Source organism: Macrotis lagotis, chromosome X, assembly GCF_037893015.1.
Source record: "Macrotis lagotis isolate mMagLag1 chromosome X, bilby.v1.9.chrom.fasta, whole genome shotgun sequence".
Taxonomy (NCBI): Eukaryota; Metazoa; Chordata; class Mammalia; order Peramelemorphia; family Peramelidae; genus Macrotis; species Macrotis lagotis.
The window spans coordinates 111,471,386-111,759,743 of record NC_133666.1 but is presented as its reverse complement, the minus strand read 5'-3'; the positions used below and the strand labels follow the sequence as shown (position 1 = coordinate 111,759,743).

The window sequence follows — 288,358 nt, the reverse complement described above, 5'->3', positions numbered from 1 at the left end:
TATGAACACAATTACAAAACACTTCTCACTCAAAGTCAGATCTAATTAATTGGAAAAATGTCAATTGTTCATGATTAAGTTGAGCTAATATAATAAAAATGACAATGCTACCCAAATTAAATTAGTTTTTCAGTGCCATACCACTCACAAGACCAAATAATCATTTTACTGAGCTAGGAAAAATAATAATAAAAATTCATCTGGAGCAACAAGAGGTCAAGAATAGAACTGATGAAAAAAATGTAAAGGAAGGTGACCTAGCTCTACCAGATCCAAAATTATAAAGCGGCAGTCATCAAAACTGCCTCATACTAGTTGAGAAATAGAATAATGGATCAGTGGATTAGGATAGGTTCAAAAGAAACAGTATTACATGATTAAAGTAATCCACTGTTTGACAAATCCAGAGATATTGGCTTCTGGGATAAGAACTCACTATTTGACAAAAATTGATGGGAAAACTGGAAAATAGTATGGCAAAAACTAGGCATAGATCCACATCTCACCCTACACCAAACTAAGTTCAAAATGGGTACAGGATTTAGATATAAAGAGCAACACCATAGATAAATTAATAGACCAAAAAATTCTCCATCTATCAGATCTGTGAAAAGGGAATAAATTTATGACCAAACAAGAATTATGCAAAAATGCAAAATGAGTGATTTTGACTATATTAAATTTAAAATGTTTTGCACCAGCAAAATCAATGCTGCCAAAATTAGAAGAAAGCAGAAGGTTGGGAAACAATCTTCACAACCATGAGTTATGATAAAAGCCTCATTTCTAAAATATATAGAGAAATGGATCAAATTTATAAGGTTACAAATCATGCCCCAATTGATAAATGGTCAAAGGATATGAATAGACAGTTTTCAAATGAAGAAATTACAGCTTTATACAATCATATGAAAAAATGCTCCAAATCATTTTTGATTAGAGAAATGCAAATTAAAACAACAATGAGGTATCAACTCATAGATATCAGATTGGTCAAGATGAAGAAAAGGGAAAATGATAAATTTGGAGAAGTTGTGGGAGAACTGGGACATTGATACATTGCTGGTGGAGTTGTGAATGAACCCTACCATTCTGATGAACAATATGGAACTATGACCAAAGAGCAATAAGAATGTTTATTCCCTTTGACCCAGTAATTCCAATTCTAGGCCTATACATAGAAGAAATCATATAAAACATCACACCAAAATTTATGGGATGCAGCCAAGTCAGTTTTGAGGGGAAACTTTATATCTCTAAATGCCTATATGAATAAAATAGAGAAAGAGGAGAGCAATGAATTGGATATGCAACTAAAAAAAAGCTAGAAAAAGAATAAATTAAACAATCCCAATTAAAAACCAAATTAGAAATTCTGAAAATCAAGGTGAGAGATTAATAAAATGGAGAGCAAGAAAATCATGGATCTCATAAATAAAACTAAAAGTAGGTTTCATGAAAAAGCCAATTAAAATAGACAAACCTCTGGTTAATTTGATTTAAAAAAGAAAGAAGATAACCAAATTATCAGTATCAAAAAGGAAAAGGGTGAAACTATCCACTAATGAGGAGGAAATTAAAGAGATAATTTGGAGCTACTTTGCTGAACTATATGCCAATAAATTGGACATCTTGAGTGAAATGGATGAATATTTACAAAAATATAAACTGCCCAGATTAATAGAAGAGGAAATGAATTACTTAAATAACCCCATTTCAGAAAAAGAAATTGAAGAAACCATCTGTAAACTCCCTAAGAAAAAAAATCTCCAGGTCCAGATGAATTTACAAGTGAATTCTACAAAACACTTAAGGAAAAATTAATTCTTATTCTACTTAAATTGTTTTTAAAAATAGGAGAGGAAGAAGTTCTTCCCAAGCCTTTTATGACACCAACATGGTGCTGATACCTAAACCAGGAAGAACCAAAACAAACAAAAAATTCTCCCTAATGAATATTGATGCAAAAGTCTTAAATAAAATTTTAGCAATGAGACTATAGCAAGTTATTACTAGGAGAAATCATATAAAAAAATGGGAAAGTCTCACATGCTCCAAAATATTCAAAGCAGTTCTTTTTGTAGTGGCAAAGAATTGGAAATTGAGGGGATGCCCATCAATTGGGGAATGACTAAACACGTTATGGCACATGAATACTATGCAATAGTATTGTTCTATAAGAAACCATAATTGGTCAGACTCTAGAGAAGAATGGAATGACTTATAGGATCTAATGCTGAGCCAAGGGAACAGAACCAAGAGAACAATGTATACATGAACAACAACATTGTGAGATGATCAATCTTGATGGAAGCAGCTCCTCTCAGCAGTTCAGAGATCTAGGACAACCATTTTAGACTGGCCATAGACAATGTTGTCCCAATCCAGAGGAAGAAAAACAAAACAAAACAAAATAACCCTTCAGAATCTGATGAACACTTCCCCTTAATCCTACTTCTTCACACTGAAAATGACTAATCTATAAATATGTTTATCAAAAATATGTATGTAAAATGCTAACTGATCATTTGCTGCTGAAAGGAGTGGGGGTGGGAAGGGAGGGTGGAAGGAAATTCTGTAACTTAAAAATACACATGTGCATATGGATGAAAAAATAAATATACAAAGGGAAAAAACAAAAAAGGACATGAAAGAGAAATCATCAAGTTTAAACTGTTTACATTTCTATATGGGAAGATGATATATGTAACTTCTAGGGACTTTATCATTATTAGGGCAATTTGAGAAGGTGCAAAAAATGGATAAACAAGAAAAAGGGACATTCTTAGAGAAGAGGGAAAAGGAAGAAGAAGAATGAAGAAAATTATCTCACAGAAGTGGCACAAAAGGAAGTGCTTTTATAATGGAATGGGAAATGGTACTGGGAAAGACTATGTTTGAACTTCATTCACAACTAAATTGGTTCAAAAAAGGAAAATAGACATACATAGTTAATTGATAGAAATCTATCTTACTTGGTAGGAGGAGGAAGGAAACTGCAGTAAGGTATATATCACAAATTTCTGACGACCTCCTAATTTTTATTAGTCTGGGAAAATGTCTCACCCTGACCTCTCATTGGGTCTATTGCTCTGAAATTTAATTTGAAGACTTAGTTTAAAGATTTTTTTGAAGGGAATGTTGAAAAAATTCAGCTGGGCTGTCTCTTAATTGCCAGTTTAGCTTTGCCCCTTTTTTATACATCTATATTTTAAAAGTAATCTTGAATTGCTGCAATTTTATTCTTTACTTTTTGACATTATTTTATACAGTTTAATTGTATGATCAAATATATGGTGATATTTGGGGCAATATGGTATGTTGTGACAAGTATTAGTTAAAGTCAAAATACCTAGATAACAGTAATATATTTTGTAGTCTCTCATGCTACCTTTGTGGGGAAAATGGAGAAATTTGGGGCAGATGCCACATAGGAAGGTAGATTCAAAACAGTTTGAATGCATAGAATGAGAGAGAATTGATTCATTAACATGCCAGTTTGGTAGTTCTCAATTAGTCCTGGACTGTTCAACATTTTTATCAAAGGTTTCAATGAAGGCATAGATGGAATGTTTATCAAATTTCAAATGAACAAAGCTGGAAGAGACAAATTGGAAGATAGGTTGAGGATTCCAAATGCTCTAGAGTTTAGAATGATGAGGTTTAATAAGGTTAAATCTAAAATAAAGTTACAAAACAAAAACTTCATTAGTATATGATGGTATTTAAACTCATTGGAAGTTGTTGATTTCAAATGAAGTTCGTATGTATTGCATGAATCTCTATAGAAATTTCAAAGTCCCATATATTACCTAATACCAGAAGAATTTTCATTCCCCAAAATTAAACTAAATAGCAAAAGAACCTTAGTTAGAAAGAGAGGGCAAACACTGTGAGTATGTGTATAAGTGCATGTGTACACAGTTGTTAGACAAGAATCAAGACAAGGTTGGTGGTTTCTCACCTAAAGGTCAAAAGTTTGAGTTTGATATTGACCCTGAGTCAATCCCCTCAAATGCAGCAAAAAACTCCAAAACTTTTGAAACAAATAAATATAATCAAACAAAGTAAATCTCTACATTGATCATGCTCTGAAATGTATGAATCATTCTGCATGTTGAATCCATCCCCTCTCCATCAGAAACTAGGTAGCATACTTTACCATTCATTCTCTGGAATCATGGTTTGTATCTTCATGAATCACAGTTATCAAATGTTTTCCATTTTTATTCCTCACAATTTTGTTTTAATAAAGAGTAAATCTCCTGTTTACATTCATTTCACTCTTCTTTGGGTCATAGCATGTTTCCCTGAAACCATTCTTTTCCTCATTTCAATTAAGAACAGCAACCCTGAGAGTGGCAACACCCTCCAGATAACCAGCACTGCTTCCACTAGAGATCTTCCACTAGGCTTCAGTAGAGGCATCATCCTGGGAAGGAATTCCTATGGACATGGTCAATCAAATGCTTCAAGTTCTACTCATGAAGCAGGCAAACCAACGTAGTTGAAGCAACAAAAGACACTGGGAAAGAAATCCAGAAGACAAAACATTCAGGAAAATCAAATCACCACTAATCAAATTTTTCCCATCCAAAACACACCACCTTGACTACCATCTCCCTTTAGATCTACATGGAGAGAGTCCAAGACTCTGAATCTAAAAGTCTTAGAAATGATACTGTTTCCATCCTGATGCCTTCAGATATCAACCTAGGAGAGATGAAGCCTGGCAGCTGCTTTTACAGTCACATCTACTGAGATCTAGAAAAGAAAGTTCTGTCACCAGTCTTTGGTATTGTCAAATGGTTCAAAATATAAAAGAATATGATTTAATAAGTGGAAGCAATATTAAAGAAGATAAATTGCCATTTATTTAATTTTTCCATTTGACTCTAATAATCATGGGATTTCTCCATTTAACTTCTGGTTGAAACCTTCCATATATCTTTCCCCCCGACTAGAAATGTTATCGCCTTGAAAAGAAGGTATTTTATTTTTCTATTTCATTTTCTCACACTTAGCACAAAACTTTCTACATAATCATTCTTTCATTGTTATGTTACTTATAAAGAATATATACAATAATTTTTTCATTCATTCCCCAGTTTATCAACTCTTCCCTCAGGTCAAAGACATGTACAATTTAATGAATTCTTAGATTCTATTCCAAATTGCCTTTCAGAATGTTGGGACCAATTCACATGAACAGTGTATAAATGTACCCAATAAATTAAAATTTCAATACAAGTCAGTTTGAAATGGTAACCAGAAAAGTAAATGCAAGACAGGCATGGAGACATAGTGTCTGGAATGAAGGAGGTTAAACCTGCTGTATTATGCCTTTATCAGATTATTTCTCAAGTATTGTATATATCTGACTACATTTTAGAAAGGAATTTAACAAATAATAGTTCATTCATAGAAGACTGTCCAGGATAATGGAAGTATCTAGGAATTATGTCAGCAAGGTTACCTGAATGAAAAATTTGAGGGATTGTCATATGAACTGTATCTAGTTACTGTATCTAGTTTTATAGAATAGAATAAGGAACAATGAAAGAAACTTGCAGAGGCAAGTTTCAGCTTAATGAAAAGAAAAAAAAATCTTGCTTTGTCCCATAGTGTAATTAGATGCCATTGTGATCCCTACCACTTCAAGTCTTCAAGCAAAAGTTGGATAAGTACTTGTCACAAATGATAATGCAGAAAGGATACCATAAAAGTCTAATTTGTACTAAATAACATATGTCACTTATAATTGAAAATGTTTTGAGAATTTGAAATTCTCTTATCTTCCTTTTTTCTGTATTAGAATGTTCTTGTTGGAAACCTAATACCTTCAAAAGATAGGGTACCTAGTATCTGGGGGTACATTGTTCATGCTGCAGGAAAAACCCACCTGCTTTAACCCTAACAGACAGGATTAGAAATTTGCTACAGGGAGGCATACCTTTGACTTATAATTGTTTACATCTGTCCCCTAAAATGACAAGAGCTCACTGTTTGTGTGTGTGTGTGTGTGTGTGTGTGTGTGTGTGTGTGTGTGTGTGTGTATTTGGCACAGGGGACATGTTGTTCTTATCATAGACCAATCCAACAACAAATGCTTCATTTATCTGCACAACATCCCTGTGAAAAATGAACTATACTCATTTTACAGATAGGAAAACAGAGAATGAGAGAGATTAAATGAGGCTTCTACTTTGCTATCTAGCTAAGCCAAATATTTGAAGTATTCTGTATAGAACCTCTGATACCCAATCATGTTATCAGATCCTACTACTTTTATCTTCATTACTTTCTCAGACTATCTCCCTGCCCAATTTTCTTCACTTTCTGATTGATAATCAGATGAAACACTTACCATCACCCTAAGAAGACAGGCATTGCATTTTAGTTGATACCAAGGCAGCCTCAAAGAGAAGAAAGTCCATTTCAAGTCCTGCCTTTGATTTATATACTCTGACCCTAAGATGTTGTTGTTTGGCCTTCACTCTCAAAAGAGGATCATTAGATTTAAGCCACTATCCTATTTCTCTTCCAAAGCTATCTGAGTCCAGTGGCCAGATATGGAACAGGATGGCTCTGGATGACCAACACTCTATACAAGTAGTCAAAACTTCCCTCCTTCCTTCCTTTCTTTCCTAATCACTGAATGAGTGTGTGTCAGTCAAACTGAAAATGCTTAGCTTAAAAATTCCAAGATTTCCCACTGTAACCAGTGCTATCTCCAGTTATCCTGATTCATATCTGGCTACTGTACCCAGATGGTTTTGGAAGAGAAACTGAGAATGGTGACTTTGCACAGCACTCCCCTCACTTAAATCCAATTCACTTGCATGTCATATCACTTTCTGCGGTGGCTAGATGGCACAGTGGATAGAGCACTGGCCCTGGAGTCAGGAGTACCTAATCAAATACAGCTTCAGACCGGATTACCTAGCTGTGTGGCCTTGGGCAAGCCACTTAACCCCATTGCCTTGCAAAAAACCTAAAAAAATAATAATAATATCATTTTTCCTTTGTCATGGTCCTCTTTGAGAATGAAGGACAAACAATGAGGACAACATGACCTTCAGCAGTGCATTCAACATCCTAGTGCCCCCTAAAACTGCTAGAATTATAATATTAGTAATAAAAAAGGATTTTTGGAGGTCATTGATATCATTGGAAGTTGTAAGGAGTTCATAATTCCAATGAAATCATTTCATTGATTCCCCAAAAAAAAGGTGCTACTTTAGAATGATGAAATGCCTTAAGGAGCATTTTTTACCTGTGTTTAACAAAACCCAATCCATTCAGCTGTGAGTCTTAATTTTATATGTTTATGTCCTTAAGAAATATATGGATTTATGTAAAAACATGGATGAAGAAAAGAATGATTTTCCTCAAAGAAAGGAGTACCGACATTGATGAAATTTTAGATATTTAAAGAATTTGGATGTTTTCCCTACACACACCATCTACATTAATAATTATTCAATTTGCATAGATTTCTACTTGCAATTATAATAGTGATTTCATCAGAAGTAAAATATATCCTAAAATAAAACAAATTTGGTCTCATAATCATGTATATTTTTAAATGTACCTCAATCATTCTATTTGAAGGATGGTATTGCTATTCTTTGGACTAGGGAGTAGAAATAGGTACAAAAATGGAATCAAAGCTTGGGCTACTATTATAAAGATAAGTTTTGTAGCATGTAAAATATTGTCATAGTTATATTACATATTATATATATATATATATATATATATAATTTATTATCCTAAACCTTTTAAAGTCACTCACAGAAGTTAAAACTCTAATCACACTTTATACCACTGAATTCTGTTTGCACAGAAAAAAACTAATATATTTTTCAATTACCTAGTCTGTTGCCCTGCCACAGTCCCTCATTTTCTCACAGCTCCAATTTTCATATGCTTTTTGGAAAGTGTTCAGGTATACATAGAAACTGCTATTGTGTTAGTGGAGAATTTCCACAAGTAGAGATATCTAGTACCAGTTCCAACTGGCTCTTAAGAGATGATTATCAAATTTTCAGAGGGACGATTTACACTTCATAAATCAGAAAATGCAACAAAAGAGGCCTTGATTCATTAATTCTTTAGATGTAAGAAAGTGATGAAGAAAATGTTAATAATGCATTTTTAAGAGAACTGAGTGTTCAACATTTACCAGTATACCAGTGCTCACAGGTACATAAAACCTTGCCCGTACTGTACCATCGTACATTTTCCCATGTTATAAGATTTGAAGGGGATGAAAGTGATGCCACATCCCTAAATCTAGCATTCTATGGAGGGTTACCTTGTTAAGAGTACGGAGAATTTCTAGACTGGGAGTTCCCCATATCAAAGAAGATATAGGTCTGGGTCAAAAAAAAAGAGTACATCTTAGTTTTTCAATTTCCAATTTGTCTAACTTGTTTTCAAATGAATGAATGAATGAAAAATGTATTTATTGAGCTCTTAATGTGTGCCAGGCATTCCCCATTAAGTCTCAGAATTACAAATATGAGACAACCTCCACCCTTAAAGAGTTGAATTCTTGGCCGGAGAAGGAATTGGTGTAAGGAATTGGTGGGAAGGGAATTTTTGTTCTAAGAAGTGATTGAAGACAATTGATTGGCACTCTTTTTCCAGGAGCAAAGATAATATTAATCTAATTACTGTACTCAATAGAAGAGATGAAAAGCTGCAAGATAGAATGAGAACTAGACTCGGGCCTAGAACTAGTTATATATGGCTGGATGGATAAGTTTGGCTGGATAAGTTTGAACTCACATAACATGAGTTCAATTTCAGGGCGCATGTTCCAGAACTCAGTGGATTAATGCCCTCAATTATAAATTTTGGAGAATTAGAATGGAGGGTATTCCACTTGGGGCGGGGGAGTAGTAATAAGGCAGATGTCAAGACTTCCCAGATAAGTGGGAAGCAAATCATAATTTAGATCAGCTTAGCGATAGTGATCAAGTTCACAAAAATTCCTTAAAATTAAATTATGTTTATTAGACAGTAGAAAAAGAAAATTTCTAGAAATTTAATAGTCAAAGTTTCTGAAATGGGTGAATGTATTTTAGGTAGTTTTAAATATTTTCTTTGAATTTTCCCTTTGGTGTCATGGATTTGAAACTTCAATTTCAATTGTTGACAAAATCTGTAAAACTTAGCTAAGGAGATTTGGTGAATTATCATCAATATCCTTGGCAATCAGTTCTTAGTCATGAAACTGAATATCTAAACATTGTTTACTGAACATGTAATATTCTTATTGCTTATAAAATGATTCTGAAGGCCCATGTTCCTATGGCAGTAATTTGCAGATACTCTAAAAGTGATGAAATCAACAATGGACCCCCCCCCCAGAAACAATTTAATAGTAAGCATGGAATATCAGTCTGCAGAGATTGTTTTAGTATTCTAGCCTTGTAGCTGATATCCAAGTAATACCTCAAATTGTCAATTTTGTCACCAAAACTAAATAAAATGATTGTTCAGAATGTTGTTTGCAGTTAAAACTACTGCCCTATTTTTCTACTGAAAGAACTGATCACTATATAGAGTGTTTACATTTTATTAAGTATTCACTGAGCCTGATGACTGTTTATGGGCCTTTTAGGATACAAAAGACAAAGCAGAAAATATTCTTTGTCCTTGAGAAATTTACAGTGTACTGAAAGGATACTATATATATATATATATATATATATATATATACATATACATATATATATATACATATATATATAAAGAAAGTAATAAGAAAACAATTTAAAGAGAAGCAAAACTTAATTGCTACCTTAGTTATCCTCAAATTTTTATTCTTCATCAGACTTTATAACTAATCAACTCTGACCTTGTTTAACATCTCCCCCTTCATTCCATTCAGAATAGCATCCTTCTAATAAACTGTTACAAAAATCTTCTATTTTGCCTGCTCCAAGTCTTTCTCCTTCTAATCTGTTTTTCCCCACAACTGCTAAAATGATTTTTCCTAAAGCAAAAGACTTTGTCACTCTTATGCTCAGTAAGTCTCAGTGGCTCCCTATTGTTGTTGTTTGTCCCTCACTCTTGAAGAAGACTAATTGCATCAGTAGGGTATTGTCTTGACTTCCAAGTGAACTGGATTTTAAGTCAGGCAAAGCCATCAGCCTCACTAGAGGAGGACAGTGGCAAGACAACTGTCGATTGCCCCTGCCTCCCTACAAAATACAAATACAAAGTCCACTGTTTGACATTTAAAGTCTTTCATAATTTATCTCTAATCCACCCTTCCAGACTTATTACATGCTGATCCTCATTACAAATTCTTGGTTCCTGGTTTCCCTCTGTATCCAGGATTTTCTCTGTACCCAAAGCTCTTTCTAACCTCAACTCAAGTTTTAACTTCTCCCCAGCCCCTCCCCACCAAACCTACATCTGCCATCTCCCCTCTTCTTCTAGCTGGAAACTATACTGAATTTACTTAAAATATTTTTTGTTTGTGTATAACTGAGTCACTTTCCCCTAATACAATGTAAATTTTTTTGAAGTCTGGGACTATTTCATTTATTTCTTTATATTCCCAAGTGCCAAGCATAATGCTTCCACTAAGAATACATTTCCCTTTTGTCCTTCCTCAACTTCATCCTTCAAACCAGAATTACACAAAATAAAATATGTTGGTACTTGCACACACATAACTTGGATGAGATAGGAGTCACTGACTATTCCTTCAAGTGAGATAAAGGACCACCAGATCTTACCATCAGTCCTGCTACTGTCCTAAAGGTCCTCCAGACCTTACCATTCTAAGCCATGAATCTAAGTACTGTCATCTGATATACTTGTTTAAAATAAGGACACTTGGACCTTGCCATCCTCCCCTCTGCAGTGTTAGAACTTCTTAACTTTCTGACTTTCTTTTATATACTTTCTTTTATATGATGCCTCCTTGAATTTGAATGTGAACTCCTCAAAAGCAAGGAGTGGCTTGCTTTTTTTTATTTGTATCTCCAGAGCTAACACAGTATTTAGCAAGTAGAAAGTACTTTTTCTTTCATTCATTCATTCCTTCATAGATACTTTTTTATGGTTTTTGCAAGGCAGTGGGGTTAAGTGACTTGCCCAAGGTCACACAGCTAGGTGATTGTTAAGTGAGGCTGGATTTGAACTCAGTTACTCCTGACTCCAGGGCTGGTACTCTATGCACTGTGCCACCTAGCCACCCCTTCCTTTGTAGATACTTAATGCATATTTATTAGATTGATGTATAGTTAAACAGTAAGAGGAAAACAATCTGAATCACATTGGGGAAGCTGTTTCATACATTTAATGATTATATGACACTCTCATTTTTTAAAACTACAAATATTTTCCTATTGACAGTGTATGAATTAAAATTTTGGAATAGCACAATCTTCATAGAATCAAAGTTTTTTGAATAGTAAGGAAATTCATGAAGGATGCAAGTAGACTATAGTCTGTTTACAAAAACCTGACATGTACAGGATATAGTTTATTGGGAATTTATCAAGGAATCTTATAACAGAAATCTGATTATCAAAGGAGGAAAAGATGAATAGTATAAGTGACACACTGATGTCCATCAGATATAAAACGACCTATATATAGGAAGGTCTCTTTGAAGATTCTGGGGAAATAAGGACAAGAATCACAGTGGATTAAAAAATTCCCTATTTTACAGTTGAGGAAAATGAGGTATATAGAGTTTAAGTGATTTGCCAAGGGTTATGCAATTCATATGTATCTAAGATTTTGGCTCAGGTATTTCTGAACCCAGATTTAGTATGCTGGACCATATAGCATCATGAAATATCCAGGACACTCTGCATCTACCTTGATCTTCCTTCATTTACCTATTTTTCTGTATGGACTTTGATTGCTACACAGATGAAAATTTGAGATCTCTGTTCATTGTTATATTAAGAGACTAATACTTTTTAAAGGTTCTCTTTTTTGCCAAAATAATTCAACACGAATGCCATTTGTTTCATCTTTATGATGAGAAGTACAGATTTTCAACTACAAGCCAAATCCTTCATTTCAAAATTTGAATAGCATCATACTTAAAGAATTCTAGCTAGTTAAATCTAAAGTGCTAAACAAAATCTCATTCAAGTACATATTCTTTGGCTTTATGTCAAGTAGCATTTTGATTTCATTATGAATTGAATGCACTTTCATTCACTTTAGGATATTGCCTCCCCCAATGTTTTGTTCCCTGGAGATAGGCAGCAACTTCTGACAGGAATATTGGCTTTAGCTAAGCTACTATCTTATCTAGAAGAGTGTTATAACTGCCAGTTAAATATAGTATTCTCTTTCCTAGAAGACTTTAAGTGAATGTATACAATAAAAAGGTGGCCTTTGTATTTCTCCAAAATTAATTTTTCTTTACTCATCAACCTAGCTCTATCTTATCCATCAACCTAATTCTCCCCCACTCATCTTTCCCTAAGATTTTCATTTCTATCCAATTCAGTTCAATTCAATTCAGTGATTAAAATGCATACCAAACACACAAGATAATGGGACTTGCCTACACATTTCCTATATTGCTTTTTACCATCTTTCCCATTCCTTCCAAATTGTTTTACCATTTTTGTTGTTCCGACCTGTGTATTAGACATGAATTGAATATCACATAGCACCCTGCAGTCAGAAGTGGTATATCTATGCTATGTGAAACTCTCCCTCCCAACCACCTTGATTTTGGTAGGAATGGGAGAAAAAAGGGAAAGTTTTTGATTTAGAAGAAAGAATAAATAGGGGGAAAAATAATCAACCCTTAATTTAAGAAATAAAAAAAGAACTAAGATTAATACATGATTCAGTAAAACCTTCTGTCAATCAATCAGCAAGTATTCTGTGGTATACAAAGTATTCAACACTACATTAAGCACTCCAAGGATCTAAAAATGTAGTATGAGACATGAGTTGATATTATCAAGTATGTGTGTATATGCTTCAACTTGGAGGCAGAGATTGGGTCAGCAAGAAGCATCAAGACTCACCTGGGACACAATAGACATTAACACAAGTCAGTAATAAAATACTGAGCTCCCTCATTTCGTAAAAGTAATATAATTCCCAAACTTACTGTTATGTCCTTGACTCCATGTTTATTATGTAGCCTAAGTCTCCATGAATTTGGGAAAGCTTAGCTTATAATGACTATGTCAGGAAATGTAGCCAAAAATTTTGATATACATATTTCTTTTACTAAAGGGTAGGGTGATTGTCTCAAAATGCTTTCACAAGCATACATGTTTTTGTGGTTTCATCATTTTGTGGTTTTTCTCCAAAAATAGTTTGTTAATTTTAAGATTGGAAGAGTACATGAATCAAGTCACTATAAGAATCTCCAAAGTATTTTTAATTTTGGTGTTCTCTTTTACTCGCAAGATTTTAAAGCAATCTAATTCTTGGTTTTTGAGCCTTATTCATTTATCCCAATAAATTCTACTTGACTCAGCATTTTACTCATATTTTAACAATATAACAAGTAGTCTTCATGGTGAGTAGGGGAAGAATTTAACACCTACTAAATAAATCTCCTCTGAACCCATCCTCCAAACCCAGCAGCTTTGATCATTTGATGCATTCCATGATTTGATTTTCCCTACCATAATTTGTTCATTTTGGTTATTACTAGGTGCTAATTGTAATTCATCCTAAAATTTCCATTGCTGAAATATATTCATTAAATGTAAAAAAGTATAGTTATAGGGGCGGCTAGGTGGCATAGTAGATAAAGCACCAGCCCTGGAGTCAGGAGTACCTGGGTTCAAATCCAGTCTCAGACACTTAATAATTACCTAGCTGTGTGGCCTTGGGTAAGCCACTTAACCCTGTTTTCCTTGCAAAAAAAAAAAAACCCTCAAAAAAAAGTATAGTTATGTTCTGACTAAGGTACTGAACAAGAATCTCATTCAAATCCTACATTTTATCTGCTTATATTCCAATTATTGATAAAATAGAATTCTCCTTCCTCAAAATAGGCTGTTTTATAACGAGGAAATTATGGTTACAGCTATCTATTTTGTATCTCATATTGTATCTGGAGGGGTTTTCCTAAATTGTTCTTTCAGAAATATTGAATGGTATAATTTCCAAAGCATCATTTTTCTAGTTGTATCGCTTTTATTGGGTAACATGTGTGCTTCTCAGAGGAGGGATGAAATAAGTTATCCTGGGTAGACAGGAAATATAGTCCTTAAGAAATTAAGCAAGCATTTGTTTTCTCAGAAATAAACTCTTGGGGGAACTGCTAGGTGGTGCAGTGGATAGAGCACAGGCCCTGGAGTCAGGAGTACCTGAGTTCAAATCTGACCTCAGACACTTAATAATTACCTAGCTGTGTGGCCTTGGGCAAGCCACTTAACCCCATTGCCTAGCAAAAAAAAGAAAAAAGAAAAAAGAAATGAACTCTTGGAAAATGAGTAGGAGTGCCTCTTCAAATCAAATTGGCAGGAGAGTAGACCAGGAACCCCATTAGGATATACCATTCAACTGAACCATCTCAGTTATTACAACTCCATTTATCCTGGATAAGGTGATCCACCAGCATCATGTTTCTGATAGTTCATTCTGTCACTGTCAAGAATGGTTTAAGGCATGGTCCTTAACAAATCTAACCCATAAACCCCAAGCTATTTTGTGAGGGTTTCAGTGATCAAAATTTAATTTCCTTTGGGAAACACAATCCATGAGAAAGAAGGAAAGTAAGGGAAAAAAGGAAAGGAGAAGAGAGGAGAAAAAAGGACAGGAAAGAAGAAAATGAGGGAGGAAAAGAAGGGAGGGAAGGAAGGAAGGAAGGAAAGGAAGAAGGAAAGGAGGAGGGAGGGAGATGCCCTGGAACTGGTCAGTTGGGTCCCCAGTGGGGCAGCTCATATTACTCACAAGTTGCTATTTTTCCTTCTTTCTCAAAAAGATTCATGACATCAGGAAGGTGATGCCATGACTTGCAAGTTATTTGGATTAAAGTGAGGAAAGGCTGTGCAAAGTCAACAGTCTCCCTTTCTCTTCCAGAGTCATTTGTGTCCAGTGGAAAAATATAAATGAGGACAAGTGGAGATTGTCCTGAATGCAGGGGGAAACTCATTTTGACTGAGGCAACTCCCATGCAGTAATTCATCCTTTCTGCCTCTTATTGATTGGCCAACATAAGTCCCAGTCCAAGTCCCACTTGTTCATCCATTGGACCCTGATGACTCAGAATGAATGTAAATAGCAATTGTTTCTGTTTAAGAAAGAAACACTAAGTGTCTACATCTCCTAGATTAGTGTTGGGGTCTTTTTGTTTTTTGTTTTTTCAATAGGTAAAAGAGTTCATTCTTTTCCTCATTTAATGGCTAAATGTATGATGTCTTAATCAAACTGAACCTGAGAAAGATCTTAATTTAAAAACATCAAGGGCTCCCACTATATTCAGCGCCATCTCCAATTGTCCTGGTCTATATTTCACTACTGGACTTAAGATGACTCTGGAAGAGAAAATGAGTTGGTGACTTCGCACAGTCCTCCCTCATATAAATACAATTCACTTGCAAACCATGGCAACACCTTCATGATGTCATGATCCTTTTGAGGTCCTTCTACTTCTGGCTTGTCCATCTTAGGAAGGTTGAATATTAGGATGTATGTCCAGGAGGACATCCTGAAAGGGTTTGTTCTTCCGAAACCCAGTCTCTTTGTACCTTTTCAAGTATGACAAGACTTCCACAAAGGATCAGCACACTCAGTGACCTTTAGTACATGAGATTAGTTATTAGAGGTCAACAGGGGTAGCTAAGACTTATTCTTAATCTTTGTTTCCTTCTTTGGTGTTGTCTATTTATACAAATACTTTCTTTTAACTCTCATATTGCAAGTTTGGGAGTTGTGCAGAAGATATTTATAAATCAATTAGGTATATTCTTTCATGACAAAAAAGAATTTGCTATAAGAAAAAGAGGTAGTGACTTTGATTACAGTGACATTTTTTTCCTGTCCCCTACTGTGAGGTAAGGAATGACAGTGATCTTCCAAAAATGTTTTTTGTTGGATCCAACTTAATTTAGTTCTACTTGGTTAATGGGATAAAGTTTTTGGAATAAGGTTGACAAATTCACGTAATATATCCCTATATTATCAGAGAATTTCAAAAAAGTATCAGATTTCTGTCATCTAGTTAGAGGCTGTTCTTTTTAAGGAAGAGAAGACAAAGGCATCTTCAAAAAGTCCTACCTGCATCTTTATGAATCCCAAGCTTAAAGATAAGTAATTTGAGGCCTAAACAACCAAATAAACTACCTTCATGGTAACACAGTCAGAAAAAAAAGGCTCTTTATTGTATTATAATTTTAAATTGTAAAACTTTCTTAAAGCATTTGGAAAACATGTAAATCAAAACAATAGCATAAATCTATATTCAAGTTATATCAATTTTATTATTATTATTTTATTTAAGGCAATGGGATTAAGTGACTTGCCCAAGGTCACACAGCTAGGCAATTATTAAGTGTCTGAGACCGGATTTGAACCCAGATCCTCTTGACTCTAGGGCCAGTGCTCTGTCCACTGTGACACCCAGCTGCCTCCAAATTATATCAATTTTAACTAGAAGAGATGGCTATAGTTCTTACATTCCAAATCTTCCATCCACATTAATTTTAATTTTTGAAAAGGAGTAGGCTTATCATAATAGATACAACTTGTTCCTATTTTTATCACTCTTCTAATTTCAATTATAATTTCAATGTGAATATCTATGTCTATGTCATTAACAATCTGGGGTGGGTAAAAACAATACCAAAGTCAGTGAATGCCACATTTTTAAAAATGGTCTTTATTTATTCCCTTCAACAAGTTATCCAATTATACCATGGCTATAAATTTGAATTTTTTCATGGTTACTAAGCTTCACACAGCAAAATACTATCTTAAAATTTCATTTTCAGTGAGGAACATTCATCAAAAGTTCATAAGATTTCTTAAAAGATATAACTGTTTAATGATGCACTGTCATTAATATGAAGCAATATATAAAATTAAAATGAATTTGATTTGAAAGCAAGACTCAAGGCTAGAAAAATCTGGGTTCACATCCTATCTCTGAAACATTGATTTCATGATCCTAGGCAAGTCACTTAATCTTTGAGTCCTTGAGATAATTTTCTAAGACTATAAATTGAAGAGAAAGCATCAGTCTCTATGGTTGGAGTTTGTTTCCTCATACAGGAGTTTCCTATACAAATTAAACTATAGATCCAATCTTTATTCCTGTCTCTATACCTAAAGTATATAGCTGGGAGCAGAATGCTCATCACAAAAGGATTCTCCATTGTAACAGAGAAGAACCCTTCTGTGCATTCAATTCCCAGTTATATGAGGAGGAGCTCCAATACAGAGTCCAAGGCACAAATAGATTTTCTGTAGATACTAGGCTCTCCAGTCAGTTTTCAGATATTATGTTGATTATATCAAGCCTCAGAAAATCCAGCCTCAGACACTTAATAATTACCTAGCCGTGTGGACTTGGGCAAGCCACTTAACCCCATTTGCCTTGCAAAAAAAAAATAAAAAAAGAATATTTTAGATGCTCCTACATGAGATCCAAAATCAATTAAAAGATTACAATTGAATGGCCAACCTAAAAAATGTCCATGTGTTTGTATATATAATTTATAAGACCAATGTCACAAATAAATCTTGAGTTAAACACAGAACTGAGTGCAGATTACAGTGTTTTACCTATAGGGAACTGAAAAGGGCAGAATAAAATATGTCATCAAGGAAATGTTCTAGTGAAAAAGAACATGAGATTGTGGATTTGTGAGAGTGAAGACTCATTTTCTCTACTGATATCTTCATAGTTTAAAGAGTAAAGAGGGGGGCAATTGGGAGTCAGGAGGACCTGAGTTTCAAATCCAGCCTCAGACATTTAATAATTGCTTAGTGATATAAAATCTTGGGCAAGTCACTTAATCCACTTAATCCCATTGTCTTAAATTTTTATAAAAAGGTATTATTATTATATGCCTGTAAAACCTGGACAGTGTACCAGCACCATGTCAGGAAACTGAATCATTTCCATTTAAATTGTCCTAGGAAGATTCTGAAGATCACTTGGCAGGAGAAGATGCCAGATACTGAGGTCCTTTCTTATGCTAAACTAACATTCATTTCAACATTACTAGACAGAGCACAACTAAGATGGGATGACTTACTGTTAGAAAGCCAGAAGTACATTTGCCAAAAAAGACTATTCTATGGAGAATTCACACAGGGTCAAGCATTCACAAGGGGTCAGAAGAAGCAATACCAGGACACACTGAAGGTCTCTCTTAAGAACTTTGGAATTAGGGGCAGCTAGGTGGAGTAGTGGATAAAGTACCAGCCTTGGAGTCAGGAGTAACTGGGTTCAAATCCGGTCTCAGACACTTAATAATTACCTAGCTGTGTGGCCTTGGGCAAGCCACTTAACCCCATTTGCCTTGCAAAAAAAAAAAAAACCTAAAAAAATAAAAAAATAAAAAGAACTTTGGAATTGATTGTACAGCATAGGACTTACTGGCACAGCACCGCCCAGCATAGCATGCCATCATCAGTGAGGGTGCTGTGCTCTATGAGAAGAGCAGAATTGAAGCAGAATTGAAACATGACATATGTAAGTATAGAATACCCATCACAAGGTTCACAAGGACTATTTGTGTTCGATAAGTGGTAGAGCATTCTGAGCTCATATTGGACTGATCAGTCACAGTTGGACACACGATAATTTGTCTCAAATATAATGATGTCATTTTTGTCTTCTTTGATAACAAAGGACAAGAACTAAGTGAATGAGGGCTAACATTTTTAGTAGAGATTTAGGAGTTAATTGGCTTTAGAATTCACTGTTACTTTTTTTCTTAAACAAGCTGCCAAGATCAAAATAAATTGAAAAAAATATATTAGCTTCTGACTTGGAGTACTTTTATATGATACTTCAAAAATTTGAAAAGAAAGAAAAAAATTCAGCTAACATCTTATTTCCTGGTCAACATATGATGCCTCATGATTTTTCCCCCCAGAAGGGAGATTTCAAGGGATATCTGAGGTGATCATGACTTCTAAATTTTGTCATGTCATGAAAGTGTTATTTGTTAGCATTTTAATTTCTTTTACAGCTATAATTTTATTAAGTGTAAAATGGGGATGTTGCAAATTACAATGAAATTGATATTGGACTTTGATGTGATTTTAATTGTAGCTATTTCACAATTGTTGGGAATTTAAATTTATACTCATAAGGATCTGTAATATAATCATTACTTTTATTTCCTCCAAAGATGAAGAGTAAAAACCTACTGAGCTAGTTCTGGCAATACATGTATCAACCTCATTATCAATGTGTACCTCCTTGGAAAGGACACTGCCAAGGTAAATGAATTTGTCCACAGTACTGAAAACTTCTCCATTTGTTGTAATTGATAGTTCCACATATGGATAGTTTGGTGCTGGTTGATGGAGCTTGGTATTAATTATTAGACCAAAATTAGCAAAAGCAACAGAGAATCAATCCATATTTGTTGCATCTCAGCTTTAGAGGCTTCATTGAGTGCACAATCATCTGCAAACAGAAGATCATGCACCAACCCTCCCTCCACTTAGGTCTTGACTTGTAGCCTTTTTAAGATGAAGAATTTACCATCAGTGTAAGTAGCTAACCCTCAAGGCCATGTTCATTCTCAGTGAAGGAGTTTGACAACATGGCTAAAAACATCATACTAAAAAGTATAGGAGCAAGGACACATCCTTGTTTTTCTCCATTAGTGACTGGTAATTCTCAAGAGCACTATCCAGACTCCAGGCATGCATGCCATCATGGAACTGATGTACAATACAGATGAACTTCTCTGGATAACCAAATTTTGACATAATTTTTCATAAACCCTCATGACTGATGGCATCAAAGACCTTGGTCAGATCAACAAATATTGTATATAGACTTCTGTTCTATTCCTGACGTTTTTCCCTGGAGTTGTCAGCCAGCAAACACCATATTGATTGTTTTTCGCCCTTTCTGAAGCCACACTGGCTCTCAAGGAGGTGAACAACTTTAAGGTGAAAGATCAGCCTTTGAGAAGGAATCTAAAAAGAATCTTAAACACTAATACAACTTCAGAAAATTTTTTTATCCAGCTCTGACTTCAGTAGGCTGACCTTGTTTCACTGCATTTGTTAGCCTTGTTTCACTCAGGGCTGCTATTTAGATATGATACCTGCTGAGTTCTCGGGCAACAAAAGCTGTTCATCTTCCAGGTCTATTGCATCTTGTGTTGTCTATTAGTGGGGGCATATTCCATGCACCAATAGCAAGTGGAATCTTATTTGAAGAAGTTTTTGTAGATTTTTTTGTCTCAGACATGGCATCCCGATCTACACGGTAATCAGACAATTTTTAGAGCACCTTTTCTAGCCCTGTCCTCACATCAGGAGATGAGCAGTGTGGTCCTTAAAAGGGATGCTCAGTTGCCCAGAAGGCTGTCAAATTTCACCACTTTTAATGTGGAAATGATCCATTCTGAGTTATCTTTTTACAGAGTTGTGACTATAGCTCCTGGTATATCCACACCTACTGCTTTGTCACTTGTCTGTCACCACAGGACTGAAGAATGGTAACATTTGGGTGATATCTTTTGATGACTACATAAATTGGATTTAAGTGAGGTAGAGCAGCATAAAGTCATCTGCCTCACTCTCTTCCAAAGTCATCATGATCCAGTGTGGCAGAAGAGGGTCAAGACAATGGTAATGGCTCTAGATGCAATAGATGACCTTGGTGTCTTTGATGTCTAACCAAGATCTAAGCTCTCCACAGCACCTGCTTTAGCTGACTTCAGTCTTTGGAACAAAGTGTTCTCATCCATCCCTTCCATTACTGGAAAATTTCACATGCTTAAGGTAGGCACCCTCCACAGCTCACTGAAGATTTTGCGACAACCTGGGTTACCTTCAACTGGTTTATCTAGCCTGCCAAAACAGTGTACTGGAGGCTGGCCACTGTGCATACAACAGCTTCTTGGAGCCACAGGTGAGAGTTAGGTAACTCAAAGGATACAGCAGCCCTCACACTAAAAATGATGCAGGGAAAAGATGTAGAAATTTATGAATGTAGCAAATGGGTGGAGATGTAAATTGACTACCATCTATTCTTGAGCTAGAAATTGACTAGAAGAGGAGAATTATGAATGTAACAGAAACAAAATTTGTAATCTTAAAGATTGTTAAATTTTGTCAAATTGGGTGGAGATCCCCATTCTTGATGTAAATCACCACTGCTTGGCTTCTCTCTCTCTCTCTCTCTCTCTCTCTCTCTCTCTCTCTCTCTCTCTCTCGCTCTCGCTCTCGCTCTCTCTCGCTCACTCTCTCTCGCTCTCCCTATCCCTTCATATGTGTTGTAACTTCTTTTATTAAATTATTGTTTTATTTCCACCCTGGCTTTCCTGACTCTGAATAATGATTCCTCATAGGAAGAACTGAACTCAAGTAGCCAGCAGCTACATAATGGCAAGCCAGCCAGGAGAAAATTCTGTGCCCAAACTTGGGAAATTGGATCGAGCTCCATAAGTGAGAAGCACACCCTTTTTTTTAGATCCCAGATTTTTAGAAAAGTAGTGAAATTATTGGACTTATAGCCCTCCTTCTGTGTTTCCCTTTTTCTAGAAAATGGAAAAAGGCTGAGTTTTGTGGGGAGTGAGCTAAACTGATCTCATGTAGTGTTTCATAGTAACCCTGGTGTGGGCCTGCCTGTGTTGTTTTCAGCCATCCTTATGTGGACCTGCCCTGTTGTTCAGATTGACCAGAGGAAGATAGTTCTGAGGTGTATTTGATTTATACCCTACTGTGGAGTGAGGGTTGTTGAGGAAGGACCTTTGGAGTATGTTCAATTGATGTGTTTGCCTACCTATAAATTGACAAGAGAAAAGACTTCCTGCACCCCGCACCCCACCCCCACCCCCCAGCTGTGTGCTTGCTCCTTGGAAGGAATTAGATTTGACCAAAGCAAAACACTTGAGCTCCTGGAAATTATCTTTGTGTGGAACTCTCTTTCTCTTTGAAATGTTCTCTCTCATTCTCTGCCACCCCCACACCTCGGGGCGGGGGGGGGGGGGGGGGGGGGGGGGGGCGTGGGGAAGGAGAAGGAAAATCTTCCATTTTAGAACTTTGAAAGTCAAATCTATGTCTCAGATGGAATGCATGCTTCACTGCAGGAAGGATAAGACCCCCCCCCAAAAAAAAAACTTGTTTTAGAAAACAGCGGACCTCCATGCCTTTTTCCTGGTTGGGGGGTGGGGGTGGTGATGACCATGTTTTCAATTCCAAGCCCCATTCCCTGAAGACATCAGCTGGACTTGAGAAAGCCTCACCCTAAGGAAGGGGAAGGGGAAATGGTCAGATTGATAGAGAAGCCTCTTGGTCAAGTAGTTAAGGGGAAAAAAGGGGGAGGGGAAGATAACTTTCTCTTGGACTAGGAAATTCAGATTTCATCTTTTAATTAAGCTTGTGCTAATAACTAATATCTCTGTAATAAAGTAACTGGATTTGAACTTTATAAAATTACTTAAGAATACATTCGATTTTAACTATTGGTTGGCATCTTAATATTTATGAGGTTCCTAAAGAAATTCTAATTGATTCTAAAAATTCTTTTCTGACTGGTCTTAATTGCTACATTCAAAACAAAATGATATAAATATATGTGTATATGTGTGTATTTAAACATCAGTGGGGCATTTTCACATCTCTCCACTGACCTGGAGAAGTGGGAAAATGTTTCTATATTCTGTGATTTAGTACCAGCCAGGGTATCCAACAATCTCACCTTGGTAAATTTTAAATCTTTATACAAAAGAGTTGTTTCTGTGTGTTTGTGCCTGTGTCTATGTGTGTTTGTAATTCAGTTCTGAAATAGTTACAGTTACCTGCATTAGATGCTACTCCATTTAGTTTGGGTTTTGAATTTAATTGCTTGAAAGGTCTAATTTTAAGTAATGAATGAAGTTGGGATCTGAGCCTTACACCATTTGAAAGTTTGTAAAAGACAAAGTTGTGAAATGATCTCAGCTATAAGCTAAGTTTTTGTTAACCTAAAGATTATATTCAATTTAGGTTAATTGAGACTTTAAGTCTTAGTAAATGTAGACTTCTTGCCCTCAAGAGGCTTTAAAAGAAGGCAGGAAGGCCTTTGATAGGACAAGGGCACCACCTTGTATTTAAAAAAAGAAACTATTTGAGAGCCAAATGAAAGTAATTTAGATACCTTTGAAAGTTCTGTAACAAGTCTTGAGAATTTGTGTATGTTATTAGGAAGGAAAATATAATTGGGATAAATTGTATGTCAAGGAATTTGGGAATACTGAATCATATTTACTGATTTCTTTTGGGAAAATATCATACTAAGTTTTGTAATCTGATTTGTTTTGATGTTAAATCATTATTGATAGTATATTGTCAACTATCTCACAAGGTTTTTTGTTGGTCAAGGAAAAGTTTATAATAATCTTTGTCTCTTATCACATGTTTATGGAAGAAAGATATGTGTATAGATATGTATATATACGTGTATATAAAACTAAAAGTAAAATTTAATTAACATTAGTTATTTGAAAGTAAGATATATTAATATTGTCTAACATTTATAGCATTTTACTTTTGTTCTAAGGAGAATGAGATGTTTAAATAAGAATCTTATGTTCAATGTAAAATTAATAATGTATGCTTGATTTTAAAGAAGTCAAGAATATGGACTTTCTCATGGTAACTGTAGGCAGCTCTGACTGAACATAGCAATTGTGTGGTCTCTCTTTTAAAGTAACATTGATGAATAGGATGTATTAATCAGTTATGTAATATTCTTTTGTAACTTCAAAGAAAATCATATTTATAATGTTTGTTTCTCTTGTGAACATGTTTTTGAATACTGTAATGTTAAAGCTTGGAATTAACATGTGGTTTCTTTGAAAGGGTGGTAAGGGGGTGGCTAGGTATCACAGTGGGCAGAGCAACTTTCCTGGAGTCAGGAGGACCTGAGTTCAAATTTGACCTCAGACACTTAATAATTGCCTAGCTGTGTAACCTTGGGCAAATCACTTAACCCCATTGCTTTAAATAATTTTTTTTTAAAAAAGGGTGGTAAGGGAAATATCACAAATTATGACCCCCTTCTGGGATACATCTGTGGATTCATGTATAATATAATGATAGAAATAATATTTTGTAAAATTTAATAACTCATGTTGTTAATTGACTTGAATGCCTGGTTGTTTTTTACTATTGTTTTATTGCATTGGAATGAATAACACATGTTAGAAATTTAAGATTACCTAAAATATTCTAATTTTTAAAAAAATTCTGAAAGTAATAATTTGTATTCTGAAGATAGCTAGTAGTTAAAAGTTTATGTATAGAAATTCCTAGCTATATATATGTAAACTGGGACTAAATTGTGGTTATTTGCTTTGAGGGAAAAGCACCTATGTCAATGAAGAAGATAATAGTGATGATAATTTAAGATTTCTCTGTGACAATCTCCAATCAATCGTTATATGAGAAGTATGGAGATAAATGGATCCATTGCAAAAAGTTGATTTCATAAGAAATGTGAATTAGGGTTATTATTAGGGTTATTGCATTTTTACATCTCAATTTGTTTATTGTACTTCATTTATAGCACTATCCTTAGGTACATGAACAACAGTTGAATTATGACTTTTTTCCCCCTGGATCTCTTATACCAAATTACAGCCTGGCACACTCTTGTTTCTCCTTAGTGCTCAAGCCAACTGAAGCTCTGGTTATAGGTAATTGCTATATTACAATGTATTGATAATTGATCTTCCTCACATCAGGTATAAATATATGTATGTGTATGTATGCATTTAAATAGGTCAGTGAGTTTTTAAGTACTCAGAGAGCAGAGTAAGTACTTGTTTTTGAAGTCTAAAAGGTGGACAGAATTTTTCCCTTGATTTAAGGAGGGTCAGACAAAATTTTGTTTTCAAATTATAAAGGGATTAAAGAGGGCAGGACAAGCCTTCCTTTCAAAGTCTAAAGAGGACATAATCCAATCCTTAACAATATCAAGAAAAACAAACTTTGATAAGTTTATAAAAACATAGTAATTATTATACTTAATACTACCCACTGTCATTTCTAGACTCTCCCTTTGCATTATTACTCCACCATGTCTCCTCCTTCAAAGTTCACAGTACTAAAATTTTCCACCCTGTTCAAATTACTGAGACTGTATCCCAGCCCACAGGGTATTCACCCTCCTGTTTCAAGGAGTTTGACTCACTTTCTTCTGCCCTTCTCTAACTCCATATTTCATGATGAAGTTATCCAAGACTCCACAAACTACTCATTCCTCAGTCTCCACTCTCATGACCTCTTTCTTCATTCCTCTTCAGCCAGACATAAGAATGATCATATCCTTTCTCTCACCATTCTTCACAAATGTTCTAATTCCTTAATCAAATATCTTGTTGTCCTACTTTCTAAACCTAAGTTTCAACCTTTTTAATTCCCCCAATGCCATACCTCCTCCTCAACCAATTTTTTGCCCTTATAATAACATCCCATATTTCTTTTGCTCAGTATTTCCTCGGGTCACTGTCTGAGGAATCTATTCACAATCTTGATCCAATAATTAACCAATTCATTTCCACCCTGTCATCTACTCTCAAATCCCTAAATTTTTGTCATTCTTTTGCTTATTCTTTTGCCAAAATCTGTGGTTTACTTCTTCTATCCACTTCCTCTACTTCTACTTATATGCTATTGAATAGAAGTGGAATAAGTTGTACCAACAAACAATGGGAAGCACTATAAATTTATGTTTAAACAATTTAAACTGGATTCTCATTCTATCAATTGATTCTCCATCTCAGACTCCACAGAAGCTCTTTCAACTGTTTTCTTCTCTACTCAAGTCTCTCATCTTATCTGAGGACCTCTTTCTTAAGTACCCAAATCTAAATAATTCCTTTCTTTTAGCTCTAACAGCATTCTTCACACTCTCCTACTTTTTCTCAGTCTCTGACAATAGTTTCTATTATCCTTTCCAAGGTCAACACTTCCATTTATGTCTTATATCCCTCCAGCACTCCACCTTGCTTTTATTATAACCTCTCTAAAACTAATGCATAGGAAAATTCCTATAACTTTCATATATGGCCTAATCTCCTTTATCCTTAAAAAGCATAGAAATAGGGTATCTAACAATCTATATCTCTCCATATCATACTTACACTGTTAGGGAAATCTCTTCAATCACAGACAGTACTTGCTCTCCTCTGACTCATTCTTCAACCCTTTGCTATTAGGCTTAAACTCAATTGAAACTACTCCCTACAGTTACTCATAATCTATTAATTACCAAATTTTAAAGCCTTTTCTCAGCACTCATTCTCTGATTCATTTGACACTGTCTAATATGATATTCTTTTAATTGAAATTAATATTTATGATTTCTATATGTTTCTCATAAGAAGTTAAGTCTCAATCTTTAACTAGAAGTTATAAAAATGTCAGTCTGCTATGTCACTGTGTCTTCTACAATGTTAACTTGGCCTGTATCAATACTATTTGATCTCCTCAGTTGATGGCACCAATAAATTCCTTCTTGATCAACAAAACCTCAAGAAAAGAGATTACCAGGATGAACAGAGAGAAAATTCTATTGTTATTTGTAAATATTTACTCTTTAGTATAAGTGGAATGCTTATGAATAGGAATTTTAAGCAAATATTATAAGATTTGAGAGAATCCTATTGTAAAACCAATGCCATCTATATGAAATCTTATTGTTTGACCACCAAAAGTTTTATGATTCTTTGTTCATTTTGTATAAAATACCCCCAAATTTGGTATCAATGTTAACATTTGCAAGGATGCCATCTACCCATGGGTTTTGGTAAGATCCTGGAGTATTAAACTTCATTTATAAAACTAACTTTGTTTTTTCATTTTTAGCTTAAAGAAATTATGGTTAACAACACTATCTTCTTTCTGGATACTTCTCCCCATGGGTACTTCAGACATTTCAATATGGTTCTCCTATCCATCAGATTACTTCTTTTTGATTTTCTTTGTTTGCTCATCATTCATCTATATTTCACCACTTAACTGTATTTTCCCAAGGTATGCTTTCTTCCCTTCTTCCTCAATATTTTCTCTCTCTCAATAACTTCATTAACTCCATCACGTTTAACTGTCATCTCATATATTGCTTAAATGTTGCCAGAAAAACATAGTTGGTTAAAGATTTTAGAAGTGAAAAAAATTCATGGAAAATATTCTTGACCCAGAAGAATTTAGAGACAAATAGGTTTATTAAAGCGTGGTTAGCAGAACTTTAAGAGTGAGAATGTGTGTGTGTGTGTGTGTGTGTGAGAGAGAGAGAGAGAGAGAGAGACAGACAGAGACAGAGAGAGAGAGAGAGAGAGAGAGACAGAGACAGAGACAGAGACAGAGACAGAGACAGAGACAGAGAGAAAGGATGGGCAGTTAAGGCAGTTGGAAACAGTTAATCCCTTGAGAGGATTAGTAGCAGTAGCAGTAAGGACAACAACAGGAAATCAGTTTAAAAAGAGGTATAGGGACATGAAAGTTTCTTGGGGAGATCACCTTTTCCAAGAGCAGGATAGCCTCCAAAAGGGAGACCAGAACTCAACTGAGCAAAAAGTGAGCTTTTAGACTTCTGGCCAAGATGGTGGAGAGAAGACAGGCACATTGCTAAAAATCTCCTGATCTTCCCTCATATATAATATGAAACAAACCTCTTAGCAGAAATCCGATCTAAAAAACCCAGAAAGAAAAGCTAGGAGTAAAACATCTACCTTAGGATTTGTCTTCTGCAAACATGGGTGAGTCCAGGCACAGAGAGGGTTGGCTCTGCCTAGAGCATGGAGATAGAGATCCTGGAATAGCCTCAGATTATCCTGATTAGCAGTGGGGCAGGAGCCTGGGAGCATGAGGGCCTAAGAACTGGACTGGCTTGACCAGCTTCAAGGACAGTGCCTCATTGGCCACCAGACTCAGGCCAACTGGGGAGCAGAGTCATTGGTTGTGGCACTAACCCACTGGAGTTTACCAGCAGGGCAAGAGAGGGAGAGTTCCGGTGCAGGAGACCTGTGGACACCATCCCTGGGCTCCTTTGGTCTGGAGGAACTCAGTTGAAGCCTCTTCCAGAACAAATACAGTTACAATCCACCTTCTGCCCCAGGCTAAGGCCTAGTAGAGCAGAACCCCCTCAGCTGTGAATAGGGAGAGTGATTACCTCACCCCAGGATAGAGCCCATCATTGATCAAAGATAAAAGTATTCAACAGCTTCAACCACTCCCTCTAGGTCAAGGGAGAGGGCCTCAATCAAGGTCACAGACACTCCAGAGAAAGCAACCACAACCCCCTACTGGCTAGCTGGATATATTACACTCAGTGAGAAAAGCCTCTAGGGATCCCAACACCAAACCTCTGTGAAACAGCCCCTCCCCAACACAAACTCTTAGGATAATGAAGGCCAGTGTAAAGGTGGTTCCATAGTAATATTCTTGGAAGGAAAAAACACTTAAATCAGAGAGGCCTAGAACCTCTGAGAAGAATATGACCTGTTCTCCAGCACAGAAAGACTTCCTTGAAGAAATAAGGAAGGAGTTTAAAAATCAATTGGAAAATTTGGGAGAGAAAATTAACATATTGCAACAAGAAAATAATTCTCTCAAAACCTCAATTGATCAAATGGAAAACTTTTTTTTTTATAAGATATCAGGTTTTTTCCCCCCTAAACTAAAGGTAATAGTCCTTGGTCTTTGTTCAAACTCCTCAGTTCTTTTTCTGGATGGTATTCTCCATCACAGATAGCCCCAAATTGTCCCTGATTGTTGCAATGATGGAATGAGCAAGTCCATCAAGGTTGATCATCACCACCCATGTCGCTGTTAAGGTGTGCAGTGTTTTTCTGGTTCTGCTCATCTTCCTCAGCATCAGTTCATGAAAATCCCCCCCACGCTTCCTTGAATTCCCAGCCCTCCTAGTTTCTAATAGAAGAATCACAAACATATACCACAGTTTGTTAAGCCATTCCCCAATTGAAGGACATTTACTGGAGTTCCAATTCTTTGACACCAAAAACAGAGCTGCTGTGAATATTTTTGTACAATTGATGTTTTTACCCTTTTTCATCATCTTTTCAGGGTATATGCCCAGTAGTGTTATTGTTGGATCAAAGGGTATGCATATTTTTGTTGACCTTTGGTCACAGTTCTAGACAGCTCTCCAGAAAGGCTGGATTAGTTCACAGCTCCACCAACAATGTAATAGTATCCCAGATTTCCCATAACCCTTCCAACAAAGATCATTGTCCTTTCTGGTCATATTGGCCAGTCTGCAAAGTGTGAGGTGGTACTTCAGTGAAGCTCAAATTTGTATTTCTCTAATAAGTAATGATTTAGAGCAAATGGAAAACTCCAACAAAAATAGAATTGACCAATTGGAAAAGGAATTGCAAAAGGTAAATTAAGAAAACTCTTCTCTAAAAATAACAAGAATAGAGTCTGTGGAAACTAATGACTACATGAGACAGCAAGAGCCTGTTAAACAAAACCAAAAAAATCTAAAAAAATAGAAGAAAATGTAAAATACCTCATCAGCAAAACCACTGACCTCGAAAAATAGATCAAAGAAGGGCAACCTAAGAATTATAGGCCTTCCTGAAAACATTGAAGAGAAAAAAAAAGCCTGGTTATGAAAAAATTGCCCTGATATCATGGAACCAGATGTCAAAATAGTTATTTAAAGAATATATTGTTCCCCTCCAGAAAGATATTCTAAAATGAAAACACCAAGGAATATTGTGGCCAAATTCCAGGACTATCAGATAAAAGAGAAAATCCTGCAAGCAGCCATAAAGAAACAATTTAAATACAGAGGAGTCACAGTAAGGATTACACAGGACCTGGTTGCATAAACACTAAAGGAGAAAAGGGCTTGGAATGAGATATTCCAAAGAGCAAGGGAACTTGGAATGTAGTCAAGAATCCACTATCTGGGTGGCAGTAGTCAGAAACAAAATACTTGGTAATATGGATATTGTGAAAAGGGGTAAATACAATCAGAAGGAAGAGAGCATGGAGGGCAATAAAGAGGTAATAATTATAACTTTAAATGTGAATGGGATGAACTCTCCCATAAAACGTAAGCAAATAGAGTAGATTAAAAAACAGAATCCTACAATATGCTACTTACAATAAACTCATTTGAAGAAGAGAGATATATATAGAGTAAAGGTAAAAGGTTGGAGCAAAATATATTTTGCTTCAGCTGAAGTGAAAAAAGCAATGGTAGCAATCCTTATCTCATACAAAGCAGCTGCAAAGATAGATAGCATTAAAAGAGATAAAGAAGGAAACTAAAAGGTACCATAGACAATAAAGTGATTTCCATACTGAATATGAATGCACCCAATGGGACAACATCCAAATTCTTAAAGGAAAAGCTGAGAGAACTACATGAAGACATAGACAGCAAAACTCTACTAGTGGGAGACCTCAACCTCACACTCTCAGATTTAGATAAATCAAATCATAAAATAAACAAGAAAGAAGTTAAGGAAGTAAATAGATTGTTAGAAAACCTAGATATGATTGACCTAGGGAGGAAACTGAATGGGGATAGAAAGAAATATACTTTTTTTTTCTGTACTACATTGGACTTACACAAAACCTGACCATGTACTAGGACATAAAAACCTAATGATCAATTGCAATAAGGCAGAAATAGTGAATATATCTTTCTCAGATCATAATGCAATAAAAATCATATGTAATATAGGTCCAAGGAGATATAGACCCAAAACTAATTAGGAAACTAATTAACCTCATTTTTAAAAATGAGTGGATCAAACAACAAATTATAGAAAGAATTATTTATTTACTCCCAGATAATGACAATAGTGAAACAATATCCCAAAACCTATAGGATTCACTCAAAGAAGCAGCCAGGGGGATATATTATATCTTTAAATGCTTATATGAATAAATTAGAGAAAGAAGAAATCAATGAACTAGACAACTAAAAAAATTAGAGAAAGAGCAAATTAACCCCCCCCATTAAATCCCAAATTAGAAATTCTAAAAACTAAAGAAGAAATTAATAAAATTGATAGCAAAATAACTATTGAATTAATAAATTAAACCAAGAGTTGATTTTATGAAAATAACCAATAAAATTGATAAACCTTTGGTCAATTTGATTTAAAAAAAGAAAAAAGAAAACCAAATTGTTAGTATTGTAAATGAAAAAAGTAAATTCATCACCAATGAGGAGAAAATTAAAGTAATTCAGAATTATTTTGACCAACTCTATGCCAATAAATTTAACAATCTAAGTGAAATGGATGAATATTTACAAAAATATAAGTTGTCCAGGTTAAATGAAGAGAAGATTAAATACCTAAACAATCCTATATCAGAAAAAGAAATTAAACAATCCATTATTGAACTCCCTTAAAAAAATTTCCAGGGCCTGATGGATTCACAAGTTAATTATATAAAACATTTAAGGAACAATTGGTTCCAATTCTATATAAATTCTTTGGAAAAATAGGTGAAGATAGAACTCTGCCTAACATTTTCTATGACACCAATATGGTGCTGATACCTCAACCAGGAAGAGGTAAAACAGAGAAAGAAAATTATAGACTTGTCTCCCTGATTAATATAGATACAAAAATCTTAAAATCTTAACAAAACAATTACAGGTTATCACTAGGATATACATTATGACCAAGTAGGATTTATCCCAGTATTTCAGGGTTGGTTCAATATTAGTAAAACTTCTAGTATAATTAATTATATCAATGACAAAACTATCAGAAATTATATGATTGTATCAATAGATGCTGAAAAAACTTTTGACAAAATGCAGCACCCATTCCTACTAAAAACATTAGAGAGTGTAGGAATAAATGGACTGTTCCTTAGAATAACAAGCAGTATCTGTCTGAAACCATTGCAAGCATTATATTTGCATTCTCAATAAGATCGGGGTGAAACAAGGATGCCCATTATCACCACTATTAGCTCAGCAATAAGAGAAGAAAAAGAAATGGAAGGAATTAGAATTGGGAAGGAAGAGACAAATCTCTCACTGTTTGCAGAAGACATGATGGTGTAACTAGAGAATTCCAAAAAGTCATCTAAGAAACTACTAGAAATAATTAGGAACTTTAGCAAAGTTGCAGGATATAAAATAAACCCTCATAAATCCTCAACTTTTCTATATATGACTAGCAAGATACAGGAGGAAGAGCTAGAAAGAGAAATCCCATTCAAAGTAGACTCAGACAATACAAAATACCTTGGAGTCTATTTGCCAAGGCAGACTCAGAAACTTTTTGTAAACAATTATAAAACACTTCTCACACAAATAAAATCAGATTTAAATAACTGGGCAAACATCAACTGCTCATGGATAGATGGAGTTAATATAATAAAAATGACAATTCTACCAAAACTAAACTGCCTGTTTAAGTGCCCTGTCAATCAAAATTCCAAAAAAAATTACTTAAAAAGAGTTAGAAAAAGTTATAAGTAAATTCATATGAAGAAATAAAAAGTCAAGAATTTCCAGGGATTCAATGGAATAAAGTTCAAAAGAAGGCGGTTTAGCCCTACCAGATCTAAAATTATAAAGCATCAGTCATCAAAACTGTCTGGTATTGGCTAAAAAATAAGTGTGGGGGACCAGTTGAATAGACTAGGTGCAATAGCAGGAATGATTATAGTAATCTGCTGTTTGATAAACCCAAAGAATCCTGCTATTGGGATAAAAACTCTCTTTGATAAAAACTGCTGGGAAAATTGAAAGTTAGTATGGAAGAAAATTACATTAGACCAACACCTCATACCCTATGCCAAGATAAGATCAAAATGGATAGAGGATTTAGACATAAAAAAACAATATAAGTAAATTAGAAGATCAAGGACTAGTTTACCTGTTAGATCTATGGAAAAGGAAGAAGTTTATGACCAAGGAAGAGATGGAGAATATTTTTTAAAACAAACTAGATGATTTTGATTACATTAAATTAAAAGAGCTTTTGCACAGACAAAACCCACTGTAAACAAGACCAAAAACATTTAGTAAACTGGGAAACAATCTTTACAAGTAGCATTTCTGACAAAGGACTCATTTCTAAAATATACAGAGAAATGAGTCAAATTTTTAAAAAAAACAATTGAGAAATGGTCAAAGGATATGTAAAGTTAATTTACAGATGAAGAAATCAAAGCAATCCATAGTCATATGAAAAACTGCTCTAAGTCATTACTTATTAGAGAAATTCAAATTAAAACTTCTCTGAGGCACAACCTCACACCTCTCAAACTGGCCAATATGACCAGAAAGGATAATGATCATTGTTAGAAGGGTTGTGGGAAATCTGGGACACTATTACATTGTTGGTGGAGCTGTGACCTCATCCAACCTTTCTGGAGAGAAATTTGGAACTATTCCCAAAAGGCACTCAAAGTATGCATACCCTTTGATCCAGCAATAATGCTACTGGGTCTCCACCCTGAAGTGAGTATGAAAAAGGGTAAAAACACCATTACTTGTGCAAAAATATTTGTAACAGTCCTGTTTGTGGTTGCAAAGAATTGGAAATCAAGTAAATGTCCTTCAATTGGGGAATGGCTTAAACTGTGGTATATGTATGTCATGGAACGCTATTTTTCTATTAGAAACTAGAAGGGATGGGAATTCAGGGACACCTGGAGGGATTTTCATGAGCTGATGCTGAGCGAAATGAGCAGAACCAGAAAAAATTGTACACCCTAACAGCAACATGGGGGTGATGGTCTACCTTGATGGACTTGCTTATTCCATCAGTACAAAAATCACAATTTGGCTGTCTGTGATGGAGAATTCCATCTGTATCCAGAGAAAGAACTGTGGAGTTTGAAAACAAACAAGAACTATTACCTTTAATTTAGAAAAAAAACCTGATTATTTTATTATGTAATGTTGCTATCTCTTATACTTTATTTTTCTCACTTAAGGATATGATTTGTTTATTATCACATTCAATTTGGGTTCAATGTATACCTTGGAAACAATGTAAAAACTGGCAAATTTCCTTCTGTGGGGTGGGGAGGAAAGCAAGATTAGGGGGAAAAGTGTAAAACTCAAAATACAAAATCTTTAAAAGGAAAAAAAAGTGAGCTTTTCAAGTTGCAGAAAGATGGAGTAATTAGTTATAAAGAGGGGGGGTAGCAAAGAAGTGGTACTTTCAGGCTAGGGCAGAGATTCAGTGTTTTGTTGATAGAGTCTTGTCTTTTCCAGTCCTGGGTAGGATTCTCTGAATCCTTGCTAGTAAGAGGCAAGGTACTTAAAGTTCCTGAGCCTCATCTGAGAGCCTGTAACACTTGAATAATGGTTTGGCCTAAGGACATATACGTGGATCAACAGTCTTTAACAATGGGATAGATGGAGATCAGTGTTAAATATAAGGCCAGCTCAGTTTAGATTTCTTATAGAAATATTTCACTGTCCAATATTTTCTTTACTATATTGTGATGCCTTGGTGTGATTGATGAATTTCTGTCCTGGACCAACATTTTGGAAAGGCATCACGATTACTTCTTTCCTCACTCTGCTACTGACTGCCGAATTTTTCACTCTTCTCCCCTTGACATGTCATTGGTACTCTTTGAGAATGAAGAGAAAACAACTATAGCAACAATATGAAGTATCTACTCAGAGAAGTCTTCCAGAGCACATATTTCCTAACCATGTACCTCACTACAGTTATTTTGATGTAAGTTTAAGTATACCCATTGAATTGAGGCTCTATTTGGGGAATGGAGTGAACCAGGTTCTTAAGAGAAAGCTTTATATTAACTGTCTTTTAAACCATGTTACTGAGAATAGTAATCACTGCTCTCTGGGGAACGAACTTTCCAATTCATGCAGGAGTAGAGGAATAGAACTATCTCTTCTTCCTTCTCAAGTTCTTATTTTTCTCTTTTTTTTTTTCTGATCCTCCTTCCCCCCCCAAAAAAAAAAAAACTGGGGCAATTTACTTTTTGTCTAAGAAGTTTTCATTTTTTATTTCCTGAACTATAACTCTGAAAACACAGGCTTTTAAAAGCCCATTGTGTTTTAAATGGAGCTACTTGACTAAGCCTTTAAACCCAAATCACTATGGTTTTCAATGAATAGCCAATCACAGCCCCAATCCAAGCCTCTTTGACTCATTGTTTAGGTTTTGATGAATTGGAATGAGAATAAATGGCAATCATTTTCTGTTCAGACCAGAAACTCTTAGAGTCTTCCTCTCCCTGTTATCTTTGTGATGGTAAATTGTGTCATCTATTGTCTTAACTCTTACTCAGCCCTTAATCATTGAATGAATCTGGTATCAAAAAAAAATTCAGTTACCCACTGAAGCCTGGACCACAATAACTGTCAGTTGTCTTGACCTTTGTTTTGCCACTGGATATTAATGGATCTGGGGAAGAGAGAAAAACTGACAACTTTGTGCAGTTGTGCCTCACTCAAACTCAATGTTGCACATCAAGACATCTTCTTCAAAAGTGAAGAGTGAGGAATGAAGGCATTGTTGGTCTTCACAAGGTGTGTGTGGGGGGTGGGGGGGGGGGCTTTGAAATCAATTACAAAGGGGGAATGGCCCCATCCAGTCACAAAACTGGGAGAGTTCTCCTAATCCCATTCCAAAAATGATAAACTAGATTAGAAGAAACTAGTCCTTAACTGGTCAAGAGTAACCTAGAGTAACCTTCTCCTTTGCACCTGCTCAAGGAGATCTATCTGTTCTTGCTCATTAGTATAATGAGCAGGGTGGGGAAATGTATAGGAACCAATGTATCAATTAGATTTGTGACCCCTGCTATGGTTGGCATGAAGGGGCAGGAACAAAGTCGTTCAAAGTGCATAAAAGAGCTTGTATGTTGGGATTTCCCTGCCCCTCTCTCCCACCATGAGAGAGGTGTGCCATTTTGTTAAGGTATCTTAAAAAAAAATTTTAATCACTCTGGACTAAGTATTCTCAAGCCATTTATAACAATTTGGGGGCCCTTTTGGGATATTAATATAAATCTCTTTTCCTGGTATTTTTCAGGAAGAACACAAGAAAATAATGTGCACAAATGGCTTGATGTCAAGTCCACTTTCTTGGTGTTCTATGCTGGCGAAATAACTCAGAGATTCCTAGGAAAATTGGCCCAGGTTTGGAGCCAAGAATGACTAAAATGTCTGGGAGTAGAACTGAGGTAAAAGGGTGATTTCCAGGGTGGCATCAATGTACAGAACCACCCTGGACTGACTGAGAAGTCTCCATGTGGGAAAGCTATCCCAAAGGAGAGGCCAGAGGGTGACAGGAGGGGGATTTGGGTTCCCTCTCCAGGAATTTCCCCAAAATCTATACCGGGGAAGGTTGCCTTCAGACTTGGGGGGCAAGGGAGTCATATGGCTGCTAGCTGGAAGCCAAGGAAGCTGGAAGGAAGGAAGCCGAATGGATACAGTGCTACGTTAGTGAGTTTGAATGTTTTCGTGGGAGTGTGTGTTTGTTCTATGTCCTGTCTTGTCTAAGTGTCTATTTTCAGCGTTTCTGGGTCTGGGTATAACCCAGCTCGTTTGGGTTTTAAATGTATCAGATGTATGAGACTGGATTCTGAGAATCTGGGCGAAGAGTGTATAGATCATGGGATATTCATTTTGATCTTGTTCTAAGGGAAATGAGATGTTTAAATAAGAATCTTATGATTAATGTATATTAACAATGCATATTTAATTTTAAAGAAGTCAAGAATGTGGACTTCTCTCTTGGTAACTGAAGACAGCTGATATGGGAGGAACTCTGACTGATGCTAAAAGGTAATTGATGAATAAGATGTATTTATCAGTTATGTGATATTCTTTTGTAACTACAAAGACATTATATTTGCAATATTTAGTTATCTTTTGTGAATGTTATTTAAATACTGTATTGTTAAAGCCTGGGATTAATGCGTGATTGCTTTGAAGGGCAATAAGGGAAATGTGCAAGTATGACCCTTTCTGGGATGGATCTGTAGGTTCATGAATAATGTTATAAAGGAAGGATTGCTTTGTTCAATCTAGTAATTTGTGTGTTACTTTTATTGCTGTTCTGTTTTATTGATATTAATAACACATATGTTAGAAATTTAAGGTTACCTAAGATGTTCTAATGATTTTAAAGAATTCTGAAAATAATTCATATATTAGGAGGCAACTAAGTGGTGCAGAGGATGGAGCACTAGGCCTTGGAGTCAGTCAGGAGACCTGAATTCAAATTGGCCCTCATTCACTTAGCAATTACCTAGCTATATGACCTTGGACAAGTCACTTAACCCCAATTGTTTTGCCAAAACAAAAATAACCATTTGCATGTTGAGGATGGCTAGTAGCTAAACAAGTTTATGTATAGAAGTTTCTAGTTATATAAGTGAATTAGGAATATTTTTGATTATATATATATATATTCCAAAGCTATGGTTGTTTGCTTTGAAGTAAAAGCACTATGTAATATAAGAAAGATAAACACAAGATAATTTGAGACTTTTCTGTGCAATTTCCTGGACAAAAGAGGCATTTATTTGTTGTAAAATACAACAGGCTAGAATGAGATTTCTCTAGTCAAAGCGAATCTAATATAGCACCTTCATTTAGAGATGGAGTAGATATTATTTCAGACAAAGATGTCTCTTGTAAGAGGTAGGAGATGAGACTTGTAGGGCCAGTCATATTTAGAATACCTAGTTTTAGGCAAAGACTCAGGAAGGATACTCAGAGCTTTAGGCAGGGGTTTCATTAATTGGGATTCCATTAAGATTATAATTGGAATTTAGTGAATTAAACTCACTGGAAGTTCTAATTAGGTAAAAACAACAATTTTAGATCATGGGACTTTTTAAATCAATTTTTCTCTTTATGTCAGATACTAGGATGGTCAACAAAAGGAAATGCTACTGGGAAAATGTCATGTTCTTGGAACCAAGAAAGCCAATGGGCTAAAAATGTCAGATGACAGGGATGTGTAGTAGAAGGGGCAACTTTCCAGTGAGGCCTGAGGTTGAACCTCTTTGACTTGATTTCCCCAAAATGACATTTGGAAAAATAAATCTGGCCTAGAACACTTAACTTATCCACATAACTTCTGCCTGGACACTGACATCCAATACTTAGATCTGTAAAGGGTTTTTTTTAATGTCCTGGATCTTTATAGTTAGTTACTAACTATAGTTAGTTACTAAGCAACCAGAAAAGAAACCAGAAGTTTCAGGTGAATTGAATCTAGTAGCCAGAGATAAGTTAGGTGTCTGGCTCTAACATCTGCTATCAGCTACATGTTAAGGTAGGGATTAAGTTTCCTTGATTTTTTTTTTTAGAGCAGATATTTAGGTAAGAAGAAGAATGGGGAATTTTTATGCTAGTTACAGTTTTGAGTTCTAGTTTAAGAAAAGGAATGTGAATCAGATAAGTTCACCAGGATAAAGGAAAATATGGGAATTTTTTGGAAAAAAAAATCATAGTGGTTAAGGATGTTTAACTCATTATTGTAATGAGAGCAAAGGTTTAAATTGTTTAATTTTGAACCAGATGCTGGGTACTCAAAGAACAAAGATCACTGTCGAATATATGTGTTACAAGCTTGAGTCAATGTGATCATTCTCATTGGGAGCTTGTTCATGTAGTAAAACACTAATGTAAGTTTGTGTGTTAAAAGTGAAGCATGTGTGGCGTGGCTAGGTGGCACAGTGGCTAGAGCACCCGCCCTGGAGTCAGGAGTACCTAAGTTCAAATCTGGCCTCAGACACTTAATAATTACCTAGTTGTGTGGCCTTGGGCAAGCCATTTAATCATATTGTTTTGCAAAAACCCTAAAAAAAAGTGAAGTATGTTTGTCAATATGTCAATAAAGCAAAATGTAAATTGTAACAAGCTCCAGAATCTCAATGTTTTGTGATGGAAACATGTGTTTAGATCTAAATAAGAAGTTAAGTAGTTTCTCTACCAGAAGACAAGGTCTCAACTAGTCACCAGAGCTGGAGAGGACTTTTTGGAACATTCAGAAGATGCAGAAGTACATTGGATGCCTCCAAGGGAGAAGAGAAGAGAAGAGTGGAGACACACTCGACCAGTTCATGTCCACCATCTCTTGCCTATATGTATATTGTTTATCTGTAACTTCCCTTGATTCTGTAAGTGTGACACTCCTACTTATACCCTTCTCCTTATGGAAAGGAGGAGGAAAGGCAGGGTGAAAATGTTCTCCATTAAGAGAAAGAGGGAGGGCGGCTAGGTGGCACAGTGGATAAAGCACCAGCCCTGGAGTCAGGAGTACCTGAGTTCAAATCCGGTCTCAGACACTCAATAATTACCTAGCCATGTAGCCTTAGGCAAGCCACTTAACCCCATTGCCTTGCAAAAAAAAAAAAAAAAAAAACTAAAAAAAAGAGAAAGAGGGAGATTATTGGATTATTGAGTGGCATGATTATATCTACATGAGTCTCTAAATCCTATCTAGGGAAGTCTTATCTCTCATTTAGACAATGGTGTATTATAAATGTGGGAGGAGAATTTAGCTAACAAAAGTCAATGCCCAGTATTTTGGTGTGGCTAACTTTTGGACTTGTCACAGCAGTTTGAGATTTGGCCTTAGGTAACAGTACCCCTCAGTTTGGCCGAGATTCTCAGTTCCTAGTCAGAAGTGCACTGTGGCACAGGATTCTGATCCAGAGGAGAGAAACACCAATGGCATATGACTGAGTCCATTCAAGGTGACTATTGTTTATAACTGACTGGCCAGGATATTTGCCTGGGGAGTAGCAAATGTCTGGACATGTCCAGAAGTGGGATACATATAGTCTGTACTGTACAACTTAGAGATAGTTGGCTTCAGACTCATATGATAATGATCCTGGATCCCTTGTAAAGATGCACAAACTGGGACATTTGTTAAGGGAAACTGTGATTGTGAGTTATGGACTTGCAAGGAAAGTGCTGAAATGACCATTTGCGAGAAAAATGATTTAAGGAACATCACTAGGTATAATAGTTATTCTTGGGGCTGGTCCAATGGCACAAAATATTTTGATCAATTTTGGAGTCAGGGAGACCTTTCTAAAGACATTGGTATAAAACCTTGCCAATGGAAGGAAGTACAGCAACTTTGGAAATGTACCTATTATCATGATCATTATATGGCCTATTTAAGAGGGCCCCTTGGAAGTAAGGAGGAACAGTATTATCCATTTGTTGAAACTATATTCCTGTAAGACCAACTAGCACTAGAGGGACATTATTGGATTTGTCGGAGTACTGCTTAGACCCAGTTGTCGAAAGAGTTGGTCAGGGAGTTGTTATATAGGGTTGATCAGGGAGTTGTTATCTAGACTTAAGGGACTACTACCTGGGCACAGGATGGGATTTGGGGCTATAGAACCCCAATTTATATCCTAATTAGATTCTAAGATGTAGTGGAAAAATTACCAACTAGACAGCTAGGGCCTTGGAATTACTGGCTGACTAAGCCATGATAACAATAGAGGCAATCATTCAACATAGATTGGTATTGGACTACCTGTTGGCTAAAGAAGGAGCAGTCTGTGGTAAACTGAACTTATCAAATTGTTGTCTAAAGATAACCAGGCATATCAGAAAATTGGTACATATTCCAATCCAAACCTGGACAATCCCTTTTAGTACCTCTTGGATGAATGGGTTTACCAGTTCATGGTGGAAACAGCTGCTGGGTATATTACTATTGACCCTAAGTGGGATAATCCTGTTACCCCTGTATGTCTCCTGTGTATAATCCAGTTTATAGAACAAATTCTATCAGCTAATTAGGACTGGTGTATGGCTCTAATGAAAAGGTAAAAATATTGATAGAAAAAATCAGTAATGCTATCGAGGATGAGGGTTATGAATTAATTAGAGGAAAACACTGCTGGTGAAGTGTGAAGACAAAGCTGTTATTAAAAAAGAAAATGGGGGAGTTGTGAGGAATGAAAAGCATTGTTAGTCTTCACAGGGTGTAGGGGGGGGGCCCATTACAAAGGGGGAATGGGCCCCAGCCAGTCACAAAACTGGGAGAGTTCTCCTAATCGCATTCCAAAAATGACAAGGTCAAGAGTAACCTAGAGTTCTGACCTTCTCCTTTGCACATTCTCAAGGAGATCTATCTATTCTTGCTCATTAGTATAATGAGCAGGGTGGAGAAATGTATAGAAAGCAATGTATCAATAGATTTGTGACCCTAGCTATGGTTGGCATGAAGGGGCAGGAACAAAGTTTTTCAAAGTGCATAAAAGAGCTTGTTTGTTGAGATTTCCCTGCCCCTCTCTCCTACCATGAGAGAGGTGTGCCATTTTGTTAAGATATCATAATAAAAACCATTTTAATCACTCTGGACTAATTATTGTTGAGTCATTTATTACAGGATGAACAGTGGTGTCCTCTTAAGATGTGAGTTCCTTAAAAATACATTACCCATATTCTTGGTTCCTAGTAACATCCTTGGTACATGGTAGGTATATTGTTGATTGATTAAATTCAATGCTCTCAATTCTATTCACTAGGGAGTCGATGATTGATATCTCAGAGAAATAATTTTTACAACCTTTTAATCCTAAACCAATAAAGTACTGTTTTGCTTAGATTTTTTTGTGTATTAGAACTACAGAATCAACTTTAGGTATATTATGGATTGGAGCTAATCCCAACAAGTAGCAATACCCCAAGTTTCCTCCCCATCACCACCAAATTTAGGTACTCAACTAAATCATTTTCCTGCAACTAAAAATAGAGGCCAGAGAAGACCTTTACTTCATTGTAATGACAGATCTAATAGGAAGTCAGCCATAGATATGCCAGGGAGCACAGATATTTCCCTTAATATTTTTCTTTCATCAATCCATGAACTTGTCAATGAAAGAGTTGACAAGGGTACTTTCTATTATTGGATGCTTGTGACTTGTAGAACATTAGTCTAAATTATGCTAGTCATTATAATGATGATGAAACCATTTACCAGCAAATTTATGACCTAAATACCAACCTTTAGATATCCAGATAGGACTGCAAAGGGGAGACTCTGCTTAGCAAAAAAAATATATATATATATATTCTTTGAACTGATTTTTAGGGACTCAGAATTTAAATTCATGATTCTTCAGGTGTCTTTATCTGTCCTAGACCTTGATATTTTGAAAGTGGATAGAATCTCCAGAGAAGGGAAAAACTTTAGACTTAAGGAAATAATAATTATACCAGGTATTTTTAGAATGCAAATATTACAATAAAGCTCATGGAAGAAAAGTGAAGCCTTAGTTAATTTCTTTTTTCTTTTCATTCACTTTTTTGAGGTTTATTTTATATTATTATAATAATGTTGTTATAAGAGTAAACATAACCCCTACACACACACACACACACACACACACACACACACACACACATACACAAACAAACACCTCTCACCAAGAATAGTGAGAAAAAGAGATTTTTTTTTTATTTTGGATGACTTCCAGCCAAGATGGCAGAGAGAAGACAGGCACAGTTCTAAAATCTCCTGATCTATCCCTATATATGATATGAAACAAACCTGTTAACAGAAATCCAATCAGCAAAACCCAGAAAGAAAAGCCAGGAGAAAGAACATCTACCTCAGGATTTGTCTTTTGCAATTGTGGATGAGTCTGGGCTCAGAGGGTGGACTCTGCCAGGAGCACAGATAGGGGAGAGCCTGGGAGCTTGGATTAGCTGTGTATTAGCCTGGTTAGCAGTGGGGCTGGAATCCAGGAGTCTGAGGGCCTGAGAACTGGACCAGCTTGATCAGCAGCAGGGCTAGAGCCTAGTCAACCACAGGGGCTTGGGCCAACTAGGGAGCAGAGGCACTGGTGTTGGCACTGACCATCAGGAGCTTGCTGGCAGGGCTAGAAGGAGAGTTCTGGTGCCTGAGAGCTGCAGACATCCCTGGGCTCCTCTGATCAGGAGGAACTCAGATTCTAGGCCTCCATTTCAGGTGAAGCCTCTTCACAGAAGATTATACAGGATCTGACTGCATCAACATTAAGGGATAAAAGGGCATGGAATGAGATATTCCAAAGAGCAAAGGAATTTGGAATGCAGTCAAGAATCCACTATCCAGTAAAACTGAGCCTTTTCTTCCAGGGGAAAAGATGTTCTTAATGAAATGGGAAACTTCCAAGAATTCCTGATGAAAAGACCAGAGATAAAAATAAAATTTGGACATCAAATAGGAGGTTCAAGAAACACATGAAAAGGTTAAGAAAAAGAGGGGGGGAGGTAAAGAGAAAAAAAAAAAGAATTGCTATCCAATAAAATGAAACTGGTTATATCCAGTTATAGTCTCATAACTCTTGAGAACTGTAACTCAATCAGAGAGAATATACTTAGCCAAAAGAGATGGACATTCATGACTTATCCATGAGACCGTGATCCCTATATGGGAGAAAGACAAATGATTCTCAAGAATCGTAACTCTATTAGCCAGAAGTGATGAATACTCAGAATTTTCTATGACTCAGATAGAATGATTTAAAAACATTTCTTCCTTAAAAAGGTGTACAGGAAGGAGATGGAGGGGATTGGATGGGATAAATCTCAGTACATAAAGAGGTACAAAAGACCTATTATAATAGAGGGGAAAAAGGGATGAGAGAAGAAACACCTGAATCTTCCTCTCAACAGACTTGGCTTTAAGTTAACTTACACACACACTCAGTTAACTTAACAAACAACTTACCTGTCAAGTATTAAAAGGGAAAATGGGGAGGGGGAGTAAAAGTAGAACTAACAGAAGGAAGGGGAGGTAAAGGAGAAAGAAAGGGGAGGGGGGTGGATATAGGAGGACAAATACACTGAAGGGGGCTGTATTCAGAAACAAAATACTGGGGAATACAGATAAAAGGTAAAAATGGGAAAAATACAAACAGAGGAAAGATAGCATAGAGGGCAATAAAGAGTTAGTAATTATAACTTTGAATGTGAATGGGATGAACTCTCTCTTAAAAGTAAGCAAATAGCAGAGTGGATTAAAAACCAGAATCCTACAACATGCTGCTTACAAGAAACTCATTTGAAGCAGACAGATACATATGGAGTAAAGGTAAAAGGTTAGAGCAAAATGTATTTTGCTTCAGTTGAAGTGAAAAAAGCAGGGTTAGCAATCCTTATCTCAGACAAAGCAGTTGCAAAAATAGATAGCATTAAAAGAGATAAGGAAGGAAACTATAACCTCCTAAAAGGTACCATAGACAAATGAATTGATTTCAATACTGAATATGTATGCACCCAATGGATTAGCATCCAGACTCTTAGAGGAGAAGCTGAAAGAACTACAAGAAGACAAAGACAGCAAACTCTACTAGTGGGAGACCTCAACCTCCCACTCTCAGATTTAGATAAATCGAATCTTAAAATAAACAAGAAAGAAGTTAAAAGAAGTAATCAGATTGTTAAAAACGTGGATATGATAGACTTATGGAGGAAATTGAATGGGGACAGAAAGGAATATACCTTTTTCTCTGCAGTACATGACATTTATACAAAAATTGACCATGTACTATGGCATAAAATCCTAATAATAAATTTCAGAAAAGCATAAATAGTGAACACATATTTCTCAAATCACAATGCAATAAAAATCATATGCAATATTGGGTTGGGGAGATATAGACCCAGAATTAATTGGAAACTAAATAACCTCATTTTAAAGAATGAGTAGGTCAAACAACAATTTATAGAAAGAATTAATTATTTAATCCTAGATAATGACAATAATGAAACAACATACCAAAACCTATGGGATTCACTCAAAGCAGCTGCTGGGGGATATATTATATCTTTAAATGCTTACGTAAAAAAGTTACAGAAAGAGGAAATCAATGAGCTTTATATTCAACTAAAAAAAAATTAGAGAAAGAACAAATTAAACCCCCCATTAAACCCCAAATTAGAAATTCTAAAAATTAAAGGAGAAATTAATAAAATTGAAAGCAAAAACAAAACTATTGAACTAACAAATAAAACCAAGACTTGGTTTTATGAAAAAAAAACAATAAAATTGATAAACCTCTGGTCAGTTTGATTAAAAAAAGAAAGAAGAAAACCAGATTACTAGTATCATAAATGAAAAAGGCAAACTCATCACCAATGAGGAGGAAATTGAAGTAATATTTCAGTATTTTTTTTGCCCAACTCTATATCAATAAATTTGACAGTCTAAGTGAATTGGATGAATGTGTATAAAAATATAAGTTGCCCAGGTTAAATGAAGAGAAGATTAAATACCTAAACAACCCTATCTCAGAAAAAGAAATTCAACAAAACATCATTGAACACTCTAAGAAAAAAATCTCCAGGGCCTAATGGATTCATAAGTTAATTTTACCAAACTTTTAAAGAACAGTTGTTTCCAATTCTACATAAACTCTTTGGGAAAATAGGTGAAGATGGAACTCTGCCTGACTCTTTTTTTTTTAGATTTTTGCAAGGCAATGGGGTTAAGTGGCTTGCCCAAGGCCACATGGCTAGGTAATTATTAAGTGTCTGAGACCGGATTTGAACCCAGGTACTCCTGACTCCAGGGCCGGTGCTTTATCCACTGTGCCACCTAGCCGCCCCATGCCTGACTCTTTCTATGACAGCAATATGGTGCTGATACCTAACCAGGAAGAGTTAAAAAAGAAAGAAAATTATATATCTATCTCACTGATAGGTGCAAAAATCTTAAATAAAAACATGAATACAAGTTATAGCTAGGATAATACATTTTGACCAAGTAGGATTTATCCCAAGAATGCAGGGTTGCTTCAGTATTAGAAAAACAGAAATTATATGATTATATCAATAGATGATGGAAAAGCTTTTGACAGTCAGGACCCATTCCTACTAAAAACACTAGAGAGTTTAGGAATAAATGGACTCTTCCTTAGAATAATAATCAGTATCTATCTGAAACCATCAACAAACATTATATTCAATGGCTAGAGGCATTCCCAATAAGATCAGGGGCAAAACAAAGGTGCCCATTATCACCACTACTATTCAATATCATATTAGAAATATTAGCGTCAGCAATAAGAGGAGAAAAAGAAATTGAAGGAATTAGAATTAGGAAGGAAGAGACAAAACTCTCACTCCTTGCAGATGACATGATGGTATACCTAAGAGAATCCCAAGAAATCATCCAAAAAACTACTGGAAAAAAATAGCAATTTTGACAAAGTTTCAGGCTAGAAAATAAACCCTCTTATATCCTCAACTTTTCTATATATGTCTAGCAAGATACAGCAGGAAGTGCTAGGAAGAGAAATCCCATTCAAAGTAACTTTAGACAATATAACATACCTAGGAGTCTATTTGCCAAGGTAGACTAAGAAACTTTTTGAAAACAATTATAAAACACTTCTCAAACAAATTAAATCAGATTTAAATAACTGGGAAAAAATTAACTGCTCATGGATCAGTCGAGCTAATATAATAAAAATAACAGTTCTACCAAAACTGAACTGTTTAGTGCCCTACCATTCAAATTTCAAAAAATTACTTTAATGAGTTAGAAAAAGTTGTAAGTAAATTCCTAAGGAGAAATAAAAAAATCAAGAATTTCCAGGAATTCAATGCAAAACAGTGTAAAACAAAGTGGCTTGGCCCTACCTGGTATAATATTATATTATAAAGTATCAGTCATCAAAACTGTCTGGTTTTGGCTAAGAAATATTGGTGGACCAGTTGAATAGACTAGGGGAAATAGCAGGAATGATTATAGTAAACTGCTGTTTGATAAACCCAAAGAGTCCAGCTATCGGGATAAAACCTCTCTTCAATAAAAAACTGCTGGGAAAACTGGAAGTTAGTATGGGAAAAAACTTAGCTTAGACCAACATCTCATACATTATACCAAGATATGATCAAAATGGATACAGGATTTAGACATTAAAATCAATATTATAAACAACAAATCAAGGACTAGTTTACCTGTCAGATCTACAGAAAAGGAAGCAGTTTCTGACCAAGGAAAAGATGGAGAACATCACTAAAAACAAACTAGATGATTTTGATCACATTAAATTAAAAAGCTTTTGCACAAACAAAACCATTGTTAACAAGATTAAAAGAAATGTAATAAACTTGGGAAACAATTTTTACAACTAATTGTTTCTGACAAAGGAATCATTTCTAAAATATACAGAGAACTGATTCATATTATTAAACAAAAAATCCATTCCCCAATTGACAAATGGCCAAAGGATATTCAAAGGCAATTTACAGCTGAGGAGATCAAAGCAATCCATATTCATATGAAAAATTTCTCTAAATCATTGCTTATTAGAGAAATGCAAATTAAAGCCTCTCTGAGGTATCACTGCACATCTCTCAGACTGGCCAATATGATCAGAAAGGACAATGATCATTGTTGGAAGGGTTGTGGGAAATCTGGGACACTATTACACCGTTGGTGGAGCTGTGAGCTCATCCAACCTTTATGGAAAGAAATTTGGAACTATGCTGAAAGGGCAACAAAAATGTGCATACCCTTTGATCCAGAAATACCACAACTACTGGGTCTATACCCTGAATAGATGATGGGAAAAAACAGAGTAAAAACATCACTTGTACAAAAATATTTATAGTAGCCCTGTTTGTGGTGGCAAAGAATTGGAAATCAAGTAAATGTCCTTCAATTGGGGAATGGTTTAACAAACTGTAGTATATGTATGTCATGGAACACTACTGTTCTATTAGAAACCAGGAGGGATGAGAATTCAGGGAAGCCTGGAGGGATTTGCATGAACTGATGTTGAGTGAGATGAGCAGAACCAGAAAAATACTGTACACCCCCTAAGAGCAACATGGGGGCAATGATCAACCTTGATGGACTCGCTCATTCCATCAGTGCAACAATCAGGGACAATTTTGGGCTCTCTGCAATGGAGAATACCATCTGTATCCACATAAAGAACCATGGAGTTTGAACAAAATCCAAGGACTATTTCCTTTAATTTAGTAAAAAAAACTGATATCTTATTGTCTAATCTTGTTATCTCTTATACTTTATGTTTCTTCCTTAAGGATATGATTTCTCTCTCATCACACTCAATTTGGATCAATGTATAACATGGAAACAAAGTAACGACTGACAAATTGCCTTTTGTAGGGGTTGGGGGAGGGAAGTAAAATTAGGGAAAAAATTGTAAAACTCAAAATAAATAAAATCTTTAATAGAAAAAAAATTGCTCAAAAGCATTACTTATTAGGAAATGCAAATTAAAGACTCTCTGAGGTACTACCACCTCTCAGATTGGCCAATATGACTAGAAAGGATAATGATCATCTTTGGAAGGTTTGTGGGAAATCTGGGACATTATTACCTTGTTGGTGACCCTGTGAACTCACCCAACGGTTCTGGAGAGAAATTTGGAACTATGCCCAAAGGGCAACAAAAATGTGCATACCCTTTGATCCAGCAATACCACTACTGGCTCTATACCCTGAAGAGATGATGAAAATGGTAAAAACATCACTAGTACAAAAATGTTCTTAGCAACCCTGTTTGTGGTGGCAAAGAATTAGAAATCAAGTAAATGTCCTTCAATTGGGGAATGGCTTAGCAAACTGTGATATATGTATGTATGGGAACACTATTGTTCTATTAGAAATCAAGGAGTGATAGGAATTCAAGAAAACCTGAAAGGATTTGCATGAGCTGATGCTGAGTGAGATGAGCAGAACCAGGAGAACATTGTATACCCTAACAATAACATGGGATGATGATCAACCTTAATGGACTTGCTCACTCCATAAGTACAACAATAAGGAACAATTTGGGGGCATCTTTGATGGAAAATACCATCTATATCTAGAAAAAGAAATGTGGAGTTTGAACAAAGACCAAGGACTATTAACTCTAATTTAGGGGGAAAAAACTGATATCTTATTGTCTAATCTTGTTCTGTCTTATATTTTATGACCAAGGACTATTACCTTTAATTTAGTGGGGGGAAACCTGATATCTAGTTGCCTGAATTTGCTCTCTCTTATACTTTATGTTTCTTCCTTAAGGATATGATTTCTCTCTCATCACATTCAATTTGGATCCATGTATACCATGGGAACAATGTAAAGATTAACAAATTGCCTTCTGTAGGGGGGTGGGGGAGGGAAGTAAGATTAGGGGAAAAATTATAAAACTCAAAATAAATAAAATCATTATAATTCAAAAAAAGAATAGTGAGAGAGAGAGAAAAAAAATGTATTTCAGTATGATCAGGTTCCAATTGCTCTGTCTCTGGGATGAGTTGCTTTCTTTATCATAAATCCACCAGAGAAGTTGCTTCAATATTTTTCCCACAGTTGCTATTACTAATTGTATGTCCCTCCACTCTATTCCTCCCCACTCTTATTTATTCTATTCTCTGTCTCCTTTCATCCTGTGACTGTCCAAAAGTGTGTTGTTTCTAAGTAACCTCTCCCACAAACTTTCCTCTCTTCTATCACCTATTCCCCCTTTCGCCCCTCCATTCCCCCTTGTCCCAACCCTTTCTTCTCATTTTTATCTAGGGTAAGATAGATTCCCATACCCTATTAAGTGTGTATGTTATTTCATCTCTGAGCCATTTCTGATGAGAATGAAGGCTCACTCATTCCCCCTTGCCTTCTTCCATTCCATTCCATTGAAAAAGCTTTTTCTTGACTCATGTGAAATATCTTAGCTCCTTCTTCCTCTCCTTTCTCTTCCTCCCAGTACCTCCCTTTATCACCCATTAACTCCATCTTTTTACTATAATATACCATTATATTCAGCTCCTTCCTGTGCCCTGTCTCTATATGCTCCTTCTAACATCTCTTATAAATGAGAAAGTTCATATGAGTTATCAGTTTTCTTCTTCCTATGCAGGAATACAAACAGTTCAATATCATTAAGTTTCTCATAGTTAGTCCTTCTCATCCACTCCTGTGTAGTTCACCAGATTTCTGTATTTAGTGATCAAACTTTCTGTTCAGCTTTGGTTGTTTCAATAGGAAAGTTTGAAAGTTCCCTGTTTCATTGAAAGTTCATCTTTTTCCTTGAAAGAGGATTTTCAGTTTTGCTGGGTAGTTGATTCTCAGTTGTCCAAGATCTTTTGCCTTCCAGAATATCATATTCCAATCCCTATGAGCCCTTAATGTAGATGCTGCCAGATCCTGTGTAAGCCTGACTATGGAACCTTGGTAGTTGAATTGTTTGTTTCTGGCAGCTTTTAGTATTTTCTCTTTGACTTGGGAGGTTTGGAATTTGGCTATAACATTCCTGGAAGGTTTTATTTTGGGATCTCTTTCAGGAGATGATTGGTGAATTCCCTCAATTTCTATTTTACCCTCTGCTTCTAGGATCTCAGGGCAATTTTGCTGAATTATTTCTTGAAAAATGAAGTCTAGGCTCTTTTCCTGGTTATGACTTTCAGATAGCCCAATAATTTTTAAATTATTTCTTCTAGATCTGTTTTCAAGGGCGGTTATTTTTCCAATGAGATATTTCACATTTTCTCCTAATTTTTGGCTTTTTTTTGAAAGAGTTTTATTTCTTCTTGATTTCTCACAAAGTCATCAGCTTCCTTTAGTTCCATTCCGCATTTGAAGTAGTCATTTCCTTCAGAGAGCTTTTTATCTCCCTTTACAGCTGGCCAGTTCTTCTTCTCCTCATTTGCCTTTTGTTCTGCTTTTTCCATTTGGCCTAAACTGATTTTAACATATTATTAACATATTTTAACATATTATTTTAACATATTAACATAATATATTATTTTCTTCACTATTTTTTTGAATTTCTTTCACCAAGCTGCTGATTTGGTTTTCATGATTTTTTCTGCATTGCTCTCATTTCTCCTCCCAATTTTTCCTTCACCTACCTTAATTGCTTTTCAAAGTCTTTTTTGAGCTCATCCACAGTCTGAGCCCATTTTCTATTTCTCTTGGAGGTTTTGGCTATGGAAGCTTCAATTTTGTCATCATCTGAGTATGTATTTTGATATTTCATGGGACCAAAGTATTTTCTATGGTCTTTTTCTTCTTTTCTGTTGTTTACTCATTTCCTTAGCCCAAGACTAATTTACACCACTTGCAAGGCTTTGCAGTTTTCTGGGGGGGACACCCCACTGCGACCTTTATTCCTCCAAGGTCTAATGCTTTCTTGCCTGTACTTTGCTATGTAGATGACCACAGGCACCCCCCTCTGCCCTGGAGCTGAGGATGGTCCCTACTATGGAAGGCCAAACTGCAAGCTGGATGTGAGTGTGGACAAACAGCAGAATACTGCCCCAGGGAGAGCAGAGAGATTTCTGCAATCTCCCCTGACCACCTTACCACCCAAGGGCTGTGCTTTGGAGGTGCAGGCTGGCTTCCCCCAATTCTTGCTGCAGGTTCTGTGCCCTGTGCTCCTCACTCCACACTCATTTTGGTGTAGCAGAGTTCTCTCACCACTCCTTAAAGATGTTCCCAGTGATCCCTGGGCTGGGCTGGACTGGGCTGCTCATTGGCCAGGGCTTTTTGCAAACTCTAGGTCCTGGTAAAACACACCTTTCTTGTGGAACTTCTAAACTATCCTGGACTGGGAAAATATATCACTCAATCTTTCTGTGGATTTTGTCCCTCTAAATTTTGACTAGAGTCATAATTTGACAACTTATGAAGTTTTGAGGGAAGGAGCTTCCTGGAAATATTGGCTTCATGCCACCATCTTTGCTCTGCCCCCAGCTTTGGTTAATTTTAAGCACCATTAAAATACAAGGGAAGGGATGCATTTGCAACCTGGAAAATAGCTATTATGTTATGGTATTTTCCAGCTTCTAGGAGAGCATTGAAAAGAAAATATGATTTAAAGGGAATTTTCAAGTTTCTGTGAAGGTATTGTTAAGCAGCAAATAAATATAACATCTGTGTGATCATTTTTCTTAAAGTATTTTATGACATGCCTTCAAAAGATACTAACTTAAGTTGTTAAATTCTGAGGGAGGACGGTCATGAACAGTTTTCTCCAAATAACTAGAATGATATTTTCTTTTCACACTGATGTTTTGCCACATTAAGTTGCTGAGCCTTACTGTGATTATTGAAATACAAACCACAGGAAAAATATGAATTTGAGACCCATTTAAAACACCAAATTTAAGTTGACAGAAATATCAGAAATGTCAAGTTATGACTCATGTAAGCTTAGATTCAGAATATTTAACAGAAAGAGATTTTCACTTAGACCCTAGATTTTTCTAACAAAATTTTTTTTCAAAATGTATTTATTGGGTTTTTTGGAAGATGCCGTCATGCAAAAAACCTGTATAAACTGATAAAGCAAGTCCTGGAGTTTTGAAAACAATCAGAGAAAAAGACAAGTGTTAGCTTCAATTAACTGGTGAAGTCCGCATCAGTACTGATTAGTTGGGTTTTTTTTTTACACAATGGGAAAAGAAGAAAACTTGAAGGAGTACTGGTTACAAAGTACTAGAAAATGAAAATTAATTGAGGCAGAAAATTTTAAGTGCTGTTACTTATTCAGCAACAATTTAAAGTTGCCTTTTTTCAAGGGATTACTTTCAGACAACTCTTTAAAACAAATAATATTAGAAACTTTCTCTAATGTTCCAGAGGCAAATCTGGACTCTACTAGGATTTGTGAACCCAGTACAAGTTCAGATCTTACTGATCAGAAAAGACTTTAAACAGAGGACTTAGGATGTCCCATATGTCTGAGGACAGACTTAGCTATGTTTAGGGAGATTCATTGCTAGGTTGAAAATAGAATAATGCATTTTTTTCCAACCCTAAATGTTGCTAGAGGATTGATGTGTCCAATAGATATTGAGAGTTAGTGAAAGTGAATGAATTTACACACATCCCTGGGATTTTAAACTGCTTAGGATTTATTACAGAAACCCACAAAGTATACAGATCAGAACCTTTTCTCCTCCTGGAGAAGCAATAAACACTTTAGGACAAAAGTGAATAACAAAAGATTAGGTAAGGTTTGAGAGAGAGAGAAAGAACAAACCGCCTTAAGGTCTGGCTTAACCTGCCACATTGCATAGAGGCCCATGGCTCTCCAGTGGACCTAGGTCACCAGCACCAGGGCTAAGAAAGAAAAAGATAGCCAGCATTATGTGGCAAAGATAGGGAGAAAAGTGAAAAAGGGCTGACACCTTCTCTTCTAGACTTAAAAACATTTCTGTAGTGGGTTGGACAAGAGTGATGCTTGGAGAATTGTCAAACACCTGGCTCCAGGTACCTTCCTGTCCCAAGGTATGTGATCTCTAAGTCCAACATGTCATTTGCTGTCATGCCAGCAAAATCTTGATCCATCAATGGCCAAAGCCAGGTAGCTGGAAACCAGAAGCTGGAGGAAGGAGAACAGAAGCTGGGGATTGGGAATAAGGAGACAGTACAAATTTACATTTAGCAATGGACTATAGGAGTCAATTTACATCCCAGGAGCAGATAACATTTTACATTTTTACAAAATTTAACAGTATAAAGGATTACAAAATTTGTTTCTAATTACAAATCTATATTCATAATTCCCTACATCAAAATGACACATAAAGACTGCATATTAAATGGAAGAAGGGTTGTGATATATTTCAATGAAGTACTTTTAAGTACTGCAATTAGGCTATAAAACCAGGTCCTATGATAGATATTGAAGATGTGTAGACAAAAAATGGAATCCTGCCTTCAAAAAGCCTACATTCTTTGAGATAGCAAGTTCATACATATATGATCCATTAGCCTCATTATCATTCATTCTTGATGCCTCATTTTCACACAATCCCTATTTCCAATCAATTGACAAATCTTGTCATTTATCTACAATATTTCTCTCATACATCTTCTCAAATCATTCAGACACCACCTGAGTTCAGCTCTTTATCACTTTCGGCCTGGAATGTCACCATAGTTGGGGGTTTTTTTATAGTATGAACTATTTTTTTCTTTATTTCTAAATTTTTTTTCATCTACATACACATGTATATTTTTAAGTTACAAAATATCCTTCCACCTTCTCTCCCACCCTCCTCCCCTCAACAGCAAATACTCAGTTTAGTATTGTACATATATGTTTTTGATAAACATATTTACATGTTAGTCATTTTCAGTATGAGGAATTAGGCTAAAGGGAAAGAGATACATAAGGAATAATTTTTATAAAGTGTTCAAAAGATCTGAAGGGATTTTTGTTGTTTTTGTTTTGTTTTTCTTCCTCTAGATTGGGATAACATTGTCCATAGACATTCTAATCTGATAGGTGTGAGGTGATACCTCATTGTGGTTTTAATTTGCATTTCCTTAATCAATAAAGATTTGGAGCATTTTTTTCATATGATTATATAAAACTATAATTTCTTCATTTGAAAACTTCCTGTTCATATCCTTTGACCATTTATCATTTGGGGACACCATAGTATTTTAATGGGATCCCTGTCAGTTTCTTGTAGGACAAGAGGAGAGGAAATGTCACCCAGGAATGGTAGTAATGTGAGGGGGACAGATGCCAATGGGAAGTTGCATAAGGCGTCCTCCCTTCTGTTCCAGCTTCCTAGACTAGTGGATCCAAACTAAGTCTGATCACATCATCTCCCAACTCAATAAACTCCAAAATGTTCCTCTAATATCAAAAATACCAATTTTAAAATTCAGAATCTTTCATAACCTAATCCCTATCTTTAAAATTCTCTTACCATTACTCCCATTTACACACTCTACATTCCAGCCATTCTGGACTAGTTATTGTTATATCTTAACACAGCACTTAATCTCCAGTCCAATTACCTTTAACACAAGCTCTCCATTGTATAGAATGTTTTCTCACTTCACTTCTTCCTCTGAAATTTGATTTTTTTCAAGACCTAATAATATAAGCATCACCTCATTCAGGAGATACACAGCCCACCCCACCAGCTATTAATGTCTCCCTCTCCAAAGTTACCTTCTGTCTTGATTTTGTTCACTCATTTCAGTCATGTCAAATTCTTTGTGACTCCACTTGGGGTTTTCCTGGCAAAGATGCTGAAATGATTTGCCATTTCTTCTCCAGTTCATTTTACAGATGAAACACTAAAGCAAATAGGACTAAGTGATTTACCCTCAGTCCCATAGCTAGTAAGCATCCGAAGCTAGATTTGAATTGACAAAGATGAATCTTCCTAACTCCAGCCCTAGAACTTCTATCCTCTGACCCACCTTGCTGCCCACCTGTCAATTCTAGACAGGAAGACAGACAGATTGATATAGTATGTACTTATTTATGTAAGTTCTTGTTTCTCATTAGAATATAAGATCCTTGAAAGAAGGGACATTTAATTTTTTTTCTTGCATTTCTATTGCTTAGCATAGTACTTAGTGCATAGTAATTATATAATAACAAATAATGTTTGTCCTTTTTTTTTAGGTTTCTGCAAGGCAAAAGGGGCTAAGTGGCTTGCCCAAGGCCACACAACTAGGCAATTACTAAGTGTCTGAGACCATATTTGAACCCAGGCACTCCCAACTCCTGGGCTGGTGCTTTATCTACTGCACCACCCAGCTGCCCCTGTCCTTTTTATTTTTTGCAAGGCAACGGGTTAAGTGATTTGCCAGGGTCACACAGATTTGAACTCAAATCCTCCTGACTCCAGGGCCTGTAGTATATCGTATGTCACCCAGCTGCCCCCTGTCCTTCATTTTCTAAGATGACCCCGACATCAAGGAGGTGATGTCATGACAAGCACATGAATTGGATTTGAGTGAGGAGGATGCTCACTTTCTCCTCCAGAGCCATCTGGGCGCAGTGGCCAGATAGGAATCATGATGACTGGAGATGGCCCTGGATGGGAGCCATTTAGCGTTAAGTGAATTGCCCAAGGTCACATAAAGACTGGGTTCAGTCTCCCATCCTCTTGACTCTAAGGTCAGTTTTCTATCCACTGCACCACCCAGTTGCCCTATAAGAGTCTCAGCTGAAGCAACTAGGCTTTTTTATCCTGAAGAGAATAAGATTTAAGGTTCAAAAAAAACCCTGTTCTTCCAGTCATGTTAGCCCACTTCTCCCATCTATGAGCTGAAGTAAAAGATATTGGTATAACTTTCAAAGAGACAAAGTTAGTTTTGATATATAGGAATACTTCCAAAATAGAGTCAACCAAAGGACATTTTTTTAGGTTTTAGTTCACAGAAACACAGTATTTTAGAGTTGAATGGGAATATGGCAACCATCTGGTCTCACCCAAATATGAAAGGAATACTCACAAAAAACATTAAAGAGGTCATTTCCAGTCTGCCTTAAAACTGTCAATGAAGGGAAACCTACTACAATAACAGCCCATTCAAATTTTGGTCACTTTTAATTGTTAATGAAAGATTTTTGTCTCCCATTTTCCCCTAAATTTGTGTCTCTGCAATTTTTACCAATTGCTTCTGGTTTTGGCTCTGGGGCCAAACAGAAACAAAGATAATCCCACTTCTATAGGGCTTCCTTCAACCATGTGAAGGAAACAAGGCAATTCATGGCATAGTGAATAGAATTGTGGATCAAAGGTCATAAAAACCAGAGTTCAAATCCTGACTTAGACATTATCTGTGTGACCCTCATCTTTCAATTTGTCCATGCTTTTCTTAGGCTGTAATATTCAAAATTGAAAAATTAACACAATGGACAAAACATTAGATATATTTCTTTCCCTTGGGAATATAAACTCCCTGAGGCCAGAACCTGTACTAGGCCCTAAAGATATCAAACAAAAAATTAAAAACTTCCTCAAAAAGATTACATTTTCTCAAGGGAAACAAGCATACATATCATGTCAAAAATGAATACATTTTACACCTATATTTCTTGTCAAAGCCTACTTTTCTCTTTTTAACATCTGAGTGTAAAGTCTTAGAAAACAAGAGTTTACCTGAATTATCTTTCTGACAGCAATTATAAATTCCCTATTGTCTCAGTATGGCATAGAAATCCTGGAAATTTGTGATGTCCAAGGTCCAGACATCCTGAATTAAGATAGAAGCATTCTTGCCCTCTAGTGGGTGTCTTATGTAAATTGAGGCAAGCATTCTGAAATTCAGAAGGGAACTACAACTGTTTCTTCATTGGCTGCTTCTTCGTCTACTTCCTGTAAATATATGTGTCCTAAGATCTCCCTTGGGGAAGGCTGGGGAGCATGGGTGGAATGGGGGGATAAGAACATCCCAAAGTTGAAATTGCACCATATAGATCTGTGTGTGTGTGTGTGTGTGTGTGTGTGTGTGTGTGTGTGTGTGTGTATTTTCCGTTCACAGAGATTAGAAGAACTATTAAACAAGTTATGTTAACCACTTCTATTTGTGCTTTCTTAAGACCAAATACTAGGGGTTAATACAAGTTGATCTAATATTATCTCTTCCTTATTAGGGCAAATTCAGGAGGTTAACATATATCTTTAGTTCTTTATTAGGTCCATATATATATATATATGTATATATGCATGCATATATGTGCAGACACATATATCCATATCCATATCATACTTCCTTATCACTTCTACTCCTTGGAATTATCTATCTTCCCTCTAACCTTAGTTCAAGAGCTACTTTCTACATTGAAACCTCTCCTCCTTCATTCCATCCCCAGTTTAACTGCCAGATCTTCACCCATCACATTACTGTACTTTATTTTGCACGAATATGTATATAAATGTGTGTATTATTCAAGATGCATGTATACCTGCCCAGATGTTCATATATCTACACACTAATCACATAAATTAATAGTAATGTCTTGGGTGAGGATCTAGAACCTGTGTTGCAGGGGGAAATGGGAGGAAAGAATATCAAAAAATTTTTAATGTAGAAATCAATAATTAAGTCAAACTTAGAAGGATACTGGGAATTCTAAGGGGTGGTACTGATAAGGAAATGCATTCCAAGCATGAGATAGTACTTAAGAAAACACAGTGAGATGGGAGGTATAATATCACATGTGAAAAACAGCAAGTAAACCATCTTGGACAGATTGTAGATAGAATGTAGGAAGTGGATTAATATGTAATAAACCTGGAAAGGTAGGCTTAAGCCAAACTGAGAAAGTCTTTAAATAACAAGGAAATTAATATTTTATCCTAAAGGTAATAGCATCCACCTGTACTTTTTGAGGAGAGGAATGACATGGTCAGATCTATGACCCTCAGAATCTCACTTTGGCAGCTCTATAGGGAATGGATTTAAGGAGGAAGAGGCAAATCAACTGGGAAACTTCTGTATTTATAATAATACAGACTTCTCCTTAATCAGGAAGTTCTTCCCTCCTTTTTTTTTTTAGTTTTTTTCAAGGCAAACAGGGTTAAGTGGCTTGCCGGAGGCCACGCAGCTAGGTAATTATTAAGTGTCTGAGACCGGATTTGAACCCAGGTACTCCTGACTCCAAGGCCAGTGCTTTATCCACTACACCACCTAGCCACCCCAAAACTTACTATTCCTTTTTTTTAGGTTGTTTTTTTTTTTTTTTGCAAGACAAATGGGGTTAAGTGGTTTGCCCAAGGCCACACAGCTAGGTAATTATTAAGTGTCTGAGACCGGATTTGAACCCAGGTCCTCCTGACTCCAGGGCCGGTGCTTTATCCACTGCGCCACCTAGCCACTCCACCTTCTTAATGCAGCACCAGATCACTTTAGATATTTTGGCTGTTGTATCATACTGATGACTTATATATGACTTGCCAAACACTAAAATCCCAAGATCTTTCTTAGACAAACTGCTCTCTAGGCATGTATTTTACACTGTCATATATATGAAGAAATAACTGAAAACAAATCTAAAATTTCATATTTATTGTTACAAAATTTTAATCATATAAGTTTCACCTTAATGTCCAACTTGTTACGACTTTTTTTCGATGCTGATTAAATCATAACATGTGTTAGGTTTCCCTTCTAGCTTTCTGTCACCTGTAAAATTGATACACATATATAACATTTATTTCTCCACCCATGACATTGATAAAAAATGTTAACTACCACAAGATGAAATACAGAATGTCACTGAAGAGCTCCTACAAGTTGGCATTGAAATATTAATGTTTAAAGTCTATATTTTGAGTCCTTTCATTTGACCTGATCCCAAATCAGGGAGAGATTGAGGATGCAGTGAACAGAGGTCTAGTTAAAAGAACCTGAGATCATATGGCCCTGTTGTGTGAGCCTGAACAAGTCACTTAAGGTCTGTCTCAAAATCTTCAATGGTAAAATGAAGATGATTATAGTACCTACTTCACAGGGTTATAAGGATCAAATGAAATATTTGTAAATTACTTAGTATAGTACAGTACCATCTCAGACAGAGTAGATGATTAATAAATGCTTTTTTCCTTCACTTCAAATCCAACTAATTGTATAATCAGGCATTGTATCAAATGTGTTGCTGAAATCCAGGTCAACAATATTAACAGACTTCTCTTGATCTACTAATTTGGTGACACTGTTTAAAAAAAAATAATTTGTGGATTGGTTTGGTACTACTTCCTTTTCCAGTTGGTCATCAACTATTATTTAATAATCCATTTGAGAATTTAACTGAGAATCAGAGTCAAGTTCACCAGACTATAGTTTGCAAGATTTCATTTGTTCTTTTCTTTAAATGAGGATATTTCATTTTCCAATTTCAGTATATTTATCTTAGTTTTCACAAAATTTTAATATCGCTAAAAGTGTCTCAACATTCAAATTCTCCCATATTTTCAGTATCAAGAATGTAGTTCCAAGGGCAGATAAGTGGCACAATGGATCCCTGGAATCAGGAGGACCTGAGTTCAAATGCAGCCTCAGACACTTAATAATTGCCTAGCTGTGAGACCTTGGGCAAGTCACTTAACCCTATTGCCTTAAAAATTAATTTCTTTTATAAAAACAAACAAAAAATATGTAGTTCCTCTAAGCTAAATAACTTGAAGCATTCACAGGAAGCTCTCTGTCTCCTCAACTCTTCTGGTTATCACAACTCTTTCGGCAGTCCTAAAACATGGGTCATTCTGCTTGGTAGAGAAACTAGAAGCCGGTCAGTCAATATGCATTTATTTAGTGCTTGTGACTCAAACAAAAGGGAGAGAAAAACCTTCCTTATCCTCCAGGAGTTTACAGTCTAATGGTTTTCAAAAGCAAAAAAGGAATTTATTTTCTGTCATCTGTTTGTCCACAGTAATTATACAATAAACTGCCAACAGTAACCTTTTCCCTTCTTTGATTCAATAATTTGCTCCCCAAAGAGCATAATAACATTAATAATAATAGTAATAAAAATTTTTCTTGTCCTTTGTTTTTCCCACCAATTTCAGTTCATTCTGAGATTTCATATTAATAACGTTAATTTTACTGGACCATATGTGCTTTGATATTTTCTCTAGCATCTTTTTTTTTTCAACTAAGCTAAATGGTTTCTTGTGTATATACACACAAGTCTAAGAAAATTCCCATTTTTCTGTATTCAATTTTTCAATCGGAAGAATACCCCTTCCCTCTTTAACTAGAAAACATGCCAACTTACATTAGTAGAAGGAATTTGTTCATCTAGTATTTCACTATACCATGGAGATAAAAGATCTAATCCCTATCCCAATGCCTACTTTATTATGTATACTTGTGATGTATTCTCAGAAAAAATATATTTCTGTTTTCTGTCCTGATGGGAATAGATGACACACACCACCACCACCACCAAACCTATATATTCTATGTCTTCATAGTGAGGACCTTCATGAGTTTAGCTTTAATGAATAATAAAATTAAACATGGTATTAACCCCCAGAGTTCATCCTAATAAAGGACAAATAACCTATAGAATTTGGTTTCAAAAAAAGAACAAACCGAATTAGATAAACATACATGTTTATTAAAATTTCTCTAAATTTTCTCATTACCCAGGCAGGCTTAGGAACCCAGCTAGAAAACCATATCCCCCCCAAATGGAGTTTTGGAGAGGAATTCTTACACAATTCTACTATCAGAAGAAATGATCTGAAAAACCTGCTTGGGCATTGTCCATCAAGGGAGTGGCCTTCAACTCAGGGATCTGTTTTATGTGGAATACTTAAGTTCCTTATCAAAAATTCTTCAAGGTTAGAAATGCCCTAGGAGGCACCCAACTAAGGAACTCCACCCAACTAATGAATTCCAATTCAGTTATGTTAAGACCTCCACAAAGCATATAGATCTTCCCCCATTCAGTATGCTGGTGCCTGTCAGTAACTGTTAATGCAATGGGGAATTTAATGTTTGTTATTTTTCTTTCATTTTTTTAAAATTTAATTTATTTATTTTTGAATTTTACAATTTCCTCCCTAATTTCACTTGCCTCCCCAACCCCCACAGAAAGCAGTTTAATAGTCTTTACATTATGTCCATACTATACAGTGTGTCCAACTATACAAACTCGGAATGCTCTACCACAGTTTGAGCACAAATAATCTGTGTGAACACCTGGGGTGGGTACTCTAAAGTTACTTATGTCATGTTTCCTTTGAGCTGCTTCAATTCTGCCTTCCTCCTAAAGTGCAGCACCCTCTTTGATGAGGGCACACCAAGCTGAGTGGTCGTGTGCTAGTGTCTCCCATACTGTACAATCAATTGTAATGCTCTTCAATGAGACCTCCAAGGTGTCTCAGTATCACTTCTTCTGACCCCCTTTTGAGTGCTTACCTCTCTTTAAAATAGGTTTTTGGCAAGCATACATCTGGCATTCTAACAACATATCCAGCCCATTGTACTTGCTCTCTCTGTAGTAATGTTAGAATGCTATAGTTTAGCTTGAGAAGCACCTCTGGATCTGGAATGTTCTCCTGCCAGGTGATCTTCAGAATCTTCCTAAGACAATTTAAATGGAAGTGATTCAGTTTCCTGATAGACTGTACAGGTTTCACATCCATATAGATTTATACTATATTTGACTTATCCAAGATAACATAGCTACTTAGTGGCAGAGATGCTGACCTAGACTTTCTGAATCTAAATCTCCTTTCCACTATTATGCTGTGCCCCTAATAAACTGATCAAATAAAGCAACAACTATATGCATAGCAAAAACACTAGCAATGACAATAATAATTATAATACCAATTATATAAAGTTTGCAAAACACTTTACAAATATTGTGCCATTTTCTTGCCACAACAACACTAGGAGGTAGGTGCTATTATTATCCCATTTTACAGATGGGATACTGAGACAGAAAGTGATTAAGTGACTTGCCTAGGGACAAATATCTAATAAGTTTCTGAGAGCTGATGCAAACTCAGATCTTTCTGATTCCACATTCTTCATTTTACCTTGACAACTGGGCAAAACAAAAAGAAAGCAAACACACACACACACACACACACACACGTATATATGTATGTATTCCACCCTTTCTAATAGGATCTATCAATAAATCTATCTATCTATATCTATCTAGCTAGATAGATAGCTAGCTATCTACATATGTGCATATATGTGTGTGTAGATATATATATATATATATACCTATTTTCAGATATATATCTATATATACACACATACCATCTATTATTTGTTCATCTGTTTATCTGAACTGCTTCCCAGCCAAGAGTACACTGAAAAAGAAATTCAAAAAAGTTTGAGATCAAGGGAAAAATGAAACTAATTTAGTCATTCTCACAGTCATACAATGGGAATAGTGAAAAGAGACTCATCTAAACAATTAACTCAAGACCTACACAGAAGTCAAACAAGGCTGTTTTTGTCCATTATATCTCCCCTAGGCAGAAATTTTTTTCTTTTTTTGCATTCTAAACTCTGTTTTGATGTGGCCTATATTTAAGCCCATAGGCCCTCTTAAAATGAATTAACTCTATGGAAATCAATTTTTGGATACATAAAGTCAGTAAATAAGAAAAAAGAAAACATTCCTCTGCAGGAGGAATGGGAAGAGGATTTTTCTCTGTTCGATTTTCTATTCCCAGCTCATAGCTTGTTCAGATTTGGCATTCATTGGGGGGGGGGGGGCGCAGAAAGTCTATATTTTCAACTATAAACAAAACACAGAATACTCCTTAAATACCATTTTTCACACCCACACCCAAATTTTCAATGTAAATATGCTCTTTCCCTACTAATGATTATTCCCACCTCAATTATACTTTCATTTCTTTCTATTTTTCCCCTTAATTACCCATATCAGTGATTTTTCTTTCTTGTGCTTATCTTTCTCAGTCTTCCCCCTGAGGCCTTATAATTAGAGCTATGCAGCATTTCCACACCATACATGAAACCAGGAAAATTTTGGTTGGTTTCAGGTTTGTTATAAAAAAATTAAAATTTGGGACAGGGTTTGGGTTTGTCAAGAATTTTCTATAGACAAACATTTCAGCAGGTTTTATGCAAATCTGGGCTGAATTCAAAGTTAGCTTGGTCTAATTAAATTTTTTTTAGCTGTGTATATCGTAACATTATAATGGTGTTGTTTATGTTAGATAGTTTTGATTTTAAAATGAGTTATTTTTGGATAGATTTGGCTTTGACTTTGTTGGCCCTTTCCCCATGAAGTCTCACATTACAGTTCATAGGATGTTGAATTGTGTCCTTTGGGGAGCAATTTTGTCTAGTGATATTTTCTTTCCTTGGCAGAACATTTTTATATACACCAGTCATTTTTCTTCCCTTGTGTTCATTGACTACTTGATTCTAGTTTTCCCATTTTTGATCCTCCTTAAAGGATGAAGATTGATTAGTAATCTGGGTAGAAGTTAAGCTGAAGAGGACATGAGTTCCAGTTCAAAATATGGACTTGAGTTCCAATGAATTCCACAGTATTGGATGAGGTGAGAGATCTAATTCCTCTAAATTATCAGAAAGGTCTGTAAACTTCCAATGGGTTCCTAAGGACCCCATAGGGTTACAGGTTGAAAAAAGAACAGGTTCAATTGTCACCTTTATACAGATGACTTCCAGGGCTATGTATCTAGCCTTGGTCTTTCCTCTCTGCTCTAGTGCTGTAATCACTAGTGGTCTTGAGTGATCTACTTGAAGTTGCAAGATCTAAAACTGAAACCTGGCTCTAATAATTAATTTTTGTGATGATAGGGAAATCTCTTACTTTCTCTGAATCTCAGTTTCCCCATCTGTAAAAGAAGAGGATTTAGCAAAATGACTTCTAAATCTTTTATCCCATATAATCAATATGGTTCAATGGCCCCTGAATTGATCTTCTATAGACATGTTATGTTTATGATGCCTATCATAAAATTCACTAAATTTTCTCCAAAACTCTTCATATTTCCTAGCTTTTCTATTACTTTCAAGGCTACCAGTCATCCTTACATTCATATACTCAGAGGTTTATAAAGCCTGAAATATTCTTGACTCTTGACTCTTCCTCATTATTCCTCCCCACCAAAAAAAAATATAGACAACAAATTTTTTAAATCGTTGGATAACTAGTTGGCTCAATGCAAAGACCATCAGGAAGACCTAAGGTCAAACCTAGTCTTAGACCTTAATTAGTTGTGTGACTCTGTTGGCTTCTCTTTGGCTCAGTTGCCTCATTTATCAGATGACAGAAGGATAGAATCATTGCTTTCTAAATCTCTCTACTTCTAAATCTTTCAACCAATTTTCCTAGTGCCACTGTTTGTTTGACTTTTTCCTCTACAAAATGTTTAGGACACTAAAGTTCGAAGAAAAAAATTACAAATATGGGCTAGGGTATAATTCCCATAAACCATGGAGAAAAGAACTAATTGGCAGCAAACTGAATATGAATTCTATATCTATATCTATAGCTATAGCTATATCTATCTATCTATCTATCTATCTATCTATCTATCTATCTATTTATCTATATAAATGGGGAGAGAGAGGAAGATGAGTTTCTTCATGCCTGAAATGGAGAAGAAAATAATGACACCCATATTCCATGGTTGTTGTGAAGATAAAGTGAAATAGTATTTGTAAAATGCTTTGCAAACCTGAAAGTGCTTTGTAAATGCTATTATTATTATTATTATTATTATTATTATTATTATTATTAATTTCCTTCTCTTCATTCATATTTCATATGGTCATTGTCCTTGTTCAGGTTTTCATTGCCTCTCATCTAAAGAATGTAATTATCTGCCAGGACTACATAGCTTTATTCTTTCCTCTCTAATTACTAAATCGAATTCTTGAAACCCTGTCCTGGTCCTATTGTGCTAGACAAGACCTATTGAATCCCCAATGACTATAGAGTAAAATATAAACAGCTGTCTGGAAGTTAAAGTCAATCTTGGTTTGGATCTAATCTATTTTTTCAAACTGATTTCATTTTATTCCTCATATACTCTATATTCCAATCAAACTGGCCTACTTATCACTCATCATTCATTCATAGCATTTTATCTCCTGTCTCAATGACCAGTGTTTGCTGCAATGTTCTTCCCAATAATGAATTCTTACATAAGAGTTTTTCTGATTTCTTAGTTGTTAGTGATCTCCATTTTTATATGTCTTGTATTTATATGCTCATAATTTTATTTATTTATAATTTGTAATATTTCTAATTCATTATGATATAAATTTTTATAAATTTTTTTCTCCCCACCCACCCAGGAGAATGTCAGCCCCTTTAGGGTCTTTGTAACCATAGAAATTAGTATTTGAATAACTAAACAAATGCTTGTTGATTTATTGAATGAAAGAAGCTTTCTTCTTCCATCCCGGCCCCTCTCTAAACACCACATTTTCACCTGATCTAGAACAGAAATGATTCAGTGTCTTAACCATTTATGTAATCCAAGTAAGCACAATGTTATCCTCAAAGTCTTAGTATGGTTTTGAGCTTTGTTAGCTTGAAAGGTCGTAGTGCTTTCCATATATGTACTCTTGTAATATGGTTCCTGCTACATTTCCTTTCATATATGTCTTAGTAACTATTATTCCTTTTATCTGTGCTCACCCTATATATTCTCTGGCCATTTATGCTTATTGTATGTGTGCCCTTTCCCTCTAATCCTATGTGTAACTAATGTTTATATGAACACGAAATCTTCTTGTTCCTTTATTTGCTTTGATATTTGATTAAAATTTTTTTAAATTGTGTCACTTTGACAAGTTACTAAAATTATGCATTTATGAGGGTGAAGATTCAGCTCTGACTCAAAATAGTTTGGATATCTGGGAGCTGATGCGTGTTGTGAGTGGTGCTTAAAATACTACATATTTTTTTTTAAGTCTATAAGTACCTGAGAATTCCCTGTGCTTCTAGGGAGATATATTTGTGAGACATTTTTTCCTATAAATTTATACTTGTCCTGGTACCTTTTTTCTTTACATATCTGATTTCCTTTCCTTTGTGAGTCCTTGACCCAAGAATGTCAAGATAAAGCAATTTAAATGTCAGTTTATTGACCAGATGGGTAATGCTACTTAATAATTAAAGGAAACCTTCAGTTTAATCTTCTTGATCAAGCCTCAAAAATAGAACTAAGTGAACATTAAGAGGAAAAATAAGACCAGTAGCTATGGAGCTAAGGAAAGGTAGAGAAGTCATAGATTAGGGACCACACAATTTATAAGGAAACATCTCCAGACATTTCCTTTAATTTTCAAAGTCATCAACAGTCAATACCCTCTATCTCCTTCCTTTTTGCTCAAATATTCACCATGAAAACCTGAAGCAAATCATAAAACTATTTTACATTTGTCTTTTAAGATGGTTTTTGTTCTTGAATAGTTCTCCTCATATCTATTTTCTTTTCTATTTTCTACCCACACAAATTTATTACTATGGTTTTAAAGAATAATATTAGAAGAAGACCTACTGTCTTTTATTGGAGAGTGAGCATATAGAATTATGTAAGATATAGTAGATCAAATTTCCTGAAAATAGAGGTAGTCTGAACTGACAGAAAAAATGAACAATAAGATTTTGATGTGTGACAAGCACTGACCATGGACAAAATACTCATTGAGTCTGTTTCCTCATCAAGGTAGTAAGTCATAGGGTTTAAAGAACATTGACATTGGTGAGGGTGTATTATGGGAAGACTAATACAAATAACAAAACATTAAGTGTGTAGGTACACTGGGAGCTACATTCACAAGCCTACACACAGGCAACCTAGGATATCAAGTCATATTCTTACTGAAAGTTGCAGTAGGATACAGTAATCCCTAGGGTGTCTGAGTAGCCTTTCATGGATTGCACTGCTCATCTTCTGCTGTGAGGAGGGGGATAGAAAAGGTGTCCTAAAACTTTTCTGTTATTCAGCCCTGTCCTGATAACCATGGAAAGGGAGATTCTCACCCTACAGTTGAAATGCAAAAATAGAACAATATTTTTTGCAAAAATTGATTCCACTCACCAGAATGTGCATACATACTCTTACTGACAACATAAAATCCAGTAGACCTGAAAGATCAAAAATTCTTATTGCAAGAGAACTCAGCAGATACTTCATCCAAAGAGAAGTTGTGAGAGAAACAAGTCTGGCACATGAAAGCCAGTTTACTGAAGTCAGACTTGAATGTACATTTTTCTGGAGTTGCTGCCAGGAAGGGGAGTACCATGAAGCTGATATATGGTTTGTAATCAAAACTAATCTAGTCAACAAACTTGTATGCCTACCAAAAAGGAGTAAAAAAATAGGCTCATGAAAATATAATTGCCACTTACAGGAAAATACTAGTCATCATCAGTGTCTATGTTCCCACCATGACAAACTCTGATGAGGTCAAAGAAAAATTTTATGAAGACATTATCATCAATATCCCAAAGGAGGACAAGCTTATTATGGGTGATTTTAATGTGAGGAGAGGTTCAGACTATCAGGTGCATACTATGTGATTGTGAAAAGACTATGTTATTGTAAAGAGAAGAGTCCAGGATATGAGAATGATAAAGGTAATGTGTGGTGCAGAGCATTGTACTGATCATACTTTCCTCTCCAAGTTTTTCCTCCACAATCCATACTTTTCCTCCACAATCATCAAAAGATGTGGCCCAAGGCAAAATCATTACCATAAGAATTAATGTCAAGAGATTATTGGTGGCCCAGTGGGGCAGCTAGGTGGCACAGTGGATAATGCACCAGCCCTGGAGTCAGGAGTGCCTGAGTTCAAATCCAGCCTCAGACACTTAATAATTACCTAGCTGTGTGGCCTTGGACAAGCCACTAACCCCATAGCCTTGCAAAAACCTTAAAAATTAAAAAAAAATAAAAAATAAGAGACTATAATTCTTTTCTGAATAGGAACAGTTTGTTGCTACTTGGCAAGGGTAGAACATAAAAGGAGTGAACAGCTATATGACATTTGGTGTACAGCACTGCATTTGCTCAGAACACTTACAAGCATCAATTGGTTTGATGAAAATCATAGGGAAATTCAGAAGTTGTTAAATGAAAAATAAGAACTCCATCAGGTTAATTCATTCATCTCTAAGAAGGCAGTTTTTAACTCCATGTATAGAACAAGTGAAGCTTAGAGATATGCAGGATTCTTGACTTAGTAACAAATCAGATGAAATTCAATTTTATGCTAATAGTATCAATCCAAAGTGCTTTTATGATAAGCTAAAGGCTATTTATGAGCCTAAGACCTATGATGTATCTCAACAATTTAGTATTGATTAGTGATAAGGGCATGATTCTATAAGATAAACTGAATACTTCCATAGTGTTGTCAACAGACCATCATTGATTGATGAAGCCATTGACTGTTTACCTCTGGTTGAAGTCAATCCCTCTTATTTTAAGTTTCCATCAAAGAAGAAATTTTGAATGCCCTTAAGTTCCTTTCATATTTCAAAGCAACTGGTGCTGATTATATTCCAGCTGAGATGTATGAAGTAGGGGAGGGATTCATTATTCATACAGAAGCTGACTTAAATTTTCCAGATTATATGGCAAGAGGAGGTTATCCCTCAGGACTTCAAGGTTGCCTCCCCTGTCCATGTCTATAAAGGTAAGGGAAATAGATTACCTTGTGACAATCAGAGGGGAGTTTCTCTCTTAGTCATTGCTGGCAAGAGTCTTGATAGATTCCTTCTTGATAGGCTAATCCTTCACCTGGAGATGAAGGATCTCATCTACCTGTGAGCCAGTGTAGCTTCAGAAATGACCAAGTAACAATATCAAGAGAAATAACAGGAGCAGAACAGAGATAGTACACAGCATTCATAGATCTCATCGAGGCCTTTGATACTGTCAATCATGAAGACTTATGGAAAAACATCAAAATTTGGTTTCTGGAAGAAGTTCATCAGTATTGTGTGAAAATTTCATGATGGCATCCTTGCCCAGGTTCTGGATCATGGACAAAGCTCTTGTACTTTCCCAGTAGTTATCAAAAGAGTGAATGAAACAAGGCTGTGTGCTTGCTCCCACATTCTTTTTAGCATGATATATTCAGTCATATTGTCAATGTGGAAGGAGACAATAAGGATAAACATCATATCAAGGTCAGCTACCATACTGATGGTAAATTCCTCAACTTGAAAAGGCAAGAATAAAGTGAAGGTAATACTGGTGCATGATTTTTTTACATGCAGATGATTGTGCAGTCTCTGAAACTGAGATGAAACAAAAGTATGGATTGATTTTTTACTGCTTGTGCTAATTTTGGCCTAACAATTGACACTGAGAAAACACAAGGGGTCCAATCAATCAGAACCACACCATTTAATCATTGGTTACAGCAAATGAGAAATTTTGAATGCTGTGGATAGGTTTAATAACCTTGGCAATATCCTTTCCAGGGATGATAATGAGATTGACACATGTTGTTGGGAGGCTGTGAAGGAAAGTGTGGGAAAGTAGAGATATTAGATTGATCCAAACTAAAGATTTAAAAGGTTATTCTGGCAAACTCATTGTTGTATGTCTTTGAAGCCTGGACAGTCTACCAACCATGTCAGGAAATTGAATTACTTTCATTTGAATTTTCTTAGGGAGATTCTGAAGTTCAGCTGGCAGGAGAAGATACCAGACAATGAAGTCCTTTCTTGAACTAAACTGTCCAGCATTCAAATTCTGCTTCAGAGAGCAACAATCACATGATGGTCAGAAAAAGTCCCTCTTAAGAACACTGAAATTGATTTGAAAAATGGAAGACACTGGTACAGGACCACTCGGCATGGAGTGCTCTCAGGAGAAGGCACTGTGTGCTCTATGAGCAAAGAATTGAAGTAGCTTAAAAGAAACAAGAAACAAATTTTGAGAATTTACTCCTAATATCCATGTGAGAGTGCCAATAGGAAGAGCCTTATTTGTGTCCAATATATGGCAGAACATTTTGAGCTTATATTGGTCTGATCAGTCACAGTGGGATACAATGTAACTTGACTCTAATCTAGTGATACCATTTTGGTCCTCTTCAAGAACAAAGGATAACAACCAACCAGTGCAGTTTAAATAATATTGACTCTGAAGTCAATGTCAAATGCTTATCCTTATTCTGTACTAAGTACTGGGATATAAAGTTTGGCAAAAAAGAAAAATAGCCCCTTCCCTCAAGGATTTCACAGTCTAATGGAAACTACAGCATGGACAATTATATTATTAAGATCTATGCTAGTGTAAATTGGGTTAGTCTTAAATGAAAGACAGAGAGATTGAGGAGAAGAACTAGGAAAGGTTTCTTGTAAAGTGGTAGAACTTTAGTAGAGACTCAGTGGAAGATAGAATCTAGGCGAGAGTATTTTAGGTGTGAGGAACAGCTATGGAAATGCTCACTTGGGAGATGGAATGTTCTGTGAGAGGAACAACTTTGTCTCTCTTCTTATCTGGCCCTAAGTCACTGAATAGGATTGCTTCAGACAAACTGAAACCTGAGAAAGACCTAATTTAAAAAGGCCAAGGGTCATCCACTGCACCTTTTTGTCTTGATTCTGGAGAAGAGAATGAAGCTAACAACTTTACACAACTCGGCCTTACTTAAATCCATTTCACATCCAAGTGCAGATATCACTTTACAATTTGTATCACTTTACAAATTGTAAAGTGGTCCTTTTCTAAAATGAAAGATAAACTAAGAAAGAGGCCAGAATTATTGGATTAAGATAGATATATATATATATATATATATATATATATATATATATATATAGTGGCAGCAAGATGGTCCAGTGGATAGAGTACTGGCCCTGAGGTCAGGAGGACCTGAGTTCAAATTTGGTCTCATACACTTAATAATTATCTAACTGTGTGACCTTGGGCAAGTCACTTAACTCCATTGCCTTACAAAAATGAAAACAAACAAACAAAAAAGAAGTATATATTGGGAAGCAAGGTATAAGAAGACTAGAAAGATAAAATGGTCCCAGGTTATAAAGGGTTTCAAAAAACAAACAAATAATTTCATATTTGATCCTGAACATTATAGGGAACTGTTGAAATTTATTGAATAGAAGGAAGGTGACATGTCAGAAGTTCTATTTCTCTGCTGAATGGACAATGGACTAAAGTGAGGAGGGATTTAAAGAAACAGTACTTTGATTCAAATTCCTCCCTGGATACTACCTTAAGAAAATTGTTTAACCTCCTTAGGCCTCAGCTTTCTCATCTGTCAAATGAAGGGATTAGATTAGATGACTTATAATAATACCTTCCTCACAGTATTTTCTGTAAGACTCAAATGTAAATCATTTCTTAAACTTTTTTATCTAGATTTATTAAATTTTATATTATTAAAATAATTTTGTTCAAAGAGTAAATATAATCTTCCCTCCCCCCAAGAACATGAGAAACTATAAGAATAGTGAAAGAGAGAAAATGAAAACAAAATGTTCTTCAGTCTGTGTTCAGATTCCAATGGCTCTGTCTCTGGGGTGAGTTTGTTTTCTTTGTCATAAGTCCACCAAAGAAGTTGTTTCAATATTTTCCCCAAAGTTGCTATTACTAGCTGTATGTCCCTCCATTCTATTTCTCCCCAATCTCATTTATTTCATCCTGGCCCTGTCCAAAAGTGTGTTGCATCTGAGTATCCTCTCCCACAATCTTCCCTCCCCCCATTCCCCCTTACCCCATCCCTTTCCTCTCATTTTTCTCTAGTATAAGATAGATTTCTATACCTTATTAAATGTGTATGTTATTTCCTCTTTGAGCCATTTCTGATGAGAATGAAGGTTTATTCATTCTCCCTTGCCTTCTTCCATTCCACTTCATTGAAAAAAGCTTTTTCTTAACATTATATGTCCTAACATGGGGGTGATAATCAACCCTGATGGACTTGCTCATCCCTTCAGTGCAACAACCAGAGACAATTTTGAGCTATCTGCAATGGAGAATACTAACTGTATCCAGAAAAAGAATTATGGACTTTGAACAAAGATCAAAGACTATTACCATCAAATTAGGGAAAAAAAGCATTCTATTATAATGCAATTTTACTATCTCAAACTTTAGATTTCTTCCTCAAAGATATGACTTTTCTTTTTTTTTAATTTAAATTCATTTTTTTATTAAAGATATTATTTGAGTTTTACATTTTTCCCCCAATCTTGCTTCCCTCCCCCCTCCCCTCCATAGAATGCACTCTGTCAGTCTTTACTTTGTTTCCATGTTGTACCTTGATCCAAATTGGGTGTGATGAAAGAGAAATCATATCCTTAAAGAGATTTCTAAGAGGTAACAAGATCAGACAATAAAATATCTGTTTTTTTTCCTAAATTAAAGGGAATAGTCCTTGTACTTTGTTCAAACTCCACAGCTCCTTATCTGGATACAGATGGCACTCTCCTTTGCAGACAGCTCAAAATTGTTCCCAGTTGCTGCACTGATGGAATGAGCAAGTCCTTCAAGCTTGAACATCACTCCCATGTTGCTGTTAGGGTGTACAGTATTTTTCTGGTTCTGTACATCTCACTCAGCATCAGTTCATGCAAATCCCTCCAGATTTCTCTGAAATCCCGTCCCTCCTGGTTTCTAATAGAACAATAGTGTTCCATGACATACATATACCACAGTTTGCTAAGCCATTCCCCAATTGAAGGACATTTACTGGATTTCCAATTCTTTGCTACCACAAACAGGGCTGCTATAAATATTTTTGTACAAGTAATGTTTTTGCCCTTTTTCATCATCTCTTCAGGGTATAGACCCAGTAGTGGTATTGCTGGGTTGAAGGGTATGTACATTTTTGTTGCCCTTTGGGCATAGAAGAATATGATTTTTCTATCATCACATTCAGCTGAGATCAATTATAACAAGGAACCAATGTAAACAATAACAGAATGCCTTCTTTTGGGGAGTGGGGGAGGGAAGCAAGAATGGGGAAAATTGTAAAACTCAAAATAAATAAAATTTTTCTAAAAAAAGTTTTTTCTTGACTCTTTTTTTTAGGTTTTTGCAAGGCAAATGAGGTTAAGTGGCTTACCCAAGGCCACACAGCTAGGTAATTATTAAACGTCTGAGACTGGATTTGCACCCAGGTACTCCTGACTCTAGGGCCGGTGCTTTATCCACTATGCCACTTAGCTGCCCCCTTCTTGACTTCTATGTGAATTTTTTTAGCTTCTTCTTCATCTCCTTTCCCTTCCTCCCAGGACTGTCCTTTATCACCCATTGACTCCATCTTTTTACAATATTATACCAATATATTCAGCTCCTTCCTGTGCCCTGTCAATATATGCTCCTTCTAACAACTCTTATAAATGTGAAGGTTCATATAAGTTATCAGTATCTTCTTCCCATGCATGAATACAAACAGTTTAATATCATTAAGTTCCTCATAGTTAGTCCCTCTCATCCACCCCCTCTATGGATCACCAGAGTCCTATATTTGAAGATCAAACTTTCTGTTCAGCTCTGGTTGTTTCAATAGGAAAGTTTGAACATCCCCTGTTTCATTCAAGGTCCATCTTTTCCCCTGAAAGAGGATGTTCAGTTTTTCTGCGTAGTTGATTCTCAGTTGCAAACCAAGATCTGTTGCCTTCTAGAATATCATATTCCAATCCCTATGAGCCTTTAATGTAGATGCTGCCAGATCCTGTGTAAGCCTGACTATGGAGCCTTGGTAGTTGAATTGTTTCTGGCAGCTTTTAGTATTTTCTCTTTGACTTGGGAGTTTTGGAGTTTGGTTATAACATTCCTGGAAGTTTTTATTTTGGGATCTCTGTCAGGAGGTGACTGGTGAATTCTCTTGATTTCTATTTTACCCTCTGCTTCTAGGATCTCAGGGCAATTTTGCTGTATTATTTCTTGAAAAATGAAGTCTAGGCTCTTTTCCTGGTCACAACTTTCAGTTAACCTAATAATTTTTAAATTATTTCTTTGGGATCTGTTTTCAAGGGCGGTTGTTTTTCCAATGAGATATTTCACATTTTCTTCTAATTTTTGACTTCTTTGGAAGAGTTTTATTTCTTCCTGATTTCTCACAAAGTCACCATCTTCCTTTAGTTCCATTTTGCATTTGAAGGAGTTATTTTCTTCAGAGAGCTTTTTATCTCCTTTCTCAGGTGGTCAATTCTGTGTTTTAAGGCATTCTTCTCCTCATTTGCCTTTTGTTCTTCTTTTTTCCATTTTGCCTAAACTGGTTTTTAACATATTATTTTCTTCAGTATTTTTTTTTTAATTTCTTTCACCAAGCTGCTGATTTGGTTTTCATGATTTTTCTGCATCATTCTCATTTCTCCTCCCAATTTTTCCTCCTCTACCACCCTTAATTACTTTTCAAAATCTTTTTTGAGCTCATCCGTAGTCTGAGCCCATTTTCTATTTCTCTTGGATGATTTGTATATGGCAGCTTTAATTTTTTCATTATCTGAGTATATGTTTTGATCTTCCATGGGACTAAAATAATTTTCTATGGTCAGATTCTTCTTTTTCTGTTGTTTACTCATTTCCTCAGCCCAAGACTAATTTACAGCACTCCAAAGGCTTTGGGTTTTTTGTGGGGAGACACCCCCTGGGACCTTTATTCCTCCAAGGGCTTATGCTCTCTTGCCTTTGCTTTGATATGTAGATGACCACAGCACTCCCCTCTGCCCTGGAGCTGTAAGGGGGAGCCTTGATCAGCTATGTTAGTATGGAAGCCCAAACTGCAACCTGGATCTGAGTATGGGCAAACAGCAGAGTCCTGCCCCAGAGAGAGCAGGGAGATTTCTGCTCTGTCTCCCCTGACCCCCTTACCATCTGCAGGCTGTGTTCTGGAGGTGCAGGCTGGTTTCCCCCCAATTCTTGCTGTAGGTTGTGAGGCCAGTGCTCCTCATACCACACTCATTCTGGTGTAGAGAGTTCTTTCACTGTCCCTTCAACCTGTCCCAGGCTGTGCTGCAGCTGGGGCTTTTTTCTCACTCCCAGTCCTGGTGAAACACACCTTTCCTGTGGAACTTCTAAATTATTTTGGACAGAGAAAATGTATCACTCAGTCTTTCTGTGGGTTCTGCCCCCTCTAAATTTTAGCTAGAATCATAATTTGATGGCTTTTGGAGTTTTGAGGGAAAGGAGTTCCCAGGAAATGCTGTCTTCATTGCCATCTTGGCTCTGCCTCCCCCCATTTCTTAAACTTTAAGGTGCAAAATAAGAATGAGTTATAGCCATTGTTGAGAAAGCAAATATGATAAGTAAAAATTCAATTATGAAATTTATTGAAAAGTTATAAATATTGTAATATACTCTGTCAGCCTTTTTCTGTCAATGATAAAGAAATCACCATCACTACAAGTCACCATTTTAATGCTTCCCTGACTTTGGTTACACCTGAAAAAATATTCATATTATTTTGTAAGTTACTTTATATACAAAATCTTGAAGCTCTTGGAGATGATCCAGGTGATAGAGACAATATGGATTTAGGGAGTCAGTTATTCATTTTAGGGAACCTTCTCTTCTAACCTAAGAAATTTCCCAGGACTCTTTTTCCTTGCCAAGAAATTAAGTTTTCTACTAAAAAAATTATATTGTCTGTCACAAGCATAAACATACAGAAATCAAATGAACATTGACCTTCAAACAAGCCTCTTGACTCTCTTCATCTTATCCAAAAAATGACACAATAAGCCTGGAACTGTTCAAACATTTGAAAAGATTACCAGTCATGCCCTCTGGTTACTAATCAATAACCTCTCAGTTAAAGTCAGATATATCTATGATGGAAAAATAATATCAATATAATTTCAAGTCACTTGGATTTATGTGGGGTGAATCCAGACAAATTTAATATGAATATGGCTTAGTGCATTTCTCACAAACAATAATGAACATTTAATTTTAGAAAAGTATATAAGGGATCTATGGAATTTGGCATTTTTTACTCTCAGTTGAATAATACCTTTCTTAAACTTGTTGATGGCAGAGTCAAATAAATTGACCTCAGAGAAAGAGTGGTAAAGTTTTGTTTTGTTATCCACCAAAAAAGTTTTGTGTTTGAACACTCAAAGAGGTAGTTATCAAAGCCTAAGCTGTGCCTGAACTGATGCTTATACACAGTCATAAAGATTTTAATCCTTAATATATTTATTCCAATGGGGCACTTGAACTTTTGACTGTTATTTTTCTTTTAACACTGCAACAGAAACCTTGCTAATGATGAGAATAAAGGTGCTAAGAGGAATTAGCAGTGATTACATTTTACTTAGATGTAGTAAACAATGTTTATGGAGTATTCAAGGTGGACTGGCATCTCTGGTGAGAGGTCTTGCCAAGCCCTTTTTGGGACTGCTCACCCAACCTTTGATGTCCACCTGTCACCCCAATCTCATCTATGACTCAAAGAAGCATATGAAACACCAACATCCAGTAAACTGCCTCAGCAGAGGGGCTAAACCAGATTGAGGGTAGCTGACAGGCTTTAAAGAAATTGGTAATTTTGTTTACCTATTTCAAGTATGTGAAGACTTCTCCTGGTGGAATGAGTGGAGGAGAACAATATTCCAACAAACATAAAGGCAGTTAAAGCAAAGATTATATAGCACTGAGAGCTTGGTAAGAAAAAAAGAAGTCAAATTTATTTACTATTTCCTAGCCTGTAGTCAGCCATCCTGACTTTTCTTGCCATTAGACTTATTTTTCTGGAAGAAAGAATGAGGCTGATGACTTTGTGCAACTATGCCTCAATTAAATTCAGTTCACATACAATTCATAACATCACTCAGTCATGATATCATTGCTTTTCTTCGAAAATGAAGGACAATCAACAAGAAGAATATATAGAACAAGTGAACCAACAATAGTATGTATATGTAATAGATTACTTTTGTTAAGCAAGAAATGAAGGGGCAGTTTCATTGAAACCTGGAAAGACTTGTGTAAAGCAATGCAAAGCAAAGTGAACAGAACCGGAAACACTATTTATACTGTAATTATGATATTATAAAGACAAATGTTTATGAAAATAACTCATTACTCTGTCATTGTATGACAGAAAGGGGCAGAGGGAGAAAGAGAGAGAACAATACACATACATATTCACACACACACACACACACACACACACATTCATTTACTGGAGCAGTGGTGGAAGCAACAGAGGTTGCTATAGGCTGAATAAGAGGAGAAAAATCAGACACAGAGAAATTACCAGAAAGAAAAAAGCAGACTTGACATTGATCAGGTTGTGGTCAGTGGACATAAGATGTAAAATAGCTAATGGTTAGCTCTTTTGCAAATATTCCAACAAGGTTTGGATACCAATCTCTCAAATGATTATGGTTTCAGGATTTGTTATTGCTCAGCATTTCCTTTTACTGGGTGGGAATAAAATTGTCTCTTCCATGTCTGGTTTGTAATTGTTCCCTGGGTATTTTTTGTTTGTTTGTTTGAGAGGACTTCTTAGATGAGAGCCAAAATTAGAATTGCTCTTCAGGAATCAGAAATGAGAATAGAACTAAAGCAGTGGAAGCTGGGTTTCCCTGCTGAGGAGCCAAGCAAGAACAGAGCAGTTAAAGCCAGGGTATATTGCAAGGACAAGTAAAGACCAGGGAACAGGAAAGTTTGCCAGTCTCACCAGGTTCAACTTGACAGTGCCTAGCTGGTCATTCTGAGGGGCAATTGGGTAGTTCAATAGAGTGCTGAGCTTGGAGACAGAAAGACCTGAATACGAATATGGCCTTGGACTCTTGCAGCTGTGTGACCCTTGGCAAGTCATTATACTTCTGTTTGTCTTAATCCACTGGAGAAGGAAATAGAAAATCACACTATCTTGCTAGGCCAGAATGAGAGACCTTTGTCCCACTTTGCCCACCCACAAATCTAGGCCTCCACTGTTTTCACCTATCTATGTTCAGATGTGAATTTGTCCCTGGGTCTCCCATTCTCTCCTGTCTGGGTCCATGTCCAGTCCCCTTTTTCCTTTGTGTTCTGACATCCTCCTCAATCCTGTGTGTTCCTTCTCTTGTTCTCAATTCTTTGTCCTTAGCTTTACTTGTCCTTGAAAGAGAAAGACATGCCTGTAGTTCCCTTCCTTCTTCTCTCCCTTCTTCCTTCCCTCACTTCTTCATAGACACATTTGGATAATGCAAAAATCATTATGTAGAAATCTGCAGAATTTCATTAAGTGAAAACTGTCTGTATAAAATAGATACAAAGTAATTTTGGGATATAAAGAATAAAGGGGACTAAGAATTGGGGGGACCAGGAAAGGACTCATACAGAAAATGGCAATGAAATCACATATTAAAGGAAACTGGGGATTCCAGAAGACTGGTGTATGGAGAGAGTTCATTCTAGTCAAGAAACACAATCAATGCTAAGACAGAAGCAGGAAGCAGAAGGTTTATATGAGGAACATTATGAAGTACACTGGTAATATGAGACAGAAGAAGTGAATGAATGGAAGGGGGGCAGCCTTTGGTCTTACCTGGGTAGATTCCAGGCCAAACTCATTCCTCCATCTCAGGGTATCTCAGCAGTCTCTGTCAGGAAGGGCAGGGTCCTGAGGCTGATCTGAGCTCCATGAGGTTCAGTGACTTGCACAGGTAGGTCCACACTTACAGGTCCTCTGCACATGCTTCTACCTGTCCTCTCTATATCTCATTACTTGCAGGGAGAGAATTGACTCCTAGGGCCAACCTTCAGCTAGGATCAGGTTGAAAGTTCTAAAAGAAATATCTTCCCATCTTTTACAGAAGAACCAGAATTTCCTCCCCAATCCTACTCATAGGAACCTCCTTGCAGCTTTAAATCCCACCAAGTAGACATGCATTCATTAAATGTCATATACCATTCATGTACCAAATATTGATACGAAACCAAAAAACAAAACAAAACAAAAATGTCCCGTGTCTTTCTTCAGTGAATTCATATTAAAATGAGATAATATCCAAACAATTGTGTGAAATATGGCATAAATGAGATAAATTTAATATAACCTTCTTAAAATTGTTTTATTTTTTTCAATTAAATGTAATAATAATTTTTAGCATTCACTTAAAAAAATTAAGTTCCAAATTATTTCCCCTTCCCCTTTCCGTGAGAAAGCAAGCAATCTGAAATAGTTTATACATGTGCAGTCCAGTCACAGAAAGCATTTCTATATTATCTATATTGATAAAGAAAACACAGACTTAAAAAAAAAACACAAGAAAATAAATGTTTTTTTTTATTTGCTTGCTTCAATTTGTATCCAAACTTCATCAGTCCTTTCATAAGTTCTTTGGAATTGTCTCCAATCATTGTCTTAATCAAGCCAAATCTTTCACAATTTATCATTATACAATATTGCTGTTACCTTATACAATATAATTGGAGATAAAGGGAAGGCACTGGCACTAGGAGGAGGAATGGTTTCCACAGAAGACAAGATTTTACATGGACCTGAAAGAAAAATGAGAAGGAGATAGCTGTGAGGATATTGTCCTGTCAAATGCCCTACCCAATTCCATAGCTTCATTGGCCAGTGGGTTCTATCTCTATCTGAGATGAGTATAGGTCTTCTCAGTGTCCTCTAAATTGCCCACCTGCAGCAAAGTTGTTTGTTGAACTGGCAAAGATACTGGAATTATTTGCCATTTTCTTCTCCAGCTCATTTTACAGATGAGGAAACTGAGGCAAACAGGGTGAAGTAACTTGTTCAGGATTACCTAGCCATTAAGTGTCTGAGGCCTAATTTGAATTCAGGAAAATTAGTCTTCCTGACTTTTGTCTTGGCACTCTATCTATCCACTGATCCACCTAGCCATGAGTTCTTAGACTTTTTGTCTCTGTCAACAAACCTAATTTCTCTTGAATTCCACCAAAATACAGTCAGGAGTCAGGATTCCTTCACAGACCCAACATATATTACAGGTCACACAGGTTTTAAAGAAAATAAGGATGACTTGTTCACCTTTCCAGGTACTCTCAACAATCAATATTAGCTTAGGAAACAGACATTAGGAGTTATAATTGTTGTATTGTGTGTTCCTTTTGCCATTGAAATTTTACTATCTCTAAAATTTTGAATTTGGAGAAAATAAATCTTTTTGCTGTCTACAAAACATAACATTTCAGTGTATTTGACTCAATACATATTATAATTGAATGACATAATAATACATTGATATACTATATACAAATTGTTCCCATCCTACTGTGCACTTTGAATTATTTTTTCCAATTGCAACAAAGTTTTGTACTGAAACAGTCACATTCCTTGCTTCATCCCCAGTGGAGTGTCATAGAAACAAATTGAAAATGGGGTCTGGGGAATGCTATCAGTTCTACCTCCACAAGAAGCTAGTAGGAACACTGAAGCATAAGGAATATTAACCTAATTCCCAGTCAGAAACCTGGGAAGGATCCTGACTCTTCCATTATCAAGGAAGTAAAGAAGCAGCTGGACACATCACTCCAAAAGGAATTCTGTCAAGGGAAAAAGATATATAATTAAGTGAAAGTCTCTGTCACTGCCACCTTCACCATGCAGGCCTTGGGTTTCTCATGTTACCAAAAAAAGATGCATCAAGTTTGATAGCATGACTTCCACTTATAGACAAAAATATACCTTTTCCTAAGATGGCTGCTCAGAATATGAGGCATGACTCTTAGTCACTGTTAAAAGATTTTTCCCGTGTGAAAAATTAAATGACTTCCTTAGAACTATGCTAAACCTAGTGAGCTAATGGACCCATCACAAAAAGAATGGTAACTATAGTTGGTACCCTTTAGTATCATATTTTAAGGCTTGTAAAACAGATTATATATCTTGCTTCATGTGATACAAACCTGCTCATACATATAATCTTCCTTGCTACATGAATAAATGAATGAATGAATGAATGACTATCAATCAATCACAATAAGAGCTGCCATATTGCTATGGAGACATCTATCACAGTATTTTACCCATAGTAGGAACTCATTAGATGCTTGTTGAATTGGATTTCCAGTTATCTTGGAGCAATTGACTTTGTTGCTTTTGGTGGTTATGGGCCAGAGAAAGAAAATAGAGAAATTTTAGTCTTATAAATACTGAAGAGATAATATATCTTCAAGGCAACCCTCCCAAAGCAACTTTTTGCTATAGCCTGGCCATGAAATATTTAGAATCCCTATAACTCTACAAGGGAAGCTTTTATCCCTCTAAAAAAAGTGTTCATAGCCAGGAGCTTCCTGCTGGCAATGCATGCTGAAATGATCTGTTTGTTCAATGGCAGAGGTTACTCTATCACTGACTGACATATACCAACCCATCTCTGAAACTTCTTGTGTTCATTCTTCTGACTGACACCTCCCAGCAAAGTGTGTGTCTGATTTTGGCACCAGAGACTATTGGAATGCTCTTTGTTTTTAAGTCGCTGAGAGCTTCCTCTCTACATGCATTACAGGCACCATACTAGGAATGTTAGGACCAAAGACAAAACATGAAAGATAAAGCAAATAAAAATCAATAAATTTGTAGAGCTGCAATGCTTTCCATGAAATCTTCCCATACTGTCTTTTCAGTTTGCTCAGCAACAAAGTTTTCTTTTAATATTGTCAAAGTATATTTCATCACACACACACACACACACACACACACACACACACACACACACACAGACCAAAAAACAAAAAAACCTTCTATCCTTACCTCCCACTCTGCCTCCTGAGTGTTAAAACCTTCCAAGACCCAAATGATGCTGGTTACAAATGGAGTGCAACATAATCTCAAAATTCATTAATAGGGGACTCTCTCCTTATTGATGGAGACCCAGTCCCTAGGCTGCTTGAACTTCAGGGAAATTTGACTACAGTCGGAGACAGTGGCTTCCAGAGCTTTTATTGAGTGGCTCAAGCCACCTCATACTCTTCAGGTTCTTTAGTCACTTCAGGCACTTCTGGCTTCAACTTCAAGAGATAAGAAGAGGCCAACACCACTTCAATTTGCTGAAGGAAAGAACTCTGGAAAAAATGCAACATGAACATTGTGGGCTTCTTCCCCAAGTTTATTATTTTATTAGTGAGTTTTATTATTAATTAGATTGCCCCCTTCCTTCCAGGACCTTTTCCCTTTAGCAACCTGAAATTGGGTTGGTATCATTTTTTAAAACTTATTTATTTATTTTGAATTTTACAATTTTCCCCCTAATCTGGCTTCCCTCCCCCACCCCCACAGAAGGCAATCTGTTAGCCTTTACATTGTTTCATTGTTATACATTGATCTAAGTTGAATGTGATGAGAGAAATCATATCCTTAAGGAAGAAAAATAACGTATAAGAGAGAGCAAAATTACATAATAAGATAACTGTTTTTTTTTTAATTAAGGATAATAGTCTTTGGTTTGTTCAAACTCCACAATTTTTTCTCTGGATACAGATGGTATTTTTCATCACAGTTGCCCCAAAATTATTCCTCATCGTTGCACTGATGGAATGAGCAAGTCAATTAAGGTTGATCATCACCCCATATTATTGTTAAGGTGTACAATGTTCTGGTTCTGCTCATCTCACTCAGCCTCAGTTCATGCAAATCCTTTCAGACTTTCCTGAATTTCCATCCCTCCTTGGTTTCTAATAGAACAATAGTGTTCCAACATATACATATACCACAGTTTAAGTCATATGCAACTGATAGACATTCAATCAGTTTCCAATTCTTTGACACCACAAACAGGACTACTATGAATACTTTTGTACAAGTGATGTTTTTACCTCTTTCCATAATCTCTTCAGGGTGTAGACCCAGCAGTGGTATTGCTGGATCAAAAGGTATACACATTTTGGTTGTCCTTTGGGTATAATTCCAAATTGCTCTCTTAGAGAGCTTGGTTGAGTTCACAGCTCCACCAACAATGCATTAGTATCCCAGATTTCCCACATCCTTTCCAACACTGATCATTATCCTATCTGTTCATATTGGTCAATCTGAGAGGTGTGAGGTGGTACCTCAGAAATGCTTTAATTTGCATTTCTCTAATAAGTAGTGATTTAGAGCAAGTTTTCATATGACTATAGATCACTTTGATTTCCTCATCTGTAAATTGCCTTTGCATATTCTTTGACCATTTGTCAATTGGAGAATGGCTTGTTTTGTTTAAAAAACTTGACTCAGTTTTCTGTATATATTAGAAATGAGTCCTTTGTCAGAAGTACTAGTAGTAAAAATTGTTTCCCAATTTGCTACATTTCTTTTGATCTTGGTTAGAGTGGATTTACCTGTGCAAAAGCTTTTTAATTTAATGTAATCAAAATTGTCATTTATTTTTAATAATGTTCTCCATCTCTTTCTTGGTCATAAACTGCTTCCCTTTCCATAGATCTGACCGGTAAACTGTTCTTTGATCTCCTAGTTTTCTTATAATATTGTTTTTTATGTATATTTCCTGTAATCACTTTGCTCTTATCCTGGTATAGGATGTGAAGTGATGGTCTAATTCAATTTTCTGCCATACTAATTTCCAATTTAACCAACAGTTTTTATTGAAGAGAGAGTTTTTATCACAATAGCTGGACTTTTGGGGTTTATCAAATAGCAGATTACTATAATCATTTCCTGCTATTGCATCTAGTCTACTCCACTGATCCACCACTCTATTTCTTAGCCAATACCAGACAGTTTTGATGACTGATGCTTTATAATATAATTTTAGATCTGGTAGGGCTGAGTCATCTACTTTTGTACTTTTTTCATTAAATACCTAGAAATTCTTGACTATTTCTCCACTTGAATTTATTTACAATTTATCCTAAATCATTAAAGAATTTTTTTGGAAATTTGATTGGTAGAACCCTAAATAAGTAGTTTAATTTTGGTAGGATTGTCATTTTTATTCAAAACTTTTCTGAGTCTGCCTTGACAGGTAGACTCCCCGGTACTTTACATTGTCTGAAGTTATTTTGAGTGGAATTTCTCTTTCTAGCTCTTTCTGCCGCATCTTGCTAGTCATATTACATATATACATATATATATATATATATATATATATATGTATTTATATATAAATATATATTTGTGTGTATATATATATATATATTAAAGTGTTCAAGATTTAAGGGTTTATTTTGTATCCTGAGACCTTGCTAAAGTTGCTAATTATTTCTAGTAGTTTTTTAGATGATCTTTTGGGAGTCTCTAGGTATACCATTATATCATCTGCAAAGAGTGACAGTTTTGTCTCTTCCTTCCTAATTCTAATTACTTCCATTTCTTTTTCTTCTCTTATTGCTGAAGCTAACATTTTAAATATGTTGTTGAATAATAATGGTGGTAATGGGCATCCTTGTTTCACCCCTGATCTTATTGGGAATGCCTCTAGCCTATCCCCTTTGCATATAAAGCTTATTGATGGTTTCAGATAGATGCTGCTTATTATTCTAAATAACAATATGTTTTTTCCTACACTCTCTAGTGTTTTTAGTAGGAATAGGTGCTGTATTTTGTCAAAAAGCTTTTTCAGCATCTACTGATATAATCATATGATTTCTGATAGGTTTGTTACTGATATAAGTAATTATACTAACAATTTTCCTAATATTGAGCCAACCCTAATATTGAACAAATCCCACATCCTTTCCAACACTGATCATTATCCTTTCTGTTCATATTGGTCAATCTGAGAGGTGTGAGGTGGTACCTCAGAAATGCTTTAATGGGCTTTAATGGGATAAATCCTACTTGGTCATATTGTGATAACTTGTTGTAATTGTTTTGCTGAGATTTTATTTAAGATTTTTGTATCTATAGTCATCAGGGAGATAGGTCCTTAATTTTCTTCCTCTGTTTTAACTCTTCCTGGTTTAGGTATCAGCACCATATTGGTGTCATAGAAAGAATTAGGCAGAATTCTGTCTTCACCAATTTTTTCCAAAGATTTTATATAGAATTGGAACCAATTGTTCCTGAAATTTTTGATAGAATTCACTTGTGAATCCATCTGGCCCTGGAGATTTTTTCCTCAGGGAGTTCTATAATAGCTTATTGAATTTCTTTTGGTGAGATAAGGTTATTTAGGTATTTAATTCCTTCTTCATTTAACCTGGGCAACTTATATTTTTGTAAATATTCATCCATTTCACTTAGATTATCAAATTTATTGGCTTAGAGTTGGGCAAAATAATTCTCAATTATTACTTTAATTTCCTCCTCATTGGTGGTGACTTCACCTTTTTTCCTTTATAATGCTAGAAATTTGGTTTTCTTCTTTCTTTTTTAAATCAAATTAACTAGAGGTTTATCAATTTTATTGGTTTTTTCATAAAATCATAAAATCAACTCAAAATCATAAAATGAACTATTAGTTCAATAGTTTTCTTGCTTTCAATTTTATTAATTTCTCCTGTAATTTTTAGAATTTCTAACTGTTTAATTGGGGGTTTTTAATTTGTTCTTTCTCTAATTTTTTTAGTTGCATGTTTACTTCACTGATTTCCTCTTTCTCTAATTTATTCATGTAAGTATTTAAAGATATAATATATCCCCTGACAGTTGCCTTGGTTGTATCCCATAAGTTTTGGTATGTTGTTTGATTATTGTCATTATCTAGGATGAAATAATTAATTCTTTCTGTAATTTGTTGTTTGAGCCACTCATTCTTTAAAATGAGTTTATTTAGTTTCCAATTAGTTTTGGGTCTATATCTCCCTGACCCAATATTGCATGTGATTTTTCTTGCATGATGATCTGAGAAAGATGAATTCACTATTTCTTCTTTTCTGGAATTGATTATTAGGTTTCTATGCCCTAGTACATGGTCAGTTTTTTAAGTGTCGGGAACTACAGAAAAAAAGTATATTCCTTTCTAATCCCATTCAATTTCCTCCATAGATCTATCATGCCTAGGTTTTCTAACAATCTGTTTATGTCCTTAACTTCCTTCTTGTTTATTTTATTGTTAGAGTTATCTAAATCTGAGAGCGGGAGGTTAAGGTCTCCCACCAGTATAGTTTTGTTGTCTATGTCTTCCTGTAACTTCTTCAACTTCTTTTCTAAGAATTTGGATGCTATACCATTTGGTGCATACATATTTAGTCTTGAAATTACTTTATTGTCTATGATACATTTTAGGAGGATATAGTTTCCTTCTTTATCTCTTTTAAGGAGATCTATTTTTGCAGTTGCTTTTTCTGAGATAAGGATTGCTACCCCTGCTTTTTTAACTTCAGCTGAAGCAAAATATATTTTGCTCCAACTTTTTACCTTTACTCTATCTGTATTTTTCTGCTTCACATGAGTTTCTTGTAAGCAGTAAATTGTAGGATTCTGGTTTTTAATCCACTTGCTATTCATTTACATTTAAGGGAGAGGTTATCCCAATCACATTCAAAGTTTTAATTACTAACTCTTTATTTTTTACTAACTCCATGCTATCTTCCCTATGTTTGTATTTTCCCCCTTTTTATCACTTTATACATATTCTCCAGTATTTTGTTTCTGAATACCATTATTTTCAGAGTGTTTGCCCTCCTATATCCAACACCCTTGCCCTTTCTTTCCCCTTTCCATTTGCTCTTTCTTCCTTCCCTTCCTTCTGTTAGTTCCCCTTTTACTACCCCCTCCTATTTTCTCCTTTTAGTACTTGAAAGATAAGTTTCTTAACTTAACTGAGTGTATGTATGTATGTATGTATGTTAACTTTAAATCAAATCTGATGAGAGTAAAATTCAGACAGTTCTCACCTCCTCCCTTCTTCCCCCTCTTATTGAGATAGGAACTTTTTGCCTCTTAATGTAATGAGATTTACCCCATTCAGTCTCCTCTCTCCTCCCATCTCTTTACTGTCCCCCCTTTTAAGGGGGTATTGTTTTTACATTATTCTATCTGAGTCACAGAAATGTCATGAGTGTCCATCACTTCTGGCTAAGTATATTCCCTCTTAATAGAGTTACCATTCTCAAGAGTTATTAGAGTCTTTCTCCCAAGTAAGGATATAGCCGGTTTCTCCTTATTGGATAGCAGTTTTTTTTCTTTACCCCCTTTTTTTTTTACCTTTTCATGTGTCTCTTGAGGGTCCTGTTTGAAGTCCAAATTTTCTATTAAGCTCTGATCTTTTCATCAGGAAAAGTTGAAAGTTTCCTATTTCATTAAATGTCCATCTCTTCCCCTGGAAGAGAAGACTCAGTTTTGCTTGGATAGTGAATTGTTGGGTGCATTCCAAATTCCCTTGCTTTTCAGAATATTGCATTCCAGGACCTTTGATCCCTTAATGTTGTTGTAGTCAGGTCCTATATAATCCTTACTGTGGCTTCTTGCTATCTAAATTGTTTCTTTCTGGCTGCCTGCAGGATTTTCTCTTTTATCTGACAGGTTTGGAATTTGGCCACAATATTCCTAGGTGTTTTCATTAGGGATCCCTTTCCAGAAGGGATTGATATATATTCTTTGAATAACTATTTTGCCCTCTGGTTACATGATATAAGGGCAATTTACCATCACTAAATCCTGTAATATTCAGTTCAGGCTTTTTTTCTCTTCAAAATTTTCAGGGAGACCAGAAATTCTTAAGTTGCCTCTCCCACTTCTGTTCTCTATGTCAGTAGTTTTGCTGATAAGGTATTTACATTTTCTCTTTTTTTTTTCATTTTTGGGGGTTTTGTTTAACAGATCTTGGAATCTGTTTTCTAATGAAATCATTAGTTTCCACAGACTCCATTCTGTTTTTTAGAGAAGAATTTTCTTCATTTACCTTTTACAACTCCTTTTCTAATTGGCCAGTTCGATTTTTGAAAGAATTTTCCACTTGATCAATTAAGGTTTTGAGAAAATTATGTTCTTTTTGCATTTGTCCAATTATATTTTCCAAGGATTTTTTTTTCTTGTTGCAAGGTGTATATTTTCTCTCCCAAATTTTACAATTGATTTTAAAATTCCTTCTTAATTTCTTCAAGGAAATTTTTCTGGACTGGAGACCAAATCATATTTTCCTCAGAAGTTCTAGATCTCTCTGAGTCTTTACCTTCTAGGTATTTATCTATGGACTCCCCTTTCTGCTGACCTTTCTTCATTTTCCTAAATCTTTTGTTGGGGGGAGGGGCTAATTCACAGAAAGTTGGTCTTGAGATTCCTAGAAGCTTTACTCACTGAGTTTAATAACTCCACATGGGTTGGCCAGTAGGGGGTGATGGTTGCTTTCTATGGAATGTTTGTGAACTTGATTTGAGGCCCATTCCCTTGGACTGGAGGGCATGGATAGTGCTGATGGTTACTTTTATCCTTGAACAATGTGGGGTATGTCCTGGGGCAAGGTAATTACTCTCCCTGTTCAGCTAAGGGATCTCTGCTGTCCATGTCTGAACCTGGGGGTGGGGGAAGGCTGTTTGTTCTAGGAAGAGGACTCTGTTAAAGTGAAAGTATGGAATCTGAGGTCCTCCAGACCAGAGGAGCCCAGCAGACTGATGTCTGCAACGCTCCTGCACTGGAATTCGCCCTCCAATCCTGCCAGAGCACCCCAGATTGTCAGTCCCACAGCCAACACCTCCACCCCAGTTGACTCTTGGACCACAGTTCCCACAGTCAACGGCTTTGTGACTGATCTCAAGTTAGTCCAGCTCTCACCCTGTCCTGGCAGGCTCTCTGCTCTCTGCTCTTTGCCCCTGGCTCACCCACAATCCCTGAAGACAAACCTTGAGGTAAATGTTCTTCTACTGGGTTTTGTCGATCAGATTTCTGTTAAGGGGTTTGTTTCATATTATATATGAGGGAAGATAAGGCAATCTGTCTGCTCTCCACCATCTTGGCTGGAAACCCCCCCCCCAAAAAAATAAGTAATTGGCATCTTTCTTCTCTTTTGAGGCTGGAAGTCAGGAATATCAGAAGTTACTGAAGATCCTAAAGAATCTGGAGAGACTTCAGTGACTTTATGACAACTGAAGAGCTCCCCTTTCTCCCACTCTCACCAGTTCTGCTAGCCCTTTAGGCCCATCCTATAGACCCAGGATATAGGCCTCCACCAATAAGGAAAGACTCACAAACCAATGGATTTGGGGACTGAGGTTACACTAATAAAATGCTGGAGACCAAGGTAGAGATCTTGAGATATTGGTACAAAAGGTTATGAATTTGTCTGTAAATGATTAATACTATTTCAGATTAATCAACAATAACCCAAAGATACTATAAAAATTGTGATGTTGCTCACTGAAGCATAAACTACATGCTGCACCCTGAGTCATCAGTTTCATATAAAAGCATACTAAATCAGTCCAAATATGACTGCAAATCATTCAAATATCCTTTTCCTCACATAGAAAGTAGCTGGAGAAATCTTAAGTGGGAGTTATTCCATTTTATGAGATTATACATAGGATGTTTCTCCTCAGAAGACAAACAATGGGAAATAAATGTTCTTCCCAGAAGGAGAATTTTTTTTTTACATGAGCTGCTTTATCCAGAGCAGCTAGGTTGTATAAGTGGCTAGAGCACCAGTCCTAGAGTCAAGAGAAATTGAGTTTAAATCTGGCCTCAGACACTTGACACTTACTATCTGTGTGACCTTGGGCAAGTCACTTAAGTCTGATTGCTTCATATCCATCTCCAGTTGTCCTGATTCATATGTTACCACAGGACCCAGATGATTCTGGAGGAGAAAGTGAGACTGGTGACTTAACACAGCACCTCCTCACTCGAATCCAATTCACTTGTTTGTCATGGCATCACTTTCCGGATGCCATAGTTGTCTTCAAGAATGAAGGACAAACATCATCATTGTTTATCCAGCAGAAATGATGCAGAGAAATGTGGGACAATAAGAGGTGATGAGATCAGTTGGAGAAAAACTTTGTAAATCTTTTGTTTGCATTGTAAAGGCAATCTTCTTTCCTTTATCATCTAATTTAGGCCACACTTGAATGTAGGACCTTCAACCTAGTTTGGGTTACATTGTTTTTTGGTGGCAGCCATGGAGCATAGGTCCTGGAAGACCACCCAAAAGAAACACCTCCCCAAAAGGCAATATTTCCAGTGAGGGACTTGGGTCATGCCTAGGTCATCACTCCCTCCCATGGATTGTGGTAAAGAATTTACAGAGTCTAAGGGGGGAGGAGGGCTCTTTGACCTTTCAGTCTCCTCTGGCACCCTGGCCAGCTGGTCTGGCCAAACATTAATCAGCAATCCACATAGTTTTCTCTTCAAATTATTCCTAACTTTTATATCCCTTTCTTAATATGTTGTAACTTCCTTTAATAAATCTCTATTTTCTTTACAAACACCTGCATTCCCAAGTCTCAGTTTATCTGAACAATTCCTCGTGGAGCAGAAGTGAACCCAAGAAACAAACCAGTGGCTACAATTTGGGGACCATGAAGGGACTCTCTGCCCAGACTGGGAAGCTGGATCAAGACCCATCGGTGAGCTCCATAGGTAAGAAGCAAAGCCCTTTTTAAATCCTAGAATTTTAGAAAAGTAGGAAAATTATTGGATCTCTAACTCTCCTTCCTCTGTGTGTTGTTCCCTGCGTGCCCTCTCAAGATAGGGTACAATTTGAGATATTTGGAGATTAGAATGGACCTAGTATCCCAGGAGTTAATCTTGTTCCTGCACCCTTAAAGGTGGATGTGCCCGGTGTTGTTCTAGTCAGACAGAGCACTGAAGGTATTCTGAGTTTGGTTTATCCCACTGTGGAGAGTGGGTCATTAGGAAGGAGGTTTAGCTGAAAATCTGATTGATGTGTGTTTCCTTATCTAGATGTTAGGAGAATTAAAATATGGGAAAGGCTTATTTAGTACCAAAGGCATCTCCTTTGGGTCAGGTGATATCTAATTGGAAGGAATTAGACTTGCAGATTTTAAAACAAAAATATCTCATTAAATTCTGCACACAGGACTGGCCTAGGTACCATCTAAAAGATGAAAACTGGCCAATTCATGGCACTCTGCAATATGAAATTATTATAGAATGAGACAAATTCTGCAGAAGGACAGGGAGAGTTACAGAAACCAGCTATGTTCAAGCTTTTATGTCATTCGCAAGTCACCAAGAATTTATCAAAAAAGGAAAATATTAGTGACAAAATCCCTTATAAGTGAGGGAAACTTAGAGATATTCTCAATGATGTATTGTTATGCAGGCCCCCAAATTCAGCAGCTCCCCCAATTCCAGCTGCACCTCCAACTCCAGTAGTTTCCCTAGCTCTGCCAGAACCCCAGATCAGTTCTTCTGGCTTGGAAACTTTGACCAATCCCCCAACTCCTAGGTCTTTAAACCCAAGTGCCTTAATCACCCTAGCATCAAAATCTAGTGCTCCTTACAATCCAGCCTGAGAAGCCTTAGCTGAAGCTCTGGGAACTCCCCCTCCCCATGCTCCTTTCCAGAGAGGAAGAAGTCAAAACCTCTCCAAAAGAAAACTTGCTTCCAGGCACGAAGCCGAACTGATTCTAAGCAATGAGGGTGATTTAAAAGGTTTAGATTTTTGAATTGAGGCCCTCTCAAACTAGGAGAGGGACTGCTTATCTATTACCACCTCCCATACCTCTGGCAACCTCTGTTTCCCTCACACACAAAACCCATTATCCTTGGTTCACCCATGTCTCACTCTCCAATCTCGAGGATTTCCCCCTCCCATGATCCTCCCTCCTACTCAGCCTCCCCCGTTCCTTTGACTCTCTTGATCCCTCCCTGCATCCCTCCTTCACCTTCACCCTCACCTTTCCTTAACCCACCTGAGCCTCTGGCTCCTCCTTTTGACCTCCCTTCGCTAAATGATCCAGCTACTCCAAACCATAGAGAAATTCCTGTTCAACTGTGCACTTTAAGGGAAATTCTGGATGCTCAAGAAAGGATAACTCGTATCCATGTTCCCTTTTCAATGATGATTTGAGCCAGATAAAAGGGAAATTAAGGTTCTATTCAAAGGATGCTTAGAAGTTTGCTGAGGAGTTCAGAAAGATTTCCCTTCATTATGAACTATCTTGGGAAGCTGTAAATATCATCTTTTCCACTTGCTGCACAGATGAAGAGAAACAGAGAATTTGGAACTTAGCTCAAAGGGAGGCAGATTCTGTTGCAGACACAAGGGCAAGAGAGCCAGACAGGTTTCCCCCTGGAGCCATAGCAATTCCAGTAGCAGATCCCAGATGGAATTTTCAAACCAATAGGGACAGAGAAAAGAGAGATCATATGATATCTTGTTTGGTAGAAGGAATGAAAAAAGAAATTTTAAAAAAAATCAGTAAATTATGACAGATTGAAGGAGATAACTGAGGGTCCTGAGGAGAATCCAGCTATTTTTCACAATAGACTTGTGGAGGCAATGAAGAAACATATTAACTCAGACCCCTTTTGGGGGGAGCCTTATCTTAGGCATGCATTTTATCAGTCAGTCGGCACCAGATATACGTAAGAAAATTAAGAAGTTAGACTAATTAGACTTAGGTCCCCAGAAGCCTATAGCCAAATTGCTGGAGGTGGCATTTGATATGTTCAATAATAGAGATAAGCAGAAGAGAGGTCTCTTTGTGCCAAAGAAAAGGCAGAAAGAACAAACTGCCCAGATCTTAGCTGCCCTGACACAGACCTTGGACCAAGCTGGGGATAGGTTCCCTGGAGGTTTGGTCCATTTTCAATGTAATGGCATAAGTCATAGCTTCCAGGAATGTCCCTCTAGACATATCCCAAAGAAGTTTCATGGTTTCTGCCAATGCTGCCATGGAAGGGCTCATCGACCACATGAGTCCCCCACTGGGAACACCCCTGACTGCCCTGGTCCTAACATGGAGACATGACCATTCCCAGAATGGATGGGGAGATGCAGAGGCCTCCACTCAATGTCTAGTTCATCTTTCCTCCCTGAGAGAGGATTGGCTGGAAGCTGGGTTCAGCCTAGACTCCTCCCTTTCTGTCACCATGGCTGAACCCAAAGTCACACTAGAGGTAAGTTAATTAATTTCCTTATTGACACTGGGGCTACCTATTCACTTTTGCTTGATCATTCCTGTGAGCTTCTGCCCTCTACACATAAAATCATGGGCATTGAAGGGAAACTGAGGAAATGCTTATAGACAAGACCTCTTCCCTGTCAGTTTGAAGATCTATTGTTTGAACACACCTTCCTAGTAATCCCCTTCTGCCCTGCTCCCTTATTGGGAAGAGATTTGATGGTGAAGCTGGGAACTCAATTCTCTCTTGTTAAGCCCATGTACACTTTGTCTCATATTCCCTCAGAAGTCTGGGAAGAGATAGATCCTGAGGTCTAAAATATAAGTGTACCAGGAAGGGCAACCCATGCCACCCCTGTGTCAATCTGCCTTAAGGACCCTAACTCTTTCCCTCATAGGCCTCAGTCTTTTCTGACAATGGCCCAGCCAACACTGTTTGGCTGTTCTCTCTCTCTCTCTCTCTCTCTCTCTCTCTCTCTCTCTCTCTCTCTCTCTCTCTCCTCCTATGTCTTATAATCTTTTTAATAAATTTTGTTTTATTTCCACCCTTGCTTTCCTCAGTCTGAATAATGATTCCTCATGGACAGAACCAAACCCAAGTAGAAAGATTAGGACAAACCAGAGATAAATAAATAGGGGAGTAAATAGGGCTAGCTTTGAATGTAGGAATTTGTATAATCCGGGATAGTATAGGACACATTGTACTCTTAGAGATTGATCTGCTAATCATTTTAGAAGACTTGGAGGTCATTTCCAAACCCCTCCTTTAATTCCTATTGTTCTTTCTCTCTGACAACCCCCTATTCAAACTTCAATGTATATATCAGCTTCCTTCTGCAAAAAGCCTTCCTTCATTATAGTAGTCCTCATCAACCTCCCTTTCCTCCAGATTCCTAATAGTACTCAAAATAATAGGTGAGATACTTATGCTATCATGAAAAAATCATTTAATTCACCCAACCTCAACCTCCTCTATAAAGTCTAGAGTTAAAGTAGATAATCTATGGTCTAATCCAGTTCTGAATCCTATAATTCTGTGAAAGATAATAGAGTACATCTTGAAGCTATTTCTTCCTAAAAGAAGAAACTTGGGGGGGGGGGTAGCTAGGTGGCACAGTGGATAGAGCACCAGCCCTGGAGTCAGGAGTACCTGAATTCAAATCTGGCCTCAGACACTTAATAATTACCTAGCTGTGTGGCCTTGGGCAAGCCACTTAACCCCATTTGCCTTGCCTTGCAAAAACCTAAAAAAAAAAAAAAAACCCAAACCCTGGTTTTGGCTAGAATGTTATTTCATTAGTAATGGGACCTCCCTAATAATTTGGTCATCTAGAATCAGATCTCTATCCAAAAACAGACAAGAGATTAATTGATGTTTCTCTGGGAATCTTCATTTAAATGGGGATGCATAGGCAGAGCATGCATCCCTAGAATAAAAAATGGAGGCATGATCCAAAATAGAATAAAGCAATTTGCACAAATGAAAAATAAAGGAAGGGTATTCTGGGAAGATGGAGTAAGTCAGAAATCACCAGACTCTCTAGATTTCCTCCACAAAAAGAAAGTTAATATAGAGCAGTAAAAATAAAGAGATAAAGCAGTTGGCCTTGTAACACAATTTGACAGGACTTCAGAAAAGACAACCTTCGGGAACTCAGGTTAGGTTTGAGTGAAGTATAAACACCTCCAGGCTGGGTCCAACAAATCCAAAAAAAGCAGACCCTGGAGCAGCTGTCAGGAAGCTTCTTGGGGCTCAAGACATTTCACCTCACTAACTTTCATGTCTCAGTCTCAAGATTGCTCACCTCACAAGTTTTTACTTCACAAAGTGAGAGGGGGCACTGTTTCCAGGAGCCAGGTCCAGCAGTACTTAAAAGAGGTGATCCATGCTGTGACTGTGGGCAAGGAGGGGTAAACACATGCCCAGTGGGTACAGGAAGGCAGGAAGCAAAAGCATTGTCAGGATAAAGTAATTGGGAAGGAAAGGATTCTCTGAACAGAATTGAGAAAATAACAGTAAAGAGGATCTGAGGCCCAGAGTAGCATTACCCACAACTCAGGATTAAAACTTAATTAAATTAATAAACTGCTGAGAATAAACGAAAAAATGAATTAAGCAAAGGAAAAAGAATCCAATCATTGTTAGTAACATTGGTAAAAACAAACAAAAATCAAAAAAAAATCTGGGTTCATATTCAGAGGAGGATAGTAAAATACAAAAGAACACTTCTGTTGCAAAGGAACATCAAAAGTCACAAACCCAAAAAGAGTTCTTGGAAGAACTTACAAAGGAATTCCAAATTCAAATAACAGAAATCAAGGAAAACAGAAAAAAATAAAAGGAATCCGAGAAAATTATGAAAAATGAGGCCCAAAATCTTTATTTTTTTTCTTTTTGGTACTATTTAATTTTTTCACCAAATACATGACAAGACAATTTTAGCAGTCATCTTTTACAATATTTTGAGTTTCATACTTTTCTCTCTCCTTGCTTCTTCTGAAAATAGTAGGCAATTTGATATTATACATATGTAACACATATTTTCATATTAGTCACAGTTGTTAAAGAAGAAAAAATCCAAAAGGAAAAATAAATATGAAAAAGAATTAAATAAAGAAAAAATGTTTCTTATTGTAGGATTCTGGTTTTTGATCCACTCAGCTATTCATTTCTGTTTTATGGGAAAGTTGATCCCATTCACATTCATAGTTATGATTACTGTGATGGTTTCCCCCCATCTTATTTTCCCTCCTATTTGTCCTCTCTCTCCTTTTGTCCTTTCCTCACCTATGTTTTATCTCTATCTAATACTATCGCCCGCAATAGCTCTGGTGTGAGTCTGGACATGAATTTCCAAGAGTCAGGTCAGGTAAACAAATATCCAAACACGAAAGGTTGGGAAGTGAAAATCTACCAACTTTATTTTTGGAAACTCAGACTTTTTATAGCAAAAACTTATCTCAGGAATGACCAGTTAAAAAAGACCCAGTTTTACAAGTTCCTAGGTAAATTTACAATATTTGTTCATAGAAAAATGCATGCTTCTCTATCAAAGAAACCTTTTACAACCATCCTGGAAACACAGATTATCCTAGGTCAGGGTTCACTGGTGAGCCAATGGATCTATACAATGAGCAATAATCCACACATATCTTTGATGGACAAAGTCACCAAGTATATGTGACTATCACTCCCTGGGGCTGGCCCTCTACAGATTCCCCTTATTAGGCAAGCTGAAGCTTTAGGCAGTATGTTAGGACAACTATAATTAAGACATCTATGTTTTCTCCCAGTGACAAAAGGCATTTAATACAAATGGGAATAATATTCAATATCAATAATAATGCAAAGATACCAGGAAGCATGTTCATAATAAGTTCATAAAATGAAAAGGATGAAATCTATTAACAAAGTTAAACAAATTATCAATACTTGAATCCATTTCCATTCTAGGTGCCAATGCAATGTCATTAACAATTTTATGCAATTGATTCATATCCATAGTTATAGAATCATTATACGATATTCCATTCAAATAACCTTTATATTGTCCCATGGAATAAGTGAAGTGTTATATTTTAAAGAAGTAACACAAATAGCAGAAAATCTATAAACACATCACAATTGTTCATTACAGAGGTTTGTAATGCATTAATCAAATGATAAAGATCTTCATTAATTCTCTCCTGGGCATCTTCTGATAATTCTAGAATATTTTTAGCTTCCAATTTTTCCTTTATTCCCTACTTGCACAGAAATAGTCACGGAAGTAGCTGCTATAATGGCTGCTATGATACACATTGAAACTAACACATCTCTTCTGCCTAATTCTCTTTAATGTTTTTTACTAAGAACTCATCAGCAGGAGACATATACCAGCCTTCTACTTTGGTGGATATTATAGAAATTTTTGGTTTTCTTATCATGAAAACAACATCATCATCCTCCACTTCCTTATTTATATATGCTAGAATAGTGCAATTGTAACAGTTAACATTATATCTCCCTTTTTCTCTGATAATATTGACATCTTTGAAAGATCCTATCATGAAGGCATTATCTGGTCCTGTGCATGCAGTCACAGACAATTTATTTTCTGCATAAGATATTTTTGTCTAACATCTTATTCCATTGTAAATACCTTATCTCATCTATAGCTGCCATAGCCTTCCATATCTCTGAATTAGCTAAACCTATTTATGGGCATATAATTGGTTTAATATAGCCTGGAATACCCCATGGAAAACTCTATCAGGAGAATTCCTCACTTGAAGCAAAATAGAATGATCATAAATTCTTCTTTCTGGGGCATGACAGGCAATCCAGGGTGAAAAACATTCATTTTTGAAATTCCAAGCATGTAAATTTAAACAAGGAGATTCTGTAGGAATTATATTTCTTCCTTCAATACTTTCTACAAATGGAACTCCTGATATTTCTAAGGACATAAATGTTCCCATGTTGCAAATATTTGGATGAGTTGAATGTTTAGTTTTACTTAATTTAAGACATGGTTCAATCATACATGTTTTACAAAAACATATAGGTGTCACAGTATTTAAACAAGAAAAATTATGCCTAAATTTTCTTCTCAGCTTCTCTTCTTCGATATCTCCAGTAGGAACTTTGTTATATGCCAAATAAGCTGTATCTTCCTCAATTAATACAATTTCAGTTACACTCTCTCCCCATTGTAGAGCAGTGACCCATTGGAGGGTTTTGAACTTAAGTCCAATATGCAATTCCTTTTACAGTTAGAAAATTGTTCATGAATCATAAATTGTCCCATAAGTCCATTATGTATTCTCCTCTCATCTTTTCCTTTTCAATTTCGTAAGTGTAAGTTATTCATTTTCTGTGTTACTTGATTCATCTGGTCTGCATGGTCTGATGTTTCTTTCTGGTAGCCAGACAGTTTCTCCATCTGTGGACAAAACAGAAGGATACCCTCAACCCCAAGTTAATAATGGATCTAAGTAATTTTCATTGTTGATGCCTTAGGATCCTTCCACGTAACCATGCCCTTATCTTCATGTTGCATATCTTTAAAAAAATTTTTCTGCAGGTGTTAATTGTTTATCATTCAATGTTAAAAGCTTCATGTTGTGTATATAAAGTGAGATTTACTCTCCTTCCTTGTTTCCCCATTGTCCCTATATATTCTCCCTTCTTTTGCACTTCCAGAAATCTCTTAAGATTTTTGGGGGGTTTTTTGGTTTTTTTAGGATTTTGCAAGGCAAATGGGGTTAAGTGGCTTGCCCAAGGCCACACAGCTAGGTAATTATTAAGTGTCTGAGGCCAGATTTGAACCCAGGTACTCCTGACTCCAAGGCCGGTGCTTTATCCACTTCACCACCTAGCTGCCCCTGTTTTCTTTCTACTAAAGCTTGACCAGTGGGGCTATAGGGAATATCCGTAATATGTTTTATATTGTAATGTAGACAGAATTGTTTAAATGCCATAGAAGTATATTCAGGGCCATTATCTGTTTTTGTGGATTTGGCATCCCTGCAATAGCAAAACAATGGTATAAATGATCAATCACACCTTTTGTAGCCTCTGAACTATGTGCTGTTACCATTGCACATGAACCAAATGCATCTACAGTAACATGAATGAATTTCATTTTTCCAAAAGACATATAATGAGTCACATCCATCTGACACAATTCATTAGGAATCTGGTTTCTAGGATTCTTAGAATTTGGAGGGGTAGGTAAATATGGAATGCATAGTTGACAGGATACTGATATATTCCTTGCTTGCTCTCTGGTGATTTTAAATTCTTTCCTTAATAAAGAGGCATTCTAGTGAAACTTTTTGTGCCACTGCCTAGCTTGCTGTTTTACTAAGCTTATAAGAAGTGGAAGGGTTAATTAATTAGCCCTATGATTGCCTTCATATATGGGCCCAGGCAATCCAGTGTGGGAATGCATGTATTCAAAAAGGATTATATCTATCTCTTATAACTTGTTGTAATTCTTTAAAGAGTTGACATAATTCTTCATCAGTGCAATGTTTAATAAAAGCTGTTTTTATGTATCTGACCACATGATAACTATACTTACTATCTGTAAAAAATGTTAAGGGTTTGTAGCTGTTCTATTAATACCATTAATTAGGCATATAAGTCATTCTTTTGTTTTGATTTAAAAAATTATTTTTTGTAATTTGCATTTATACTTGGACCTACAGGTCTAGAATAAGAACAATACATTGTTCAAAAATTTCAAGAAACTTAAGAGTGTCATAACTTCAGATGTTTTCCTTCATTACCTCTATAGAGCAATCAATCATTAACTCCAGGCTTTGACAGTAAAATAGCTTATATTGATAAAACTAGATGATATAACTTTTCAACATCTTGCTCATCAGTAAATTGCCTTACTATGGGTTACATAATTTTTAATCTCCCAATCATTTTTCAAAGCCTCTCACATTTATTCAGCATTATTGGAAATAATTGCAGTTAAATTCCCAATTTCTTATACAATTTTCTTCAAAGGTTACCATTTTTGCTTTTTTTAAAAAAAATTAAATATTAACTTCTTAACCTAGATGAAGCATAATGTTTCCATGCTGAGATCTCATTCTCTTAAAGTTAACCTTATAACTAAATATTTGTTACACATAAATTTCTTTCACATCTCTGTTTTATAAGCTTATTTACCTCTTGTTCAAATACAGTCCTATTTTCAAAAGGAAAATAAAATTCTCTATGCATTAGTTTTATATATATAATAATTTCAAAAAAAAATCATTGTAAAACTTTTACCAATGCCAGGGTTACAGGATACATATATAATTTCCTCTTAAATAACAGATATTAAATAAGTTGCTTTGATCTTACCTATAAATATTCCCTTTAAGAAACATTAGGTAGAAAAGCACAGCTTTTCACAATCTCTGAGCCAAAAGACCTTGAGAAATATAACCTTTTTTGGCAAGGTATTCTCTAGTTTTCTTATAACAAATTTTTATAGAGGTGGTAGATGATACTTCAATTCATCCATTGTTTGCTACTGTAACACATTATTAAAATTTCAAAAACTTGTCTGAATCTGTTCTTGTACAATATTTACTAATTATACATACCACATTTCAATTTAAAATGTATATTCCCTTTACTCCCTAAAATTCTGTAGTACATAAAAATTTCTCAAGACCAAGTGTTTCTAAAACCTTTTATGTTTACAAGATTTTCTTTAAAGTTCTCTTAATAATCCTATATATTCCAAACTCATATTCAAAATTACTTTAAATTATTTTCCTTTTCAAAATATAAAAGTTTGCAAATCCTTATCTGTATCAGTGCTATTCTAACTTCTCAATGCTCTAACTTAAAAGAACTTTCTATCTTCACTGACAAAATTATGTTCTGGGAATTGGAGATTTCTCATTTTGAAATATCAAGGTGTAGTATGCACTGATTATTTACATTTCCTTTTTATCATTCCTTGCTCACCCCAAAATTTATATATATATATATATAATCATGCTAATTAAGACCAGTCTAAAAATAATTTTAGGGACAATTTCAATTTCTCCTAGGTCCCCTATAAGTATAATTTGCCAAATTAGTAAATAAAATTCTATTAGTCTATCAGACCAGAAAAAACACTAGAAAATAAGAGAAAATAATAGAACCCCTTATCCTCCAAAAACACATGATTCTCAGGAAAATCTCCTTTTTTGGCACCAATCATGAGTTTTGGAAAAGATGAAGATCTAATTTTGAAAAGAGAGAATGGAAAGAAGATTGGTCAATAAGAACACAGAGAACAGCAGGTCTGAGAGAGAGCTGAGAGTTTCTCTTTGCCTATATTTTAAAGGAAACATGTATAGACACATAAATGGAGTCAGAGCATCGAGAACCAGAGAGGCCTCCCCAAATCCAGGGAAATCCCACTCTGCTCTCACACTAGAGGGTCCCTTTAAAATTACACAAAGACAAACAACCAAAGGTGACAAATCTTCCAAGAAACTAGAGAAAAATGCTGAGAACTTTCCATTTTTCACAATACATTTTTCCATTCAAAGCATTTGATATCTAACACTTCTTGATTTTAATCATAAATAATAACTATAACTTTTGAGAAGTCAACAGTCGCTCAAAAATCCTTCAGCTTAATTGGAATATCCTCTGTCCCCTATCAGCTTAGAATAAACAAAATAAATTCAACAGCCCTAAATCTTTTCTAGGAGGGAGTCTTCTTTTTGTTAAATACTCAATCTTCCCATTATTTTTTGGAATAATCAAATTAGGTATTTTAAAATAAACCTGATTATCTTGTCTTTTTGAAATTAAACAGAATTTTTAAAAATTTAACATTTTATTTTATTTTATCAAGTCTTCATGAAACAATTCTCTCTCTTATTTACTGCTTTTTCTTAATTCCTCTCTCTCAGTTAACTTTAAGATCTAGATAAGCGAGCCATGAGCAAACAAGCTGTCTGATCTCTCATTCCCATTGCCTCCTTCTTTTTCAGGCAATTTTAGCCATGCCTGTTCATGTGCCTGTAAACTATACCCAATTTGATTATTTACTCCTGACCATGGACCAGTGCTAGAGAGCATTTCAAATGTTATCCTTAACCCTGCTGCTTCACTTTTAGCCTAACTAGTACAATTCTCAAAGAATTGAGTTTTCCACATAAAGTAATATCCTGGTATAAGAGTAGCTTTTGCTAACATGGTCCAATATTCTGAGGCTAATATTTGTCTACCTAATAATATTTCTATTATGTTCAAAACATATGGACTGGTGTTACCATATGTGCTTGTTACTGATTTTAATTCTCTAAATGTTTTAAAATCTAAATTATTGTATTCTCTCAAAACAATCCCTGGAATCCTTGGATCAGGTTTATCAAAAAGGTGAAAAAGAGAATAATGACTCTTTCATGTTCCATGGAATCTTCTCTCCCTTATCTATTGCTTTTGGAGTGGCTATTTGAACAATATTCATATGCCCCTTATCTTTGCTAACATTTTCTTCTTTAGATCATAAAGGAGGAGAAAGTGGGTTATTAGAGTTAGGAGGAGGTGATGCTGACTAGAGAGCCACCACCACCAGAAGCCCAGGAGCAGCAGCTGCCACAGCAGGATGAGTGGGTGGGGCCCCAGGATCCTGGAGTCTCTCTAGTACAAGTTCCTAAAGTGGGAGCCAGGAGGAGGATTCTCCTAGGAAGGTATGGCCCTAAGGCCTTGGCCTCCATACCCTTCCTTCCACTCTGATGCAGGCACGAGTCTGGAGATGGTGCTGGAGGTAAAAACCACCACTCTTTTTTACTCATCTTCCTGTTGAATAGTTGGAACATCTACATCAACTTATACTCTGAGTCAAAGGAACATCTCCAGGTGGAGTCACAGATTTTTAAAATATTCCACAATGAAAAAGATTCCTATAGGAAATGCCTCCTGACCTTCCTTTTTAAAATGTTTACTCATCTGTTTCTCCAGTTTCCCATTTTTCAATATGTAATACTCCTTCTGGAAACCAAGAAGAACATTTTTGTACACATTCACTAAATTCTTCCAATTGTTTTGTTGTTATTAACAAGCCTCTTTCCTTAACTATCTGCTTTAGCACTTTCAAATAATGTCCTCTATCCTTACACTGTCCTTGTCCCATTTTAATGCTCTCTGTTTTAGACTTGATGAAAAAATTATTTACCTTAATTGCTTGCTGTCCCTTTATGAGCGCTCTTTTGCCCTGCAGGTGTCCAGAATTTATTTTTTGTTTCAAGATTGATTCCCTTCCAGGTCCATCTGTCCATCCACCCTTCTGTCCATCTGTCAGTCCATCCATCCATCAGTCCCTGTTCAGGCACCAGCTATCGCCCACAATAGCTCTGGTGTGGGTCTGGACATGAATTTCCAAGAGTCAGGTCAAGTAGGCAAACATATCCAAACACGAAAGGCTGGGAAGTGAAAATCTACCAACTTTATTTTTGGAAACTCAGACTTTTTATAGCAAAAACTTATCTCAGGAATGACCAGTTAAAAGAGACCCAGTTTTACAAGTTCCTAGGTAAATTTACAATATTTGTTTTTAGTAAAATGCATGCTTCTCTATCAAAGAAAGCTTTTACAACCATCCTGGAAACACAGATTATCCTAGGTCAGGGTTCACTGGTGAGCCAATGGATCCATACAATGAGCAATAATCCACCCATATCTTTTATGGAAAAAGTCACCAAGTATATATGAATATCACTCCCTGGAGCTGGCCCTCCAATCTAGCCTCTCTTCTGTCTTCTACTTTTACTTAATAAGCTCCCCTCCTAATTCCCTGTGAGGTAAGATAGATTTCTATATTTAACTGATTGTGTCTATTAATCCATCTTTAAGTCAATACTGATGAGACTAAGATTCAAGTGATATCTATCATCCACCCTTATATCTTCCCTTCCACTGTAAGATCTTTTTTATCACTTCACATGAAATGATTTACCATTCTACCTCTCCCTTTCTTTTATACCTTTTGTACTCTTTCTCATCCATTATTTATTTTTGTCATTCCCTCAAATGCACCTTATACTTACATATAACCTCTGACTATGCAAATTTCTTCTAGATGGATTATGAGTAGTACAATTTGTAAGAAGTGCAAATCTCAGTTTCCTGTGTAGGGATTAAACTACAATTCAGCTCCATTGAGACCCTTATGTTTTCTTTTTCCTTTTTTTGTCTTTTTTTAGGCCTCTCTTTGTTCTTGATATTAGAATTCAAAATTTTTTGTTCATTTCTGATCTTCTTTTGAAAGTTTGAAATCCTTTTTATTTCATTGAATTACTATTTTTACCTTTCAGAGTATTATACTTAATTTCATAAGGTAGGTGATTCTTGGTTGTAATTCTAGTTACTTTCTGTAATAAAGTAACCTCTGATTCTTAATGTTGTAGCTGCTAAGGCCTGTGTAATTGTGACTCCCTGATATTTGAATTGGGTTTTTTTCCCCTGCCACTTGAAGTATTGTTTCTTCAATTTGGCTATAATATTCTTTGAAGTTCTTTTTTGGGGATCTCTTTTCTGAGGTAATTGGTAGATTCTTTCAATGCCTATTTTGTTCTCAATTTCCAGGATATTAGGGCAAATAATTTCTTGAAAGATTCTGTCTAGGACCTCCTTTTGATTAAGACTTTCAAGTAATCCAATTATTCTGAGATTAACTCTCATGGATCTGTTTTCCAGGTCAGTTGTTTTTCCATTGACACATTTCACATTTTCTTGTAGTTATCATTCTTTTGAATTTGTTTGAATGATTCCTAATGTCTCATAGAGTCAATAACACTTCCCCAATTTTAATTTTTACAAACTTGTTTTGCCCAGATTTTTTTTACTTCCTTTTCCATTTGGTTAATTGGATTTTTCAGGAAGTTGTTTTCTTCAGTGAATTTTTGTATCTTCTTTTCCATGTAGTCAAATCAACTTTTTAAACCTGTTATCTTTTTTTCAGGTTGTTGACTTTTTTTCATAATTCTCTTGCATTTCTGGTATTTATTTTGCCAATTTTTCTCCTAGCTCTCTTTAAGCTCCTTTTGCTGGGTTGGGACCACTTCATATTTTTCTTTGGGGTTTTACCCCTGTTTGTTTTAATGTTTTATTCTTCTGTCTTCTTGTGTCTTGGTCTTCCCTATCACCATAATGACTTTCCATGGAAGACTGGAACTAGCCTCTAACCAGTGGGTGGCTGGAGTCAAACAGAACAGGCCAGAGATAGGAGACTCAGGAATCAAGCAGAAGTTTAATTTATTTTAGAGTGAAGACAACAGCTTGCAAAGAGGGACATATGAGCTTTAATGGGAGGGACCTGAAATGTGGGAAGATCACAATATCTATACCTATGGCTATGCAGTGAGTTATAGCCCTGACAATGAGGGGTAACATCAAAAATGCAACAAGTTTGATTCATTATTTAACTTCAGCAGCAGCACTTGGATACTATAGGTGCTTGTCCAAGCTCAGAGATTACTTGATGCTGATGGGAAACAAAATTCTGGAATTTTGTTGTGACTGAAAGCATCCAAGGTCAAATCATCCAGAGGGTAAGAACAAAGGATTATTATTATGCCAAACCTCAGGTCACTGCCAGCTTGATGGGTCTTAGCTGGGACAACAGCAAGAGTCTCCTAATAGCTTGACATTTTTCTCTCTTTTAGTCAAAGGCACATTATGAAAGAATCCATCTCCTTGTGGCCAATATAAAGGAGAGGCATGTTTAATCCAAGATACTTGTTGGGTCAGGAAGAGATGTTGTCCAAGGTGTTAGTTCTTTGAGGGATTAAGGATGTGTGTCTCAGGCATCATTGTTTGACATTGCTTGATTGCAAGCAGAAAAAGAGGTGGGAAGAATGTGCCAAAAAGGTGGAGGGAGAAAATGCCAACACACACACACACACACACACACACACACACACACACACACACACACACACACTTGAATCAGAGGTTTGGTAATTGGGCACTTTAAAAAAAAAAGGAAGAAGTCACTATACTCAACCCTTATCCAGAATCTTAGGATAATTGTCTCATCTAGGTGTTGGCTACTTCTAGATTTATGCTAGACAAACCCTGAGGTCCTTGGAGGATTCTCCTATCCTCTTAGGAGCAGGGGCTTTCTTCAAATGATCCAGGAATCCTTACCCACAAATCTAGCACTGTGGAAGTATTCAGAAGTATTTGCTAAGGGCTCTTAGATCAGTCAATCAATCCTTGGATCTGAGTTTCTGGTCAGTATAACAAATCCTTAATTAAGAGTCTCTAAACAACACCTAAAGATGATCCAGTTTCCCAACCACACAGGGCTATTTTCAAACAATGCAATAAAGTTTTTCTCACAATTCTCTATATTGCAAAATTACATTGGGTATAGATTAATGATTTAGAGATCTTACAGTAGTCTAGTTCTGAAAGGAAAAAATATGCATATCACCAAAGTAAACAAGAAAATTTAAACATAAACATTTTGAAACCAAAAAACCATGTAGTTATTTGGTTCCTAGGAAGTTTTTCTTAAACAATAGGCTTTTATTCTTGGGACAACTTTAAAATGGGCTTTTCCTCTCTGGTTCCAAATCTATATGTGCTTTGTTGTTTTTATTCTTACATAAATCCTGAATGTGATATAAGAATCTTTAAAAAATTTATGAGACATTCTTCTATTTTTTAGTCAGCACCAGATAGTTTTGGTACTTCTCTTATTGCTATTGCTGGAATTTCCAATAAAATATTGAATAATATGTGACAGTGGACATTTTGTTTCACAATATTGATCTTACCAGGAAGACTTCTAGCTTAACCCTTGCTTGTTGATGGTTTTAGATAAAAAAAAATGCTTTTTCCAAGTTGATATAAAATCCAATTTATACCTATATTTTCAAATATTTTTAATAAAAATAAGTGCTGTTCTTTAACAAAAAGATTCCCTTTCTCACTCCTACTCCCTGTTTTTACTCTTCTGATTTTAGGTGTCAGTATTACATTTAGTTCATAAAAGAAATTTTGGTAGAATTTGTTCTTTACCTATTATTCCAAATAATTTATTTAATATTGGAATTAGATGATCTTTAAATGCTTGGCAGAATTAACTTGAAAATCTATTTAGTTCTAGTTTTTTCCTCAGGAAGCTCATTTATAGGTTATTCTATTTGTTAAAATGATCAGATACTTTATAAAAGGAAAAATAATTTCACTTTCTTTACCATTATAAATGTAATTCATATATAAAATCCTTAATTACTAGTCTATAGTCCAATTTTTAGAACTTATTACTAAAACATATTCAAAGACTGAATTTCCATGATAATTAAATTTTGGAAGTCAATTATATAATCCATATATATAATATATATATTATTTATATATATATATATATATATAGTTCTTAGAGAAAAAAGTCTAATTCTGCTACTTTTATCATCATTTACTATTTCATTTAATGAGGAAACTTGCACATTACATCTTCATCTTATTATCTTATTTAAATACTTCCCTCATAGGAGGATATCATCCCTATAATATAATTTGATAACAAATACAGGTTTAAAATTTTTAAGATGTTTCATACTTGAATCCTATAATAGTATCTCAGATATGTTCCAGGATCAATTCAATAGATTTAATGTTGTACTTACAAAACTCCTTGATTATAGAAATTTGACATAAAAGAAAAAATAAAGACATATCATAACAGGGGAACACTGTTAGGGGGAAAAAATTCCTTAGCTCTGTTTGATTCCAGGCATGAAACATATCTGACAGCCAATCATGTTAAAGGTAAAGTTTAGGATTAACCAGATGAAGAATTTTCCTTTTTAACAAGGAAACAGCACATTCTAGATATCTACCTTTAACAGTTCCGAGTCTGCAGGATATGCTGTTTTCTACTATTGACCTCATGACAGTTCTTATAACTATCCCTGTAATCAAAACTTAAAACAATAGTAAATTACAATCCCATGAATTTTACCTTAAATAACAAAATTTCACTCACCATAACATAAGGCTTGAACATTTTTTCTGATGTTTCTTTAACCCTAGTATTTCATTTATCTTTTACTTACAAATTAAAGCTATCTATGTCCTGGGGCTTCAGACATTTAGCAAATATCTGATAGTTTACTCATCATTAATATGTTGAAGCTATACTTTAAACCACTCTTTACATTTTCATATTATCCAAAGTTTTCAAATGAAATTTGCTATTATAGTAAGTAGTAATTGTAGCAGTAGTAGTACAAATCCTAGTCCTAGTACTAGGACCAGTACTTATAATAATGTGGTAGCAGCAGCAGTTGTTTTATAACAAAATATACTACATTTAATATTTAACAGCTTTCAAATATCTAATTTTTATCATTTTTTTAAAAGACCCAATTCATGTGTAACAACATCCTGATTAAAATGGAAATTTTGTCTAACAGCATTTCTGGTTTGCAATGGTCTTTCAAATTTTACAAAATAAATTTAGAAATATAATACAATTTAGAAATATAATAATAACACAAACAGTAAACCAGATAATATTAATTGCATTTCCATGTTATAACATGTAAAAATCATTTATTTTATTACCTGTGGCATTTTCAAACCATTTTAGAGTTTCAAAGCATGGAATAAAGACATTCAATTAAAGATATATTAATACCATATGCCAGTCTCTGTGTTAAGCACTTTACAACTATTATAGCATTTTGATCTCACAATAAAAACCCTGAGAGCTGAGTACCATTATTATTTTTTTTGTATAGACTGGCTAACAGAATTAAGAAGACTTGATTGAGATTACACAGAAAATAAGTTTTTGCAACTGGAACAGAGAAAGGTGGGCTTTCCAAAAGCAGAGGCTGTCTGTCACTCTCCCCTCACCTTGAAAGGCCATGCTTGGTGTGACCCAGGGGCACCAAATGGGAAGGATCTGCCAAGGGCTAGGCCTGCCTTGGATTCACTGACTGACTAGGCTTTGAGAGGCTGTGGCAAAAGACACTAATTAGGAACTGGAATGGCTTATCCTAGAACCTTCACATTCGTGGTAGCCCCTGGTAGCTGGGCAAATCAATTGCTGGCTGTGGTGCTTGACCCTCCCCATCCCCAATAGCTGTAGGCACTGCTGGGGCTGTTGCCATTTCAAGTGGCAAACTGTTTGGGCAAAGTGGGCAGGTTGTAATATATCTGGGTGATGTCCCCAGACTTGTCTAAAAACGCAGGATGGAGGTTGACCAGGGGAAAAGGGCTTTTGAAGCCATTGCCAATGTGAGATCCCATTATAGTTTCTAACCCTTGGTGGAACAGAAAGTAATTCAAGTTTCCTTAAAATTCTCCAGCAATTTCTTTAATTGCAACTTAATAGAGAGATATGGATTGTAATGGTTTTCTTAGCAATTTCCATAACAGAGATACACTTGACTTCAGAGAATGAGTGAGGAAGGTGGGGGGGGGGGGGGTGTTTACTGCAAGTCTCATCTAACAAAGGTATGGAACTAACTGAACATTCTCACAGACTTTAGGGACCTGAAACTGAAACAGAGCAGGTAAAATCCCCCTGACTTGCAGAGACTAGAATCAAATAGAGTAGGCAGACACTGTTGATTAGGGGAACATGCAGAAAGGATTGTCCTAAATGTATCATATAATATCCGCCCTCCTTTTACCATCTGTTCTCCTGTCATCCCTCCCCAAAGATATGTTTGCCGAGAGATTGGGGCTGCTGGGAGGATCCTTCACTTTCTGGGATGCTTTTCCTTTTTTTTAGAATCTACTTTAGCCTTTATTCTACATTCTGTCTTTCAGTGACCTGTTTTTCTTTTTACAGTAAAAACAAACTTCTAGTTTTTATCTCTTGTTGCATAAAGAGACCATACTTTTCTTTCAGGGCAGTTGCAAGAAAAAAAATTTTAGCATTTCTAAATTCTTTCTTAATATTTATATCCTCCTTTACCAGAGTGATTATCAGCCAGGTTTCAGTCTCATGGAACAATCCAATATCAGAATGTTGCCAATTACAAATAGTCAACCAAATTTGTTTAGAAATGGGCAAGTAAAGATTATAGACAAAATAGGATAAAACTGAATTGTCAAGAAAGGGTTAACTACAGGTTGCTATAAGGTGCAAGCCATTTACTTTTTTTTTCCTTTATTCACTCTGGGGTTATCGTTAAACTAGCTTTCATTCATTGTCCTAAAACAATGAAGCTATAAATCTTACCAATTACTTTTAAAACTTTTATAAGATTAAATTCTTATTTTTTCTTAAAACAAATTTAACATTCTTCAAAATTTACTAAGATGTTTCAGAAGGGAAATTCAAAGTCTCAGGATTCTTGCAATTTTAAAATGATTAATTTCCAAACCTCTTAATGATTCATCTCCACGTCACCAGAATCTGCCAAATGCTTTTAGCTGTTCTACTAACTTCGATTATCTGACTTAATTTCTGTAATGCCAACTTGGCCAATGTTGAAGTGACAGAAAAAATGTCTTACAGGATTTTTTATCCTCCTCCCACTCTTTTTAGAACCTTAGCTCACACAAAAATCCTAAAGTGGGAGTTAGTCCTTGCTTACTGGGATAACCGTTTCAGCCATGAAAGTTGGTTAATATTTCAGTGTTTTAAACACTCTAGCTAAAGTCCTTAGAAGTTTTTCTGGATGGTTTCATTTAAAGTTTTTCAGGATAACAGATAACATAAACATGACACAGACATTTTACAAAGACAGAGATCCAGACAGAATGATAAGACACATACAAATGGAACCAGTTCAACAAAGGCACACAAGTTACCAAGGCATGTAGTTAGATACATAGGTGGAATTTTACAGGGGTATAGAGGGAGGACCCAAATTCACAGAGGCATACAAAGATTACAATGAACAGAGGTGTGCACATAAGGATATACTTACCAGCAGAATTTTGGGAGTTTTCCTCAAAGAGAAAGGCAAGTTCAATTTAAGTATGAACCCAAAGATTGGAGCAGGAACAAGGGCCAGACTCTAGAGAAGCAAATCTCTGGTGGCAGCTACTGGTACTAGAGAATCCAATGACTTAGTTCCATGTCCAATTCCTCTTCTGAGAACCATTAATGTCATTGGATTAGGACCAGTTACCAACCAGTGAATGCCAGGAATTGAGTTAAACAGGTCAGAAACAGAAGAGTAAGGAATGAAAGGGAAGTTCAATTTATTTCAGAATGAGGAAAATGGCAGACACATATGCAAGAGTTCTACCCTTAATGAGAGGGAACGGAGGAAATGTGGGGAGATTCAATATATATTCCCATGACTACACAATTGGACTGTAGCCCTGAAAATAAGGGGTAACAGTAGCAATGTGACAAATTTGATTCATTGTAGAACTTCATGATCAAAAAATAAGCACTACAGGCTCTTGTCCAGTCTCAGAGATGGACAGATGTTGGTGGAAAATAATTCTTGGACTTTGCTGTGGGTTGAGATCATCCAGAAGACAAGCACAAAGGATTCTTTTTATGCCAAACTGAGGGCACAACCTGCTTGCTGAGCCTTAGGTATGGAAAACAGAGTGTCTCTTAATATCTTGCCAAGGGTCTTGTTATTTTTTCTCATCTAGTTTATTTTATTTTATTTATTTAAGGCAATGAGGTTAAGTGACTTGCCGAAGGTCTCACAGCTAGCTAGGAAATTATTAAGTGTCTGAGGCTGGCTTTGAACCCAGGTCCTCCGGACTCTGGTGCCAGTGCTCTATCCATTGTGCCAAATAGCTGCCCCCTCATTTAGTTTTTGGCCTTTTGCTTTCTGTTAAATTTAAGCCCTGTTCCCAGGTGAAAGGGACCTTGTCTCAGATCTCTCGTGTCAGTGGCTGCAGGCCCTGGCTCTTTACCAGGGCTGCACTGATGCTATCCTAAGGTCCACAGAACACTCTTATGTGTTGCACTGAGAGGTTGGAGTAGAAATGACTAGGGCTTTTAGAGGCTATAGGGTTCTGGCAACTCAACAGTGCTGAGCTTGGGTCCTAGTGATAGTGCCTAGGATGTGCTGAGATTGATGGGGTGTTCCTACATTTTTCTAGAGCTATAATGAAGTATGTGGTGGTTCTTAGAGATGGAATCTTCCAGTTCCCCGGATATGCTAAGGCAAATGAGGGGTCCTGGTTATCATCTGGCTATTGGCATTTGCCTGCTCTACCACACTGAGTGCTCAGGATCTCCTACTACTTTGCTGAGGTAGGGCTTGCAGCTATCTTGCTGTGATATTTCCTGTCTTGGACTATGAGGTGAATATGGAAGAGTTGTAGTGATTTATGGCTCCTGTAGTGATCTTGGCTCCTGGAAGTCAAATTTAAGAGATTCAAAAATCTTAAGGGAAAAAAAAATAAGTCCTGGAAACTAGAACTGAGCAAGAGGAATCAGATGACCTTACAAGACAGTAAGAAAAATAAAACTAGAAAAAAAATTGAAGAAAATCTGAAAATCTCATTAGAAAAACAACTGACCTGGAGAATAGATTGAGAAAAGACAATCTAGGAATTGTCAAACTACCTGAAAGCTATGATAAAAAAAAGAATCTGGACAGAATATTACAAGAAATCATTAAGAATTGCCCTGAAGTTCTAGAAGAAAAGGCAAAGTAGAAAAAAGGGAAAAAATACAACTGAAAGAGACATGAAGAGGAAAACTTGCGGGAATGTAATATTTAAGTTTAAACACTCACAGGTTAAGGAGAAAATAATGCAATCAACAAGAAAAAAAAAAGAACTTAAATATTCCAGAAATGCAATTGGGATTTCACAAGACCTAACAGCATTTACTCTAAAAGAGTGTTCTTAGAACGTTATATTTCAAGAGCAAAACAGCTGAGGTTGCTGTGTCCAAGAACAACTTAACTAGGAAAGATGTTTGCTGCTTCCTGGGGAGTCAAAAGTTGAAAAACAAATGCAGGCACTCCCTCTTTAGGGACTGTGTGTTGAGTCATTGGCAGAGCCAGCTGAGTCTCGGTGCAGACTGTCCCATGGTCATTCAGATACTGCCTGGAGTTTGACCAGTGCAGCATCGTCCATGCAACAAAGCACTCTGTCTCACCTCGACAGAGGCATTGTGCCCTACTATTCTGCCACAACCAGAAAATGACTCAAAAGATGACTGAAACAGAAAATGGCATTAGAGCTTAAGCTAAAGATTGTCCCAAGGTCTATATCTGTATTGAGAAGAATGGAGGCTGCAATCACTGCAGTGTTCTAAGTATAAACTTGATTTCTTCCGGATGAGTCTAGAAGACTGGAAGACCCATGGCAATGAGGGTCCTGAGGCAGTCAACAAAGAGAAAATCCTGATATTGTAAAACAGAGTCATCCAGCCAGGGTGAACCACTGGTCCTACTCTGAGATGTGGGAAATCACAATAAAGCTTCTAGTAAGAGACCAAAGTCCCAGGAAAGAGTGGTAAGCAATCTGGTGACTTCAGAATGCTGCCAAGCTTCCTTCCATGTCTGACTGTCCCAATGCTACAGGAACCCACTGCATACTGCATGGAATCTGGACCCAAGAAGAAGATTTTTGAGCATCAGCAGACAGTTGGAGGAAAAAATTTTCATGGAAGAAAGAGCAAGCAGATAGCGATGATGGAGAGAATTTAGAGAATCAGATGCATATATTTGAGCAGCTGGGAGGACCTTCTGAAGGATATGAGGAGAAAGAGGAGAGAGAACTGAGAAAGCAAGGCACTGGGCAGCCTCATTCCAGAATCACCCACTGCCCCTGGAGAGCACCAAAGCAAAGCCCTAGCCTGCTAAACCCCTCCCATTGTAGTCACTTTTCCATATTCTCATCTTTTTCCTTGTTTGTAGAAAAGTAGAAGCTGTAATGAATTGTTTGTTCGGAGAGAGGGAAAGTTTTTTCTGAAAGGTTGTTAATAGATCACTGCAACAGATGTAATTTTCAAAGTTTATACAATTATTGAACAAAACAAAAACCCCTCAAATAATGCAGAACCCTTTAAAAACTGAAAGAAAAAATGGACACTTGACAAATTGAAAGACTTTCAGGTATGGATAATTTGATATAAAAGATCCAGAAAAATATGAGGAAAACATTAAAAGGATTTATAAGGTCAAATTACTTATTATATATGACAATGCTATCTGCATTTTAAAAATTGTTATCATTGCTAAAGTAGTTTGAAAGATTGGGGCTTTGCTGTATATGATAGGAATGACTCTAATAAATAAAATTGGGTTGGAAAAGGAAAAAAAGAGAATAATTATATTACAAAAATCAATCATGAAAGGGAGAACTAATACAGTGGAGGCAGGTTAGGATAGAGAGCAATGTCCCAAATTACTCTCATCTTCTGTTGAAGAAGAAACAAGGTATACATAGGGAAGGGTGTAGAAGACTTTCCATAATTGCTATTCTCTTCAAATACTCAGCAAAGTTAGCATATAAAGTTTTGTCCCTCTTCCTTTCATCCTAGAGAAGACTGCATTAGATACAAATGTGTGTGTGTGTGTGTGTGTATGTATATGTATATGTATATGTATGTGTGTGTATGTGTGTGTATGTACAGAGGCATCTAGGTGGTCAGTGGGTAGAGTGAGGGGTGAGAAAATGAGGAGACAGTTTTTTAGTGGGGAGTGTGGGTTGAATTTGGGAGAAGGGTTCAGGAGGTGACTATAGGAGGGGTGAATGAAATGGAAAGTGGGAGAGGAGAAGGAGAAAATAAGGTAAAAAGAGTCACAGAAAAAAGAATGAGTTAAAATAACATGGAGGGAAATTCACAAATAGCAATTAGAGTTTTGAATGTGAATAAGATGTTTATAGCAACTCCATTTGTGGTGGCAAAGAATTGCAAATTGCAGCATCTCTATCAATTGGGGAAAGACTGAACAACTTGTGGTATTTGGTTGTGATGGAATGTTACTGTGCTATTAGAAATGATGATTTCAGTTATTATAGAAAGATTTGCACAAAATGATGAAGATGTATACAGTAATCACAGTACTGTTTTAAGAATGACTTTGAGAAACTAAATCATTTTGACTATTATAAAAAGACAAATTAAGACTTCCGGCCAAGATGGCAGAGAGAAGACAGGCACAGTTCTAAAGTCTCCTGATCTCTTCCCCATCTATCACATGAAATGAACCTCTTAAAAGAAATCCAACCCACAAAACTCAGAAAGAAAAGCCAGGAGAAAGAACATCCACCTCAAGATTTGTCTCCAGCACCAGCTTTGGCCAAATTAGGGCGGGTGAGTCTGGGCTCAGAGGGAGGATCAGCCCCGTATCAGGCAGATTAACAGCTGAATTGGAACCAGGAGTCTGAGAGCCCAAGAGCCGGACCTGCTGGATCAGCGGTGGGGCTGCACGACAAGGGCTTAGGTCCGCGGGGGAGCAGAGGTGCTGGTGTTGGTGCTGTCCCCCTGGATTTTGGGGACGGGGCTGGGGGGAAAGTTCTGGTGGAGGAGAGCTGCGGACACCATCCTGGGCTCCTCTGGTCCCATTACAACTCAGACCTCCTCCCAAACTAAAAATGCAAACTACTTCTGCCTCAGGCCCAGGCGTGTGAGCAGAAGAGCCAGCCCAGCTGGGGCATGACCTCAGGCCAGGGTAAAGACCACCATTGATTGAAGGCAAAAGAATTCAATAGCTCCAACCCCTCCCCTTCAAGCAAAGAGAGAAGGCCTCAGCCAAGGTCACAGACACTCCAGAGAAAGCAACCAACACCTCCTACTGGCCAGCCAGAGAAACTGCACTCAGGAAGTAAAGCCTTTAGCTATCCCAAGCCCCGCCCTGGTGAACCAGCCCCCCTACAACTCAAGGTTTTAGCAAAATGAAGAAGGGTCAGCGGAAAGGTGGATCCATAGAAAAATTTGTGGAAGGGAAAGACCCTAACTCAGAGAGACCTGGAACCTCTGAGGAGAATACAATCTGGTCTCCAGCACAGAAAGACTTCCTTGAAGAAATAACGAAAGAACTTAAAAATTTGGGAGAGACAATTAATACCTTGCAACAAGAAAACAAAAGCTTAGAAAGTACAACTGGACAAATACAAAAGGAGAATGAATCTCTCAGATCATCAATTGGACAATTACAAAATGAGAATAAATCTCTCACAGCATCAATTGGACCAATACAAAATGAGAATAAATCTCTCAGATCCTCAACTGGACAAATACAAAATGAAAATAATTCTCTTAGATCCTCAAATGGGCAAATTCAAAAGAAATTAATTTTCTCAAAACCTCAATTGGTCAAATGGAAAGCTCTTTCAAAAGTAGAATTGACCAATTGGAAAAGGAGTTGCAAAAAGTTAATGAAGAAAACTCCTCCTCCAAAACAAGAATGGAGTCTACAGAAATTAATGACACCATGAGACAGCAAGAGTCACTTAAACAAAATCAAAAAATAGAAAAAATAGAAGCAAATGTAAAATACCTCATCAACAAAACCACTGACCTTGACAATAGATCGAGGAGGGGCAACCTGAAAATTATAGGACTTCCTGAAAACATTGAAGAGGAAAAAAGCCTGGACTTAATATTACCGGATCTAGTGATGGAAAACTGCCCTGATATCATGGAACCAGAGGGCAAAATAGTTATTGAAAGAGATCCCCACCAGAAAAAGATCCTAAAATGAAAACACCAAGGAATGTTGTGGCCAAACTCCAGAACTATCAGATAAAAGAGAAAATCATGCAAGCAGCCAGAAAGAAACAATTTAAATATCAAGGAGGCTCAGTAAGTATCACTCAGGACCTGGCTGCATCAACATTAAGGGATCAAAGGGCCTGGAATGAGATATTTCGAAGAGCAAGGGAGCTTGGGATGCAGCCAAGAATCTACTTTCCTGCAAAGTTGAGCCTTCTCTTCCAGGGAAAAAGGTGGACATTTAACGAATTGGAAGAATAACAAAAATTTCTGATGAAAAGACCAGAGCTAAACAGAAAATTTGGACATCAAACAGGAGGTTCAAGAGACACAAGAAAAGGTAAAAAAAAGGGGGGGGGCGGTAAAAGGAAAAAAATGCAATCCAATAAGTTGAAACAGGCTATATCCCAGCATGGGGCGGGGGAAAGATTCTCATAAATCTTGAAAATTGTAACTCTAACAGAGAGAATACACCTAGCCAGAAATGATGGACATTCATGACCTATCCATGAGACTGCTATCTAATGGGATGTAACTGGTTTTAACCCCACTTGGGAGAAAGACTCTAATAACTCTCAGGAATTTTGACTCTATTCGAAAGAATATACTAAACTAGAAGGAAAAGACACTCAGAATTTTCTATGACTTAGAATGATATTAAAAAACACTACCTCCTTAAAAAGGGGGAAAGGAAAGGGATGGGAGGAGGGAGGGGATTGAATGGGGTAAATCTCATTGCACTAAGAGGTACAAAAAACCTATGGTAATAGAAGGGAAGAAGGGAGCAGAGGAGAAACACCTGAATCTTCTTCTCATCAGACTTGGCTTAAAGTCAACCTACACATACCCAGTTAACTTATAAAATATCTAACCTTTCAAGTATTGAAAGGGGAAAAGGGGAGGGGGGGACAGAGAAAGGGAAGGGGAGTGGAGGAAACAAGGGGAAATAACAAAAGGAAGGGAAGGGAAAAGGGAAAAAGGGAAAGGGAAAGAAAGGGGAGGATGTAATATAGGAGGGCAAACACACTGAAGGGGGTGGTATTCAGAAACAAAATACTGGGGAATATAGATAAAGGGGAGAAAAGGGGGGAAAATATTAGTAATCACAACCTTGAATGTGAATGGGATGAATTCTCCCTTAAAATGTAAGCAAATAGCAGAGTAGATTAAAAACCAGAATCCTACAAGATGCTGCTTATAAGAAACTCATTTGAAGCAAAGAGATACATATAGAGCAAAGGTAAAAGGTTGGAGCAAAATATATTTTGCTTCACTTGAAGTAAAAAAAGCAGGGGTAGCAATCCTTTCTCAGAGAAAGCAGCAACAAAAATAGATAGTGTTAAAAGAGATAAGGAAGGAAACTTTATCCTCCTAAAAGGTACCATAGACAAGAAAGTCATTTCAATATTGAATATATATGCAGCCAGTGGGACAGCACCCAAATTCTTAGAGGAGAAGCTGAAAGAACTACAGGAAGACATAGACAGCAAAACTCTACTAGTGGGAGACCTCAACCTCCCTCTATCAAATCTAGATAAATCGAATCATAAAATAAACAAGAAAGAATTTAAGGAGGTAAATAGATTGTTAGAAAAATTAGATATGGTAGACTTTTGGAGGAAACTGAATGGGGATAGAAAGGAATATACCTTTTTCTCGGCAGTACATGAAATTTATACAAAAATTGACCATGTACTAAGACATAAAAACCTAATGATCAACTGCAGAAAGGCAGAAATAGTTAATACATCGTTCTCAGATCACAATGCAATAAAAGTCATATGCAATACTGAGCCAAGGTGATATAGACCCAGAACAAATTGGAAACTGAATAACCTGATTTTAAAAAATGAGTGGGTCAAAAAACAAATTATAGAAAGTATTAACTATTTTATCCTAGATAATGATAATAATGAAACAACATACCCAAACCTATGGGATTCATTCAAAGCGATTCTCAGGGGATATATTATAGCTCTAAATGCTTACATGAATAAATTGGAAAAACAGGAAATCAATGAACTAAACATGCAACTAAAAAAATTAGAGAAAGAACAAATCAAATATCACCAATTAAATCCAAATTAGAAATTCTAAAAATTAAAGGAGAAATTAATAAAATTGAAAGCAAAAAGCTATTGAATTAATAAATAAAACCAAAAGTTGGTATTATGAAAAATACAATAAAATTGATAAACCTCTGGTCAATTTGATTTAAAAAAAAGAAAGAAGAAAACAAAATTGCTAGTATCATAAATTAAATTGGTGAACTCACCACCAATGAAGAGGAAATTAAAGTAATAATTCAAAATTATTTTGCCCAACTCTATGCCAATAAATTTTATAATCTAACTGAAATGGATGAATATTTACAAAAATACAAGTTGCCCAGCTTAAATGAAGAAGAGATTAAATACCTAAACAACACTATCTTAGAAAAAGAAATTCAACAAGCCATTGTTGAACTCCCTAAAAAAAATCGCTAGGGCCTGATGGATTCACAACTGAATTCTACCAAACATTTAAGGGGCAATTGGTTCCAATCCTATATAAATTCTTTGGAAAAACAGGGAAAGATGGAACTCTGCCTAACTCTTTCTATGAAACCAATATGGTACTGTTACCTAAACCAGGAAGAGTTAAAACAGAGAAAGAAAATTATTAGACCAATTTCCCTGATGAATATAGATGCAAAAACCCTAAATAAAATCTTAGCAAAACTATTACAACTAGTCATCACTAGGATAATACATTATGATCAAGTAGGATTTATTCCAGAAATGCAGGGTTGTTTCAATATTAGGAAGACTGTTAGTATACTCAATTATATCAACAATAAACCTACCAGAAATCATATGATCATATCAATAGATGCTGAAAAAGCTTTTGACAAAATACAGCATCCATTCCTATTAAAAACCCTAGAGAATGTAGGAGCAAATGAACTGTTCCTTAAAATAATGAGCAATATCTATCTGAAACCATCAACAAGTATTATATTCAATGGGGAGAGGCTAGAGGCATTCCCAATAAGATCAGGGGTGAAACAAGGGTGCCCATTATCACCATTACTATTCAATATTGTATTAGAAATGTTAGCATCAGCAATTAGAGAAGAAAAAGAAATTGAAGGAATTAGAATTGGGAAGGTAGAGAAAAAACTCACTTTTTGCAGATGGCATGATGGTCTACCTAGAGAATCCCAAGAAATCATACAAATAACTACTGGAAATAATTAGCAATTTTAGCAAAGTTGCAGGTTATAAAATAAACCCTCATAAATCCTCAACTTTTCTATATATGTCTAGCAAGAAACAGCAGGAAGAGCTAGAAAGAGAAATCCCATTCAAAGTAACCTCAGACAATATAAAATATTTGGGACTCTATTTGCCAAGACAGACTCAGAATCTTTTTGAAAACAATTATAAAACACTTCTCACACAAATTAAATCAGATTTAAATAACTGGGCAAATAACTACTCATGGATAGGGAGAGCTAATATAATAAAAATGACAATTCTGTCAAAACTAAAGTATCTGTTTAGTGCCCTACCAAACAAAATTCCAAAAAATTACTTTAACAAGTTAGAAAAAATTGTAAGTAAATTCATATGTAGAAATAAAAAGTCAAGAATTGCAAGGAGCTTAATGAGAAAAAGTGCAAAAGAAGGTGGCTTAGCCCTACCTGATCTAAAATTATATTATAAAGCATCAGTCATCAAAATTGTTTGGTATTGGCTAAGAAACAGAGTGGTTGACCAGTGGAATAGACTAGGTGTAAAAGCAGGAGATGATTATAGTAATCTTCTGTTTGATAAACCCAAAGAGTCCAGCCACTGGGATAAAAACTCCCTCTTTGATAAAAATTACTTTGATAATTGGAAGTTAGTATGGAAGAAACTTAGATTAAACCAACACCTCACACCCTTTACCAAGATAAGATCCAAATGGTTACAGGACATAGACATAAAAAACAACACTCTAAGCAAATTAGAAGATCAAGGACTAGTCTACCTGTCAGATCTATGGAAAGGGGAGCAGTTTATGACTAAGGAAGAGTTGGAGAACATCACCAAAAACCAATTAGATAATTTTGATTACATTAGATTAAAAAGCTTTTGCACAGATAAAACCAATATAACCAAGATCAAAAGAAATGTAGTAAATTGGGAAACAATCTTTATAACTAATAATTCTGACAAAGGACTCATTTCCTATATATACAGAGAACTGAGTCATATTTTTAAAACAAAAAGCCATTCCCCAATTGACAAATGGTCAAAGGATATGCAAAGACAATTTACAGAAGAGATCAAAGCAATCCATAGCCATATGAAAAAATGCTCTAAATCATTAATTATTAGAGAAATGCAAATTAAAGCTTCTCTGAGATACCACCTCACACCTCTCAGATTGGCCAATATGACCAGGAAGGATAATGATCATTGTTGGAAGGGTTGTGGGAAATCTGGGACACTACTACACTGTTGGTGGAGCTGTGAGCTCATCCAACCCTTCTGGAGAGCTATTTGGAACTATGCCCAAAGGGCAACAAAAATGTGCATACCCTTTGACCCAGCAATACCACTACAGGGTCTATACCCTGAAGAGATGAGGAAAAAGGGTAAAAACATTACTTGTACAAAAATATTTATAGCAGCCCTGTTTGTGGTGGCAAAGAATTGGAAATCAAGTTAATGTCCTTCAATTGGGGAATGGCTTAGGAAATTGTGGTATATGTATGTCATGGAACACTATTGTTCTATTAGAAACCAGGAGGGATGGGATTTCAGGGAAGCCTGGAGGGATTTGCATGAACTGATGCTGAGTGAGATGAACAGAACCAGAAAAACACTTTACACCCTAACAGCAACATGGGAGTGATGTTCAACCTTGAAGGACTTGCTCATTCCATCAGTGCAACAATCGGGAACAATATTGGGCTGTCTGCAAAGGAGAGTGCCATCTGTATCCAGATAAGGAGCTGTGGAGTTTGAACAAAGTACAAGGACTATTCCCTTTAATTTAGGAAAAAAAAACAGATATCTTATTGTCTGATCTTGTTACCTCTTAGACTTCTCTTCGCTTCTTTAAGTATATGATTTCTCTCTCATCACTCCCAATTTGGATCAAGGTACAACATGGAAACTAAGTCAAGACTGACAGAGTGCTTTCTGTTGGGGGAGGGGGATTGAAGCAAGATTGGGGGGAAAATTGTAAAACTCAAATAATATCTTTAATAAAAAATAAATTTAAAAAAGACAAATTAAAAATAAACGACATATGAAAAAAATTCTATCTGCATCCAGAGAAAGAACTGAAAAATAAAAGTATGTATAGAATAATTATATATACCTGTATATATAATTATTCTAAGCATACCTAATAATCTTTTTCCTTCATTCTCAAAGGACATGGCATCAGAGGAGTGATTGGATCTGTTTGAGAGGGTTGCTGTGCAGACCAATCACATTTTGTTCTCTGGAGCCATCTGACCAGTGGCCAGATATGAATCAGAAATATTACAGATGACCCAAGATGTGAGGAAATCAGAGTTAAGTGACTTGCTCAAGGTCACACAGTTAGTAAGTATCTGAGATCAGATTTGAACTCAGGTGCTCCTGACTCTAGGACCAGCACTCTACCCATTGACTACCTAGCTGCCTCTGTACATACATACCTAGATACACACACACAACACACACACAAATATATACACACACACACACACACACACATATATATATATATATATATATATATATATATATATATATATACATACATACTTATTTGTATCTAAGGCAGCCTTCTCTATGGTGAAAGGAAGAGGGAAAAATTTATTTGATAACTTTGTTGAATATTTGAAGAGAATAGCAAATATGGAAATGTTCATTTTATTCCATGAACTGGAAATAAAATAAATAATGAACAAATAAATAAATAAATAACATAAAACACCAAAAGTAAATGAACAATAGACTGGTGATTTCAAAACAATTGATGAGCAACTATCACAGCTATGCAGTGGACCACATCTTATTCATTAATAAACTGCTGTGCCAAAACATAGACAAGTGATCAGAAGAGATCACTAGCATCAGAGGTAGTCTGTTTCTGAGTCTTTGAGGCTTATTGCCATCAGTGAAATGTGTCAGCTGATGAATCATCCATCCAGATTGGAGAGCTATAGAAGCTTCCCTTTTTGTGATTAATATTTATGCATTTACTCTTTTATCTGATTTTCTAAATCTGTTTTTACCAGTTATGATTATGTGAGGATTTTAGTTTTTCTTGTCTTACTTTTCCACTAATCAAGTGTACTCACAACATTATAAGGAACATGGAAGTCATGAGTTCTTGAAAGTAACAGACATCAAGACATTTGTGTATGTGTATATGTGTGTATATATATATATATATATATATATATATATATTATAATTTGCTTATATCTTAATCTCATGTGAGATTATACATGGTTTAAGACTCAGGAACAGGTTTCTTATTCTGTATAATCCATAGATCCCAGCACAGAACTATTGTTTACAGCAGGATTAATCAGACTATGAAGAGACTGATGGCAATAATAGCAATTTTAATTAATTTATGTAGCATTTATAGAGTGTTTTATAGATTGCAAAGTATTTTTTACACACACAATCTCACTGGATCCCCATTTCAACTTTGTCAAATAGATACTGTCATTTTTTTTTTATTTTTTAGAAAGATATTATTTATCTTGAATTTTATAATTTTCCCCCTAATCTCATTTCCCTCCCCTCACCTGCCACAAAAGGTAGTCTATTAGTCTTTACATTGTTTCCATGGTATGCATTGATCTAAGTTGAATTGTAATGAGAAAGAAATCATATCCTTAAGGAAGAAACAATGTCTGAGACAGAAAAATTACATAAGATAATTTTTTAAAAATTAAAGGTAATAGTCTTGGGTCTTTGTTCAAACTCCACAATTATTTCTCGGGATATAGATGGTATTCTCCATTACAGATATCGCAAAATTGTGCCTGATTGTTGCACTGATGGAATGAGCAACTCCATTAAGGTTGACCATCAGCCCAAGTTGCTGCTAAGGTATACAATATTCTTCTGGTTCTGCTCATCTCACTCAGCATCAGTTCAAACAAATACCTCCAGGCTTCCCTGAATTCCCCTTCCCTCTGGTTTTTAATAGAACAATAGTATTCCATGACATACATATACCACAGTTTATTAAGCCATTCCCCAAAAGAAGGAAATTTAATTAATTTTGAGTTCTTTGCCACCACAAACAGGGCCGCTATGAATATTTTTGTACAAGTGATGTTTTTTACCCTTTACCATAATCTCTTCAGGGTATAGACCTCCAGTATACTTATTGCTGGATCAAAGGGTATGCATATTTTGGTTGCCCTTTGGGAATAATTCCAAATTGCTCTCCACAAAGGTTGTATGAGTTCACAGCTCCACCAAAAATGTATTAGTGTCCCAGACTTCCCACATCCCTTCCAGCATTGATCATTGTCCTTTCTGGTCATATTGGCCAATCTGAGAGGTGTGAGGTAGTACCTCAGAAATGCTTTAATTTGCATTTTGGTAATAAGTAGTGATTTATAGGAATTTTTCATAAGACTATGGATCACTTTGATTTCCTCATCTGTAAATTGCCTTTGCATATTCTTTGACCATTTGTCAAATGGGGAATGGCTTGCTTTTTTTTTAAATACTTTCTTGCAAAAAATCTAAAAAAAAAAAAGAAAAAAGAAAAGGGGTGGCTAGGTGGAGTAGTGGATAAAGCACTGGCCTTGGAGTCAGGAGTACCTGGGTTCAAATCTGGTCTCAGACACTTAATAATTACCTAGCTGTGTGGCCTTGGGCAAGCCACTTAACCCCATTTGCCTTGCAAAAATCTAAAAAACAAAATAACAAAAAAAACCTTTACTCAGTTATCTGTATATTTTAAAAATGAGTCCTTTGTCAGAAGTACTAGTTGTAAAAATTTTTTCCCAATTTACCTTTGATCTTGGTTTTTGTTTGTAACAAAAGCTTTTTAATTTAATGTAATCAAAACTGTCTAGTTTATTTTTAATGGTGTTCTCCATTTCTTCCTTGGTCATAACTGCTTCCTTTTCCATAGATCTGACAGGTAAACTATTGTTTGATCTCCTAGTTTGTTCATAATATTGTTTTTTATGTCTAAATCCTGTATCCATTTTGATCTTATCTTCATATAGCGTTGAGGTATTGATCTAATCTAAGTTTCTTCCAAAATAACTTCCAATTTTTCTAGCAGTTTTTAACAAAGAGAGAGTTTTTATCCCAATAGTTGGACTCTTTGGGTTTATCAAATAGCAGATTACTATAATCATTTCCTGCTATTGCACCTAGTCTACTCTATTGATCCATCACTCTATTTCTTAGATAATACCAGACAGTTTTGATGACTGATGCTTTATAATATAATTTTAGATCTCGTAGGGCTAAGTCACCTTCTTTACTTTTTTCATTAAATACCTAGAAATTCTTGGCTTTATTTCACCATTTGAATTTATTTAGCATTCATCCTAACTCATTAAAGTATTTTTGTTGGAATTTTGATTGGTAGAGCACTAAATAAGTAGTTTACTTTTGGTAGGATTGTCATTTTTATTATATTAGCTCTACCTATCCTTGAGCATGGTGATGTTTTCCCAGTTACTTAAATCTGATTTAATTTGTGTGAGAAGTGTTTTGATTGTTTACAAAACATTTCTGAGTCTGCCTTGGCAGGTAGATTCCCAGGTATTTTATATTGTCTGAAGTTATTTTGAGTGGGATTTCTCTTTCTAGCTCTTTCTGCTGCATCTTGCTAGTCATATATAGAAATGTTGAGGATTTATGAGGGCTTATTTTATATCCTGAAACATTGCTAAAGTTTTTTAGATGATTTTTTAGGATACTCTAGGTATACCATCATGTCATCTGCAAAGAGTGAGTTTTGTATCTTCCTTCCCAATTCTAATTCCTTCCATTTCTTTTTCTTCTCTTATTGCTGAAGCTAGCATTTGTAATACAATATTGAATAGTAATGGTGATAATAGGCATCCTTGTTTCACTCCTGATCTTATTGGGAATGTTTCTAGCCTATCCCCATTGCATATAATGCTTGTTGATGGTTTCAGATAGATACTGCTTATTATTATAAGGAACAAACCAGTTATTCTTATGCTCTCTAGTGTTCTTAGTAGGAATGGGTTCTGTATTTTGTCAAAAGATTTTTCAGCATCTATTGTTATAATCATATGATTTCTGATAGGCTGATATAATTTGTATAATTAATTAAACTTTATAATTAATACAATTAAACTAACCATTTTCCTAATATTGACCCCCCCCCCCGTTTTACTGGGATAAATCCTACTTGGTCATAATATATTATCCTAGTGATAACTTGTTGTAATTGTTTGCTAAGAATTTCTTTAATATTTTTGCATCTATATTCATCAGGGAGATAGGTCTATAATTTTCTTTCTCTCTTTTAACTCTTCCTAGTATAGGTATCAGCACCATATTGGTGGCATAGAGTTAGGCAGAGTTCTGTCTTCACTAATTTTTCCAAAGAGTTTATATAGAATTGGAACCAGTTGTTCCTTAAATGTTTGATAGAATTCCTTGTGAATTCATCTGGCCCTGGAGATTGTTTTTAGGGAGTTCAATAATGGCTTGTTGAATTTCTTTTTTTATGAGATAGGGTTATTTAGGTATTTAATTTCCTCTTTATTTAACCTGAGTAACTTATATTTTTGTAAATATTCCATTTAACTTAGATTATCAAATTTATTGGCATAGAGTTGGGCAAAACAATTCTCAATTATTACTTTTATTTTCTCGTCAATGGTGGTGAGGTCTTCTTTTTCATTTATGATACTAGCAATTTGGTTTTCTTCTTTCTTTTTTTAATGAAATTAAGCAAATGTTTATCAGTTTTATTGTTTTTTTCATAAAATTAAATATTGGTTTTATTTATGAGTTCAATAGCTTTCTTGCTTTAGATTTTATTAATTTCTCCATTAATTTCTAGAATTTCTAATTTAGTATTTAATTGGAGGTTTTTAATTTGTTCTTTCTCTAATGTTTTTAGTTGCATGTTTAGTTCACTGATTTCTGCTTTCTCTAATTTATTCATGAAAGCATTTAAAGATATAATGTATACCCTGACAGCTGCCTTGGCTGTATCCCATAAGTTTTCATATGTTGTTTGATTATTGTCATTATCTAGGATGAAATAATTAATTCTTTCTATAATTTCTTGTTTGATCTACTCATTCTTTAAAATGAAGTTATTTAGTTTCCAATTAATTTTGGGTCTGTATCTCCCTGGTCCAATGGTGCATGTGATTTTTCTTGCAGTATGATCTGAGAAATATGAATTCACTACTTCTACTTTTCTGCAATTATTAAGTTTTTATGCCCTAGTACATGGTCAATTTTTATGTAGGTACCATGTACTACAGAAAATAAGTATATTCCCTTCTATCCCCATTAAATTTCATCCATAGATCTATCATGCCTAGGTTTTCTAACACTCTATTTACTTCCTTAACATCCTTCTTGGTTGTTTTTTGTTTAGAGTTATCTAAATCTGAGAGCACCAGGTTGAGGTCTCCCACCAGCATAGTTTTGTTGTCTGTATCTTCCTGTGACTTCTTCAACTTCTCCTCTAGGAATTTGGATGCTATACCATTGGGTGCATTTATGTTTAGTAGAGAAATTACTTTATTATCTATGATACTTTTAAGGAGGATATTGTTTCCTTCCTTATCTCTTTTAAAGAGAACTATTTTTGAAGTTGCTTTATCTGAGATAAGGATTGCTACCCCTGCTTTTACACTTCAGCTGAAGCAAAATATATTTTACTCCATCTTTTACCTTTACTCTCTCTCCATATATATACATATATGTGTATATATACATATATATATATATATATATATATATATATATATATATATCTTTATATGTATGTATCTGCTTCAAATGAGTTTCTTGCAAGCAGCATTATTGTAGTAGTCTGGTTTTTAATCCACTCTGCTATTCATTTACATTTTAAGGGAGAGTTCATCTCATTCACATTCAAATTTATAATTACTCACTCTTTATTGCCCTCCATGTTATCTTCCCTCTGTTTGCATTTCCCCCCTTTTCCCCCTTTATTCATATTCCCCAGTATTTTGTTTCTGAATACCATCTTCTTCAGCGTTTTTGCCCTCCTATATTTAACACCCCTCCCCTTTTTTCCCTTTCCCTTAATCCCTTCCTTCTGTTGGTACCCCTTTTTCCTTCCCCCTCCCCTTCCCCTTTTAATACTTGAATGGTAAGATAAGCTTCTTAACTTAACTGAGTTTGTGTATGTTGACTTTAAGCCAAATCTGATGAAAGTAAGATTCAGGCAGTCCTCACCTCCTCACTTCTTCCCCTCTATTGCAATAGGTCCTTTGTACCTCTTATTGTAATGAGATTTACCCCATTCAGTCTCCTCCATCCTCCTATATCTCTACTGTCCCTTCTTTTAAGGGGATATTGTTTTTTACATTATTCTATCTGAGTTATAGGAAAGTCATGAGTGTCCATCACTTCTGGCTAAGTATATTCTCTCTAATAGAATTACAATTATTGAGAGTTATTAGCATCTTTCTCCCAGGTAGGGATATAGCCAGTTTCATCTTATTGGATAGAAGTTTTTTTTTCTTTTTTTATGCCCCCCCTTTTTATACCTTTTCATGTGTCTCTTTAGTCTCCTGTTTGAAATCTAAATATTCTATTAAACTCTGTCCTTTTCATCAGGAAAAGCTGGAAATCTCCTATTTCATTAAATGTGCATATTTTCCCTTGGAAGAGAAGGCTCAGTTTTGTTGAATAATGAATTCTTGCCTGCATTCCATGCTCCCTTGCTTTTTGAAATATTATGATCCACACCTTTTTTATACTTTAATGTTGATGCAGCCAGGTCCTTTGCAATCCTTACTGTGGCTCCTTCGTATCTAAATTGTCTCTTTCTGGATGCTTGCAGGATTTTCTCTTTTTATTTGATAGTTATTAAATCTGGCCACAATATTCCTTGGTGTTTTCATTTGGGGATCCCTTTCCAGAGGGGATTGATATATTCTTTCAATAACTATTTTGCCCTCTGGTTACATGATATTAAAGGCAATTTTCCATCACTAAATCCTGTAATATTAAATCTAGGCATTTTTTTCTTCAATGTTTTCAGGAAGACTAATACTTTTTGATTATCTGTCCTTGATTTGTTCTCTAGTTCAGTGATTTGCAGATGAGGTATTTTACATTTTCTTCTATTTTTATGATTTTTGGTTCTATTTAACATATTCTTGTTGTCTCATGAAGTAATTAGTTTCCACAGATTCCATTCTATTTTTTAGAGAAGAATTTGCTTCATTCACCATTTACAACTCCTTTTCCATTTGAAAGAAAGAGTTTTCCATTTAATCAATTGAGGTTTTGAGAGATTGCCTTTTTGCATTTGTCCAATTGTGTTTTCCAGGGATTTTTTTCTTTTTGCTAGGTCTTAATGTTCTTTTGGGTTTATTTCCCAAATTTTCCAATTGATATTTTACAATTGATTTTTAAACTCCTTCCTGATTTCTTCAACAAAGTATTTCTGTGCTGGAGACCAAATCATATTCTTCTCAAAGGTTCTAAGTTTCTTTTCCTTCTAGTAATTTTTCTGTAGACCCCCCCCCCTTCTGTTGGCTTGTCTTCATTTTCCTTAGATCTTGTGTTGGGGGAGGGGGCTGCTTCACAGAGGTTTGGTGTTGGGATCCCCAGAGGCTTTATTCACTGGGTTCAGTAACTCCAAGTGGGCAGGACAGTAGGGGGTGCTAGAGGCTTTGCTCACTGGACTTAGTAACTCCAAGTGAGTCAGCCAGTAAGGGGCACTGGTTGCTTTCTCTGGAGTGTCTGTGGCCTTGATATGAGGCCCTTTCCCTTGACCTGGAGGGGGTGGGCAAGCTGCTGAATACTTTTATCCTTGAACAATGTAGGATATGCCCTGGGGCAAAGTAATTACTCTCCCTATTCACAGATGAGGGAGCTCTGCTGCTCAAGCTTGAGCCTCTTGGGGAGGTAAGCTGTCATTGAGTTTGTTCTGGGAAGAGACTTCAGCTGAAGTGAAGGTATGGAGTCTGATGTCATCCAAACCAGAGGAGTCCAGGGAGTAATGTCTGCAACTCTACCACACTGGAACTCGCCCTCCAGCAATGCCTGTAAGTCCTAGACCATCAGTCCCACAGCCAATGCCTCCACTCCCCATTTGACTCTTGGACTGTGGCTCCTACAGTCAGTGCTTCCATGGCTGCTCCCAGTCTGGTTCTGCTCTTAGGCTCTCACCCCTTCCTGTGCTCCTGGAAGATTCTCTACTCTCTGTCTGGTTCATCCACAATCCTGGAAAATAAACCTTGAAGTAAATATTCTTCTTCTAGCTTCTCTTTCTGGGTTTTGTCAATCAGATTTCTGTTAAGAGGTTTGTTTCATATTATATGTGAGGGAAGATCAAGAGACCTTAGCACAGTGCCTGTCTTCTTTCCAACATCTTGACTGGAAGATATCATTTTTTTTAACATTTTATTTGTTTTCCAATTATATACAATAGTAATATATACCCATCATTTTTTGCAAGGCTCTGAATTCTACAACTTTCTCCACCCTTCCTTTCCCCCCAAAGGCTGTCTGACAGTCTCTATATTGTTTCCATGGGACACATTGATGTAAATTGAATGTTATAAGTGTAAACATAAGAATAAACATAAACATAACCCCTCCAAGAAGATGGGAAATCTCAAGAGTAGAGAGAGAGAAAAGGAAAAAATGTACTTTATTCTGTGTTCAGATTAAAATGACTCTGTCTCTGGGGTGTTTTTTTTCTATCATAAGTCCACCAGAGAAGTTGCTTCAATATTTTTCCCTCAGTTGCTATTACTAGCTGTACCTCCACTCTATTTCTTCCCACTCTCATTTATTCTATTCTCTCTCTCCTTTCACCCTGGCCCTATCCAAAAGTGTGTTGCATTTGAGCACATTCTCCCTCAATCTTCCCTCTCTTCTATAACCTATTCCTCCTTCACTCCCCCATTCCCTCTCATCCCATCCCTTTCCTCCCATCCTTCTCCAGGGCAAGACAGATTTCCTCACGCTATTAAGTGTGCATGTCATTTCCTCCTTGAGTCATTTCTGATGAGAATGAAGGCTCAATCATTCCCCCCCTGCCTTCCCCCCCTCCTCCATTGAAAAAGATTTTTTTTGACTCTTATGTGAAATCTCTCAGCTTCTTCTTCATCTGCTTTTCCTTCCTCCCAGTACTTTCCCCTATCGCCCATTGACTCCATCCCTTTACCACATCATACAATTATATTCTGCTCCTTCCTATGTACTGTCTATATATATGCTCCTTCTAACAGCTCTTATAAATGAGAAAGTTCATATGAGACAGCCATATCTTCTTCCCGTGCAGGAATACAAACAATTTAACATCATCAAGTTCCTCATAGTTAGTTCCTCTCTTCCACTCCCTCTATGGTTCACCAGTGTCCTGCACTTGGAGATCAAAAGTTCTGTTCACCTCTGGCCATCTTATTAGGAAAGTTTGAAAGTCCCCTGTTTGACTGAAAATACATCTTTTCCCCTGAAAGAGGATGTTCAATTTTGCTGGGTAGTTTATTCTTGGTTGTAAACCAATATCTTTTGCCTTCTGGAATATCATATTCCAATCCCTATGAGTGCTTAATGTAGATGCTGCCAGATCCTGTGTAATCCTGACTATGGAGGTTCAGTAGTTGAATTGTCTGTTTCTGGCAGCTTTTAGAATTTTTTCTTTGATTTTGGAGTTTTGGAATTTGGCTATAATATTCCTGGAAGTTTTTCTTTTGGGATCCCTTTCAGGGCGTGACCAGTGAATTCTCTTGATTTCTATTTTACCCTCAGCTTCTAGGATCTCAGGGCAATTTTGCTGTATTATTTCTTGAAAAAAGAAGTCTAGGCTCTTCCCCTGGTTGTGGCTTTCAGATAGTCCAATAATTTTGAAATTATTTCTTCTGGATCTGTTTTCAAGGTCAGTTGTTTTTCCAGTGAGATATTTCACATTTTCTTCTAATTTTTGGCTTTTGAGGAAGAGTTTTATTTCTTCCTGCTTTCTTGCAAAGTCATCAGCTTCCTTTCCTTCCATTTTGCTTTTTGAAGTAATTATTTTCTTCAGAGAGATTTTTGATCTCCTTTTCCAGCTGGCCAATTCTGCTTTTTAAGGCATTCTTCTCCTTATTTGCCTTTTGTTTTGCTTTTTCCATTAGGCCTAAACTGGTTTTTAACATATCATTTTCTTGAATACTTTTTTGTATATCTTTCACCAAGTTTTGATTTGGTTTTCATGATTTTTCTGCATCACTTTCATTCCTCCTCCCAATTTTTCCTCCATCTCCCTTAATTGCTTTTCAAAGTCTTTTTTTGAGCTCATCCACAGTCAGAGACCATTTTCTACTTCTCTTGGAGGTTTTGGATAAGGAAGCTTCGATTGTGTCATCATTTGAGTAAGTGTTTTGATCTTCCATGGGACTGAAGTAATTCTCTATGGGCAGATCCTGCTTTTTCTATTGTTTACTCATTTCCTCAGGCCAAGGCTAATTTACAGCACTTCCAAGGCTTTGAAGTTGTTTTTCTGGGGGGGGGGGGATACCCCACTAGGACCTTTATTCCTCCAAGGTCTTAAGCTCTCTTGCCTGTGCTTTGATATGTAGATGACCCTGTACTTTCCTCTGCCCTAAGGCTATAAAGCAGGATCCAGCTATTTTAGTATGGAAGCCCAAACTGTAACCTGGGTCTGAGTGTAGGCAAACACCAGAGTACTACTCCTCCCAAAGAAATCTCTGCAGACTTCCCTTACAGTCTCTGGGGGGTGCAGGCTGCTTTCTCCTAATTCTTCTTGCAGATTCTGTGGCTGTGCTCCTCACTGCACATTCACCCAGGCGCAGCAGAGTTCTCTCCCCACCCCTTCAGGCTGCTGTAGGTGATCTCTGGGCTGTGCTGGGCTGGAATTCACTGGACTGGGCTGTGCCATGGCTTTTTTGCCAATCCCTGGTCCTGGTGAAACACACCTTTCCCGCAGAGGTTCTAAGTTATCTTGGAATGAGAAAATATATCACTCAGTCTTTCTGTGGATTCTGTCCCTTTAAATTTTGGCTAGAGCCCTCATTTATTTTTGGAGATTTTGGGGGATGGGTCAGAGTTGTTGGGGAATGCTGCCTTCATGGCCTCATCTTGGCTCTGCCCAATACTATCATTTTTATAGATATATTTTATAGAGGAAGAAACAAGCTAAAATGTTACATGACTTGTCCTGGGTCAAAATCATGGGCAGGATTCAAACTTAAGGCTTCCTGAATCCAAGTCTACAAGAATATATGGAAGAAAATTGTACCTCTTTGTGAGTGGACAGCAAAAGATGGGCAGAAAACTTCAGTGTTAACTAATGTAAAAACTGTATGTCTTTTTTTCTGGAACTCAGTTGTCATATCTATAAAATAAGTTTATTGAGCTATGATGATTGCTAAGGTTTTTTTTCCAGTTCTGCATCTGATTCTGTGCATTCTAGCTGTGGTTATAAATATGCATGTATATGAATACATAAAGATATGTATGCCTATTTGTGGGTATAAACATATTGAAATCAAACATAAACATATCTCTATACTTTAACGTCTATGTAATCCCATCAAAGAGGATACTTCTTCCAATTATGTGGATCACCATCTCTCTCCTAATTCTTGTCCATTGTTCTCCCCTAAATTCTCTATAATGAATGTATCCAATATGTTAGAGGCCTTTCTCTTAGTTGTTTAACATGATACTGAAGCATTTGAACTGTCTTTTTATTCTGTTTTGCTCTTACTACATGGCTAGCCCACATTTTTTAGTTCATATTTTTCCTCTGTGATCTTTTTATACTACTCCTTGCCAACAAATCATCTTTGTTAACATATTGCTGCCTAGTTTATACCAACTATGTATCTCCATTATCTTTGAATCAATTAAAATTATATTTTGTTTGAAATTTTGGCTTTCCTTGATCAGTCAAATAGCATTATCTTATATTTCATGATTTTCAGTCACATACCATCACAAAACTAATATAGATATTTAAAGCTGGGGACCTTTTTCATGTGCACATGCACAGATGTGTGAATAGTTTAGAATCAATGGAGATGTTGGATAATTTCCCATATGCAATCTAAAATATTCTCTTTTTCCTATTTGATCATGGGCCCAAATGATTATCCAATGACAGTACCTTTCAAGATAAATTAATGGATCAACTCAATGAGTTTTCCAACTAGCTATATAGCATAGTATGGACAGTAAGTATTTATCATTATTTTTTTTCCTATCTGGTACATTAAGCCATTTTATTTTGAGTGATCATGTATTTGTTGAGAATGTCTTGTAGCAAGTAGAATTCTTGGATTTAGGGCAATTGGATCAATTTTATCTGCAGATAAGAGCATCTGGAGCTGGAAAGGGCTTCAGAACAATTTATCCATATGTATAGAATCGCTCTTCTATTTGGATTTTGTGCAGGACATTCTATAAGATAGAAGTGATCCCCTTAGCAAGCATATATCTCTAGTGTATCTTTCTCCATGATAACAACTATCCAAAATACCAACACAAAGAGGGTAAAAGGCAAAGAAATATGAGACTTCATATGGCCTGAGTAAATCACAAACAGAAAGTGGTTGAGACAAATACTCGTCAACACAACAGAAGCACAGGCTGTAAATAAGTTACAGAAACAATGGCTTCAGTGTAAAGATGAAAATTTCTGAGATATACATGTAGGTTAGACAACATTGTTAAAGCATAGACCAACAAGGAATCAGGAATTAAGTGAACAACACTCTCCATTGGGGAGATTATTAGCTGTTTCAGTAAAATATCAAGGAAATGGGGGGGAACAAACCATGCCTAAAAAGATGAAGGCAAGTATGGGCCAAAAGGAACAAGTGAAGTCCAGGAAGATAAAAATGCTAACAGAGCTATAAAAAATGTGTTTTCTTTCAAGTCTGGAGCACTTCATTAGGAACATAGAAATAGTCATGCATCCAATAGTCATACATTCCCACACCAAATAATATAATGCTGTGTATAGGCAACAAGAACATGTTCATGTTCTCTACTCTGATATGTCCATGTCAGAGGTTTTGTGCTCTAACAGAGTGGATTTACAGCTAGTGTTAAATAAAAGCTTGATTAATTGATGACTTAGGTAATCAATTCAATCATCCAAAAATCTATAATTTCAGATTAAAAGGAAAAAAAATTGTCACTAGAACCTCTTTCTACTCAAAGCAATGCTTTTGTTGATATGATCAGCATCTTAGTTCACAGTACAGTTTGATGGACAAGCTCCCCTTTCGGAGTTTGAGGTTACCTCCTTTTAAATCAGATTACCACGCCCACAATTTAACTACCATTCCTCACCTCACTAGAAGGTGTGCACCAAACAACAAGCAGAAATGTAAAGTATTTCTAGATTGGCAAAATTCATAAAATTTCATGATGTCCCAATTCCATATTTGGGGAATAGAATTGGAAATAGACTCTCTGAACTCATTTTCTTTTGGATAAAATTTTCAGGTACAACAATATGATTCATGTCACTCACTAGTTTTTCTGGAATACACAACTGAATTTTGACTTGATATGTTTATTTACCTAACTTGACTGTAATCATACTTCTTTGTTTATTCCTCACTTAAAAATAAGTTTAAAACTGCATTCTCTATGTGATACTTTAAAAATTATTAATTCCAAAAATGCAGTAGGATAAGGGCATTCCATACAATGACATTTGTAGGTGGATAAAACCCATTACAAAGAAAAGGTGTAGGAGTATTGGCAATAAGTACTGAATTATGACTTGACTCTTTTGAAACACACTAATTCAAGAAATGGTCCTATGGTTTCCTTATTATGGCTTCAAAGAAAAGATTTTAGTGGGATGAACTCATCAGTAGGGTGAATATCATTTTCTATATCTTGAGAGAAAAAAACAAAAAAGTTTGGTGGAGTAATATTTCAAATACAGGCAAATATAGAACACTGGGCTCTTTTTTATGTTAAGGTATTTATCAAAGGGAAGAGATCATGCAACAGCATTCTGCTGTAAACCAACTTAGTTCAAGCTATCAATACAGTCTGAGTACATGGAAAAAATGTAGCTGACAAACATTCAGTGCAGAAAAATAGTTTTCCCCCATTGCATTTTGTCCACAAAAGCATTTCTTCATAGCTGTCAATTCTTTCCTACCTTAACAAGTAACTGATCATTGTGATTTGTAGAAACCAACTTAAAACCTTTTGCTTGGTGGGGTGCTAAATTTCAAAGAAGGTTCTTTAGAGATGTAAGTTTAAACTGATGGATTGCTTGAACTAAAGAGTGATGGGACTCAGGACTCCATATCATATAAGCATCCTGAGACCAAAGCAGGAGGCTATTAAAATGAATTATAAAATTAATCTATAAAAGATTGAGTCAAGATAAAGGGAGGACTGTAAAGACAACAGGAAGTTCAAACTTAATTGGTTAATTCAGTAACAAGAAGGTAGACATAACTCAATTGTGATAGGAGGAAAGCAATTCTTATTGGAAGAAATACTTTATGTGATTTTTGGTGCTTGATATAAGAAAGAATAGAAGACAGGAGAGTAAGTTTTTGGTGGGGAGCATGCTCTTTACTCCCCAACTTCTAAGTGACTGCCAGCTATTACTGAAAACCCTTCTTGCCTTTGATTCTAATTTTTAACCTTCTCTTCACTTCAAATGTTCTCCTAGCATTCTCTAAAAGCCATATTGTAGACCAAAAGAAGTTCATAATCAATGATGCTTGTGATAGAAAATTATCCCTTTTCCTTTTCTTCTCCTCACATTGTAGTTTTACCTAACTATTATGATCTTCCTTCTAAAGGCAGGAAAATTGTTCAATGTACACACATTGTTGAAAGATGGTAACTCACCAAGAAACAGTCATCTAAAGAATTTTTTAAAGGAAAAGAAAGTGAAAAAGCAATAGGAAAGATGAAGAACAATATAAGCACAATACCTTAAATCAGTATTTTCTCAGTTTAAAAACTACCTTCAATTTTAATTAATATATTCAAAATAGATACAGCTTAAATGAAAAAGCTTTTTCCCCAAGTGATTAATATAATTTCCCTGTACTTGAAGTCTGAAGTTAAAAGGTGTGCAATGATCATGCCATGGTTCAGAGTTGCTGAGGAGGGGCTGGTATTTGACTCCCACCAAAAGGGACTGTCAAAAAATAACCCAGCTCTACTTACATGCATTCAGAGTTCACACATTTCTTTCCTTCTGATCTTCATTCATCTGGTAATGTTCTTTAATAGAGCAAAGAGTTGCTACCCTTCCACAGGTATTTTCTGTATTACCTATAAGATTTAAATTTTAGGGCTGACTTACTTCTAAATATGCTTTCTGAGTCTGGGTGAACACATTTTCTATTTCAACTCCCATGAATGAAGGAAAGAAAAATATTGCCTTATTATATATTCATGGAAGATAATGCAATCTAGCAGAAAGACAATAGGGTTGACTTTTAGGGCTCCAGTGAGCATCTGAATTGCAGGAAGGTCAAAGGCACCAACACTGCTACTAGAGTATTTTAAGGAACAGTACAGTGGTAATGCATAACAGTATGGCTCAGTGGATAGAAACCTGTTCTTGGAGTCAGAAACAACTGTATTTAGTCTCAACCTTGACACATACTGTATGCTTACTATATGCTAGGCAAGAAAGGTAGTATATCACAATGAACAGAGTGTTGTCCTTAAAAATTCCTTCCCAAGAGGGAGAACAAGATATTGGTGACATAAGGCTGACCACTCTGTTCTTCTCACAAAAGAGGTACAATAGTTGAATTATATTTGTCCTTTTACATATTGTTGGTCTAAGGGAAATAATTTTTAAGTTCAAGTCATGCTCTGGTCACTATACATTTAATGGGGAATGAGCAATCCAAGCTATATATGAAAATGTAATTTGCTTTACACCAAATGCCAGATACTAAATCACACATAATAAATAGCAAGCTCAATTGTCCAAACTGATATCAAAGATAAATCAGGGAAATTATACAGATTAGACTATAATAGATAATACACAGAGTAAATGAACTCTTTTGATAGAAGTGAAATATCTCAGGTCAACCAAAAGAGGAACTCCCTTCTATCACACAAAGAGAAATTCCTCCAAGTCTTAAAACTAAAGATTGGGACATTTTGAAGAACTAGTCTTCTAATCATCATCTTTTCCCCTTGGTTTTTCTCTTCCACAAGATGCCTCTCTCCAAAAATATTGTATGTATCTTCTCTTGAATATGGAAGCCAGAAATAAGATCTCTCCTCTCCAAAGCTATCGTAAATGCTAATCGCTTTTGCATACTTGAAGCTTCAAGGAATCGTTTGTCACCAGTGAGAAGAATCTTGAGCAAATGGACTTAAGACTCAGGCTATATCAGGAAGTTCTGAGTTCACATCCAGTTTATTTGTACTGGTTGTATAAATTGGATAAATCACAACTTCCAGTGATCGAGAACAATTTTAAATTCACAAATGCATCCTCTATCTGTTTGGTAATCCACTATGTTAGGTGCTGAAGTATAAAGAAAAAGGTGAATAAATACAAAGCAATTTTGGAGATAGTATAGTCTCTAATATTGCTAATGGGACAAGAAAGGTTTCATACTGGAAATGACATTTGAGCTGTTTTAAAGGTAGATTATAAAAGGTACCATTGAGGAAGGGAAATATTCTAGAATTAGGAAGAGCCTGTGAAAAGTCATAAAGAGCTAGAATGTCATGTGAGAAACAGTAAGGTGACCAGCTTGCCTGAACCACAGAAGGGGAGTGATGTAAAATAAGGCTTGAAAGGTAGTGTAGAAGGAATAGCATTTATTTTATGTAGATTGTGAAAGTTTCCATTTAAAAAAGAAAAGAGACAAGGAGCATTAAATCATCAGGAGACTCAAGCTATGGAGAATTGGTACGAGTGAGGTCTGGCAGAATTTCAATTGTTCTCAAATGTCTCTTTGATGTAGTTTTTGCTGCACTGGAGTAAGAAGATGCAGTATGTTATGAATCCTTTTTTTCATAGTTATATCTTTTTAATCCCTTGTTATAAATAAGTTTTTAAAATTGCAGTTTTATGTTACATGTGCCATACTCTATTCCAGTACTTGAGCCAATATCATCAGTTTGATCTCACCCAGGCCTGGAATGGAACTGGAAAGAGGGGGTCAAATAAAATGCTCAACAAAAGTTTATATTTGATCCTAGAGTGAACAAGAAGCCACTTTGAGAAAAGGGGTTACATAATCATAGCTGCTCTTTGGGAATATCTCTTTGTTAGATATGAGGAAAATGGATTGGAGAAGAGGAAGATTTGAGGCAGGGTGAGTTTTTAAAAATAGTTGAGGTTAAAAACAGAGAAGCATATGACTAGGGTAGAAGCCATGTGAATAGGAATTATGAATCATAAACCCTTACTGATAGAGAGAACTATAAAAACCATTTATATACTACAATGATAACATGGGAGGGGAGACAAAGTACCATGGGAGCTAACAAACTACGTCTCCCAGCCTTCTCTCTCTCTTCCCCACAATACTCTACTAATTCATATATAGCATGATATCTTTCATTCAAATTATTTTCAGTTTCATTGGCATATTTCATTTGGCAATCATCACTGACTTAGGAATCTACTCTCAGACTCACAAGATACTGCCTAGGTTTAAAAAATCCATTTCTCAGGGTTACTATATTATCGGAAAGAAATACAAAATTTAGACTCCTCAAGAACTTTAGATTGACTCTTGGGCTCACCTGGAGAAGCATGTGTTCTCATTGTTGTATTATTGATACGTAATCATTTAGATTTTAGAGAGATTAAAGAAGATAAAAATCCTCTTTTTCCCTCTCCTTGACAGACTCTAATGGAAAGCAAATGTTAAATTTGTTCTAAGAGAATAAGATCCAGGACAGAAAGAAACAAAGCTTTTCTTTAGTTCTTATAACCAACTCAGAAGATAGGTCCTTCTGGCTCATTCATCCATCAACCCAAATACAACTTCTCCTTCAGCCCACCCACCCTACCTCAGACACAGGGATCAACAAATAGGAGTCACTTGTCATATATGTCTTTTATTAAGGAACAAGGCATATAGTCTACTAGAAGGGGTGAAAATGTATACTCAGTCTGACAGAGATTTCCCAGTCTAATCTTTGTTGTGAAGGTAAAGGTCAGAGAGGTTGGGAAAAATAAACTGCATATTGAAGGTTTCCAAGAAAATGTACAAAAAGGAAATAAAGATCCTGAAATAAGTGGAAAGTGCAAAATGAAATCAAAGATGAAATACAAGGTGAAGGGACTTCAATGAAGTCCATAAAGCATGAATAAAGAAAGTCTATATGGTGAGAAGATAAACCACAAAAGAAAGGAAATGAGAATCTGAGTTTATTGGTTTTATAAGTAAATTCTAGGTAATTGAGTGGCAAGAAGTTGTTTTTGGTTTTCTGGGTTAAGGAAGACTCTTACAAGTATAATACATTAAAGCTATTTAAAATTTTTTTAAATCTGTGAGGATCAAATGAGATGAAAATATATGTAAAAACACTTAAAAGTTAAAAGTTCTATTATTGTGATTAATGCGAAATACTTGGGCAATAAATAGCTCCAATACATTGACTCTTTCAGTTCCTAAAACTCCTGGAGCTCCATTCTCTGCAATTGTGCTGAGAACAATCTCCTGCTCTATTCTATCCATAAGAACAGAGAAACACCCAAAAAAGGCTGAAAGAGGTTGATTCTGGTGTTCAGTGACATATGGACACAGGTAATCACAAACTTAACAAAATTCTAGCAGTGGTCATTAGAAAGCTATATAGACTTCCTTCCAAAATGGAAGAGGTAGAATAGGGGAAACATACTGTAAAGAAAACTGAGTGGAATAATTGTAAGAGCTGCTTTCATGAATTCAAGGTTAAGTAAGGGACGCAACATCAGAATCACATCAGATTTCCAAATAAGTACCTGAATTTGTAAAGAATATTAACTTTGCTTTGTCAGTGGGATCACAGGATCATGGATTTCAATTTGGAGGGGACTTTTAGAAGACATTGAATCCAACTCCTTCATTTTATAGAGGGAAACCAAAGTTGAGAGAGATTTTTAGTATCTTCAGCAATTTAGCTAACAAAAACAAAGGTATGATTTGATTTAATTTTCCTGTTTCTATCACATTGAAACACTTAGCTGCCTATAAGTAAGAAGAACACATTTGGAATTCAGTCTATTATTTCTTGGGAGTAGCTAATGCCACATTCCTCTGAAGCTTCCCTTGACTGAATTAAGGTATAAAATTATATTTATTATTCCACCAACTGTATTCTGTAATAGTTCACTGACACTTATAGACTGGACTATCTTATTTTCTTTTGGTCTATGGAGGGTATAGATATGGAGTACCATACTATTTGCTGTAAAATTTTGGCAGTAAAGTAATATGTATCTCTTTCCTCTCTTGATTAAATGCTTGTGGGTTTTTATTACTATTATTTTTATTTACACATTACTGTATTGAATCAGTGAATAAGTCATCTGAGCTTTTGGCAGTAACTTCATTGCCTACTTATAGTATTCCTAAATATAATATTGGTTATTGATACATTAACTATAAAGGAAGTTAAGCTACATGGTACAATGCCAGGACTAGTGTTAAGAAGACCTGAGTTCGAGTCTAGATACTTTATTACATTTGGCAAGTCACTTAACTTCTGAATGACTCAGTTTCCTCAAATGTAAAATAGTAGCACACACCTCACAGGGTTATTATGAGGATCAGATGAGATATTTGTAAAGGATTTAGCATAGTGCTTGGCACAAAGGAGGTGCTATATAAAAATTTACATCCTTCTCTCTTCCATTAAGGTTATAAGATGATTGAATGAGGAACTTTCTATTTTTTTATTGTGGTGGTTATTATCCAAATATGTGATTTCAATAGTGCAGAAAATCCTAATGGGGGAATTCCATTCACTGAAGCAACTGGTGACTATAATTTATAGTTTTTAGATTGCCTGGGGCTACTGAGAGACTAATAAATTGTCCATGGTCATATAGCAAGTATGTGTTAGAGAGGACACAAACCAGGTCTTCCTGACAGCAAAACCAGTCCTCTCTATAATATCATGCAGTATCACTTATTTGTAAGACTTTTTTAAAGTCTTCTTTTAAAAATAATGTATATGCTTACACTGAGATCTTTCATAATTCTGTTCTATATTTCTAAATCCATTTTTCATATACTGGTTTTCATATCAAAGTATACATTCTTAAGCTGTTATATAAAATATCTCCACATTCACATTTAATGAGGCAATAATACACCAATAGTTCTTACCTGCTTAAAAGAAGAGGAGGACTCCCCAAATGTCTAGTTTACTAAGAGGAAGTAATTTGGATAATAAATATTAGCATCATTTGGGAAATGTGGGGATTTTAATTCTAAGTGGGGCCAGTGTAGTCAAGCAATGCTGAAATCTGGCATCTACCAAAAAGTAGTTGGAAGTAAAAGATGAGGAATCAATATCTGGTTCCCTACCAAAGCTTAAAAAAAATCTTAGTTTCAGTTTTATATATATATATATATATGTATATATATATATATATATATATATATATATATATATATATGTATATATATTCTAACCACTGATAAGTATATATTTCAAATGGTAACATAGATATTCCCAATTCATCAATTGAAGATGTAATGTGAAAATTCTTTGCAAAGTCCTGGTTCTTCTTTTTGAGGCCAGATAAAACAAATCTAATTCCCCTTCCATGTAAAATCCCTTTACATACTTGAGTTATCATACCGTTCTAAGATTTTTTTTTCAGACTTAAACATCCTCAGGTCCTTGAAATTATATATGTGTATATACATATACATGTATATACACAGCCATAAACTTAATTCATTGACAGCAGTTTTAGTGGTAATTTTCAGTGAACATTTCATTAAATGTTTTAGTTATTTTTTCCTGATTATGGTTCATTTTTTTAAAAAGCACCTAATTTTTTATTTGGTAATTTTTCAGTCATGTCTATCTACATTGCCACTTACTGTCCAAATTTTTTCCATTCTCCAAAATAATTTTTTTCCACACTCTTAACCTGAGAAGCAGTATAGTAGATAGAGATGTAAAGCCAAGAAGACCTGCATTTAGGGCTAACTTCTAAAATTCACTGGCAGTGTGACCCTCAGCAAATCATTTAATCTCCCAGTGCTCTGGGCAACAATGTCTTTCAGTTGCACAAAATAATCCTATCTGTATTGGTGGAGAGAATTTCCTTACTTATGAGTACCCTACAATAAAATAACCATTCCACTTCCTATTCCCATTCTGAATTCATTTTAGTAAAAGTTATTTGGAGGACTTACCTTCCCTGATGTAAGAGCAAAGAATATGAGTACTAATATGTTCTTCATAATCTGTGAATTCCTATAGCGTAGTCATGGATTATGGGGTTTTCAAGTAGAGGCTTGATGAAAAACTTGTCAGGAATACTATAAATAAGATTGATTATAACACAAATTGTTCTATAAATTCCTTTTAGGAAAGAGACAGACACAAAGACACAGAGACACACAGAGAGAGAGAGCTTACTAATTATGCAAACATGTAATCATAGAAGTCAGATCTACTTGGTGTTGAAAAGCAACTTGTGGTCATCTAGTTCAACATTACTTCAAAGACTGAAAGTAATTACTTATTCTTTTCTAAGAGATTCTCAGCAATAGAAAATTTGCTACCTTCTCAGGAAGCCTTTAGATATCGATATTCTTCCATTAATTTTCCCTTCTCCCCCCCTATAATTTCCACCTATTAATCCTACTTTTGCCTTCTGGGGGTCAAGTAGTTGAAAACTAATCCTTCCTTCATAGAAGATCCTATCAAACATTTGATTTCCAATATCATATTTTGATATTTCATTTGAATTCCAAATCCTAGGTCTTTAATTCTCCAGGTTAAACATTCTTAATTCTTTCAAATGATCTTTTGTGAATAAGACATAAGTAGAAGGTAGATAAGGTAGTGAACGTGTCTAAGAACAACACTAACTTAAATTGAAACCTACCTGTGTTTTCATGCCTGTTCTGCAAATTCATGAAAGGCATTTGTTGCTACCAATAAAACTTTACATTTAATGAATGCTATTATATAGATAAAACTAATTTCATACATCAAGGCTGCAATAATGAGGAGTAGGCTTTCAAATAAGACTTTGAATTTACAAAAGGTAAGTCCATTATTTTTATTTTCCAATTATTACTTAATTGACTTTTAGCCATATTATAATTGATATTCTCACAAAAGAGTTTCTATTAACCCATTTTGGAAATAAGACTGCTCTTAGATTTGTACTTATCACTTAAATGCTTATTTTTAGCTGCTAAAATGCTTCCATGTTCTGAGAACCTCTATCATATGAACTGTAACAAAGGGAAAGGTTTTAATTCTCTTAGTTAACCTTTCCAGGATGCTAGCTTGAATAATTATCTTGCTGGAAAAAATACAACAAATGCTGTTTTAGTTTGGATTCTATTGCAATGTCAAATTTCCTTTTCAGATTTTAGGAGGGCAGGGGTGGCAATCTATAGTTAGGGAATAAATAGTGGAAGTGATTCAGTAAGACTATCCTAGAACATTATAGTTAGAAATAGGAAATTACCTTTCAGGGCCATTACAAAGATATCTAACAGATTCCTGTGTCATCAAAGAAACATAAAATAATGGATGTTAATTTTAATTATCATTCTGGTTCTCATTACAATTTAGAAATTAGAAAATTCAAATTTATTCTTTCAGCTGAAAACTGAACACACGCAAAGTATTTTAAAGATAACATCATTGAAGAAGTTTAACTTTTACAAGTTCATTGTTAATGAGGGTTGGCCAAATTTTTAATAAAGGACCATTTCCTGTGGTCCTTCCCCCCCAAATCCATTTACATCTTGAACTTTCTTACCTCAGTGCCTTTACTTGTACTGTTCTCTATTCCTGGAACATCCTCTGCTCCTTGTTTGCCTATTGAATTTCTCTTGCTCCAACAGTAATGAATCACTGTTCCATAGACCTCATATTATGTCTTATACATTTCCATTACACTGAGTTTCAACTTGGTATAATGGATGTAAGATCATCCTTGATTGGAATGGAAAAAAAATTTATTAAGGGTTTACTAGGTAATATTTTGCTAAATACTGAGTTTATAATAGAAAAGCGAGACTATTCCCTGCTCTCTAAAAGCTAACATTTCAATGAGAAACAGAAAAGTCTTCAGCTGCAGACCAAATGGAAAAACCCAGTAGTTTGAAGGATATAGAAGCAGGTCACATGGCATTCTCTAGTAGTCCAAAGGTCATGGAACCAGAACAGGGGACCTTAGGGAGCAATGAAAGACAATGCCCTGTAGCCGTTCCATCTGTGTTCTTCTACATGGTATGAGTAGCTATGTCTCCAGTTAGTGATTCTTGGAAAGTGTCTAAGGGATAAGAGAATCAGAGAATTATAGTGGATTAAGGTGCTGGGGTACCTTGAAAAGAGGGAAATGGATGATCAACATCTAACTAGGAATGGGCATCCAGAGCCTACTATGAACTAGACAATAGGGGCTAATACAGGGAAGTGTAGGACTCCTTGTTCTGTTTTTCTTGGGCCCTTCAATGTTAATATCTTATAGAACAATAGAAGAATAAGTTCTAAGTGGGTCTCCTGATACCAGGTTCTCTGGCCACCTGAAAGGATCTGGAAGAGAATAACCCCAGAAATCAGCAAGACCTGAATTCAAACCCTACTTCTGATGTATATAAACTATGGGACCATGGGGAAATTGCTTAACCTCTTAGTGTCCCAGAAAATTTTCTAAATTATCTTGAATTTATGAACAGCATTAGTAGAGTTTCCATCCCTGTAGTTCCCCTAAACCCCTGAAATCAAAAGCTTGTACTTCTTACTCTCTCAAAAATATTTAAAACATAATATTGTGTTTTAAAGTTCTATGTTTGTGGCTACTAGATTATGAGGACTATGAGGGAAGAGATGCCACAAAAGTTGGGCATCAGAAATACATATCATAAAGGTAGATCATATTATCATCAAACTTTGTATTTCCAACCAAAAAAATTATAGCTGTGTGAATATATTAGATACTAATGTAAAACTCAGTACCCTAACAAGTAATGGTCAAAGGGAGCTTTCTAGCAAGGGATAAAAGAAAATATTCAAAGTTGGTGCTGGTAACATTTGATTTTGAACCCAAAAAATGTATCTAAGAATTAAGAGTAAAGGTAAAGGCAAATGAATCTATTGAATTTATTTTATACACCAAATTGAAATATCTCCTTGATATATAAATATGTGGTATCAAGAACCATTTTGTAACTTCCCAAAGTAAAGAAAGATTCTTAGTCCTTCTGTTGTAAAACAAAGCTCAAAATAAAAGTGAATCAATTTCAGTGGTAATATCAAGTTTGAGATATGATGTCATATAGGAGCAGATATTTCTAGCAAGACATACAAAAACAACAGACAGAGCCATTTCCCTCCAACTTGGAAGCAGTGACAGTCCACCAGGGCCACCATATGATCCAACTACTCATAAAACCCATCTTTTTGCACAAAATAAACTTTTCTTACCATTCTGAGTCATCTGAGAAAAAAAAATCTGTCTCTCTAGAAGAGGCTTCCTGGTGTAACATTAGCAGTTAATCAGATAATTGCTGAATTTCTTGCCAATAGCCTGCAGCCATTTGCTGTTCTGAATAATAAGTGGATTATTAATTTCTTCATCCTGGCCCTGAGCCTCTGTGCCTGCTCCCATTGCTTCTTTTCACATCCCCGCTGTGTCAGCAGCCTTGATTAGACCCTTGGTTTTTCTATTCTTTCACATAAAACTAGTTGCATATAGTTGCCTCCAGACCCCACAGGTAGATTCCTACAAGCATCCAAGATGCATAGTTAGTTGTTTTCTATTTTTAAAAAAATCCCTTATAGGCATATTTAAAATTGTTCCCAAGTTATCTGAATTAGACCACCAAGTAAGAGTGTAGCCCAAGTTTTTCTTTCTCCTCTAAAAAATATTCACTTCCAACAAATCACTATGACATGGTTGCCAATTTAATCTCTGAATGGTTTGCAAAAGATGCTGATCCTCAGAGACAGCATGATATATTAGAAAAGTGTGGGCCTCAGAGTCATGAAAACTTGAACTGTTTTTTTATCTTTTTGATACTTAATAAGTTGTGTGACCTTGGACAAGTCACAAATTCTCTGGATCTTATTTTTCTTCTTTGAAGAATGAGAATGATCTTCCTGGTAGTAAAATGAGAGCTTATGTACAAAGTTTTTTAAATCTTAAAGCATCAGCTAAATATTTTTTCTAAGATCACATAACATCTGAGAGATACTTGCCACAAAAAGTTGGGCATCAGAAAAACACATCAAAAAGGTAGATTGCATTATCATCAATCCAGAATCAGATGGACCATTAGAGATTATCTAGCTCAACCCTGTTATTTCTCAAATGAAGAAACTTGACCCAAAGAGAATAAGTGGTTTTTCCAGAGTAACACATGTAGTAAACAGCAGAACCCAGATATAAACCTGGGTCTTTTGACTCCACATCCTGTATTCTTTAATATGCCTTGCTTAAGTTCGCATAGACAATTATGAATAGAGTCAGGATTAAAAGTTGTATCTTTTGTAGTGTTTTATGCATTACACTTCTTTCCTAGTAAAACATTAAGGTTAAAACAAAACAGATAAAAGTCAATATGGTCTATCTAAAATCCCAATACAATTTTGGAAAACCACCCTTCTAATTATCTGTATGAACCAGAATCAGTGGAAATAGGGAGTCTTTGATCTCATAGATAAAAAACCTTTTAGAATTCAAAATGGGAACTTGAATTATTTTGCAGTTTTGTCTCCAGAGATAAGCAGTGACTATCAATAATGTTGTTGGCCAGTGTAGAGACACAGAAAAATAAATAGACAGACAGACAGACAGGAAGGCAGATCGAGCCAATCTCTTCATTTTAAAAATGAGGAAATTGAGGCTTAGAGAAGTTGTTAATTGTCCAAGGTAACAAATAATTTATTTGAACCCAGGTCCTCTGACTTTCCAGCCAGAGCATTTCCCTGCCCCCTGCCTCCACTGTCCCCTCAACCCCACCCCGACTAAGCAGCAAGGACAGCCAAGATAATTCATCAATACCTACAAATTAACTTTGTCTTCCTTTTCTAGCATTCCTAAGAATTTAACAACCACATATGTGGTTACCCATAAGACGAATTCTCCTTTTACAATCCAGTTTTAACCCAGGAAGCATCCTCTGGAGAATGATTAACCAGTATCTGAATGTCCAAAACAGAATGTCCAAAAAAAAAAAAAAGCCGGCAAACAATACTCAGAAAATGAATCCAAGCATTTTGGGGTGATTAATCCATCCTTAAGGAGGAAATAGTCTGACCATGGATAAAAATACAGGTCTTATGAACAATGACACCTTGGATTTATATAACATCTTTTTTTCTGGTGAACAAAAAAGGGCTCTCACATATTTTCTCATTTATTCATACAGGTTTTATTTTATTTAAAATATTTCACAAGGGAATCATATATAATGAAACATTCTGTAAGTGCTATAGATAATACATTTACTTTATGTTTGAGAATCACTGTCATATCTTGCAATTTAACATTCAGTTTTCAAAGGACTCTTATTCTTCTTTGAAAGCCATCACATTTCCTCAAACTTAACATTAACCAATTTATAAAAATTTCTATTCATTGTCCTTCTTTACTTTCTTCTTGAGTCATTTTTTTCCTCTTTCCTTTTTCACTTGGGGAAAGTTTCACCTCCCATTTATCAACTCAATTACTTGGACTATCCTCTGTGTTAGTTCATTTATTATAACCCTCTTTTTTCCTAATATCTGCTATACCATAACACTTTCACTTCCATGGCATTAATTTTAATGCTTCCTTTCTAAAATGTACTACATATTCATTCATATGTACTTCACATGTAAACCTTTTTATATTTTTGTGTGGGGGTTGTGGGGCATCTTTATATAGGAAAATAAAGTGAAGATGTAATATGACCAGTATCACAAAATTAAACAAGAACAAAATGAGGATAGAGAATAACAATATACCAACTCATGATTTCGTATAACAGAAGATATCTGACATGGAAACTTCCTCTCTGTAATACTCAGAACTTAGGTCACAACCCCCTTTTAATAATAAAAAAAACTCTGAAACTATTATTAATAGTTTCACTTTTTTTACAACCCACTTCATTTCCCAAAATCGCTTTGTTACTGAACTAAAATTTTTCGAAGGAATTCATATAGAGGTATGCATTTTAAGTAGGTTCTTCCATTGGCAGGTACCTGCTCATATACTATTCTGCCATTATTTTTCTTCCTCAATGACTCAGAATGTAATTCTAGTAGTCCTACCTTTTTCTCAAATGGTTAACTCCCATGACACTATCTTCATTGACTCTCTGTTGGTGAAGCAATGATTCTTCAAGTCCAATGACTTCTCAACAATGTCCAGAAGTCTGTAGACTTACTCTTAACTAATGATAGCATTTTTATAACCCTTTCAGGTTTGCAAGAGACTATATTTGTGTTGCCTCATTTGCTCCTCACAACTCTGTAAGGAAAATAATATCATTCCCATTTTACAGATAAGGAAATTGAGGCAGTCTGAAGTTAAGTGTCTATGGCAGAATGTACCTTCCTAACCATACCTTCCTAACTCAACATCTAGCACTATTACTAATTATGCCAGCTAACAGCCTATCTTCAGAGACTTACCAGAGTAACAGTTAGTGGAGCCTTCTTGTGTAGTCAATTTAAGCAGTCTCTTTTGGGGGTATCACATGAAGGTACCCTCACCATAAATGGTCATGAGGAATAGTGCTACAATTTCTTTCTCATGGAGTGATACAATAGTCTCCCCTATAAGTATGCTACACTCTAAAGCTTACTTGGCTCCCACTGGTCCTGGGAGGATCCTTCAGTTAGGATGACATGTCACTGAAGTAAAGTCACCTTCATTGGAAGAAAACAATAATTATTTATTTTAAAGACCAAGACCAAACCATTGAAGGGTAATGGCTTCAATTAATTCATAATTAATTCCCTTGAAGCACTCAGTATATTTCACAAGAAGATATAGATGCAAAAGTCATCAACAAATATGAATTCACACACACACACACACACACACACATACATATCTAGTCATAGCACACTTTATCTGTCTGGAATACAGCAATTTGATTACCTCACCTAATTTAGGAAATATTCTCAGAGGGGAAAGGTGTGCTTTTATGCAATCAAAGTATGTATGTCCAAATGTTAACTTGCTTTACTCATAGAAGCCCTTCAATTGCCTGTGGTGGATAGCTATCAGTTTACCAGGCAACAGCATATCAGAAGTAACAAATTAGAAAACATTTGAGGATTGCTAAAAAGTTGGACACTGAGAACTTCAAAAAAATGATAACTAATCCTTACGACAAAAATGGAAAAAAAACATAAAAAGATAAGATAAACCTCAAAGTAAAACAGATAGACACTACTTAATTAAGGACCAAGCACCATAAATCCCTGAAAAGATCTTCAAGAATTCACTTTAATAGTGTAGAGCAGTTTGATAATTAATATTCAAAATTCTGATTCTTCATCAATAAGAAAGGAGTAGTTGAGTTGCGAAATGGTTAGAGCACTGGGCCTGGAGTCAAGGAAGACTTGAGTTCAAGTCTAACCTTGGACGCTTACTTAGCTGTATGACCTTGGACAAGACACTTAACCCTGTATACCTCAGTTTCCTCATCTGTAAAAAGAGTTGGAGAGGGAAAGGTGAAGCACTTCAGTACCTTTGCCAAGAAAAACCCAAATGGGGTCACAAAGAGTGACTGAAAATTAATATAACATTGACAAAGAAATATTTAACTGTGTTCAGTATATGATGTGAGAGAAAGCAATATAGTGAATAAATTCTTGTACCCAGAGTCAAGAAGATTTGAGTTCGAATCTTGTTCCTCATATATCTTTCATGTGATTCTCAACTAGGTAAGTTTTTCAGATTTTCAGTTCCTCAGGCTTTTATCTAGGACTTTTCTAAGTCAAGGCTTACTAACCTGTGTTCTATTGACTTAATTTTTTTTTAAAATCAATAACTACCTCAATTAAATCGGTTTCCTTTATAATCCCATGTATTTTAACTTATACACTTGAAAACATTATTCTTAGAAGTGTTTCATAGGCTTTACTTGAATGTCAAGGTGTCTATGATGCAAAAAAGAATGAGAATCCTTATTCTAGTCATAGAGCACACTATATGTGAGGAATTTTATCACACATTTTTAAGTGTTCTATTCAAAATAGTATTTTTAATAGATAGATATGGAGTTAAACACTCAGTTATTTGGAAAGTATATCACTCCCAGAAGAACTATTTCCCAAAGGGTTCCAGATCCCTGCTTTATTATATAGGTATTAGCATAGCATTTTTTTTCATCCAGATCTCAATTGGCAACCCAAACAAGGATGTGGTAAAGAGTTACAAAGTGCTGATATTTCCCCATATCTGTTTTTACAGACAGCATTCCCAGGATGGTAAGGAGATACAAACATGTTCCAGAGTCCAGCCCTCAGGAAAGGAAATCATCCACATACTGGGTGACAGACTCTACCTGTTTTCGTGATCATTTGCCTATGGAGGAACCACCTGAAAGTCCCTAATGTAGTGAACTGTATTATACCACCCAGGGGCATTAATTTATCAAAAAAGAAAATTGGCTCCTGAATGTAAAATTTAATAAATCAAAATTCACCAACCAGACAAGGAAGAGGCAGAAAGTGAATTTAATATTGCACTTAGCCATTATAGCCCTAAACCATAGGTCATTATTTACCAGAAGGCCTGTGGGGCAGCACAAATGATGGACATCATTCCCTTGATGAATTTTTCAGAACTACACCTAAAGTTGGTGCTTTCAAGATGGGAAATATTAGAATCTCTGTAGCCTGGACATAAAAGAATCTCCTCAACAAAACATGATATAATCCAGAGAGCAAAATACTAGTCATTGGAAAGTCAGAGATTATGTCACTCATAAATGCTCATTATACTCTTCCCTTCCTTCCATAAGTCAAGGAAAGGAAGAATAGGGGCAACACAAGGAGGTTTCATAATGCAATTCCATAGCTATAAAAATGCCCTAAAATTTCTTCAGTGAAAAAAACATTACTCCAAGCTTAAAACATTGCTAATTGTGAATCTGTCCATCAGTCAAAAAAGCATTTATTAAGTGTTTTCTAGGTGTCAGATACCATTCTAAAAGGTAGAGATGAAAACAAAAAGTCACCATAATCACTTTGAAGGTGATTGTGAATTGTAATGTGAATTGTAATGAAAGAGACAAATTTGTGAAGAACATGCAAGATATATAAGAGAATAATACTTGATAAATGAAAATAAAAATTGATATGATAAAAGACAAAAATGGCAGAGACTTAAAAGTAGAAGATATTAAGAAGTGACAATAAAATACAGAAGAACCATCCAAGAAAGATCTTAATATCACCAATATTCACAGTGATATGGTTGTTGATCTGGAACCAGAAACTCTGGAGAGTCAAGTCAAGTCAAGTGAGCCTAAGAAAGCATTACTAACAATAGGGCTAGTGGAGGTTTCAACATTTGAACATTTGAATCTCACAACCCTGTTAACTAGGAAGAAATCATCATTCTTATTTATAAGATAAAGCAATAGACAAAGTGACATACAAAGAGTAACAAGACCTATTGTTGGTAAAGTATGAACTAGAGCACAGTTCTCCTGACTAATTTAATATTCTTTGCATTCTGAACTGTCACATGACCTGAAGAGAACAAATGGACATTTTTGTCTAAAGAAAGATCTTTTGTGCAGCTAGGTGACGCAATGGATAGAGCACTGGCCCTGGAGTCAGGCATACCTGAGTTCAAATTCAGCCTCAGACACTTAATAATTACCTAGCTGTGTGGCCTTGGGCAAGCCACTTAACCCCATTTGCCTTACAAAAACCTAAAAATAAATTTAAAAAAATAAAAAAAGAATGATCTTTCAAGTTAAAACAGTGTAGCAATGGAAGAATGCTCCTGAAAATCTTAACAAGAATGCCTGGCAAAGATTCTGAAGGAAGAAAAGCTTTTTTCCTATATTCTATCATCTCTTTTTTCATCAGTCTTTCAACCTCATATGGTGTTAGTGTTAGAAGAGACCATAGAGGTCATCCAGTCCAACCTCCTCCTGAACTGAATTTTGCTCAAATAAATTTTCTTGCCTTTTCACTATAAAAAAATAAAATATATGAATTTTAATAGTGAATAATAATAATAATAATAATAATAATAATAATAATAATATGGCCTATGAGGGATGAGTAAAAGCAGAACAAGAACAGATAATAGTACTTTACATATAATAGGTATTTAATAATTGCTTGCTGTCTTAACTTGGAATGAGTATGACACCTATGATAAGGAGCTTGCTACAATTCAAGTATAGTTCTTACAAATCCTTTTTGTTATAGAAAATAGAAATAAAAAGAAAATTGAACATTATTCATCCTTGACAAAATATTGACCTCTTGTGTCCTTGTCATGGCTAAAAAAGGTCTTTTGTGTTGCATTTAGAACTTCTCACTATCCTTTACTGGTTCATCATCTTTTGTCTGCCTGCTAAACAGGTGTATTCAGACACTGTAGAAAGCCTTTGTTTTTTTGGGGGGGGGTTATTTCTATCTCACTCAATACTTTTCCTTGGTGAGCTCCTCAAAGGTTCACTTTGAGTGATCACTTCCACAAATATAATTCCCAAATCTATCAAACTATCAGTCTCTCCTCTAATTTCAGTCCATTATCTTTAGTTGCTTGCTGAATACCTCAAAGTCAACATGAACAAAATTAAATCCTTTTAAATTCATCATTTTCCCTGCTAAATCTGTCTTTTCTCATACTTCTCTATTTCTCTTGCTTGCAAAATCCTTTTTTCATTCAAAAAGTTTCAAAATCTTGTCATACAACATGTCTTTCTTCTCCCTCATGTCTTATATCCAATCAATTGCTAAGTCCAGTCTACTTCCATAAAATCTTTTAAATCTATTCTCTTCTCTCTGCTCTTACCATTATTATATCATTAGACTCTGATGATTTATTTCCTTAAAATATTTAAAATAGCTTCACAATTAATCTTCTTATTTCAAATATCTTCCCTCTCCAATTCATCTTTCATATAGCTGCCATGATAATATTTTTAAGGTTCCTCTGCTCAAATATCTTTAGTGATTTTTCTATTGCTTCTAGAATAAAATTCAAATTCAATAGTATGATATATAAATCCCTACATGATATGGATAACTCTTATCTTTACAGCCTTACTGTACATTGATTCCTTCAGTGTACTCTACATTCCAACCTAATTTCTGTACTCCAAACTTGACATTCCATCCTTCAGCTTTATGCACATGCCCTTCAGAATCATTGTTTTCATATTAGTCAAGTTGAGATACCACACATTTTATTATACTTTCCTTGATTGCTACAACTGAAAGTGTCCTGTCCATCTTGAAATATTTCTATCAATTAATTAATAAGGATTTACTTGAAAGTGACTGCTACCATGCCAGAAAAGCTGACATATAGATGTAAGGGATACAAATGCAAAAGTAAAATAGTTTCTGTTCTCATGAAGTTTGCAGTCTTGCCAAAGGAGACAACATGTACAAATTGAGACATATGCAAAATACATATACAAAATACATATACAGTTCACAAGAAAATATGGGATAAAGGCATTGTAGATGAAATTCTTTAGCTGAGTTTTGAAGAAAATGTAAGTCTAAAAGATAGAGAAAAGCAAGGAATTCATTAAAGCAAGAACAAAGGACCAAGACACAGAGAATGGCAATGAAATGAGTTCATGAGGAGGAACAATGTGTGATCAGGTTTTAAATGCCAAATGGAGGTACTTATACTTGAAATTTAAAAATCCAATAGAATGTGTTGAGTGAAGATTAGCATTTTACATTTTTAAAAACTCATTTTGATGGGGGCAGCTAGGTGATACAGTGGATAGAGCACCAGACACGGAGTCAGGAAGACCTGAGTTCAAAATAGGCCTCAGAACTTAATAATTGCCTAGCTGTGTGACCTTGGGAAAGTCACTTAACTCCATTGCTTTAAATAAATATTTTTTTTAAAAACTATTAAAAAGTCACTTTGGGGACTAGAGTGGAGGACAGATTGAATAAGACAGAAATTTTAGGCAAGGAGACCTGGTCAAGTGTAAACTAGAGTGGTGGCTGACTGGGTATGAAGGAGGGGACATATACAAGAAATATTATGAGGTCAGCAGATAAGATTTGCTAATGAATTTTATATACAGATCATGAGAGTATGGAGTCAATGATTACACTCAAGTTATAAGCCTGGATTCAATAAATTTGACCCAAAATTGAATAGAAGAAGAGTGCCCTGTATTTCTTTGGAGAAATTACAAAGTTATTTTTAATTGATACAAACTTCTCTTTGAGCAATTGAAATCTCAATTTTCTTCTGCTGTTGGTGTTCAGCTGTGATCATGCAATGCTATATATAGTCTCTAAAAAATTAAAAGATTACCCAAGGGGTAAGGGAGAAGTTTGCAGTGAGCGTGTGCAAGCTTCAATATACTACAAACAAGAATCTTTTGTAGATAGAATACAAGCAGTGCAAACCAAAGTGTATATGAACAAAATTTAATGAAACTAGAATAAAATATAAATAACATTATGTTTACAACTAGAACAATATACAGCCTACAAGTGATTCTTATGCATAGATTACTGACACTATTTCCATTTAAGTTTGTCATTACTGGTATCATCATTAATGACATATATAAAAGAAAATGAAGATAGATTGGTCACATCTAAGGAGGAGGGATAACCTATAAGGAGACTGCATGTTCTGCTGATATCTTTTAAATACCAAGAGAAAGGAAGGACAAGATGATACCTATCATAATGATGTAAGCTCCTCTGGCAACTAGTGAAAGGATATGAACAAGTGTCTTCCAGGATGTCATTCATAGATCATCAATTTATAATATGCATCTTTAGATGCAATATATCACTTGTCAAATCAATAATATCATAAGTCCTTTTGAGTCTTCCCAGAACTTAATACAGAACTTTTACACAATAGATGCTTAACAAATATTTTTTATTGTTATTATCCTTGAAACTCATAAATGAGAACCTCTCTACTTTGATAGTTTGTCATAGCAACCCTGTTGCTTTGAATTTTTTTGTGGGGATTTTCCAACTCAAATAGGGAATTAGCAAGGCTTTCTTCTATGTCACTTCCTCAATTTACAAGTTTTAATTTACATGACTATTTGTTTCCGTGTAAAGGCAGGGAATATAATCAATATCATCTGCCTTATTCAGAAAAATTGATGGTGACTCTGTTAAAAATTGTTTTTAACAAAAGATGAGAACATATTTAAGTAAAAGTGTTGGCTACTTGAGGAACTGTGCTTTTTGCTGGAGTGGAAATTTCCTCTATCCTTGTGCAGATCACATCAGACTAAAACAATGAATTCCAAAGCCAAAGTTCGGATAAATTAAAGGTATCCAAGTCTTATTTGGATTTTCATTTAAACACAATTTTTTAAAAATTATGCATAGAGAAGTGCAAAGGACCTTGCATTCTAGCAAAATAACATCTGTAAAATGCTTTCTAAACATTAATATGCTGTATAAATACTAGTCTATATGTCAGTTGTTATTGTTAATATGATTGGAGTCAATTTTGCTTTTTTTGTGTTTAATGATAGCATATAACTAAACTAATGTATATACATACACTGAGTTTTTATCAGGTCAAAGAAAATTCTTTACTTCAACTTGGCTGAAAAGAAATGAAAAAGACTTTTCCCTCTTTTAAATAATACTCCACAGACATTTTTTCCCTTTTCAGACTAAATTGACAGGCTTAGTAAATTAGCAATGTACCTCTATATTTATAATTAATTCAGTGTTCTCTGTTGGCTTCATTGGTGCTTCTTAATTTTCTCTGTTCCCTGATGTCAACCAAAGACTGTCCAGTATTCATGAATTTTTGCAACACTCTCCAAATGTTCAATGGGTTAGGTTAATATTAACTTGGAGCAAGTGGATAAGAGAACAAATTATACCCTACAAGCTAAGAGAGCAGCTATTAGGCTTCAATGCATGCAGCCAAAGATATTTTTGAGAAGTTATTGGACACCAAATGGAATAAAAAGACAGCGTTAAAGATAATACCTGTCAACTCAGCAAGGAAGGCAAAAAGAATTCTCTTTACAACTCCGGCAGCAATGTACTGAAACAGCAAAGTGCTGGGGAAGATATGAAAGAGAGATTAAATATGATCATGAACAGCATATCACCCGAGATCTCAGACTTTTTATCCTGCCAGGTCTATAAATTGTCAAGATTTTGAGTAAATCACAAAAGCAATTGTCATTGAGAAGGTAGGCACCTGTGTGAAGGACTATTTTAAGGGACTGAAGGCTGATGGGCAACTACAACCAGGCATAAACATCCAAATAAGTACAGAGAATATACAACACTATTTAAGACCAACAGCTGAAAAGTATGAGGAGATTTTGCATTGATGTTTACATTTATAGAGAAAACCATTTATGAGCCAGTCATAATGTATATTTTCTACCATTTTAATACCTGATGGTGTTTGCAGAAGTGAGCACTGAGGAAAAAAAGATTATATAAGATTTCCAGGATGAGGCGGGGCTTAACACCCTCATAATTCTTGAAATAACTCAGAGTTGAAGCTTCTGGTGTGGAGACTTCTGAATGATAAAATATTAAGCCTTAAAATAAGAATTTGAAAATGAGAACACTGAAAGCAAATGAAAAGGTATGTACAATGAAACCGTTTACAAAGCTTAGGCCTACATTATGATTCAGAGATTATTATCATAACCATAGGAAACCCATCACAATCTCCATATAGATATGATATACATATCTACATGAGACATAAATTTCTGGCAAGCAAAATATTGTATACCTGCACTCAATAATTTCTAATTTTCACAATTTTCTTACATTTCTAAATTAAATTCACATCTTTTGCAGGGCTTTGAATTTTAAAGTCCTAGTTCACTAAGAAAGATAGCATGATAATTAATATATTCATTTTCAAAGTGTGATCCAAGATCCTGGTCATCCATGAGATACTTTTATAGGGTCTAGAAGATCAGAGTATGATAATGAATAATAATAATAATAATAACAATAATAATAACTAAAACAACAATAATATTATTTACCAATTAAAACTCATCTCTTTTCCAACTACATATTTTTGTCAGATTTTCTTCATATACATTAAACAAAACATTATATAATGATATAATTTAATTTAAAAAATCAGATAAAAAATTCAGTTGTCTTTTGCTAAGCCAAATATTAAAGAGATTTGCAAAAATATGTTTAACAACACCACTCCTAACTTTTTTTTTGTTTTGGAAAAGACAGTTCTTTTTCATAACATATTTCTTAAAATAGCATGTAACAGGTTTGATTTTAATGTTACTTTAATGAATCAATACATTATTAACATTAATTAATAAGAATATCAATTGAACTATGTTAATAAATATTTTTTATAAACTTAATAGCTTTAATTTCTCATACATTAAGTATTGAAAGATAATCTTGTTGTTGTTCAGTTGTTTTTAGTCACATCCAAACCTTATTTTGAGATTTCTTAACAAAGACATTGAAGTAGTTTGTTATTTCCTTGTCCACTCCATTTTACTGATGAGAAAACTGAGGCAAATAGGGTAAAGTAATTTGTACAGCTAGTACAGCTAGGGGAGAGAAGAAGGAAAAAATTGGAACTTAAACTCCTTCAAAAAATGGATGTTTGAAAAAAATGGAAAAAATAAAATACTATTATTAAAAAGCTTGCCTGAGGTCCCTGTGCTCTCTCCTATCGATCTTCCCACTCATCCTGTAACCAATTTTCTTAACATCAATAAACCAATCAACAAGTATTTATTATTTGAATATTCAAGACAGGTGATGGTTAGAGTGTTGGGATCAACATCAGAAAGAGTTGTGTTCAACTTCACATACTGGTGGGTGGCCCTGAGCAAATCATTTTTTAACTTCGCTTTGCCCCCATGCCCCTCTCCAAAATTAGAAATGCATTATAGAGGGAACATACTCCCTGGAGAGCTAGCTCCCTATAGCTATGCCTTCAGGTCCGGACCAAAAAACAAGCAAAGAAACAAATAAAATAACCTGATCAGATGCTGTAGTGGATACCAGGGATACAAAGGGAAAAAAATGAAAGGACCTTTGTCCACAAGGAGCTCAATGCAAAATAAAAACAAAGACTTCAGAAGAAGGGAAGACACTGATTTGGAGATGGCAGGGGATCAGAAAAGGTGTCATGTAGATAATGATGCTTGATATGATGTTTGAAGGATATAGGAAACCTTAGAGATAAAGTTGAAGAGAAAACACATTAGACCCATGAGACTTTCACATGAAAAACGTCTTTCTCATGGAGTTTATGTTCTCAATAGAATTCATTGAAAAATATAGAATTTTTTCTGATTTACACTAGATCTACCTTCTTGCCTTTAAACTATTTATAAATTCAATTTAATAATAATAACATATATATATATACATATATATATATACATATATATATATTATATATATATATATATATATATATATATACATATATATATATGCACTTGGAAGTTGGTCATCTCCCTGAGAGCCAGTGTGGCTTCAGAAAGGGTGAGGAATAGTCAATAAGGTGTTTGCTGCCTGACAACTCCAGGAAAAATGCATGGAACAGAACAGAGGTCTATATATTTGTTGATCTGACCAAGGTCTTCTGTGCCATCAGTCATGAGGAACAATTTGGTTGTCTGGAAAAGTTCATCAGCATTGTATATCAGTTCCATAATGGTGTGCATGCCAGGATTCTGGATAGTGGATGATGCTCTCGAGATTTCTCAGTCACCAGTGGAGAAAAACAAGGATGTGTCCTTGCTCCCATACTTTTTAGCATAATGTTTTAAACCATGTTATCAAATGCCTTCAATGAAAATGAACATGGCCTCAAGGTCAGCTACTGCACTGATGGCAAATTCTTTAAGTTGAAAAGGCTACAAGCCAAGACCAAAGTAGAGGGAGTGTTGGTGCATCATCTTCTGTTTGCAGATGATTTTGCACTCAATGCAATCTCTGAAACTGAGATTCAACAAATCTGGATCAATTCTCTGCTGCTTGTGCTAATTTTAATCTAAAAATTAACACCAAGAAAACCCAGGTGCTCCATCAGCCAACAACACACCATCCACATGTGGAACCATTGATTACAGCAAATGGAAAAGTTTTAAGTTCTATGGACAGGTTCACTTACCTTGGCAGTGTCCTTTCCAAGGAGGTACACATAGACAGTGAAGTTGACACATTGTCAGAGTTAGCTCAGTATTTGTGAGGCTCTGAAAGAAAGTATGATAAAGAAGAAGTATTAGACTGACTACTAAACTGAAGGTCTACAGAGCCATTGTACTGACCTCATTGCTATATGCCTGTGAAACTTGAACAGTCTACCATGTCAAGAAACTGAATCATTTCCATTTAAATTGTCTTAGGAAGATTCTGAAGATCACCTGGCAGGAAAAGATATCAGACACTGAGGTCCTTTCTCAAGCTAAACTGCCTACATTACTACAGAGAGTACAACTACAATGGGCTGGACGTGTTGTTAGAAGGCCAGAAGTACACTTGCTAAAAAAGACTGTTTTATGGAGATCTCACACAGGGCAAGTGCTCACAAGGGAGTGAGAACACTGGGACACCCTGAAGGTCTCATTGAAAAACTTTAAAATTGATTGTACAGCATGAGAGACACTGGCACAGGACCACTCAGCATGGCATGCTTCATCAGTGAGGATGCTGGACTCTATGAGGAAGGCAGAATTGAAGCAGCTCAAAAGAAACATGACATCCATAAATGGAGTACCTACCCAGGTGTTCACATGGGCTATTTGTGCCCAACCTATGGTAGAGCATTCCAAGCTTGTATTGGACTGATCAGCCAAAATTGGACATACTGTAATTTGTCTTAAACCGTGATGACATTTTGGTCTTTTTTGATAACAAAGGACAAGAATCAGTCAACTATGTTTGAGGTTTTCTTTCTTTTTAGTGACCTCTCTTTAAATTCATGTTTGGTCATTTGTTTTGGAGATTTATATTTTCCTGTTTTCATTTCCTAATTATTATCTTTTGTTTTCTATGAGGTTATTGTCTTTTTTTAGGTGTTTTTTTTTGCAAGGCAGTGGGGTTAAGTGGCTTGCCCAAGGCCACAAGGCTAAGAGTCTGAGACCAGATTTGAACCCAGGTACTCCTGACTCCAAGGCCGGTGCTTTATCCACTGCACCACCTAGCCGCCCCTAGGTTATTGTCTTTTGAGACTTTTTTGTCTTCTCAACTTTTCCATTTTTTTTGGTTGAAATTCTAAGTCATATTTTATGTAGGAGGTCCAGGATTGAGGAACTATACTGTTTCACATGTATCCTTGCTGCTTAGGGCATTCTCTACATATAGTATCCATTTGATAAAGACTATTTGAGATACTTCTAATATATTTCTCTTATGAATTAATGAATTAAAAAAAAATTGATTAAGCACTTCTATTTGCAAAGCATTTTGCTGGGGATGTGCTCACTTTGTGATGAGGATACAAATAGAAAATTATCAAGTCCCTGCTCTCAAGAAGCCTACATTTTAGTAGAGGGAGAAAAATAAAGGAAGTTTGAGTGAAATTACAGATTTAGTTACATTGAACAAAACTGTCACCTTGCAATTTCTGTCCATTGGTTCTAAAAACACTCTTTTTATTAATACATAAAGTGCCTTAGTCCTAAAGTTACTGGTTCTAGTGCTTCAATTGTAACTCACTGTATCACTTTGGGTATGTCACTTAACCTCTTAGGTCTCTGTTTCTATAACTATGAAATGAGGTTATTGGATTAAATGAATTCTGTAAAATCTTCAAAATAAATTCTGTGAGCTCAAAGACTAACTAGTCTTCTACATGACTTTTGTTAAATCAACCAAAGGCTGCATTGGCTTTTTTGGCAGTAACATCTCCTGTTGGTTCATACTGAGTTTGCCATTAACAAAACCCTGCAAGCCTTTTTCATGTGAACAGCTGTTAAATCAGGTTTCTTCAATCCTATACTTATATAAGTTATTGCTTCAACCAAAGTGTAGAATGTTATAACTATCTATATTAAATATCATCTTGTTTGTCTCAATCAATCTATTTTTTAATTCTATCCTAAAATATTTCAACTATTCTTATAGCTTTATATCTTTGAAAATATAATAGGCCACTCTTCCATATCTTCATCCAAGTTATCAAAAATTTGGTTTGGAAAAGGAAAGAACTATATGACAGGCTGCTATAGGTCCTTCCAGGTTTATATAGTAATATTAATCAATATTTAAGTTCAGCTAACTGAATCCATCTAAATACACTATCATATAATATACATTTCTTCTTGTTCACAAGAATAATTTTGGAAATGAAGGAAGGACTGAGGAAAAGAAAGAAAGGAAGGGAAGTTTTGGAAAGATAAAGGAAGAATATAAGGAATGAATGAAAGGGAAAGAAAAAAAGGGAAGAAAGAAAGAAAGAAAGAAAGAAAGAAAGAAAGAAAGAAAGAAAGAAAGGAAGGAAGGAAAGAAGGAAGGGAGGGAGGGAAGAATGAAGGAAAGAGGGAGGGAGGGAAAAAGAAAGAGGGAAAGGCTTTGCTCTCTTGTAAAAATTATTAGAATTCTTGGCTTCTTATTTATGTACACATGTGTGTATAGATACAAATTTATGATTTTCAAAGCATTTTCACCATTATTTGTTAATTCAATAACTCCTGGATGTGTCTATATTCAAGGTACTATTATTAAATGCTATAAAAAATAAAAAGAGGCATAAGATGCCATATCTGTTTATACATAATCCAATAAGAAAGACAAGACCTAGAGAAGCTACAAGGTAGTTTAGTGAAAGGTGACATAGAAGTGACCCAGATAGTCAGCACTATATAAGGTCAGAGCCCCTGGTTGAGGTAATCAGAATCTTCCTTTATATCCCTACCTCAAAACAGTAACTTCCAAAAAAGATCAGGGCAAATATAATGTCCTGGGAAGTACATTTACTTTATCTTCTGAAAGTGATAGAGGAAATTTTTACATAAAAAAATATTAAAGTGCATCAAGTCAATGGTCCAACCAGCTTGGTATTGTCTCTGACTTCCACCATTAAATATTTTGGGGTTTGAAGATAATTGCTTCAAATGATTTTAGATATAGTACAATATTATGGTGTAATGGAGCTTCTTAATATGATTTAGGAGGGTTCATTATATCATGCTGCCTCCTTTTTCTTTTACTTTTGTGGAAACTGAAAGTCAAAGAAATTAACTTTTATGGTCAAGTAAAACCACAAGAAATCAAATAAAATATTCCAAATCATGATGAGATATACTGAGATAATGAAAAACACTTGAGCAAACTCCTTGAAGAGAAACAGCCCCAAACCTACACACACACACACACACACACACACACACACACACACACACACACACACAGACAAAGACATACACAGAGCCCTGTTCTTACTAGTGGCCACCAGTAAAGGAAGAATAATCACAAAGCATACCTGGGTCCTAAGACTATGAAAAGTGAAGAATGAGCCCTAGATATAGTCTGAAATGTAGCAACTGTCTCTTTCCTTCATCAATCCTCAATGAAATGAGGGAGAGAGAGTCCAGATCTTTCTTCTTCCTAATTGAAATAGATGCACAAGGTGAAGAGAAAGGATATATTTATGTGAATTATATCTATTTTCTTCCATATGCTTCTGGTCTAACCAAGTAACAGCAATAGTCCAACAAAATTGACTTTCTCAATTACAAGTTTTTCCATAATGTGTTTTTCTGCTTGAGACAAAATCACACCTTACGCTTCTTAAGTGTCATCGTTGATTGAATAGGTGTCAGTTTAATTTCAGGGATGTTGTCCTCACATAAGTTTTGAATCAAAAGTGTCCTACCCCATTTTCAACAAGAATTGATCCTTTCAACACATTCAAATGGCCCATCACTACTGTTTCCCTAGAGAATTCACTTGGATTTCAATGGAACCGATATTTACCAGTGCCTCAGTAGTATGCAGAATTCTGAGAAAATATGTCATATTGCATTGCTACATGTCAAAATGGAAAGGCATGTAGATTTTTTAACCTTGACTCAAAGCTTTTATTAACTTTGCCAATGTGCACTTTGGTGCAATATAGAGGAAATTCATTGGCTCATATTTCTATTCAAGAAATCATGCTGAATCAAGCTTATAACCATCAGCAAGGAAGCATGTTTCATATGATTAATTAAACCAGTAATATAGTTGTACCTTGCAAAACATTGTCTTGACTAGTCTTTTAGCAATAATATCATTACAATGATGTGACTAAACCTCACCAAGATGTCTTAAACCACCCTATAATGTCATTAGATTTCCTGCCTGAAGAGTCCTAGCTTGTGATTTTTTTTCTTGCCACTCAAATGGCTCTGGCCACTGTTAACTCCTTGCCCCTGAAATATTGTTTCAGCTAAATTCAATTCTACACAAATTCACTTAATGACCCTGAGTTGGAGTCCTAGTCAGAAAAATACTTCTGATTTTTATTTGTTTAACTAAACACTCATCTGTTTCATATCACTTTCCCTCCTAACATTATTTCAATTAGGTAATAACCTTTCTTCACTGGTTCCTGTCTTTCAAGATATGTTCTGGTATATGACAAAAGATTTGGCTACAATTTTAATAAACTTTTAGACTATCATGATTTCTTTTTAGAAGTCCATTATCTATAAATGTATTTAGGATTTTTTAACTTCCAAGTAATCCCATATTGTCTCATTGCATACAAATTCATGTGGCAATTTTTCAAGGAATCATAATTTATTTATCATTGTTGTTATCTTTATTAGCTGTATCCCTAGTTTAGTAGTTTCTGGGCACATTTACAAATGTAATAGAAAAAAAAGAAATCTATTATATCTTATGATTTAATAGACAACATTTTTTGATAAGGACATTCTCTCCTGAATTCACATATTCATCTAGAATCCTAAAAATGATGCGGAGACCTTAAGGGCAAATTAATCAATAGAACTAAAATGCATTTTGAGTTCTCTTAAAATGGCCCAACTTTAACTTCTGAAAGAAAAATAATGCAAATTTTCATAGACTCCTTGGTTACATGTGTTTGCTTTTTCTGAGAGGGGAAAATATTTTCTTCCCATTCCTAGGCTTTTATTTCTTAATCTTTTTTGGGTTGTTTGAACTTTTCTTTTCTTTGTTTTTTGAGACTAGATCTCATTTACTTTGCATTTACTTTGAATTGGAATTAGACATCCTGGAAACTAGGTGGCATAGTCTGGTGTCGGGAGGAACTGAATTCAAATCATGCCTCAAGCACTTTCTAGTCAAATGCTCCTGAGAAAACCATTTATTATTTGCCTTCCTTAGTTGCTCAATTGTACAATGGGGATAATAGTAGTAACTACCTTCAAGAATTGATATTTGTAAAGAGATGGTATTTGTAAAGCATTTAGCACATTCCCTGACACATGATTGGTTCTTTATAAATGCTTGTTTCCTTCATTTTTCCTGGTTTTCTCAGTATCTAACTATTAAACCAAAAGCAAATCCCTTTACCTTTTGGTGTATCATTTTGATACTAAGTAAAATAAAGATAGAAACATTTGTCTTCCCTGCCTCAGGGAGTTGTCTAGAGGGTCAAATTAAATTTCATACTATGAAACCTGGGATACAGACTACCTAAGAAAAATGGCTAACATTTATGTAACACTTTAAGGTTTATAAAGCACTTTATATTTACTATCTCATTTGATCCCTGAATTCTCTTCTGAGCTACATCTGCCAACAGGACATTTCCACCTTAATAGGTCCCACTAGCACCCCAAATGCAAAATGTTGGAAAAAAAGCTGAACTCATTATCTCTTTTTTCCATTAAACTTGTTTGCTTCTCCTTCTTTCTTATTATGAAAATTTATTCAATTTTTTCCCAATCCTTGTTTACTAGCAATCGCCATTCCCTGTCAATTGCATCTTTTTTACTTTTTTTAGCTTCAGTTTCCTAGATGAGCACTATTATCACATGCGACTCAAGATTTATGGTCCTATGTCTTTTGGATAAATCCCTTCCTCTTTACCCTTTTTGCAACCATCAGCACTGATATCAACATTCACTTATACTTAGATTATTTCCAGGGTCTACTTTTTATACTGGCTCAACTCTCTCTCCATGCCAATTTTTCATTCAAATCACCTTCAGACACCTTCCATATCAAAAATATCATCATGTCATGATTCTGAACAAAAGTAATTCAAGTATTTCACTAGTTTCTAACAAGGAAAGGTCAAATACAGGCTAACTTTTTGGTACCACACAAATATCCTCTTTTCCCTTTTGCATCCATTCATTGAAGTAACCCAACTTCTTCACTTTACAGATTAAAAAAAGTGAGAATAAGAGGTTAAGTAACTTTTCCAATCTATTGCACAATCTAATGTTTGTGGCAGGATTTGAAACCAGATCTACTTATTCCATTTCTAGTGCATTATTGGCTAAACCTTGCAAAGTCCTAAGATGCATGAATATATATAGCAACTCACATTAAATTAGGAATTCATAAAATAAAAATTATTATCAGTTTTTCATTTTAAAAATTTATATTTCAATCATTTGTAAAAGAAGCCTGCATTTTCAAATTTTAAGTGAATTTCATGTGTCACAGAGTTGACAAATTTTCTAACACAAAGTTTGTCTGATTGAATAGAAAATGTAATATCTGTCCTAAATCAGATGAGAAGTCATCTTCTCTGACATAGATATCTTTGTATTTGTTTTTGGATCTCGACAGAATAAGAAAATTCATGGTATTTATAAGGAAATTGTCATGCAAGTGGGTTTTTTCAAAAATTTAGAAATATATTCAAAATGTCACATTCCCTCCTTAACTTTTAAAGTCAACATAAATTAATATAGCATTTGCATCTCCTACAATGTTCCTTGGTGAAGGTCTGAGACAAAATACTAAGCTGGGTGGACCATTGTTCTGATCCAGTCTGGTGCTTCTTATGTAATTTTGAAAGAGGGAAATATAAAAGAGTTCAAAAGACAGAAATATCAAAGTCCCTTCAAAAAACCAGTTTCAAAAACTTACAGATATTGCAGGGATGAGTTTGTGCATAATCGGCACTGCTCTTTGAGAAAGTGCTCTGTAACCTTCAAAGAAAGTGAATTGGAAAGTTTGATTAGCCAGGTAATTCTATATTTTCCTTCAAAAAATCATTCTTTATTAGAAGAGGAAAAACCACAGAATTAGAAGTTGATTTGTACATTTGGAGGCCAATAAGATCTAATGTGTTTTTAATCTCCATGTTATTTGTTCTTACCTGAAAAAGTATGGTCATGGATGAAGGCACAGTTAGAATCCCAGGTTATCAGGAAGTCATAAGAAGAGAGAAATAAGTGTTTTTTTCTCTGATAAAGCAAATAGTTCATCTGACTGCCTAGTCCCTAAAGGCTAAAGCAGTTCTCCTTGCCCCCGACAGAACATAGTAAACTAGAGTCATAAGCTTGAAACAAACCAAATTGTTCTTTAGCTTGAAGCAGTAAGGGAGCTGCTGAGAAAGCACATGCATCCTAAATGATGCCTGACCTTATGAAAAGATTCAGAGCGAACTGAAAGTAGTTTGTACTTATCTTGAGAAATAATTCCAAAGGTAAGGTAAAGTAATTTAAGTGTAGATCAATTATAAATTAGATCAAAGAAAGCACTTATTTATGCCTAGCTATACTATTTCTTTATTGCTTGCTTCTAGAAATATTATTCATTACTGTTACACACAAGTGCAATTTACTAATGCTTAATTAGTGTCCTATTCTTTCAATACATAGTTATTTTTAAATGAAAATAATAACTATTGGATTGGATTGCAAATATTTATCTAACCTTTAGTAACTGTATCTGGAAAAATAGTTGAAAGACAAAGGCTACAATTGCCTATTGGGAACTATTTGAAATGCAAGAATGGTGCCTTTGGAAAACTAATTTGTTTCTAGAAGTGCTTTACAAGTCCAAGCTGATTTCTACAATATAAATGCCAAAGATCTGAAATAGCATGTGGGTCTTCAAAACCATTTTCTTTTATTATATAGTTCTTCAAGTTGCTGCCTACAAAAAAACATACTCTTTATTTATTCTTTAGAATAAATCAACAATTCTTTAGAATAAAGTCAACAACAAAATTTATTTTGGAGATAAATGAGATTCTTTAAATTTTTAAATTAAAGAAATAGATCTACATTATTTGTATTTCTTCCTTATCTACCAGTTCTTATGTTTTAAAATGATTCTATTCATGAATAGCATATCAGAACTTAGTATTTAGGTTTCAAGGAGCTAACTTATTACTGATAACTACCAGTAGTCCTTCTGAGGCATAAAAAACAAAGTTCTGTTTGAACACCCAAAGAAAAATTTAAAAAAAATTGTATCTGATTTTGTCTGATAGTGTCTCTAAAATCTTCCATCAGTGAAAATAGGGTTCTCTGTTTATGGAGTTTTAATTACTCAACATGAACACAAACTAAAATCCTTTTCCCAGAGCACAAACCAATATATTTTAAAAAGCTAATATGAATCAATTTAATTTTATAGAATTTAGACATGGTTAGAGACCATGGAGATTATCTAGTCCAATTGTTCCATTTTTAAATTTGAAAAACATTAAGGTTATGTAACTTACTCAAAGTCACAATGCTAGTAAGTTGCAACTATAACCCATATTTTCTAAACTCATAATCATATTCCTTTTATTATAGCATATTGTCTCTCTTACCTACAATACATTCTAGCTACCTTCAAATTCTCATTCAGGTGTTCCTGTTAGTGCCAGTTTAAAAAAGGTTAATGGAGGGCCTTGAAAACAAAAGATAAGAAATATCAAGCTAATTTGCTAAGCTAAAAGCACACTAGTAGTTACTGACCAAACTAGGAGCTTCTATACTCTTTTTTTTATTGCTTCTATACTCTTTTTAAAGTAAATTTAAAAAAGGAGGGATTGAATCAAAAATCAATGGAGTCCAGCTGAGCCACAAAATCCCAAGAGTATACAAATATGGAAACTGGCAAGGAGGTAACAAATACACAGAAATGGGAAAGATGTGTCAGAATTTTCATAATTATCCATTTCCAGCATCAATGACAACAGAATCTAATCCCTTAGACTCATATGTTTTATACAAGTAAATTGAAATGGCATATGCTATAAGAAAAGATGAAGGATAGTTTCAAAGAAACTTGAGAAGACATATGAATTAAAGTGAAATGAGGTGAACAGAACCAAAACAACTATTTTTACAATAAGATTATTGTAAAAAGGAACAGCTTTGAAAGATCATCACAATGATTAGCCAGGATTCCATAGTATTCATGATGAATCATGTTACCTAACTCTGATAGAGATGATAGCCTCAAAATATACAAAATGAAACATGCATTTTTGAAATTGACCAGTTTGAGGTTTTTTCCTTAATGCTGGACTATACATATTTGCTATATTTTCCCAATAGGAATGGAGAAATTGGGTGGGAGAGAAAATATTTATTAATTGAAAAAAATCCATTTTACAAAATAGTACCTGGGCAGCTAGGTGGTGTGGTGGAGTCAGGAGTACCTGAGTTCAAATCCAGCCTCAGACACTTAATTGCCTAGTTGTGTGACTTTGGGCAAGTCACTTAACCCATTGCCTTAAATTAAAAGGGGGGGGGGAGAAAAAATAGTACCAAGAAAAAAGTCAGGAAGAACAATAAACTGTACAATACTAATAGTGTATTTAGGAAATTTGTGCTGGAGGTTTCCTAGTCATGAAAGCACTGAAGGTTTGTTTTGTAAGATAAGTCTTAAGAAGTGGAAAAAAGAGAGGAAAAATGATGTTAAGCATAATTATACAAATAAAACCATGTAGACGTGTGACTTCCCCAATCAATCTAAAAACTTCTTTTTTTTTTTAATGCTTACTATGTGCTTCGCGAATGCAAATTGAAAAATGAAACCTCTACCATCAAAGAGCTTTAAATCCTATCCACAAGACTTAACATTTGCAACATGGAAACTTTCTAATCTGATGCATATCTGTACTTTCCCCCATAGTTTAGAGTTGTATGAGATAGTTAGAGGGTAGAGAGTCATGCTGGAAAGAGAAGAAATAAAGCATTATTAATGCTCCAAAAATTATTAATATGTTCCAAAAATAATGGTGTCCTTCATTCTCGAAGAAGACCATGACATCAGGGAGGTGTTGCCATGGCAAACACATGAATTGGATTTGAGTGCAGAGATGCTATGCTAAGTCATAGCCCTCACTTTCTCCTCCAGGGCCATCTCGGTCCAGTGACCAGATACAAATTAGGATTAAATGACTTGCTAGTAAAGGTCTGAGGCTGGATTCAAACTGACTCCAGTGCTCTATTCATGGTGCCATCTAGCTGCTCCATAACTTGTTCAAACTTCAAACTTCAACCTCATTTCCAATCCTGGAGTTTAAATCTGGCCTTAGACACTTAATGATTACCTAGCTGTGTGACTTAAGGCCAGCTAGGTGGTACAGAGGATAGAGCACTGACCTTGGAGTCAGGAGGACAGGAGTTTGAATCTAGTCTCAAGACACTTACTACTCACTAGCTGTATGACCTTGGGCAAGTCACCTGACCCTGATTGTCTCTCATCTAGGGTCATCTCCAATCATCCTGATTCATAACTGGTCCCTGGACTCAGATGGCTTTGAAGGAGAAAGTGAAACTGATGACTAAGCACAGCACCCCCTCGCTCAAATTCTATCCAGGTGCTTGTCATGGCATCACCTCCCTGATGTCATGGTCTTCAAAAATGAAGGACAACTATTCAAACCCTACTAAACACTTCATTTTTTAAAATTTTATTTATTTAAGGCAGTGGAGTTAATTGACTTGCCCAAGGTCACAAAACTAGGCAATTATTAAGTGTCTGAAGCCATATTTGACCTCAGGTCCTCCTGACTCCAGGGTTGGTGCCCTATCCACTTCACCACCTAGCTGTCCCCTTCACTTTAAATATATTATCACATTTGATCCTCATAATTCTATGAGTTATATGGTGTTATTAAACTCAATTTAGAGCTGAGGAAACAGGCAAAAAAAGTTCAATGACTTTCTTTTTTATTTATTTATTCATTTATTTTTCAATGACTTTCTCAGAGTCACATAGCTAGTAAATGTCTGAGATTAATTTGAATTCAGGCCTTTCTTATTCCAGGCCCAAAATCTCTATCCTCTGCCACTTATCTATTTTTCTCAACAGTTCCTGTCCAAGACAGGATCTAAATCTAACCTTTACTAATGATCATGCTCACCTTTTATCCACTTTACCCCACTGCTATTCTTCTTATTTTGTTAAGACTTTTTAGAATCATCTACAGGTGACAGTTGGGTGGTTCAGTGGTTAAATCACCAAGCCTAGAGTCAGGAGAACCTGAGTTCAAATCCAACATCAGATACTAATTATGTGACCCTGGACAAGCCACTTCACCCTATTTTTCTTAGATCCCATATCTGTAAAATGGTCTGGAGAACAGAATTGCAAGTCACTCTAGTATCTTTGCCAAGAAAGCCCCAAAGGGGAATCACAAAGAGTCAGATATGACTGGAATGATTGAACAACATCAATACACAGATTAGGATTACCTCAATGAAAATATTAAAACTGGCAGATTTTCAGTTTTCTATAGGAAATCACATTTTTAGCCACCAAATAATTGGGAGCCACAGAGAGTGCCAGATCTTGCTAGAGGAAGCCTTATTACTCTCTGTTATTGCTCCTCCACTACTTCTAATAAACAGAAAAAAAACAAAAAAAATCTAATTCAGTAGAGCAAATTTCAATCTTCTAATATTTTCTACTAGAAAGGAGGGTTTTCTTTTGTTTTTTTTAGTTTTTGGATTTTGGTCTTATAAGATCATCCATGTTAGTAGAGGCAATGATAAGAATGACTGTTTAGTGAACTCCTGTTTTTAATAAAAAGCAAGGTACTAAAAAAAGGAGCTGATTGCTTGAAAGGATGTTCATCACTATCCTGAACCTAAATAGAGTCCAGATGAAAGGATTTTAATAGACTACATGGTCTCCAATATTCACCTATTTACAGATGAAATTATCTTGATTACATAAGGTATTAGAATATCACAGTGAGATCAATGAATAGAAAAAAATGATCTAATTAAAATGAATGTTTTGAACTTTTCTTGAAAACTGTATGTCTGTCTCCCAGAATATAGCATGATGTTGTATGAACAATTCATGTAATTATCATATTAGGATATATATTTGTCACGCAAATAAAATTAGACCCAGAATTGATTAGGAAGAAGAAATTTTCATGAATTACTCATTGGAAATCATGCAGTAGCCTTCTTAATCTCAAACTTACTCCCAATGCAGTTGTTTTTTAAACATGTTCATTTAATAATAGTATATATGGTTATGGATTTTAAAACATAGTTTCTTAAAGAATTAGTCATTTGCCAAAGGGCAATAAAAAGGCATATGATGAGTATAAATAACCTATACAATATGTCCTGAAATTTTATTCATGCAACATATTAAATGGGTTTTTTTTTTCTTTTAAGGATTTCAGAGAAGTGTGTAGGCTTATGAATTTATTTGCTTAAGAAATTCTCAGGATAAAAACTACCATCTCTTTACCTTAACACACATAGGCAATTTGGTTTTGTAAATTTTTGTTTTAGAGATTTACCTAGGATACTAAAAGGTTGAATGCCTTACCTATAATCATACAGCTAGCATGTGTCAAAAGTAGGAATTGAACCCTTCCTCTTATTCCAAGAATGACCTCTTATCCACTATTCCACCTGGAAATGTATATGTCATACACTTCTCTCACTCTACTGAAGCTTCTTCTTCCAACAGAAAGAGTCATAGGCTAACCCAATCTCATCTAAGTAAGCAAGAATTGTTACATATGAAAGAAAAAGGAAGTGAGTTTTTCAAATCTATTGAGAAATTAGAGATTGATCCAAGAAATATAATAAGACTCAGAGAAAAGATTCTTAATCTGCAATTCAAGAATTTTATGTGCATATATATCTATGCAAAGCTATATATGTGTGAGTGTATGCATATGTACATATGTGTGAATATCTATACATAGAGAGATTTATAACTGCATTAAAGATAATTGTTTCCTTTGTCAACCTGTGTGTTTTAGGTGTTTTTTTTTCATTTAAGCACATCATTCTAAGAAAGGGTCCATAGGTTTCACTGTCCATACCATAAATAAGAGTCAGTAAATCTTCTGTGGAATATGGATCTATTGAAATATGTAGTCAATCTGCCTGTTACAAAGAGAGAGAGAGAGAGAGAGACAGAGAGAGAGAGAGAGAGAGAGAGAGAGAGAGAGAGAGAGAGAGATTAAATGCCTGAAAACCAGAAAGTTATCATTCCATTTCGTGCTTACCATGGAAATGCAGGATGTCTTTGTAGTTCACATAATTGGGGATAAGTTACCCAACACCTGAGTCCTTCTACAAGGCTCAGTGCAGAAAGAAAGTATCCAGGATGCAAACTGAGTTTTAAGATTCATGTAAGAAATGTCTTTGGTTTGGTCAAATTTTCCACATACTGTTATTTGAATACTCTATCATTCTTTGTTTATTATCTAAATAGAGTCTAAACAGTTAGAAAAATATGTTTCTGACCTCTATCAAAAGCAAACATGACCTGTTTTAGCAACCCAGAAACCTAGCTCTGGAATTTGAATACTGACTTGGAAGCAAGTTCAAGAAAAGCAGCCCAAAGCCCCAAGCTTTGTGGCCCATATGACATGTGATGATCAATGACCACATTAAGTACTAATCTGAAGCATAAAACATGCATGAGGTATTAGCATGGAAATCTAACACATTCCAACCCCAGGTGGCAATGGATTTCTAATATGTTGTCCTCCTAATAGGAATAAACTTAAATAGCTTATTTAGAGCTTCATTTAGAAAGTTAATAATTAGGGTGATTTACTTGGAAGGAAGGATAAGGAAGTGGAAACAGGAAAAGGAATAAGGAGAGCAGGGATCACAGCAATAGGGCTCACAAGCCAGAAAATCAAAGTCTAATTTGAAAGGAGCAAATGGACTCCACATTATTCTCCTTTTCTTTGCTTAGTATATTATTTAAAAATGTGTCCCTACAGAGTAAAAAACTCAAGCTCACATCCCTACTCTGACATATCACTTCAGCAGTGTTAATGCAACCATTTTTCTCTATACCCTGTAAGGCAGAATAATAAGTCTGACTTAGGGTATCTTTGCAGATCACATAGTAGGTTTTTAAGGCATTTGTGTTGTTGAAGATAGTAGAATGTGGCTTTGTCCATCAGAGCCAGGAACTTATGTTTTCTGCAAGAGTAGCAGCTCATCTCACATTGACTGGGTTGTTCTAAGTGCAGTTTGGGTGACTTTGCTCAATAGAAGGTACTTTTCAGCTTTCCTTAGTGCAATTATTTTTCCCTTTGTCTTCCAAGCTACTACTTTCAAGGTCAGAGTTTTAACAAATTCATTGCAACTGAGCTGGACACCATCCATAAAGATGCTAGAGAGGCAGTCAGCAATTCTTCAACAGAAAGTGACAAAGTCCTTGTTTTCAGCCTTATTATTTTATTACAGATATTAAATCAGACTTGTAAATTAGCAGGTATCCACCTTAAAAATAATAGGCTATATGTGTAGCCAGTCAACAGGCTGGAAAATTTTAATTCTACATCTTGGAATTCTATTGAAATGATTGCTTTGTATCAATAATTATTTTTGCATATAAAAATAATTTTTATAGGTATAGTCACAATCCTTCATATTGAGATTGTTGTGTTCTTTGGGAAAATACAAGGAAACAATTTTGCAGCATTTTGCAAGACTTTGTATATATATTATTGGGGGGAAATCAAAAGATTTCAGTCTAATAATAGAAGACTAGAATTATATTATAAATGAACTTTCAGGCCAATAAACTGTTACAGTCAACTTTAAGACTCAACACAGCTTCTAAATTTGACTAAAATTTTGAATTAGATATATTTATAAATTGATCTTACTGATAAACTATTAGTGGTGATTTTTGTCTAAGTCTATGAATTTGTGATTTCAGTTTATAAAGGAATAAGCTAACCCTATGGACGAAAAGAAAAATTTTGGTAGCTTTTTTTTTTTCAGAACAATGTAGATCATACCTAGTAAAGTGTCTTTGAAAATGATGAAAGAAAAGGAATTCTCTATATTCACCAAAGTAACAGTTACTAAAAAATGACGAAAAAGCATAGCACAGTTTACTTCTCAAAAGTATTCAGTTGCATGGGGTGGCTAGGTGGTACAATGGATAGAGTACTGGCCCTGGAGTCAGGAGTACCTGAGTTCAAATCCGGCCTCAGACACTTAATAATTACCTAGCTGTGTGGTCTTGGGCAAGTCACTTAACCCCATTTGCCTTGCAAAAAACCTTAAAAAAAAGTATTCCGTTGCTCTCAAAATCAGAGCTTTTTTTCCATATAATCTTTGTGGCAGAAATTCTCAAAGTACAATGGACTTGGTTACATTTTAAGGATACCTATGGAAAGTTTAAAGGAAAGAGGAAATCAAAGCAAAAAGCTTTGGATGAGTAAAATTTAATCCCAAGAACTCTACATTCTGAATCACTTAAGGTATAAGGGTACAAGGAAGGTGGGGATGGTTCTCTTTCTATTTTTCTCCTGCTTCCTTCATTCCTCTTGATAGGATGGTTATTTTTCTAAGTATTTTTTGTAAAGCAAAGCAAAAACTTTAATTATTCTTTGACTTGCAGTTCAATTTTTGAAACAGAAGAGGAAGCCCCTCCCACCCCCCAAAAAGAACTTTTTAAATTTCTAGAAGTTTTATCTTCAGTGTGTCCAGCCCATAATTCTTTTTGTAAAGCTATCTCCTCTGTGCTCCCATTTTGATCATGCACCTTTATCACTCATCATTTTTTTTACCATGTCCCCTTATGTTTTTCCTAAATTATATACATATTACTGCATATATGTACATTATGCAACATAGCAAAACAAAAATTTTAAGCATGAAACAATGCTCAATGAAATAATGTTTTAAAACAATTTTATTAGCTAAAAACTTTTTTGATTTTACTAAATTATTAACAATTTTTTCTGAGAGCAATGTGAATGTGTTTGAAAACCCTAGTTTAATACTGATGGAATGATTCAAAGGTCTAGTTCTGAGTTCAGTATATTTTAATACTCAGTTTTAATAAAGTAGCAGAAAAAGAACTCTCATAAAAATAAATACAAATGGGAGAAATATGTATAACATTGGGTGTTTGGTAAATCATAATACTCATTTTCCATTCCCATATAACTCATTAGAGGAAAGTTTTGTTGAAGTTTGGCTAGTAAATTTCTATCTTTCTTGATGTCACAGTTATGATAACAGAAGTGGAATGATTTCTGGAACTTAGGTCCTAGATCTGGAACTGGATGAATAGAAACTACAACAGCATTGATGGCAAGATGTCAAAATAGACATGATTTCTTAATGGTGGATGACTTCTTCATTTGCTTCTAACTTTTTAGGTAGATTTGGAGGCAAGGGTCAGAAGGAATTTTAAGAGCAGGATAGAATCTGAGAGAGTTCTATTGTTGCTGAGCTTCAAATCCTTTGGAAGCAGCAGCTAAACATCTTTCCTACCTTGGTAGCTGCTGATCTTTGTCCTTTCTCCTATCACTATATCTGGTATTCTCTTGTTCTCTTTGATATGATTCCATCTGAGACAGGTATGAGACATCCTGCTTCTCCTGTGGGTGGGAGAATGGAGGTAGGAGTAGGAGGAGTAGGGGTCACTGAACATTAACTTCTTCTTCACTCTCCTGCCTGTCTGGCAAGTTGAACATTCAGTACCTGAGCACAGGCATTGGAAGGGGAGAAGAAGCTGCTGCGTTGCTCTCCTCAGTTCTAATTCTCTATTCTCACACTCCAATGGACTGTAATGGACAATCTCTGAGGTATGCAAAACTCACTTTGTCTGGCATAGGTAAAGTAAATCAAACACTGGGCTTGGAGTCAAAGAGAAATCTGAGACCGAATCACTTAACCTCTTAAGCCTCAACGTTCCCATTTAGTTAGATAGGAATATAGGGAGCATTACTTGCTTAGAAAATTTTTGTGAGAAAATCATTTTGCCAACCTAGAACTCTATAAAAATATGCATTGTTATTATTGTTGTCAATGTTTTCTCTGACAAGAAGTTATGATTTTTGAACCAGGAATGACAGAACAAAAATGACTATTAGGTAGTTGATAACCAAGATAAATAAGAAATAATAAAATAGCACCTAATGGTCCTTAATAGTCACCTGATCCAGATAACTACATGCTCAGGTATGAAAAGAACTAGTGTAAGTGATAACAGTCTTTGTCAGAGATATTTAAAAGAGCATATGAAATGGAACTGGAGAAAGGTAAATGTCAAGAGATAGAGAAAGATAGACAGAGAGAGAGAGAGAGAGAGAGAGAGAGAGAGAGAGAGAGAGAGAGAGAGAGAGAAAATGTTTGTCATTCACTTTAGAAGAAGACCAGGACATCAGGGAGGTGATGCCAATACAAGCACATGAATTGAATTTGAGTTGCGGGGGGGGGGGTGCTATGCTAAGTGACCAGTCTCACTTTCTCCTCTAGTCATCTGGATCCAGTGGCCAGATATGACTTAGGATGACTGGAGAGGGCCGTGGATGCAAGACAATCAAGGTTAAGTGACTTGCCCAAGGTCACACAGCTAGTAAGAGTCAAGTATCTGAGACTGGATTTGAACTCCAGTCTTCCTGACTCCAAGATCAGTGTTCTACTCATTGTGCCACCTAGCTATCCCTACAGAAAGAGAGAGAGAGAGAGAGAGAGAGAGAGAGAGAGAGAGAAAGAGAGACAGATAAGACAGACAGACAGACAGACAGACACTGAGTTTGACTGATTTCTGGGAAAATTGAAGAGATGGTTGTTAGATAACTGAAAGGGAAACTGATTACAAAGAATCAAATCTCTTTCCATTTCAATTTACTTTCCATTCTGACATTAAATTGATTTTCCTAAAATAAAGATCTAACTATGTCACCTCTCTCATCAATAAGTTTTAGTGTTTCCCTCTATTACCTCCAGTAAAAATAAACCATTAGCTTTGAAAATCCTTCATAACTTAGCTTCCACTCTCTGTAAGAAGTCTTTTCTGATCCTCTTTAATGCTAGTACTTCCCTGTGAGATTACTTCCAATTTATCCTGTATCTTATTTGTGCATAGTTGTTTGCATGTTGTCTTCTCATTATACTGTGAGCTCAAGGGATTGTTTTTTTTGCTTTGTTTTGTTTTTTTCTTTCTTTGTATCCCACTAATGCAGAAAGTCTGAGGGTCCCCCCCCTCCCAGAATGATTATTTTGTGCAGGCAAATTAGGTCATCTTTTGCTCAATTTTTAAATAGTCTTTAATTAATGAATAGGTGTTGCCTCAGTCAAATTGAGACCTGGAAAGACATTAGCTTAAAAAAAAGGTCAAATTCTCTCTTTGCATCTAGGGTCATGCCAGTAATCCTGATCTATGTCTTGCTACTGGAATATCATTGACTCTACAAGAGTGAAGTTGATGGTTTTAAACTTCTCAGCCTCACTTAAACTCAATTCACTTCACAGAATAACAGTCATACTCCTCTTTGAGAAGCTAAAAAAACTATCGGTGAGTAGTATAGGTGGCCTCCATCCCCAACTTCTCTCCACCCTATCCCTCATCTCTGGGAACCCAATTGGCCAGTTCCAGTAGGGCAATGCTACTATTTCCTTCTTCTCCCCCTTCTCCTATCTCCCCTCCCCATTTGTCCACATGGTGAATGTTCTGTCCAAAAAAAACATCAATTTTGGGCCAGCTAGGTGGCACAGTGGGTAAAGCACTGGAGTCAAGAGGACTTGAGTTCAAAGCTGACCTCATATATTTAATCCTTACCTAGCTGTGTGACCTTGGGAAGGTCCCTTAACATCATTGCCTTGCCAAAAAATTATTTTTTTAAAATTTTTTTTATTTTTTTTCCAAAAAATTCTTAGAAAAAGAAATATCAATTTTGATTAATTCAGATTTGGGGGTTATTTTCCCCCTACTTATTTATTCTATCATTTTATAAACTTGGAAAAATTAACTCTTTTGTCTCATGTAGTTTTTATTTACGATTTCTTGAAATATAGCTCTGAAAAAAATAGCTTTTGATAAAGTCCATTGGATTCAAATGTAGTAACTTATGTGTTTGAACCCAAATCATCTAGTTCTTATTAATTGGTCAATAATAGGTCCCAGTCTAAGCCTCATTTGGTCATTATTTGGGTTCTGATGACTCAGAATGAATATAAATAGTAATTGACTCTTTTTTGCCTAGAAACTCTGAGGGCCTTCTTTCTCAACAGATTCCTTTGTGAAGGCAAACTAAGCCATCTTTAGTTTCAATTCTTACCCAGCCTTTACCTACTGAAAGGGTGCTGCCTCAGATAAACTGAGGCCTGGGAAAGACCTTAGATTAAAAAGGTCAAGGTTTCCTATTGCATGCAGGTCCACCATGATGCTTTTCCACTGGACCCCTAATGACTCTGGAGGAAAGAGCAGGACTGATGATTGTGCATAGCTCTGCCTTACTTAAATCCAATGCACTTGCAAATCAAGATATCCCTTCTAATTTCATTAGTCTACTTTGAGAAAATTGGACAAACAACAATAACACACTTCATCAAAAATAGGTCAGGAGACTAATTTCTTTTTTTTTTTGGCAAGGCAGTGTGGTTAAGTGACTTGCCCAAGGTCACACAGCTAGATAATTATTAAGTGTCTGAGGTCACATTTGAATTCAGGTACTCCTGACTCCAGGGTCAGTGCTCTATTCACTATACCACCTAGCTATCCCTAATTAAAAAAAAAAAAAACAATTACTAAATTACAAGGTGAGGGAAATGCTATGAATATATTTTGCTAGATTTTAGCAAGGCTTTTAATAAAAATATATTCCACACTATTCTTGCAGGGATGATGGGGAGCTATAGAGTAGTTGAAAATATTAGATATAACCAGAATTGATTAAATGATCAAACTCAAAGAATAGTTGCTTATGGCTTGATATCAACATGGTAGAAGATATCTGGCTTAGATTTATATTGCTTAATGTTTGCCAACAATTTAGATAAAGGAATTGATGCTATGTTTCAAAAGATCTTTATAAATTGTAGCATTTCATCTAATAAGATGAAATTTAATGGAGATAAATATAAAGTATAGCTAAGACTTGTGTACAAAAAAAATCAACTTCTCAAGGACAACTTAAAGAAATAATATATTTTTTTAATGATCTGGATTTTTTATTGGATTACAAGCTCAATGAGTCAGTAGTTTGAGATTGCAGCCAAAATAACGATTGTGTTTGAAAGGTTCATTGAGAGGCATAACTTCAAGGAATAGGGGGTGATTAATTTCTACCCTTCCCTCATCAGACCTCATATAGAGTATTGAATTCTAGGTGCCTCAGGGTCAGGATGATGTTGATAAACTGGAGAATGTACAGAAGAGGGTGACCAAAATGACAATGGAACTTGAATTCAGTTCACATGATCAGCTTCAATTGCCACACCTTTTTTAAGAAATAAAAGCAAATTTATTTGATTAATCTACCCAGAGCAAAATAGAGAAAGAAAGGGGAAAGCATAGATGGAGGCAGTACCTGTGAGGCAAAGTAGATGGGATGGATAGCTGAATAAGTTATGAAGTATAATCTGGTGGTTGAGGGCCTCTCTGCTAGTGGTAGATAGATAATCAGTCATCAATCAAAATTTGCTCAGAACCAGAGTGGAGATTACAAAATTGAATAGATTACATTGCCAAGGATTCTAGAAATCCTGGGTGGAGGGTTCTAGTTCAGATGAGAAATTTGGAGGAAAAGCTTAACAGCAGTGGCACTGCAAATTTAAAAAGAACTATATTCACAATTAGATGTAACTAGGAAATACTCTAACTCCCTTTTTAAGCATTAGCTTAAAGAATTAGCTTCAGTAAATAATATTTATTAGGACAGGAACTAGACTTATGATTTCATCAGCATATGGAAGTTCTAAGTAAGGATAACACCTCTACCAAGGCATATTGGCACCTTCTCTGCAACTTCTTGAGAGTATTTCACTTGTCCAAGGTCACAGAGTCAGAATGTTTCAGAGGTGATATATGAACCCAAATCATCTTGTCTTCAAGGATGACTCTTTATTTTCGAAGTCATGTAGTCTCTATGTATCACATTGAAAAGTCATCATAAAAATGGTTCTATGAGGGCCTGAGACTCTTTCAGTTGGACAAGACATAGAGATTTCTTCCCCCCAAAAGTGTATCAAAGTACAGGTCATTTTAAACCAGCAAATTTTTCTTTTAGTGAATCATCAGATCATAGATTTAAACTTGGAAGTCACCTTTGGAGCCCATGAAATCTAATCTCCTCATTTTATAAATGAGGAAATAGGAAACTCAGACACAAAGAAGTTAAGGGACATGGATCATGTAGAAGTTAGAATCAGAGAAAGGATTCAGACTAAATTCTTCCTGATTCCAAGTCAAGCATTCTATCTACTATGCCTCCTATTCTCCAGTGAGTAGTGCAAAAACAGGTAACATTTACATCAGAGTATCTACACTTGAAGTTTGACACATCTCAAATGTAAAATGTAGTTTTTTTAACTAGAATTGTTCTCTCTGATAAAAAGAGAAAATTCTACTTCCTTTGTCTGAAATGGTCTACTCAAAGATACATCATTAAGTTCATAGGGAGTTAGGTCCTCACTCACAGAAAGGAGGTGAAATTTTTCTAAAATGCAGGGCTTAATTATCACTATTTTAAGCTGTGATTAAGTTTAAAATAAAAGCACCAGAGGCTTCTGTTGCACAACTGAAGGCAAAGGTCTCCTTTCCCGTCTGCCATTATTTTTGCTTTCAAATGAAATCCTGCAGATCTAAGAACCCCTGTTCTTGGCTTAAGTTTATTAAGCCCTGATATGACTCCTTCAGGGTTGAAGATCCTTGCATTAAACTGCTTACCAAAGGTTTACAAATCGCCTTGGCTCTTGAAGGATGATTCCCTCCACCTCCTGCTGTCTCTTAAATCAGATACTACTGAGATAAATCTGATTAGAAGATAGATCCAAGCCTCTTCAGCTCCCAACTTCAAAACAACTAGAAAGGCAAACTGTGGACAGCTCTGACAAAACCATTCCCCTTTCCATTTTATTAAAAACAACTTCAGATAGTGAAATGCATCTTTTACAAGAACCAGTTTTTAGAAAATGCTTCAATTGCATCTTTAAATTCTTTCTCTGTATCTGAAAATGATCTCAACATTTCAAACATAACACTGACATTCTTGAATTCTGGACTCTACCACTCTGAATGATGTCAGTCATTGACACACTTGCAAAAACTTCTTAGAGAGAACATTAAGTATCTGGTAACAACAAACTTCATCAAGAGAATTAGCTCAAGATAAATATACTGTTGTCTAAAGAAGACAAGAAAACTAAAAAAAAAAAATTCCTCTTTAGCCCCAACTTTTACAGTAACAGTAAACTTTGAAAACCTTTTTAATGTGTCTTCTTCATATAATTCTTTGAGTTAATGAAATCACTTCATGTGCACTTAAGATGCAAAAATCAGGGCAGTTTCTTGTTGTTTGGTATTATTTTTCCTCCATATTTTACACGGTAGCAGAGAAAATGTATGGTGGATTGTAAAGTACAGACATTTTCCAATTTGCAAAGGTTGCTTTACAAAACTTCAGAAGGAAATTGTTTGGACCTAAGGCTATGGTATAGCTTCCTATTTGACCCATGTTTTACCAAAAGTAAAATACTTAGTCCTGTGTAAATTAATTGCTAGGAATGAGTGTCCTTAAAGGAAAATGCATTCAGAATTTTTCCTTCAGATGACAGTGTTACATTTCCCCTGCAGTCTTGGCATCAGTAGCAAGATTCCCCTAATGCCCTCCAACCCCCTTTTCACAAGTCAGATACCAGAAATGAGAGCCTTGAAACTTCTACCATTGTTTCCTTGTAAACATTTCAATGTTCTGGGTTAGAAGATATAGTAAAGAGTCAGAGAGTGGGGAAGAGGAATGCAGTTGAAAGTTATCAGCAAGCAATGAGCACCAAGATCAGCCTTTTTAAAATTAGGTCCAGGCAAATTGCTGAGAGATTATGTAACAAGTAATTGCCAAAAGTAAATTTGAACCCAAGTTCTCCTGACACCAAGACTAGCACTCTAATAATTATATCAAGCTGCCTCTCACATTGATCATAGAATCTTAAAATTGTAGATTTGTAAAAAATCTTAATTACTTACTAAAACCTAAACTAAGAGTTGGTAGGATTTAAAGATGGAATGAATTCAAACTTTCTCATTTTAATACCTAGAAAGATCAAATAGCAAGGTCATATTTTGCAACCATTATATGACAAAGCTAGAATATGACTCCAGGTCTCCTGACTCCAGTTATAGTGCTCTCTACTTTTACCCTATTCTGTCTTGCAATAATGAAAACTGAGTGCAAATTCTGACTTTCATAGTTAGAGGTTGTATTACCTTAAACAAGTCACATAATTTCTCTAAATCTCAGTTTTTTCATCTTAAAACATTGAAATAATAATTGTTCTACCTACCTCTTTTGGTCCTTGCATGGAGAGTATTTTATAAACCTAAGATTAATTAATATATGTTATAAGTCAACAGAATTTTTAAGTACCAGATGGCAGAATATAGACGGGTTCCCAGGTGAACTCTTCCAATATGCCCCTCCAATAACTTTAAAATAATACCTCAAATCAAATTTTAGAGCAACAAAGTCATCAAAAATCTAGAGAGACATTTGTCCAGTCTCAGACAAGTTAGGAGGTTCACAGGAGAGGTTTGCTACACTTGATTCAAGATTATTACTATACTTTGATACTTGGAAAGATTCTTAGTTTTCATCAATGTAGGTACTACTTCCACCAAAGTAGTTCACAGTCTTCTCTTTCCTAGTCTTTTCATCGTAATTCTTTTTATTATCAAAATGTTGTTGTAATTATGGATGAGATGCCTATTGTATTATTATTGATAACATCAAATGCATCATATTTATAGAGATCTTTATTTTGACAAAATTCTGTGATTACAATAAGTTAAAATCCCAAGTCATTTTTCATATAAACTGCTTTTTAGCTATGTTTTTCCTATCTTGTCACTTGTGTAGTTGTTATTTTCTTTTTTATCTAAGTGCAGAATATATAAGCACCTACTAAGTACCTTCTGTGTGTAATTATTATAAGGCATTATAGCAAAGGATTGTCAAATGAAGATGCAATGGAGGATGTAAATTTGTTCCACCATTAATGTCTATATGAGAGCTGAAAATGGCATAAAGAAAGAGTTGCAAACTTTTTACGGTATTTTAAACTTATCAAGGATTGTCCATTTCCTGAAAAATCTTATGAGAGGAAATGAGACATAAAAAGGCTTAAAATCAGAGAGCCAGAGACATGAGGAATAAGGGAGAAGAAAGAAATGAAGAAGAAAGAGGAATATGGATTGAAAGCTAAGAAAGTTCTCCTAGGATGTGACTTTTTTAAAGACATAATAAATTTAATATCAAAGTGTTTGAATTCATGTACAGAAATTAAGCGATGATTATATATCTCAACCATTCCTCTCATTCCAATTCTCTGAAGAAATGTAAACATTATTATAAAAATTCTTTGTAAAGTTTACAGATTCTGAGATTTATTTTACTACTTCTGAGTTTTACCAAGGAGATTTCATAAGAGGCTGCAATAATAGACATTTCCTTTCCATTCCACCATGTCTCTCTAATGCCTCAGCCTGAGAGTCTTATAAATCATTCATATTTCTTCCAAGATGCCAAGTATCTTCCAAGCATCTTATAGGCAAGACACAAGATTATGATGGTTGATGAGGCCATTACTGATATATACATATATATATATATATATATATATATATATATATATATATATATATATTAGATGTAGAAAGTTGGTTGTGGTTCAGTGCAAGTTTAAGTGGTAAAGTTCAGTGGAAATGAGTGATTATGAATATACCTGTGAGTAGCTGTTACTTTGTGTCTAAAGGTAGCTAAGTGTCAGTTTCTTTAATCTAAAATAGACATATCTATACTACTTACCTCACAGGATTCTTGAGAAGCTAACATAACAAATGTCAATTATCATTATCCATATTACTGCTTTTGTCCCTCCACTGATAGAAGCTGCCTGACTTTGACATTTCCTCAAACTGGAAAGAATTCAATATACAGACAAGAGGTAGCTGTATGGAGTGTCTCTATTATTCAGGAGATGCAAAAGACTGAAGGTTTCCAATATATGAGAGACTCTCCATAGAGCATCTACTGGGGAATAGGAACAAGAATAGCATAGGAGAAGACTTAGTTAAGCTACAATCCATGTGAGTGGAAAGAATACCCATGTAAGTAAGTGCAACCAAAAGTTCCTTGAAGTATTAAAGTATTAAGTTCATCATCAGGATATATGACTACCTGTGCATCCATTGCTTCCCCTAAAGTATCTCAATCTCCTCTTCCCATCTGGTCTCATCTTGGCACAGGGAAATTCTAACAAGATACTGAATATCTCAATCCAACAACACTACAATGTTGAAAGCATTTTGTCATAATAAAGATCTTTATAAATATGATGCATTTGATGTTATCAATAATAATAGAGTAGGCATCTTATCCATAATTATGACATTTTTATAATAAAAAGGACAGAGAATACTGCAAACTGTTTTGGTGGAAGTAGTACCTACAATGATGAAAACCAAGAATCTTTCCAAGTATCAAAGTATAGGAATAATAGGCTACCATCTTCATAAGAGGGATAAAACTTAACATAATTTTTTAGTCTATTTAACATTATAATAGCTTGACTTCTGAAAAATGTATATCATCATCTCAATTTATCTAAAATATTACATGATAGTCATAACCACAAAATCTGATTAGGGTTAATGCAGATGTGACTGAAAGGTCCTCTCATCTTATCTCTCCTTATTGTATGGTATTGGCACATATTATTCTCCAGCATGAATGACATTTTCAAAAACATTTCTACATGCTTTATAAAAATATTAATTCATCAGTAACTGCTATGAACATATATTTATATCTTTATATCCTTAGACACATAGCAAAAGCCACAGCCTGACCCACTCAGCTAGCATACATTTATTATTATCCATTCATTGTTGATAATGATTTTTAAATGGGATTATAGCAAAGTAATAGACTTTCTTTTTGGTATGAAATAATGTGATAATGTCTTTACTAAAAATGACTTGATTTTGGAGCACAGAGAAGTTTCTCAGTCCCTTCAAGATATTATATTTTCATCCTTTTCCTGGCCTTTGACTGTGCATTGCTGGTATTTATAGCACCTTAGGCTTTGCAAAGTACTTTAAAAATATTGCCTCATTTGATCTTCACAAAAACCAATGATACTATTATTATCCCTACTTTTTAGATAAGGAAATTTAAAAAAACAAGTTGTGCCTAATCCAGGCCCACACAACTACTAAGTATAGATAGAATTTTAACTTAGCTTTACCTAATTCTTGATCCAGCATTCTATAACTGTGCCACCTCATATCTATATATTGAATTCTTTTCAGTTTGTGGAAATGTCTAAGCCAGGCAGTTTCTATCAGTGAAGGGACAAGAGATCAGTAATCTGGATAATGATAACTGAAATTTGTTATGCTATTTCAAGGTTTTTAGGGTGTTTTAACTTTTATATACAATGATTCTGTCTAGCCTCTCAAGAATCCTGTGAGGAAAGTAGTACAAATGTCATGTCTATTTTAGATAAAGAAACTGAGGCTTAGATCTCTTAAGGGACTTGATCATGTAATGATGATAGTTTCAGTCAATATTTGAACTCAGATCTCTCAACTAAGTCCAATTCTCTCTCTGTCCCCCATTTTTGAAATATTTTCCTTTTTTACCAACTCTTCTTCACATGCTTGACTTCAAGTCTAATATTAATTGCCACCTTCTGCAGAAGTTAATTTCTGGTCCTTCCAGACTCTTGAGCCTCCTCCTCTAAGATCATGTCTTTTTTTTTTGGTGTAAGAGTGGACATTTATTATAACTAATGTATGTGATAAGACAATGGTCACAGCCTAAATATTATTCACAATCACAAAGCTTAATCCAGCCAAGCACATACAAATAAGTGAAAGTGTAAACCTTTAAGACATTTAAATACATATGAAAATGGTATTGAAACAATTATAACAGCTTTAAAAAAATCCCCCTATGGCCATATACCTCATCCAGCTAACGTTTTTACATTGAAAGGTAGATATTTGTATATCTGATGAACATTTTTTAACTAGGAGGTGGCATGAAAGGAAAGAGATGTCAAACTAATTGGTACTTCATAAAGTATAGGGAAAATCTAGTTAATTACAATAACACTGGAGCAAACTTAGATGTGTGATACTTTGTGAATGCAGCCAAATATATGTTGAGATAGCAATACTACTAGACAAATGAGTTATTTTATAATGTATTTAAGTAGATGTTTTCCTTAGCTCATGGGAAAATGAGGTAAATGGTGGCAGTATAATGTATCTGGGGACATAAAAATAAGTTTAAGTTGTAAATTTTTATGTTTTAACTTATAAAATTATGTTTAAAGGAATCTTACATAGAAAATAATGTCTTTAAACCATTGTGTGCATTATGTGCTCATGTTGGAGTATAGTATCTTTGCTCCAAATTCCTGCCTTCAAATCGGATTGTTCTGATTAAAGTAACCTGTATTCCCTTTAATGTAATAATCCCTTTAGTCTCAGAAATGTACATTTTTCAATAAGCTACCACTTTAAGATATGTAGTTCCCAATAAGTATCTTTGGTATACATAAACATATATATGTACATATATATGTTTAAGTTTCAGTGGTAATGTTAAACTTTAAATCATTTTGATATGTAAAATCAGTCAATTTTTCTCATTCCCATAAATACTGAAATGTAACACCAGTCTTTGGTTATGTAAAACCATATTGAAACATTACATTTACACTTAAGTTGATACAAGTGTAGCTTCCTTTCAGATGAATGCAGTAATAGCAACAAATGTGCTTCCTGATTTATGATTTTATGTGAATAGTAATAATTATCACATACAAATAAAATGGGAAACTGACATATTTCAACCTTTAAGAATACTGAAAAGCTGTTTCTTCTGCATCAAGTTTTAGTTAGCATTTTAAATCCCTTTAAAAAAATGACTAATACTTTTTATTCCCTTTTGAAAAAGTGTTGTGTTTTTATGTAGGCCTGAATGAAGCGGCTTAGCAAAACAGTAATACTGACAAACAGCATCTTACACCATTAGCTAAACATTGACATGAAGGCAGTGAACATCTACAGTATGTGAGACCACATGATGTCATCAACATGGGAGATGGCTTATGTCAGTCCAATTTCTTCAAGGACACTACGTGGGGTTTCAGCTTCCTCTTGGAGCAGATCTGCCCGTTCAATGGCTTTAAGTACATTTTTCTTGGATGTTTCTTGAACTTCTCCTCCCAAAAGAAACTCATCCAAAATAAAATAAGCTTTCTCAAAATTAAAAATTATATCAAGTTCACACATACTGCCAAACTATTTGTCAAGTAGTTCAACGTAACAATGAATTATTTCCAGGGTAATTAGTTCATTGTCCTGATCTTCAATAGCACAGCAGAAATACAGGCTAGCATATCTTTTGTAGACAATCTTCAGATCTCACCACTCCAAAAAGCTGCACATTTTGCGTTTACGGGCTAAAACAGTTTGAACAAGTTCTCTTGTGATTTTTTTCTTTTCTTTATCCTATAGTAGGACATACCATTTCTGAAGTCGGAGCTTTCCCTGACGACTAAAAAGCAACATAAACTGCATCGTACGGGTACTTGCGCCGGTACCCCGGCGCCCCGGCGGCAGGAGCGGAGGCAGCCTGCCGTCCCGGCTCGGGACGCGCCGCTCTTAAGATCATATGTGTTATAAAAAATGCATGTAAAATGAGCAAGTCTATTTCCATGTTGTCTCACACTAAATTTGGGATCATATACAACTCATATTAATTCTCTGAGTTTCAGATTCTTTATCTATAAGCATGCGGGAGGGTGTTAAAAGGACTGTAGAACTAGGAGAATCAAAAAAGGAAATTTATGTAAAACTCAACCAGTATATATCAGATATTATTTTATTTTTTTCAAAGATTTTATTTATTTTGAGTTTTACAATTTTTCCCCTAATCTTGCTTCCTTCCCCCCACCCCCCCCACAGAAGGCAATTTGCCAGTATATACATTGTTTCCATGGTATACATTGATCCAAATTGAATACAATGAGAGAGAAATCATATCAGATGTTATTTTAAATCAATAATATATATAAATCAAAAAAGTAAGCTTCTTAAGAAAAATATCATAATGAACAAAGGAGACAAGAGATCAGTGATACTCTATTCTTTTTAGACGGAGTCCATCCAATACTATGTTCACCTAGGCATCACTTTTTAGGAAGAATGTTGGCAAAGAGTAGCAGTCCTTTCCAATACTAATTAAATCACAAATTTGAAGAAAAAACTGCCAGTCAGTTCATAAATACCCATTTATGTGATATAACCTGCAGTGGCCAACTATATAGACAGTTAATGCATTCATAAGAGAAAAGTCAAGGTGAGTGCTCGCAACTCTGAGTCTTTGATGAAACAAAATTCTTTTGGATAATTTTGTTCAAAGTTTGGGAACAAGACTATGGAAGTCATCTAAGAAATCCAAAGGTTGATTAGTCAAATGTGTTCAAAAAATTATCGAACATATTAAATCTTAATTTTTAAGTTTTACTTTTCTCTTTTTAGCTGGAGTCTTTTCTGAAATTCTTCAAAAATCAGGCATAAAGATTCTGATGTATTCAGGTAAGGAATCTACTTTCCATTCCCTCTCCCTTCCCTCCAAAAAAGGAACACAGTAGTTTCAGAAAGATCATAGAAAAGTGTCCATGACATCCCCGAGGAGAGTTTCTTGGTGTCACACAAACAGAAGGAGCTTGTCCAGTAGGAAGAACACAGGTGTTATCAAATCTCCAGAGTTGTAAGATGGGTGTGAGAAGTCATTAGGGAAGAGAAGTTGGGAAATGAAGCATTCCTCTCCTTCCAGCTGAGGTATTTCTGAGAAAAAAGAAATGCATTACACATCAACAGATGATAGGAGCAGAGAATGTCACCCTCCCTCTAAGCAAAAAAAATAAATAAATAAAAGTTTTTTAATGTGAGAGACTACTTGGTTAAGATGATGAAATCAACAGTGAAAACATAATAGGTTCAAATACTAGTCTTAGGGGTGGCTAGGTGGCACAGCGGATAGAGAACTAGCTCTGGAGTCAAGAGTACCTGAGTTCAAATTTGACCTCAGACACTTAATAATTACCTAGCTGTGTGGCCTCAAGCAAGCCACTTAATCCCATTGCCTTGCAGGGGGGGGGACCCTAAAAAAATTACTAGTCTTAGGAAAGAAAATAAATCTTTTTTTAGAGATTAACAATTCTAAGAATCTAGAAGTCTGGTAAAAGAAAAACTCATGGTGAGACAACCATTTTTTTTCTATTATCTGTCACTCTTCAGCCCTTTCTTACTCTTCTAACTGAATTGTATTTCCCCCCAATGAATATGAAGGGGCTATTAGGTGTCTCAGTGAATAGAGTTTTGGGTCTGGAGCTAAAAATATCTGAGTTCAAATTTGATCTCAGATTCTTACAACCTGTATGATCCTGAGCAAATGACCTAACCCCTCTTTACATTGGTTTCCTCATCTTTTTTTTTGTTTGTTTTTACAAGACAATGGGGTTAAGTGATTTGCCCAAGGTCATACAGCTAGGTAAATATTAAGGGTCTGAGGCTGTATTTGAACTCAGATCCTCCTGATTCCAAAGCTGGTGTTTTATCCATTGCACCATCTAGCTGCCCCTGGTTTCCTCATCTTTGAATAAGGTTAATAATAGTGCTTTCTCATTGTAAAGAACAAATAATTGTAAAATGCTTAGCACAGTGTCTGCCCCATGGTAAGCACTAAATCAATATTAGCTATTTTCACCGAAGTGGTTTTTATAGTGAAGGAAATGGAAACCATGCAATATGAAGGAATAAGGTTTGGAGGTTAGAGGTACTTAGAATATTTAACCTGGAGAAGAGAATTGGTGTTAGACATGGCAAGGAAGCCCTGTGGAGACAAGTAAACAGTCTCCACCCAGATAATCAGAATTCACCTAGACATAGTTCCAATCTATGAACCTGATAAACCAAAGGGACAGTCTCTCTGTCTCTGTCTCTGTCTCTGTCTCTGTCTCTGTCTCTGTCTCTGTCTCTCACTCTAAACCCACTTGAAGTAAAATTCCAGGGAAATAATAGCTATGGCTTGTGACTAAGATTTCCCCATACATAGTTAATATGATTTATACAGTATATCATAGAAAGATCAGGAGCAAAGCACATTTTTGTTAAATTTCTTTTACCAATAATAAATTATAGATGTCAAAATTATATAAAAGCTTTGTGTTACATGCATCAATCTGGCTTAGAATACATTGGTGATTTTTCTCATAATTGAATTTCACACAAATGACAGAGTTGGATGAGACATCATCTATCTATCCCAACTTTGACATGAAGGGTAATTCTATGTATATTATCCCAGGAAAAAGGATTCATCTATCTTCTACTTAAAGATTCCAATAATAGGGAACATGAAGCACCAAATTCCACTTCTGGAAGGAAAAATATTTCTTACAGCAAATTGGGATCTTCCTTTTTGCAAGTTTCAGTCAGCTGTTCCCAGTCCTGACCTCTGTAAACAAACAAGAAAATCTTAATTCCTCTTACACACACACACACACACACACACACACACACACACACACACACAAACACACTTGTATAGATAGATATACAGATAGAAACTAGATCTGAAAGCTAAAGGGAATAGGGATATTTAGGTCATATATATACATACATGTGTACATTCTCTTTTCTAAGCTAAATATCCATATTTCCATTAACTGTCAAATCTTATTCCTTCCTATTACATGGTTTTTAGTTCAATCATCAAAAAATATTTTTCCAGTACATTTTTCTTAATCATGTTTTGTATTGTATGCATAAAATGTAAAGGATGCAAAAGAACACAAGAATACCCACAGAATCATGAAATACCTAAATATTCCATTATAATCGTTAGACCTGAAGATAAAGTTTCTTTATATAATTTCAGATATTTCCCATTACTTTCATAAAATACTGTCCCAGCAATTCATAATAATTATTTGGAAGGTTGACACAATCCAAATCTCTTGTCCATTTTTCAGCTGACTTTAGTCATTTGACTTTTCACAGGACAAGATTAAGAAAATCTTCTACTATGGGAAGCTGATATCTACCCTTCATATTTGAGAATTCAGTATAACTCAAGAATTAACCTTCACAGTAATGCTCACTCACTGACCTGAGCTCAGAAAAAGAAAGAGGAAAAAAAAGAGCTCATTCAGGTGCTGGGATTCCAAAAAATTCCATTATTAGATTTATTGGGGTAATTATTTGTCTCCCTTTGGGATATGTTTTTTTCCTTTTTTAATATTTATTTTTGTATAATTCAGAATTAACAAAAAACAAATAAAATGAGTATTTTTACATACATCATATAATGGAAGGAGACTAAATGTAAAAAGCTCATTTCTATTATATAGAACTGTTTTTCTTTTAATTTATATAATTAACCCAATGGTTAACTTTCAAAGCAGTCCTGTTTGAGATTCCTTCTGTTCTCAATTTTCTTTTGTTTTAAGAACTCTATTTTCTTTCCTTGCCATCTCCCTTCATTCCCCACCCCAACTGAATAAAACAAACAAATAACAAACTACAAGGAGTCATAATTCTCTAACCTCAAAATGTGGCCTACTTCTCTCTCCCTCTCCATCCAATTCTGTTGCTCCCCAAGTGTCCTTTTCCATACTCAAGGTTGAGTCATCTGTAGTGAGGCAAATCCTAACCTGTGATGGGGAATGAGCTGGGCAGAGTGAAGGGGTTGTGGGTGTGGGTGTCCACTTGCCTGTCTTTTCCAGATTTTTCTACTCTTTGAACTCTTATTTCTGGCCAAAGTCTAGGAAGTCATTTGGGATATCCCTAAACCTTCTCTGTCCTTTGCCGATCTGAGAGGGGCACACCTTGATCCAAAGGGAGTCTTGATTTGGTTATCTTAGGACCATGATATATGATATGTTTTTGCTATGAGACCCTATTGTTGCTGGGAGGGGACAAAAAGTCCTCTCTCCTTCCCTTACTTTGGTGAATTTGCACAACCCTGCCTCACTTAAAATCCAATTCACTTGTAAATCAAGACAACTCCTTCCTGATGTTAATGGTACTGTTTGAGAATGAAACAAACAATAACAATAATCTTTAAGTTTGAAGGAAAGAAAATTCATGATCAACTTCTAAAATGTTTCTCCTCAATCTTACATACCACAGAGGAATTGTATCTCCCAATAAGAGTCTATCATCCTGAGTGAGCATCAGTCACTTTAAGGAAGCTTCAGTCACAATGACCTGGTCATCAGAATTTCCTGGTTCCTCTCAGTAAAATAATAGGGCACATGCTTCTCATCAAGATGCAAAGGTACATGTTTAGCTCCATAGAAGAGACCTCCTTTGAATAAGTATCCATGCTCTATAATTTCATCAAATTGATTTATGGTACTAATAAGATTTACCAAGGGCTCTTCTAATTACACCTGCTATAAAACATAAAAAAAACCTCATAGATTAATCTGGTGAACTGAACATCAGAATTGTTAACCAAAAATTCCAGACAGACACAGAAGAATCATTAGTTGAAATGGAACCAGTGTCTTTCTTCAATCAAACTTTCCCTTTTATGTCCCATAAAAGGAGTGTGATGTATAAATATAAGTATGTAGATGTAAATAAAGATATAGATATATGTATATCTGTGTGTGATAGACAGACAGACACATAGACTAGATAGATAGACAGACAGATAAGATAGATAGATAGATAGATAGATAGATAGATAGATAGATAGAAAAGTAATAGAGTTGAGCCTATACCATGTCCCTAACAGGAGTGCAATACATGGACTTCTACCAGTGACAGATGATCTGGTTCCTTGGGCATATGCAAATATAATGGAAGTAGGTTTATATAAAAGTCAGGCTTAGCTCCATCACTCCTGTCATATCAAAAATTAACAAGGGAAACAGGTAACACATGCAGGTGTTTAGATGGCACCAGAAGCAATCAAATATCTCTCTAACTGGCTGTGCAAACTTGGGAAATTTGTTTCATCTCTCTGTATCCCCATTTCATTATTTGAAATACAAGTGGTCTAGATGAGAGGTGTCAAACAGAAGACCATAAGCTACATGTGGCTTACAATATTCCCAAGAATAGCTAGGACCAGATAAAGATAATTAGGAAATATTTTTCAAAGTAAATAAAAATGCAATAAAATAAAGATAACAAGACATTTTAAAACTAAGTCAATATGCAGCCCACAGGGATCCTTAGAAATGAATATTTGGTCATTGTTTTTGTTTTTAGTTTGACACGCCATACTAGGTGAATCAGGCTTAGTTACCAGCTTTGAAAATCCTTTGATTTTTAAGCTCATGCTCACTGAAATTTCACTCTCTCCTTCCTTGTCTAAAGAGCTAGCTGGCTCTGGCTTTTTCTTTGTCCTGTCTCCTTGAGTTTGTATGGCTATAATAAGAAATGATCCTGACTGAAGGGCACACATAATTCAGTTAATTGCCTCACACTACAGCACATTGCTATTTAGAACCGGTCTGTTTCTTTTCATTGTAACAGCATGGAAATAAATAAGCAATTTTCATACATTAGAAAACATAAGCATGCCAGAGCTTAATTCATACTCTCGTGATTAATAATCCAGAGCATCCAGATGAAATACACTCCACCACATAAACACTATTCCATTATACCAGTCATTTAGGTATGAAATAATACTGAAAGTTGTCTTACTTTTTGGGCTTGGGGAAATAGCATCAAATACTTAGTAGAGGGGTGGGGAGTAAGGGGAGGGACTATCTTTACTGCTGACATTGGGCAGCAATAAATGGAGTCCAGCTCTTTTCAAAAGGGATTTATTTGACTTTGGATGAATTCTGAGAATGCCACATGACTCCAAGCAAATATATTTTCTGTGCCTTGTTTATTAATGGACAGAAAAGCTACCCTGAAAATGAAATTGATTTTATTCACTTAGGATTTTATACTCCATTGCACAACCACAACCCAGCAAATTCTTCATTAAGAGAGATAATTACTTTAATGAAGATTAAATATAATTTGAAATTCACATTCATCTTTATCTACCTAATGCAGGTTGGAATTAACCTCAAATGAGGATTGGGTCTGGGGTGAAGGACAAGGAAAGTGGGAAATCGTTTAAGTGACCTTATCTGCCAAATCCTAAAAAACAACCCTAAAAGACCTTGCATTGAGGATTGGGTCTGGGGTGAAGGACAAGGAAAGTGAGAAATCATTTAAATGACCTTATCTGCCCAATCCTAAAAAACAACCCTAAAAGACCTTGTGCCTCTTAATCTTCTTCTTCATCATGGTCCCATCTATCAGTGTCTCTGTCCTCAACTCAAACTCAGCTTTGTAAATCCAATTTATTTATGTTATCTCACAGAACATGTAGGAAAGAGTAATTAAAACATGAGTTGCTGGAGTTAGTTGCTGTTGGCTGAATTTGTGTACATGTCTAGCTTGAGAAACAAAGAGAAAAATTAAAATCAAAGAGGTGACAAGTTGGTGAGTGAATGAATACAATACCTCCCTATCCCCACCCCCTGCTAATCATTTGAACTGCATACTTAATATTAGAGCAGTTAGATGGAGCAGTGAGTAGAGTGCCTGCCCAGCAATCAAGAGGACCTGAGTTCAAATCCTGCCTCAGACACATCCTAACTTTGTGACCTTGGGCAAGGCACTTAAAATCAATTGCCTCTCATCCAGGGCCACCTCCAGTCATCTTGATTCATAGCTGACAATTGGATCCATATGACTCTGGAGGAGAACATGAGGCTGGAGAGAATACTCCCCTCACTCAAACTTAATTCACATGCATACATCACCTCCCTGATGTCAAGGTCTTGTTTAAAAATGGATGACAACACAACATCATCATCATCATCATCATCACCACTTAATAGCAAATAGACCTTTATGATCTATAAATGGATTTTATTGGAATGATTAAAAAAGTAATAAATCAATAATGTTTAGGCCTTCACAGCCAATTTTCATATAGGAATTTCAAAGTTTAAAACTGCCTAAAATAAAACCTACTGCTCAAATGTTAATAATGATAACAATAATAATAATGTTTTAAGTGGTAAACACTTCATAAGCATCAACAAAGTCATAGCAAAATATATGTCTGTAACCTGAGTTCCCTCATGAATATGATAGATGTTCCTAAAAATATATTATTCAGTAGTTGAAACTGAAGAGAAGTGGACTAAGGAATAGAGTATAGGATAGTGATAGGCTGTGACCACTATTATTTCTATGGAGATAAATTAGAGATATTTCCACTAAATTGTTATTTTGATGACTCAAGAAACCAAGGAGGTGAACCCTGGGTTTTGAAAACTGCACCTTTGCAAATTCTGATGATCCCACCAAGCTTGAACGGCATTGGCAAGAAGAAAGAGAACTAGATAAATGACCAATAGGAGAGGACAGGTTGTTTTTGTCTACAACAGGTCATGAATACCATCCGCCAAAGTGCTAAAAAGTTTCACATCTTAATGGGAAAGGCTGAATGCAAATCCAAATCCTCTGATTCAAAATCTAATGTTATAGTTGTATATCTCTTTTCAGTTCTATCTGAATACTATACACCTGACTGAAATGTTGGATCAAAAAAGGAAATAGCAGTATGAATGAAATCATAGATCTTTGAGGAAAGGTATAAAGAGTTATTAACTGGCAGCTAATACCTCATGTTGGGATTAAATCTTTAACATTGAAAAAATTAAATTTAAACCTTAGATTCAATCCCCTAGGTATTTAGATAAATACACTGAGATCAGGAGAGGCTAAGGAACTGACTTAGGGTCACACTAGGGGTAAATGGTAAAGGCAGAACTCAAATACAAGTCCTCTGACTCAAAATCTAATGCTATCGATGCAGGGAAATGATGTAGAGAATTATGAATGTAGCAGAAACAAAATCTGTGATCTTGGATGCTGTTAAATCTTGTTAAATGCTCCCCGCTCTTGAGATGTAAATTGACCCCCTGTTGATTGTATCCTGCTTATTTTGTCCCCCATTTTTCCATGCACTTAAGCTTGGTCTAGATGCTGGTGTGACAGGAAAAGACATGTTGAACTTGGGGGTGAAGCATCTTGGGACAGGAAGGACCAGTGCATAGTTTGCCATTAGAAGATAACTGGCCCAAGGTGTAAGGCCCCTCCTCAAGTGCCACACTCTGTCTTATCTACCATAGAAGGATACTTAATAGTAAGCAATGCCCCTTATGCAGAAGGATGGAGCTTGCTCTGGCTCTTCCTTAATCCAAGTGGAGCATCATGGGCCTCTCACCATGTGGCCAAGTTAAGCCAAGCTTCATGGCTGCCTGCCCTTCTCTCTCTCTCTCTCTCATTCAGACTTCACCTGGCCTGTCCTTAGGATGCTTACTGCTTTTCATTCCTAATTTTGGCCAATGTACTGAGAAATATTTTGCCATAATAAAATCCTGAGCAGTTTTAAAATCTCAGAGTATGTGAATTCCTTCTCCTTTCCAGTGTCCTTAAATCTTCTGTCTTCAATCTACAAATCTTTAATAATTGGCAACACTATGGTTCCATGTAGTTGTCTGTATGAAATTCTATCTCAACACTAGTGAACTGACCGAGTACTCATTACCATTCAGAGAATTCAAAGGACAATAAAGGATCCGGACAAATTTTAATATGTCCAATTCCTATGTAAATACAGACTTTCGACTGAAGTCAATTTCCTCCAAAATTTTCTACATACTATTTTGCTCATGTGAATAAAATAAACTACTTCTTGTAATTCATCTTCTACTTTAATACACTAAAAGAGATTCTTAGAGTCAGATCTCTTCTACCATGCACTAAGATAAATCACTTTACCTTTCTGGGTCTCAATTTCCTATCCTGAAAAATGAAGGAGTTTAAATATCCCTTCCAACTCTAAAAATTTATGATATTGTAACTAGATTATCTCCAAACTTTCTCCAAGTTTATACATCTATGCCTAGTAAAAAACTTAGAATAAAGCTAGTGTTTAATAAATATTTGTTGAATAATGCTATTATGATTACAACAATTATAACAATAGTTAGCTTTTATATAAGGCTTTAAGTTTACTAAGAGCTTTTAAGTATTATTTCATTTGGTTCTCACAATGATACTGAGAGGTAAATTTAATATTATTCCTATTTTATAGATAAGGAAACTGAAGCTGAAAGAGATAGTGATTTACCAAGGATCACAGAGTTAGTAAGACTCTGAGTGAGAATTTTGTTTAATTATATTTATTTAAGGCAATGGGATTAAGTGACTTGCCCAAGGTCAAACAGCTAGGCAATAAAAAGTATCTGAGTTCACATTTGAACTCATGACCTCCTGACTCTAGGACCAGTGCTGTATCCATTGGGCCACCTAGCTGCCCCCCTACATGAGAATTTGAATTCAGCTCTTCCCAACTCCAGATTTAGCCACCTATCCACTGTGCCAATTAAAAGCTTCCAAAAATCATATTTCCCCCCCAAATTATTTGAATTTCTGTATGTTTCCTTCATCATCTAACCAATTATCTGTTTACCAGATCAATTAGTTCATCTAAAATCAAATACATCTCCATGAAGAACTACTCCAAACTTAAGTCATTTTATTATTTTGAAAATTATCTAAATAAATCATCCCAATTAAAATATTTTCCAGGAGAGAATATTGAAAAATTAATTTTGTTAATAATATGATTATAATTACTAAATCAATTCTCAGTCCTATTATTTCATAAAGTCCTTGTTCAACACTGTTCAAATGACTGGGTTGGAAGTTAGTCCCCTTGCTTTTTTCCCCCTCTTGCTTCCTTCACGATACTATTTAATCTCTTGGTTGCAGCTTTTGAGTTTAGTTACAATATCTATTAATAGTTATGTGTCTCCTTAAAGTTCCAAGGAGAAAAATGGTTGGCAACTTTTACTAAATCTTAAAGATGAACCTTGGTCCAGTAAAGAAAATTTACAGAATTTTTGAATAACCACAATCTTTAGACTGTAAAGCTGCTAATGCTTTTCTGTGCAGGACAAATCCATTTAATAAGCAGAACAAGTTGAATGTAACTCTTTAATTCTTTCTGTTGAGTGATTATCTTCCTATGTCACCTATTGTATAAAGTAAAGATGTTAACAAAAGCACTAACTGGAGACATTATTGGGAATTAAAAAACAAAGAACCATAAGTTTTCACTAAATATACCCTTTGTGTCCCCACATGAACTACATTTGTGTGTGCTCAAGAAATGGAACAGCAATGTGCAATCTGGCATTGTCAAATGCAAATATATTCATTAGGTTTTTTGGTTTGTTTGCTTGTTTGTTTTGCCTTTTTTTTTAGTTTTTGCAAGGCAATGGGGTTAAGTGGCTTGCCCAAGGCCACACAGTTAGGTAATTATTAAGTGTCTGAGGCTGCTTTGAACTCAGGTACTCCTGACTCCAAAGCAGGTGCTCTAGTCACTGCCCCACCTAGCCACCAGATCTTCATTAGTTTTTGATGAAGTTATTTCTAGACTAGATCTATAAAAATGGCTATCAAAGACAGCAACTCATTATTTCAGGAAAACTTAAAAAAAGCAATGCCTAAGCCTTCACTGATTTCTTCTGCTAGCTTTTCAGGCTGTGTAGTTTGTGGGTAAAAGCTTCATTCAAACACTCTGCTAATGCTGCTTCTCCAAAGAATGTCTCAAAGGGATGCCAAACTTGTGATTGTTAACAATAAACTACAAATGAATGCACTTACCTATCTTCAACTTATAAATCTCTGTTCTCAGAAGCATCTTCTATTCTATCCTAACTTCAGTAGAGAGAGAGAGAGAGGGACAGAGAGAGAGAGAGAGAGAGAGAGAGAGAGAGAGAGAGAGAGAGAAGCAGAGTTGCCAAGATGTAGGGTCTTTATAGACTAAATCTAAAAGATTAATATGTGTAGTATCTCATAATACCCTTTTCTCTATTGCAATAAATCTTCCTATGTACATTGATGTTAGCTCATTTCAAAATGTAATTTTCTGCACACTGTGCATATTGGGAGAGGGGAAAAGACAGAAAAAAGAAAGGAGAAAAAAGAGAGAGGAATAAACAAAATAATCAGAAGTTAGTTGATGAACGAAAAAGTCAAAGTCTTTTGTTTTGTTTTCTTCTTTTCACTACTTTGTTTTGTTGGTGTTTCAGCACCAAATGATCATTGTCAGAGTTATGCTAAAAATCTTTCACTGAGTTTTGTGAGGGCATAGAAGAGGGCTGACAAAGGTACAAAGAGCATAAATATTTATCAATCTCTAATATGTTGATTCAGGGACATCCTCCAAAATACCTGGGTCTCCTAAGACCTTCAGTTGCCCATAATCCAAACTCTCAGAGAAAGCAACTGTCAGAAATGTCAGCTTCATTTATAAAGGCCTTTCACCTCAACATTCTATTCCCTAACCACTATCTTCTCCTTGTCTCTAAGCACATATCTAAGGGAAAAATGCAAATCACAATATACATCTTAAAGCACTTAGAATAAATAAGGAGTAGGAGGTGGGGCAAGGAGGAAAGGTACAAAACCTAAATTATTCTTAGGGCTTTTCAGCTATATTTTTTCAAACTATCAACAATGTACTTATCTTCCAGTCAAAAATAAATTGAAATGCTCATAATATTTATTGATGCAATGTTACATTCAATTTTTGGATTAGGTTCAAGAGCTCATCAGGGAGTCATTTTGTTGTATTTTTACAATTCATTGTTGTTGACTACATCACCTAATAGCTAATATGCCTTAGACTTAACTAAAATATCTCCCTTTTCATATCACCTCTCTATATGCCCCATCTCCTGAATCACCATTCTTCTCATGCCCCTTGTTTAGGCCTTCCCTCATTCAGTAATACATATTCAACAAGTATTTATTAGGCAATTTATCTGCAATGAGGAAGGCATTGATGTCAGGATGGGATAAAAAATATACAATATAGCCCCTCAAGGGCTTATAATTTACAGAAAATGTGGATTTGGAGAGGGAAAGGGGTAGAAAAGGGTAATATGGCATAAACACAGGTAATATACTAAAAGATGGGGAGCAATATAGACAGAACAGCCATGAAGACAAAGTACCCTTCAGCCATCACACATATCTGCTTTAGAGACAGGATGGTGATGTGGGAAAAATATTGTGATCCCCACCACAATGGTGACTGTATAATGTATCTCCTGAAAGTTGTAGAAAATCCATATCCACTGAACATCAAAAGCTATTGCCTTGTCTCCTAACCCTTACCAATGGTCCCTTTCCAATGGAGAGAGTAGCTTAAAATGGTTAGTTGGGGGAGAGGAAACAGATAAACCATGGCTTTGCTCATACTGTCCTCTATGATTAGAATAGCCTTCTTTCTCCTGTTTAATTGTGGAATTTCTTCATTCTTTAAAGTTAAATTCAAATGAAACCACCAAGGAAATTTCCTCAGACATTAATGACCTTTTCTTATTCACTATCCACATGGAATTTTGTAGCTTTATATCTATATATACATATATGTATATATATATATATATATACTTCCTTATACATAAATTTTATATATGTGTGTGTGTGTAACTAGACATTTGACACTTACTAGCTGTGGCCTTGGGCAAACCACTTAATCCTGATTGCTTCATATCCTGGGCAATCTCCAGTCCAACTGATTCATATTTGACCACTGAACCCAGCTGTCTCTGGGGTTGAAAGTGAGACTGGTGCCATTGCAGAATACTCCCTCACTCAAATCCAATTCACATACTTGTCATGGCATCCTTTCCTGATATCATGATCTTCTTTGAGAATGAAGGACAAACTCCTAACTCTTAAATCATAAGCTCCATGAGGATGGGTGCCCTATGTCATCTAAACATATTTTCCCCCGTGTCTAACATATTATTCTGCACATGTTCAATTGTTTTAGTTGGGTCTAACGTTTCATGACCCCATTTGGATTTTTTTTTGCGGGCAATGGGGTTAAGTGGCTTGCCCAAGGCCACACCCATTTGGATTTTTGTGTTGTTTTTGGCAGAATTACTGCAGTGGTTTATTGTTTCCTTCTCCAGCTCATTTTAAAGATGAGGAAATGGAGACAAACAGGGTGAAGTGACTTGCCCCAAATCACACAACTTGTAAGTGTCTGAGGCCAGCTTTTAACTCTACTATGCTATCTCACTGCCCCATTTTGCGCATATAGTAGGTCTGTTTGGGAGCCAGGGTCTCTAAGCTGTTTGACACAGTCGGAGCAAGAAGACTCAAGGCAGTCACACTGCCTGATGGAACAACATTTCCTTCTTCAATATATATAGGGATTTCATGCATACCAATATTTATAGGTTTATTGATTACAATATTTACTCACCCTAATACTGGAATGACTATAAAGGAAGGATTTCAGGACAATTCCTTGAATAAAACAGCTTGTAAACTGTCCAAATTTAACAGGACTGCCTCTCCCTGAGGCATACAAATGGCTTCAACATTATGAAATCTCTGGAAAACCCAGCACTGGGAATTCCAAGGAGATACCAGAATATATACAGGGAAAACAGATACAAGATGGGTCAGATAGAATTCCTGGGAAATTAATAGTTTTGCCCCCCTTACCATACACAGGAATATATGAAAAAGATGGTGAGAAAATAGTTAGTACAGGTGACCGATATATGAACTCCAGCAGCCTTGGTTTCATGGGAAAGAATAAAAAACATCACAGAAAGTGTGGCTTTTACCAACTAGGCCAGAAAGAAAAATTGGTTATTGTAAGAGTTAACGGATGGGTGGATAAGCATAAAGACCCTTACCACAGACTGTTAAGGAAGTGTATCAAAAAACATTACCTACACAAAAAATATAAAAAACTTTCCATTAAAAGAATTGCTTAATTAATAACTCTACATGAATTAACAATTATACAATGTAGTAATAAATATGGTAACAGGTTAAGATCATCATGGTCTGAGTAGGGATAAGAAATTAAATAACCATATGATTATTACTTAAACTTGTAATCACATGATTAAAACTTGAAACCATATGAACTATATGATTGATGATGAAAATTGTACACTCTTGTAACCAAGGAAATGATCTCAGCTTGCTTGCTTGCTTGAAACATACATGATTCTGAAACTATAAAAATAAATCCAAGCAGCTGACAGTCAGTCAACCTGCTCCTGCCTATACCCACTTGTTGACTCAACTCATTTCGTTGACTCTATCCCTCCTGTCAGGTTCCAGGGACCCCGCAAAGGCTGGACCCCCACAGACTTCTTTTAATGGAAAGTTTTTTTTATATTTTTTGTGTAGGTAATGTTTTTTGATACATTTCCTTAACATAGGCCCTTAATAAATGTTAGTTGAATTGACTGTATAAAATGAAAGGGGTTAGATCAGATGCACTCTAAAGTTCATCCAACTCTCGATTATGATCCTAGCTTATAAAATAAATTACTAAATTCTAAAGCCTGGGCTGAGGATGTTTTGGGGTCCATTTTATGGATTAAGAGGTCTGAGTAATGGGGCGGCTAGGTGGCGCAGTGGATAGAGCACCAGCCCTGGAGTCAGGAGTACCTGGGTTCAAATCTGGTCTCAGACACTTAATAATTACCTAGCTGTGTGGTCTTGGGCAAGCCACTTAACCCCATTTGCCTTGCAAAAACCTAAAAAAAAATCTGAGGAAAAAATTAATTGAGAAATACAGCAGAGAAATAGATACATATATATATATATATATATATATATATATATAATGGACTTTAAGTCACAGGTTAAATTATTATTAAACAATTAGGTTTCCTACTTTTAAAAGATTTTATACTTAAAATATTTAATATTTGATACTTTTAAAGTATAAAAAGATTTTCTACTTAAAAAGAAACGCCAGTTCTACATATAGAGATTTGAAGTTTCATATTCCTTCTAAAATGGCTCATTTTACTTGATATTTGTTAAGTTTAGAAAAAAATACAAAAGGAATAAAAATGTATGATCCTATATATTTGATTTCCTGAATATCTTTTTCTACTCTGAATTCCATTCATCTTTCCATGTACTTAATCTGGAGTTTAAAAATATTTTAAACCACTTATGCAATTTTCTTCTCTGGACTGTTTCTACAATATATAATAAAGACAAAAGAAAATGGAATTTGGAGTTCAGGAATATGGATTTGAATGCTTGATTTAATATTTATAATGCAGATCAGAGATTATTGAACTAGAGCTAAAAGGGACCTGAGTTCATCTGCTTCAACTCTCCCAATTTGCACTTAAGGAAATGGAGGCTCAGGGATTTAAATGATTTGCTCAATGTTACACAAGTCATAAGCACTACTAACTTGGTGATTATGAATAAATTATGTGATACCTCTGAGTTATTTATTTTGTAAGTGAAAGTTTCTTTAATATTATACGTATGCATATATGGTGTGTTCCTGTTTTGTTTTTTTCTAAAGCTATCTCCCATCAAGAAAAACAGAGGAATTTTCACTAACCAGATACTCCATGACCTGTACTGAACAACTAAGGATATGGAAAGCAAAATCATCCATGATACTAGTCTCACAAGGATTATTAGTCAGAGAATTTTATTCTCTCTAAGCTTGGCAGGTCAGACAAAAAGTGACCTATCTGAAGATGCACCTGAGTAGCAAGAACAAATGTCATTAAGTTGCTGTTTACTGACAACTAAATGATATGTACAATGGAGAGGAATTAAATTTGAAGATAAAACAAGGATCCAGACTGAGCTCTAGGGCTGAGGGATATTGAATGAGAAAGAAACAATAGCACTGTCAAGTCCTATTGTTTAAAATATAAAACTCTTTCCATATGTCCTGAAATGAATAGAGTTATATGGTATTGGGTTCATCCTCAGATACTTACAAAAGAATGTTGTTTAGCAACTTTCTAGTTTGATTCTTATCTGTGTTGGAAATTGGGTCCTGTTTTCTTTTTTCTTGATCAAAATAGACACTTGCACCTTGAAAATGACTATATAAAACATTTCACTATTATAATAAAACTGTTTATATAATGTGTTTTGGTTTAGAAAGATCTTCCTTATATTATCTATTTAAATCTTCCAAATAACCTTGTGAAAATAAAGTAGCACAAACATTTCTCATCTCCATAGAAATGAGAAAAACAATAGATGCTATCTTATATATCATAGTATAAATTTATAGAGGATAGTTTTGATTAACTTTTTTTTTCCTTTTAGGTTTTACTGCAGAGGTTGAAAAGGGATATTGTCAAATTATTTGGCTATAAAGAATCTAAGACATAATTTGTTACCTAAAGCAAAAAAAAAAAGGTAAGAAAATTGAAGTTGAAAAAGGGTAGCTGTCAAGTGATTTAGCCAAAGCCAAGCCAGTAGATGTCCTAGCTAGTAGATGGTAGAATTGGGACTTAAATCTATATCTTTTGACCCCCAAAAAAGATAATATATGATAGCAAAGAAAAAAACTGTAAGGGACATTAGAGATTAATGCAAACCTCTCATTCAGTTTTATTGCTTGCTTGGTTCCTTACATACTCATATGATATATATATATATATATATATATATATATATATATATATATATATATATATATATATATATATATATATATATTATCTTTCTATTTATCATAAAAACATTTCTTGCCTATATCCCTCATCTAGGAATTTAAGCTACATAAAGACATTTACTCTGCATCTAAAAAGTGTGCAAAACTCTATCAAGAGGAAGAAAATATATTTCATTATTTGTTCTTTATGTCCTTCTTGGTTTTTCAAGGGCTCAAAGACTGGCCTCCTGTTAGTCAACTTTTCATTTAGATTGCTGTAGTTAATGTTTATTTAGGTTTTTTTGGTTCTGAATGTATCTCTCTGAATCAGTTCATACAAATCAGTTTCAGTTTCTCTGAATTCCTTACAATCATTATTTTTTTTTATTGCACAATAATGTTCCTTACATTCACATACTGTAGTTTGTCCAACTATTTCATAACAGGCATTTAGTTTCTATTTCTTTACAATTACAAGTAAATATAGGAATATCTTGGTAGAGAGGGAGCCTTTCTGCCTTTGACCTACTTGGAATAGAAGTAAAATTTGTCTATTGTAACTCAAATAAAAATAGCAAAGCCAAGTGTTGAATCAGAGTCTCCGAAAGACAAATCCAGTATTCTTTCCATGACAAATTCAAATGTGAACTATTATAATTACAATCTACTTATAAAGACAAAATTAACATTTTTAATAAAAGAAAAGAATTAAGCTAAACAGTGATGCTCATATTTTAAAATACAATAGACAAAGGGGATATCAAAGTGGTTGGAAATCGTAAAGGAATGCTACATAGATGACATTGGTCTTAATATCGGCAATGAAAACTAGAAAGTGTAAAGTTAAATGAAAAGATGGAGGGAAAGGATTTTAAGTGATTAAAAACAAACTAAGGTAAAAATGAAAGGAAAGCATGCCTAGAGAAAACAACAATCTGAGTACAATGAACAATACATGTAAGGAAGTACTGAAAGTTGAATGAGGTCAAATTTTGTAGGACTTTCAAGACAAGAGAGAGGAAGAGGATTTGGGATAAAAGAGAATCCTTGTAGACCCTTGAATTGAGCCAATTGCAGGGAAGTAACACCATAAAATCAGGGGGTTTAAGACTGTTATTTCAGCAATGGTATGATGATTAGATTGGAGAAAGAAAGGATAAAATACATTGCTGTCTCTTTCTAACATGGAAATTCTAACATTCAAGAATATGGGTGAAATAAAAGAAATAGTTTATTTTGAAATCTATATTACTTATATAATAAATATCATATGATCAAAATAACTAGAACATTTTTCTCTTTTCTCTAGATTGGGGGTTTTAAATGAAAAAGAAAACTAAAAAACAGATCAGATCATTACTGATATGGGAGTCTTCTCAGAGAGGTATTGTGAATTAGAATTGGATTTGGAGTCAGAAAGACGTGTGTTTGAATTCTGAAATGGCAGCAATATTAGTACTAGTAATGTTTGTAGTCAAAGGATCTGGGTTCAAATCCACTTCTGATGGTACTTGCATAACTTAGGACGAGTTATTAACCACTGAAATTTATAAAATTAGGATATAAGACTAGATAACCCAGGTAGTCCCTAGACCTGTTGTGTTTCAGTTTCAATTGTATCTGATTCTCTGTAATCTTGGCAAAGATTATAGTGATTTGCCATTTCCTTCTCCAGATCAAGTTACAGATGAGGAGATTGGGGCAAACAGGGTTAAGTGACTTGCTCAGCATCACACAGCTAGTAAATGTCTGAGATTTTCCTGGATTCAGACCTGACCCTATAGCCATTACATCACATAGATGCCCTGAGATCTATGATCTTGTAATCTTGTTGTTATTTAGGATCACAGATGTAGAACCAAAAAGAGACCTCAGAGGGTATCTAATTTACCTTCTTCATTTTATAGAGGTGTATGACTTTTTGTAGTCACCTAAACTGTGTACCACAATCTCCTCAACCATGAAGTGGAATTAATAAGAGTATATACCTTCTAAGGTTACTGTGAGAAACAAAGGAGAATATTATGGAAAATACTTTGTAAAATCATAAATTGCTGCAGACATGAAAACAATGCAATTGTTATTCTTTAATTATTATCAGTTTGACTAGAAATCATTTATTCCCAACTAGCTTGAGGGGAACACACAGTTGTATCTATTAAAGTTCATTTTCTCCACAAAAGTCTCACTTTGGTCTGTAAGTGACCTTGAGTTCTCAAAGCACAAGCCCTGGCAAGTTCCACAAAGCTGGTAAGTTGGAAAGGCTTCAAGTGCAGGCCCAGTGACAGACTTCTTTTTTCTATATTCTGAAAACCAGCCTAGCTAAATTGGGAGAGACTCCTCATCAGAGGTTTAACCACTAGGGATGAATTTTTTTTGGCTGCAGCAACTCATTAAACTGTCTACTGAATCATGATGTGAAAAAAGAACTCTTTCAGTGGATAAAGCACCCACACAGATGAAATTCCAAAATCAGAGAAAACCTGGAAGCAAAAAGAATTTTACTTTAGCAGTCACCATATCATCTATGCAGTCTTCATATTGATTGGTCAGAGTGTCTTCATTTTCATTGCTATTTATGAAATCTATATTTCACACCAAAGTTTGTACCACCTTTCACCTCAGGATCTTTAAGGATATAAGAATATTCATTTATTAAGTTGATGTTGAGTAGCTGACTCCTATCTAATAGACTGGAGTTCACCATTTTTTTACATTTAGTTATGACATAGAAGGATATCATTCTTCCTGTAGTTGGACCATATCTATATATATAATAAAACTCATGCAGTAGCTAAAATTAGCTTATCAAATACTAACAGTATGTATAAGAAATGAGTAGTTGACTTACTCAAATTCGTACAGTGAATTTTATTTTGTAAAACCAGTGGATCAGGGTCACAAGACATAGTAATAAATAACTATAATAATCTGCTGTTTGATAAAACCAAAGACTCCAGCCTCTGGGATAAGAACTCAGTATTTGGCAAAAACTGCTGGGAAAACTGGAAAATATTATGGCAGAAACTGGCACAGATCAACATCTCATACTTGATACCAAGATAAGATCAAAATGGCAACATGATTTAGACATAAAGGGTGACATCATAAGCCAATTAGAAGAGCAAGGAAACATTTACCTGTCAGATCCATTGAGAGGACATGAATTCATGACCCAATAAGGGGTAAAACATTATGAAATTCAAAATGATTACATTAACTTGAAAAGCTTTTGCACAAGCAAAACCAATACAGGTAAGATTAGAAGGAAAGAAGAAAACTGGGAAACACTTTTATAGCCAGTTTTTCCTGATAAAATCATTTCTCAAACATATAAAAAGTAGAGTCAAATATAAAAGAATGTAAATCATTCTCCAATTGATAAATGATCAAAGGATATGAATAGCCAATGTTCAGATGAAAAAATTAAAGCTATCTATAGTCATATAAAAAATGCTCTTAAGTCACTACTAACAGAGAAATGCAAATTAAAACAACTTTGAGGAACCACTTTATACCTATCAAATTGGCTAATACAATAGAAAAAGGAAAAGTTAAATGTTGAAGGATATGGCAGAAAACTGAGACTGATGCGTTTTAGTGAAGTTGTGAACTGATACAACCATCCTGGAAATAATTCCTAACTGCCCAAAGGGAAATAATTTTTTTCTCTTCATTCAGCAATCCCACTTATAAGGCTGTATCCCAAAGAGACCACAATAAAGAGAAAAAGACCTACGAGGTACAAGAATATTCATAGTAGAACTAGAAGAACATTTTTCATCTAGGAAGCAACATTGTGCGAAGATCAATTTTGATAGACTGAGTCCCCTTCAGCAATTCAGTGACCAAAGATCTAAAAGACTTTTGATGAAAAATATGAACTACAATCAGAGAAAAAATATGCAGACCAAAGCATACTGTTTTAAAATTTTTTTGTCTTTTCCTTATAGATTTTACCTTTTTTTCTGATTTTTCTCTCTCAGCATGAATAATATGGAAATATGTGTAATGTGATTGTACATGTTTAAACTATATATTACTTGCTTTCTTAGGGTGGAGGAGGGAAGTATGAGAAGGAGAAAACTACAAAAATGAATGTAGAAAATTATCTTTATATATAATTGTAAAAATAAATTAATAAATTGGGAGGGAAAGAACATCTTTCTTTAAGAAAAAAGATGGTTGTGTATTTGTAAAATATTTGTGACCAAAGCTAATTTGATAGACTTCTTTCACATTAACTAATGAATAAAAAACAATTTCCATCTCTTGATATGAACCAAGTGTTGTGCTAACCATTGGGGATATAATCTGCTTATGGAGTCCTGTGGGTAAAAACTATAATATGGCTTCCTTAAGCCATGAAAAGCAAGAATAATGTGTGTTTCCTAGCAGTGGAAACTGCATAGCAAGCCAAAAGAGCACTAATAGGGCATGACTCTATATATATTCAGACTATAACCGCCATGACCGGGAATCCAGTCCAAACAGCACTTGATATGACTCCCAGCTGCTAAAACCAGAACCCAGTGCTGAGCAGAGAAAACTTAAAATTATCAGCTAATCCTCACTAATATACTTTGTAAGTCCTCCTCCCTTTGTTTGAGTTCTATAATTATCACAGGGCTTTTGGAAAGTCTGTGCAGGGATTCCATATGTTGTTTGTTCGGTGACCCAAATGCCACATGTGATTATCCTTCTTTCATCATAAAACTTCCATCATAAAATCAATCTGGAGCTTCCTGACCTCTTTCTACAAGATCGTGTTGGACCCCTTGTTTGGGGGAACCTTGCTTATCCCTCTGCAGGGAATATTTGATAATATACTTTTCTTGCCCAAGGAACTCAACTATTTTTTTTAGGTTTTTGCAAGGCAATGGGGTTAAGTGGCTTGCTCAAGGCCACACAGCTAAGTAATTATTAAGTGTCTGAAGCCGGATTTGAACTCAAGTACTCCTGACTCCAGGGCTGGTGCTCTATCCACTGCGCCACCTAGCTGCCCAGGAACTCAGCTTCTAATGAAAAAGAATACCCATATAGGAAATGTGAGCCCCAAGAGAGTTTTAAAGACTCAGTGTTCCTGAGAGTGTTAATACAGATCAAATGATGTTGTTGTTTTTTTAGGGTGACGTGACAGGGCAGAAAGCAATATCTAGAGTCCTATAAAACTCTGTGATAATGGCAGATGGTAAGACTGGTAGTCTTAAATTTAAAATTTAAATTTAAAACCATTTTCAAGGGTGATACTCATAAAGGTAAGATACAAATTAAAATTTTAAAATTGCATATAAATTACACTTAATGATAAGTCATACTAAGCGCATATCCCAAATAAGTCAAAGATAGAATTGACAAATAAACAATACAATATTTGAAAGTACTTTTTCTGATAGCCAAAAAACTGCAAACAAAATGGGTGCCCATAAATTAGACAATAACTGAACACATTAATATATGAATGCCAAATAGGCCAATGAATTTGTGATCTTAATATGTAGATTCTCTCCAATGATGTATGTGCCAGTCTACTATGACTGCCCATCCTGTGAGACTACTGTTCTTCCAAAATGCCAACTTTGGGATTAACAACATGCATATTAGCTAAAACTCATCCATGAATTTACTCAAAGAAGTGAATAAAACATTTAGATATCCCATCAAAGGGGAAAAGAGGTGGAGAGAGACCAAAAAAAGCTTTGTAAAAAAGGTGAGATTTTATCCAAGTTTTAACAGAGCTAAGTCTCAGTGAAAATAGTTGATTCGTTTAATTATCTGCAATTTTGACTGAACCAGCCTTTCTCTGTAAAGTCTAAGAAACTTCTTCACATGGAGTGCTATTAATCCTAATCTTTAAATATTAGAACTCTCTGCGGCTGTCACTTCTGTCTTTGATTGGCTGGTTCTTCCCAGAACCTCCATTTTTAAGAGGTGTCAGACCACCCACATCTTCATTCTTATCCAGGCTTGTCTCTTAACACTCCCAAAGTTCCTAGAGAAGGTTAACTTCATCTCCACCCCCTTTCCAACTTCCTTTAATGTTTGAATATAAATTCCTTGAGGACATGGATTGACTTTTAATCTCTTGAATATGGTAAAACTTAATAAATATTCGTTGACAGAGAAGTGATGAATTCAGAGTTCAGAATAAGACACATTTTTAACTGGGACAATGAGAGAATCCACTTTGCTTCACTATAAATATTTATAATGAAATTTTTTTTGTTTTCCGGTGAATTAGAGGATGAGATGAAAAAATAATAGATACCTCTTGCATAAATAATAAACTTTAATTAAAAATAAACACACCACAAACCCAAAATTATATCGATATATGTATAGATGTATGTACATATAGATATATACGTGTGTGTGTGTGTGTGTGTGTGTGTGTGTGAATTGAGGATTTCCATGAGTTTGACTTCAAAAAGTGATTTAATTAAATATGTGTTAACCTTCAGGGTCTTTCCTAATAAGGCACAAACATTAACTTCCAGTGTTTGACTTAAGAGTGAGCAAAATACAAAGTTAACATACCCATTTATTAATATTTCTCTAAGTTCCCTGATTATGCAAATGTATGTGGCAGGGCCTGACTAGAGAATCAGATACTCCCTCCCCGCTCAAACAATGGAGTCCTGAACTGAGTTTTTATACAATTTGACTATCAAAAGGCAGGAACTGAAAAATTACTTATCTATAAAAATAAAGGAGCAGAAGGAATTTAGGATTAGGTGGGACCAATTCAGGTTGAGGGGAGCTGGATATCAGACATTTCACTTAAAAGGAGTGTCTTAATGGTTTTGTTAAAGACCTCCACAAAGCAAAATGAATCTTTCCCCTTCCAGCATATCAGCACACATACATATAAATACTCAAATGGCCCTTGGCAGAAAAAAAAGGTTCTCTTCCCATTTTCTAGAGCATGAAAACCTCAAAAACAAATGCAGAAAAAAAGAGATATCAAACAATTCTTTCCTGACAACACCATGGAAAATTATGGGAACTGAATAAATTAATCCTAAAGATTATATGGGTCAAATAATAGAAACAATAAGTGATTTTGTCAAATGAAATGACATAATTAGACACTATTCCAAAAGTTTTAGAAAGCAGCCAAGATAGTCTTAGGGGAATATTCCTGAGTGTAAACAGTTACAGTAACAAAAGAGAAAAGGAACAGATTATTCATTCCTGGTGAATCTGTGAATTAGCACATGTTAAAAAAATTTAGAATTATGCAAATAATGTAAGTAAAATATCTTCTCCCTTTGACTCAAAGGTGCTACTCCTGGTATTTGTCTCATAGATGAAAAAAAAAAGCTTTATATAAACTAAAATTTCATAATAGTACTTTTCATGGAGGCAAACATCTAGAAAAAGTTCTCAAAATTTTTTAAGTACTGAAAAAAATGGTCACAAAAAGTACTTTGCTTTTATTATTTGTACAGTTACATCAATGTTTCTCATCTGGTAACTTATAATAAAACATTGTAGAAGAGAAATGAAGAGTTGTTCAAAGGTTGAGGTGAACTTCTTGTGCATTCCATCAACTGATGCCATTAAGAAAAGAGATACATGATCTAGAAATCAAGGAAGCAAGACTGATGCTTGTTGACATTCACCAGAGACTAATAATACCATAATATGTTACCAAGCTGTAAGAAACCATAAATCTAATATAAATCTAATCTTATATAAACTAATAAAAAAAACAGAGTCAAGAAAATAACATATACAATGACTTTATATGCACAAATAGGAAAAACTACCAAAAAAACATCAAAATAGATGGTGCAAAGCAACAAGGAACAAATTTTATCCCAAAGAAGAATTATGGGAAGGCACTTCCCCAATGATTTTGCAGAGGTAGAAGTTCTTCAAGTTTGGACAATTTCATATAATAATAGATTTTTTTTGAGGTATCAATTGCTTTTACTGATTCTTTTTTCATCTTCATCTTTAAAAAACAACAAATTATTTGTTACAATGGATGGTACTCTTGGAATGAAAGCTGGATAAAAATCTACAAAAGTAAAAAAATTCTACATATATTTTCAGACTTTTAATATATAGACAGATTTTGCTTATGTTTTTCTCTTATCCTTTTTTCTTTTAAAACATTATTAGTTTTATATGATGGCTTCATTGGAGGGAGAAAAAAGGGAACTGAAAAAAATTTGGATATGAAAGATATCAATAAAAATTATCTTATAAAACAAAAAGAAAAATTTAAGTTTCATGAAAGCAAAAGGCAAGAATACAAAATATATTTTCAAAAAATGAATAGATTAGTAAATTAGAAATGCAACTAAAACTTCAGAACAAAAATAAAAATAAATATAAACAAAATAAATAAAATAAACAAAAATAAAATAAAAACCAAAATAGAAATTCTAAAAATTAAACAATTGAAAACACAACACAAAAAAATAAACCAGTAGGAATTTGTTTTGGGGGGAGGGAACTCATAAAATCATTAGATAAACTGTTTTTTTAAGAAATAAAAAACCAGGGGCGGTTAGGTGGCACAGTGGATAGAGCACCGGCCCTGGAGTCAGGAGTACCTGAGTTCAAATTGTATGGCTTTGGGCAAGCCATTTAACCCCATTTGCCTTGCAAAAACCTAAAAAAATTTTAAAAATTTTAAAAATTTAAAAACCAAATTACTAATATCAAAAATGAAAATAAAAATCTCAACAAATATAGAGGAAGAAAAAGAAATTTTTGTCCAATTACTTACCATGTTTACTAATAACTTCTTTATTCCCTACAAAAATAAAATGTCTTTTCCTCCCTCCAAAAAAGCTTTCTTTGACCACTTGATCTCCAATCACTAATATTCTCTATCTCTCTTCTATTTTTGTTGCTAAAATTTCTGAGAAATCTTCTTACTATAGGCACCTCTACTTCCTTTTCTCTCATATTCTTCCTAATTCTCTTCAATCTGACTTCTGAACTCATCATTCAACTGAAATCACTCTCTCCAAAGTTATAGGTGGTGGCTTTAATTGCTGAACCTCATGAATTTCTCTGAATCCTTATCCCTTGTGGATTCTCTGAAACTACCCATCACTCTCATTTTCTTGATATTCTCTTCTGGCTAGGTTTCCTTGACACTTCTCTCGCTTACCCTCTGACCTAGGTGACAATTACTCAGTCACTTTTGTTGCATCTTTATCTATATCCCACAAGAACTAAGTATGACTGTCTCCCTAAGGTCTGTCATGGGTTCTCTTCTTCCTCTAAATCATTTTGTTTCATGATTTCTCCAGCTCCCATGGATTAAATTGTAACCTCTCTGTGTTTACACAATTTATTACTCAACCATATTTCCTAAACTCTATTCTCATAATTCAAACTGCCTATTGGACATCTCAAATTGTCCTTAAATTCATTATATTTCCTCTCACCTCTAGTCCTCTACTCTTCCTAACTTTCACATTACTGTAGATGTCACCATTCTCTTTTCATATCTTCTCTTTTATATGGCCTCTGTCTCTACACTGACATCATCACCACTCTGGTTTAGGATGTCATCGACTATCCCAGTATTGTCATATAACCTCAAAATTCTTCCCACTACAAATTATCCTATACATAGCTGTCATATTGCTCTTCCTAAAGTTCAGGTCTGACCATGTTCTTATCCTATTCAATAAATTCCAGTAGTTTTCTATGATTTCCACAATCAAATATAAACTTCTCTCTTTTATATTTAAAGCTCTTCATAACCTGGCCCCTTCCTAGATTCCCAGATTTTTCACACTTAATATCCTTTCCCTTTCCTTATATATTCTCTGATTTAGTAACAATGGAGTTTTACTACAACTTATTCAAGACATTTCCTTATTCCATCTCCTTGTTCTAGACATTTTAATGTTTGTTTTCCATGCCTGGAATTTCCTCCATCATCATCTCTGGTTTTGTCTGACTTACTTGAATAGATAGTTAAAATCTATTCTAAGTCTTCTACAATAAGGCTTTTCAGACCCTCTTTAATGTAATTGCCTTTGGCCTTTTGGTAATGTCTAATATATATAGTATTACTTTTATATAGCCCTTTTTCATGTTGTCCCCCCCTTTTGACTGCGAGTTCCCTAAGAGTAAGCATTTACTTTTCTTTTATCCTCAACACTTAGTATTTAATTCACACACACACACACACACACACACACACACACACACACACACATCAGTCTCAGAAAAATATCTTGAACAAATAATGAACGATTTTCAAATATAAGCTCTTGAATCAGATATATTTCACAGTGAATTTAATCAAAATTAAAATAATTTTATATAAAAATGTTTTCTCAAATGGGTGGAGGGGGGATAAGAACCTACCAAACAAATGTGATCTTGATAATAAAATCAAATAGAAAGAAAACAGAGAAAGAAAACTATAAATCAATAAAGTACAATTGATGCATATTTTAAAAACTTATACATTAGGAAGAGACTGGATTTAAACTAAGAATGCAATATTGTTTCAATATTGGGAAACTATCAAAATAAATTATTTGTAATAAAAATCACATGTCAGTATCAGCAGTGCAGTAAAAATTTTTGACAATGTCAATTTCTTTTAAAAACATTAAAAGTAATAGGAATAAAATGAATTTTCCTGGTAAATATTATCTATCTAAAGCAAAAGTTATGCTAAAGACCTTTCCAATAAGATCAGGAGTAAAGCAAGGACATACTTAATCACATCTATTTTTTGATGTAGTTCTAGAAATATTAGCTGTATCAGTAAGACAAGAAACAGAATAGGAAGTAAATAAGCCCACATATAGAAGTCAGAAGAAAGAAACTGAACTAGAAATTCCATTTCAATAAATATAGAATGGTAAAATTTTTGATAGTTAAATTAGGTAAATATTTTGTTGTTCATTTATTTTATTCATTCCTGACTTTTCATAACCAAATTTTTGGGGTTTTGGCAAAAAAATACTAGAAAGATTCACCATTACCTTCTCCAGCTTATTTGAAAGATGAGGAAAATGAGAAAAAAAAGTGTTAAGTGCATTACCTAGGGTTATTAGGCAATGTCTAAGCCAAACTTGAACTGAGGTCTGACTCCAGATTTGATGCTCTATCCACTATTCTACTTATCTAACTGTCCCAAACAGACATAAGGAAGAATTATTTTAATTGCATTATTTTAACTATTTTAATGCAATTCTTTAAGTAGACATATATAAGGGTAATATTTAAAAACTACAAAACACTTATTATAGAAACTAAGTCATTTGAGATATAATTGGAGAAATATTAACTACTTAGGGTTGTACCATGACAATAAAATAATAATAACAATACTGCCTAAATTAATTTACTTGTTCAGTGTCATGCCAATCAAGCTAACCATGGGTTATGTTTTAAAGCTATAAAAATAACAAAAAAATCTATCTGTAGGAACAAAACATCAAAAAATACAAAAGGAAATATTAAAAATAAAAATAAGCAAAGGAACCTAGAAGTAACAGATCGTCACTTATGCAATAATGTAATCATCAAAACTATTTTATCTAAGTTTTCTCATCTATAAAATAAGCTGGAGAACAAAAATGGCAAACCACTCCAACATCTTTGCCAAAAAAAGCCCCATATGGGATCACAAAGATACAGATATAACTAAAATGACTAAACAATAACAGCAAAAACAACAACAAATGAAAATCTTGTAAAGTGGCTAGGTTAGGGTCAAAAGATTCAGAAATCATCATATTATAGTAAAATATCTCCTAAACATTTAGTCATCTAATTAAGATAAAGTATAATGCAGTCTATGTTCATTAAAACAAAGATTCACTATTCAACAAATACTGTTGAGAAAACTGGAAAGTAGCCTGGAAGAAATCTGATTTAGACTAATATAACATATCCTATAACACAAAAAACAATGCCTAATAGCCAAGGATTTAAAGTTCATATCAAAAGAAAAATTAGAAAAGAAAGATTAGAAAATCCACTGTTTTGGATGGGGGATAATCCTTAACCAAATGAATTATGAAAAAGCACCACAGGAAATAAAATGAACAATTCAAATTACATAAAACTGGAAATCAATGCAGTTAAAATTAGAAGTGAAACAGTTGATTGCAAAATTTTCAATAAAACAATTTCTACGATAAAGTAAAAAATCCAAACTACTCAATAATATAATTCAAATTTTAAGAAGTAAGTTTTCAAACAAAGAAAACTAAACTTTCAACAGCTCTATGGGAAAATATGCTTCAAATCAAATATAATAAAAAGAATTTAAATTGAATTTAAAATTTTGAAATTTGAAAATTCAATTGAAATGCTTCAACTTACATATACCAAATTACATATACCAAGAAAAATAGAATTTATTGCAGGGGCTATGGGAAAATAAATGCATTAATCCATTATTGGTACATATCAGAAAGGATTTAGTCATTTTGGAAAGCAATTTGGAACTATACACGCAAAGTCACTAATCTATGCATCTTTTGATTCAGAGAAGGCTGGAATATAGATATACAGAACCACAAAGAACATTTTTTAGAACATAGTTGAATTTATTATATAATTTTTAAAAGTTGTACCTAATAGTGATTTATAATTTTAAATACAATTCTCATTTTCTCATAACTTTTTAAATGAAAATGTTGAGAATTTTTTATTTTATCAAGTTGAGAATAGCAAAACAAATTGAAATCTTTGGAGATATGGGGAAGAAGAGATATAGGTTGTTCTTCCTATTCAAAAGCAGAATTTTTCAGATGGAAAACTAATTTAAATTTAAACTTAAATTAGATTTATATACTTTTAACCAATCTGTTTATTCGGTCTGATATATGAAATTCTTTCTTCTACTGTCTGTTTTATGTAAAAGCAACTAACTATGGATAAATAATTACCAACAAGGTTATTTTTCCTAAATTTCTTAGATAAATATTATTAGAAAGAATATTATAAGAATCAGCAAGAACTAACATCTTCTTGTAAATAGAAACTAAATTACTCAAGTGGATCTGAGATCTCAATTCATAAATTTCATTCAACAATGTGAATGACAAACTACCCCATGTACTATATAATTCTTGTTCATGTCCTTCCTTAAATTCATTACAAGGGCATTTTTAACTTTCTTCTGATGAGTACCATTGGAAAATTCTGGTTGTTCAGTTGTCCTATGTTATCCTTACTAAAGTGAATTCTTTTCCAATTACACATTACCTTAAAGATGTCTTTTACTTCTGTTCTTTTTCAGGGTGGCATGGAGATAACTCTGTTTGCCTGAAGGTCACAACAGCATAGTATATGCTTTCCCATACTTCCCAGGCTGGGAAGGTTTCAAGAATGACCCCAATGATGAACCAAATCTATTCTGCAAAGTCCGACCTAGATTAGTATGGAGGTGCCCATACTAATTATTTTGGAGGGAACATAGCCCACAAAACAAAAATACAAACCTACCCATAGCATTGTGTGACCCACTTATACATTTGCAGTGACAGAGGCAGACAAGCAGGGAAGATGGCAAAAGATGCTATGAATCTAGGTATATATCCTTCCCAAAGAAGTTCAAACATGCATCTTGGATAAAATGCTAATCCTGAAGGGCTGGTTCTAAGACTTGTGTTCAAATCCTGATTCAAATACTGCTGTGAGGCCCTAAGCAAGTTGCTTAAGCACTCTTAACTTTAGTTTCCTTATAAAAATAGGTGTAATAATAGGATCTACTTCATAGATTGTCTTGAGGATTCAAAACAGAAATGTAAGTATTTTGCAAAACTTCATTCATCTATTTGAAGATGGATGAATCACTTATTAAGAATCACTTATATGCCATATACTGTGCTAAAGTTTTGGAGACACAAAAGTGAAGATGATGTACCTTGTCTTCAGTTTATATTACTAAGACAACATAACAAATACAAGGAAAATTAAATAGATAATTCTTATAAAACAGTTTCTAAAGAGAGCACATTAAAAGTTGAGAGTAGGGAGGATAATAAAAATTTCTTGTAGGAACTGGTACTTGAACAGAACTTTGAAAGAACCTATAAATTCCTTGAGACAAGTGAGGAGAGAGATTATTTTAATCATAGGAGAAAGACACAGAGTCGGAAAATAAAATATAATTAACGGGAAAACATAAACCGGCCAGTTTGGGTGGGCAATAATTGAGGTGGAGGAGAATAATAAGCAATAAAACTGGAAAGATGTAGCACATTTGTAAAAAACTTAAAAAACAACCTCTAAATTGTATTTTATCTTAGTGACAAGAGGAGGGCCACTTAATTTCTTTTGTGATACATTCAGGCTTGTACTTTAAGAATATTAAATTAGAAAATGTGGGAGAGAGGGGAGAACATAGAAGCTAGTAAATCAAGGAGACTATTGAAATGTTGTAGTCATAATTATTATACTTTTAGAAGCAATTAGAGCCCAATGGATAGAGCTCTGAGCCTAAAATCAAGAAGACCTGAGTTGAAATCCACCTTGAGATACCCACTAGCAATGTTGCCTAAGCAAGTCATGATGTTTGTCTGCCTCAGTTTTGTCAGCTGTAAAATGAGGATGATACCAGAACCTACATCACAGGACTATCCTGAGGATCTTTGTGAGATATTTATAAGAGTGATAAAATTGTATATAGCTGCTTTTGTTTGTCCTTCATTCTTGAAGTTGACCATGACACAGGAAGACATTATCAAGATTTGCAAGTGAATTGGACTTAAGCTATGCAAAGTCACCAGCCTCACTATCTGAGTCCAGTAGTAGGTACTATATATATATATATATATATATATATGTATCTATATATGTATGTATATATATATACATACATATATATATATATATATGAATTTCACACACACACACACACACACTTTTTTATGATTTTTGACAACATAAAACCCTGACCTGGACTAGTAGCTGTTTAATTAGAAAAATAGATGGAAATGCAGTGTGGAATAGAATTAAGATTTGACAACTTGGGAATGTGAAAGATATAGGCAAAGAAAGACTTTATGAATGCTCTTAAAATGTTTTTAAATGTAAACAATAATAATTATTATAGCCTTAAAAAGAATGAATAGTCAGAAACTTATATTAAATAGCTACATGGTAGCAAAGCCTGGGGAAAAGTATCACCCTATAATCATTATTCTTTGCATCTGCTGCTTACCTCCCAGGTTAAGATCATCATGCTTAAATTCTTCATCATTCTGCTAACTCAAACCTTAATTGATAAAACTTCCTTCAATCTCCTCTCCTCTTCTAATCGGTGTACTAGAAGTAGGAGTATCAAACTCCTCCAAATGCTTTCCCTTATAAAGGAGGACAGAAACTGGACTTTCAGATCACTTTTGTTGGCATCTGCTGCATTGCTTGGTTTCAATTCCAAATCTTCTGGTGTCTGCTTCCCCACCCCTATTTTCCTGCCTTCTTTTGTGTGTTCTCTTGCCCCATTGGTAAATAAACTAGCTCCTTGAGAATAAGGACTGTTTTTAAAAATTAGCTGTATAACTAATTCAGTGCTTAGCATATATTTGTTACTTAATAATTTTTTTACTGAATTTGATATAGCTTTGAAATTGAGTACATTAAGCATATTAGACTACATAAAATATTATTCTCTTAAATTCAGATCTACCATCAAACTTCAATCTATTTGCAGGGCTAAAATGAGGACAGAGCCTTTGAAGTCAAGAAAGTGAAACTGAAAGGTTCAGGATGCATTTTCTGGCAAAATTTAGTTTTGACAATTTTTTGAAAAATTGGTTTTTGCTTCTTTATTCACACGTTTCATTGATTGAAGAGGGGAAGGATATCAAATTTTGTCTGTAGTTCTTTAGGGGCTTCATTTAGAGCTTTCTGTGGAATGAGCCAACCAAAGGGAGGGGGCTGATCCTTTTTTATAGTAGGTAGGTGGTTTGAGTTGAAAGAAAATGAAATATTGAACTCTTGGGCTTGTTTGGATTTGCTTTTTTAATTGCTAAATGCCATCCTGGGAATTGTGCCTAAAATGATAATGAATCATATTTATGCAGCACCTTTCATCCAGAGGATCATATTTCACTCATTTCAGAAATGCAGTCACCTCAAAGATGAAATGCAATAACAGTTTTAGTGTTAAACATTTCTTGAGTGTCATGATTATACAAAAGTACTGGAAACAGTTTGAAACAGAACCAAAATATTACAGGAATAAAAATTTCAGGATTTACTACATTAAAATCTCTATGATATAGTCTACTTTATTCTTCTACCTTTCAGATGATGCAACCATCCTTTTGGAATCATAAAATTTCCCATAAATCCAGTCCTTTGGTGAATACAATATTCCAAAAAAATTCTACTTCATTAACAACCAATGCATACTAAATTGCAAAAGATGGACAAATAAATGGAAATTATCTTACTTCCTTTGGGGAATAGTCTAAACATAAGGATATGTCATTTTATGAAATGTAGAAGATAGAGTAACTTCTTCAGATAGAAGCTGGTGTCTAAGTGGGTGGATATGGTGTCATCCATGTCTCCATTCAAGTTGATAATAGCTTTTAGCTGTTAATTTGCTTCAACAAACATCTATTAAAGGTTGGCAACAAACAAGATACTGTTCCTGAATATATGGAAAAAAAGGCAAACCCTTCACCCTTAAGAAACCTGTAATCTGCTTGGATAGATACAACTTACACAAAGTCAAGAGGAATACAAAAAAGGAAGAGATCCAGCAATGTATTATAGGAAAAATTAAGCAAATAGATAACACTTTCATCTATAGGCAGGTCTGAGAATCAGAAAAAGAAATCTTTCATAGAGGAGGAACTATATGAGCTGAAATTTTTCACTGAGTGCATTTTAGGCATGGAAGATAGCATGTGGAGATTTCATAGATAATTTTTATGATTACATATATATTTGTATGTGTTTACAAAGTAAGTGTATAAAAATGTAGCAGTCTCTGCCTTAAAGAACCTTATATTTTAAGGAGATGGTACATAAAGGAAAAGTTGGTTGGGAAAGGGAAATGTCTGGGGAGTGAAACAATCCGTAAATAAGATTAATGGCATATCCTACTTAGGAACAATAGTAGTGAGGTAGTATTTAATTATATAGCCTGAATAATAAGAAGAAATTATCAAGAAAGAGAGGAGCCATACATGGGAGAAGGGTCATTAAAAGCAAGAAGGAGTCAAAGATGAATAATGTTTAGAACCTTAGGATGCAGAATATCCTTTTCCAGCTCATTTTACAAGAGAGAAAATTGAGGCAGATTTGTTACTTGCCCAGGGTCATACAGTGAGTGACTGAAGCCAAATACAAACCCAGTTCCTCCTGATTATAAGACCCAGCACTCTATCCTTTACACCACCTAACTGCCCCAGATGATTTGAGACATCTAATTGGTGATCTGCATAAAGAGTTAGACTAAAAATAATGAAGATTTGAATTCAATTAGTGCCTCACATATTTATTAACCATATATTCCTTAATCTCATCTTAAATCTGATCTGTAAAATGGGAATAATTATAATATCAGATTCACAATTGTGAATTAGATATTTGTGATTGATAATATTTGTAAAGTGCTTTGAAAACTTTAAAACACTTAAACCTTAAAAATTATTAGTAGTTTAGTATTTAGTATCATCTATGGTCACAAGCTCATATTAAATATGAAAAAAATTATAGTTGTCAAATATTTGAAGGTCTATGGCATGACACAAAGACTAGATTGATTCAGAGTACCTCTAGATAATGAAATAAAGACAAATGAGAAAAAAATTACAGAGATTTTAACTGAATAAAAAATGTCTTTAACAATTAAAATTGACCACAAGTAGTGAAAGTTACATCAGGGCATTCTGAGTTCCACACTGCAGATTTTTCACACATATCACTACTTACAGATATTTAATTCAACAAATATTTACTCAGTTGACTTAAAGTTGTAGAAATCAAAGATCCTGCTTTACTTCTTATTTCTTGAAAATAAAAATATGCTAAGTGTCAACTATACATACATTAAATTATTCAAAACTCTGTGAAAGAATGATAATAGAGAAAAAATGTATATAATGATACCCTACTTCCTAACTTTTTGTAGTTCAATGATTTTTCAGTTATTTTTTAAACTGATATTTTATTTTTCCAATTACAAGGTATAATTATATATTTTTCAATATTCAACCACATGCATATGCATATTTTTAAGTTACATAATTTCCTTCTACTCTCCCTTTCCTCCCTCCTCCCCTCAGCTGTGAACAGTCTGGTGAATATTATACATTCATTTGTGTTTAACATGGTTACAGATTAACCATTTTCTCTATGAGGAATTAAGATTAAGGGAAAAGAAAAAAAATGAGATAGGAAAGAAAAACCTAAGGTTGATCAACTCACCATGTTATTGTTAATGTGTACAATGTTCTCCTGGTTCTGCTCCCTTCACTCAGCATCAGTTCCTGTAATTTGTTCCATGCTTCTCTAGAGTCCAACCATTCATAGTTTCTTAAAGAACAGTAGTACTCCATAACATTCATTTATCATGACTAGTTCAGCCATTCCCCAATTGATGGGCATCCCCTCAATTTCCAATCTTTGTTTCTAAAAGAAGAGCTGCTAGGAATATTTTGGAACATGTGGAACTTTCCCCATTTTTTTAAGATTTCTCCTGGATATAAGCCAAGTATAGGTATTGTTGGGTCAAACATGCTCAACTCTTTATGACCCCCATTTGGTATTTTCTTGGCAAAATATTAGAATGGCTTGCCATTTTCTTCTCCATCTCACTTTACAGATGAGCAAACTGAAAAAAAAAAAAAAGAGTGAAGTGACTTGCCCAGGATTACATTGCTAAAAGCGTCTGAGACCAGACTCAAACTCAGGAAGATGAATCATTTTGAACAGACCCAGTAGACAACATTGCTAAATAAAATATAAAAGAGGGAAATGGTTGTTCAACAAAGTTTTTACGAGTGTCATTAGAGAGATACACAGTCAAAATAGAAGAAGCAATTATTATGGATGATTAAGTTCTCCAGACATTCCTTTTTATGTATGATATCATGAATTTTTCATTAAGTTCTTCAATGTAACAATCTCTAGGGAGGTTATAATACACAAAAGAGTTTGTCCTAAACATTCACACAGGAAAAAGCAAATGGATGAAGAATATCTATTTTCTAGTATATCACATGCAATTATGCATTAGGACAGCTTATCAGTGTGTGAGTGTGTGTGTGTGTATATACATATATATATATATATATATATCACATGTGTTTTCATATACATATATGTGAATGTATGTATTGTGTATACATATATGTGTGGTTTGAATAATATATTTGTAGCATGGATAATATATTATGCTTTTGTGTGATGTATTAAATATACACACATATAAATATGCTTGTAGATAGTAAGTAGAAAAGAAGGGAAAGTAAGGAGATAGAGAGAAGAGAGGAGAGGAGAAAAAAGACAGATGGAGGAAGATTCTTACTTTTTAAAGGATGTTGAGAAATGTAGTTTTCCAGCTGGAAGGACAGAATGATCATGAGAGACAGAAGTTGTAAAGAATAGGGGAAGTCTAGGAACTTGGGAGCCCCAAGAATGGATTCATACCAGTAGTCAGTCAATTGAATAAAAAGGGTGCTATTAACATGAACTAAATTATAAGCATTAGCAGTTGGAACCTTGTTGGGATCATTAAATGGATTAAGACAAATATTGCTGCTGTACTGGAATACTGATTTATTCCACCTCATTCTGTTAAGTATTGATATGCAATTTGACCTTATATTATACAATTTCAGGAATCAGTTGTGCCACAGAAGATTTTGTAAAGGTACTACAAATCTGTGAGGAGGAACATGATTCCTTAATAGATAAGGGGGCTGATCAGAAGGGTAGTTTTCTCAATGAGAAGGTAGGACAAAAAGATGGGAAGTGGAAGCCTCACTGGACAAAGGAAGCCTGGAAACTGGATTCCCGGTAGTAAAGGTTCATCAGGCAAGTAGCCAGCTGTTTGACACAAAGGGTACTCATATCCTCAAATTAGTATAATCAGTAAGAGTCTTGTCTCTTTCACCTGACCTAATTCACCTGAACAAAATTTCTTACTATGCTTTCCCTTCTCTAATTCTTTTCCTTCTACCTCAACATTGCCTGGAAAACTGGTATTGCTTATCTCAAGGAGTTTTTTTCCTTCTGTTTACTTGTTACCTGTACCTGTAGAATGGATTTTGTTTCCAGGTAAAAAGAAGCTAATTTTTCTTAAATTACACTTGAACTATTTTTTAAAAATTAATCAACCTCTATGGGGATGGTCAAAGGAGTATCCTTGAAACAATATCAAAGTTAGATTAGATTAAATTTATGTTAAGGGTATTATCCCTCAACATGAGCAAGGGTTTTATTTCTATATGTAAAGATGTATATATATATATATATACATATATATATACACACATATATATGCACATAAATATGCATATGTACAAATGCACACATATATAAATACATATTTGCACATGCATTTAATACATGTATTAAATCCCATTTAAATTTATTTGTGTGCATGTGCACATTATATGTGCATTTATGTATTCATGTATATATGTGTGTATGTATATACATATATATGTATATGTATATACATATATACACATATATGTATATATAAATACATATGGAACCTGAGTGGTTAGAGGAATGGTGGTGCCCTGAAGAGGAATAGGAAAATTTAAAAGAGAATTGGTTTCAGGGAAAAGGGAAGAAGAAGAAGAAAGGATAGAGGAAATAACATTTTTAAAAGTACCTATGTTCTGGGCATTGTGATAAGTCCTTAGAAATTTTTCTTATCTAATTCTCACACCAACTCTATGAGGAAGGTGTTCTTATTATTCCCATTTTACAATTAAGGAAACTGAGAAAGGCAATGGTTAAGTGATTTTTCAAGCAGTATGTGGGTATGTATATGTGTGTATATACATATGCATGTAGATTGGACAAGGAAATAGGACAGAGGAAAAAAAGCTGGGTGCTCTCAAATTAATGTGAATTAATTTGAGATAATCATTTCTCTTAGTACTCAACATCTTGAGTGGATTTCTGTGAAGAATATGTTCCCTATGTTCTCATAGGGAACAGACTCAATAGTATACGCAGGCCTGATTGGAATACAATATGCACCATTGGAGGTTGTGTCCACATTGAAGAGATAATGGATCCATTTAAGCATTAATTAGAACCCTGTTTTTTTGTGCTGTGAAGTTTCTTGATTTCAAGATGGGCATCACATATACAATGGTAAGAATATGATGAGGACTTTCATGAGCAAGGAAATAACTTTTGGTATTAAAATTTATCCATTACACCATGTTACCTTTATCAATGAACTTTTTATGATCTTGGATTCTCAAATGTGACATTATCTCATACAATATATAACTTGGCCCATTCCTGAAAAATCTTGCTATTGCTTTGTTGCAGAATTAATTTCAGCTTCCATAGGATGCACAAGTTAATAGAGAAGTTCTAATAGACTAAACAAAGTAGACACAAATTTATTTTAAAAACCTTCTCAACATTTATTGTATATTTTAAGAGTAGTTGAAATATATCAGCAACCATTACAAAATGGATTTTTTTAATTTTAAAAGGAATACATTTCGCCAAAAATGGTACCGAGATACCCATTAGTAATGAAAACATTAGTAATGAAAACTTACATTAAATTAAATCCATTTGCAGCAGTTGCTGAGGATATCTGTCCTAAAAAACCTGACAATTTGCAGGTTGATATGTTATATTCTATCCAAATTTTATTTCTCCAATGTAAACTCCACTCCTCTCTTATTTTCACATTTTAATTTCTATAATTTTCTGTAATTACCTAAGTTCCTATTTCTTGGCATCCTGTAATATTTCAAAAAGTATTTTATATGAAAATATGACAAAACACAGTTTATAAATAGAGCATATATGTGTATATATACATATCTCAAGGAGTTAATCGCAAAGAACATAAATCACAATAACATTTGACCTCCATGTAAAATGAGAGTTACAACCACTTGTCCAATATATTTTTGTCCCATTACTTCTTTTTATAGCAGCTTTCTCAAACTGCTGACATGAATTAGATTGAACCATTTTTTAACTTTGTAACACAGAGAATGATACTTATTTGTCTTCATCCTCAAAACTTTCTCCTTAATCTGATAGGAACCTTAGAGATTGCCTAATTCAACCACCTCATTTTATAGATGAAGAAACTGAGGGAAGTTACTTGCCTAATGTGACATTGGAAATAAGAACTAGAACTGCAGCTAGCAGTCCAATGAGGTACTCTTCCCCTGTCCTTTGCTAATATAAACCCAATCTATTAATTAAACAATATAGTTTTTTTATAATTTCTATCAATCATTTAGAAAACATTAATCAGGCATGGTGCTAATCACTGAAAATGCAAAGTCCAAAAATGAATAGCCCCTCACCAAAAAACTGACTTTTTACTGAGGGGGATGGAAGGCAATCTGTACATATATACTGTATTTCCCCATGTATAAGATGCACCCTTTTTCAAAAATTTGGATCTAAAAATTGGGGGCATCTTATACATTGGTTGAAGATTTTTTAACTTGCATTTCCTTATTTTTCATGTTTGCTGTCTTGTGTTCAGTGTTTCCCATTTGTTACTGTTCATATTTGGTTATGTTCTGACCAGAAATGGCTCAGATAGTGCTGAATACAAGTTCAAAGTGATCCAGTTTGCAAAAATGAATGGAAATCATGTCACTTCAGTTACATAAGTTTGGTTCTCCTCCAACTGAGAAAACAATCTGAGATTGGCTACGGGAAGAAGAAACTACAGAAAATGCTACAGCAGAAGAAAGGACATGAGAGGCAAGGCAGCAAATTGACATGATTTAGAGAGGAAATTGAAGAGATGGATTGAAGAGCAAAGAGCAATTGGAATTCCTGTATCCACAAGGATAGTTCAGCATGAGGCAAGAAGAATTGTTAATGAAAAAGTTACTTATTTCAATGGAAGACACAATTGGTGCTTCAGATTCATGAAACCAAATGGACTAAGCATGCGTGCATGCACCAGACTTACCCAAAGATGCCTGAAAGCTATGAGCAGAAGGTCCTTGAATTTCATGATGAATAAAGTTTAATAAGTTTATGTAACTTTTTTTCAAATTTCAGGTCCCAAAATTAAGGTGCATCTCCTATATGGGAGTCATGCATGGGGAAATATGGTAAGTGTAGCTCTAGATCAGCTACATGAACTGCCAAAAAATTTAATTTTCCCAGATTGAAGGAGAAGCTGAAGGATCATGTTAGCAAGTATCTATAAAACACAGGGAAAGCTCAGGAAAATGTGGGTTCTGTGGACAGGAGATATAGGGTAAAGAAGAGGAGTAGAGGTTCAGAATTTGGGTGACTAGGATTATAGTTTCTTGAAGAAAAGTGAGGTGCATTTGAGGGGAGAAATAGTGAGTTCTACTTTAGAAATGTTAGGTTAGGTTTGAAATATTTACAAACATGAAATACCTAATAATTTAGGAACTTATCAACATTGAAAAATAGATCAGGAGAAAGTCTGGCTATATAGAGCTATGTCATCCATAAAAATGAAAACTAACAGAGAACAAGAGAGATTACTGAGAGAGAGAGAGAGAGAGAGAGAGAGAGAGAGAGAGAGAGAGAGAGATTAAAGGAGAATAGACAGTCCAAGATAGAGTCTTCAGGTATAACCACAATTATTGCTTAGTATGATATGAATAATGACTCAGCAAAGTAGACTGACAGTGATGCAGGCAGTTATGTACACAGGAAATGTTGGGATTAGAAACAAATTTGGGGGCAACTAGGTGGATAGAGCCCCAGTCCTGGAGTCAGGAGGACCCCAAATTGTTCAAATTTAACCTCAGATACTTGCCTAGCTATGTGACCTTGGACAAGTCACTTAACCAATAAATAAAAATAAAGTTTAAAAAAAGAAACAAATTTTGTAGAAGGAAAAATATTGTCTGTGCCTGACTGGGGGGATCCTCTATTATTCAAAGTGTCTCCATTGTTAAATATGAATTTGCCAAGGTGGGAGCGGCCTCAGGTCATTTCCCCTCCTCCAGCTTTCAGTTTCCAGTCTGTCAAACTTGGCCACTGATGGGTCAAATTTACATTGGTGTGACAATCATCTTTCACAGGAAATGACATGTTAGACTTAGAAGTCATGCACCTGGACAAGAAAAATCAGCAGGTACCTTTCCTGTTAGAGAATACCTATAACCAGATCACTCCCCAAGCTCCACCCCCTTGTCGAACCCACTACCAAAGTGCTTGAAAGTCAACTGGAAGAAAAAGCGCTCTCTCTCTCTCTCTCTCTCTCTCTCTCTCTCTCTCTCTCTCTCTCCCTCTCTCTCTCTCTCTCTCTCTCCCTCTCTCTCTCTCTCTCTCTCTCTCTCTCTCTCCCTCCAGCAACAATAGGGAGGAGTTAGACAAGTTGGAAGAGAATCAAATCAAGCCAACACGTATTAAATAAGGTCCTAATTTTTTTAAAAAAACAGCAAAAATAGTTTCTACTTTCAAGTTTACAGAATAATGGGGGATACAGCATGCAAGCAGCAATGTTCACAAAAGGGTTGTGTGTGTGTGCAGAATAAATTGGTGAAAACTAGCATTAAGGGAGACAGGGAATGTTCTTGGAAAAGATGAGGTTTTAGCTGAGACTTTCTTTTTCTTTTTCTTTTTATTGAATTTTATAATTGTTCCCCTAATCTCACTTCCCTCCCCCCATCCCCACAGAGAGGGCAGTCTGATAACCTTTATATAGCTTCCATGCTATACATTGACCAAAATGGAATGTGTTGAAAAAAATCATATCCTAAAGGAAAAAATAAAATATGAGATAGCAAAATAACATAATAAGAATTTTTTTAATTAAAGGTAATAGTCTTTGGTCTTTGTTTAACTTCCACAATTCTTTCTTTAGATATAGATGGTACTCTCCATCACAGATATTCTAAAATTGTCCCTGATTGTTGCACTGATGAAATAAACAAGTCCATTAAGATTGATCAGCAACCCCATTTTGCAGTTATGGTGTACAATGTTCTTCTCATCCTGCTCATCTGGCCCAGTATCAGTCCATGCAAATCCCTCCAGGCTTCTCTGAATTCCCATCCCTCCTGGTTTCTAATAGAACAAGTGTTCCATAATGTACATAATTGTGTTCAGCCATTCCCCAGTCAATGGACATTCACTTAATTTCCAATTTTTTTGCCACCACAAACAGAGCTACTATGAATATTTTTGTACAAGTGATGTTTTTTGCCCTTTTTCATGATATCCTCAGAGTATAGACCCAGTACTGGTACTGCTAGAACAAAGAATATGCACATTTTATTGCATTTTGGGCATAATTACAAATTGCTCTCCAGAAAGGTTGGATGAGTTCACAGCACCACCAACAATGTATTAGTGTCCCAGATTTCCCACATCCCTTCCAACATTGATCATTGTCTTTTCTGGTCATATTGGCCAGGCTGAGAGGTGTGAGTTGGTACTTCAGAGATGCTTTAATTTACTTTTCTCTAACAAGTAATGATTTAGAGCAATTTTTCATGACTATGGATTGCATTGATTTCCTCATCTGTAAATTGCCTCTGCATATCCTTTGACCTCTTGTCAATTGGGGAATAGCTTTTTTTAATGAATTTGATTCAATTCTCTATATATTATAGAAATGAGTCCTTTGTGAGAAATACTAGTTGCAAAAATTGTTTCCCAAATTACTACATTTCTTTTTATCTTGGTTACAGTGCAAAAGTTTTTAATTTAATGTAATCAAAATTATCTAGTTTGTTTTTAATGATGTTCTCCATCTCTTCTTGGTCATAAACTGCTTCCCTTTCCATAGATCCATAGATTTCTTACAATACTATCTTTTATGTCTAAATCCTGTACACATTTTGATCGTATCTTGGTATAGGTTATGAGATGTTGGTCAATACAAGTTTCTTCTAAGAAACCAGGTTTGGTATCATGACAGCTCCAAAAGAAGAGAAGATCCAGAAGGAGGGAACAATTAACAATGTCAAATGCTGCAGAAGGGCCAAGAAAGAGTAAGGTTGAAGAAAAAGTCATCAAATTTGGTATTTCAAAAATAATTTAGAAATTTTGCAAAAAGTAGTTTCAGTTTATTTATGAGATAAGAATAGAGTACAGAGAGATGAGCAATCAGAAGATAAAGTGGAGACAATAAGAATAAACAGTTTTCTTCTAAGAGTATCACTATGATATTGAGGAGAGATAAAAAAATAGATTGAGGGGAGTGATGATCAACCTTAATGAACTTGTTCATTCCAATAGGGCAACAATCAGGCACAATTTGGGGATATCTGCAATGGAGAATGCCATCTGTATCCTGAGAAAGAATTGTGGAGTTTGAACAAAGACCAAAGACTATTACCTTTAATTTAATTTGATTTAATTTTTTTATCTTATTTTTTTAGTTTTTTTGCAAGGCAATGGGGTTAAGTAGCATGCCCAAGGCCACACATTAAGTGTCTGAAGCTGGATTTGAACTCAGGTACTCCTGACTCCAGGGCCGGTGCTCTATCCATTGTGCCACCTAGCTGCCCCATATTACCTTTAATTTTTTTTAAATATGTTAATTTTGCTATATCTCATACTTAATGTTTCTTCCTTAAAGATATGTTTTCTCTCTCATCACATTCAACTTAGATCAATGCATACATACCATGGAAACAATGTAGATTGACAGACTGCATTCTATTGGGGGTAGGAGGGGAGGGAAGCAAGATGGGGGGGGAATTGTAAAATTCAAAATAAATAAAAATCTTTCTTTAAAAAAGGAATAGATTGGGGTGGCCAGGTGGTACAGTGGATAGAGCACCGGCCCTGAAGTCAGGAGTACCTGAGTTCAAATCCAGCCTCAGAAACTTAATAATTACCTAGCTGTGTGGCCTTGGGCAAGCTGCTTAACCCCATTTGCCTTGCAAAAACCTTTAAAAAAGAATGGATTGAGGAGACAGAGCAGTTAGATGAAAGGTTTCTTTTTGGTTTTGGTTTTAAGAAAGGGAAGATTTGGACATGTTAGTAGCCAGCAAGAAAGGAACTAGTGTACAGGGAAAGATCTATGTTTGTTATTTTAAATAATAACTAGTGATAAAGGTGGAAATGGTAAAATTCCAGTATATCTTATACAAACATAATTTAAACAACAACAAAATTTAAACAACATAACAAAAAAAAACCTGAAATTTGGTCAGTACTCCCTGAATAAAAATACCTATTTCCATCACTGATGATATAATCAAAAGTTTCGGGCTACAAAAAGTCCCTTGATCAATAAGCAGAAACTACTTCAGGAAACTGATCAATATTCTGAAAAAGACTCTCTTTACACCCTGTTTATAAAGTAGTTGAGGAAAGCCACAAGGAAACTTTGGGTGCCACACTGCAGTGATTTCATAATTATCTTAGTCATGTTTTCATTTAAAACTTTGATAAAGTAGTTGCAAGGAAACTCTCAGATTTTATCAGAGGAAATTGGTTAAAATTCCAGAGGGATGCAAGAAAACCAGAGGCTTCAGTCACAAAAAATACAAAAGAATTCTTTTTTAAGTTTAATAAGGAAGATAAGATAAATGGTTGATGATAAAAATCTATCACTACCACCACCCCTGCCAAAATGAAAAAGATATTCAACTTGGCAAACTACAGCCCATCTGATCTTCACCCTAACTGTCCCCTTTCCTTACAAGAGATAATTTTCCTCAACTGTCTGTCACATAGATCTGAAAGGCAGCACCTGCTGTCCCCTCTAGGTCAGGGAAGTATCTAAGATTCTCACACATGAAACTGTCATTCTCATGTTGTTTTCATTTTTCCCCAACTATATTGATAGGGGGATTTTTCTCTCCCACAAAAGCTGGTCTCAGAAATGTAATATTAAAACATGAAAAGAAATGAAAAATAAACTACCATGCTGTACAACTTGACTTTTTAGGGGATATACAAAAACTAAGAATCCAAAAAAGTATTCGAGAGAAAAGAGAAATAAATGCACTTTTTAAAAAGTGCATCTTTCATCTATCTCAGAGTCCTTCAGTCAAACAATAAACATTCTTTAAGTACCCATTATGTGCCCAGGCAATGTATGTGAAGCTTTGCCACAACAAAGGAAGGTAAAAGGCATTTTTTTTTCTCAAGGAGTTCAGTCTGATGGGGAACACAACATGTAAACTTTTCACAATAAAGCTACATGCAGAATAGTTTTGAAATAATCAACAGAGAGAAGGCACTACAATTAAAGGGGAAAAAGGAAAAGGAAGTCTTTCTTTGGAAATTGAAACTGTAGCTAGAATTTGAAAGTCAACTATCAATAAATATTTGTCATACACAAAATGAAAAGGGCTCTGTGCTAAGTGATACAGGGGAATAATAGAACTATAAAAACAAACCTCTGCTTCTAGGAGTTGAATCTATGTAGTGTATCAATATGTAATACAGATGAAATGTACAATAGATTTTCAGAGATGGGGTCATAAAGGAAAACTCTAGAAGAGTTGACTTTGAAGGATAGGAATGACAGGGAAGGAAAAGAAAGGAAAGCAATGAAAGTGATAAGGTATTAGAGAGAGAATAGCACTTATAAAGCTATAGAAGTAGGACACTGAATTGTGTAGTAGATCAGTTTGTTTAAAATCAGTCAATAAATAAACATTTATTAAAAGCCTATTATTAGGGGAGGCTAGGTGGCAGTGGATAAAGCACCGGCCTTGGAGTCAGGAGTACCTGAGTTCAAATCCAGTCTCAGACACTTAATAATTACCTAGCTGTGTGGCCTTGGGCAAGCCATTTAACGCCATTTGCCTTGCAAAAACCTAAAAACAAAAGTCTATTATTTGCCAAGCTAGGCATTGGCACTACAAAAGAGGAAAAAAGACAATCCCTGACCTCAAGAAACTCACAATCTAAAAGAGGAGACATCAACCAAACAACTTTATACAAACAGGCTATATGTAAGGTAAATAGGAAATAATTAATCAAGGGAAGTCACCAGAATTTAAAGGGTTCAGACAGGTTTCCTGTAAAAGTGAGATTTTTATTAAAACCAGAGGTAGCAATGAGGAATCAGAGCATTCCTGGGAAGGAATAAATTCCTGAAGTCAATAAAACAGAAGAAATAATGGAGAATAAAGTAGAAAAATAAGATGGGTTAGATTGTAGAAGATCTTGAATGCCAAACTGAGTTTGGACTCCATCATAGAGTAAAAGGAGAGCCATTGCAGACTTTTGAGTAGGAAAAGGACATGATTGAAAGGATATTTTAAGGAGATTAAAAATATAATTGTATGTAGGATGAAGAATGACTCAGGAAATTGTGTTCTGGGTGAATTCGAAGGGGAAGGTCAACTAATAGACTACTGCTCATGTATGGGGTAATAAGAACCTAAACTAGGGTATTGGCATGGGTGTATAAAGGGAGAAAAGGTGGAACAGGTAATTTTATTTTCTTTTGTTTTTGCAAGGCAATAGGGTCAAGTGACTTCTCTAAGTAATTATTAAGTGTCTAAGTTCAGATTTAAACTCAGGTCCTCTCGACTTGAGGGCCAGTGGTCTATCCATTGCACCACCTAACTGTTTCTAGTACAGACAATTCTGAAAAAAATTGACAGGATTACCAATTGCTAAAAGGATTTAATCAGTTGGGGAAATTTCTCATTTTAAGCAACAAGCAACTGAAAACTAAAATAATCCAAGGAAAAAAAACAGTGGTAGAACCAGGAATAAACTTAATTACTCTGGCTTTGCCTATGAACTTATTGGTAGATTGCCCTGTGCCCTCTATTGAAGTCATCACTTTCTTAGTTCAAGTGGAATATTGGGATGAAATGAGACACTTACAGTCATTGGACAGTTAACAAAAGCTTTTCCACATCCATGATGTGTCAAGGAGAGAGTGACACTTAACTTAAAGGCCTAATCTTTATTTGGAAAAGTATCTGGTTATTTAGGGTAAGATGTGATGAAAAACATGGTGATTTGTGGTTTCAGAAATCCATGAAATGGAGAGACCCTGATTTTACATGAATGGGATGCTTTTATGTCTTAAGATGTTTCAGGACAACAGGAGTCAATTAGGTACCAGACTCTATTTCCTTTGAAAAATGAATGTCTGCTGAAGGAGGGATGGAGGAAGAATGGGATTAATCTATGCTGTAGGGAAGTGTAGGTCTATATCAGTCCTATCACATCCTTTATGATATATTATTATTTCAATTGTACAAACAATTGTCAAAAACATCAGCTTAAAGGATTTTCTTCAATAAGCTATTTGAAAGATGATATTTTATTCCCTAATCCTGTTTAATATGTAGTGAGACATAAAATAAGTAAATAAGTGATTACCAAGATGTTTGGTACTGTCATGGGGGATATCTAGCTCCAAATAGAAGAGGAGATTTTTTTTCAAAGGATAAAGTCCTCCTATTTGCGGATGACATGGTGATTGCATCAATAGTGGATGCTATTTGACTCTGAGTCAGAATTCAGTTTCCAAAAATTTAAAGTTATGAGTCATCTAAATGGCAACAGAAAAGTGGACCAAACAGAGATGGACCAAATCAAGCAATAATATATTAACAATAAATAGTAATAAGAAGTTGTGTAAAGGATATTTTCCTCCAAAGAATGGAAGGTCATACAGCAAAAGCAAGGAATAATAGGTAGTCCAAATCATCCAATGCATTCCATAAAATTCAAGAGCTGTAGGAAAAAGAGCCTTAGTACATTTGAGTGTGTTTCCTATAAAGGATATATTAGAATCATAACCAAGAGATTACCCAATGAAAAGTCTTAGATGGATTGCAAGTTGCATCACTGAAAGAAAAAGGCATATCAATAAGATTGAAAATTAATTATATTATAAAATGAATCATTCTTTTCAAGTCTGTTTATATGAATCACCTGATTAAATATTTAAAATGCTTCAGAATAGTGAGGAGATATGTTTTTGTGAATAGATGTTCATGATTAAAATCAGTTAATACAAGGGTCTTTCTACTTTAATCTCTGAATATATTGTGAGCCACCATACTAATTCTCAATTCTTTCTAAAGATACACATCAACACAAGCTAACAAATCATAAAAAAGTACTCACAGCTTAGTACAATGGAGGAAAATTGCATAATATAGATACATCTCCATATAGATGAATATAGATGTGTATATATTACTCCATGTGATTGTTTACAAGTGTACATTTGTGTATAATGTAGGTGTTTGTGTGTGTTGGGTTCAGTAGGTAAAATGATTGAATTTTCTTGTCACCCATATCAAATCACCAATTTTATTTGCTTTTATGCCTTTGAACTGATTTATAGTTAGTATGTACCCCAGAATTGAATAATGTCTTAACAGTTTAGGAATTAATCTAGACCACCTGCTTTTCCTACATCCTCTCTCTCCTATATGCTAATTTCATAATTGTAATACTCAGGCTCAGTATTTGGAAGTCTGTAAAAGAAAGTATGGGAGAGAAGAGGTATTAAACTGACTACAAAACTGAAGGTCTACAGAATTGTTGTGCTGACCTCATTACTATATACTTGTGAAATCTGGACAATCTACCAGCACCATGTCAGAAAACTGAACTGCTTCTATTTAAATTGTCTTAGGAAGATTCTGAAGATCACCTGTCAAGAGAAGATACCAGACATTGAGGTCCTTTCTTGAGCTTAAACTGCCTGGCATTACATTACTACAGAGAGTGCAAGTACAATGGACTAGACATGCTGTTAGAAGGGTAAACATACCCTAAGGTGGTGCAGCGGATAGAACACTGGCCCTGGAGTTAGGAGTACCTTGAGTTCAAATCCAGCCTCAGACACTTAATAATTATCTAGCTGTGTGACCTTGGGCAAGTCACTTAACCCCATGCCTTGCAAAAAAAAATGCTAGATGTATGCTTGCCAAAAAATTATATCCTGGAGAACTCACACAGGGCAAGCACTCTCAGGGGGATCAGAAGAAGTGGTACTGAGACACCCCGAAGGTCTCATTGAAGAATTTTACACTTGATTCTACAGCATGGGAAACACTGGTATAGGACTGCCCAGCATGGGGTAGGTGCTGAACTCTATGAGGAAGGCAGAATTGAAGCAACTAAAAGGAAATGTGACATTCATAAGTTTAGAGTACCGAACCCAGTTGTTCACATGGACTATTTTGTGCCCAATCTGTGGTAGAATATTTCAAGCTTGTTTTGGTCTGATCAACCACAGTAGGGACACACCGTAATTTGTCTCAAACATAGTGATGTAATTTTGTTCTTCTTCAATAATGAAGGACAAGAACCAACCAACTAATACTCATGCACACTTACAGGTACACAGAAAATAAGCTAATACATTAATCAATCTTTTTTCTCTCTCTCTTTTTAGCATATCTGATGAAATTGTGAAGCAATAAATCGATGTCAGTAGCCAAGGTTTTGCTTTTTTTTTTAAATAAGTATTTGTTAAACACCTACTACATGTCAAGCACTAAACTAAGGCCTATGTATGTATATATATATATATATATATATATATATATCATTTGATCTTCACAATAGTCCTGTGAGTAGGTGCTATTATGATTCTCATTTCACAAATGAGGAAATTGAAGGGAAAGGCAATTTAAGTGACTTATCCACCAGAATCTCATATCTAGTGTGTGAAGTCAAATTTGAACTCTGTCTTCCTGGCTTCCAGATTTAATGTTCTACCCATTATTTAATCTGGCTTCCTCTAAAGCAATATTTAACTATCACCAAGCCATCATCTCTTTATTCTATACTAGCATGGATCATTGAGAGACAATGGAATATGTAAACTTGTTCTTCCACTTTATCCAACTGTATTTTTTTCTTCCTATTAGCAGGAATTTTAATCTTTTTTATGTTGTGGGCACCTTTGGCAACCCGATGGAGCCTATAAACCCGTTCTCAGAATAATACTTATAAATGAATACAGTAAAAAAAATCACAAAAGAAACTGATAATTAAATACAGTTATCAACATTTTTCAAATTCATAGAGTCTTAGTAATTTATTCACAGATCTCATGGGACTTCAAGTAATAAGCCACAGACAACAGAATTTGTCATTAAAATTAAGAACAAGTTGGAAGAAGTCTATGGAGAACACCAAACAATCATAGGATCACTGAGGATTACATCTGGAAGATATTTTCAAGAAATTTGGGAGGGGCGGCTAGGTGGTGCAGTGGATAGAGCACCGGCCCTGGAGTCAGGAGGACCTGGGTTCAAATCTGGTCTCAGACACTTAATTATTACCTAGCTGTGTGACCTTGGGCAAGCCATTTAACCCCGTTTGTCTTGCAAAAAAAACTAAAAAAAAAGCAAAAGAAAGAAATTTTGGGGGCAGCTTGATGGCACAGAGGATAGAGCACTGGTTTTGTAATCAGGAGGACCTGAGTTCAAATCCAGCCTCAGATACTTAATAATTATCTAGCTGTGTGACCTTGGGTAAGTCACTTAATCCCATTGCCTTGCAAAAACCAAAACCAAAACAAAACAACAAAAAAGAATATTTTGTCCTACTCCTTCCCTTTAGAGGTGTGAAAAAAATTGGTCAAATAAAGTATTTATTTAATACAGAGATGTATAGTTTATTGTCTTAAGTGATTCCTGAAAGATGAGGGACCTTCAGTTTTCTGTGACCATCAAGACCTGTGAGAAGAAAATATTTTAAAATTGTGTGCCATTAATAATAATAATAATAATATCAAATAGCTAACATTGACATATCATTTACTATGAGCCAGGCACTATGGTAAGTACTTTATAGTTATTTTCTCAGATGAGAAAACTGATGAAAATATAATTTAAGTGACTTGACCATGACCATACAATTAGCAAATATCTGAGATCAAATCTGACTCAGGTCTTTCTGAATTCAGGTCTGGCATTCTATCCACTGGCATGATTGAAAGTTGGTTCTTCAGGAGGCTTAAAATGATATAACATAAAAGAAGAATATTTTTCATTATTATTAAGAGTCCTTAATGTTATTTTAAACATTTACTTTTGAAACCAGAGATTTAATGAATTGATTAACTAATTAATTATTTTTGGCATAGTACAATGATTGGAACAAGCAAGGAAAGTTAACAAGACAAAAACTGGAAATTAATATTGTCTAGAACCCAAGAGTCAATTCAATAAATATTTATTAAATGGTTGTTGGTTTGACATAGGCAAGGATATCCTCAGAAAACCAAAAGTGTAGAGTGAATAACTAAGGAAGAATTTAATTGACAGATAGTTATACTTCATAGTTTCTTCTACAAACCTGATATGGATATGAAATACTGATAGGTGTCAGATAAGAGTGCACTTATCTAAAACTTTCCAAAAGTAACCCTACAATATTAAATATAATTTTTAAATCAAGGTAGTTCCCAGGAAAGTCTGACAATTCAAAAGCTCTCAAGAAATCAATTAATTAGTTTTTAGGGCCTCATCAATCCTAGTTATACAGGATTTAACTAGAAGTAATGGAAATAATTTAAGAAGAAAAACTTGGACTGAATATCAGGAAAATTTTACTAATGGTGAAATCAAATAGACAGTAGAATTTAAAAGCAGACATTTAAAATGAAATATGAGACTAACAATGAGGAAATAGCAAATCAAGAATAAGCCAATATTGACCCTAACAATCCAAAGTCATGAGATTGAAGGGGTTTTTTAATTATTCTTGTGACTATCTCATTTGTCCCTCTTCTGAGCAGTACTATTCCTATGACAGCTGCCAAAGAGATACCTATTCTATTTAAGTTTTAGATTCAGAATAAAAAATCATCATAAAGCAATCCATGGAATACCTTTCTCAAGTAAACAAAAAATTTGATGGATAGACAGACAGACAGATAGAAAGATATGTACACACATACATACATAAATACCCCCTATCCTCCCCCACCAGAAAACAGAATTAATTCACATAATCCTAGATAATCTTAGTAAATCCTTACAAGATTCAAAAGAATGATTGGAGAGTGGATCCTGCCTTTATTTTTAAAAAGATGATAACATTTTTGCCATAAACAGAAAATTTTCTTCTTGAGGGAATGATATTCTGTGTATTTTTGTCTTTCAATTACCATTGCAAAAACTGGTAATAATGAATCCCTATAAGTAATCCTTGGTTTTCACATCTAGACAAATAAAGGTTTTTGAGTCATTTATTTTTCATGTCCTTTCAATCTAACTTCTGACTCTCCTATTCTACAGAATCTACAAAAATCTCTAATTGCTGATTTCAAAAAATTTTTTCTCAGTCTTCATCATTTGACACCTCTGAATCATTGGTCACTGTAGTTTTCCTTTATTCTGGATATTCTCTTTTGCTGAAATTTACATAGCACTCCTTATTCTCTTTCTCTTAATCACTTTCTTATTGTTTCTCCAAAAGTACTTTGAGGGATCATCAACCATGTCCCACTCCTCTATACATTGATATACTCATATCCAAAGCCCCTTCTCTTTCTCTCTCTGTCTCTGTCTTGTCTCTCTCTCTCTCTCTCTCTCTCTCTCTCTCTCTCTCTCTCTCTCTCTCTCTCTCTCTCTCTCTCTCTCTCTCTCAGCATATGCTCCCTATGTGCATAACTCAGTTCTACAAATATAGAAGAATAAGCACTGACTCTGGATTGAGAGTAAATTTGATTAAGTCATTTAATCTCCCTAGACTTTGGTCTCTTCAACAAAAAAGTGAGGAGGACTAGCTGTCCTCCAAGGACGGCTTCAGTCTTTTACTCTTTGACCATATAGATGGTGATAGAGATAGAGATAGAGATAGAGATAGAGATAGAGATAGAGATAGAGATAGAGATATGGTTCCATATATATAAATGGTCCCATATATAAATCTATATACTTATATGTATATTATATATACATATATGTATATATAATATACATATATATATATATATATATATTCTGCCTCTCTAAATGCCTTCAGGATATGACTGTATATCCCATAGATATCTCAAAGTCAATGTCAAAAACAAACCTTTAAACCCTAAGTTCTCTATTTCCATTGAGGGCGCCACCATATTTTTAGTCACCCAAAGTCACAACTTTATGGTCATCCTCAATTCTTCATCTCACAATGATTTTCACATTACGATTTGAAAGAAAGCAAATCAAATGTTGGTTTTCTTAAAGTACACTAGAAGGGATAGACAGAGAATGATTCTGCTCCAATTCTGAAATTTCTAAGATAATTTTCTTTCTCTTTCATATTCCCTGGTACCAAGAGTACTGGTACTAACACCTCATACTCATGTTAACTGAATTAGTTTAACTAATTTTTAAATGAATATAAGAGCTTTATATTTGAAGGTCACAGATTTTGTGACCTCCAAATTCAATTACACCAATTATTAACTTTGGGTAATTTAATCTCTCTGACCTTCAGTTTTTTCCCATATAAAATGAGTGTTGTATTACATAAAATCTAAGGCCCCATAGAATTCTAAAAGTATAGACTTCAGATTGCAAAGTTTGAGACTTTATCAGAAAACAATAACAACAAAATATAAATTAGTCCAGTAAATCCGTGGTTCAAAATTTCTTTGTTCGTTCAAAGTGTAAATTCTTAGAGAAATGATCTTGGAGCTTAGAAATCATTTAATCTGAATCAATTCTTTTCACAGAAGTTAAAACTGATCATGAGAAAATTAAAATGACTAGTCTAAGAACACAGAATGAATGAATATTAACATAATGGTGATACCATGTTTCTAGTTTTCCAGCACTAATGATGACAAATTATCTTTCATTAGCCTCTGTTAAGACTTCTAGCCATAATTCTGAAAACTTGGAGAACCTGAATTTCTGTTTTATTTAAAGATATTAATATAATGCTTCTCAAAAAACAAATAAAAAATCACAGCTCAGAAGAACCAAGTGAGTCTTACTTTTAATCTGGAACAAACATATTTAGCTCTAACCAACAGATTGGTTGTATGAAAAATAAATGTGTATATGAAACAATATAATTTTAGAAAGATCACTGTAATAAAAGTGTATAAGTATCTCCATGTGGTTAGGTATATAGTCTTTATCCAGGAATTATTTTTATGCTCAATCCTATAATTTTTAGAAATTCTTTATATTCTTTATGAAACTGAGAATTGTCTAATTTTAAGAGTGTTGGAAGTAAGGGTATGGAATATTAGAGACTAGATAAGCCATCATTGTGCAAAACAAAAGTAGATAGTTATAATAAGAAATAGAAAAGATAAAATAGGTCATTCATGACAGCCCTCGGGGCTAATGGAAGATTGAGTCAAAAGACAGAGAAATTTACTTAAAACTATTTAAGAGGACTGAAAAGATCTGATCCTTTTAGTTTCAATGCTTCAGGTACCTTCAAGGTCTTCTTGTCACCTCAATGCATAAGTCCTTATTCATCAAAAGAAAAACATTTTCTATAGTGAGAATCAGAAATGCAAATAAGGAGAGAAAGGCATAAATTGATTTTTTGGTCGTATTAATCAACTTACTTTTTTGCCTGTGATCATGGATTTTTTGCTTTTCTGCTATATTTATTCAAAATATTAAAATGACTTCGGAGCCAAGTCCTTTTCCTTGGGTATCAAGGGGAAAGAGAAAATTACAAGAAGTTGACCCTTATCGAACTTCCTTGCAAGGCATTTTTCTTTTGATAACTGCAGTTTTACTCATATTATCATCTTTTTCTGTTGACAAGTTTCCAAGATTTTAATCTTGGATTGGAAATGTTACCCCATCAGAAAAGTCTTATATTGTCACAGGTAGTACAGGGTTAGAATTCAGAATCATATATGAGGTGCTTGTTGTATTGAAAAATGTATCATTGCTAGAAAAGGCATTTAAATTTTTAGTAGACTTAGCCATAAATCATTCTCAATGTGGTCAGGTTCTTAGACAATATTTTGAAACCTCTATTACTTCTTTTATTATAGTGACACCATTTGCATTGCTGGAGTTAGGATTTCTAGGATAAACCTTTTCAAGGAGGGTTCATAACTCTGCTATTAAAATTCAGAATTTTCTAATTTTTTTAATTTTGTTTTTTAGAGGTAGTTGTTGCCCCAGAAGAATTTTTAAATGAGTCTGGTGCTTCCAGAAGGTTTTGCATTATAATTTTGAACTCCTGATATGGATATTCCAGTGTAATGACACTGCATTGCCATAATAGTTGGATTTTGGATAGGTTAAGAATCTGGATAGGGGATTGTGTTGTAGTAGTGGCTAGAATACATCAGGACCAATGCTCAAATCTATGCCCTATCTCTTGATATATGACCTTGGTCAAATAATTTTCAACTCAGTTTCTATATTTATAGCATAGAATGATTAGACAAGATAATCTTGAATTTTTATTGTCTTCTAAGATTTTCAAACTGCTTTACAAAAAAAAAATCTTCTAAGGTTTACAAAAAATCTTCTATTGTCATCTAACAGAGACTGAAAAAGAGGCACAACATTAGTAAATGTGTGAGTTAAGATTAATGATCAAATTTTCCTGGCTCTAAGTTCAGAAATCTATTCACTGAATCATCTACCTTCCTCTTTTCCAGTTCTAAATTTAGGAACCTATGATTAAAGGACTTTCTGTGGACATATTAAATACATTATAACCTGTCTAACTTGAACACTGTCCAAAAAACAGTAAAATCAGTCATCATTGTCATTTTTAAAATCAGAAAGATGATCAGCAGTTTTCTGGTTGTTTTTTGTCCTTCTGTCTAAAAGTACTTATGAAGTATCTACTATGTTCCAAATAATCTGCTAAGTAATGGGGATACAAAGAAAGCCAAAAGACAGTTCCTACTCTTGAGAAGCTTACAATGTACTGTAATGGAGAGATAACTTGCAGATAACTTTGTACAAAGTTATAGAAAGGATAACTTGGAAATAATACACATTAAAGGACTAAAAAAAATCTCCTTGTAGGAAAAGGGATTGTAGGTGGAATTTGAAGGAAATCAGAGAAAACAGGAGACAGGTTAGAAGGGAAAGAGTTTATAAGACACAAATGACAACCGGTGCATATTCATAGAGTCAGAAGATACAGCATCTTTGGCAAGGAAGATATTACTGGATTGTCAAGTATGTGAGCAGTAATGAGACAAGAAAGGTGAGAGCAGGACTTCTTATGAAAGACCTTTGAATATTAAGCAGAAATCATCCTAAAAGTGGCAGAGAGTTCCTGGAGTTTACTAAATGAGTTGATATGGTCAAACCTGAATATTATTAGGAAGATGAATTTGAGAACTATGTGGACATACTGGAGTGGAAAGAAAATGAGGCAGGGAGACCAACTAAAAAGTTGTTGCTAATAGTTTAGGTGTGAAGTGATGAGGCCTGCACCAGAGCGGTGGCAATGTTAGAGAAGAGAAGGTAACATATGTTAAAGATGCTATTCGAGATAAAATTAACAGAACTAAACAAGAGTTTAGGAAAAAAGAATAAGGGTTAGAGTGAGGAGTTAGAATCCAGGTTGCAAGCCTTAGTGTCTAAGAGGATAGTAGTGCCCTCAAAAATAATAGGAAACTCAGGGAAAGAAGAGGACTTAAAGATAAAAATGAATTCAATTTTAGAAATGTTTAGAAATGATAAGTTGTATGATTGTTTTTCCTCTACTTAGAAGTGTTCTAAGATTCCTTTTTTTTCATTTTCCACACATAAAGGCAACTACATTGTGATCATAAGAACAACCTTAAAGTCTATGCTTTATTTTCTTTTCTAAAACATACATGAGCATCCTTGTCATCTATGCTCAGAGTTGCCCAGAGAATAATGAATAAAGGAAAACAAGAACCACCAACAGAAATTGGGAGATGAAATAAGTGAAGAAATTGAGAGATAATATTGTTATTAAGGATAAAAGGTATTCAACAATATGGAGCAAAGACAAAAAAGAATACCAGTGCTGTGTTGGAATGAAATTAAAGTAGCCAAAGCCATATTATTCAATAAGTTTAAAGGGTATTTTTAACTGGGATCAATTGTCATCAAGAGACAATTTTTAGTCAAGAGATAGATCATATGGCTTCTAGGGTCTTTCCAAATCTGAAATTCCTTGATAAGTGAAATAAAATTATATACTATAGAAAGAATCCTGGACTTGAATGAAAAAAACCTGAGTTTAAGAATATTTCTACTACTTCATGGGAATTCAGGCAAATCACTTAAAACCTCAGCCTCAGTCTTTTTATCTGCAAAAAAAAGAATAATAGTATTTATATAAACTTCCAAACTGAATTGATGTCTGGATCTATAATCTATAACAAAGCTAAGATTATTTTTAAATAAATTTAAATATTTTATTTTACTTTATTTGCAATGGTAGTTTTCAACAATCATTTTTAGCAAGACTTTGAGTTTTGCATGCTTCCCCCTCCTTCTTTTTCATCCCCAGTCTGACAGAAAGCAATCTAATATAGATTATACATGCCTAACCATGCTAAACATAGATCCCTATTAATCATATTATAAAAGAAGAATCAAATCCAAATGGAAAAAAAAACATTAGAGAGGAAAAAAGCCATAAAACATCTCTTAAGGGGTGACTAGGAGGCACAGTGGATAAAGCATCAGCCCTGGAGTCAGGAGTAGCTGGGTTCAAATCCAGTCTCAGACACTTAATAATTACCTAGCTGTGTGGCCTTGGGCAAGCTACTTAATCCCATTTGCCTTTCAAAAACCTAAAAAACATCTTTTAAAAACTGAAGATAGTAAGCTTTGGTCTGGATTTAAATTCTACAGTTACTTCTCTGGGTATGGATGGTATTTTCCATCCCAAGTCTTTTTAAATTGTCTTTGATTATTGTACTGCTTAAATTAAAAATCTATCATGGTTGATCATCACCCAATGTTGCTATTAGTGTGTAAGGTTCTTCTGGCTCTGCTCACTTCACTAAGCATGAGTTCATGCAAATCTTTTCAGGCTATTCTGAAGTCCCAGCCCTCATGATTTCTTATAGAATAATAGTGTTCCATCACACTCATATACCACAATTTATTCAGCCTTTCCTAATTCTTTGCCACTATGAAAAGAGCTACTATAAATATTTTTGTACATGTGGTTTTTTTATGCTTTTCCATGATCTCTTTGGGATAAAGACTTAGTAAATGGTTCAAAGGGTATGCAAAGTTTTATTGCCCTTTGGACACAATTCAAAATTGCTCTCCAGAAAAAGTTGTTTCAGTTTGCAACTCTACCAACAATGCATCACTGGTCCAGTTTTCCCAGGTCCCGATTAATCCTGACTGTGGCTCCTTGGTATTTGAATTGCTTTTTTTTGGATGTTTGTAGGATTTTTACCTTGAGCTGATAATTCTGGAGTTTGGTTACAATATTCCTTGATGTTTTCATCTTGGAATCCCTTTCAGGAGTTATTCAGTGGATTCTTTCAATGCCTACTTTGCCCTGGTTCCAGGATACCAGGGCAGTTCTCCTTGATAATATCCTGAAGAATGTTATCCATACTCTTTTTGATCATGACTTGTAGGTAAGCCATTAATTCTTAAATTATCTCTCCTGGATCTATTTTCCAGGTGAGTTGTTTATTAATTGGGAATTTTACATTTTCTTCTATTTTTTTCAAGTTTTAAAATTTTGTTTAATAGATTTTTGGTAAACATGGAGTCATTTGCTTCCACTAGACCCAGCCTATTTTTAAGGAGTTATTTTCTTCGGTTACCTTTTCTATTTGGTAAATTCTATTGTTAAAGGAGCTGCTGTCTTTTCCCATTTTCCCAATTGTATTTTTTAAGGAATTATTTTCCTTTTACATTTGTCTAACTGTATTTTTAAAAGATTTGCTTTCTCCTGTCACTTTTTCTTACAAGGCATTAATTTTCTCTTGTATTTCCTTTCTTAATTTACTCGCTTGATTCCTTTCTGAACACTCCCATGAAGTTTTTCTGGTCTAGAAACCAATTCATGTTCTTCACATGTAGAACTCCTCCTGTTCTTTTCTGAGCTAGTGTTTTGCCCATCCTTATTTCTAAAATAACTTTTAATATCCCTGCTTTTCTCTGATCTTTCTTAGTTTTTTTTGAGGTTTGATATTGAGCCCTGTCCCATGGTTCTTGTGTTGGAGGAGGGGTTCACTCACTCACCGACCTTTGTTGATGAGGACCCTAGAGATTTGCTTATTGGCCTAGCTCTCAGGGGTTGCTCACTGGACCCATCAGTAAACAACCCCTGAAACACTCTCTGGACCTTCAGCAACTGGGGAAGTCAACCAACCACTCCCTGGGCCTTTGGGAAAGGTGGTAACACCACTTGTGTTGTTTGTGTTGGGGAATACCAGGCCCTCCCTACTGGGAATGCCTGGGGCTTACTGTCCCAGTTAGATAGTCCATATCAGCTGCAGCAGATCAATAGGGGTCCTGGGCACCTATGCTGGAACTTTCACAGTTCACTAGAGTTCTCCCAGTCCATCTGCCATGCAACCCAAACTGCAAAAGCCTCTACTCCAGTCATGCATCTTAAGTTAGTTCCTTACCTTACCCTATGCACCAGTGTGCTAGGTCTGTTCTCTGCCCTGGGAGAGCTTCCCTGTGACAGACCTTTCTGGAAGATGTTCCACTCTTCTTTTGTGGAATCTGTTGCTCCAAAACTTGTTAAGAGGCTTGATTAATATCAGTTCTGAGGGAAACTCAGGAGAGCTTAACAAAGTTCCTGCAAAGATTCTTAATTTTGTGTATGTGTTAAAGTACTACAGTAACATCTAAGGACACTGTTTTAGATGATGTTTTAAAATACATAAATTACAAAAGAAGCTAGTTATATTTGAATATAACAATCAAAGTAACTAAAATAGTAGTTTAAAAAACTGATATTAGAGACTTCTGGATTCTGTGATTATCAAGATGGAAAAGTAGACATTTTTACTACTCATCCAATATCTCTAAGACAGGAATTACGTGCAAGAGACAAGTAATTTTGTCTATCCCTACAGGGTGATACCAAAACCCTACCATGATAATAGCAATGAATTATTGATAGAGGAGGGTAATCCCTAATCCCATCCTGATTAGTTGGCACCCTCCAACTATGACTGCTCAGGACAGGCTAAAACAAGTCAACCTACGGGCTTACAGATCAGCTTGACTTTTTCCCCTTCCCATTCCTTTCTTTGACAAGGTAAACAAAAAGACTGAAGTTTGCTTTAGCTGTTACTGTAATATGGTAGTACTCTGGACCATAATAGAAGCCAGCAAAAGAACTGAAGAACAGAAGAAACTGGGGAAAGATGTGTGTGTGTGTGTGTGTGTGTGTGTGTGTGTGTGTGTGTGTGTGTATCTGTGCAATGCTTCAATAAGATTGAGAGGAAAATCTCAGCATTCAGCTATGGTCAGGTCGATTGCATAAGAATCACTTAAAGACAGAAATCCAAGCCAATATAACGTATATTGCCAGTGTAGGAAGAAAATGAGACAGTTTCGAGGTCCATTGTCCAAAAGAAAGAGTTGGAAAGTGAACAAAAGGAGAAAATGGAGGGGGATTGAAATTACTAAAGCTCTCAGTAGTAAGAAAACTCAGTTAAAGATTTTGTGCATAAGCACAACTTGTTGATAAATCAGCAAGTAATATATTAGTAACAGAAGGGAATATGACCTTCAGATGACCTAAATGAATCCAGACATCTATGAATAAATATTAAGACAAAGGAAAATAAAGCAATATGAAATGAATCAGACAATTCTTTGGATTCCCAAGAGAGTATGGATCCTACCAATACTGGTTTTTTACAATACTATATAGTAAAACTTATAACTTTAAAATGTGGATCAAATAAGCCAATTATCTCTCTCTCTCTCTCTCTCTCTCTCTCTCTCTCTCTCTCTCCACACATATACACATATATGTATATGTGTGTGCATGTATGTATGTGTATATCCTTACTTTACACACACATATATATGTGTATATATATATATGTATATATATATACACATACATACACTTATAAATATACTTATACACAAACTTACTAGCTATGTGACCTTGGGCAAATCACTCGAGCCTAATGGCCTCATGCCTAGGGCCATCTCCAATTGTCCTGATTCATATCTGGTTACTGAACCTAGATGAATCTGGAGGAGAAAGTGAGACTGGTATCTTATCACAACATTCCCTCATTCAAATTAAATTCAAGTGCTTGTCATGCAATCACCTCCCTGATGCCATGATCTTCTTCGAGAATGAAGGACAAACATCAGGTTGTATGTATGTATGTATGTATGTATGTATGTATGTATGTATATACAGAGTAGTCATGAATACAAAAAGAGATCCCACAACATGCTACTTACAAAAAACACATTCCAAAACAAAGGCACATATAGAAAGAAAATAATAAGATTTGGAACAAAGTTTACTATGAATCATAGAAATCCAAAGAAGTAGAAGTTACAACCACATTATCTGGTAAAGGATAAACAAATTCACACCATAAAAAGAGATAAACAATGAAACTGCATTATACTAAGGGGGAGGGAAATACCAATGAACCTAAGTTAAGAAACCATAATATAATGTCTACAAAATACTTTGTTATGCTATTCACAATGAGTCATCTATAATTATTAAAAGGGAAAAATTAAGAAAATGCATAAATCAAGTATAGAATAGAAAGGGTTAAAAGGAACAACAACAAATTGGAAAAAACAAAGAATTTTTCAAATCAATCACTTGAAATTGAATTTGAATTCATTTCAAATCAAATAAATTAACTAGTAAATACTACATGCTTACTAATCTACTAATATGTTAATAAAATGAGGCAAAACCATAAAATGTAATATCACCCAAAAGTATCTGGCAATAAAATCACATTTAAAAGGAAACAATATGATATGATGATAGGAAATGTGACTCTGATGGAAGTAGAAGTCAGTTATCTTAATTCCAACCCCAACACTGATACTTCTTACCTCTGTATCTTCAGGCAAATCACTTATCCTCCTAGTTATTTCCTTATTGCAATATGAGGGAACTAGACTAATTAGCCATTGTTCAACCAAAAAAGAAGTCAATCAATAGAAATGGGAGATAAATAGTGAAGAGACTGAGGGAAATGTGTGTGTGTGTGTGTGTGTGTGTGTGTGTCTGTGTCTGTGTCTGTGTGTGTGTGTGTATGTATACATTTTTTTAGAAAAGGAACAGAAAATGAAAACTAAAACCTAACCAACAAAGCAAGTGGAAGAGGAGGAAAGAGCAGATATTTTACTTGACTACTTAATGTAAAGAGAAAAAGAAGAGAAGAATTAGAATTAGTTTTTTCTGTCTCAATTTATGGCATCCTTATCATCATCAAAACAATACCATACCGACAGGTAACAGAAAAAGGTTTAAAAAATTCATGTAGTTTAATTTGCTTTGATAAATTAGTCTGTAATTTTCTTTGTCCAAAAAAAGGTCTTTGTGAAACTATAACTGTGTCCCAAACAAGACAAAGTACAAAAACACAAAAACACAAAACATGAAGATCTCCAATTTAGGTAAATGCCTTTAACTACAAACCACCATTTAATGGGGTATTTAAAATATATCTGACAAATCATGACAATACACAAAACAAAGTTTAAAGGGAATGAAGAAGTAAGCTGAGAGATAGTATGATTACAAAAGAAAGGACAGGAAAAATAAAAGATGGTTCCACTGAGTCAGTTAAACAAAATTGAAGTCTGAGTTCAGGATTACCTTTGCTATATGTGCCTGATAGCAGATGAGCATGAAAGGTTGTAATGAGGGAAGCTGTAAAAAAATGTGTTAGCAATTCAATACAAATTCTAGACACTAATTTCATCAGAACAATATATGTTAAAAGGATTATTGTTTTAATTATTCTTATTTGAGTTTTCACAATTGTACCTTTATTCTGAAATGTTTCAGTCAAAATATACAATGTTATGGCAAGATATCATAAGTTGAAGATGAGCTAAGGGTTAAAGGAAAAGACCAAATAAGTTATAGTGGTTTCATAAAGTTGCAAGCATAAAGAAAAGTTTGATGCTTTAAAAGTTATTGAAATAATACTAATTTAGTCATGAATCTATATAATCTTTCATTACAAGTCTCTCAGATTGGAACTTTAAATGAATGCCCAGTTAGTAAAAGAATATAAAGAAGGACCCTAATAGCAGAAGTCGGCTTCAGATGGGAAGGGAATAAAGGAATATTCTTCTGAGCACATTTGCAATTTTCCCCCTAACCTGTTACTTCAAAAATATGGGAGAATTCTATTCATCAATCTAGTGACACCTCTTTGCATCTATCCACTGCAGATTCAAGGAATAGAGCAAGAGGTATCAAATGTAAATAGGAACCAAAGTTAGTAAATCATCTGTAAAGACCCCTATGAACCACATATTGACTTAGAAAACCATATTTTAATATTAACTATGTTCTATTGTGCTTTTATTTATTTAAAATATTTACAAATACATTATAATCTGGTTCTGGTCACATTTCAGAGTGATGCTGCCCAGTCCCATGTGTGACAACTCTTGCCTAGGGTTTTTATAGTCAGATTAGGATTCAGGAAGTCCTGGGTTCATGTCCTCACTGAGATAGACACTGGCTGGGTCACCCTGGGCAAGTTACATGATCTTTCAAAGTCCCAGAAAACTTTCTAAGAACATAAATTGCAAAATGACACCTGGTATAAATTTATAAAGGGAGCTTTAACTCCATGGAATTCTCTATAACAAATAATAAAAAATATAATAATATAATAAATATGTAATATAAATATAATAAAAAAATTCTTATCTAGGCAAAATATTCCCTGAACACAGTAGCCCTTAACAAATGTGTATTGGTGGATGAATTATTTCAGGTTCTTAGTGGCAATAATTTGCATATAGTCACACAACTAGTATTTATGAGAAGTATGAATTGAATCCATGTCTTTATGACAACAAAGCTAGTTTCTGTTCACTCTTTTTGCTTATATTTCCCAAAGAGTTCAAAGACATTCTAAAAGGATACTATAAAGTGGGTGCTCATTAAGTAATGAAAGAATCAATAAATTGTTACATATGAATATGATGATTATTAATAACAAATGATAATAGACAGCATTTTCATCAACATTTAAAGATTTGTGAAAATGCTAGATGTAGCTAGATAGAGCATTTAAATGACAACCTTATTGCTATTATTATCCTCATTTCACAGTTGAGAAAACTGCCACATGCTTCCAAGTGTCTGAGCTAGGGTTCAGACTCAAATCCTGCAGAATCCAAGTCTATTTACTACACCTCCCAACTGTCTCTAATGGAGTATCTTTGAAGAAGTTACAAAAGGGTTAGATTCAGAATTGTGAAAACTTATATGAACTAATGCAAACTGAAGTGAATGCAATCTGAGACTGATTTTTGCAATTGCTACAATATTGTGAACAAAAATAACTTTGAAAGATTTAAGAATACTCATAATGTGATGACCAGTCATGACTGGGAAATTAATAGTGAAGCTTGCTTGTCACTTCTTAGCTGAGAAATGATGGATTGTAGGAGTAGAATGAGTCATATGTTTTCAGGCTTAGCCAGTGTGCAGATATATTTTGTCAGACTATTTATTTGTTATAAGCAAAGACTTGTTTTTAGTGGGGGGGAAATAGTGATAGTGATGTAAAAAATGAAGAAAAACTATAATTAAAATATTTTTAAAGTACAGAAGAAAACAGAAGAGGAGACAAACATGGAAACACTATTTTTACAACTGTGGTAAATTTAATGTGTACCTTTAAAAATAAGCTTTATGTGACAGATTCATGATCTCATTCTCAATTGCATTCTCCATCAATCAAAATATTCATGTATATACATTTTGATAATTAAAAGAATAAAAAGTAATGTTTAAATGTACCTCTTATGTTCAATGCTTTATGTGACCTGACTGGCACACACTTGAGGGATCTTCTAGACCCAAAGAACTAGAACATGATTGCTTAGGGAAGAAATTCAATCCTTTCCCAGATACTTGGGAAGACATCCAGGCTGAACTAAATGTCAAGAATTTCAGTGGCCTCAAAGCTCAGGCTAGAAATAAACTCTGACAATCAGAGAGATATCACTATTTGTGGGGATTGGGGAAAATATTGCTCCTAAGTACTCTAGGCATCAGATATGGGCAATGAATCTAGAGGAGTAAGTGGGGAAACAATCTTGAGAAGTGGAGTCCAACATTTTAGCAGATTTATTGAAGCACAAATATTCTCAGAAAGAAGTGACTTCAGTTAATGCTAATATCTGTGAGAATCTCACTGTTGGAACATAGATTTAGAGATTTCACCAACTAAAAAATAGATTCTGAGATAATGGCCATGAATCACGTAATAGCTTTAGTAGGAATATACCCAAGAGCCACATTTAGGATTTCCCCTCTAGTTAGTACAATGGATAGAATGTCAGATCTACACTCTGAGTAAGTGACAACTCTACTTGCCTCAGTTTTTCATCTATAAAGTGAACTGGAAAAGGAAATGGCAATATCTTTGCCAAGAAAACCTCAAATGGGGTCATGAAGAGTCGGACTCAATTGAAATGACTTAACAACAACAACAACAACATTGGAAAGCAATAGTGTTTTACACTGGATACTGATACAGACAAGATTTGAGCCAGTTGGGAACAGTAGAGTGATTTTAGCCTAAAAACTAAAAAATGTATATTGTAGGCTAATATGAGCCTAATTTTCTTCAAGGTCCATAATGGTCACTTAAGAAGGAATGGAGAGACTTTGGATAATTATTTGTTTGTTTGTTAATCCTATATGTGATTGTAGGTAGGTCAATTAATTGCTCTGTCTATTCCCAGTGATAAAATAGAGGTGATAAGAGCTATAGGTAATTATCACACACAGGCTATTATTGTGTATTTCATAATGATATTTTTTCATGTAGTAAAGCACAATAAATATTAGTTACTTTTATTATCATCTTGTCCTGTTTTGTGTTTTGATTTCTGTCAAAACATCCTCTTTAAACATTGTGATCAATGTGCTTATAAATATGGAACCTGTGCCCAGGCTTCTCTGTGGCCCAGGAAATATATATATTTCCAGGTTTCTGGGTGTGGCCTCAAATCAATGAAAGAATGATATGCTTGATAAATAACTCAAGTCCTTCTTGCCACTTATCTCTAATAAGGATCCCAACAATAAAAATATGATAGCATAGCTACACAAGGGGACAGAAGGAATAAATAACAAAGTCACATATAACTATAACCAAAAAGAAACAAGGAGATAGAGAAGGGGGGGAATTGGTGTAAATTATTTTCATGCAATAGTCAGTGATGGTTTAATATAGTAACACTTCCAAATAACACCTGCATTTTGCAGTTATCTCAAATGGAAATTAAAAGAGTTACTAATGGTAGGGAATATTAGTGAAGAAATCATTGTATAACATCTTATATTTCTTGTTCATCATTCTGTACAAACAGTAGCCACCTTGCCTATATAAACTGTGATTAAAGAAAATTTAAATTTAAATTCTTCCTATGACTTCCTTTAGGGACTTGTAAAGTCTTGGCTCTGACAATAACAATTATGTGAAAGGGAAAGCCATCATGGACAAATGTCTTAACTTCTCTGACCTTCAGTTTTCTAACTTCTGTAGTTATACTATTTCCCCAAGTTGTTGTGAGTAAAATGGTTAAGATGTAAATCAAAATATAAATGTGAGTTGAAGTAAGTTATGCTTTCCTCATTTTCTTCTCATCTTTAATCATTAACCAAGACCCTTTATGTCAAAAAAATCACAGAAAATGAAGGAAATTCTATAGAACCAAAGAGAAAATATTTGGAAGATGAGAAAAGAAGAGGGATAAGAACCATAAAGAACCTTTAATACCAATAGCCTATGATTTGAAGGATATTGTTTTTAAAATTATGCAGCCCTTATTAGATGTTGGAAATGTTTCAAATGCCATACGAGATTTATTACTTTTTGTCTTTCTGAGGTTCAAGTCGGTGATTCCACTAGTCTAGGGGACTTTCAAAGTGAGAAATTCCTCCCCTAATATAGATCCACAATTCTTCTGTAGCATATTCTTATAGTTTTAAACCAGTGAGAAACTGACTTCCCTGAAAACATAACTAGTATGTGTCAGAGACAGAATTTAACCAAAGAATTTCTTACTATCAAGACCAACTCTGTATTCTTTAGGATTAAATATAAGATCCTCTGATTAGCCTTTAAGTCCTTTATAACCTTACCCCTTCCTCTCTTCCCAGTCTTCTTATACTTTACTCCTCTTCACTTAATCTACACTCCAATAATATTGGCTCCCCCTTGTTTACATAGGGTGTTCTATCTCTTGACAACCTGTATTTTGACTAAATGACCCCCATCCATGTATTTTCATGTCATCTCTATTTTATGTCTTTTCTGATTTCATGTCACATGTACTTCTATAAATGGTTTCCACCATCTCCCTTAATATCACTGCCTTTCATTATTTAATTTATCCTGGATATATTTTGGTTGTATTTGTATGTAATCCCTCATTAGACTGAGTAAGAAGAGCAGTGATTTTTTTTTTACTTTCTTTGTATGTATCCACAAAGTTTAGTAAAGTTCCTGTTGCATTAGTAAATACTTAAATTTTTTTTTTATTTGACTTGGTTACTCACTACACTACCTTATACAGTAAAAGAGATGATTAAGAAAGATTCGCCTAGATGGTTCATGGTCAAGGAAAATTCAATATTATTTCTTAACCATTAAATCTATGAAATACGTCTATGAATAGAGGAAAAAGAAAAAATAATAGAAAAAGAAAGGGATAACTATAAGTTATTGTAACAAAGAATGAAGTTCTCTGGAGGACAATGAAGTGATTGTGGCAGTGGAATTGCCTGCCATTGGGCAGGAATTAGAGTCTGGTTTCATCTCTGAGGCAATTGTGAGTTTTCACAATGCTTTAATGGGGCAAGATGGGGTATTTGATCTTCTCCCTCCAAAATAACCCTGGTAAATTATGCAATATGATAAGGTAACCAATCGAATGTTGTAAACGTTCTTGAGATTTTAGCTCTAATTGTTTTTCTAAAGTCAAAAAAACAAGTGCCTGGGAATACAGAGTTTTCATTTATTCATTTAGGCTGTATGCCAATCAAATCTTCACTCTGTAACTATCTGCTAAAATTATGATTTAAGGGAACCAGAAATAAATATGGCTATTAAATTCAACCACCTGTACAGAGTACAAATTAGTTCATAAAATATAGTGGATTTCATTCCCAAATTGAAAATCTGGTCAATCAAGCAATAAAGATATTCACTTTTTCAGCACAATTATTTTGGTCTAAAAGAAATTCAGTGGAGTGGGAAGTGAGGCAAAATGGAGAATACAGAAGATAAGAAAATTACATGGGAAAAAATTGATGTGTTTTCCAAAAAGAATCATACCTGCATTAATGTACAAATTCCAATACTTGCAATTCTAGTTCAAACTTTGCTAATTGTTCAGGGTTGTATCAGTACAGTATAGCAAAAGAAAAACTATATCTTAACTGTCCAGGTAAATTTTTTTAATTGTAATCACTGTTGTCTTCAATGGAGGAAAGTGGGAAATAAAATAACTTTCCATTTGTGTTGTGGACATGCCCTTTACTTCTATCACATCAACATTCTTTTGCTTGCTATAACATTTGTCTACCTATCTTTCATGGTGTTGCTCATTGCATTTTTAAAAGATGCTTTCACCAGGAGCTAATTGAGCTTTATCTATGTGAGTGAGCTAGAATCTGTCACTGACAGCCTGCAGAAGGCCATTTCTTCAATTGCTGAAAGAACTCAAGAGTCAGACATGACAAACTGCAGCTTGGAATATCTGGCAGCAAGCCTATTAGTGCTGCAATGCCAAGATGCACTAATAAATTACTTATGTAACACATACTCACTTTATTTCTGTCATGAAATTTGCCACCCTAAGACAAAAGTAAAAGATTTGATTATTTCCCCCTACCATAGTTTGTCAAAGCCCTTCGGAAACAAAATGCATTATTTATTTTATACAAAACATAACTGTTGGCATGCCAATTCTAGTCTTTGAAGACAATTTTTTTTCTTCTTGTGTGATTTCCTAAGAAACAGACTTTGTACTACCATGGCCATACTATGGATGGACAACTTTTAGTTCAAAGGATTCTACTGGGAGAAACATTAAAAATGTTTCATTTTGCCCTTACTGTCTTTTTGCAATGTGCTCCCTTTCTTTTCCATTTAATTCCCTATCCAGATATTTACCTTTTAACCATTTCTACACACACACACACACACACACACACACACACACACACACACACACAGACCCGGTTTCAATGCCAGCTTTCCTACTTTCTACCTGTGTAATCTTGGGCAAATTACTTTACCTATTGACCTATTTCTGTAGAATAAGATAATCTGACTGCATCTATGCTGTCAACTCCAATAGAAACAAGGGCCACTACACAAGGATCTCATATGGACTTTGAAACCCAAACTCACATTATCTATTCTCTATTGCTATTCTTTTTATTTTTTTAAATATTACCCAAATACATTTTAATCTGGTTCAGCACTCAGGAGAATTCCTGCTGCCTGTGGCCAAATGTTTGACATTCCTAGACTAGATGGCCTCTGAATTCCCTTTTAGATTGGATGTTTTTCTTTTGGCAAGGCAATGGGGTTAAGTCACTTGCCCAAGATCATACCGCTAGGTAATTATTAAGTGTCTGAGGCTGGATTTGAACTCAGGTCCTCTGACTCCAGGGCTGGTGTTCTATCCATTATGCCACCTAGCTGCCTCTGAATTCTCTTTTAATGTTTGTCTTTCATTCCTGAAGAAGACCATAGCATCAGGGAGGAGATGCCATGACAAACACATGAATTGAATTTGAGTGAGGGGGTGCTATGCTAAGTCACCAGCCTCATTTTCTCCTCCAGAGTTATCTGGATCCAGTGGCCAGATATGAATCAGGACAACTGGAGATGACCCTGGATGCTAGGTAATCAGGGTAAAGTGACTTGCCCAAGGTCACACATCTAGTAAATATCTGAGACTGGATTTGAACTAACATACTCCTGACTACAAAGTCAATGCATTATGGAGCACTGTTCCTAGAGTCAGGAGGACCTGAGTTTAAATCCAGCCTCAGACACCTCGGACAAGTCACTTAACCCCATTGTCTTGCGAAAAAATGAAGACTGAGTCTGAAATTCTTTGTCATTTGCCACCTATGTACTTTGCTGTATCCATAGCATTCATCATATCTACTGGTATATATTTCTGGGCATGGACACTACAGGAATTCAGTTTCCTTTTAATTCTAAAGCCATTACAAGTAAGAGAAGCAAGAGTGGAAAACTATAGCAGAAATTACTTGTTAGCAACTTGTTTTTGTTTGTCTTTCATTTTCAAAAAGACCATGATATCTTGATATGCAAGTAAATTGGAATTTTAAGTGATGAAGGGCTGTGCAAAGTCACCACTCTCACTCTCTCCTGCAGGGTCATTCAAAATCCAGTGGCAAGACATAGGTCAGATGACTAATGATAGCTCTCTATTGGAAAATTAGAAGGCTGCTAAAAAATACAAAATGCTGTCTTTTATTTCTGGATGGCTGGTTCAGTTTAATCACCAGTTATGGGTAACAGCAAATCTAATCATAATTCTGGGACAAACAAACAGGGGCCAAGTTAACAAAGATGCAGAAGTCAGGTAAGAACATATGAGATGTGTAATATTTGCATTATTCCCCAGATTCCATGGGATCAGCAGAAGATGGTGAAGCTGAATATGGAAATGGTGGAATATTGTCAGAGTCAGGTAAACTACAACCAAAACAGGTGCACAAGAACTGTTAGAACAGAGAAAAATCAGGAAGGGAAACAGATAAAACCATACTCACTACAGCAAGCAAATACCTCGATACTATGACACATAATATAGAAGAAAGAGCCTTGGATTTAGAGTCAGAGAAAGTGGATTTGAATCCCAAGTCAATTACTTACAACTTATTCCGAGGTTGTCATAGGATTTTCTTAACAGGAAAATGTAAAAAAAAGACTTAGTATTTTACTCCGTATATTGTATTTTATTCCATGTATTTTACTCCAAATACACTTAGTGTATTTTAAAACAATGCTAAAAGACTCAGATCATAAACTGTATTACAAAGCAGATTGAAAACAATCTAGTATTGGCTAAGAAATAGAATGATAGATTAATAGAATATATTAGGTACAAAATACACATTGGTGATTGACCATAGTAATCTAATATTTGATAAACCCAAAAATCCATGCCATGGGGGTAAGAACTAACTAACCATATGACAAAAATTTCTGGGAAAACTAGAAGACAATTTGCTAGTAACCAGACCATCTCATACCACATACCAAAATGGATTAATGATTTAGGCACAAAGGGTAAATATCATAAACAAAAGTTTCCTATGAGATATATGGATAAGGAAGTTATGACCAAACAAAGAAGAGAGGATCATAAGAAGTAAAATGCATAGCTTTGATTACATGAAATTAAATCATTTTTGCACAAACAAAACTAATGTAACCAAAATTAAAAGGAAAACAGAGAAGTGGGGGAAAATTTTACAAGTGTCTTTGATAAAGAGAATTGAGACAATTTTTTTAAAAGAACAGTTCCAAATTGATGAATGGGCAAAGGATATGAATAGGCAGTTTTCAGAAGAAAAAATCAAAGTCATCAATAGTCATATGATAGATGCTCTAAATCAATATTGAGAAAAATGCAAATTAAAAATATCTTTATTACCACCACATGCTTATCAGATTGGCTAACATGGAGGCAATGTGAAAAAACAGGGATAATAATGCACTATTAGCAGAGTTGTGATCTGGTCCAACCATTCTGAAGAACAATTTGGAACTACACTCCAAGGGCTATAAAACTGCAAACCCTTTGATCAAACAATATTGTTTCCAGATCTATACCTCAAAAAAGTTAAAGAAATTGATCTATTTGTGCAAAAATATTTAGAGCAGCTCTTTTTTGTGATGCTAAAGAATTGGAAATTAAGAGGATGTTCAGTAATGGTTGACAAGTTGTGGTATTGTAATTTTGAGGCAACACTATGTGCTATACAAAATGATCAGGTGGGTGGGGGAGGGAAGTAAGATGGGGGAAAATTGTAAAATTCAAATAAAATCTTTAATAAAAAACAAAGAAAAAAATAGAAAAAAATTTTTTTTTTAAATTTTAAAAAATGATCAGGCAGGATGGTTTCAAAAAAACCTAGGAAGTCTTATATGAACTGATGCAAAGTGAGGTGAAAAAAGAACAAGCAAGAGTACATTGTAATGTGTAACAGAAATATTGTAGTTAAGATCAACCATGAAAGACTTGGTCACTCATATTAAGATAACTCTAAAGGGTTCGAGATAAAAACTACTATCCATCTTCAGAGAGATGACTAATAAACTCTGAGTTCAAACTGAAGAATATTTTTTCACTTTATTTTTCTTGGTTTTGTGTATAGGTATTTTCTTTTGTAACATACATAATATGGAAATGTTTTGTACTTCACATGTATAATCAATATCATATTGCTTGCCTTCTCAAGTGGTGGGGGATGAGTATAAGGAAGAATTTTGAAGGCAAATTTAAAAATATGAATACTAAATTTTTAATATTATTAGGAATATTTAATGAAATAAATAATATATATTATATATATTTAAAAACACTGTGCCTAAGGTTTGAGAATATAAATACAATCAATCAAGCAGGACAATCCTTACCTTCAAGGAACTTAAATTTAATAGAAGAAGAGAGTATATAAGGAGGAAATGGAAGCAGGTAGGAGATCAAGGACATTGGAATTGGTGGTGATAATCTAAATAGAAATGGCCTAGTTGGAATGGGCAAGGAAGTGGTTTGGGACAAGATAAGATAAAATATGATCTATCAGAAGTAATAGATCTAGAAGTAGAGTTCAGGAAAGGGAAGCCAGGTGTTGTAAAAGTTATAAGTCCTTAACATTGTGAAATATTGATTTAGGAAATTGGACTATATGATTTTCATGGTCTATATTGACTGTATAACCTAAAATACTATTTCAAAGGTAATAACTAATAAGTATGAATCCTCCTGTATTTATATTAATTAAATAATATAAAGGTGCAAGCCCAATTTTAATTTAATTCCATATAAGAAAATATTATTAGAAACAACTAGTTAAGTATTTGACTTTGAGATGTGATTTTCAACATTTTTCCTAAGAAAAATGTATTATATGTACATGTAAATTTTACATACATATATATCCTGATTTGTTATGGTGCCACATCACCTGGATTTGGAAGATAGGGGCATTACCCATGAAAATCTCTTCCAAATACTGCCCCAATATATCACTTAATTTTTATTCCAGTTAGCCTGATACTCTGCTAACAAGTACTTGGCTCTTTGCCATCACCCTTTTCTATAGGATTCTTGGGTTCTCCTATACCAGAGTCAAATTTGAGAGATAGACCTTTCATTGTTACTAGAGCAGAGAAATCAGCCCTTTTTTCAAGCATTTCAAAACTCTAAAGAGTACTGAAACAGTATTATAAAGAGTGATGAACTTAGAACTTAGCAAAAACAATTAATGAAAATAGAAGTGAGTAAACAAAGGTTTGAGTTTCTGAGCATACTGATTTATTAAGCATGCCAAATGCCCAACAAATGGGGTCCAATGTCAAAGTTGAGGAAGGCTAATAATAGTATTATTATTGAGATTCTCTCCAGCTTATCAATGTGCTTCCTAAAACATGGACCCTAGAAGTTAACATAACATTCCATACATAGTCTAACCAAAGCAGAGTATATAGAAGAGTGGTGACCTAAAATCTGACCTTTTTCCTTAGCTCACTCTTCTCTACTCCCTCCTCTTCAGAACCTTCTTGTTGGCATTGTTATGGCATTGGAAATAATTCTTACATGCCATGAATTCAGTTGACAATCTGTTATGTCTCTACAGCAGAGACACAACCTAAGGCAGAAACAAGCATTTGTCTCTAGGGGAAAAAATTACACAGTGCTTTTATTTTCTTAGCAACTTAAAACCAGAAGAACTTAGCAAGAATAATTAGTTAAAACAGGAAGTTAGCAAAAGTCTCAGCCTCCACCACCCACCTCTGTGCTATTTCATTACAAGAAAACTCCTACACAGACTAATCTCATGTTGCTGTCCTCTTACTGGTGACCCCTGCAAACAGTAGGCATGAGTCTTATAGAATAGTAGGGTCTCCATTCACAGGCAGTGATTTGAGTACTTTAATATAGTTTGATTTAGACATGTTTTGTCACTCTGATTCAGGAAATAAAAATTATCAGGTATCACCATGCTCCTCTCACAGAATATCATTTCTTCAACTCCAAATTATGGGATCAATGGTCTAAGGCCAGGGCAAGTATCTCTCTCCTAGAGTTTCCTGACCCTCCATTGAGTTCTTGTTTTCGAACTACTTACCCTCTTAAAGGTTTTCTCCAATTTTTCCCCTGGCACCTAGACTATTCCTTGTATATGTCCTAAAGGTATCTTCTCACACTTCCCTAAGATTGTGATCTGGTTCTACCTCAGCCTATTCTATGGATATCTCCATGCTCTGGGGTCTTGGAATCTATCCTCATTTATTGACTCAACTCATTCCCACTAACCCAGGTGACCTACCTTAAAACAGATCTCACTAAATTCAAAAGGACAACTAGAGCAAATTTTAAAAGCTTAATAAAGTTTCAAATTGAATTCCACTACATATCTACAATGTTTCTATAACTATGAGTTGTGATGATAAAGCATGAGATGTTAAATGAACATGTCTACAATTTAGAAGAAGAAGAAAGAATGCTACATTTGGTAATAGAAGACTAGAGTCCAAAACTAAATGTTAATTTTTTAATGATTTAAATGCTAATGTTTATTACCAGTATGATCTTTGACAAGGAAATTCTACTCTCAGAACTTTGGACTCTTCGTGGATAAAATGAGAGGATTTAACCAGACGACCTCTTTACCTTTTCCCAACTCTAAATCAATCATTCTCTATCACCAGTAACAGATAAACCCATAGTTAAGTAGTCTTCAAATATCGTCACCCTGAGAACCTGAAAACTTTTATGAACAATGCAGTCATTACTCAAAACCCTATGGGATCTCTTCTTTTGGAACTGTCTGGAGAGCCAGTTTTGTAGACAGTGAAGACTAATTTCATTATTTTATAGCCACACCTTGTTTTTGACCTAAAACAGTGTTACCCAGCTTGATGCTTAATCTTATTTGCTAAACTCAGTTCCAAATGACCTTTGGCTATTTCCAAATACCAAATCCATCCTCAAAAAAGACAGACAGCAGGCTGAAATAGGTAGAAGTGGTAGCTGAGCATATTAATCATTCCACACGGGTACAGTTTAAGCATGCTTTTCAAACTCATTCATCACCAATGGAAACATGAGCGCATAAGGCAATATTACCTCACAAGTCATTCATTTGATGTAGTGCCTCCAAGCAAACCAGCTTGACAAGGAAAAGAACATCTGTTTAACTGACAACCTATATTATAATGGCAAGAGGTGAAGTTTCTTCAGAAAGTTCTATGCTCTCTTAAAATACTTGGGCCACCCATTAAGCAGAGAGGACTGCATGAATGTATGTTCAAAAATAAGGAGGTCTCAGTCATCTCTTCTAGCAAATTCAGATCTCATATTTTGTGTTTCCTAGGGTTGAAAAGGGGCTAGAAAGGAAACAAAAAGCCAAAGAAATAGAATTGCAATCTTTAGTTTTTAGCAACTAGTTGAAGATAGTTTGTACCTCTTGTTAAATTTTTCTGCTGTGGATAACCCTTTCCAAGGTACTTTGTAGTATCTTTGAGAGAAAGCAGCTTGGCCTACTTGGTCTACTCTCCAAACAAACAAATCCATAAATCTATATTTCTAATGAAAACAAAAACCACAGAACTTTGAACTCCAGTGCATTTTTCTTACTCTACATTGTTTATGCCTTTTGTCTTGTATATAAATGTATTGAAGAAGGGTGGAGGGCATTTTTAAGGAGTGTAAGAAGTTAGAGAGTATATCATTACCCCCCAGATCCCCTACCCTGATTACAAATTCTTCTCTCCTTTAAGAATATATTATTATCAAGGGGCAGCTAGGTGGCGTAGTGGATAAAGCATCTGCCTTGGAGTCAGGAGTACCTGGGTTCAAATCTGATCTCAGACACTTAATAATTACCTAGCTGTGTGGCATTGGGCAAGCCACTTAACCCCATTTGCCTTGCAAAAAACTAAAAAAAAATATATCGTCATCATCATCATCATCATCAATGATGATACATAAAAAAAAGAAAAATACATATGGAAGCTAAAGAGTAAGCCTTGACAGGAAGACTGGGGATCAGGTCTTGCCTCTGTTAAGCTATGTAACCTCTTAGTACCCTAGGCAGCTTAGTATTTTAAATTATAAACTAACTTCAGCATAGATATTTAAATATATTGGCAGAGGGAGTTTTCTCCTTGACAGTACCCTATACAAGTCTAGTCCAAAGTCAGGAGTGGGATATTGTTATCTGTTTCTTTCAGTACATCTAGACAAGTTCTATATTTGTGGCTATTCCTTAATGAGCCAATCCAAATATTCTGCTCCCTCAATGCTGTTAGAATACTTGACTCTAATTCAAAAGAATTTTGAGGAGCATAAAAAACCCTTAACCATTAATATCTATCTGGTCTCCAATAACTGTTCTTCTGGGTTCTTCTCCCTGTTATTTTCTGTGTCAACAATAAAGAACATATAAATTAATAAAACCCTGCTTGGGTTCTTTTAGTAAAAATTCCTGAAGGAGAAGATAGAAAAATACAAATGATTGACAGTCCTTATTTATTACGACACATAGTTTATTCTGTTTGAGGATGGTATCTTGAGATTCACTCATATACAATTAGGGAAGCAGCATTGCATAAATGGACAATATGTTACACCTGGAATCAGAAATCCTGGGTTCATATAATACTTCTGATACTTAATAGCTGTGTAACAGCCATGTGTAACATGATTGAATCAATTAATATCTTAAATTCAGTTTCTTCGTTTGAAAAATAGGGACAATTATATTTGTATTTCCTATCAGAATGTTATCATTCCTCTCAGGTAATTTCCAATTTCAAAAAAGTTAAGGCATGTGAAAGCTTTCTCTAAATTATATAAATGTTAATAATTATTATCTGTAGTTCTAGATGTTTTGAATATATTTTTGCAATTGAACAAAAGACAAAAATAGATATATTGACCATTTTAGTCATCTGAGTGAGTCCTCACATGATGGATCTTAGTGTGCCTTCAGGTGAGAGAATTGTAGAGTCCTAGAGCCAAAACGGAGGAGGAATCATTGAGGTACTTACTATATTACAGTTCCAAAGACAGCTATAATATTAATCTACTTCTTCCTGATGCACTATTCTACAAAATTCAGGGTCACATGCATGACTAGTAGAAAGTCATGGGAATTATTATCAACTCTCGTGTTGGTAGAAAATAATAGAAAACCTTGCTATTAAAAAATTTTTACATAATGTTTTATAGTTATAAAGCTTTTCAGGAGCGCTAGATGGTGCAGTGGATAGAGCACCGGCCCTGGAGTCAGGAGTACCTGAGTTCAAATCTAGCCTCAGACACTTAATAATTACCTAGCTGTGTGGCCTTGGGGAAGCCACTTAACCCCACTGGCCTTGCAAAAACTAAAAAAAAAAAAAAAAAAAAAGCATTTTAATTGTTGATAAAGTGACGGCATTAGTTAGAGGCAAATATGTATTTTTAGTTAGACTTTTGGCATTTTTTTAAAAGGTCATATATCTTTTCAAGATTCTTAAAATCCTCTACTCATGAGACCCAGAACTTCTGATATTATGAAGATTATATATTGATATTCACTGTTTTTAATGTCATTGATATGGATACTTCTATCAACCCTGAAAGTAATAAACCATCTATACCTTGTCAGCCTGAATAATTTGGTCAAGTATTTCTATAAATTCTCTGCAGGGTACCTACTCAATGTGCTGCATGCCTTTGCATAGAACTCTTGATATGGTCAATGGATCAAGTTGACTGATCATCAGTTTTTCAATGCTTTTACCACATAATTATTCTATCCCCTTTTCTAAACATACATTTCTGTAATACTTAATTTTATCCACTTTTCCTATACAATTCTTTGTTGGTAATATTTTGTAACCTACTTATTCACAGTATGTGTTTCTGTATTGCCCTTTGGGTGAAAAACAGCTTTAATTCTTTAAAGATTTTAGCAAGGATCATGTGAGTAACCAAATAGATTATGAACATTTTCTTTGATCCTCACAAACTTTCAAACCTTTCCAAAATTAAACACAAAAAATAAAGTAATTTTCACCTCTCTCCAAGTTCTAGGATACCAAGAATTCCAATGAAGTTTTAAAAATTTGAAATAATGACAGAACACTTCTGCCATCATTTAGCACTCCTGACTTCTCATCCACTGGACTTCAAAAAATGACCTATGAGTTTCCAACAGAACTCAACTCCACTCGCCCTATCAATCTTTCTGAGGAAGACCTTTGCTGAAAAGAACCAAACGATAGAAGTTTGTTCTGACTGAAACAGAAGTGGAGCAGAGCTCTATGTTCCAACAGAGACAATCTGAAGAACAGAGAGAACTCTATCAGGATGCAATATGCACAGCCTTCTATCAAGCCTGAGGGAGAGTCCAGCATCTTGTTGTGGCCAGTTCAGTACCCCTCCCCCCAGACCCTACCTCCCTGCAGTCAGTTGAAAAAGAGACTGAAACTGATTAAATATTAATTGCCCATCATGGAAGAGGTTGTAACAGTTTTGATGTCCAATTCCTTAAGTAACTGCCATCACAGGAGGAATCAGAAAGTGGACAATAGGGACTCTAATAAAAAAGACTGAAAGTACAAAAAAATCTTAGAAGGAAGAAACTAAGTTTAAAGAAAAAAACTGAGACACAAGCAGATAAAGCAGCAAAGAAGATATTAACAAGAGAAAATGATTTCCAGATCAGATAAGTGAGTCCATACATCTATGAATAAACATTATAGTGCAAAGAAAAATAATCAACATCTGATAAGGCAGAGGACCTTGTGGATTTTCAAGAGAGCATCAAACTTTTGCAGAGTGTTCTTGAGTGGTTTAAGACAGAAAAAAATGGTATTTGTGAAAGTAGAATTTACGGATTATACAACAAAACAAATCAGCAGAATAGAAAAAGGCCATGAATCAAAGAATTAAAATATAGACAGAAGGAAATAATCAAGAGAATAAGAAAATAATTTTTTTCTGCAAAAGATGTAAGAAATAAAATTTAAAAATTAGTAAAAGAAGTTGGAGAGTAGAAGAAACATTTGCCTACCTAAAGTAGAAGGGGAATTAGTGGAGAAGAATTAAATGACTAGATAAAAAGAAAAAAGAAATAGTAAGTTAAGCAAAACTTTAAACCTAGGAAGAGGGATGGCAAAAAAGAATGAGGGGTGTAAATCTTAAGAGTGAGATAGTGCAACAGTAAAAATAAGATTGCCCTAAAAATTGTTACATGCTGTATTTCAGGGCCACAATTTATCTCTAATATAATTGTGATATTAAAAAAATAAGTCATTATTTCAAGGAGAAGCTTAAGTTTATTAAAATCCCTGTGTAATTTTCGAAATACAATCTAGCCTTTCCTCCTATTAAGTTCCAGGATTAGTTCATGGCCCCTCTGTAGTCTCTATCCAAGAGCAAACACATAAAATACATAGAACAGTTCTAAGTCCTTCCCATTCAACTACATATTATGGATTGAACAATAGATATTCTTCATTCAGTTTGTTGATTCTCTGTAATGAGTCAAACTTCTGAGTTTCTTTAGAGACATTTCAGTATTCCAGAGCTTGTTATATACAATAACATATCCTCACAAATATCTGTAGAAATTTACATCTATGGGGAATTCCTCTTGGATTCTGAACTAAACATCTTCCATGACATTTGGAACCACTTTTGGAAAGTGTATATAAATACATATGTATATATATGTATATATATATATATACATATATCCCTCTGTTATATATAATTTGACATTAATAGTCAGAGGGCAATCCAAGTTATCAGTGTTGTCACATCTATATCCCTGATGTTACATGTTCAGTCCTAGACCACATGGAATCTATCATAGCATTCTCTGGATATATCAAACTCAAACAAGTGCAGCTTCTTAATATGGTGGCAGAATACTAATAGAATTTATATGATTTAGTCTTCCCATCAACAGATGAACCACCACAGCACCAAATCACCATGTATTTATTTTTCTGCTAACTTTATTTGCATCTTGTTTCCCCTAATAGAATGCAAATTCCTTTAGGAGAAACAATGTTTATTTTTGGTCTCTATATACCCAGTACTTACCACAGTGCTTGACCCATAATATGTATTTAATCAATGTTTTTCCCCCTAGATTGATTGAATGCCTTTTCTTCTACTAAAGAGCTCTTTTCTAGGAAGTGTTTGGTTTTTAGCATATGGACACCATGCTAGCAGCATCCTGCTGTAGTTTAGCTGTCACTGTTGTCTTTGTGTTAAATTGGACTATGGTTAGGCCTTAATCAGAGTACTAAACCTTCTTCCAATAGTAGCTTTAACACATTATTCCAGACATTTGATTTAAACATTACTCAGCATGTCAAAATTTTCCTTGAGGTTTCATGTCGTGCTTATAGGGAAGAAATAAGAAAATTCGAAGTGATGTCTAACAAGCTATAGAAGGAAAATATAGGTGTGCTTTTGTCAAACAAATATAAGTTGTGAAAGTGATTTTTTTAGATACATAAAATAAACTCAATTTGATAATAGTGATGCTAAATAAATAATAGTAAAGTTAACATCAATTCCCTGATAATTATTCTTTTTTTTCCTTCAGAAAGCATACTGTTTCTTGATTTTTTTGTTTTCCTCAGATGGATGAACTTTAGATTATCCCCTTCAAGTTTCATTCTTTGTCTCTTAACTCTTCAAATCTCTTCCCTCTTTTTTTAATCATCCCTCAGAAAAGTATCTTTTGACATTATTCCAACCATCTGACCTGAACATTACCCAGTAAGAACAGAATTCCTTAGAAATTTCATGGTACCACTGTAGGGCGAAAAAGCAAAGAAATTCTTAGGAATGTCATACTAACTGAAATATTTTCATTGTATAATCTGTTTCAAAAGTGGAATCAAAAGAGAAGATGAAGTGATAAGGTAAACACCTTCTGATGGGACTAGAATATAGAAACTTCCAGATTGTGGAAGGAAATGCCAAGGTCACAGAACTCAGGGGTAGCTTTGGAATCAGGATATAAAAAAGAATTGATTCCCATCAAGATCTGAAGGGCAGGATAGATTTTTAAAGGTCATGGTCAATGATCAGGTTCTAATATGACTAAATGAGGTAAATAAAATCCATGTCTTGGCTCAGATTTCCACATCATATTGATGGATGGAAAAGCAAATTGTAGAGGGTTTTGAATGGAAACTTTGGCTAACACCACAATGATGGAACTATAACTGACTTACTATCAAGCCTAAAACCAAGAAGTATTTATAGGAAAAAAGGTAAACAATTGGTAGACAAATAGACATCTATAAGAACATTTGAAAAGTATTCTGTAATAATATTGTGACATTATTAGAAATAATACTGCAAAGTGTTAACTTTTTCATCTAACACAGAACCTTTCCACCATTGTATGTTTGCTTCATAATAAAATGTCTTTAAATATCTAAAAAGTTAGTTGGGAATGGGAAGTTGGAGGTTAAAAACTAGGAAATTACAAGTTTGGGGTTGAACATAGGGTAAGAAGGAAGGAACAACAACCTGGATATCATTATCCCCATTGCACTGAGGAAACTGAGGCAGGTAGCATTAAAGGTCCAGGGTCTTTCAACTTATTAGTGTCTGAGGTTCCATTTGAACTGGTCTTCCTGGTCCCAGTATTCTATTCAATATAACACTCATTGTAGGAATATTTATGAAGTTAGAAAGGAGCCTTTTGTCATATTTAAAGGTCATATATAGTCCAACCCTGACATTTTATATATACAGAAAGTAAAGGAGAGAAGTGAAATAACTTGTCTACATTTAGTAATAAGCAAAGTTAAGATGTGAACCCAGTTCCTTTGATTCCAAAACCAGTGTGTTTGTTTTCCACTACCATAGAAGGCATATGTTGAAATTAAGAGTCAGAAATGGACTCGGGCCAAAAAGTTCCCTCACTTCCTCATCCCCACAAATTTGGTTATATCTGTTTTATATTGTGGACAAACTATTAGACTCAGGCCAGAAAAATCAGAATTCTAGCCTCTGATATATTTGGGTCTTTTTCATAAAGATGATGTTACAAAGCCAAAGCATGTTCTGGCTTATTCATAATTATCAACCAATCAATAAACATTTATTAAGGACCAATCATGTATCATCTATCATGTGCTATATTAATAGATTTTGAAATGAAGAATATTATATCCTTTCCACAGGAAAAAGTTTCTTTCTCTATTCTTCCTTCCCTCAAAGATTCATGATACTCTGACAGCATAATCATTTGCTATTCTCTTCTCATTAAGCATGCTTGTGGACACAGGCACCTCTGTTTTTGTCCTATTACAATAAAAATTATTGACTCAAGCTTTACAATGAATGGCTCAAATATAACTGACTGTCCTCCTAGTGTGTAACAATACTCATAAAAAGAAATGCTAGATACAAAGAGACACGACAAGAAAGTAGGCAGAAATTGGAATCTTCAAGGGAATGTTTAGCATTTATAACTTCCATAAACTTAACCTTGTATTTGGCAGGCACTTTATAGTTTTCCAATTTACTTTTTAATTGAGTCTTTTTCTTAGCCACGTTTTAGAGCTATAACTCAAAGACTTCTTTCAAAACCATATCACTTTAGTTTACTTCAATTGATCTGTGTTTATATTTATTATTCCAGTGCTCAATATATATCACTTTGCATTTGGTCAATTCCAAATGCAATTTGCCATGATTCAAACTACTAACAAAGCAGATCCACATTAGTTAATATTTTATTTGAAGTGATCTCTTCACATTCAGGGTTAGTCCTCATTCTTGTTACTAACTATATTATGTAATTCATCAACTCCACATGACACCACTGAATTTATTTATTTGCCTGCCTATCAACTTTAACTGTTCAAATACAGAGTGATTTAAAAGACAATAAAAGCACCAGGATTCAATAGTATCATCTCCTCTCTAAGAATAACAACAAACTTGCCAATTAGCATTTAAATAGGTGATATTAATTATGTACAAGATACTATGAAGGGTGGGAAAATGAAGGAAGGAATGAAAGAGGAAGGGAAGGGAAGAAGGAAGGAAGGAGGAAGGAAGGAGAGAGGAAAGGAAGGAAGGAAGAAAGGAGGGAAGGAGGGAAGGAGGAAAAGAAGGAGGATTTGTGCCTATCATATGCCAAACATTATGCTAAGCATTTTACAAATTTCATCTCAGTTGATCCTCACAACTCTGGAAGGTCAACACTATCATTATCTTTTTATTTTTTTTACAGTTGAGGAATCAAAGGCAGACAGAGGTTAAGTGCCCGGGATCACATAGCTAGGAAACATCTGAGGTTGACTTTTCAACTCAGACCTTCCTGACTAGACCCACTTAAGCTGCTGTTAGCTGTTGAAAGGGACTCAAACATGAAACTTGATGGGGCGGCTAGGTGGCACAGTGGATAAGAGCACCGGCCTTGGAGTCAGGAGTACCTGAGTTCAAATCCGACCTCAGACACTTAATAATGACCTAGCTGTGTGGCCTTGGGCAAGCCACTTAACCCCATTGCCTTGCAAAAACCTAAAAAAAAAAAAAAAAAAAAAAAAAAAACATGGAACTTGCCAAAAAGAAGCTTAAAATCCAGAAGTCAGAAAATAAAATGCACTTAAGTTAAAGAGATAGGCTAGAGACAGAGGTGTGTGTGTGTGTGTGTGTGTGTGTGTGTGTGTGTGTGTGTGTGTGTGTGTGTGTGAGAGAGAGAGAGAGAGAGAGAGAGAGAGAGAGAGAGAAGTCTTCTGCCTTCAAGGACGACAATTAACCTGAGCCTGAAAAGATGAGTAGGAAATAAATTCAACTGGCAGTGATAGGAAAAGGGATGAAGCTTTACAGGAAGAAGGAACAGCTTTAGTAAAAATACAAAAGTGGAAAAATACAATATTTGTGAAGTTTCAAGTATACATTGCTTTTGTGGGCATGTGAAGTCTTGTGATGGGAGTTAAGTATAAAATAAAATTTATAGTTCCTCTCAATGATGGTGGAAAGACTGGAAGCAATGCCATAAGAAGACATCAGAGTGAGGCAACACAATTATCGCTGAATGTCTTGGACTCAGGGTCCTATAGGAAGGCTGGTTTTATCAGTGCTCTAACTAATCCTCAATGCTCAAAATAATGTACATAGGTCACTACTAAAAAGTTTATAAAGATGAAATATCAGGCACATGCACCTGTATTTTACTATTAAGAATTTATAAAGATGAAATATCAGCTATATGAGTCTGTATTTTCTGAGAATATTACACTTTATGAGAACACTATCCCCCATTTTCTTTATGTTTTTATCTTTTTTGAGAATGATTGCTTGAGTGCAATTAAAATTGTGGTATCTCCAACAGAGATGTCTTCAACATGAATTTGGCCAAGTTCAAGTGTTTTGTTTTTCTGACTTCATCTTAAGAGGCACTTCCTCCCTCACATCAAAAATTGTGGTGATACAGCTCAAACATCACAGTTATTCTATCATTGAAAATAAAAATAGATAACTATAATTGCCAGAAGATAGTATGCACCTTGAGTCTAATTTTTTCCTCCTTTCAGATTCATCTACAAAAGTTCTAAGTTGCTTCTGATAATGATGTCTTTAAAGACTTTTATTCTACATTTTGTGACATTTGAGAAGGTAGCAATAATAATAACTAACATTTATATAGTGCTTTATGATTTGCAACATGCTTCATAAACTTATATGTAAATTTTATAAATTTATATATATATAAAATAAATTATATTAATTTTATCTTCAAAATAATTTGTGAGATAAGTAGCTAAGATTGTTCCCATTTCACAGATAAGGAAATTGAAACAGGAAAGATTAAGTGCCTTGCCCGAGAATTACACAAGCAGCATCTGTCAAAAGTAGAATTTTTACTCAGGTCTTTGAAAGTCAAGCTCTCTAGCCATTGTACTGTTGCCTCTCCTCTAGAAGAAATATCTTTCTATAGATGGCAAAAATGCTTTTATTTGTTACACTGAACCATTTATTACTGCTGACTAGCAATAGGGAATGAATGCACATACACACATTTATTACATCTCACTCCTATTTACAACATTACTAATGAAAAGAACAGATTTAAATACTGTTCTTTCTCTTTCTCGATTTAGAAACTAATGTTGAAATGGTATGTAGCACATCTACTGAGTAACAAATTCCAAGTTCAAATCTCCTGGTTACCTAGTCGATTCTTTCAGCGTTTTAGTAACTATGACGTTATCATCATCAAGTGCTTGGAAACAAGAAAGGTGGAGATATTGTGGGACAAACTGTGCTTAGGCACAGATGTGGTACAATATCCAAGGCATTAATAAATATTTCCTTGGTTTCTCTAAGTTTGATTTCTTTCCATTTTTTTTTTTTAGTTTTTGCAAGGCAGTGAGGTTAAGTGGCTTGCCCAAGGCCACACATCTAGGTAATTATTAAGTGTCTGAGGCCGGATTTGAACTCAGGTACTACTGACTCCAGGGCCGGTGCTCTATCCACTGCACCACCTAGCCACCCCAATTTCTTTCCATTTTGAAGAACATATTCCTTGATATAGAACAGGGCTTTTCAAAATATGCAGGCTGCATGTGACCCACAGTGGGATTTTATGCAGCCTGCCTGTGGGTTTTAATTTTCACAAGCAAAAAAATAAAATAAGTTGCATGGAGTGCAATTAGATTTTTTTAAATTCCATCACTAATAAATAAGCTCATTGATGTTAATTTTCTTTGGTGTTCCTAAGAAGCATTACTGATAGAACATATTGCAAAGAATTTTCAATTGATCTATGGGATGAATTCCTTGCTATACAATGCAAACTAATTAGTATGCGCCTACTGTTTTTTATACTGTTTTTAATATTGTTTTTATATTGTTTTTATACTGTTGTGTTGTCTCTTTGTTGTTTTCCATTTGCTTTGTGCCTTTGCCTGTCGAATTGATGAAGCACATTCCCCCAATTTCTAAGAAGTTAAAGTACCATGACTTTTAATAGGGTTTGCTGAATCTAACTAAGGTAAGACTACAAATTAATTATTTTATATTAGTGCAGTGTATTTTTTTATTCTAGGTGTGGCCCTTGAATAATTATTTTATTTTCATAAGTTAAGGTTGGACAACCTTGATATAGAATATAAGCATCTTAAGAAGTCTCTAAGAGCAAGAAAATTTTTATTTTTATTTTATCTCTAGCATATAGCACAGTGCCTGGCCTCCTGAAGATTCTAAAATGAATATGTATTAATTGAATGAATGATTTGCAAACTAAACTATTCTCCTTCTGCTTTTTGTCCCTTCCTTATGTATGCCCTTGTTCTTTTTCTTCATTTTGTTCTGTCTTTCCTTAGTACTTAATTTCCCTCTTTTGTCCCTCCTCTTCTATAAAAGACACATCTCAATTCTGTGCTGTAGTCATCTGTTGCATGAATGAGAAATGTATAGAATAGAGGAAGGAGGAAGTACTGAGACATGATAAACCATGTCATACCTGTCTTCTCTACAACTAATGCCTGCAAGAGAAAAAATTGAAAAGCAGTTAACATTCCAACCACATTTACTGTAGCTAACTTTTACTTAGTTCTGCTTTAGTCTGATACCTAATAACCTTCAGTTTTTTAATCTCTTTATCTTTATTTAAGTCTTCTTTTGAGAAAGTAAAAACTCCATTATTTCCACCTTTTTGAATAAAAGCTAACATAAATACATTTTATTCATTATCACTAATTAAGAAATACATGGCTTCATATCCTTAAAATGTCTCACATAATTGAGAAAGTAGCATTAGGAAGAAGTCAGGAGAACCTTCTTACTATGGTATATGAAAAGAGAGGGTACAATCCCTTGTAAAGGATAGAGGAGGTTCTAGTGGTCTTTGTAACACACATAGGGTTCTTACAGTTAAGGCATTTCTCTCCTCTCTGTAGTATCTTTTTTTAAAGAGGCAGCTGGTAGAACAATATAGAACACTAAGCCAGGAGTCAAGAAGACCTGAGTTTAAATTTCATCTCAGGCTCTTACTGAGTGAACCTAGGCAAGTCATTTAACCTCTGTTTGACTTTTGTTTCCTCACTTGTAAAATGAAAATAATAGCACCTACTTCTCAGGATTCATTTGAGGGTCAAATGAGATCCAACTTATTTAAAAAAAAAAAAGTTTCCCTCTTGCCCCTGAAATCATATCACACATATATAGACCCAACTCTAACCATATGCAAAACCCATCAACATAACAAAGAATGTCTATAACCCTTATTGTGAATCAACACTAAAGAGTTAAGTCCTAAAGCCCTGAATATCCTGTTGTCATTTTGTGTTGTCATTATAATGGAATTATGAAGAGATTTCTTTATGTTATTCTTGTACTTGCCAAAAAAAGTTTGCTTTTCTTCCACTTGCACATGATTTAATTCTTCCTTTTCTTGGTTGATACATTTCTGTCAAATATTAATATTGCAAATGCAAATAGCACTCAAAATTTTGCCAATTCTGTAGTTATCATAAATTAAAATCCCATGATTTCCATATTTAAAACCACCAAGAAATTCCCTTTATTAGATATAACCAACCACCAGACATTCATTAATAAATATTTAAAGGTTCTGAAAGTGGCCCTTCAAGTTTCCCTGGGAGCAACTATCTTTTACCAACCAATAATTTAGGAGAAATTAGATAATTTAGAGAGTAATGAATGGCAAATACTGTTTTAAAATGAACAGGTCTGAAAGCTGTTAAAAGTTCATGGAGTAAATCCAAACCAAAGCTATTCCCCTCTGTTAGCACACTTTCTAGCATTCTTTCAACCCCCCAAAAGAGGATAGCAGGCAAAACTCTAAAGAGGCACATGTAGGTCAAAAACTTCAAGTTTAGCATCATAGAGGCAGACCAAACAGAACTATTTCAGACTGTGCAGAGTTTTGCTTAAAAATAGCAGCATAAACATAGCTGTCCCCAATTCTCCTTCACTCTCAGAGCCCCATCCAATTCTCTTAGGCCCAGAGCTGCCATTGATTTCCCAGGGAGCTCAACCTGCCAAAGAGCTAAATTGGGGTGAAGAGATAGATATTTGCTATCAGGCTCACTCTCAGCTAACACAGAACATCTGCCAGTTGCCCTTCAAAGATCTTTTTCAAGGATGAGGCTCCTGCTTTGGAAACCAAGAGGAAATAAAAATATTGCAGGGAGGAAGTTAAGAGGTTTTATGGGTTGTTGTTGGGTTTTTTTTTTAAAGAATTCTACTTATTTTTTTGTGACGTCTTTGAAGAAAGTAAAGCCAGGGTTCCTTACTGACCTAGTTTTCAAAAAAACTTAACTAAGTGGCCTTTTGAAATTCCCAGAAGGAAAGTGGCTGCAAAGGAATTTGCTTTTGGCAAAATTAATATGAAATTACTAATCTAGGTTTAAAATTGGTTATTTAGAGACAAAATTACTAAGATGCCTCCTGAAAATAGCATTCAAACTATTAATATTTCTTTCTAACTTATTCACTGATACTACCACAATCATAACTTATCAGTCCCTATCTGATTAACAACAATTAATTAACAACAATTCAGTTGTTAATAAGCATTTTCTAATTTATTCTGTTTTTGCAACATTGGTCCTCAAGGATCTTTCTTCATATTATTAGACTAAAATGATATCACCCTTGGTGGGAAGGTTGATTTTTGTAAAGGGAACTCTGTTATCTAACATGGAAAATAAAATTCAACTTCTCTTTCCTGGAATATTGCCTCTTTTTCTTTCCTAGCATTTTTCATAATGTAATTCAATGGAATTGATTTTTCATCAATTAAGTGGCATTGCACATTGTCCTAACACATCATAAATTTCAAAGTTTTCTCAATATCTTGTCATGATGAATCCAAATTTAACAGTATTTTCAAACCATGATTCCACATATCAAGATATTTAATGTTTATGCCAATGACCAGAATTTATTGTTTCTTAAATTTAATGCTTCTGGTGTCAGAGCACGTTTCAAATTGTTTCAGTAGAAACTAAACTTTTTTAAAGTCAATAAACCATTCCCTGACTTTAAAAAATTTATATCCTGTGATTCTCTATTAGTTTGTTTCTGTACTCAAAAGATGTGCTGTTCACAAGAGTTTAATAATTTGAGAAAGGAATGTTCTTAGAATATTATCCTCCAAGTTTCAGAAAAGTACCCCAAATGAGTATAGTTTGATATAAATATAAAGGAAATGATCCCACAAACATGGATAATATTCCTAGAATATATGTTATTTAAATGAAAGATGCTTCACAGATTGACACTGACCATTAAAATGTCTGTCCTTTGAGGAAAGAACAGCCTGTGATTTTTGGAAGAAATGTTTTTGAAATCTGAGCTATTGGTTGCCATCAAGCTAAGTTACAAATCATTACTATCGGGGAATTCTAGGGAAAAGGAAGGAGTGTATTTAATAAGAAGGAATGGAAACCAAAGGAACAATATGATGGAGTGAGTGAAATCAAATAGTATAAAGTTAAAGAAACAACAGACAAGAAATCCAAAATTATGGCAGCCATATGAGAGAACAGGGTAATAAATCAATATATAGCCAGAGAAACAATATATTGTAAGCCTATGATCACTTTGAAGAACAGAGTATCCAATAAAGTCAATAAAGGTGATGGAATCCAAAGCTTCCTATTGTCCTGGTATGTTAAATATAAGTATTGTCTGGGGTCATCATTCTTGATAGTCCATAGCTTATATAACACCTAATTAGTAAAGCCATAAAATGACTGAGGCAATGAAAAAGCAATTAAGGAACAAATATGAATTTCAGCAAAGGCTGGATGAAGGTAAGCACAAATCCTAGCAACTATTAATTTACAAAGAAAACTAAAAAAATAAAAACACAGACTAACTCTAAAAACACAGACTAACTCTGTGTCACTTGAGAATAAAGTTCTCACATCCAGGACATTTCTGATGCTAGAATAAAATTTCATAGGAAATTTGGCCCAAAATGTTAACTGAAGATAGTGATAGACAGACATAGAGAAAATAGAGGTTGCTTTGATTATTCCATTCAAACTACATACTAACTTGAGTTCCTGAGATAACGAAATTAAATAGTTCCAGTAAATTTAGTTTATGGAAGTTAAAAATACAATTTGGAAAATAAGGGATGAGGATATGGCAGGTTGGGAGGCACAAAAATAGAGTTCAGTTAAGAGATTCAAGAAAAATAAACCATTGCTCTGTATTATGAAAAGAAATGATATAATGTATTACAGCATTTTTATTCTACTTAGGTTTGTTGTCTTTTTTAATCTCTGAGTTCTAGAGGGTTTCTGCAGTATTATAGTCATCACAGTCCATGTCCCTACAGAAAGCTGAAAAATTCTTTGATCACTGATAGACTTAGTAGAAGGAACTTGTGCTATACTGGATTTAAAATGGGAGCCCAAGGCCAGATTCTCCACTGAGGAAAAGAGGGAATTCCATATCTTCTTACGGTATAGTGGTAGCAACATTGTATTTGGATCCGTTTTCAAATCCTGGTTCTACTACATTACCAGAGGCAAGATATATTAACTCCATAAAAAGTGTGGATTAATTGTTTTTCACTATCTCTTCTAGCTAGAAAATTATAAGCCTATTGTCCACAAAATAGAATCCATAGATCAATATCAAGTATAATTTTCTCTAGGGAATAAGAAGAGAAAAAAACACAAAAAAGAAGGAAACATTATGCAAGTCATCTTGAAAATGGGAAAAAAAGTCAATCAATGAATAAAAATTTATTAAATGTCTATCACATGCCAAGTTATGAGAATATAAAGAGAAAAAGTTAGCAGTCCCTTCCCTCAACATTTTAATGAGGGAACTATATGAAAGTATATAGGGAAAAAATCAACATAAAACAGCTTAAGGAGGAAGGACACTAATAGTTGGCAGAGTCAGGGAACTTAAGTCATAGAAATAGGTACTTGAGTTGAGTTATAAAAGATCATTAAAGAAAGCACTTAAGACAAAAGTAGTTGAAACTAATTTTTCCCCCTTAATTCTTGAAGAATGGTTGAATAAGCAGTGCTGTTTCAAATTGTTTTAAGCTAAAATAAGATAAAGGAATAAGCTGATTTTCTAGTTTCTCTAATTTTCTGTATATCTCTTTCTTCATCAATCTGGGATCATCAGCAGAGAGACTAAGAAAGCAGAAAGCATCTATGACTAAAGAGCAGGCTTTTATCCAGGCTTCACAACATCTATGATATTGATATTGAGAGGAACTCTTGTTTTGTCCTTTGTTCTTTAGATTTTTTTTTGCAAGGCAAACGGGGTTAAGTGGCTTGCCCAAGGCCACACGGCTAGGTAATTATTAAGTGTCTGAGACCGGATTTGAACCCAGGTACTCCTGACTCCAGGGCCGGTGCTTTATCCACTGGGCCACCTAGCCACCCCTTGTCCTTTGTTCTTCAAGAAGACCATAATATCAGGGGAGGTGATTCCATGACAAGTAAAAGAATTGGATCTGAGTGAGGGGGTTCTGTGCTAAGTTACCAGCCTCACTTTTCCCTCCAGATCTGGGTTCAGTGGCCTGGATGTGAGATAATCAGGGTTAAATGACTTGCACAAGGTCACACAGCTAGTAAGTATCAAGTGTTTGAGGTAGGATTTGATCTCAGGTCCTCCTGACTCTGTCCACTGCACCAAGCTAACACACTTGGGAAATTCTAGGAAAAAAGGACACAGAAGACAAGCATGGAGGGAAGAGTTTACACTTTGAATTCCATGAATTCAAAATATACCCACTACTGATGGCAAAATGTTTTGACTTAAACTCCAAAGCAGGCAGGTTGTTACTTATGGACTGAGGAAAGAGATGAAGAAAAAAAAGAAATCAGGGGAAAAATGTGTTGTAGAGGTTGAAGAGGTGGAGGCTGTAGCAAATCAGAGGCACAGTGAAGAGTAACAAGAATAGATGCTGAAATCTAGCTATACCATTACCTTAGATGACTCTAGCACAGGATTGAAAGGATCATAGACAGATGACATTTATTTCTCAACTTCCTTTTTCCAGAGAAAAGGTCAAATATCCACTCAGGCTCTTTGTTTAACTATTTTTTTCCCTGTTGACTATGGAATATTACACACACACACACACACACACACACACACACACACACAAAGACGCACATATACACAAATTCCTTTTTTAAACTGCACATTTTGATCTTTAAACTTTTAACTCAATTAATAAAAACTATGAATGAGAGGAAAGTTGGTTTTGTACTTATTGCTCATCTAAAAAGAAGAAAGGGAAAGAGAAAGAGAAAGAGAAAGAGAACAGGTTATTTCCTATTTAGAGAAAGGAATATATCTGATCAGTGGGAGCAGTTCTCTAAGTTGGAGCTAATTTAATTGGGTAAAGATCAACCATTCTATACAGCAGCTTTGGTTTACCCCAACCTGATAATGAATTTTGAATTTAGATATCTCTAGAAATAAAAATCACAAGTCATCAGGAACAAAAGGCTAGTAAAGAGAAGCATTTTTCTTTTTGAATCTTTTTCACAAGTGGCAGACATTTAGCTAATAATAATAATAATAATAATAATAATAATAATAATTTGTAATTATTATCTCCTTTGATCCTCATAACAGCCCTGGGGAAAAGGAGCTATTAATATCTCTATTTTACAGAGGAAAAAACTGAGACAACAGAAGTAACATGCCCAGGAAAACATAATCAGTATATGTCTAAAGTCAGATTTGAAGTCTTTCTGAAGGCAGACCCCATCATTCACCATTCTAGGTTTTGAGAAGCAACCCCATAGATAGGAGAGAGTCTGTAAAGGGATTGATTTTGGTCAAATTATGTCAGCAGATTATTGCAGGGGAAAAAAGCATTGAGACCTTTGCTGAGTTAGAAGAACCTCAGATCAGAAGTCAATGAAAGGAAACAAATTTTAGTGAATAGATTGCATGGGATATGAAGATGGAGAGTAAAAACAAGGTCTCTTTTTTTTTTACTGAAGTTGCAGATTTTCATGCTTCTGAGGGCCTTCAGGCAATTTGCTCCAGGATCATTAAAAGATACATTCCTCTTTATATCTCCTTTCTGAAAATATATTATTTCTTTGTGTGATTAGTTCATATTAAAGCTACAAATTCCCTATATGAGGATGTTGAAACAATAGAATACTATTGTCAAATTTATTTAGACTTTAGTAAAGCATCTGGAAAACTCTCAGATTATTCCTATGGAAATATGAAGGTTATATGAAGCTATAGATTATAGAATATGACGTTATCTTCATTTAAAATTGACTAGCTGAACTCATCTTGTAGTCAAAGAAGACTCAGATTTGAAGATTAAACAGTGATGGACAGTGGCAAAAGATGGTTACTCTATTGACTGTTGTTTACTGTAATCCATACTGATTGGCTCCTTTATGTGCTTGCCAGTATAAGACCAGTGGTCGTTGTAAAACTCCTGCCTAGGGAGTGTTTTGAAAACCAACTACTGTGACTGTTGAGAGGAGTCAGGATTTCTGGTAAACAGGTGAGGTTCCATTATCAATCCAAACAATAGAAGAGTGTGAGAGAGAGAGAGAGAGAGAGAGAGAGAGAGAGAGAGAGAGAGAGAGAGATTGAGAATTTCCCTGGATGGCGTGTAAGTGATTTAAGGACAGGGAAGGTTCATTTGTATTATTGTGTCTTCAGCACACAGCACTACCTGACATTTAAAAATGCTTATTGACTGAAAGAAGAAGATCAGAGAGAAATGTCGGATGTCAGGTTTTGTTTTACTCAATCACTTATTTTATCTTGCTCAACAATTGTTTCAATACTTTTTAAAACCAGTCTAATTTGCATGCAAGCAGAGGCTAGGATATTAATCCTAACACATCACAAACCTAAAGAAAAGGACAGATGTGAGAGTCAATAAGACTTGACAATTGAATGGATATGAGGAAATAATGGTAAGTAGAGAGTTAAGAATAATCTCAGGCTTGTGAACCTAGGTGACCTGAAATTGATGGTACCCTTGACAGAGTTGCTAATAAGCGATATATTTGGAGAAAAGATAATGAGTTGTATATTTGGAGAAAAAAATCACGAGGTGTGTGTGTGCGAGTGTGTGTGTGTGTGTGTGTGTGTATACTATCCAGTTTGGTGGGACAATTGATGTATGATAGCATTAATATATAGAGATCCTGATAAAGTAGTTTGGGGCCAGGTTGTGAAAGTCTTTTAAGAATTTGTATTTGATCCTAGAGACAGCAATGAATTACTAGGTTTTATTAAATGATGGAGGGCCAAGGTCACATTTACACTTAAAGGAAAATTACTTGAGTATCTCTGTAGGGGACAGATTGGAGAGGAGAGGTTCATGAGGTAGGGTGACTAATTAGGAGACTTTTCTAATAGCCTAGGTGAGAGGTGATGAAGCGCTTAAATAGGGTTCTCTCTCTGTCTCTCTGTCTCTCTCACTCCACTTTTCTGGCTGTCTCTCTGTCTCTGTCTCTCTCACTCTGTAGATTTGTAATTAAATACATATGCATATACACATATATCATACACAAGCATATGCATATACATAGACATAGACAAACATATATCTATATCTATATATATATCTATATATATATATATATATAATGCACACACATATACACACACACACATATATATATATATATATATATATATATTTAGTTTGAGATTCCTATGGAAATCCAATGGGAAATGTCCAAGATTGTTGGTGATTCAAGACAGATAAATAAATTTGTATAGACATGGTAAGTGAACCCATGAGAGATGTTAAAATCACCAAGAATGAGAGTGTAAGCTGGGACAGAAAACATCCACCTACAGTCTTCATGAGGCCTTCAAAATCATTTGGGCAATCAAACTAGGAACTTTTTTAGGAGAGAATTAATTGAATGTTTGACCCAAATATAGCAGGTTAATTTTTAAGTTGATAATTTTGTATGGCCTTCAAATGATGTTATAAGTATCTAAATGGCCCTTGGCAGGGAAAATGGTTCCCCAACTGTGGGAAAGAGAAGATCATTGTTGTTTGTCTTTCATTCTTAAAAAGGACCAATGACATCAAAAGGATGATGTCTTTATTTGCAAGTAAATTAGATTTAGGTAAGGTAGAATTGTGCAAAGTCACTAGCTTTACTTTCTCCTCCAGATTTATTGAAGTCCAGTGGTAAGACATAGAACAAGAAAACTGTGATGGCCCCAGATACAGTGGAAGATCATGATCTTTTTTAAGCTATGGTTTCAGTTTGTCTGAGGTAATAATTATCTAATAATTAAAGATCAGATATGAATTGAGACAAAAGATAGTCTAGTTTTCTTTCACCAAAGAATCATCTGTGAGAAGAAAAGTTTCAGGAGGGAATCTTGGGGTACACATATAGCTAAGGGATAAATAATGGAGGCTAAGCCAGTAGAGAGGTGAAGAAATAATGATAATGATAGACAATCATGAAAGCAAAGTCACATAAAACTCAGAGATATCATCCAGGAAAGAGTGGTCAATATTATCAAATACACAGGTTAAGAAGCATGAGAAATGAGAAAATATCATTAGCAAATGGTCAACTTCGCAATTTTCTCATTTGGTACTCATGATGTCCTTGAAAAGTTCATGCTATTATTATTATTATTATTATTATTATTATTATTATTATTATTATTATTATTATTATCCCCATCTATAGATGAGAAAGCTGAAGGTCAAATGGGTAGAATAATTACATATTTTCACACAGCTACTAAAATTTTAATTCAAAGTTTGTTAACTCCAAGTCCAACATTATCCTCCAGGTCACCCAATTGTGGTATAGGGAAAGGTTAAAGCTTATAAAGAGGAATGGTTTCAATAATAAAGTACTGCTATTGTTTGGGCCCCATCGGCTCAGAGTGAATGTAAACAGTAATAACTTATTTTGACCAGAAAGCCTATGGTCTTCCCCTCCCAGATTTTTTTTAACTTGGTAAAAGAGGCCATTCTTTCCTGTCTTTTCTTCCCTCATCTTAATCACTGAATGGGCATTGCCTCAGTCAAACTGAAACCTGCAAAAAAAACTAAGCTAAAATGTGCCAAGGTCTATCCAGTGCCATCTCCAATTATCCTGATCCATATCTTACCACTGGTAATTCTGGAGGAGAAAGGCATAGGTCCCCCCCACTCAAATCCAATTCACTTGCACATCATGGCATCACCTCCTTGATGTCATGGTCCTCTTTGGGAATGAAGGACAAACAACAACAATTGCAAGAAACTATAGGGAATAAGAACAAAGATGCATGAAAAGAGATTCATTTGTTTGATCAGAAGATCCACTTTTTCAGTTAAGCAAGAAGACATTTGAATACAATAACAGGGGGTCTGAAAAGTAGGATATAGAAGAAGTCTATGCCCAATGACCTTTACTTTTTCAATAAAGTATGGTCTTCTGCTGAGCCACAGAAGGGAGGATATAGTGTGGGAGGTTTAAGGAAAGAAGGAAAGGTTTGAAACAGGCACTGTGGGGACTGTGATAGAGATATTGAAGTCAACAGGATCTTATAGCATGCTATAAAGCAGAAAATCAAATTTAGTCTTTGGTGTTTTAGCTTTCACAGGGGACTTGATGAAAATATAAACTCTTATACAGCATTTGAGGAGACTTTTTATCCATATTAGTGCCTAGCTCAGTGTGTTGACGTTGAAAGTACTAGATAAACATTTATAGGAGGGAAAAAAGAACAAATGAAAATGTTAATGTTAAAATGTTAAATCTTTTCTAATGGCCTACTCCCATTTCTCTTTGGTCTGCTTTGAATGGATAGGTAAATGAAATGAGAATGTACTTGATTTCTTTAGCCAGGCCATTTGAATCAGTTTCATTTTAATTTTCAAGTATGAATCTGTGTGGATAAGATTATGAAAATGTGAAAGATGAAATGCATTCATAACAAAAAGAGGATCATTAGTGAACCACCTAACAATAGAGTATTAGTGCTTACTCAATTATTGTTGGGTAAAGAAAATTCTTTCTAACAGTTGACTCTACTTAATTTTTCCAAAGTACATTAAATACTTCTGTGTTGTCTTTGTGAACTTTTATCTACAATGCTTTCATTTCATTACGTATATACAAAGATTTAGGAATGGCAAAACACCACCCAAATCAATTCAATTTGAAATCCTGTACAGTAATTATTGAATCAGCATCTGGTTAAATCTTTATTTCTTTATTATCTCTTCTTTCTCTCTAATGTCTCTTGCCTGTGGCTCTATTTAATTTTACTTACCATGCTTATCACTTTTAACAAAAATCCATTACATTGATCTTTCAAACATATGAACAAAGCCATATAAAGAGGCTAGTATACAATGAGAGGGCATTCTTTCCCATTGGTTTTTCCCTTAATTGAAGTATACCACCTCTACTCCCTCTTCCACAATTTGCCAGCACCAGCAACTCATAGTCCATACACTTCTATGCATATAAAAATTGTCAAATAAAACAACACAGAAGACAGTTTAGTAGTAGTTGTAGTAGTAGTGAAGAAGAAGAAGAAGATTACGATGATATTCCATTTTTTAAGGAGAAGATTCTAAATCAACCGTATTTAATTGCTATCCCTATGTATCTGACCCCTCTTAGATCACTGCCTTGCCATGGTGGAGGGGCTTGTGTAGCTCAATGAAACTATGAACTATACCAGGAAGGATTACCCAAGATGGACAGGTCTTAAAGGAAAGTTTCTGATAAAAAGTGATCCATGGGAGAAATAACAGGTAAACAACTCTAGTACCTTTGCCAAGAAAAGGCCATGGACAGTGTTGAAATATAAGACATCAGAAGATGAACCCTTCAGGTAGAGAGTGTCCACAGGGTCTAGAAGAGTTGGACATGACTGAACAAGTGAATAAGAACAAATGTTTCTGTCAGTACCACATTCTATGCCTCTCCCTCACTTTACCATAATTTACTCCAAGTTTTGGAATATTTGGACAACAGCTTAATGTTTTCCATTTTCTTTGAATGTATTTTTAACAAAAGTTAATTTAAAATAGAAGGAGAGGGAAAATGTGGAAATACTTATTTACATTAAAGGTAAATACACCTGCAATGATGAAATATGAGCATTTACGAGATTGTAACCTTTGGAACTGTAGCCATTCCCCTAAAATTCATCTTTATACAGGGGAAACCAATCTATGTTACAAAGGGAAGTAGATTTCCAATAACATACTTGAGGTTTTTGTACTTCTTCTAAACATTTCTTCTTCTGCTAGAGGACTTTGGAACCTGACTCTGGACTCGCACACACTGCTTTTGTTGTTTCCTTAATTTTTCATATCAAATTACAGTTAAGGTAAAACATTTTATAAGGAAATACAAGTATAATGATTATATGAAATTAAAAGTAAAGAATGATTGAATTGTTCCAATAGACCAGACTGTGTTTTCTAGAAGAGGGGAAAGACAATATCATTTCTGGCCATCCTTGTGGCACTCACTGACATTCAAGTGTTAGTTGTATCATATTAATTTGGTTATATTTTGTACAAGTTTCCATCCCCTGTGCCTTTATATGGGTTATTTCCATCCCTACCTTCATCACTTGGGAATCTCTCACTTACTTTAAATTTCTGTCCTCTGAGGCATTTCCTGATCTCCTTAACAAACAATGTTCTTTTCTTCATGAAATTAAATTGTAGTACTTTGTGTTGACTTTTCTGTAAATATTTTTGAATGTAATGTTGAGGGCAAGTACTATCTTGTTGTCTCCTGTACAACTTGAGCTTAGCACACTATCTTCATCATAAATACTTAGAAAAAATTTATTGAATGTAATTAATAGCACATTTCCAAAGATGCATTTTGGTCAAAGTAGCTTTCTAAATGCAAAGATAATCTTAGGACATTGCTTATTAAAAGT

The 288,358-nt window shown here is 34.9% G+C and overlaps 2 long non-coding RNA genes and 1 pseudogene across 5 annotated transcripts; 1 reads left to right on the top strand and 2 right to left on the bottom strand.

Annotated features, from left to right (window-relative positions):
- The first annotated feature begins 88,951 nt into the window (after nucleotides 1-88,951).
- LOC141503425 (uncharacterized) lies at nucleotides 88,952-220,696 on the top strand. 4 transcript variants are annotated; one of them, XR_012472839.1, is made up of 7 exons: nucleotides 88,952-89,046; nucleotides 90,638-90,775; nucleotides 189,902-189,958; nucleotides 192,428-192,620; nucleotides 205,619-205,711; nucleotides 207,259-207,333; nucleotides 209,631-210,217. It is a non-coding gene; the product is annotated as an uncharacterized LOC141503425 (long non-coding RNA). The 4 variants fall into 4 exon arrangements; XR_012472838.1 differs by lacking the exons at nucleotides 88,952-89,046; nucleotides 209,631-210,217 and adding an exon at nucleotides 219,196-220,696 and having other exon boundaries at nucleotides 90,509-90,775; XR_012472836.1 differs by lacking the exon at nucleotides 88,952-89,046 and having other exon boundaries at nucleotides 90,509-90,775.
- On the bottom strand, nucleotides 95,922-144,873 carry LOC141503426 (uncharacterized). Its single transcript, XR_012472840.1, has 4 exons — nucleotides 144,564-144,873; nucleotides 142,975-143,143; nucleotides 102,966-103,154; nucleotides 95,922-98,213 (listed from the first exon to the last, which is right to left on the bottom strand). It is a non-coding gene; the product is annotated as an uncharacterized LOC141503426 (long non-coding RNA).
- Nucleotides 187,957-188,938, bottom strand: LOC141500769 (AP-1 complex subunit sigma-2 pseudogene; annotated as a pseudogene).
- Nucleotides 220,697-288,358: the final 67,662 nt, after the last annotated feature.